This window comes from Cylas formicarius, unplaced genomic scaffold (genome assembly GCF_029955315.1).
Source record: "Cylas formicarius isolate icCylForm1 unplaced genomic scaffold, icCylForm1.1 PGA_scaffold_7__23_contigs__length_41026272, whole genome shotgun sequence".
NCBI lineage: Eukaryota > Metazoa > Arthropoda > Insecta > Coleoptera > Brentidae > Cylas > Cylas formicarius.
Window position 1 is genome coordinate 10,995,762 of NW_026844352.1, and position 240,737 is coordinate 11,236,498.

The 240,737-nt window shown below is 33.5% G+C and overlaps 11 protein-coding genes and 1 long non-coding RNA gene across 24 annotated transcripts in view; 5 read left to right on the forward strand and 7 right to left on the reverse strand.

Annotated features, from left to right (window-relative positions):
- Positions 1–24,484, forward strand: part of LOC132705155 (protein kinase C-binding protein NELL1-like) — an 83,282-nt gene extending 58,798 nt beyond the window's left edge. Inside the window, exons 8-15 of one of the 3 annotated variants that reach the window (XM_060675590.1) lie at positions 2,416–2,604; positions 3,317–3,436; positions 6,186–6,446; positions 6,507–6,743; positions 12,097–12,436; positions 13,644–13,899; positions 17,542–17,591; positions 20,316–24,484. In XM_060675590.1, the coding sequence (XP_060531573.1) occupies positions 2,416–2,604; positions 3,317–3,436; positions 6,186–6,446; positions 6,507–6,743; positions 12,097–12,436; positions 13,644–13,899; positions 17,542–17,591; positions 20,316–20,646 (1,784 nt within the window). In that variant the 3' untranslated portion in view covers positions 20,647–24,484. The remainder of the gene's footprint in view (positions 1–2,415; positions 2,605–3,316; positions 3,437–6,185; positions 6,447–6,506; positions 6,744–12,096; positions 12,437–13,643; positions 13,900–17,541; positions 17,592–20,315) is intronic. The other 2 variants (XM_060675591.1, XM_060675592.1) reach the window with 2 other exon arrangements.
- Positions 24,485–24,885: 401 nt separating this feature from the next.
- LOC132704767 (esterase E4-like) lies at positions 24,886–35,833 on the reverse strand. Its single transcript, XM_060674998.1, has 10 exons — positions 35,761–35,833; positions 34,966–35,103; positions 34,784–34,915; positions 32,241–32,406; positions 32,128–32,183; positions 28,274–28,457; positions 28,057–28,220; positions 27,584–27,713; positions 25,899–26,058; positions 24,886–25,115 (listed from the first exon to the last, which is right to left on the reverse strand). The coding sequence occupies exons 1-10, from the start codon at positions 35,821–35,823 to the stop codon at positions 24,926–24,928; spliced, it is 1,383 nt and encodes a 460-aa protein (XP_060530981.1). The 5' UTR covers positions 35,824–35,833; the 3' UTR covers positions 24,886–24,925.
- A 1,753-nt stretch (positions 35,834–37,586) lies between these two features.
- LOC132704276 (muscle LIM protein 1-like) lies at positions 37,587–53,029 on the reverse strand. 2 transcript variants are annotated; one of them, XM_060674152.1, is made up of 10 exons: positions 52,874–53,029; positions 52,083–52,216; positions 51,770–51,926; positions 49,672–49,798; positions 45,869–45,965; positions 44,451–44,535; positions 40,194–40,490; positions 40,003–40,135; positions 39,639–39,943; positions 37,587–38,443 (listed from the first exon to the last, which is right to left on the reverse strand). In XM_060674152.1, the coding sequence occupies exons 2-10, from the start codon at positions 52,195–52,197 to the stop codon at positions 38,287–38,289; spliced, it is 1,473 nt and encodes a 490-aa protein (XP_060530135.1). In that variant the 5' UTR covers positions 52,198–52,216; positions 52,874–53,029; the 3' UTR covers positions 37,587–38,286. The 2 variants fall into 2 exon arrangements, with proteins under 2 accessions (XP_060530135.1, XP_060530136.1); XM_060674153.1 differs by lacking the exons at positions 37,587–38,443; positions 39,639–39,943; positions 40,003–40,135; ... (2 more) ...; positions 45,869–45,965; positions 49,672–49,798 and adding an exon at positions 50,568–50,791.
- Positions 53,030–67,648: 14,619 nt separating this feature from the next.
- On the reverse strand, positions 67,649–73,603 carry LOC132704702 (muscle-specific protein 20). Its single transcript, XM_060674881.1, has 3 exons — positions 73,443–73,603; positions 73,163–73,374; positions 67,649–68,145 (listed from the first exon to the last, which is right to left on the reverse strand). Exons 1-3 carry the CDS (start codon positions 73,470–73,472, stop codon positions 67,833–67,835), a joined length of 555 nt encoding a protein of 184 aa, XP_060530864.1. The 5' UTR covers positions 73,473–73,603; the 3' UTR covers positions 67,649–67,832.
- A 4,300-nt stretch (positions 73,604–77,903) lies between these two features.
- Positions 77,904–163,305, reverse strand: LOC132704817 (paired mesoderm homeobox protein 2B-like). The gene is made up of 4 exons (XM_060675084.1): positions 162,993–163,305; positions 150,651–150,847; positions 84,129–84,411; positions 77,904–78,271 (listed from the first exon to the last, which is right to left on the reverse strand). The coding sequence occupies exons 1-4, from the start codon at positions 163,303–163,305 to the stop codon at positions 78,018–78,020; spliced, it is 1,047 nt and encodes a 348-aa protein (XP_060531067.1). The 3' UTR covers positions 77,904–78,017.
- LOC132704816 (GRIP1-associated protein 1-like) lies at positions 98,878–102,604 on the forward strand. Its single transcript, XM_060675083.1, has 3 exons — positions 98,878–99,864; positions 99,920–100,256; positions 102,191–102,604. Exons 1-3 carry the CDS (start codon positions 98,926–98,928, stop codon positions 102,577–102,579), a joined length of 1,665 nt encoding a protein of 554 aa, XP_060531066.1. The 5' UTR covers positions 98,878–98,925; the 3' UTR covers positions 102,580–102,604.
- An 8,583-nt stretch (positions 163,306–171,888) lies between the features above and the next one.
- Positions 171,889–172,761, forward strand: LOC132705557 (uncharacterized). The gene is made up of 4 exons (XM_060676208.1): positions 171,889–172,065; positions 172,123–172,214; positions 172,358–172,564; positions 172,624–172,761. Exons 1-4 carry the CDS (start codon positions 171,988–171,990, stop codon positions 172,736–172,738), a joined length of 492 nt encoding a protein of 163 aa, XP_060532191.1. The 5' UTR covers positions 171,889–171,987; the 3' UTR covers positions 172,739–172,761.
- An 8,662-nt stretch (positions 172,762–181,423) lies between these two features.
- On the reverse strand, positions 181,424–195,248 carry LOC132705236 (uncharacterized). 2 transcript variants are annotated; one of them, XM_060675710.1, is made up of 9 exons: positions 195,220–195,248; positions 192,123–192,349; positions 191,122–191,221; positions 183,992–184,327; positions 182,212–182,443; positions 181,969–182,068; positions 181,803–181,892; positions 181,597–181,752; positions 181,424–181,547 (listed from the first exon to the last, which is right to left on the reverse strand). In XM_060675710.1, the coding sequence occupies exons 1-9, from the start codon at positions 195,230–195,232 to the stop codon at positions 181,497–181,499; spliced, it is 1,305 nt and encodes a 434-aa protein (XP_060531693.1). In that variant the 5' UTR covers positions 195,233–195,248; the 3' UTR covers positions 181,424–181,496. The 2 variants fall into 2 exon arrangements, with proteins under 2 accessions (XP_060531693.1, XP_060531694.1); XM_060675711.1 differs by lacking the exons at positions 191,122–191,221; positions 192,123–192,349; positions 195,220–195,248 and adding an exon at positions 187,996–188,186.
- A 298-nt stretch (positions 195,249–195,546) lies between these two features.
- Positions 195,547–196,630, forward strand: LOC132705640 (histone deacetylase complex subunit SAP30 homolog). The gene is made up of 3 exons (XM_060676374.1): positions 195,547–195,929; positions 196,197–196,412; positions 196,493–196,630. Exons 1-3 carry the CDS (start codon positions 195,759–195,761, stop codon positions 196,619–196,621), a joined length of 516 nt encoding a protein of 171 aa, XP_060532357.1. The 5' UTR covers positions 195,547–195,758; the 3' UTR covers positions 196,622–196,630.
- Positions 196,631–196,718: 88 nt separating this feature from the next.
- Positions 196,719–198,497, reverse strand: LOC132705639 (exosome complex component RRP45). Its single transcript, XM_060676373.1, has 7 exons — positions 198,299–198,497; positions 198,153–198,247; positions 197,880–198,102; positions 197,608–197,828; positions 197,339–197,560; positions 196,952–197,256; positions 196,719–196,859 (listed from the first exon to the last, which is right to left on the reverse strand). The coding sequence occupies exons 1-7, from the start codon at positions 198,371–198,373 to the stop codon at positions 196,753–196,755; spliced, it is 1,248 nt and encodes a 415-aa protein (XP_060532356.1). The 5' UTR covers positions 198,374–198,497; the 3' UTR covers positions 196,719–196,752.
- An 878-nt stretch (positions 198,498–199,375) lies between these two features.
- On the forward strand, positions 199,376–200,708 carry LOC132705642 (uncharacterized). The gene is made up of 2 exons (XR_009619482.1): positions 199,376–199,583; positions 199,651–200,708. It is a non-coding gene; the product is annotated as an uncharacterized LOC132705642 (long non-coding RNA).
- On the reverse strand, positions 199,976–225,292 carry LOC132705638 (embryonic polarity protein dorsal-like). 9 transcript variants are annotated; one of them, XM_060676371.1, is made up of 11 exons: positions 225,068–225,292; positions 212,562–212,621; positions 210,422–210,588; positions 207,905–208,089; positions 206,458–206,636; positions 206,135–206,370; positions 205,501–205,741; positions 204,012–204,101; positions 202,145–202,204; positions 201,926–202,084; positions 199,976–201,868 (listed from the first exon to the last, which is right to left on the reverse strand). In XM_060676371.1, the coding sequence occupies exons 1-11, from the start codon at positions 225,090–225,092 to the stop codon at positions 201,534–201,536; spliced, it is 1,737 nt and encodes a 578-aa protein (XP_060532354.1). In that variant the 5' UTR covers positions 225,093–225,292; the 3' UTR covers positions 199,976–201,533. The 9 variants fall into 9 exon arrangements, 3 of the variants coding, with proteins under 3 accessions (XP_060532354.1, XP_060532353.1, XP_060532355.1); XM_060676370.1 differs by having other exon boundaries at positions 199,979–201,871; XM_060676372.1 differs by having other exon boundaries at positions 201,583–201,803.
- Positions 225,293–240,737: the final 15,445 nt, after the last annotated feature.

Below are 240,737 nucleotides of genomic sequence, written 5' to 3' on the forward strand. Positions count from 1 at the left end.
TTTCAAAATAACCTGTACCTTAATAAAATTCGATTGGTGACATACCTCGAAGGCTACCGGAAATTTTAATGTTATCAAATTATTAAATTTCATGGAAGGTCAATATTATTTGTATATTATTCTTCTTATTATTATTTAATATAAAACAAAAATAAATAAATTTAAATGTGTTATTTTAAATAAGTTTCATTATTTTTAACTAAAATATCTATGTCGCGAGCCGTACAACAATACGTAATTTGTTAAAACACAATTTTGGATACTAATGTAATAATTGTAATAACTGTATAATTATATCTTATATTATATAATATATATAATATAACAAGAAAAGCATGCGACTCCAGTTTTGCTAACAAAATTTGACTTATATTTAATATGCTACCTATCAGACAGGTTCTTCGGGTTGAAGTTATTGGAATAAAAATCACTGGTTTGATAAATGGTTGGTTCAAACATCTATATGTAGTCTTGTACAGTTAATAAGTGATTATTATTTTTACATTTGCTTGGACGTATTTATCCAACGCGTATCAGATATTTAAGGCAACACGGTATTCTGTGACCCAACTATCGGACACCGATAAAATAAATCGTATTGACAGAAAAATCTATTACAATAATGTAAAAATACAAAAACATAATATTAGTTACCTATATAATATATATTTCCAAATAAGATTATCATAAGCATTGATTTGAAAATTAAACGTAAAGTGAAAAATTCATGACTCTGAGTTTCGCATAAAGGGAACTTTATCCAAGCACTGACGTCACGAGCTTCAATGCAAAATAGTCGCTTCGCAAATCAATACCTTTTATGATCCAGCATTACTTTTTAAGGACAGCGAAGAATTCTCAAGGATTCAGAATACATGATACGCGTTCAAAAATGGCTAAAGATAAAAGAAAATTATCTTTAGATTCTGACATACATTTACCACAAAACAACCTCACTATTTTTATGATAAACTTGTGTCTTTTAACTCATAATGATGATACTAAAAGAACTGCTTACAAAGCACTGAAATTATTAAACCTACTATGTAGGAATCCTCCGGCGTCGGTTTTTGTTGAGTCGAACTAGCTAACGTTTCGCCAATCATCCTGTTGGCTTCTTCAGAGATTGACTGAAACTGGTTGCCATTTTACTATGTACCTGGTTGCTTATAGATTTCTATAGACTCTCGGATTTTTCGTTGGAGATTACATGCAAGAATTTTAGTTTTATCGAATAAAATTTTATGTCCGGTTTCGTGATTCTGTTCGGCAACTGCTGGTGAGTTTATTTGTATTACAAATGTATAGTATAGTATAATATAGAATTACAGTAGCCTGTGGAAGTTTCTTTGAAAAATTACTACATAGGAAATTTGTGAGTGATGAGTGATTTTTGGACAATTGGTAAATCAGGTTTTAACGTTACATTTCTTAAGAACTTTCCATATATGGTCAGTGATGTTTTGAGTGTAAGGAAGGAAGTCATTGGCAAGTGTGGATTATTTTGTGATGGAAAGCTTAATATTTCTAATGTGGAAATTATTAGAGAGAAGAACAGATGTGTGTTTTACGGCTCTGTAAACAAGAAAGTTGATAACCGATGATTTTTGGACCAGATCATGATGTGGCAATCCATTAAGGTATCGGTCTGTGCCCGTAGGTGTTCTGTAAATACAATACCCAATGTTAGGTCTGATTTTTTATTGATTAGCAAATCTAAGCATAGGAGATTATTATTAGTTTTTAATTCCATTGTAACACGTATATTAGGGTGTATAGCGTTTAAATGTCTAGAAAAATCTCGGAGGGATTCTTGACCATGAGGGCAAATAACAAAATTACCATCAACGTAGCGTTTTCATGGTTTTGGTTTTAGATGTCCAGTGCTTCCTTCTCAAAGGCTTCCATAAGTATATTCGCGAAGACTAAAATGCGAGCCAGTTTCGGTTAAGCTCAGAAACAACCAACAAGATCATTGGCGAAACATCAGCAAGTGTAATTGATAAACATCCGACGCAACATACTGAAAAGTTTTTTTTTATATTTGCGTTATTATTTTATATCTTGTATCTTAGGGTTAACTTGAAATAATCTCTGTGATTAGTTCTGTTCTTGGATAAATAAGAATCCTTTATTAGTATTATAAATTTCATTTTAAAAAACAAGGAAACGAATGTGTCTCTATAATGCCATTTTATTAAATTCTAGAGGTGCTTAAAATCCTGCATGGACCTTTGAAGAATTTTCAGAAAAAAATTTATTATGTAAATAAGGCAAAAGGAACTAAGGTTGTCTCGATGATACAGAGAAGTATACAGAGACTGTCTCTTTTGCCTTTCTTAATGTTCTGTGATTGCGATCAGCGTTATTGCAGCTCTCGTTTTTCGAAATATCTAATAAAGTTTTTCTTCGCAGATGTTTGTTATTTTAACAATCAATTGTACGATCACGGCGAACTAGTGACCGTACAAAAATGCATGGAATGCGAATGCACCGACGGAACCATGACGTGCAAATCAATAGACCCAAATACCTGCCCAGCATTGAATTGTCCCCCGGAAGAGCAATTTTCAGTACCTGACAACTGCTGCAAATTTTGTCCAGGTATTATGTTAGCCTTTTTGCTTCGGTTTTTGTATGCTTTCTAATAATATATATTTTTTTAAATGAGGTACCACGGCGGTCATATCTGACAACGTCCGCGTTTAAGTGTCAGTGAAATTGAAATAGTAGTTGATGACTGCCGTGGTATCTTATGCACCTACTTTCCCCTTTATATGTCTAGAAGAAATACAACTAATTGGATACAAAATATATGGCGGTCAAGATATACAATGGGATGATAACCATACTATTGGCAGCTGTTCTTTGGCCTCTCTTAATTAATTATTAATTTCAAGCAAATTATATTATTTTCTCGTGAATTAAACTTTTTTAAGGATAAAAACATGAATAAAAAGAAAAACAATGGAACTTAATAAATGTATGCGCCTCCACTGTAACGTTGTTTTAACATTTTCACGTATGTCCTTGGTGACAAATGTTTCCTAACGGTTGTAAAATATTTGTTCTCTTCACGTTCATTTTTTTTAATTAACCACAATTTATTTATTGCTGTTAACAATGTAATCATTTCATCCCATTATTTTTGGAGTGGATTTATCAGTAATTCCAGCTCCACTAACAACTTTACAAAATACTGTAATTGCAATAATGGATTGTCATTATAGGTATGTCCACCCACTAATATTCTCCGCGCTTAATTAACCCAAACTAACTCCTCCGCGCGGCCATCATTTTCCCATTCTATTAACAGGTGTCGACTACTGCGCCAAAGGCCATTTTTGTCATGCTAACGCTACCTGCCGCAATTTACAAACAACCTATGCTTGTCAATGTGACACCGGCTTTAGGGGTGACGGCCGAATGTGTTCGGGTATGATCATTGCTTATCTACTAAACAGATGTATATTTTTACTCCGCTTTTAACACGGTCCCAATTATAGCGTAAGAATTTGTAACTAAACTCGTGCTCTCCCTTGTCAATCACACACTTTAAGACAAGCATTTGCAACTCTGGTTAAAAATCGTAAAAATTTTACTAATGTGTAATGTCTTCAATATATACTTTGGTTTTTTTAAGTAATTGTACTTACTACATGTACATATCTATCATTACATGTCTGTTTTCCAATCTTAATATTCGCTTGTAAGTCAACATGCCAAAAGTCTAATTATAAGATGGCAGAACACCATTTTTTGAAGACAATATTCAATCTAAAATACACGGAAATTTTTGTAACAGATGTCTGAAACCTTTTGAAAATGTCATATACAGTCTAATAGCAGACTATTGTAGTACGGATTAGCCAATTTATTATGGAATTAAACCTTATCTCAGAATCCGTAAAAATGTCAAACAAACTTAAATATAAAAATTATACCTGAAGAATATTGTATTGCTATATATACAAGGCGGCTGTATTTTTGTGGACAACAAAAAAAACTGTTTTATTCAAAATAGCTCACCCCCTAATATAGACATATTTTATGTATCTTTCCGTTTCTAACATATTGTAAAATGTAGGTCAAAAGTGACATTTGACATTTAAATCTGTCTGTCTTTCACCGACTGAAAGCTTTGTTACACATTTGGAGTTGAGAAGGTACTTATTGATATTTTAAAAATAAATAAATATTGGGTGACCAAAAGCAAAAAATTATAATGAAAAAAAATTTTTTTTTTTGAAAACAGTCCATTTTTATGAGTTTTGGTTTTATCATTTAAAAAAAAGGTGATTTGTTTCAACAATATGTAGATTTTTAGCTATTACCAATAAAATATTTTCTCCATTGTAAAAATGCTACATGGCATAAAAAGCAGTCAAGTACCGCTTGACGTTTTTTTATAAATTTTATATTAAATTTAAATAATTCCTGATAAATAGATTTAAAAAAAACCCTAGTTTTTTCTAAATGGGGAACAAATTTTATCATAAACATTTGCTGAAAAATATTTATAGGTACAAAAATCTGCGAGAAACATCGCTTTAAACGAAGAACAGATTTAAAAAAAAATGGTACCTTTATAAAAAATCATATATTATAAAAAATATACAGTTCTATATTTCTTGATTGTTGAAAATAATAACTTTATTTAAAATTTGTTTTATTAGTAGTAGTTGTAGTAGTAGTAGCTATTAGTAGTTTCCACAGATTTTTTTTTGGGACTCGTTTTATCGACGATCATTTTTTTTTTATTAAAATAATGAAATAAATGATTAGTTTTAAAAATTGAAAATTACCTTAAAATTTCTACTTATATGTGCGATGCCCAGTACTACTATCAAATCTTCACTTACCTGTTAATACCAACCAGAGTTAAAATATAGTGGTTGGTTTTAAGGAATAAATATTTTAATTGAACTTCTGCATGAACATCCGCTTAGCGTTGTGGAATTGACGGTCAATTTTTGTGTGTCAATTGACCAATCAAATAACCGATCAATTAACCAATCAATTGACCAATCAATTTACAAATACAATGGAATTTATATTTATTTATTTATATTTCTTTACATTGTCGCCGTTGCGTCGTTTGGGGTATTCCTTGAAGAGGATTATAGGTAAATTGGACATTACAATTGCGTAATAATTTATTATAAAATAAATATTATTATTAAGTAATGATAGATAACATTCTACAATTACAAGATGTTATTTAAAACATTTTGGTCGAATTTGACTAGTGAATTGATCGGTCAATTGACCTGCCCCATCCGGTTACTATTACATTTGAATGATTATAATAGCTAGGAAAAATATTATGATGTAAATTATTCATTGTTGTCCTTAAAATGTTGTGTTTTCTAAAACTTAAACCAAATACAACGTCTTCTGAGCATTTTGACGAAATGGGATCTAAGATCTCTTCGTTTTTTGGTAACCACAAAAATGTCTTTGAATGGCTTAAACGGTCTTCCGCGTTTAATTTTTGTACTATGTACTTTTTGTAAATAGCTAATGCACGATACAACTTCATTAATTAACGACACGATCTGATAACGATTATTTCTTTTGTTTAAATTTAGATGTAGTTAACCGTAATTTTTATTTTTACTATGAATATGTTCACTTTTGTTGTGCTCGATTTTTTCGCCATGTTTCTTCTTCAAAGCAGTTTTACACTAAAGCGGATCCCATTCAATAGAGAATACATAACAAAGTCTTTTAGGAGAAATCTGTAGGCATTTATAGAGAGTAGGACATTTGATCTAAAATTCAAAATATGTCAGAAACTACGAGACTTAATATATTGTATATGAAATATGTATGCGTATAGAATTTTCCGAAGAATTCAAAAATTATTTAATGTCCATGTTATTGTTATGTTAATTAAAATATTATTTCATGTTATTTAAAATAAGCTAGTTGTTAATAACCCACGAAAATACAAACACTTTCTATATATACCAATGTAATATTTTACAGATATAAATCAATCAATCCATCCAAAAACTTTGGTAACTAAGTTTTTTTGATACTTTTAATATATTGTGAGAAAGGACCACCTTCAACATAATATATATATTATTGTCTCATTCTCTCGTATTGTCAAATGTTATTTTGGGACCGTGTCTAGACTTAGACGTAATCACACTCATTGATTGGATTGTGGGTGATAGATATTGATGAATGTCAACAAGAGGGCGGCCACGAGGGCCACCATTGCCACGCCAACACCCGATGTGTGAACACCAACGGTTCCTACGAATGCGAATGTTTGGAAGGTTACGTGCGCGTCGATCGATTCAACTGCGCAGAACTGGACGAATGTTCTACCGGCGCGCATAACTGTGATGCTTACGCTGATTGCGTGAACACGAAAGGAAGCTACCGGTGTCAATGTCGAGAGGGCTATGTCGGTGACGGCTACAAATGCCGGCGTAAGTAAACAGCAAAAAAAAACTCTCAGAGACCGAAACTTAAGACTTTCACCATTTCAGCTGTTTGTTCTCCAGCCTGTCTTAACGGAGGAGTATGTTTGAAGCCGGGCCAATGTTCTTGTCCCGGAGGATACGCCGGATCTTCGTGTGAAAGAGACTTGGATGAATGCGCGACGAACGCTCATAGATGCACCAACTCCTCCGAATGCGTCAACATGATCGGTTGGTACTACTGTAGATGCAGGCCGGGCTACGAGGGGCCTAATTCAGACAATAATCTTGGAACTTTATGTGTAGGTTAGTATATCGGCGATTGTTATAGCGTTGGAAGAGTAAAGTACTTACTTTATTCGGAAAATCAAATTATATTCATTTTGCAAAATACCCAAAACCAAGAAGCTGGTCTGGATACATCAATTACATAGGTCGACAGTGATTTTAATGTTTGAAAGCTATTTGCTTATTTGTATATTTTTTGGGCCCTTTTTCCAAAAAACGCCATATTTCTTATTTTATTAATATGCATACCTATGAAACGAATATGTTTGTTCCATGTTAGGCATGATTTCCAAATGAATTGATTTTTATGAAATTAAATGTGATTTGGCAACACTGGACAATATTAGATTTATCTTCAAAGAAACCGAGTTGGCGCAGAAGCGTACATGCAGCGCTGTAACCTGCTTATGCGCAGTTTGGTTGTATTCGTCGTCGTGCTACTGTGTTCGCAGCGTGTCTTCGTTGTTGCGTATTTTAGTGTTTAGTGTAGAATGTATAAATATGGAAAGAAGACATTGTGTGGACAATCCATATAACTTTTGTTTTATCTATGGTAGTTATGTCATAGCAAAGCAAAGGCAAACTATAATTTCTTTTGTGAAATACGTATACGACGCTTATTTTGGTGTAAAAATTGGCGTAGTTTAAGAGGCGTTTTATTGCACAATGGTAGTGAACTGGCCTCGGTTCCCGTTGCACATTCGGTGCATTTAAAAAAAACGGGTGAAAATATACGACTCCTTTTGAAGAAAATATATTACCAAGAACATCAGTGGATGCTTTGGGGTGACCGTAAAGGGCTGTGCATGCTCCAAGGACAACAGGGAGGAAATACAAAATTTCCATGCATTATTTGTGAGTAAAACAAACCTTACACTTGGTAGCAAAAATTGTATTAAGAGATAGCTTAGTTGACACCAAAAAAGTTTTACTGCCTCCTCTTCATATCAAACTTAGCTTGATGAAGCAGTGTGTTAAAGCCCTAGAAAAATATGATACTACGATAAAAAAAGGTATTTTTGTTGGGCCGCAGAGAAGAATATTATGCAAAGATAGGGATTTTCAAAACACGACCAATGTCGAGAAAAACGCCTGAGTTTCATTTAAAGAAGTAATTAATAAGTTTCTTGAGATACCTAAGGATGAAAACTACGAAAGTATTGTTCAAAACATGTTACCACTCTTTCATCGTCTAGGTTGTAATATGAGTTTGAAAGTGCATTTCCTGTTTTCACAATTGAACTATTTTCCTGAAATTCTTGTGGCAGTTAGCGAAGAACAGGGAGAGACGTTTCACCAGAACATTAAGGAAATCGAACGCCGATACCAAGGAAGCTTTCTGGCAAAAAAAGACGACGATTTCACTCAAAAAGTATCAGTAAAGTTTTTTTTTTCGCTTTTTTTAACTTGGATTCCATTTTCTTACTGAATAAAAAAATAATTTATTTTTTTCCTTTTACATTTGAAAAAACACCTTACGTGATACAAATAGATGCAGATAATTTTTTAAATCAGCCTACCAAAATTATATCAAATCAGTTTTCAAAATAAAAACATCTGTTAAAACGTTTAATTTTGTGGACCTGTGATTGAATTGTTGTGGTAAGGTGCTGTGGACTCGGAAAAGGTCTAGGAGAAGAACTGGAAAATATATCTATAACTATTCCGGTTCCATAATCGAGTTTCCGGATAAGAAGACGTAGAATTCCTGGGTACTTAAAGCAAATACATAGCTCTTTTGATAAACTAGCTTCTATTGCTTGCTTCTAAAAGTTTTCTGTTCATGGTATTTATAATACGGTTTCTATCTATTTGAATTCTGTTGTATTTTTCGATGAATTTTTTCCAGATTTTGATAATACGCGTTGTGTTTGGAAATGTCCCACATATATGTCTAATGGATTGAAGTGGAGGCTATAAGCTGGCCATCGTATAATTTATATTATGGGGTGGAGCGACGTCTCTTATTTATTATTGTTGAACAATAAATAAATCAATTAAAACGGCTTTTAATTTTCTTACAGTTGATACATTTATCTAAACATATAAATATATCTACACAGAGTGTCTTACGGTTGATAAATTATTAAAAGTATTTTTTTCAAATGGACTAATACCCCGCCTATTATCAAATGTTCGCATAAATGATTAAAGCCGCTTTTAGTTCATGTATCACGTTCCATGTAAAGTTTTCTAATTAACCCCACTTTTGTAATTAAATATACTTATTCTAACAGATTTGCAGGCATAAAATAGTTTTCAAACGTTATGCCAATTTTGTCGCCAACCTGTACGGGGAACTAGTACCCAGGATCCTGGGAAATTCTAGTCAAAATTGAAAATTTGTAAATATTCAAAGGACCCAGGAATAAGAATTTATATTTGTGGTCTGTTTGAGTAAAAAAATGTTGAAATTTATTAATGCTACAGATAAGTGTAGCGAAATATTTTACAAAAATGATCAAAAGTGACAACGGGGAGAAAAAGGAAACAATATACAGGTTGATCGATTTAGAAAATCAAGAATGTTACCATTTTTTGGTACAATTGCAATAGTGTAACACTAAAAATATTCTATGTCGACCGAAGAAAGTGAAAAACCCAAACGACCAAAATTTCAGCAAGTTGCAAAACGCCCATTTTTCCACGAACGATGAGACACCCTGTATTTGTGTAGTGTTTTTTACTATATCTTGTTCGCTACAAGTCGTATCCCGCCCATCCGGATAACTATTGTCTCAGTGTCAGACTGACAATCGCGATACCTATCGAACAATCCAAAGTTGCCAAATATTTGTAAACAATATTTCACGTTAATTTCGATAAATAAGCTACCAAACCTAATTAAACTATTCATCTGGTGCACGGTAAGTGGTTATGGTTCAAAAACTAAATAAAATTAACCGATCGGATCGTGTTGTGTCAATTCGGTTTTGCTTTGTTTACAAACTGCATCGATTTCAATTAATTTCAAGCAGAAAAAATCTTAGATAGTTTTTAGGTTGTACGATAGACAAGATATGCAGGTTTCTGCAGTTACTTTGCACTTATGCAAATAATTGAATTTGAGACCAGCAATCTTCGTGATAAAAATTAATCGGGAAACCTTTGTATAGTTTTTGACTACTTGGGTTTTGTTTGGGCAACCCGGCATCTTATCGCTTGGGCTTATCGCATCTTATTATATCATCCCTTCGGCACGATAATTATTTTGTACCAAATCTTGAATCATTTTTTCCGAATACCAGTCAGCAAACGTTCTAGTGAGTATTTCTACCTATCTGCCACTTGTTTATTTATATGTTTTCAATTCAATAACACCCCGTATAATCCGATGCACGTGCGATGACAAGCAGAACGTTTATGAAAAATGATTATATATCGTTCTAATAATCATTTTCAGCCGTTGGTAAGTAAATGCAGTAAGAACATTTATACGATTCATAAAAAAAAACTTTGGTATGAATCCAAGGGCATTAACTTCGTTCACTCCCTTAAAGAGAGGAATTTATTTTATATTCAAATTAAGTTGTTGAAGTCTTTCTACAAAATGTGTTGCAATAGTATTAGCTCATTCAAGCTTTACCAACCAAAAATGGCATGTTAAAATACTTTTAAGTTTAAGCATTAAAGCAAACATAACAAACTTATTTATATAAAAGATTGAACAACAGTGTGATCCATGTGGTGCACCAGATAAAAGATCAATATCGCCTGATATTACCTTATTGATTGATGGCTCATTGTTATGTACGTTTATTTACTTATTTATTATTTATTTTTATTATTATTATTATTATTATTATATTATTTTTATTCTTGTTTATTATTTACTTTACAATAATCTCACTTAAATCAAAGCCACTTGTCTTGGCTGTTAGTGAGTTTTGACTGACTATCGAAAGCATTTGACAAGTCTGTATAAAAAACCAACCAACCTGAAGATTATTTGCAAAGGCAAAGAGAGTCCCCTGGAATGTAAGGAGACATGTAAATAACGAATCCCAAAGCTTAGGTATTACTGAGTGTATATAATTTTTAATGTCACCTCGCTCGCCGGATGTAAATGTTAATGTAATAAAAGTATGCGTCGACAAGACTGGACATGGTGCAGTATCCAAAGAAAGATTGAAGTGCAAATGTAGTGGCTTCATAAATGAAAAAATAAACGTTTTACCAAAACAAAAATTGAATGCACTCTATCAGGACCACCGAAAAGTTTGCATTTACAGTCTTTAATAACATCAAATATTTATATGTGTCCTACAAAGATTCAAATTCGAATCTTCTACAGGTTACATATACTACATTCTGCGAATCAAAATGCTCTTTAATACATATTTATTTATTGATGATTTGGGTTGCATGCAGTACAACGTACCCGAAAAGCATCCCCACTGCATCTTAAAAAGAGAGGTTCACAAATAAATCTAAACTTTAGCAATTATCTGCACAAAATTAATAGCTTTATCCAAAGTAACACAAAGACTATCAGAAGTTTATACTTGAATTAGGGTGTCCTTATTATATCCTAGAGAATATTTTTGTCATCCGACACGTAAAACCTTTAATAGGAGTAACAGAAATATCGATCAGAAGAAAATAATTATGAAAATTAAATATACTTTGTATTCTGGTGATTGGAGAGTTCTCTCGTATGTTGTTTCGATAGTTTAATATCAATTAGAACCCTAATGATGTGGATGTTACAATTAGGATTCCAAATGGCTGAAGCGATTTTCAAAATCTATTGAGTTTTGAAAGTGCATTTTTCATTCAACATTACCCCCAGATCTCTAATCTGCGCCAAACTTCTCTAAGTTGGTGTTATTAATATTTTATTCATGAACAGGTGGTTATTCTAATAGTATTTTTCCAAGTGCAGAAGGTCTTTTTGGAAATTTAGACAGTTATCGGAGGTTTCAATCTTGGTGTATATTTTACCGTCATCGGCGAAGAGTAGTATTTTACAATGTTTGAAACATGAAACACACTTGATATGATGTCAAAAAACTCTGATTTGTCTGCTCTTCCTTTCCTAATGTAAGAGCTTGGCAGTCTAGCCATAGCAGCCTCCATTCCGATCTCTGCAAGCCTAATAAACAATATTTGATGGAAGGTCTATCTTGGTGAATGATTTAAGTCGGTGTTACTACGTCTACCTGGCCTTTACTGTCAACCGCCCAGATAACACATAAACACCTAAAATAATATCATAGAATTTTGCGAAAGACAGACAACTTAGTTATAGGCCTATATTTTCTAACATCTTCCTTATCGACGCTTGTAAAAACATTATGATGCCATGTCATTTCAATGACACTCTCTATACTTAGATTTTAACCGCACTTAATACGCATCCCTTTCTTAGATATAAACGAATGCGAAATAGATCACCACACGTGTCATCCCTCGGCACTATGTGTAAATACCGAAGGAGGATTTCGGTGCGAATGTTCGGCCGATTCCAAAGACTGCCGAAGAAGTTGTGTGTTTGAAGGTCGCGAGGTGACAGATGGACTGACCATTCCATCCAGTCGTGACCCTTGCCTTAGCTGCAGCTGCGGACAAGGCGTAATGCGCTGTGAAAGGCCGAAATGCGATTGCGACCAACCCGGAACTGACCTTAATCTATGTTGTCCTCAGTGCGATCGTAGGCATGCGTGCCGGCATCAAGAATTGAATGATGTGATTTTGATGCACGGAGAAAGGTAGGCAATTTTGATATAACTATTTAGTTTCAGGGGTTTGGGGTTTTTGTAAAAAATTTAATTAGTAGGAACTAATCGGCAAATCACTTAAAGAATATTTTGATAGTGCGTCGTGATATATTGGAAACGCCTTCCGTTAGGCAAATAATTAAATTAAAAAGTTAGACAGATGGATCAGACCCACAATCTAAAATTATTTTCATGAACTGCAGGATCTTTTGAAAAATTTTGGGCGCAGTTTACTTTGTGATGCACAAATATGATTTTTTACTATAGTTACAGGGTGTCCGAAATATTGGGAGAATGTAAGAAATTTTGAAACCTCATATGTCAAAGTTTTCATTATAAACATATCAAGTTAATCGAATTTTTCCAAAAAAAAAATGCATATAATTTTTAACGCACACACGTACAGGTTGTACCTATGTGTACACAAAAGCTAAAATGTTAGAGAAATAATGGTAAAGTGAAGTAAAAAAAGTAAAGTAAAATACTGTATTTTTTCTAAAGAACTGGAAAAAAGTACATACTTTTTTTATAAGAAGAAATTTAGTGATAACTATTTGGAAGAGTATTTTCCCATGTGGTTATTCTATTCAAACTAACTTATGTACCTAATAGACACAAAATTCGAAATATCTCGGAAACTATTACAGATAGATAAAGAGTATTGAACGGAAGTTTTGATGGGGACTCTGTGGAATAAATAAATTTACATATCATTTTTGAACACCGTTGTAGCGCTCACTGCCTATATTAACTTATGCAATTATTCTGCATCACAAGTTAGTACAACATAATGGATACAATATGTGTTTAGAATTAACATTACAATTCTACAGCTTTTGTAGGAAGAAAGTATAACTTTACATTAACTTCACATTAATTTTGCTTCGTAATTTATTTATTTTTTTGTATCGCCAACAGTTTTCAAGATATTAACCGCATAGGAATCGTGTACATGCGGGATGTTTAAAAACAATGGGTGATTATTTATGGCGGTGATTGCACACCGGATATTTTTAGAAAATTTTATAAATAGGTCATTTAATGAAATTATCAATTATGGGCCATTTTCATTTATTATTTTTGTTATTTTTTTATCTCTTACCTGTTTTAGTTTGTTTGCGTTTTATTATAATTTGAAGGATACCTAATATTTTAAATGATATAAAGCAATTTAGAAATAATTTTGCTCGTTTTAAAGGTGGTCCTACCAGTGCCAGACGTGCGAATGCCTTTACGGTGAAGTTGACTGTTGGGAACTTAAATGCCCCCCACTACTGTGTTCCAATCCGGTTCACTCGTCCGGCGATTGCTGCCCGCATTGTGAAGATCTGTGTCCTTTGGGTAACTCGACGGTTAGCTGGGGAGGACAGCCTTGCATCCTCGGCGGGGTCCTCCACGAGTCGGGGGCTCAGTTCGTCGACACAAACGACCCCTGCGTCACCTGCAATTGCAAGGTGAGTATCCTACCGAAGCCCATCTATAGAAGTTAGAATAGAATAGGATCAGTGTACAATATATGTATTTTTGGGTCTGCTTACTATTTAACCGGATTAATTTTCCGACCAGAAGGTACCGTTTTAAATGTAACAGTGGGGTTCAATTAAAAATGTTGTCGTTCCGGGGTAATTTTTAATTGAACGCCCATACTTTGCTTGGTGCATAAAAACTTAGACGCAGATGTTTGCGCGCCTATATACGTTGCCCATCACACATTCATCTAAAATGTTTTTATGTAGATTTCCATCAAGTTAATGTACGACTTGTATCTTGCAGCAAAGTCATTTTAATTCGTTTTCCTCATATCCTCATAAGCAACAGAGATATTGTTCTATCTCTGCTTTCTCACTCACGTGCTTCTGGCAAATCTTTCAAATTATCACCAAAAAATTAGAAAATCCAAACACTTTAAGTTCATGAAATTGATAATCAGCCTTTAATAATTTGTGGGGAACTAACATACAATCTCTATATCGGTAAATTTCCGTGTTCATTGATTATTTATGATTATTTGACAGTAAGAAATAATATGTTTGTATGGAAAGTAATATTTCACATATTTTTTTCATACTGAATTAAGCAAATCTGTTTAGCACATTGCGCCGTACACTGTGGCCCCAGTATTAAAACAAAGAGATTAAGCTAAATTTTCTCTGGTAAAACGTTTGTAAATTAGAAAGATTTATGTAAAGTTTATAGTGTTCAGGACTACAATTACACCTTAATTTCGCTATTATATGCCATAATTTTCTTGTTGTATTTTGTTTTTTTTTTTCATAATTATAATAGAAAGATGGTTCAATAAGTAAAAAAGTTATACATTTGCTTGGATCAATTTTAATTTATGATTACAATTTATAATTATGAATTGTTATACACTAACAAAAATACGGCATTATATTGATACAGATACATATAGAGATGGATAGAATATTGGTTGGGTATTAAATTTAACAATTATGTTTTTTTTTTTTTTTTATAAAAATAAAACCAAATATTTATTTCTTAGAAAAATAAAGACAATATAAACGAATATACTAATAAAAACAAACAAAATTCTAAGTCAATCAGATTATTCAGTCCGTTCTGTGTTTCCAATTTTCTGCCTTTTTGTCAAGAAGGTATCAAATCATCAAATGTTAAAAGTTGCCCGTCTTGCTCTTGAACTCCTGTCAAAATTTGGGTAATTTCCAATTAATTGCTCCATAATACCAGTTAGAGATGATCAAACTCTTTTATACAAACGCCATCAAAGTTACTGTATTTTTCTTCGAAAGCACTACTATCAATATTTATGTTTTTTTCTTGGACAGGAAATTCCTTGACCTCATCAGAAAGACTAGCTGCTTTTTCTTGAACTTTTCTTCGACATCTTCCATTTTTAAGCCGGGTTGTTTAGCTAATTGCACCATTTCATCCATATCGACAGTGTCCAATATCTTCACTTTTACTTAAATCTGGCCAAATGTTCTCCTTTCAAAGATCTTTCAACTACGTCATTCCAAGAAAGGTTTATGTTTTCTAAAGCATTCGTGATATTGGAGTTTTTACGAAAATTCTCTTATTGATTGCTTCTCTTATTCGTCTGTTTCTGGTTCGTTGGTTGGATTGGAATGGCTGTTGTTAAGTCTGATAAATTTGTTTGGTGGCTTGGAGCATTATCAATTAATACTAGTGCTCTTTGCTCAAGTTTTAATTTCGCAATAATAAATGTTCAGTGAACCAATTCTGGAAATTTTTCATAGTTATCCATGATTTTTATTAGACTTCCAAATTACAGGTAACAGTTTCATTGGGATTTTGGAGTGGTAAACTAGTAGTAGTTTTAATTGTAAATTTTCGCTTCCGTTACCAGCCAGTAGAAGTGTTAAGCTATCTTTGGCAGCTTTAAATCCTGGCGCTCGGTTCTCTTCATGGGATAGAACTTTTTTTTTTTCAAAACAGACTCCTTTCAGCAATGTTAAAAATAAATTCTTGAGTATAGATTTTAATGTAATTCTGGTAATTCACTCGACTAGCAACGAAAGCTTTACTTATATCACTTGCCTCAGCCTGATTGTAATTAAAAATTCTACTAGCTTTTTCCTTTATGGTAGAGTGGCCTAATGAGCATATTGCGTTCAATTTCATCGTCAATCCATATAGACAGTCGTTTTCCCATTTCCTCTAAAATTTTATTGCTGCAGTTGCCGCTTTATTTTTATTATTATATTCAGCGTAGCACTAATTTGACTTTTACCAGAATCAAATCTTCTATTTTAGTTTCTAGTGAAATGCTTGTTCTGGTTGCTTTCTTTTCTTGTTTTTTATAATCACCCATGATAAAAACTGAAGAACGTAATATTTGTCGCTATATTAATCGTTATGGTATTACATAAATTTATACATACTAGTCAACAAATGTTTCAAATGATGAAGTGCGTCCGCCAACATCTCATCATTATTTGGAAACCTAGCGCACAATTTTGGGAAATCCCCGTAGTGCTGCGAGCAATTGCTAGGAATCCGTAGGTTGAAATAAAAGAGCGCGAAACGAATCAGCGGTAACGGCTAAACATTTGGTTATTTGGGTATTACGGGAGCCTGTGGAAGTTTCATTGAAAAATTTTCTCAACTAATTTATTATTTTTCATTTCAAGTAGTACTGAATAAATTTAATGTCATCAGCGAATTTGAAAATATTCCCTTGAATCTGAAAAAACTGACACTGACATTTATGTTGCAAGATAAGGAAATTCACCCACACACTAAATACAATTCAGCATGTTGATTGAGATGTCAAAAGTTTGACTAATGTTGACTAATGAAACAATTTTGTTACCAAATTCTTATCGGAAGAGTGTTGTAAATGTAAGTTATTGGATGTGAAACCTGTTGTCGCGAACATTGCCTTATATTTTCGTCAATGTTAGGATTATTTTATAAGCTGGGAACAGCGCGGTTTGGCCGAGGAGTCAAGGAAATGAATACGTCAAAAAAATAATAAATAAAGTGTTGTTATGTGAAAAGGGTCGTTTGGTATCCTGTACCGAGAATAAGTATATCTATTTTAAACGAGTAATTTATCGCGGGTATACGCAACACCTGTCGCTCTATGTTTGTTTTGTTTTTTTCTATATTTTGTGCAGAGGGCTCCTTACCAGGGGATGTGATTTACAGGGTATTTCAAAATTTAATACATGTATTTTAAGGGCATATTGATCAGATAAAATGACGTGTATCTTTTTCATTTAATTTCTATTTATATATTTTGTTTTATTAATTTCATAATTTAATTTTTAGTGTGTATTTTAAAGATGAAGCTAGATACAAATAAAAAAGTGTTACTTCTTCAGAACTTTTAATAGATTATATAAGTTGGAATTAATATCCAGAGTATAGATAGTTTTTAAGTTGGAGAGGTGGTATTTAATTGGTTTTCCTTAATGCAGGTATTATCGAGACAAAACAGTCTTGAGGGAAAACAATTATTATTAGTGGCTTTGCTGCAAGGTATTATGGCCACCGCTAGCCGCATAGAACGCGTATACCTGAGAGCTGGCTGGCTTGCTACTAATTTGCTAGGCGTTACTAACAATTAACACTACGTTCCCTTGCAGGTGCCGTACTGCGCAGAACTGGTGAGCAATGTCGCGTGTTGTGTGCATCGGTAATCACAAATCACTCTAATACACGAAATATACACACCTCTAGTAGTGCTTGACTTTGTATTATCCGATTAAGTTGTTTAAAGCTTGTTTACTTTTTTGTGCGCTCGAGTTGAATTGAAAATTGGACGAACCAATACTACTAAGTTTAACTATAGTGCGTGAATTAGTATCTTTTATTCACAACAGGCGTTGGCCATGTCTCAATTTTCCAATCAACATTGCAAAACATCCGTTTCGAAAAATTTTATTTAAAAATAAACAAATTTAATCCATAAACATGGCTGCGAACGAGTATACCTACTGAGCACTTCTATAGATGTGTATTGCTCTAAGATACTATGCATGCCTACTGTTAGTTACCAGTGCTAGGTTTAGCTTGACCCTTACCTATTATCGGAAATGACAGCATCCAAAATTATAAATTTAGTCTGTATAATGCATCTTGGTTTAACAAATCCTCGCATCGAATTTGGAATTGTTTTTTGAACTTACACAATATTTCGAGCAGTTGTATAACTGCCCTTTGTCAAGTGCAGACTGATTTTAATTCTAAGACTTAACTATCTCCAGTTAAATATAAAAATAAATTAAATATCTCCAGTTCGTAGGGTATCTGGTAGATACACTCTTTCTCTTGAGTCGATATTTCTGCATTTCTGGATTGACTTAATGCATTCTAACGTTCTGCTGCTCGTCTAATCCTTTCTGAAATTCCTTTCATATGATGGAATCGTTAAGAGAAAGAGGCTGGATCTACTTCTCGTGTTATACACTGTCAATAAATTTTTGGTTTTAACTATTTTGAAACGAGTATTTTTTAATATTGCTTAATTTACAAAAATACTTAGAATTAAAATTGGTCTACACTTGATCGCCGGTAGGGATACAACTGAAATTATTTTTTTCTATTGACGTTACGTTGGTACAGTTTGCGATCTATTGAGCGCACAATTTATTGATCATTAGCCTCGTAGCTTCGATATATATTAAAATAGAAGAATTTGGCATGTAGACTACGTTCGGTTGTATTTTTTCGTTTTCTTAAATAAGTAGATAGATTAAAAAAAATATTGTAATACAAATTGAAAGACCATACTGTACAACTGTAAGTATCGTTTTTTTATAATATAAATTCGGTTGATAATGAACTACTGCGAATTTGAATTCCCTTATCACGCACAATGTCAATTTTAAAAGTTTTAAGAAATTTAAAAATAATTTGAGGGATTGCACCATGAGTTGTAGTTTAATTGGTCAGATTCGATGCGGTTATATTTTTTATTTATGCTATCTAGCTGGCTCAAGGTACATTTATAATGTTGATTTCTTTTATTTTTTTCTTTAGTTAATGTTTGATCAAAGTAATTCCGACATTTTTCTGCCGTACTGATGGCGTAAAGGATCCGTGAAAGTGCCGCATTGAATTATTAAGCGCCTGTTATTTGATGATATGGTGTCAAAATTTCCCATAAAGTATAATTTAAAGATCTTAGAATGGACAATTTTTTTATGTACGAAAATCGTAGTTCTTAATTTACTACTTATTTGAATTTATACAAATAAACCCTTAAACAATTTTAATATATCAAGAAGTCTAAACAGATTAACAATATAATATATAAAAACACCAAAAATAAACCAAAACACTATAAAAAATGTTTGACAATAGTTGTTGACATCAGCCGTTAACGTGGCAGCTGATATTAATTAATATTAATTAAAATTTCGGCTTACTTTTATATTTCATAATAATTCGTATTTGAAATGCAATCATAAAGCACAGAAAAATATTGATGGGCCCAAAAAAAATCTCAACAGAATGGATGAAAATTGATAAAACTATTTATTTTTTAAATAAAGATGACTTAATTACTTTTGCCAGCTCTCGATAACCGTCTAAAGGAACGGGCATATTTCATTTTACTTGGTCAAGTTGACTATGCTTCAAAAATAAGTAGAAAATGAAATGCAAATATCAATAATAATTATGTAGAGAAATAGAAATCAGCTTGAAATCAACTCGAAAGATTCTATCTTAATGTAACTTAAGAGATCGCATTGTCAGCTTAAGACCCAATGCGGCATTTTTTAAATTTCTGTACCAGTATCTGTCGGTCCATAAACAAAATGTGTATGTTAATTTTGTTTTGTTATATATTAAATATTAATGCTTTTTGTTTATTTCCAATTCAATTGTAGAGATTTTATTAAATACCCCAGGTTATAATAACTATTGCTTTTACGCTGTCAGAGGGAAACCACTATTTCTTGTAAGTAGGGAGATGATCTCAAACTTGCTTCTGTTAGCCTTCGAATAGCCTTTAAAAGGCTTTTTTCCCTCTGAATCTTGGTCATAGTAGAAATTATTGCTATTTCTGCATTCCTCTCGGCTTATATGAAACAAACTCTAATATCCTATTTATTTCAAGAACTAAAGCAAAACTCGACTAAGGGACAACCAAATTCACAGTTTGGTAGCTGCCAATACGCATTGGGCATTATGGCACTGTCCAACAAACTCTTTAGTTTAAATATAGCTCTAGTAAATTACCAAGTACAGCATACAAAATTAAATTCAGTCGTGACATAATGTAAGTGAGCCTTACGGTCGAAAACCTTATCTGCGATCTAAGCCACAAATCGAATCTGACCCTTTTCGCCAAGCACAGTCACCCAAATCCCCAAACGAAAAACTAACGTCCCCTTCGTTGTTATGTTTACAGAACGGAGTGCTATGCTGTAGTTATAATTACCATTGCGGCAACGATTCACCAGACCCGGTTGGATTTGACGGCATGGTTGCTACCACTAGAGACGCTCCTAGTAGTGCCAGTAGTGCAGCGTTCTACTCGGTTAGTGGCGATCGCAGAGGGCGCGCGACCTCACACAGTTTCATCGATAAGACTTCTTTACCGACTAGCTGGACTACTGTACCTAGTGCTGTGCGCGATAAGAGCGGGTTGTCACACGAGGAGACTGACAGAGCTCCGCCTCCCGGCGGCTGAATCTCATAATTCAAATACGGAAAAGCACTCATCCCAAATTGTTCTCTAGCAGGAATTTACTGTGTACGGCTGGGTTCGTTTGGTAGGATAAATGAGACGCGACAGCTTCCAACTATTCCAAATGGATTGCTGAACGTACTAACTTTTTAATCTGTCGGTAGTCGCTAATTTTTACATTTTTTTACGGAATATACCTAGCCAAACCACTAGTAAGATACCTTCTAGGAAACCTCTGGGATGGGGCGTCATATTGGTCCTACATTCCTTTTTTATAGACATATTGGGCTCTTGTTGGTGGCCAGTGTTAGCGAGTGAAGGGTATGATCAAGTGTCTTCCTGTGTTGGGTATGAGGGTCCGGTTTTTGACTAGCTGATGATGGATAGTCGCCATTCAATAGTAATTGCCGAAAGTGAACGGACTAGCCTGGGCTAACGATTGAATGTTTAGTGTATAAATACTAATATAATGGTGCAAGCACTTGTATTTGATCTAGTGGGCTACCAAGGTGATGTTACAAAATGATTAAGCAGCAATGACATTACAGGCTTTGGATGTGTTCAGATTTAACAATTAATAAATGCAAAAAGGAAGCATATAAACGTTGTAATAGACATATAGACATTCAACATAACTTTCTAATCGTTTATTAATATGAATAAATCTAATAGACAATAATTAATAAAGATGAATTTGCAGAAAGTAGCAAATTTTAATGAACTTTTATAGTGTACTGGATCTTACTGACGTTGTTAGCAATGTTTGTCGTTTAAGTGTGGTTTAATTTGATATTTAAGTGGGGTATAACTTAAGTGCTTCATAACCGTGCATTGAGTCGTCGCATTATAGATCAAATTTACAAGGTGATTTATAAATGCAGTTATTAAAACAAAAATGTCGCTACGTGTGATTTTTATCTAATGTTAGGTCCTACTACACATTTTCACTTTTAAGGAGTTGTAAAAACAGGCTTTAAAAGTAATTTATAAACGTCAACGTCATTCACGTTCGTAGTTTCAAAAGGAAACGTTTAACGTTTTGTTGATGTCCCAGACAATACAGCGCGCTACAAAACGCGGTGCAATCTTGCACTAGTAGGAGAATAGTTCTAGCTTGTAAAATCGAAATTTAGTTTTGACATAACATTGATGACTTTTCATGAGGTATCACCTTAGTAGCCCAGGAATATTCGTAGTTATGTGCCGTATTAAAATTAAATTTCTCTAGTCAATGGATATGGGCTTGCTAATTAAATAGAACAAATTTCGGGCAAGCTTGGACTTTAAAATTTATTAAACATTTTTACATAGTAATGTGAGCATATCTTGCTATTTTAAAAATTTATTGCAATATTAAAATTGTGATATCGTTACATGAGACTAATAATTAAATAATTATATATTTTTTTTCCATTAAATGTAAAGTTAGTTCCTGTACTGTGCTGCTCCCATTTTTTTAATTTATGGGTAACGTTTCGAAGGATTTATATAGGTACATATGCATATGAGGCTTATTCTAATAAATTTTAAATGTGTGTAAAATTATATATCAATCATATTGGGTCGCAATGAAAAGTAAAATAAATTTCTAGGATATTTTTTAAGAATTAAAATGATAACCCATTCCATTTTTCTGGTAGGTTCGTATAAGTTTTAAATAAATATTAAAATACTTAGTTGTCCTGGTAAATTCTTTGGTGATTTAGCAATTATTTCATTACTAAATCGGGTAAGCATATTACATCTACCTGTAAACTTCACTAGTTTGGGATACCAAATACAGCTAATAGTTGTTGCTAATGGTAAAAATAGACGCAAAGTCTTCCTGATATAAACAGTAACACCTATATTCCTGGAGCGCGTGCTAAGCTTGTTGATTTTTTGGATTACCCGGAAATAAAGCTGGAAATAATACTCAAAATACTAATTTCCACGCCGAATATTTCCGAATGAAATTCCTTGGAATAGAAATTAGATAGATCGATTATAATAGGTTTGTGGGTTACTTTATTACGGACGTTGATCTTATGATTTTATTTCTCAACTCGCTCCTCTGTTATGTCAGAATTTTACATATTTCCACTACTTTCGAAACTAAAAGCTTAACGGCCTTTAAAATTGTTGTCAATATGGTTTCATGCATTTTTAGAAAGTTCGTTTATTATATATCCTTTACTAGAAATATATTGAAGCTTTCATTTCTTAGCGAATTTGTTTTCTACGGCTAATATATTGTTATCCTTAATCAAGTTCAAAATTTACGTACAAAAATCTTAAATACGCAAGGTGTCGCAACATTGAGTAGGCACTTGATACTATAACCTAAAATTATTTTCACACATGCGTGTCTAATTCTTGTGAAAAATGTTGTTGATTTTTGGCAGAAATATTGCTGACTCTACATTTTTAACTACTTAAATTAATACACTTAGCGCTATTCAGGGTGTCTTATATACTGGGGAAGAATGAAGAAAATTCAAAACACCATATATCTATTTTTTTCTTCATCAAATGCTTGCTTTCGATATAAGCCAATCTATCTGGCATCTGGGGATATCGGCATTTTTGTATTTATTAGGTACCTACGTTGGTTTGAATAGCTTAAAACACAATCTAAATATCAAATACTATTATTTTATGGAAATTTCAAATCGCAAAAGTAGCAATTTTTAGCTTTTTAATTAAAAATTAATTGGCATTTTCTAGGCAATTATTCTCGAAACATACAAAATTCATTCGAATAAATGTTCAATATAAACTCATATTCAGCACATTTCTAATCTAGGTTACAAGGAAAGTGTTTATTATTATAAACGTGGTAGTCAAAATTTGCGTTAAAAAAATCATATATAAAGAGGGATGTATATACCCTCTTCCATACGAAAAATCATATATTTACTTTTTCTGGCATATCCTGTATATGAGAATATTATTGACAATGCAACTTTCTAATTTATTGCTAAATAATTGCCATATTAGATACATTATTGTGTTGAAGTTTATTCCATAAAACTATTATTTTATTCCACTTCGGATATTAAGCTTCAATATCGCAAGCTTAACGAAGATGAAGACAACTATCCACTTTGCAACAAAATGCATTATTTATAAATATTTAATATTTGATTACCATGCGGGGCAGCATAACTTTAGTTATACGCAAAAATAAACTTAAATAGAAGAGAAAGAGAAATCATTATGTACTTATCGTACATATTAGCACAAAATAATAAACTTGTTAATATAGGTTTAAATTATTGATACTACGAAAACTATAATTACTAGAATTTATGTCAAAAATGGTATGTATATTGATAGCTGAACAACGAAAGGAAATACACTGTTTGGCCCCACGACTTAGCTATAGCAAATTGTAATTTGTAACTCTTGTAAATTTGTTTAAATAATATTATTTATTGCTCATTAAGCGTAATTTTTTTTACCAAAGAGGTTAAATGTTATATTAATATACGAGCTAAATGATGTCCTTTTTAGGAAAATTGACTAGTGCAAGAAATTGTTGTTTGCCGGTAGAGCACCCTGATTATGTCACACATCAGTATTTTTCGTTAAATCCTAAAATTTTTCAAAAACTAGACACTCGTCGACCCGTCTATTATAAGATTAGAAATGTTAAACCTTTTTTTTTTTGAGAAATTTTAGCGATCCTCTATTCGTTCATTTAATGTGTTAACGAGAATTGGCATTAATTTCTCTACTAATATCATTTCATAATCTTTTCTTTACGTGCATTTCCTTTGTAAGTAATAAGTATTAAGTTAAGATTTTTATCTGGATTATGAATTTATGTACATTTTGAGATTTATATTTATTTACTATTTTATTATTGTACAGATGTCGCTATTACCTTTATGTTTTTTAAAATGTGTGCCAATCATTATTAAATTAAATTTCAAAGTTGACAGATTTCTTTTATTAGAGTTGCTAGAGCAGCGCTTTTTGATGTATTCAAAAAACTATTTTTGAGGGATTTTCTAAAGAATCTGTCGATATTTTGATTGCTTTAATGTTCTGATGGTTGATATTCGGCCATAGTATAAAAATATCTGAGGCTGAATTCAGCAGTCCACAGTAGTGAATTGCTATTTTTTACTCCTTACACCCTTCCTCGGATCAGATTTTTTTAACAGATTTTAGTCACGGATGGCATTTTGACGTTTGTCAATTCTGACGTTCCCATCATACGTCACTCAGTGAATGTATTGGTGCTGTATGGAAAGAATTTACAGAAAAACTACTTGTTACATGATATAGTATTTACTAAAGACATCCCATTCACTTAAAATAAAATAAAATAATCGTATATGGTGTTAAAACGTATCTAATGGTTTGACAGCGTATTGGTCAAATATGTTTTGCCAAAAAACGTAGGACTCGCGTTTCGGATAGTCAAGCGTCATGACTAAATCTTTTCCGATATTTAAAAACTGGAATTGGTTAGGCTGCACCGCAGACCAGCTGACGTTTTGTAACATCTGGTTTTCTTTTGGTGTTGGATTTCTAAAAAACAAATTGCCTTCAACGAACTCTAAGTTACTTACGGTTACACCTATAGTCAATTAACAAAAGGTACAACTATGATAACTCATAAACGATTAGAGATAAAAAAACATTTGCAGCAAAGGTGCAAAATTACAAAGATCTATAAGCTATAAATAGTTTTGGCTAGTTATTTTGTGGTGTCTCAGAATTGATAGAACATTAATGTGAAAATAAGACTTAGTAATTTTGATAAAAATATTTTCGGCTCTCCTCTATCCATCTGTCCAGACAACGAATCTGTTCTTAAAAAAAGAGATATTCTTAATACATCCTGCATCGCAGAAGTTTCTACAGGGACTGGTATGCCAGGATAGTGAAAAATTGCAGACAAAACTCAGCTTTCTGGCCCAACAATAATAAATTAAATTATGTTCTGCTTCAGCCTGAATATATTAAAAATAAATAATAACTCAAAAACCGATAGAGATAGGTATAGGAAAGTATGTTACCCAAATGATGAGCAAGTGACAGCGGAGAGGAAAATCTAGCGATACACATGTTGCCCCATTAAAAAAATAAAAACCGGCAACCGTAATACACCCTGTCTATTACCCAACATAATTTAACGCATCAGTGACAAAGTTATTTTTATTGAACGAGGTTTAACACGGTTTAGTTTCTAAGTATCATCGCAAAATGAAAATAAAACCCATACAACCTTTGCCGATAGAAAAATTAGCAGGGAAAAGGTCGAACCGGTACAACAGATTAGAAGATTTAGAAACAACACATCGCACTTACAAATATTTGACGAAATTAGTCCATAAAGTTATCAGATAATAGTGAACGTTTCTATCGTCTTCAGGGAAATAGGTCAGGTCGGTGTTATCCGGAATTTCTGGACTGTACCACTTGCTGAACAAATAGTTCAGTTCTTCACCGTGCGTCACATTGCCGGTATCTAAATTTTGTAACCACGAGTAAATCAAAAACATGGTAAAATATTTTTCTATGCAAAAAAGGCTGGAACCACATGCATCCCTGAGACGCATCCGTAGTGTACCAAATGACAAATACATGCAGCTCTATCTAGTAGCTAGATGTATTTATCATGTGGTGTTATATATATATATATATATATATATATATATATATATATATATATATATATATATATATATATATATATATATATATATATATATATATATATATATATATATATATATATATATATATATATATATATAATTGTGATAAGTTGGTATAAAATCCTTGTTTTGTCACTGGACCATGCAGAATGAAATAATGAAGAACGAAAACGATTGCTATGGTGCCAAATCCTGCAACTTAATTTCTATTAAGTTTAAACATTAAATTTAATTTAAATTTTCTACACTCTCAGTGTTAATCTTGTAAATTTAAATCCAAAAAAAAAAAATTTCTTTCGGTATTAGTGCTAAAAAGATTTCCAAAACCATTAGTGTAATTCGCCAAAATATGGAAAAAACGATTAAGTGTTTTTATTTTTTTGTCTAATGCTGCAAGGAATTAAATTTAGCAGGCAAATTTAAGCGCCAAAAATACTCAGTAGGCAACCAACCATTTTCAACATCTTTCAAAAATTGAAGAGAAACAGAGAAATTAAAAAAAAAGAATTATTTATTGAAGTATGACAGCTGTTATGTACTTGATGCACTCAAATATTGTTTATTCTAATTTACTAACCGAGGTACAAACTTTGATAACATCATAAATTTAACCAAACACATTTATTGTTGTGCCCCCACCAACAAATTGTCACTATTTGCACCTTAATTCTTATCTTAACTGCTTGCCTGTTATTAAGTAAAAAGAACCGAATACTGACCAACAATTATTTCTGTTCCTAGAGCTATGTTGCCTATTATTTCTTATTCTTGTAATTTATTTGTGATACTTTTGTTGCAATTGGATAAACGGCCACAGTTGATTTGTTTCATTATTTGAGGTTTAATGTGTTATAAGTTATAAATGTATTATCTAATGTAAGTTATCTACGTTAAGCGACATTTGGAATGGATACGTTAGAAATATACATGAGATGAGCTGTAAAAATGAGCAGTTATGGAACTAGCACATCTTGCTTATCTTCCAATCTAATGACCATGTTACTAATGGATTGAAATCGGCCAAGTTTATAAACAAAATATAAGAGTCACAACAAAAAAGTACCACATAAAAATCCTAAATAGATTTTGCAGCGCATTTTTCAAAATACGCGGTCATTTGAAATCTCCTTTTTGAACCATTGTCCATTTCAAAGAAACTAACTACCTCCAGTTTCAACAGGTTTCGCATTTTTATGGCAGAATTTGCTAAAAATATGTCCCGATGTCGTTAAATGTTCTGGGAAAAATGAAACCACCAAATTTTCGACTATCGATGAAACGCATATGTTGGGATGCATGCGGACCCAAAGTAAGACTGGTAGTAACGATGCGTACCTGCTAACTTATCCTTGTTATTACCCATCAGCCCACTGTACGTAAATTCGTAAAAATAAACCTGGACATACGGAGCCTGCAGCTGGGCTTGTTTGATGGAGGCTTTCTCGAAATCATGTGCAGAGTGGAACTGAAGATACAGGATATTTTTAAGAGCGCAGTCAAAGATGAAGCATTATGGTTTTGGTGTCATTTGTTTTATTTTTGTATCTGGAGTAGATAGTAATTTAACGCTGTTCTGCTGTTTTTTTTTAAACATTAACTTATCGGTTAACGCAAAACTCACACACAGATGTGTATAAAATTGCCTGGGCACCCCCGCGTCTACAATTGCATTTTTATACTCGATTTGTTGAAATCGGGCAGTGGTAGTCGTGGATTCAAAATATTAATTTAATACATTCATTTTCGTTTTAAAACACCTTCAATTTTATGTTAACATTTTAGAAACTAACAGTACCATGTATCCTTACGTGAATTCCAAGTGCCAAATTGTCTTTAAAATTTTCTTCGCCTGCGTAGAAATCTTTTATCAAGTGCCCGACAGTATCCTTCGTGACGTTGTCCAAATGCAAATCGAAAGGAGTCATGATACTCGGAAAGTTGTCGTAATCATTAAAGATTTCCGAAAGAACATCTGAAAATTATTATGTCAGGAGGAGGCGCTCTCACGGACCCTCACGGACATACCACCGTTTTCCAACAGTCCGATGGACTCTTCAGCATTGATGCCCATAATAACTGGCACCTTATTAAATCGTCCGTTTTCGAATAACTCGTAAATTCTCTCCGTTATGAAAGCCGATTCGTGTTCTACTTCCAAAACGGGAGCGTAGAAAAACCCTTTTGAAATTTGAATATCGCTCGACGTTTCCTGAGTAAGAGTAGAGTAAAATTAAAATTCTCGAATCCGCAGTAAGTAAGCTAGATGAACAAATTCGTATTTCATACTTCCATCATAATTTTTTGTTGTACATTTTTTGCATTAAATTGAAAATATACCAGGTGAGTCAAAAATTATATGTCTATACAAAATCCTTTTTTTTTTAAATAGAAAGCTATTTTTTGAAATCCATTTTCGAGTTCTGGGCTAAATTTCAAGCATAATTCATGTAGCAAACCCTATACCCTATGTCATTAATTTACTTCCTGGTACAATTTTGATTTTAAAAAATCGCCATTAGAGAAAAATCCAGTAATATCTAGAGATCTTGCAGGACATTCTACTGATCCCCTTCTACCTATCCACTGTTCAGGAAATACCGCAATTACGATCAAAATGGGGCGGAGCGCCCCCCTGTTAAAACAAAATCTCTCTGTCTGGCATATCACCCTAATTTGGATTTGGGAGAAACTGCTAATGAAGAAATTGTAAATATCGGTAATAAGGTCCAATGATTTTATTATTCAAAATCCCTACCCAAACAATTCTTGTGGTTGTTGTGTTTGAATTTCTCTTATCCATGGACTATTATTTCTCCTCCAATACACACAGTTTTGTTTAGTTAATGTACCATCGAAACGAAACGTGGGATTTAAGTTGCGTTCTGTATATTTTCTGTTTGCTGCCAAAAATGCTCAAGAAGAAATTATATTTTAGCCCTTCACTGTATACAGTAGCTACTTTTGGTTAATACATGAGAGTTTTCAATTTTTTGTGAGTATGTTAAGTACAAACAAATGCTATATTTATATCCGATACTTTTAAAAGTCGCCATATATTTAAATTAACGCACCACTAAAATTTGTGTCAATTTCAAAGATCATTTTGTTGAGAACTCCTGACTCCATAAGGTGTCTGTCGAATTAAATGCTTAGCCTCATTTTTTATCAGCATCATGTTTTTTTATTAACATCTTTATCAAACTTATTAAACGAAATACATAATTTAATGTCAAACGTAATAATTACAATTTAAACTAAAACAATTAAAAAGTTAATTTGGTGAGTTCCCGCCTGACATTGACATGAGGACTCATGCTTTGTCAGATGTTTAATTTCTTGTTTATATATATGTGGTTTTCAGTTTAAAAATCAATGTTCATTTGCTTATATTTTGTGAGCTTTTTCCTTGTTTATTTACTATTTATGTAGCTCGACTTATTTCATGTGCTATTACTATTTGTAGATAAACTGTCATTATTATTATTATTATTCCAGAAAGGCCGCTCGGTGACTCCGACTTCCTGGCTTAAATACGGGCAGAGGCTCTTCGAGCCACCGCCTTCTGCATTTTCCAATGATCCAATGATCAAAACCACAAGTTTTACTGTGTGCTCAGCATAAATTTATCTAAGGTCTTCTAGCAGCTCTTGATATTTTTGTTTCTTTTCCTGCTCCTTGTTTGATATGTTTTGATCACCAGGGGCAGAAAATTCAATCACGAATAATTGCTTTGCTCGATAATCCAACAAAACTAAATCTGGTTTATTAGCGCTTATTTTACGCAATGTTGGGAATGCAGATTGGACATGACTCGTCCTCAATAACTGCCTCGATGTCCCCACCTGCATAGGCAGGACCGGGGCCCGGTCGATACCGTAGTAATGCCTGCTCCCGAAGGGCTGCATTTTGACGGGTTATGTATTCCGTTCGGGCATACTGAGAACACGCCGATATTATATGCATTATCGTCTCGGGTCGTTGCTTGCATGCTCTACAATTATCGTCCTCCACGTCAAGCTTTAACACATTCTTCCTGTAAGCAATGGTGTTTATTACACCATCCTGCACCGCAAATAAAGCGCCTTCCGTTTCAGATCTTAGCCCGGCCGATTTATTTATTAATTTATTAACAAGAAAATGTTAATCCTGTGTTTAGTAAACCAGTGTCAATTAACTGATAGTATTGACCATGTAGCGACTTAGACTTGTGGGTGTTTATTTATTATTATTATTATTATTATTATTCTGATATTGTTTTCTAGCGGGCAGGTGGAGGGTTGATGATCTTTAAGCTCCCTATCCATTTGAGGCGTCGACGTCAGTCTGAAATCTCCATATTCACCTCGTTTAAGTAATTTAATACTAATCTTGTAATATGTGGTCTGGTATTATAAACCTCTTCTGGAATACGTATTCGTTTGACATTATATTCTGTACTTCATTTGAAAACAGATAAAGAAATAAGTTATGAAAATGATGAGAAACGATGAGACTGGTGGATGAACTTAAACAGACACCTAGTAGTATTGACGGAAATTCCCACAAAATGTGACAAACATTGAGTACAAAACTAGTGCGTTAATTTTGATGTCCAGTTTATTTCGTGGCATAAATTTTAGCTTTTGTTATACTTCCGAAATTATTCGAAATATTATTCCACTTTTTTGCAACCCAGCCCTTCATTGGTGAAAATTTCAGCTTTGCTCAGGCGCCGCTTTAACTCTTCCCACAGATACTTTATTGAGTTAATATATGATTACTGCCGAGGCTTAAGCAATGGTTACCGGACTTTATATATTATGCACTATACAGTCTTCCAGTCGAAGCTACATGACAGTTCCGTCTAGGGTGGGTATTCCTTCGAATTTTGTATCATCATCAAAGACTTTGGCTGTTCTACTTGATTTTTTTGTTTGCCATAATTTAAAAACAGTGTGTTGATAAAACAACCCAATGCCCTCGAGAACCCCGAAACGCTGATATTGCGTTAGACATGGCAACGTCTATCGCCTCTTTTGATCACTATCTCTAAAAACCCCGTTTTAAGCCCCTTTTCTCACTTAATACCACTCTACAAGTTGGTGCCGCCATCGGCCCGCTTCTCAAAAGGTTTTTTCTAATTAAGTTAGTTTTTGTTTTACGCGACTTTCGTAATTGTGAGTTACGCGAGTAAAACTTATTTGTCAAACTATGTGCCGTTGTAGTATTTTGATTTTGAATATAGTTCGTGTTGTGCTAAACGGTTATCATTTAAAATAAACCAGCCCCGCAAGAATACAGTCCACACCTCCAACAAATCAACCCGTTAGATGGTGGTGAAGCAAGGACACGTTTCTCCCCCACAGTGATTTTTCCTATTTAAATCATTCTGCAAAATGTTTCTAGACAATGACTTTGTAGTTCACTATAATGAAGAACTGTTACAACTTTTTCTTATGTTTCGTTATTACTGATGTCACTTCAAATTCACAGCACATATTAAAATTTTTAAAACGCAAAATATTGCCCTGTTGATATGGACTAATACGTTAATTTTCTACCCAAATCTATGGATAAGCTTTAGTCGTACTGAACAGAATCCACCAGACTTGTAAAATAGAATACGTTATATCAGATATATAAATAATATTTGTTTCTACTTAATACTTACTAAAATCGAATGCCTTCATGGATTAATAAACAATAAACAGGTACTATAATTGTCATCTGCCTTCCAAATCTTTCATTTACATCAAGAGACTATGGTTTACCAAAATTTCAGTCAAATGAAAAGAGGCTTGATCGATGTCTGCCCCAGCACTAGCTCCGTATATAGTCACTTTGTTTTTATCTCCACCGAAGTATCCGATATTCGACTGAATCCACTGCAAAGCCAGTACCTGATCTTTCAATCCCAGATTGCCTGGTATTACCTCATCGCCTGTAGAGAGAAAACCTAAAAGGCGATTTTGCTGATGGTTTGTGCGGTTTGCAGTACGTTTGATCTTCTTACCGAAGGGTCCTAATCGGTAGTTAAATGCGACGAAAATTATGTTAGAGTCCATAAAGAAATTCGGTCCGACTCCACCTTCGACAATGTACCCCGTTCCTCCAATAAACCCTCCGCCGTGGATAAATACGAGCACCGGAATGTCGGAGGTAATATTTCCTTGTAAGTTCTGAAATTGAACAACAACTCAGCAATAGCACCATGACATAATATCGCAATAATATATAAGAATTTTTTAACGTACAAGATTTTTTTTTTCACCTCTAGTTTCGGAGATACAGATTAATTTATATTATGTAATGGTCAACATTGAAATTTACAATTGGATTATAATTAACCAAACATATAACCCGAATTGTCCTTGGCCTCATATATTCACTTAATTCACTGCTCTTAATTTTCTATTACCTACTTTTATATCTTAAATTTCCTATTACCCGATCCCTCCATATATGCTTAATCTCCCACGAAAATTAAAATTAGGAACATAATATTTGGATTTAATTTATTGAGTTTCAAAAGTAAAGTTGTGCGTAAATGTTGTATAGTATCAAAACTCAACTAAAACAATGACATGTCCAAGTAGACGTACCTGTGTAAATCAACTCGATGTTGTTTGTTATGCATGTAGTGAAAAACAACAGAAGAGCTACTTCTCTGTATAAAGTGTATACAGTTTGAAGAACGACTGCTATAAAGAGGAACAAGATGTACACGTGGAAGTATCCGAATTTAGTTTTTGCACTCGGAGGAAATATCGGTTCCATTCTTCAGCAGTTTTCGCAGAAGATGATACAAAAACATCAACGTCGGTTCAAAGAATTCAATCAGAAACCTATACAAATTTGATACAAATTCAGCAACTCGGTTGTGTTTCAATCAGGAAGAACTGAACGATCTTATAAGAGATTTGGACCTCTCAAAGGAGCCTGCTCGATTATCATCTAGATTAAAAGAAAATAATGTACTTTATCTATCTATTAATACTTCCGTTAACTGCTCAACGACCGATCTAACACAACCATCCTCAATGAAGAGATTCAGGCTGCCGAGATAAAAGGTCAAATCCCTTCATTCGAGGAAGTACAAGTACATGCAATCAGAAGGCTCTAAAATAATAGATTCATAGATCCATTTATATGCTGATACAAAACATCTGGTAAAATGAAACAATGCCAGAGGAATGAAAGGAAAGGGTTGTTGGACCAATCCACAAAAAAAGGAGACAAATGTACCAGCTATAGGAATCACGCTTCTCAGTTCTTTCGAATATCCTACCAGAAAAAACCAATCCATATACCAAACCAAATCATAATGGTGATAAGGCCAATAGTTATGTACGACGTCGAGATACGGATGATGACTGTCGCAAACAAAAAGCGACTGCGCATGTGGCAACGTCCTCCGAAAAATCTTCGGGCCAACAACCGGTGAGGCAACCAGAACATGAGGATGAGTACTGCCAAAGAACTGAAAAAGCTTTTCGGAGTTACCAATATAATAAAGAAAATACAAGCCACAAGGCTCAACGATTTTACATTTTGTGGAAAAAAGATATGAATCAGCTACGTTTTTCCGGTCGCGAAAATAACCTGATACTCTGTAACAATATAAAGGGACTTTAAAAAGACGATTGGCGTCTTTTTATTGACATTTCCAAACGTGGTTCAAAATATGATGAATACGAAGAAGATCAGTAACCACGTGGCGTTGATTTAAAAATGCCAAACTTCCTCCTTGGACAGCAGACTGGCTATACATGTATTGTTTGGGTGGCTTTGGGAAAGCAATACAGTGAGCACTGGGTTTAAAAAATTAGCCTTAAGGGGATGATTCATGATCACAAAAAGTGATCAATAAACTTTTGGTTTCAAGAGAAAAAGTCTTACTTCGGCCCTTGCAAATCAAAATAACAAATCAAGAATTAATAATACACAAGTCTCGTTGAAAAATCTCAAACACCAAAATGTCTGTTGACCTGTTATAAATAAAACTTACACCCTATACCCTAAATACACCAGAAGAATTGGTGATACATACTGACAGGTTCAATAAGTTATTTTTTACCAACAACTTATCCAGAAATTTTAAGGTAATTTTATTTATTTTTAAGTTATTATTACTCCTTTTAAAAGTGTCGCCCATTGCTGGCTTAATCAAACGATTCTTTAAGTGCGTGTTTATAATATGTATTTTAATTCCATAGCCCCAATAATAAATTTGCTATCCCATTACCCCAAAGTATAGACAAATACATGTTCTTATTAAAAATAACTGTTAACTGAACCCGAACGGTTCAAAATAGTTTTTCTACTCCTACTATAAAATAACTAATTATACACCGTTCTAGCGTTTCGTTTCCCACAGAGTAAGTTGGTGGTTAATTTAAGTAGGTATTGCAGCGCTGCAGTGTACCAAATATTTTAAAAATAGAGATCGTAGCCTGCTATGACGGCAATTCAACTTTTTCCATTTTAAAAATACTTCTAATAGGCCATTCAGTTTGTGGAACCCTGTATACACTGAAACTAGGAGCACACGTTTACCTGGGGTGTAAAAACGTTGATAAATAGACAATCTTCATTTTCGTTGTCGCTATCCATGTTTACTTGGTAGCATATATGTTTCTCTTCCGTGGCATCGTAAACTCCATTCCAGGGTTTCACCTTTTGGGGCAGCTGAAATAATTTCCGCCTGTAAAAAGTTCCCGATTTCGTTATAAGAATACCTCAAAACGCAAGTCTCCAATTGGTGCTTCAGCATAGCGCATGGCAAGAAACGAATTGAAAGTTGTTCCAGCCCTTGTGCTACTTGTAAGCCCTTCAACTTTGCCATCCCGAATGTCGATTACTAGTCCATTGATCAGCTTTGAAAAAAAAAATTGAAAAAAGTAAAATAAGTAAAAAACCCACCACTCAATGGAATCTTCATAATTGGTGCAAAACTTGCAATTTATCAAGAAAATTTTCACAATAAATTGTAGTGGTTCCAAGAAAAAAAAAACGCTTTTGTGAGAATGCCGTCATGGGAGACGGCCGCGGACTCTCGACGAGTGAGCCGTGCGTCGAATATTTTTTTTTTTTAATGTCGATTGTACTCGGTAAATTTGTATTAGTGTAAATTCCAAGCATGGAAATAAATGCTGTCGTCAAACCCGTCTGCTCCCTTGTTTTGGGGAACCCGGATCCTTGATCCACTTCAAAACGCAAAAATTGGTTTAAGTTAATCTTCAAAGACATTTCTTGTACTTACGCTGACTTTTTCGCCACAGGTCGAAGAGCAAAACTTTTTTTATCGGAGTTAATAAAGTTCCAAAAAATTAAAATATACTGTTTATTTGCTAACAGTAAAATGCTTAATGTTTTGTAAAAATCCAATACTTCCAACAATCACGAACACAGCAGAACAATACCAGCTCCGTATATAAAAGTTACTGCTATAAAATTTTACTTATTGCGCGATCTGCCGGTATGGCGGACGTTAATATGTTGGACAAGTAAACCCAAAGCGTTACTATACTTACATCCTGCGGTGCTAAAAATGCCGCACAGAGCAACAACTTCATATAAGCCATTGTCGCACTCATACGAGCTTCAAAAATTTTAAACAAATGGTGTTTATTACTAATATGTCAGTTGTTACAAATCATTATCGGATGGTATCCCAGATAATTGTTAAGTGCATTTTTAAAGTAGGTGGGCATTTTTAATTAGTGATTTGATGTTACTGAGGAGATTAATACATTGTTTTGATAACGTTTCGTAGTTATTTGATTTAAATCAAAATGCCATTTCAGATGAACAAGGCCCATTAGGATATATTTGAAAAATATTTCCACGTGTCTAAAAACGCGAAACGTTTTAAATAGAATCGTCCCTATATTATTTAATTTTCGGTTTGTATGGTCAAAATGAAGGTTAACTTACATTAAAGGTTTAATGCACCTAAACATTGTATTTTCAATTTTGCGAAAATATAGAATTTTATTTGCTAAATTTCTCAGTTACTGCTTTCAGGTGTTACAGCGCATCCCGTTTGAGTCAACAAATTGCTATGATTCGAATGTTCAAATGTAATGTTCAGGCACTCTGAATCAAATGGTAAGCTTTGGTTTAAAAAAAATTAAACATTTGCTTAGAAAATAAGATACAGTAAACCAGAATTAAACCTAAGCTGTAAATCAAAAATTAAATAATATTACAGGGTATTCCATTAAAAGTACCATAGAAATATTTTAAAAATATAACCGTGATGGGTCCCTATCTATTCAAAAAAAAACTTCTTTAAATTCAAATACTTTAGCCACAATGTTTCGAATAAAGTGAATAACAATGCTTCCACCAGAATATCAATATTTAACAACAAACTGGGTAAAGTATATATAATTATTACATTATCCCATTTCTCAGCTGTCTAAACAACCTGAGAGGTCAATTTTTCTGATTTGGATAAAAGCTTTTACTCCCTGTCTCTCATATGCTTCCACTTGGATTAATGTTAATGTAACTTTTGGTAGGTGGGTGGGTGGTTGGCATGTGCAAAGAGCGATCCGCTCAAAAAAAAATTGTAGGTGTGGAAAATATTAAAACATAAGAAAGGATTTTCAATTTATAATTTTTTCTATAACTTTTACTTGTGCAAAATTTGTTTTCATCTAGAAGATATTGATACGTCGCGGTCTTTATGATGATTTTTTTGCTAAGACCGTTTCTTAAAGCATCCAACGCCATATCTCGCAAAATTGAAAAGGGATCCATTTATGCAAAGTTATCCCTTCACTTCAAATATGCAATAAAATACATTTTGTACGAAACTATGATTACGATTACGATTTATTAACTAAATTTTAATTCAACTGTAAAGATTCAGTTACCTTAGATAAAATAACGATAAATGTTAGCAAGAGGACGTATGGTAGTAAAAATTAAAATGATTGAACCACTTCAGCTGACGTTTGGCAATGGTCGTGGGACAAGTAATGACATGCTTAGAAATTCTACGAATATCACATATTCAATTAAGAATTATTGAATTTCTTGCGTTGACCATCCAGGTATTTTTATTGCTATTATACACCAGATTTTTTAAAGTCGTTTTTAAAATTCAGCATTGTTAATTTCAAAGTTATCTATGCTTAATAAATGGTAATAAGTCTTGTAAACTATTACAGATTAGGCCATGAATTCGATTTACAATTGCTTTCCGATGGTACTACTTAATTAATTTTCTAATTAAATAGAACTAACTTTTGTAAATTATGATTTTATTCATGTGTGTTAATTTCGAGGTTTCGCTATTATACAGCGATTTAGGGAGTGCGCTCTCAGGCATGTGTAATTTAAACAATCGTTATTGTTTTAAAGATATCTTTATTGGTTTTATTAGAATATAACAGAAATCATTAACTAGACAAAAATATCGTAAAATTAACTGCGATGTAAGAGTTGCCATTTGCGTGCTAAGCGCCAAGCAGCGGTTCGAATAGACCATCCAAAGTGGTCAATGTACATATATACCAAAAAAATTCTCAGGTCGACCTGTGTCGTTCGAAAGTAAGTCTTTCCGTATTATATAGGCTGATCTCCGGTAACCAGCACCTCTTGAGTCTTATTTATCCCTCTGTCTCTCGTGTATGTCGTCCTTACTCGAACAATTAAGTGGAATTGTATATATTATAAAAATACATCGAAAAAAAAAAACCGTTCAAAAATATGCGTTTTAAAGCATCTCAAAAAAGAATTTACTTCACTAAACCTTGTATAAGTACTTACAACGTTGCGCGATATAATCATAAAAATTATTGTTACATTAAGCAGGGATATCCTTGTTTAAATTATACAGTTATTTATTTATATAACAGTCTTAACCAATTTTCAACGACGCCGCAACATCTCCCCGCGAAAAATTCGCGTATTGTTGAATCGATATTATTGTCAGGCCTGTAATATTGCTACCATTTCCCGCGTGGTGGCGCTGTGAGCGTCGTCGCGTCAACTGTCAAAATGTTTAATTGATTAAGATAACAGAAGGTAAGTGTCTTATCGCGTTTTTAAGCCATCGTGAGGGTACCGGCTCCCATTCCGAAGCCAACACCTTTGGGACCGAAGTGACGTCCGTAACAACCTCTGCAGAAGATTTCGCCGTTGGGCGCATCGTTTTGGTTCGTCGAGTCTAAGGAACGGCCACAGTCCGCGCAGCTGAAGCATCTAGAAAGAATTTCGACAGTTAAACATCGAACAACACAAACTAACTGAAATCATATCTATTCTGACTATTAGCAGAACGGTTAAGAATGATCAACTAATTTTTAAAGAAACTTCTACAGGCTACTGCTGCTGCGTCGATTTTTAATGAATTGTTGATGTTTCGCCAGTCATCCTGCTGACTTCTTCAGTGCTTAACTGAAACTGCTGGCTTCTTCAGTTTCGGTTAAGCAATGAAGAAGCGAAACGCCGATTTATCAACAATCGGGGCAGGAGGCATCCAGAAGATTTGTAAATATTAAAGCGGTACTAGTATAAAAATAATATTGATGTGTAATAGTGATAGTAGTGAAGTAGTGGTAATATAAACATCCAGTTTATATTCATGTTTTGTAGAAAAATCTTCATCTTGCAGTGTTAGGAACTGAGAAATGTGAATTAAAAATGTATATAAAATATTCCCAACTTTTAATACGATTTAAATCAATAGCGAGTCTTTCCGAAAAACCTGAGTTATTTGTAAATAACAAAAAAAAATTGCGTGTCTACTTTATAACCTGAAATAAAGGAAACATTAAAATTATATGAAAAAATTAGCATTTATCTAGGCTGCAAAATTACTTCGATTTTCAAATTGATGTATTGATGAAACATGTAAGCAAAAAACAAAAATCCCATAATATTTATACCTCAACAACAAGGGGGTTCGTTTATTAGTTAATGTCTGATGGTAATTACACAAGTACCTGGCCGTTAAAGTTTTTTCACTATAATTAAAAATGTCATTATTATGACGATTTATTAAATAAATTATAAATAAAAGGTATTGGTTAATTTTCAATTTCGAATTATACTTTTTTTGTAAACCTTAAAGATTCAGTTACTATAGATAAAATAATGATAAAAGTTAGCAAAAGTTAGCAGAAGAGTCAGGACATGCCAAGAAATTGCTATCTGCCAAATTTGCAGTAGACCTTCTAAGTTACAAAGAAAGGCCGTAAGAATAATGGTAGGTCTGTTGGCGCTTCACTGCTGGCTTGAGAAAAATCTAAACCTTATGGGAGTGGAAGAAAACACTGAATGCAGATTCTGCCAATTCTTCCAATGTGATGGTGCGTTTTCATCTGCTGCCCAATAACAACGAGGTGTAACAGCAACCTATATAAAGCTCTATAGCATCTTCAATCAGCTGACTTACCTCTTGTGCCAGATTCCGTTCTTGCTGATCATTTGCTCGGCGGCGAACACAGCGTAACCGCACCTTCTGCAACCTTGGCCGGGAGCTGCTTTGGGTCCGCTGTTGGGACGTGGATCGTGGATAACGGGAGCCACGCCATCGGTGGACACCAAGGTAGGAGTGTGACCGAAACCGAAGCCCTTGGGCCCGAACAGTTTGCCGTAACAGGCGCGGCAATGGATCTCTCTGTCGGGTCCGTCGCAGGCAAGCACCGAGTCCAACGGGCGATGGCATTCGGCGCAGTTGAAGCACTTTTTGTGCCACATCTACGCGGACGAAACCGGTCTCCACCAATAGAGCAGGTCAATCAATAGAAAAAACTCACCGTTCCCTTAGCCAGCTGCTGTTCGGCGGCGAAAACCATTCCACCGCAGCGGGGACAACCTTGACCCGGTGGTGCTTTAATGGAAGTGGTATCGGGATTGTAAAACGGACGTTGTTGCGAAATTTCATCCTCGCTACGGGCCAAATGGGATATAAATTGGCGCGGTTCGTGCGATAAGATCAGCAACTTACGTTAGCCCGTCGGTCTGGAGAAATCCACTGCCGCAGGCGAACCCGTAGCCGTGGGGGCCCCACTTTTTGCCGTAACACGTTTTGCAATAGACGTCGCTGTCGGGTCCGTCGCAAGCGATGATCGAGTCCAAAGTTTTGGTGCAGTCATGGCATTTGAAGCACTTACGATGCCACGGACGTCCCTTGGCGAGGACTTCCTCTGCGGCGAAGACGACTCCGCCACAACGGGGACATCCCTGGCCTGGGGGAGCCTTGATGCAAGCCGTGTCGATGACGGTGTTTCTCGGGGCTTGGCCGCTGAAACGGTAAACGGTACTCATACGTTTCGTTGGGGTTTAGTTATTTTGGCACTATTTAGTATTAATTAGTATTGTTATCTATCAATAAAGTCGCTAATTAAAGATACCAGTCAATAAAAAGTATTCGCGAGCGACTAGAGCAAGTACTGTATTTTCTAAGCCTCAGCGTCCAGATCAATGAACTTGTAAATGACACCCGACAAAGGGTAATATATCCAATATGAAAATGTTTTTCAACAAAATTGTATACGCCTAATACTTATATATCTTAGATTTTTCCTATTTGGTAGGTCCCGTAATTAAAGACACGGAAATTATTGAATTGTGGCAAACAAAAATATTTTGTGTAATCACATTCATATATGGTCAATGTTTCTCAAGTTTTTATATTTCAGAGCTGTCATTAAACATAACGAATAGGTGTGCATAACTTTTAAAATAGAAAAAATGGTCTTTCGGGTTTTCAGTCATATATCGCGCGCCAGATACACCATCATATAATTTTTTGAATATTTTCAAAGACACGGTGATACTATTTTTTATAGAGGTGGATGAAGTTTTTTGCTTCGGTGAGTTTAATGTTGATTTTCTTACATACAGTGACGCTTTCTACAAATTCAATTCTGTCCTTGAATCGTTAGACATGCAACAAATTATCAATGAGCCTACGCGCACGGATTTGTGTATAGTATTATATTGTTAGATTGTATTTTAGTCTCAAATACAAATTTAATTAAAAACTTAACAACTTCCCTGATCCGAATGGCAGAATAGACTTCTTTACCGCAAAAATTTTATCATTGTTTAAAAACCATAAAAGTGAGAGATAGAGAGATAAGGCCAAGTTAAAGTGGAAGAGATTTATAATACAAGCTGAGCGTGAATACTATGAAATACTACCCAATTATACAACTATAGCCTGTAGATATGAAAAATATTTCGAGCATAAAATGCGAACTGGGGGAATTAAGCAAACTTGGACAACTCTGAACTCACTTAATATAAGAAAATGGAAAACTACAATAGCGTTAAATTTGATTTTTTTATCGACAATACAACATTACCTATTAGTGAGGAAATTATAGAATCAAACACCAATCAAATTCACATTGGCTCTTTCGAAGTTCAGTATGTCACTGAAAATGAAATTCAAAAAATAATGTTAGGTCTAAAATTTCATGCTAACGTGTCCGCGATCGTGTAAACCTAAAAATGATTCTTTGGTGTTATCCACATATTTTGACTTTCCTTATGCACTTGGTGAACTGAAGTCTAAGATCTTAATATCTAATATTATTAGCCCTCTGCCAAAATGTAGTCGCCCTCAGGACTTTAAATATCTTTGTCGGGTCAGTATAATGTGTACCCTATTAAAAATATTAAAAAAACAGTTTCGAAAATTTTTGGAAAACAAGAACATCTCACCATCAAATCAGTAAGCAGGGCTTTAGTTGTGAAAAGTCACTTTCAAATTTGACCAATGATATGTGTGAAGCAGCAGATCAAACATAACTTATAGGGGTTGTATTATTAGACTTTAGAAAAGCTTTTGATCAACCACCGTCTTCTAATAGCAACTCCGAAATCCATAAACTTATCTAAAGCGCATTTGAATCTTGTTCAAAGCTTTTTGTCAGGAAGAACCCAAAGACTGAATCTTTCGCATTCTAAAGATGTTATGTCCGGAGTAGCCCACGGATCAATTTTAAATTTTATATTTGTTACACGTATAAAATGAACTCAGTTATTAGATATTGGAAACCAGGATATTGGCCATGGACAAGATCATCGAAGACATCTAGTATTGTTAATTGAGGAAATAACCATTTCTCCAAGGTACAACAAAGAAAAGTTAATAAAAAGCTGCGAAAAATTTTTCACAAAAGTTGGATTGACATTTGACAGCTTTTACATAAACAATTGCGTTAAAACGTCATGAATTTGAAGCTAATGTATCAGGTGCTGCAATATTCAATTCAAATAATCCCGTCAAATAAGCGCTGCTTAGACTCTTCAGGTATACGGAGAACTCAGGTGGCGCAAAATTCATGGTTAAGACTCGTTTGTAATATCAGACGAAGACAAAATATTTCTCTCCTCCATGCAGAGTGTATGTTTCATTTAATCAAATTTAAAAAAGCCAACCTATATACAAAGATTGACCACTACTGAAACAAAAAATCTTGTCACAGTTCAAAAAAACCTTAAAAGTGTCTCTCTTACTAGAACAGTCAACTACAGAACAGGATTAAATAAAACTAAACATGAAATTTGAATGCTTCAAACCTACTTGTTTAATTTATAATGATTATATGTTTCTATTTATATAGTCTATTAGATATTAGAATTTCATCGCAAACTCATATGAATATAGTTGCTACAACATGTCCAGCAATCAAAGAAAAATGCCTCTCGTGTATTAATTGATTTAAAAAGAATTAACAAGAAGCAGATACTTTTGAGTTAAGTTAATGCACCAAAGTGTCCTTTTCAGAATTTTAGAATTTAGAAGAGGTGTTTTGACACTTGACGGTTTATGTATCATCTTGTAATAATTTTCATTTCATAGAGATGAATTGTGGTAATATTTATTGCAGAAGGGTAAAAAGGAAATCTCATTAGAGTAACTGTCACCTCCTCTTGAGGCTATAATTAACAGGTATAGGCGGTTAAGTATTTTAATTATGTTGTCATTAAAGTATTGAAATCATAAAACCCGAATATATCAGGTAAGATGCTTAATGGTCTGGAATGCAACAAACCTTATTATTAGTATTGAATTTAAAATAGGGATCATAAATAATTGTATTGGACAAATTTTACCTACGCCTATGACCGAGAGGGAAATCACTACACATCATTGCTCCACACTTTTCTGAAATAGGCTATAGCATTGATTTATTGGTCACTGTAACAATGAAAGTAATGTTTCCTTTCCTGCTATAGGAAGTAGTGAAATATCAAGTTAAATGAAAACTAACGAAATGACATAAAAAAACTTTTGAGGAAAATTTGTTAGGATTATTGTCAACCACTTTTATGATGTTGAAAGGACAAATCACCCAGTTGCAAATAATCGTTTCAAGAAGAATCTGTAATTCCTGACGCACGGATACTTTTCATCATTAGCGATTTCTGTTGAGAAGCATGATATGAAAATAAATTTAAAAACAATTTCACCACCTTAACTTTTACTACTTCCCGAGAAGAACGATAGTCGTATTCATATAGCTATTACGAATAAATATAATATATAAATCAATTCAGAATTTAAAACAGGTCTCCATAATAAAGCAATGACTGGGCCTCAAAACGTTTGAGAGAAAAAAAAACTTTTCAAAATAACATAAATAAAAAAGGGTACATTTGGAACTGAAAACTAGAATTTGCTTAGGTAGCACGTGACGGAAAAATATTTTACAATATTATACAATTTTAAACTAGTTTCGGTAACGAGATGGTGGATATTTCGCTTTGATACAAAATTTTTACCAAAATAGTAGATACCGAACTATCAATTACATGCAATTGGTATGAAATAAACCAACAACACAACACAAAAATATATAAAAGCTCGCTTTTAATACCTCTGCCATTCAGCATCCAAAGCGTCTGACATAAGGCCGAGAAATAGCCCACCAGCATGGCCGATTCCTCTAGGACCAAAGCGTTGAGCATAGCAAGCTATACATGGAACAATTTAATAAATATAATTTTTTTGCGTCACTGCAAACAGCTGTTAAAAATATTAAGGGTACCTCAAAACACATCTCTAATCAATTATCCATTTATTAGAATTGGAATTAGAACAACCGCCCACAATAATTAAAAAGCCGTTTTTTAAATTTATGAATTTCGAAAAATTTTACTATGAGCACCAATGTATTTTAAGGTATCTTAAAGCAGCGGTCAAAAAATAACGAAATTCTACATGTTAAGGCCAGTCGTGCTATTTTACCTGATAGAAAAGGTGTCGCTCTGCAAGGTACCACCACCTTGGCCGTATCCATAACCTTTTGGACCAAACTTCTTACCGTAGCAAACTAAACAGAATAATTTGAGTATGCACAATGATATACTTTCTAGGTTATTTGAACAAAATTTGAACATAGAGGCGAATAACTAATATATGATTACTTTCCAATATTGCCAAAATAATATACATTATGCGCTTTTTCATGTCACTTTACAAGTTTTCGGAAATTTTAGAAGAAACTATTAGTTTCGCGAGGAATTTCAAAGCAAAGTGAAATACAAAAAGAAATGAAGAAGTTAAAATAGCCTACTAAGGTTGGTAGGATGTTTTTTGAAAGTTGCGGTAGTCCAAATTGTACACAAATGGCAACAAACTCGCATTTCTGAAGCTAATAACCTTTAGAGGTCGTAGTTACAGGAATAATTTCTATGAATAATAATAAAATTTCATAATAGATAATGGCAAAAACGCCACATGGCACTCACTTGATAATTTGCTCAGTCTCATTAACAATAAAAACTTTTTAACACTTTGAACAAATACTATGCAAATTGGTAGTCGTCAAATTGTGAACTTGGTTGTTAGCTACATAGACTTTTCTTCTTGTTAAGACGCAGTCTTCTTTCGAAAGTTGGTGATTCAAGTGGCTAAGGAAAAATATCTAGTGTCAAGCTACCTTGAGTTTGGACGTCTGCCGACGGACTTTTTGCTTAGAATTTTCGTTCTATTATTAATCACTTCATTGTGAACGTGAGTTCTTTCTGTTTTGGTGTTTGAGCTTAAGTAACTACTTCTTAAAGACATTTTAGAAAGATTGCGATATAACATTATTAATAGTAGCCAGCTTGAGAAGAAGAGGGCAAAAACCGGTACCATAAGTTACAGTGGTTTTAGGAGCCGCAAAATATAAACTTACATCGTCAACACAAACGTTAAGGATACTAACCAGACAAGACAGTCCCAGAAAAATGTAAAAGTTATATAAAATGTGACCGAATACGCGTTTTGCGTTAATTCTTTGAAATTTGTTTCGTAAGTTAAAATAAAACCTAGGGCCTCCAAAGCAAAAATCACAATTTCAATAGAAACAATAGAAACAATAGAAACAATAGATGTATTTTCTTTATTATGGTCGCACCATTTAAAGTCTACTTATTCAAAGTTCCAAACTTCCGTTTTTTCCAAAAAGACTAAAGCAAAATATCAAGTTTACCCGTGTCTGTAAACTTTGTATGATTGTTGCAGTCCACCAACCTAATGCGACCTACATTAAGTAAATTCAACTCTTGAACATGAATTATTGCAATTTTCTACAGCTTCTTTCTGAAGCATCAAGGCTGAGTTTATTGAATACGATGAATATTAATATTGATTATTATTATTAAATTATTTCAACAAACCTTTACAGTAGATGTCCTTGTTCGGTCCTTCTGTAACGTTAACAGAATCCAGTCGTTTCGAGCAATCGCCGCACTTGAAGCAAGATTTGTGGAACGCCTTAAAAGTTAACAAAACCATCGATACCTCAACATCAGATAAACTCCATTAGAACACAAGTTTGATCAGAGAACGTGGAAATTGTTGCAAGGGACGGTACGAAACGGCAAACGCATATCATTATAACAAAAAAAAAACGTGCTGTGAAAAGTTTACGACAATATATTCGTCCAACCAGTTGTCAGAAACAGTTTCTTGCATTTGGATTAACCCATTAACTAACGACTATTTTTTATTCAAATAAAGTTTGTGCCTTTCCAATTTACCATTACCAATTTACTGTTCTAAAATTTGTTGTATGAGCTAACATTCCGCTTTAACATCTGCAACATCTAAAATTAAGTCTAATTTTTCTTTTTTATGCTTATTTTTGAGAAGCAGGCAGAGTGCCATTCCTCAGGTATTGAATGAGATTGATTTTCAAAAATAGAGATGAAAATTTTTGATCCACGGAATAATCGAACAGTGAAGACAAAAAGTTCAACCCAGGGTTCGTTACTATGGCCAAAATACTTGAAAAAGAAACAAAGAACAAGTACCAAAAGATTGGACACACAGCAGGTGTGAAAATTTCGCGTTCATTGCAGAAAGAAGTTGTTCAGTTTTCTGGCTAAAGAACATGTGACTTATGATTTTAACGATATTTTCCCATGAACTAGATAAAGTACTGAGTCTTATATGGCTCAGGTAAATACAGATAATCTTTGAATATTCACTGCTCGTACACTGAGTGAGGCAAGGTCAGTTGCGCTGCCTATATGGATGAGGATCTCGAGCTGTTCGAATTTAAGCTATTTTCATTTATGTCCTTTTGTTAAATTGTTTTATGAAAAATTAATTCAGTTGTACCACAGCAAGTATTGTGGACCTTTAGTTGGAGTCGCTCATAAATTATTGTATAATTTAATAATCTCCTCTATTTACTTTCTTTTTTAGTTAAACATTGCCTCTAAAGGGATAAGACATAGACATATCATATTTGAACTTAACCATCCAAAGTGACTGAAAAATGACACCCAACATGATCAGCTTTTGATTAGTTTTGGTTAGCTCTCTTTAAATATAATGGCTCGAGGGCCAAACCCCCAAATGACTGCAAAACTAAGGAATTATAATGGCTACAATCGTCTTTAAAGGAATGTAGTAGGCGACAGTTGAAAACAGTTCGCAAAACGCCAGACATCTGTTTGTGATTCAAGGTTGGGACGAACTTATAAACTCGCAGCGTACCTCTGCAATATACCATACCATCGGGAGCATCGCAATGAGTTGTCGAATCCAACCATCGCTCACAGTTTTGACAACGGAAACATAGTTTATGCCAACCCTGTATATTGTTTAGGTTAGTGCTGTTTTATACGCAGATATGATATTTAATATCGGTTGAACCCGAATTCCGTGACTATGTTTGCGAAAATCCATACATTTTATTTCCGTTGGTATAGCAATTACCATCCACAAGTGTTTCCTTGCACCAATAAGGATTTGCACAATCGGTCAAAACATACAAATTAAATATTCTTTTTTCAATACACTTGAAGTTGTAATAAGTATATCAAAATCCTTTCTTGATATATTTATTTACTGTAGTACACAGAATGAAAAGATGAAGCAAAATATATTTAGCTAGAAAAGTCTGTTAAAAATAAACCATTTTCTTTGTTTATGTTAAATTACGGTGATATAGCCGTTTATTCAATCCAATAATATTATTTTGGAAGACCACAAATGGTAATGAAACATTTTAACAGTTTAATAGAACATTGTTAAATTAAATAAACTTTTTCTCTTGGCGACAAAGATAATAAATATTTGTTTAATTGAAAAATAATTGACTTCCTCCGGAAAATATCAAGCATATACTTTGTTAAATTGCTAGAGATACTACTGAAAACTTGCTTCAATTTGCATAACAGCAAGTTCGCTTTATTTTCAGTCCATGTCCAATATGTTTGAAACTATATAGAACTTGGTGAAGATACAAAGCTCCTAATAGGCACTGCTACATAGAACACACAAATTATACTCAGAGTTTACTTTTAGCCTACACGTGGAATCTGCAAGGGAATTTTTAGTATATGCTGGGCTAGTCAATGTTACTTGCAGAAATATTCCCGTTTATACTGTATCTTTTGTTTCTCATGCTTTTATTTTTATATGTGTAAGAGTTTTTCTTTGTAGATAATAAGCAATATTTAGCCTTTTATTTAGGCGTCCCCCTATCATTCCCTATAGCGCTTCAGTATTGTATAGCAGCATGGATCTTTCTATCACCAACGTTACTCGTTGTGTAATTTTTGATTTTGCGAACCTTAACTTGGTAGCTAAGAATAATTATATTTGGTCAACAACAACAACACATTTTTAATACAAGCGAAGTCGGAAGGAGACCACAGCTAGGTCACCGAAAATACATTAATATTCAAATAAGCTGTTGAATGAATAGAAACTTGATCAAAATAAACCATTTGCTTGAATTTCATTTTATCAAATATTATATTAAAGAAGAAAAACGGATAGTGTCAACTTTTGGTGATCAAACTGTATTACTTCATTTAATTGTTGTTAATTGTTGAAACTATGTAATTTATTTTGAATAAATAATTTAGCCTAAATAATTTTTAGTATTAAGTTAAGAATTAATATATTTTTGAGTGGATAGAACATTTTTTCGAAACCAGCATGTCAATTTATATTAACAAAATATTTTGAGAAATGTATTTATTTGATCCGATAAAATATTGTCTCGTGGATATAGGAACAAATAATTTTCTAACAAGTTGTTTATAATTCCAACGAATTTTCTTAATCCTCGTAAATTTATGTAGGTTATATAAATTTTCTTTGACTTCTATTTTTGACATTTCAATGTGAAATGACTATAATAATTAATATATAGTAATAAATAAATGCTCATAGATATGCACGCCGTTAATCAACTTTTACAAGGGCCACATTTGCGTAACCAACCCGTAAAATGTCGACATTGCCAAGGCGTAGCGTAGCAGAAAAGTCGGTTGAAACATTTGCACATTTCACTTTCACGCTACAATTTTTTTCTTCAGCATTTCCATTTTTTTTTTGAAAACCCAATGCAAAAAAAAACACGCTATAGAAGTGGTATTTCGTTTTACCCACTTTGTTTACATTTGGGTTGTCTCTTTAAACTTTTAGTTGAAAGAGTGCTTTACCAAGATAGAAGATTCATTGCAGTCATGACTTTGCCTTTGCAATTTCTTTCTGCAATGGTTTTAGCCTTTATTGAAGTTATATCCGGGCGAAAGAATTTTATTTAAAATTCTAATAATCGGTAGATGGTTATAATTTTATTAATAAGAAAAATAAAATAAATATCATTTAGCTGATTTGTATAGATAAAACTATATTGCTTTTCATTTTACTACGAAAGTAAGAACGGCAACTATGGATGGCCATTTCCGTATTTAAAATGTAATATTTTGATCACGTGCTTTGACGTGTTGTCTGTGGTTTTACGATTTTTGCAATGTTTCGTTCTTTGTGAATGGCCCGATTAGTCATAATCTTCACACGGCAAAGCCTTTGTTTACGTAGTCGATATTTAGGCATTGAATCAATAATTCATTGATATCTTAATGAGTTTTTTTTGTTTTTGTGTTATCTTAGATTGCACTTATCATTGTTTACGGAAATTGCTTTGTTCTTACGAAAGGACCGAAATACTTACACGTCCCCTAGCAAGCATCTGTTCGGCAGCGTAAACGTAACCTCCGCATTTCGGACATCCTTCGCCTTCAGGTGCTTTAGCAATAGCCTTTGGAAGTAACGGGGCACGGTTTACAACCACGTCATCCCTAAAAATTGAACGCACCTATTACATCCCGTCATACGGAGCATAATAATAATTAATATAGTATTAATCGGACCTAGTTCATTCGTTATTATTATGGTATTAATAAGGCCTAGTCCAGACGTTGCGCTTTTTATTCGCCAAGCTATCTACACAGCGCGAATCGGTCGGATACGATGGTGCAAATAAGAATAACAAAGTGGTGCGGAAAGAGTGTGTTAACTGAAAGATTTTAGAAAGCTTGATCTGGTGAAAAAATTAGCCCAGAAGCTGTTGCCTGCCGCTCATCTAATAAACAAAAGAAACCGACGATTATATTGTGAAATATTCGTAATGAGAGAAGGATGTACAGTCCCGATGGCGTTAAGAAAATGCATTTTTTTCAAAATCGAATCTAAATTGAGGGCACCCCCCTTATCCCATCACTTAAAGGTTAGGGTAGGATGTTTTTAGGCGTTAGTAATCAGCTGCTGGTCAAAACGTACAAAAGATGTCTCACCGTTTTGTGGTTTTGGTGACGTCACAGATCCACATGGGACTACAGACTGATATTGCGCAACGTACACTTTTTGACACCGGGGTAGGTTTCTGGAGGGGATACCGGGTAGTGACGACAATATCCACAAAACATTTTCAAACTCACACAAAATACTTTTCCGAGTAGTTACCAATAAACAAGTGTAAATTGTGGCTTAAAAAAAAAAACGTTTTTCCAAAAATCGAATAGTTAAAAACGTTTTCTGGATATTTCGCCAGAAAAACATCACAACAGATTGTCCAATTTAAATTTTTATTTGAAATCCAATTATTACAAAATAATAATCGAATCCGGTTTGTAAAACGAAATATAAATATTAATGCTAAATGTTTTGATATTAAAATCTATTTAATAAAGTAAATTATAAACGATAACGGTAGGATGGAAATAAGGGTAATTTGACGACGCGTTCTGGTGTTTTGGCGGTCGCCCCAATCCTTTGGTCGTTCCAATTAGTTGCTATACAAAAAAAGCCATGTCATGCTCCGGTACACACTCAATAAGGTTAACTAATTTTTTGGCATCGGCTTTATTGTGGTTAAAAACGTTTAGAGATGTCTTTTTTTTTAATATTAGGATACTGAATTGTACAAGTCGCCTTCGTGCAAGCACGTATTTCTGATTAGGCTCCAAGCATACCAAACCAATAAGGAGTTGTTAAAAAGCAACAAAAGTAGTCTCGAAAAATTCGGAAAGGGGAGTATAGAAATTTTGTTTTGGTATACGCACTCATCAGAAATGTTAGCTTGCAGATTTGAGGCGGAAACAAGTTATTTAATGTGGACTAAGATAAGGAAAGCCCTCAATTCGTAGATTTAAATTTTTTATGGCCTTCAACCGATAACCAAACAATATCTCATAAAAGACGTTTGTTAGATGTAAATTTGCGCTATAAGGTCAGCATTCACTACGCGCGCGGTTGTTCTCCTTTACCAATCACCACTTTAACTAATTAATTTACCAGATCTATCCGTAAAACGGAAAATTGTAACACTGAGAGTGGAATATAGATTACATCGATACGAAAAAACATAGACCAACATACAAATGGTAATTGAAGATATACATATATACAGAAGTCTCGGCTCTATCGCTGCAGAACTGTAGCTTTCATCTACAGGATAGTAAACACTCAAACATTAAAAACCAATTACGCTTTACTTGGTCGACGTCGGCGATACGTTATGTGGTTCGATGATTTGATTTCTCTTTGATATATACGCGCTAAGTTTTAATTTAATGTTTTGTAGAAGATTGTACCTTAAAATAAAATTAAATAATTCTCAGGTTCTTTAAAATCATTTGAAATGAATTGGAGCGCTCACTGTCCCAGTAGCGTTTTCGAATCTATTTGATTAAATGAATATGCTGACCTTACAATTTTAATGTATTTTTTACGTTACTCGAAATGTGTGAGCGTGAACCAAATGAACTCACCCTTGGAGATGGGAGCCAGTGTCCATGCTTAAGCATCCAGCGCCGCCACCGAAACCGTAACCTTTTGGTCCGTATTTCCGTGCGTGGCAGTTCTTGCAGTAAAGCTCAGCCTCGTGCTCTGTTACATTGGTGGAGTCCAACATCTTTCCGCACAGACCTAAACATAACAAAAATGACTAAATATCGTTTGTCTTTGTTTTCCCCGCGAAATTATTTTTTTGCTATTAAATGAACACTGACTTTCTAATATTTGATGCTTTCATATCGGTTCAGATTTTTTTGAGGATTTAATTAAAAGGAAAAAGTGCCTTACCACATTTGAAACATGATTTGTGGAATTTGTATCCTCCAGCTACACGTTCTTCAGCAGCGTAGACAGATTTTTGGCATTTGGGGCATTTTGGGTTTTCTACTGGCTTGAAAGGCATTTTGATCTAATTAGTCGACCTAAACCGAAAATACAAATGAAAGTAATGATCGTACCACAACCCAAAACGAAAACACACTAGGAGGAAAGCTATCGGCTTAAGTAAAAAAGTGTTAAATTAAAAATCGATGCTGTATTAATTCCAAGGAAACGTGTAATTTTAATGTAATGTAATTACGGACCACTTTTAAATGCTTGTTATGGAAACTAAAGGTATACAACGAAAGTGTAAAAAGATTTAAGAATTATTTTTGAATGAAATTAGAAAAACTAAAAAAAAACTGTTAACAAATACATAAAAGGAATTTTTGCCATTTTGTCAATTATTTTTTAAATAAAAAAAAAGTTACGAGGCGGCATGTAAAATTTCGTAACACACCGTCAAAAATTGCGTCAAAAACAACGAGCCCCTTCCCTTAGTAGGCCAGTTGGCAACGTGCCAAGGCATCCTAAAAAACAACACATAAACCGATCCAAAAATATCCCCCGTTGTCTGGCAAAGAGCCAGCGTGTACATGCAGGTTACCAAATATGGATGCGAAGGCGTTACGTTACAACTATCTACCAAGCGTTCACACTGTTCCACTACGAGGACACTTTGCTACAGTCCCTGCTAAAGGCTGGTCACACTGTTAGCACACTATAACTATATAGCACTATAACCTTTCACATCGTACCTGGTCGGATCGTAAAACTTAGTGGTCTTGGAGGGATCCTCTTGCAATTAACCACCGTATTCGAATGCAGGGAAAACAGCGTCGAGCGGCCTAGTCTATGAACATTTTGCACACGGAACCAATCAAGCTAAGTAGGGAGTATGAGGCTGCAATAGATTCGGATCCTTTTGGAACTCGGGTCGACGGTCTATTTTTGTACGGGTTGGATAAAACGAGCGGCAGCTTTGCGGAATGCTTTTTGAAGAAAATCCACACCTTTTTCAGGAATTTGATATCGCCTTACCTGGATGAGTGAACAACGATGCGCAGTATTCGGCACTTATTTTTTTAAGCCTCAGTGAATAGTCGAAGCTATCCCTTATCGCTTCCTTTTGTTGCTCAATTCAGCGACGTTAAAAATCTCTAATTGTTAACAACACCACCTCAATAAAGAACCAATGTATATATCTATATTTATTATCATCAGATTTTATTACTGTGCGGGTAAGTTACCCCAATTTTATATTTTTCATATTTTCCAATAAGCACGAGTCCAAAACAAATGTTTGCTGTTTTCGTTTGCAATTGTTTCTTTTTGAGACTCTATCCAGGATCTTCCTTTAAAAATGTCTTAAAGCAATTAACAACAAAAACGACTAACCAATAGTAAACAAAAAAAATCATATGTTTGCCAGTATCGTTATCTTGTCTCGCGGACCGCAGCAAAAGATTCCTCCTGTAAGGAATAAAACACAAATTTTCTAGCTACTGCATTCACAGAAAAATTTCCCTCAAATATGTATTCAGAGCATAAATGGTTTTATGAAAGTCTAACTGTGATACCAGGTGGTTTTCAGGACTCTTTTCTCTGATTGAGGTCTTGTATTATCGGACGAAAAAATAGTTTGAATCAGAATAATCAAAACAAAATCACCCATTTCATTGCATGATCTGGTATAATTTACGTACGTTTTTATTTGCCACTTTTTTTGTTTAATGTTGTCATAAATTTGAAACCCAAATTTGCTTACTATTAAGTGCGAGGCAATACTACTTCAAAAATACATGCATATGCAGATAGTTTAAATTAAACAAAAATGTTAAGTTTAAATTAAGCAATAGTTGTGCTAAACCTCCCCAAAATAAATCTAAAATATTAGCCAAAATTTATGAAAACAAAACGAGCTCCAGTTATTCTTTTTTCATATCTAGTGGGTGTTGTTATAAAAAATGACAAAAATTTATGTCATCACGAAAAACATGTTTGAAGGCCAATCGTAAATTAACAGAAGTTATTTTTTCATATGAAACTATCTCGTTGCTATCGTAGCTATTATTTACATTATTTTATTTTCCTTTAGGTGTAATTTTAATCTTTTTCTTTCGCAGTTTAATAAAAACTTGGTACACTGATGGATGGTTAAGTCCATTACATTTCTAACTAATTTAAAGTTGGCACCTAACAAGTGATGGGTTAGGTCCAGTGCATAAGTTATTTCGAAATTTTGCACATGTTAAGACCGTCTGCATCGTAACCCGTTTCGTTTAAAAGTCAAAATTTATACCAGGTAATAAATTTCAACTTGGGAAATGAATAGCATCTACTTATTGGAGTCTAAATACAATATGATTGAAATTTCTTGCTAAAAATAAGTATTTCGCTATCACGCGTTTATCGAGCAGATGTTCTAAGTTTTCAAGCCAAAACTTAATCTTTTGGACAGTTGGTGTGTGATTTTTTTTTCACGTATTTATTTTTAACCCAAGATGATTCAAAAATCCTAATTAGTTTTGGGTAGTATTGGAAAAACGGACTGTACAAGAAATTTTGAAAAAAATTCATTATTTTCAAGTTTCTCAAAGGATCGTAATACGACGTAATTGCTGACTTGATTTTTAAATCCTGGTTTATGCAAAATTTGCTTATATTAACCATAGTCTATAACTTGTTTTATAGCTAATTCAAAATCAAATCTTTTTTGTTTAATGCTCTTTGCTCTACGACTAAATTGGTGGGATATTCGAAAGATTTAACACATTTTGATAAACTTGGACTCCTTAAAAATGGTTTGAGGATATACCGCAAAAAATACTTTTCTAAAAAACAAATAAATGCAAGGATATGACATTTTTATTTCATTAGTTGACCAACAACACGGTTAAAGCCGCATATCAATATCTTAATCCCAACCTAAAATTTAAAGAAAAGAATCGAAAACGAAATATAAGTTTGAAACATTTGAAACATTTCCATTTTACGAGTTGTTATTAATCTCCAATTATGTCTGCTTTTTTTGCTCTACCTTCTAAGGGTACTAAATTACCGAATAGCTGACACTACGTTTTGATATCCTTAACGGTTTTCAAATATTTAGTATTGTGAGTTTTTCATTTTCCATTGGCGTTGTCATTTTTTATGTCAGACAATGTCACCTGATGGCAAGGTACGATTGATAGCTGAGAAAAATTCCATTTAAACTACTCCACGTCTATTAAAATACCTTTATCTCTATCTAATTTTGTTAAAACTCGGTTATAAAAGTCAAGTTAAGATTGCTACGCGCCTAGCAGTAATTTCAACTTACTATTAATTAATCATTTTCTCTTGTACCTCGTTGCACTTACTGCGACACCCGATATACACCCAAAAATATTCAGGCCGATTTTTCAACTGGAGGGCTTGAGTAAAGGAGCCAAATTTGTTTTTATTATATTAATTTGTTATTATGATTTAAACGTTGTTTACTATTTACTATGAAACCTGTATTAAACAATACCCAACAACAACTGTTTACTTATTTACAAATACGTGCAATGAGTCACATTATTCCAATAGAATTCAAATTTAATATCACTGATGTCGTGATTCATGTAAAGTATGTTTCACGGCAGCCCGACTGTAGCCAACCTTTTGATGACATTCACTTGGCGCTGATTTGAAAACTTATATTGATTTTACTCTGGCGTACCCGAATAGTGGGTAGTTTGAAAATCATTGAATATAAATAGAAAAGGAAGAGTAACTCTCTGTCGACGGTTTGTTGCGGTTCGATCAAAGTGTTTTCGCCGACATCAATTTTAGCTTGTTAACAGGTTTGCGAGGTTACATTTTGTCCAGCGAAGTTCACGCTACCGTGGAATAATATACTTAGAGACCTGGATCACATTACTTCGTAGCAACACGTTTTATACAAAGTGAACACTTTTTCAGTGGGATTGTATGGGTAACTTTTAAAGGTTTAACAGGGTCAAGTAATTGGAATAAAAGTTGCCCAAATATCCAAAATTAATCAAAATTAAATTAACAGAGACGGAGTAAGAAATATTAGCTTCTTCTTAAAGTGTGATGTAGATTTATGCGTAGATGTTTCGGTCTATTGCAACTCGAAAACACTGCAAGTCATGAACCCCTGTCCAACGGCAAATGTTGCTAAACTTTCCTTCCTATTGGATGTCTTCCGCCTGCGATCTTTGCCTGTGAAATGATACGTTGGAAATGGTCCAGTAGGTACGAGGAGAACGACTTGGTAAATTTTCATCTAATTGAATCGAAAGCATTCGAAGCACATCCTCATTTGTAACACCCACCCCTTCGAATATTTTCAATATTTAAATTCTTTGATTTTAGTGTTTCCTTGCTAGCCCATCAGTTATTTTGAATTTGACAAAAATGTTTTTATACATGAATTCTAAAGCGAATTTTACACAAAAAATGTTTGACAATAATTTTTGAAACTTCTTGTGTCAATAAGTTTTAACATTGCCTAACTTCTTACGAAATTTTTCTAATTAGATTTTATCAATCGGGTAAGTGAAGTTTACAATAAAATTATTATTCACATTTAGACAGTTTGACATTAATTTGCTGGCAACATATTGGTCAATAAATTGCTTTTAAATTTAAAAACAAAAACAACAAAGTAAACATAAATCTAGCAAGGGGCAATGCGTGTTTTGTTTCTCCTCTTAAAAAAAACACTCATTATTATTATAGCTATTACAATAGAACTAAAACCTTGTGACACGTTATATAGTTACACTAGTTCCGTAAATTGCCAACTATTATTACTGATATATGCTTTTACGTAAGTAAAAAATATATAAGAGTAAAAAAAAATAGACATCGTAGGAAAAGAAAAACATCAACAAACTTAGCAACTCGAAACCAGAAAATGAACCGACTAAGTTTAAATACTGTGTGCTGAAATACCCAAAATATTTTTTGATTATTCAGATCGTCTTAGTGTGACTTCTTCAGGGGAACTTTGTACAGGGTAATGTTAAGGACTGACAGGAACGTGTCTTTTTTAACCAGACTTGTCTTTTGTGAAACAAGCCAAATATGTATAATGATAGTTTTGGTTAGTTGGTTGGTTTGGTCGATTCTCGAATTCTCGAAACTGCAAAAAAGGACCAGTTAACAACAATTGAGATGGCTTTAATAATTTTACTTTAAAATGTTCACCTAATAAATCACTGTGCGGACACAATGTTGAAAGATGAATATGAAAGATGAGCTCTCTGGAGGTAGCTTGCAATATGTTTTTCTTTAATCCAAAATTAGTGATAAGTTAAAGTGTAATTTTTTTTTATTTTCGTGCAATTGAATTCTATTTACATTTTCGTCTGCCTAAGATCTTTCATCCGTAAACGACAACGTTGTGAGTATAGAAGAAGTGTATATAAATTATTGTTGATGTTAGGCTTTGCAGGCCTACTTTTAGGAAAAAGTTTGAATTAATAGTATACCATGATGTTTTTGTGCGAACATTTTTTGTGCAAATTGAAAACAACAAGGGCTCTAAGGCATGACCTCCCCGATACACCACACTTCTAACCCAGTAATTCTCCAGAGGACTGGCCTGCTGCTGTTTCTACATATTGCAATCTGTTGCAAGAGCTGACAATATGCTGAGTGTTGTTGTACAGCACTCTATCCTAAAACTCTACTTATTCAACGATAAAAAAAAACATTTCCAAATTTTTCTTATCCGCTTACATTTTTTACTACTTGCCTGTTTCCTTTTTCGACATTCTGCAATCTGCGGAACTAAATCATAAATTAGCAGGCTCTCAAGCTTCGTTTTAGTAAGGGCACTATGTGTAATGTTAAAGTTAAAAGTAAGTTATATAAATGAAAATTTAATACAAAATATAAGATGTATTTCTTTGGATATACTCATAAAAGGATTATTATTTTTTGTTCGAAGTGCGCCAAATTCAATAATTTTTGATCGGTCTTTGACTAATGTCCAATTTTAACTCCGCCGCTGACTTTTTTATAATTTTAGCTAGTGAATAATACGGCAGTTGCCAACAAATATTCTCCGATAAGTTCGAAACGGTAACGCTGGTGAATCAGCGAAAAAGTATTAGTGACTAAATTAGATTTTGCGGCCTTTGCGTGGGCTTCAAAACAACACTCTTTCGAAGTCTGTGACGGCACTGCGACGAGTCGGTGGAAGAATAATTTTAGTAATTTTTTGGATAGTCAATGGAAAATTTTCGAACTAGTGGTGAGACTGCGATATCGGCTTCAAAACTTCTGGATATAATAACTCTTTACGTATTGGTTAATCTATGACACACGCTGCAATTCGTGTAGCATTTGTTGTAACTCTTCAAATGGGTGACCACATCACCTACTACATACAGTGTGAATTTCAGCCACACTTTCATAATCACAAGCCCCGATATAGCTCGAAATATTAAAAAATATATATGTATATTCGTATATTTCGTAAATATCGAAAAATTTTATTGGAAAAAGTTAATTTTTACAAATGTCAGAAAAACCAGAAAAATTTGATTTTTTCAAGTTTTTTTAAACTAACCTGCTTTTGACACCAACACTAAGCAAAGTTTAACTGTTAGTATTACAATTCAGAGAAGTAATTAACATAATAAATACAAGATAAATAAAATATTTCATGGAACTGTAATGGCAACACTGTATGTATTAAATATACGGTGATTACAATAATTTTTGCTGATTTGCTGGAAAAATTAAAATGTATAGGCTCACAAAATTTCACTAATTAATTAGAAAGCATATAAGCATTCTAAATTCGCTGTACCTTCTGAAGTATGTTTGGGCTATAACAGAAAAACGGTAGGCTAAAAAAACTTGCGCACGCCTATGAATAGTACACAAAAACATCCACCAAACGTCTTTCTCTTCCTTTTAATAACATAAGAGATTCTCGTGATCCTCTTTCAAATCCGTTTATCGCGAAATCTATCTGTCTACAACTTTCGAAGTTGTGGATATAGCCAAATGGCCTTAAATTTCTTTAAAAAAGTTAACTAATGATATAAGTTTCGAATGGGTAAAAGATACCCTGCGAATTAGGTACCTAATCTAAGCTTAAATAATGAAGGACTGATGATTGGGATCTTTATTTCTTTAATTTTTTTCAACTGTAAACAAATATTAATACTTAGTATCTAATGTGGAAAACTGCTCCTCTGCTTAGAGAAGGACAAGATTTTTTCTTTCCTCTGTAAGCAATTTTAAAGCTTATTGACCCGCCAAACATTTAAAATCGAATCTTGGGGCTTCCGCTTTTATTTAGAGACGTGTTGCGTAATTGCCGAATTATAAAATTGTTTCGAATGTCTTTTTCTTAGGCGAGAATCTGGAGCATTGCCAACATTGCAGCGTGCGTTTACACTCCAGCGAAAATTCTACCGAGATAATTATTGCAGGTATATTCTTAGACTGGATCGTTCTGTATTTGTCGAAGCAACACCAGCAATAGTCTACGCGGAAGCGTTGCATTCTTTTTTAAGTTTATTTTTCGATATCCGGAACAAATGTGGTTACCTTGCATTGCATAAAATATTTGTTTTTAAATCGTATTTTATTTGTATATTTAATAGGTTATTTGCAAGAATCTCCCTAACAGGATTTATAAACAAAAAGCAAAGCAAAAAAACTGAAGATTTATATTAAACGTATTAATTAAACTCGACATAATACGTTAATAATATGTTAGGCAACAAGTTTTATAACGCCAATTTAGTCACGAGTTTGATTTGGCAAGAGCGGAGCGAGAGTGCTTTTTTGTGAAATATTTTTGGTCAGCATTCATTTTCAATTTTCAGACGAGGGTATTTTCAATCGAAATAACAAACATTCTGTCGACAATCCTCATGTCAGACAAGAAATGCGAGTTTTTTCATTTACGATGAACTATCGAATGCTGCAAAAAAATATATTTTTTTATAAACTTTGCTCAAAATCCATCAATTCCTTAATATTGAAAGAGGGGCTGTTATTTTTTCTTTACTTTTTACTTCAGACTAGAGTACGTGTGAAAAACTCAAGAAATGCTTATAATTACTGTGGATCAAATTACCGCTCCATATAATTTAAAATTTTCCCTGTGTACCACTAGTTGTGGAATTTTAATATATAGGGTGATGAGATGTCTGTTAAGAGGGATTTATTTTAATATTCTGAATTTTGGTTTTAGTATGTATGAGTAGCTAGTGCATATTTTATTGGTGTGTTATATAGTCGTGGTCAATATAAGGTTTGTTATTTTTAATAGAATATCCTGTGGACCATTGGATTTTTGAATTTTTAACTTTTATTTAAGGTACCTTATATATAAAACGAACGATTTCTGAGATATTTGATATTTTCTGTAAAGCACATCAGAGGCAGTACTTTGTTTAAAATGAAATTATTCAATATTAGTAAACAACTTAGAGATTTATACAAGAATAACTTTGACCATGGAGTTGTCTATAGTGGTCCTTTGACATTTCCTCAAGCTATACGGAGTGTACTAAAAAATGATTTTTGACAAGTTTGATTGATGATTTTTTTTTTGCAAAGATCGATATTCAATTCTGAGTAAAAAATATTAACAGTATCCTATACTTATTTCAAGCCACATTTTAGATAAAAAGGTTTTCATTTGGCATGTGCAGAGAATAACCGTTTTGATGGAAACTAATCTAGTATGCCATCATAATTATTATAAGATCATTAGAAAAAATTACATACATATGAAAAATTAAACACAAATTCGATATGAAATTTAGCATTTTTCTGGTGATTTCTATAACAACATTTGGAATTTCGGTTGACCAATAGTGGTTATTCCTTCTAGTAAAAATACTGTCTCTGGTAAATTTAAATTCGTCTGTTCATATTATTTTTTCGCAAATTGTTCTCCGCCGTTATTCCTGTATAAATCTTGCTTTTAAGTTACATTTTTTACACATATTTTACAGAAAATATAAAATATCTCAGAGACTGTTCGTTTTAGATATGGGGTTTAAAACAATAACACTGAATTGACCAAAACTACATTACACACCCTGTATATTTCAAAATATTTTTAAAAGGCCCATTAACTTCATAGATCTCTCTCACTCTCTCTCTCTCTCTCTCTCTCTCTCTCTCTCTCTCTCTCTCTCTCTCTCTCTCTCTCTCTCTCTCTCTCTCTCTCCACAGTTTTGGCCATTTTCCCAAGTCGAAGGCCTTGGAGTAGTCGACAAAACAGAGGTACATTGTTATGTTAAATTCTCTAGCTTTCTCAGTTAGTTGTCGTACGTTTCCTATTTGTTCTCTCGAACCCCGGCATAAAGCCTGTTTGTTCTTGTGCAATGTGGGGTAGTAGATATGGTCTAAGTCTATTATTAATGATCTGTAGGAGAATTTTGCATGCATGGGGTATTAATGCAATCATGCGGTAGTTATTGCAATCTGCTGGGTTACCCTTTTTATACAGTGGCATATAAAGTGAGCCACACTCCCGTCTTCCACACTGGATTACATAAAAAATGTAAAACATCAACTACTGGCTGTCATATTGACTTTAGTATCTCTGCAGCTGTGCCATCTATTCCTGGACATTTATGGTTTTTGAGGCTCTTTAAGGCGCGTTCAACCTCCGATTTAAGAATCCCGGGTTCGTGTTCAGTAAGTGTAGAATGGTTTACAGTGTTGAAAGGTGCATCATCGTTGTAAAGTTCATTGCAGTATTTCCGCCAGACCTCAGCAATGCCATCCGGATCGGTAATCGTTCTACCATTTTCGTCCTGTATAATTTGTGTGCGAAGTTTAAACTCACGAGAGAGGTATTTTACTTTATTGAACAGTTCCCTAGATTCGTTGCATGCGAAGTGCATTTCAATTTCCATGCAGATTTTGTGAATGTGACCGTTTTTAACCTGTACTACAGCTGATTTTTATTGCTTTATTGATGTTTTTCGATTTTAACTCTATATCAGATTATGTTGCTGGCAAGGCTTTTAGGTGTTTTCGTGATTCCAGCAAACTAACAGTGTTATCAGATAACCAAGGTTTGGATTTTATCTCTGTCTTTCCAGGTGTACAGCTTTTTTTGACTATTTCATCTATCCAAGCTGTAGTATTATTCATTTCTTGTGCATCATCTTTTTGTCAAGGTATTTCGACAGAGCTCAGTGCTATCATTATTTTCTCAGTAGAGGGTATTGGACACCTTGTCGTCTTGTTTAATTTCACTGCCCTTAATTTGCGATGAAGGCTTGCCACTAAGAGTTTATGATCTGATCCACATTCCATGCCAGGGCGTGTTTTAGCATTGGTAATAGAGGACCGCCATCTACAGCTTATTAAGATATAATCAATTTGATTTTTCATTTTTTGATTAGGCGATGTCCAAGTTGAGAGTGGTCTAGGATGGTGTTTAAACATGGTGTTTGCGATAGTGAGATTGTTGTCTATTGCAAATTGAATTAGTCTCTCTCCTCTTGCATTTCTGTCTCCCAGCCCATACCTACCCGGGACATTCTGTAAGTTGCTGTTATCAGTGGTATTTCCAACCTTTCATTGAAATCGCCTAGGATGTTTAAGGGTTCTTTTTTTGGTGTGGCTGAAACTAATTGCTCTCTTTCCTTCATAGCTAATCATACGAAAATTCAGAATATTAAAATAAGTCCTTCTTGTTATACGTCTGTCCTCTATGTGAAATATTTTATTTAGACTAACGTGAACGTCCGAATTTTCTTATTGGGTGCAATAGGTATATTTATCGAAATTCTGACAGCATTTTGGCCTGATGCATATGTGTAGAAAATACAGGGTTTATTGTTAGTTTTAACCTATATATGCCTAATATTGTTTACTAATTCTTCTGTTTATTGAGAAACAATGAGTTTGACTTACTAAAGGTACTTATCATGAACAATGTCCAAAATAAAAATCTGATGCACTAATTATTTATATTATTAATAATGTTTATGAGCCAAAAATAAGTTTGTTTTTTCACATAAACCTAGGTCAAAGTTGTTTCGTTTTCAAGATACATTGTGTCAAAAATTATAGAAAAGAATCGGTTTTCTTCCACATACTTATCGATTAGTCTTATTTTAGTTAAACAAAATAAAGACCTTCATGGCGACAAATGAGTGTGTTTATTTAGATTTTGAAAAAATTACAGAGCTTATAAAAAATTTTTGGAATATCTACTAACAAAACTCTGGGAAACTTTACCATTTTTTCTGACATTCTGGCTTACCAGTCGAAACAATAATTATAAATTTCTTTGAAGCAAGAGCAAAATTATATTTCTCCTGTGTGTTGTATGAGATACTTGAAAAAAAATGACATTCTTGCTAATGGGAAACGCCGACTTTTTATCCCGCTGTCAAGTGTACGACATATGTTACAAGAGGTGATGAGAAAAAATTTTAGGAATAATTAGATGAAAAAATTGCACTCGCAGGACTTAAGCCGCTAGCCAGGACCCAAGGCATCGTTCATTTTAGACCACATGATAACTATTGAGCTTGACCGTCTCCTGCATCCGATAATCCAAGTTTGCGAAAACGATCATTAATAATAAAACGCAGGTGTATTTAAATTTGGATTATTATGTAATACGTATTTTTGGAACCAAATCAGCTGTTAATAATTTAGCAAACTGACATGGATTTTGGCGTAACCGAAAGCTTACTTTGTAAATTATTCAAGGTCTAGTTTGCTTGGGGGAAAAATAAAAACAAAAACAAAATGGCAGACCTTTATTTAGTTATATAGTTTTGCGTCATGGCGATAAGACAGGACATGTTTATCTCTCACCGATAAAACGCAAAGTAATATGACAATATGACTTACATTTAATATACACTTTTAAACCATCTTCAATTGACCATGGTCCATTTTCTTTCTTAATAAGAAAAAATCGACTCCGAATTTTTTTTTATGAAATTTATTTAACACTTTTTGATTACTCAGCAATTTTTTGATGAGCATATCACAATGCTGCTTCAAATTGTCCACTTGTCGGGAATATTTTAAATAAGATAAAAATTTGCAAGGAATTCCTAGGCGCGTAGTAAATTTGGGCCAGTCAATAATTTTTTTTATCTAAAATAAAACATAAATTTTTTCAACAATTTCTAGACCACCGTGAAGCATATCAAGTAATGATATACTTTTTCTTTTAAATTTTAACACCCACCAAACTATATGCGTTTATTTAAGCTTTTCTTTTTATAATGCCTAAATTATTCATGCACCTAAGCATCTTTTTCTGAAACACCCTGATCTACACCCTGGATCCAAAAAACATCAGAAGCATTTTGAAAATATACACTTTTGTATTCGTAATTATCATGAAGATGGTAATCTTTCGAACTAGTGAACCATGTCCGATGGTAGTCTATTTTTCTATTTTATCAAAGCCTGGATGGTGATATTTATCGAAATTCGCTGGATTAAACCAGCGCAGTGTCGTAATTTCCTGAAATTTTCCACAAACTATAATTAGTCACAGGCAGAAATTTTATTACCAATTTTGTTTGCTTTTGGAACTACTTTTCGTAGAATATTTTGTTGAATTCGAGATTGAAGGCAACATACAGAAAATTTTGAAATTTTTATGTAATTCTTGAATGGAGGCCGCTCGGCTATGGTCTGTAGTACTGTTGCAGACAATTTCGAATTATTCAAAAGAAATGTTTTGCAAACGAAGATGATCCAATTCAACATAATCAATCACAAAATTAACAAAAATATTTTTACTAAAATTCTATTCGAAGGCGGATTCATTGTAAACCGTTTACGTTATCAAAAATAAACTCCTTTCGATGTTTACACTTACACACACTGTAGGCACGAAAAATTGCATTTACGGATGATGTTCTTAATTTTATCCGCTTTATTTACATCTTGACGTGATTGCTAAAGATTGAATTATGGGAACCAAGAAAAAACAATTATCCAAAGTATAGTGTGGTATATGTGCGATAACTGATGTCGAGATTACCAAAGTCCTTATACGATGTATCTATGATAATTGTTCTAAAATAAGCGATCTGTAAAGTTCATTTAAAAAATGGAGTGGAACTAGCTTAAATTGTTATTCAAATCAAGTCATCCTTGTAACCATGTCAGTATAGTATCCAACACGTTCGGTAAACTTTGTGACTCAGTCGTTTATTAAAAACTCGTTCCGCTGCGTTCCGCTCGTGTCAAATAAACTCGTGAGTCAAATGATGTTTGCCGCACTTGTTGCATAATATACTATAAACAGATATTTTGGTCATGCCAGTTTTCCAGAGGAAACTTCAAACGACGATGAATTAAGCAGTACACCACCTAATTTGATACATAAGGCCAATTCAGTAATATCAAATCTCTTTACCGCGCAGTATGAAAATGCATAGATGTCAAACAATTAGAGTGGTGTGAAGCAAATAAAACAGCAAAAATGTGATATTGCCAAATCTTCCGCCGCTATGGGCAACACATTCTTTTTTGAAATTAAATTGAATATTGACATTAAAGGAAACGTGGATTTTAAATAAGTTATAAGTTGTTTCGACACTTGAAAAGATGACGAATCGAGAAACAGTTAATCAGTTCATACTAGAGACAGATGTTGAAACCTATTTGATGGTTAAGGTAAATTTTTTACGATTATTTTATGTGATTGCAAGTTGCAAAATTTTTCATTTCATTTTAATAATGGGTATTCCGAACGCTTGCCGCAGTGAAGAACCGACTAAAATGACAGTCGATGACATAGAAGATAAAGATTTCATTTTGATTGTTAAAGTACCTCGTTCAACAGGGAATATACAAATTGTATTATAAATGTACCTAGTTAGTTAGCTATTAGCTAAAGACCTAAAATTACCAAATTCTAACCCGTACACTGGTCATTGTTTCCGAAAATCTTCTGTTACGCATTTTGCTAATGCGAAGGGTGACATATATAGTTTGAAGCGACCTGGAGGATGGAGATCTTCGACAATGGCCGAAGATTACAAGGAAAATTCGATCAATAATAGAATTTAAACATCAAAAAACAATTTTGAATTGTGAAAAATTGTGAAAAATTATTGTTTAAAATTTAGAAATAAAGGATTTTATCAATTTTTGCACGATTGAGAGTCGCAAGGGTTAAAATTGAAAAATCTTAAATAGTGCAATGTAGGATAATGAGAAAAAAAAGGTTACTTCGCATGCCCTAACATTGCCAGTTTTTGACGTTTCTAGGGAAACAAATAAGGGTAGCTCAATAGTTTGAGGTTTAAAACGTTCGCTACTGCACTAGCGCCACCTTTACAAAGATATTGATACCAGACCCTAGCGAAAAACGATGTCTGCAGAGCTATAATATACCAAGTGAAAGTTAAAAGATTTCATGTTAATTTAGCCCTTGGTTGATAGATGGCAGAACTTTTCGTTTTCGTTTCGTTTTCCCATCTCAATATGCAGAAACATTACTTTCAGATTTTTTTTATTTCTAATATCTGCCGACAGGTGAAGCAATTCGTTGATCCCATATAAACATTATTATCAACCATGTTATTCGCGAATCGACAAACGACAAGCGTGACAAACATGCGTATACGGGTAGCATAAGCCGGTAGGAGCTAATTCCCTTATCCTTCGATGAAGTTATGACAAAATGGAAATAGTATTTCAAACGCTAATGATTATACAACTGTTATATTCTTGCTGTCCGGTTAATGTTCCTAAGTTTACAGCCTCAGCTTTTTTTTTGGTATGAGGAAATGAATACTTAATTCTAATCACAAACCTTTGAGTTAGCAGGTTCCAACTTCGATTGATCTTCTTTTATCTTCCATCACGGTCGATGCAGTATTCATTCAATCGACAACACATGCATTTGTTTAACATTTTTAAAGGTTGTTTATGATCTAGCACATCCGCTAAATCCATTTTTTGTTTAGGTGGAAATATGAATTATCAAGAAAATTTTAGTCTGATCGAAAACAACGTAATATAACTATTAAATTTAAATAATAAATATGTTCGATAATCTAGTGCGGCGATATCCTGGCTTTTCCCTTTTCCATTGTTCCCAAATTTTAATTTTGGTATAATGATATCTGGATTCATTTCTAACAGTTACTTGACGCTGTTTATTTATTCTATTCTCTTCGAGATGACGCGACAGGGCAATTAAAATTGGTCTTATTAGGTGCGGGCAAATACGGGGAATTATTTCAAAATATTATGATACTACAATGAAATGTAACGTTAATGTTAAATTTAATCGAAATGACTTTAACCGCAACAGTGTGTAAGTTTCTCAGTAACTATTACAATATTACTATAAAAATAATGTCTGAAATAATTTAATATTGATATTAATAATAATTAATAGTAACGTTCCATATTATTTCATATCAATATTATTATATTTTATTATATATTTTTTTTCATAACAGTTAAAGATATTTATTTTTTCGAAGTTGCCACGGTGACAAAATCCATTACTGAAAGTGTAATCTACCAGGTTGATATGTAGCTTTCACTTCATAATAAACTCATTTATTGATATAATATTTTTAAATAAATAAACTTCTATTTGTCTCTTGTTTTACATTGATATTACAGAAGCAACCGTAGTTAAAAAGGTACAAAACCACCTGATCTCCAAACTAAACTAAACTTAAAAAACTTAACTTAAACGAGAAGTTTATATAATCAAGCTGTCGTTTACTTTCCAATGATAATTTTGCGGCCGGCGCCGATATTTTGACCGGCTTGAGTGGCCCCTTTGTTTTGGCCCGCCTGAAGACCGATGATACTCTCGCCGGCTTTCAGTTGTTCCTCTGTAAAGTCACGTTTGTTTTCGTCGGCGGGTTTGGGTCCTAGATTCGGACCGGGCCATTCGGGGTGCTTGTAAGTAGCCCTACCGAGAGCGAACAGGGTATTGGTCACCTGTGCGATGTCTTTCTTTTCCCACAAGTCGACAGTTTGGAAAACATCTATGTCTGGTACACCGTATTTCTTGATGGCCGCTTGGAAACTGCAAAAGAAAACGAAATTTTAGGAGCACTACGGACAAGCAATCTAGCATCCGAACGTAGAATGGCATTGAGAAAATGATGTACAACTTACAAATTTGAAGATATTACAATGCAACTTGCTTCAACGGAGCTATGAAAATGCAAGATTAAATGATATTGTTACGTTTTTAAATCGACGTAAATCTTTCAGGTTGATCGAAAATTTATTTCGTCCAAAATAACAAAGCCGCTAACTTGTTTAGACGCTACTATTCGCTATACATACAACTAAATGAAATCTTTTCGGCTGACTGATCGGCGAGCATTAACAGAACTCAACGCCTTCTCACGAAGCTAAGGAATAAAGTAACATTTAACAAAATTTCATTCCATTGCTTACGGGGTGAATAAAAGAATGAATATAAATTGAAAACTTTTCACTAATTTATGAAAAAATAGGATGGCGATCACACAAAAGACATAACTTCAAAATGAAGAAAGTGATGGTGAAAGCTAATTTAAAGTACTTTTCTAATATTGTAAATAATTATAATAGACTATATTTTCAGGTTCTAAGTAAGTAAAAATATGTAAATTTTTCAAAAATCTGAAAAACATTAGTAACCTTTAAATTATCAACCAATTATCCTGTATTCCTCCGAATTGCTAGTTTAAAATGTTGAAATGTAGAATTGATATGTTATTGAATTTATTAAGATATATTATTAAATTCAAACGAACTGCTGTTTGGAACTGGAACTAATTTTGCAGCAAATTAATATATAAGTTTTTCATATTTGTTTTTTGTGGCAATATATATTAAGTACTTCAAAACTAAAGGTTAATTGCAGACTGTAACTCAACCTTCTTTTTTTTGTTGTTGTAAATTTGTATTCCTTTTTCTTCATGATTTATATGACAAATGGTCACGGTAATCCAATAAAAAATTTGGAATTATAACACTAAATTTTTTTATAAAAAAGAAATAAATGTTGCAAAATAATTTCGATTTTTTTAAATTTATTTTACGTTTATACCAAATAGGATTTAAAGTTAGTTGTAGAATATTTTTAACAAGTTTCCTTATTGTTGACCCAAAAACCACTAATGGTACCAAATGCTTTCTTTTCATTTTTAAGAAATTTGTTTTTAAGACAATAACAAAAATAACAATCTGTGACATGATTGATCGGTTCCCTCCAGCTTGTAGAATTATCAAATGGTATATCCCTAAGTTCACCTCTATAATATGCCTCCAGAGTTGGCCAATCGTTACCGCATATTACATTTAGTGTCCAATTTTGTCCAATATATTGTATTCTGAACTATTTCAGATTTCACTGCTCCTGATATTTAATGCCCGCAATCATAACTGTCTCGTGGATGCTTGCAAATTTTTCTACATCAAACAGTTAGATTTGACAAATTTGCAATAATTTGCAATAATAAAACTTAGATAAACAAATAAAAATTGCGTTTACGTTTACGCACATGATTCAGTTGTAAAACTACCGAAATCCATATTATACAATTTTGCTAGGAATTTTCTACTCGCCTGCGCGCGAAAGCTAATCGCATCAGATCTACGTTTCAAAATCAACTTACTCTAAATAAATCGTTCTATTTCTGTAACGTTGTTAAGTAAACGTAAATATTAAGTCGGTCCTCTAGAACACTCCTCCTATTAATACACTTCTAAGTTTTTTCCACATTTCAAAAATTATTTGAATAAACTTGGCTAACGCTTCTGATTTAATATATACTTCACCTGTCCTCCGAAAATATTATTGTTGTACACAATGACGCCTAAATTTTCAGGAACAATACATTGTTTTTTAGATCTATACGTCTTAAGAACACAATTTTGTTTAAATAAAAAATAAAATAAATGCAACTGATTTTATAATGGTCTTATAGGTACATTTATTGGCAACTATAATTTTCTCGAATCAAAGTGACCAAGAATTGTTTAACAGAACAAAACCTATTTCGGCTTATAAAAAGTTACATATCTTCATTACGGACCATCATAATAATAAAAATAATAAAGTCTTTATTTCTTCACACAGTAAGAAATCATAGTATATTTCCAGATGAAGAAATGAGTTACCCGATTAAATTGCTCTAAATAAGGAGAAGAAGAAGAAAGTAGAAAAGAACAAACACAGTGTATAAATTAAATGGCAAGCATATTATGATAGATCTCTGAGTTGTTTTATCCAAGGTAGCACACTAATTCTGGATTTTGTATTCTATATCGATTGGCAATGCCTTTCCCTATACCCATTTTCAACTTTTATTTTGTTATATTTCATTTTCAATTCGAGAGTCAATTTGGATATATTAAAAAAAAGGAAAAAAATTAATGCACAATTTAAAACCCTGTTATCTTGATAACTAAGCGTTTTACAACTCATGTTTATAAGAACATTTCGCATGCATTTTAAAAGTACCATCAATTGGAAAAAACTAAAATTCCCTGTACAATTAAATACATAATAAATATGTTACCGACAAAGTTTATAATGCGAAGTTGTATGGCATTACTATTATATTACATTGAAATATTAGTCATTATATGAAATGAATTATGTTATACACATCTTCAAGGCATTTCATGGAATACTAATTCGATATAACATATCTACCATCAAAGGCGAGAAAGTTTTAAGTTAGTTCTAGTTTTTTTTTTTCTTTTTTATCTCATTCTACACAGCCAGCGAATCAATTTTCATTGGCATTCCTCTGTAATTATTATTTCACAGGTTTCCTATTATCAGGAACGCATCTTCTAGAATTCCATTACATTAAATTAACGGACGCCGGTTTTGAAAGGGTCATTTCAATCTCAAGGGCTTTGTTAATAAGCAAAATTGCAGAATGTGGGAATCTGAGAGTAATTCAAAAACGAGAAATGCATCTTCAAAAAAAAGATGAAAGGAATGCAGTCTTTGTTAATGGAGTTCGTTGTTGAACTGATTTCTTATGGCCTGAATTGGACCAGCAGAAACAGTTGCACTGCTGCGTAAGAGCTTTCCGAACCGATTCATCTCGTTGCAAGGAGACTAACTCCATTTGACTTTTCTTATGGGGTTGTATTAAGTCGCAAGCGTGCGACAATAAACCCCGAAATTTGATGGAACTGAAGCATGAAATTCAATCGCCACATCGATATTGATGGTTTTCATTTTGTTATGGAAAATTTGATAAATTCTCGATATTGCGTTTCATGTGTAAAAGTTCAAGATCTTCTGAAGCGAAACGTGCAATTTTTTTGCTTTTTTAATGAAAATGAATTAATTTTACAGTACCTTCAAACCCCATTCACCCTGTATATAAACAAACTATATAAAAAGCATTTTAACAAAAACTTTTTATATTTTTTGCTTAGCAGTAACAGATATTTTTTTTATTTTTTCTAGCATCGGTGCTATCCATAGAATCACCAAACATATTTCACTATATCTGCGGACGCAGGACGGATGTCAATCAAACAAGCCAAGCGGACATATAGATTTTTCAAATAAAATAGGTATCGGAGGATATTTTCAATTCCTGACAAAACTAACGCGTTCGGACATTTCGCGGCGCTTTTTTACGTTTTTGTAATCAAATAAAGTACGGAACACGAACGTATCCGTTATATTTTTGTTGCAAAAAAGTCATTAATCTGATGTCAAGCAGACGGCACGGATTCCATTCGACTCGCGTAGGCGTCCGGATTGAAACGTGGCAAAAACAGCGCACTCTCTAATTATAGGATTGACTCCAATGTCGCGCCCCATTTTGCATACGAATTTCGAATTTTTGGAAATTCATCGGGCAATAAAAACCACCCCTCATAAGTAGCTATTCTTTTGCCCTTCTTTTTCTGATTTTTTTTTTGGTTAGTTCAATTTCTATTTAAATTTTCTGTTTCCCGTTTGAATGTGAACACTTCAACGCGGGACAGTATTTTATGGAAACCTCCACAAGTATTTTAAAGTGAAATAAACATTAATTACTGTTTATCGGACTCATTCATTTACAAAAAAAAGGTTGTAGACATTCGTTTCCCGTTTTTGTACCTCATAGTTTGTATCTCTTGTTTGGTAAAAATTACCTAAGTGGATCTGTACTAACGAGTTCAATTAAGCTGGTATATATTTTTGCTCTAATTTATTATTTATTATTATTTATTATATTATTATTTATAAGTGACCAGTGCCAGATATATGTGTATGAGAACATGCGGTCAGCAAACTCGGACACGTGTTGATGTTTAGAAAAATCACTATTTTTCTGGTGACTTCCATATAATAATAATTTTTAAACTTTTACAGACAGCCCTTGTTCAGCATAAATTAGTGCCAAACTGTAATTGTCATTATAGTGTTCTCTACTACAAATAGTTGAGAATACGTTTAATAATATCAATAATAAAAAGTCATTTTTAATCAGTAAAGTATTGTATAAAGCAAAGTTCAGCATAGCCATTCTAACACCTACAACCTGGGAACTAGCATTGTCCAATTTCAGGGAACGATATTAAAATGACTTCTTAAAAAAAACAGTATGATGTTTCATGTTTCCATCCATGTGCTGTGTACGAATTGTACGATCATGCTATTGATGCCTGTGAGCAAAATTATCCTTAAGATATGGATATGGATAAGACAGCAGAGCTCGATTTTATTTTAAAGCCAATTTAAGTCTAGAATCTTGTGCAATACCAGTCTACAGCAATTATTTTGGATTTTCTGTCAATGATATCTATCCACGGATGCCAATGCAAACCCATGGACAAAGCTACAGTAATGGTATCGATGGAGGAAACCAGTTTTAATATCCGAATTATGAAGTGATATAATTTTGTTGTAAGTCTACAAGCTTCACAAACTAACCAAATCTAACAATTTTAAGAAGCCTATGATCAAAATTTTAACCAATAAAGGATGAATATAAAACATATTATTGAAAAATAAGGATAACCCAATCCAAAACAATTTTCACAGTCAAAAGTGGGTGCGGGTCGCGTGGAATAGTACGAATACTCACTTGGTGATGTTTTCCATGAACTTAAACTGTCCACCGGAAGTGTTGATTTTGGGAATGGAGCCTGGGGCGAGTTTGTTGATGAGCTGACAGAGAATCGTGCCGTCTTTCAAGACGTCTTCGTACAGTTGACCGGGGGGGAATTTGGCACCCAAAATGGTTTCGACCCATTCCTGAGCTTCCTTGTCTTGTTGCGGGTTGCGTTTGGCGGCGATCTGTCAAAAAGAAAAATATTTTGAGTTAAAAAATGGTTGTGGTGCAAAGTCACACTGATTGTACTTACTTTAGCCTGAACTTGACGTTCAAGAGACATTTTCAATGAGTATTAGAGATTGGTGTACCCGGTAAGTTTGTCACACCCAACTAAACTGGACACCCGACGCGTGTCGACGCTTTTATACCACGACGAGGATTTCCAATTCGGCCCACAAGATTTTTCAGCGTCGTTTCGGAAACTCACAGTTTACTCGCCGGTTTATTGTAAAGCGGGCTATATTTAGACAGTTGGATTTATTTGTTTTAGTGCGATTTTCTCGATTAAATAGCGCCGGTTTGATATGCACGCCTTCCACTCGTGCGCCGAGTACGGATTATCTACCGGGCGTTTCAGGAGAGGAAACAAATCTATGCAATGCAACAAAACAATATCTAAGTTGGTTTTGGATTGTCATAAGGCATTAAACTAGATAGCAAGGCAGAATAAAGTGACACTGAAAATGCTGGATAAAAATGGCGGGACAAAAACAGGTCAAATCTGCAACAGACCGGCTAAGCTACAAAACACCGACCGTAAAAATAATAGTAGGCGTACTGGTTGGTACTGGTTAGTACTGGTAGCCGACAGTGGCTGGTTGGCCACTGCCTGCTAAAGAGAGTGGATGAAAATACTAAACAGAGATTCTGCCAAGAAGAGGTTCTATGCCAACCTAGATAAAGCTCGATGTAGTCGATACGATTTGCAATGGCATAGTCGGTCATAAAACGAAGAGAGAAGGCGCCCACTCGTATACTAAAAATGGCCAAACCCACTGATTTACCTACCAGTCTATTACGCCCCGGAGTCGTATACCCTCCAGAGATACCACCAATTACAACCACAAAACAGTCGCATTTTTGAAAAACTGCTGCCGAAACTCAATAATTATTATGGATATGCACGATATCAATTGACTTCAGACAGACAGAAAATGGTCTAAAATTTGAGTTGTTAAAATTTACCGTATGCTACAGACGAAATAATTGCTGGAATGGGCCACCAAGTTTTAAGATTGACTCCTTATCATTTTATACGGTATGAAATATATATCTTTTATTTCTGTTTTCTTTAGTATTGTTTTAATTTTTATTGCATTCACAGAGTTTTCAGACAACAGTTTTTTAAAAATTATTATAATTTTTTTCATGTGGATTCAGCTACTTAAGTATTCACATATCATTAAGGAACACTCTGATCCATTATTACATAGAAAAAACATGAATCCATCTCCGAGTATAGGCGTACTAGTTTCATTAATAAATGTCAGATACAACTGATTCTGATAGACGTTTCGGGCGGAACAACATCTGTTGAAGCATAAGTGGCCAAGATGAACAATTTGTTTTATTTCCCACTATGCCTTTACAAATCGCACCGACTTTAGCATCCTTTGGGTCACATTTTGAATTTTGAATGTTGAGTGCAACAAGTGTGATAAAATCCATTTGAGTCACGCGTTTGAATTGGTTAGTTTTGAAAAAATTGCCAAAAGTCAAAATATCATCCTTCGCTCAAATCACGTCAGTGATTGGCGAACATGACACCTTAAAGTGACACTCTACGTACTCCTCATCGGTGCCTACTTGTGCATTTTAGAGTAGGGAGTAGGAAAATGAAATGAAAGAGTTTTTTATTTAATATGGAGAACTTTATCGGATACATTGCATACATACATACATTTTTTAAAATTATTACTCAAAATAATGAAAAACCCTCACGTATTTAAAAAACGAGTTTACGGAGAATTTTATGATAAACGGTTTAAACTACGTCATATAAGTAATAATAGCGGTGATATTTTTTCTATTTTTAATTACACTCATAATCGTTGCATTCTTCCGACATCCACAAAAGTGCGTTAAAATTAGCGCACAAAATAAACAATGTCTGCAGGTTTTGTTGAACAAAAATATGGTCAGTTGTAGAAATATTTTCGAAGCAGATAATGTTTACCGGAGTATGAATATGTACCGAATGGAGTGATTGAAAATGGAATTAATAAGATGCTGCGAATAACACATCAGTATGTCTTATTTATAATAGTATCCTCAGGTCAACCTTAGAATACTCATCAACTGCATAAAATGCGATCTATATGCCGAAAATATTTTTAGAAACCTGAATTGAGGTTACTTAAAATGCGCAGAAATCGCTCGGGCGTAATTTTTCAATATAAAATTGTTAACAATTTTATCGAGTCAGCTTCACTTATCATTCAATGCAATGCAATTTCTGTATAAAGATTCAGAACAAATTTTTTCTGAACAGCGAAGATATTGATTTATCCTATTTAAGTCTGAATTTGTACCAAACAAAAGTATACAAAATTTTGCAGTTGTCTTCTGTTACCTTTCATTATCTTTAGAAATATCTTACTAAGATTTTTTGGTATTTTGTTATTGGAAAATCTTGTTGAATAGCTTTTATGTTTGTAAATGAAATAAAAAATGAACTTGGCTGGTTTTCTATCAATCACAGTTTTCTCTTGTGTCTGGATTATGTTTTAAGTATTTGCACAGCCAGTTGACAAAACACCACTTTCCTGAACTTGAGTTTACATGAAATTCAGTCCTTTTATTTGAAAAATGAGTCACGAAGTCACGAGCACCAACCTCACGCCGCGTGCTTTTTCTAGCCCCGTCAATTTCCTTATTTTGAATTTGCAATTATTTTGTGATTTGCGATAATAAAAGGCGTTTTATATACAATATCGTTTATTTCAATCTTTTTTACATAAATTTATTGGACTAGACACATTTTCTGATATTAGATCGTTTATTGTACACGCGATTGAAAACAAAAGGTTTTATTCGTAAAAAGAAGGAAAAACACAAAAAATAATAAATTTAATTTTCTGGTTTGAAACCATCAATTGTAATCTTCAAAACTAAAATGCAATCATTGCGCCCTGCAAAAATTTATAAACATTTATTTACAGAATGAAAATTTACAAGCACCCAAAAAGTGCAATGAGTCAATATTTTGCGTAGGAGGTCCAACCGTAATCAAGAATATGCAATAAGAGTACAAATGATTATAGTAGTGCTCGGGGTAAGAAGTGCCTCAATCGTTTCAGACGTTGAAGTGACTAAATATAAATTGTCATTTAAAAAACGCATAAATAAATAAACTTCCACAAAACGGTTTCTTTAATCAAGAGCTCTAAACACAAATTTTTAAAAGATTGTGGGTAAGAAGTTATGACATAATTTTTATCTAAGGGCTATTTTCTTCCAATTACAAAACTTATGCGGATTGTTGATTAGCCTCCCTCCTTCTCTAATAACAAAAACATATCAACGAATACTGGAATTTGTACTCACCAAAATCGGGAGAACAAAATGACGGATGGCTATTTTGTTAATGTTATCAATTAGACTAGAATTTATTAACAATACTTACAAAATCCTATCCGTATACAAATCGTATAATTAGATAAATTCATCACCGAAGACGGACATCTGTGTTTTTGCGGATTACTCATATATTTCAAAAAATTTAATGGTAATTCGATAATGCGACACTGAAAATTGTACCACGTTAGTACGCCATTGCTGATACTAAAACGATGCCTCCTGCAAAAATAAAACCGTTGATAATAAATTAGTTCTTTCTCTACAATTTCATCCCCAGCAAGTTTTATCCTATCTGATGATTTGGACTCAAGGACTTTAAAAAAAAATTCTCAATCCATAATTTTTTAAATGCTTTTCATTCGACATAGATTTTGATGACGGTAGCCACAATTCTACAGCCACAAGGCTTTTCGTATTTCACTGAAAGTATTAAAATTTGTAAAAGGTACAAAAAAGGTTTTTCAACTGTGTTTCATGTAGAAATAGTTGCTCTTTTAGATTTAGATACATATTTGACACTATGTGTTGAAAATTATGATAGAGTTTACAATTCTAAGTAATATAGTTTTTCTTATAACGTAACAGTCTTCAGTTCTTCAGAACAAAACATATTTATATCATTATTTTGGGAAAATACAAGTCTGTAATAGTTACAAAAAATGTTCTTTTTGTAACCTTTTAATATACTAATCTATTTTCAAAACTTAATCAAACGCTTTTAAAACAATATTTTCTGAGTCCAAAATTGTTTTGACAATGCTTTTGTATTTGGTTTTTACTGAGTCTTCAATGTTTTTTATGTAGGAAAAAATATTCTTTTAGAATTGGATATATATTTATGTATTGAAAATTATGAGTTTACCGTAATAAGTCATATCCTTTACATATTTTGGGATAAGGCGTATTAATAAAATTATTTTGATTTGAATAAATCAAAAAGTAGGTTTGCAATACGTACAAAAAGTGTGCTTTTCCGTAACTTTTTCACATTCTAAACTATTTTCAACTCTCATTCAAGCGCAAATTTTATCTAATTTAGCAAAAATTTATCAATATCGAAGAAAAACGAAACAAACTGTAAAAATGTTGCACCAGTATGATCAATTTTTGTGTCAACGAAATTTAACTCGCTATACCAGTGGTGGGGATAAATTGGTAGCGTGGTATTTGCACGTGACTTGGAGAACTTCGTCGCGTACGCTTTCACCGTGGTACAAGTTCCAATGTTCCGTTTAAATTGCTAACTTTAAAATAAATGATTTGCGGAATTGGGTTTCAGGTGGTCACCCAACAAGTAAGAGGCGGCTCCTCCAGAACCCAGTAACGATGTGAACGGCGAAGATAGAGCTGCTGCGGCCGCCGCATGGTGGCTTTGTAGGTGACTCGGTTGGGACGACAGCACCTTGTTGGCTTGATGGACCAAAAGGGCGGTATTACAAGTTTGGGGACTCATAGCCGACCATTTGTTGTTGTTCGATATTGTATCGTCTGACAGTTTGCCTGAAATAAGATACATTTTTCAGGTCTACGCACTTTTACAAATTATGTCACTTAGATATTAAGAGAGAAAATTAACACAATATTGCATCTAAACTAATTTTCATTTATTTGAAATAACTCACTCAACTAAGACAATTTTGAAATTTTGCTGCTGATCAACAATATCTGTTGCTTATTTCAATTACAATAAAGAAAATGTTAACTTCTTTATTCCATGACTTGGCGGCTTGAGCAGTATGACAATTGTTCCTGTGAAATTAATTTTGTATTTTGCAGAATTACTGGTGCCATCAACAAAAAGAGGAAGTCAAATCATTACAGGAAACTTAACTTTCTTTCTGAGTCAGTGTGTGTGAAACTGTTCTTTTGGAATTCAGTTAGTTAATTCTGCTTCATAAATCGTTTACACAAACTTCAAACTTAGATTCTTTACCCCATTAACGTGGTTCCAATTTTAATGCTTGGTTGACCATAAAAATCAATTTCGGTTTTGTTTAACAGGAAAAAGTGGAGTTTTCAATGAAACTTCCACAGGGTACTGCAATACCATTTACAAAACTTCTGGATTTCTCCATTGTCGGTTGATGATGAATCGAACTTGCTGACGTTTTGTCAATCATCCTGTTGGCTTCTTCAGAGCTCAACTGAAACTGGCTTGAAATTTATTTGGTACCTGTATTGTTTGAGGGGGTGGAACTAAAGGAGGAGCATGGAAATTGTTTCGGATGATGATGATTGATGAAGAGTTCCTTGATGAGGCTCTTTCATGTTCTTTGAGCCCAGTTGATATTTTTCGTCGCGTCTCTCCAATGCCGTATATACATGAAGCGCTATTAACGCTTGGTATCTCAAACAAAATTTTGGCTTATTCGCTATTTCGCTTATTTTCGCTCTTAAATATCAAGCGCAAGAACAGCAGTTTAAAAAGATATTCCAGTACTCAAAAAAGTGTAAAATCAAAGTGTAAAGATAAATATACGGGGATGGATTTCATTTCATCCAGAGAAATTTGAATGGTATGGTAGATTGAGGGGAGATTTATTGGTCAAACTTTTGTCGAAATTTTGCCGAACGTTATAGTGTCCGGTGTGGAACAGCTTAACCCGCAAAATAATTATATTTTCAAACAAGACAACTGTCTTGTCCATGCTGCAAATATCGTCACACAATGGCTACAAAATGCCAACATTGAAACCTTGCCTCGGCTAAGTAACAGTCCTGATATCAACCCAATCGAAGACATAAGGGAGATTATAGTTAAACTGCTGTGTAGAAGAAATTTTATGCCTCAAAACTGCGAGTGGCTATGGCAAGGTATTCAGGAAGTATGGGAAGAATTGTCGCTTGAAAAAAACTTCATAACTCCTTTTATGACCATAAGCTGTGATTGATGCGGATGGAGATTACACAAAATATTAAATACCTTCCAAGTGTTTCTTCTTCTGTTTATATTAAAATGTTGTGCCCCTGCTGATAAGGATCAACCATCTTCTAAATTTGTTACGATTCTTGCATTTGCCTAATTTTTAAAATAAATAAAAGTTGAGTCTCTGTAGTTTAGACGTTTTTTAATGATAAAACTTACGAGAAGAACCAATGATAAACAATAAAATTGAATACAATAGTCTATCTATATAATATAAGCATAATATACATTTTTCGCAAGATATCTTCACAAATTTACCAATTGTCTCGTATTGCTTCCAATAATTTTGTGTTCAATAATACATTTTATTGGAAGAGATGGATACACTTTGTAGTAAAGTCTTAAAAATATGTTTATTAATTTTTAGTAATCAAAATGTTTGCATAAAAAGTGATAAAAATAGATCCCATTTTGGACAACCTGATCAAAAATAAAGTGAAATTTTCAAGTAGTATCAGTCAGACATATTTAGAGTTTTAACAGCGAAAGAAAATATATAAGGGATTTGAACTTTGAGTGAAAATAAACACTTCATACCTTTATTGGTACTGTCCTTATTCTACTACTTTAAATAATAGGTATCACTATAGAGTGTGATAGCGCAGATACTTAATATGTTTATCCTTTTTACTTGAGATTGAAGACACCTGTTGTTGTTGCTAATAACAGATCTCAACGGTTCCGTACTTTTGCTTAATAAATCCCTAGTTTACAAGTTGTTGACCAACAATTACTTATTCCAATTTTGCATCAGATGATCCACACGGTGGTAGATATAAATTATAGATATAGATATCCATTTAAATGACAGAAAGAGGTAATGTCGTCAATGTTATCTGCTCGTACAAGAAATAAAAGTTAAACATTTTTGTTTTCTCTAAGTATCCATTTTATTTCGAGCCCAAAAATATTCGATTCAATTGCAATGGAGATAAAACGCAGGTGAAATATTTCCTCTCGTATCCTGGCGCGGTGTCATGCATCAAAATAAAAATTGACCCGAAATCGAAGGGGACAATATTATTTTTATATTCAGCCGATAAATCTAGACGCAACATCTGGCCAACTCCAAAATGCTTCATATTATGTGTTATTCATTTTCAGGACGGTAGACGCGAAGTCAAGCACTTAACAGAGATGTATTCCGAATTTTGTCCAAGTTTTCTGGAAAATGCCATTCAGATTTATCATTTCAAAAAAAAACATATATCACGATAGCTATTTTTGAAGTTACAATGTTTGTGGACGAAAAAAGGCGGCAATTAATCAATACGGTCATTCGAATCGGACGGCTTCGTGACGCTGGTTGTGACTAAGAATCTACGTACGAATTATTAAATATAAATCTGGATTCCCAAAAATATGCAGTTTTGATGTCACGTAAATGTGGAGGGAATAACTTAGGACACGTGAAATTTAAAGAATAAAAAACTATAAATTCATTAAGAAACAGAATGAAAATAGTCCACCAACACAAATAAAAATTAGGAATTTAACTTACTTTAAACTAGGCTTAGTGAACCTCTCTCTCTCTCTCTTTCGCATACTCAGACAATACAATACAAGAATTGCCCTAAATACAAAAAAAAAACTGTAGTCAGTCCCTTTTCTAATTTTAAAGATCCAATATCTCATGTAAAAAATGGGGGTTTTACGTACATAAAAACCATTGTACTATTACATACATAGATAAATTAGGAACAGCACATTGTCCATATAATTTTTCTACAGTCCAAAAGTTCAAATTCAGTTCTTCTAAAATCCTGATAGGAGAAACTAAGTGCCAGAAAATCCTTTATATAAATAAATATTAACACTAAATTGAATAATTTTAAATCATACAGTAACCATTTTAGGACGATATATTCTAACATGTATTCTAACTGTAACGATATCTTTTCGGTTTTTTGGTTATTTACATATTTAGTCTTTTAAGTGAGATCTTTTGAAACACTCAGTATGTTAGCTGTCATTTACTTCTAACGCATATTCCTTTGTTTTATGGACCCAACCTGAATGCAACAAAATTAGTATCTTTTCAAATTATTATTAGATTAGATAACTACCGGCATTTTTATCAGTTTTATACCCTTACTAATAATGTGGATTTTTTTACTTGTGCTGTTTCGGAAGAAACCACATTGATTCTATAGAGTTTACAAAACGTCCAGTATTTATGCATATCTTTCGCTCTGTGTTCTTTCGTTGTGGCTGGTTTTTATTTTTTTAACATTTTTATTTTCTGTTTTCAATCACATTATTTTATTTTATTTGTGTGTGGTTTAAAAGTATTAAACAAAACGTTGTCCTAAAGTCAGATGTTTAATTTAGTGAACTAGAACCTGTCACTACTATTCCAATTGCAACTGAGGGACACAATGGACATTATATCCACACAGCTATTCCGATAAATAGCGAGGTCCTTAAACGCGAATATTTGATAAAGAATCGTTCATGAAATTGGCGATAATGATTCAAAATTGCAATAGGAAATTTGGTTTTTCAGTATTGATATTCCTAGAGCTATTAAGCACTGAAGATGCAGATATATTTTTATAAGAAGTTCGATACATTGTGCAGAAGAATGACTCCTTTTAATGAAAGTTATAGTTGTCAAAATTGAAAATAAGTGTATATTTTTCTCAGGGTATCAAACAACAACATTTTCAGTAAACTAATATGACTGACACCTGTAAAAATTGATTTGATGCGACTTTCTGAAGGGAGGAATTGTAAAACCTTACCCTTATACAATTATATTAAAAATGCAATGTTCGATATTTAAAAGTATCAACAGTCCGTCCCTATGCTTTTCCTATCCCTTCCCATACCGTCATCCTACAGGACTCTCTCATTCATAGTGTTGGACCAACGAAGGCATCGGCGCTTCTGCCACCGTTCCCTGACGTTTAATCTAGAAAATTGCCCGACGCCTCTCGTTTATTTCCATTACTGTCAACTCTTTAGCTGCCTCCCGCCATTGTTGTGTTCTACAAGAGAACCCGCGACGGCAACAATCGACTGGTATGGTGTTGTTGCGTATTGTGTGACAAGTACTTTTCTAAAAGATGCCCTTGCTCAAACAGTACATTATTTTTACCTCAAAAGATCTAATCTCTACAATTACAATTAAATCTTTATTAGAGCCATACTTGAATTTGTATAGATCCCAGATTTTGATTTCAGTTTACAGGTTGCAGGGGTGTAGTGGCGTAACTGATTTTAATAAAATACACACTCTACAAAATAAATTCTTACAAATTTCATCTAATTATGATCGTCGCATGCATACAGAAAATTTGTATAAGGAATTGGACATTTATAAAATAGAAAAATTGCTTAAGCTAGAACAATGTAAATTTATGTATAAGGTGATAAATAAAATACAAAAGTCTAACATGAAGATTATATTTAATAAAGACGTTCACATGTCTCATAACGATATTTACAATTATAATATCAGAACTAATAAAGGACTTTCCAATAAAGTATTCCAAGCAGCATGTACTTATAATGAACTTTCAGAAAATTTAAGATATATAAATAAATATAATAACATTTGTAAAAATTCACTTGAATGTAAATTAAATGTACTCTATAATGTATAATAGTAATAAGATTAAGTAATGGTTTGTATACTTACCATTTTTTCTATTTCTTCTTTTTATAAATTTATTATTTGTATTCTTGGGATCAGAGCCATACGCACTGTTTAAAGAATTCACAATTAATTTTTTGTTACTTATTGTAATTCTCTTTTTATTTTAATTTTCAAAAAAAAACATATTCCTTTAGGTAAGTATGACTTTTTTTATTTAGTTATTAATGACAGAGCTATCAAAAGCAAAATTTATTTATTATTTATTTATTTTTATTTTTGTACAGACTAAAAAATTTGACGAAGAATGCTAATAACTGAAGATTTGAGGGAGGATGTAAAAAATGGAAGTTCGGATTGTGATTTAGTATCTAAATAGGTCAAATCCACTGTAACAGTATCAGTCTGGACTTGAATCATTGTGTTGGGTTTAGGCTATAAAAGAACTGAAACCGAAGATTTTTATTTGACACAGATAGTGAGTCGGCGTTCGATTTTGAAAGAAATATAGTGAAAATTACATATCACAATTTAGAAAAGTGGTATTTTTAGATGAAAGGAGGGTATTTTCCACTGCAAGAGGGCCAAGGTGAGTCTGTAAAAAGTGCAAAAAGGCATTTGATACGTTAAAACGGTTCACTATTTTGAAACGGTTTAACATTAAATTAATAATAAATTAGTGATCTTTGGACCCACATGAAGAGACTGAATTTAAGGACACTCTAAGTATAAACAGTGATCTATCAAGCATTTTCATGATTAATCGTTCAATTAAAAGTAAGTAACCTATATATACTTGTCAACAATAACAACATAAGACAAAAAATACTTACCATTACTAACAGGTTTGATGTCAATGCCATTCGAGGAATGGTGGCTGGATAGGCTACTCGTATTGGAGTTGGGGGTTGTCGAGATGCTCGAATGTGGTGATCCGGGCTTGACGTCCTTTTGAAGTCCTTGGGCGGATTTCGAACCACTACTGACTCCTTCCGCTTTGATCGATGGCGGATTCGGACTATCCGCACTGTTGTTTGCTTGACTTTGATTCGACGCTTTTTGTTGTGCTAAACGTTCCTGTTTACGAAATTTGGCCCTTCTGTTTTGGAACCATACCTGCAATGAACGAAAGAAGTTATAAGCGGATAACATTTTTCAGGCCAATTAACCAAATGGGCAAGTTATCTGATTTGGAAAACACTATAAATCTATTTATGTCGTTTGACTTACACGCACAATTTAAAAGGTTTTGGGTACGGCAAAGATAAGTAAGTAGATTGGAACACTGCCACGATTAAGGAAACAGCTTGCAATGTAATTGTTTTGGCATAAATACTTTAACACATGTTGATGCGGTACATCGATTACAAAGTATGTGATTTAATTCATTATTTGGAGATAGTTTTTTAAAGTTTAATCACCATAACGCATACTGAATTTGCAGATACAGATTGAAAAAATAGATTAATGCAATGTTCATTAAATCCGTTAAAATCTTGTTCAGTTCCAGTTTTTAAGGAAATAGATAATGAATTATTCACTATTTATATTTCTACATTTAATTGGCTGGATATGATTTGTTGGAAACAAACTAAAAATATAACATAATAAAACCTGAGTGCGAGGTCTCGTTTAATATATACTAATTTTTATTAAGATTATAGAATTGCACTTATTTAGGTTCAAGAAGATTAAAATCCTTATATCATAGATTTATGGACACTGGAAAATAAATGATGTCAGTTGTTTTAACTAAATTAGAATTTAATTGAATTAATTTAATTTAATGCCCATTAGACACATTGGGTTTAGTATCGTACATAAAATACAAAATATCGAGTCGTTTGTCTAATTTTCAAAATGCTATTTTGGTGACTAAAACATAGACCATATCATCATGGAATGGATTCCTCCTGCGCCGGTTGTTGATGAATCGAACTTGCTGACGTTTCGCCAATCATCCTGTTGGCTTCTTAACTGAACTTTAACTGAAACTGGCTCACATTCTACTCTATACCTTTATAAATATTTTTTTAAGATGGGCGACATCTTCTCTTGTATATTAAAGCCATTTACAGGGAAAACTGATAGTTTCGTAATTAATTCCTTTCATTTCAATTAACAATTAAAAACCATCACATTAGATCCACAAGATATTCTGGTTTGTTTCGATGTAGAATAATCGTTCTTTACTAAACTCTGTATTCCTGAAACCCTCAATATTATTTGAGATATGTTAAAATCCGAGAATCTGAAACCAAACCTTCTCATCTCAATTGAAAAATGCTTGTCTAGAATACATTTTTCTTATAACGATCAAATTTTGGAACAAACATCGATAACAGCTATGGGTTCTCCATTATCACCAGTCATCGCGAATATATTTATGGAAGCCTTTGAAAAGAAAACCATCTATACCTTCCATCTAAAACCAAAATTATGGAAACGCTACGTTGATGATATTTTTGTTAGTTGGCCTCATGGTCAACAATTCCTCGGAGATTTTCTTAGCCGTTTAAACTCGACACACTCTAACATACGTTTTATCATTGAAATGGACATTAACAATAATCTCACGTTCTTGGATATTCTTATCAATATAAAATCAGACCTTATATAGAGTCATTCGGTTTACAGAAAACCTACGCACACAGATCGATACCTCTTGTTTACAGAGCCGCAAAACTGTCCCAACCGGAGTCACTGAGCTCAGAATTAAAACATCTTGTAATCTCCGCATTGGAGATATCAAGTGTTCCATCACAAAATACACCTCACCACAACCTTTCAAGAACAATGAGTCCGAAAGGAACCTCATATTGGCCTTCCTTGCGTGCACATTACTGACCATATATCAAAAGTTCATACGAAATATAACGTCAAAACCAGATTTACCGATTGTACAAAAACCTGTCAACGTCTTCTATCAGTCAAAAACAAAATTCCGTTTGAGATACCAGTAGTTTAGAGTATTCTATGAATATGCGTCATTAGAGAGACCGGACGAAAAATATCAACTAGGTACAAAGAACATGACACAGCCTGAAGACTATGACAAATAAACTCATAGGCAGTTGTCGAATATACTCATGAAACCAGACATAAAAATAAGTTTCATCGTGCCCCCAAAACTGGAAAGTTTAAGTAAATGCGGATTTACGGGAAAAACAATTAACGATTCGCAAAAATGATCCGCTCGATTCTTTTGCGTTGCGGGGATGGCGTTGTTCGGCTTTTATTTATGTTAAACTGAACCCGCGAGGCAATCAGCCTAATCAATTCTGCTTTTATTTATTGGCTGCCAGCGGGGCACTGCAATTATTGTAAATTGTTCTGCAAATACGCAGCGGGACGACGAGATGGGGAATGCTCTTGTTTTTGGGGTTGGCAACAAAAATAAACGCGCGATATGTTAAGGGGGATTGATTTAAAGATATGCGGGTACGTATATCTAAAATCTAAAAAAACTTGGAACCTGAATTAAATACCACTATCGTTTGTTTTTTTAAGGCGTTTCGGTTGAGTTGAAACAAAAATTTTAGAACTAATTAATCAACTGATAATAATGGTTACATAATGATAATCTTCAAACAATTAGCGGGTACGTGAACATCAAGCGAGTGACGGATCACTTTTAAATTCGATGCCAATATCGAAGCAAACGTTTAAAAAAACTGCATGCGAAATGTTATGGTTGGCCAACTCATAATGGTGCACATTTACGCGACAAACCCTATTTCAGGCCAAGTCTACTCTAGTGGTTTATCTGTTAGAAAGCAAGAAGCAAAAATTAACCAAACCGGTCATCATATTTTATATTCTTGTTTGGCTCGTTAACACTTGCTGCTTTCCTAGTTTCTTATAAACTGATTTGGCCTAGAACAAACTAGTTTAACTTGAAATTGGGTTTGGCCAGTAACATATAATAATAATAATAATAATAATAATAATAATAATAGTAATTATAATAATAATAATAATAATAATAATAATATATTTACTTATATATTAAACAATGTACAGTTATTCCAATTTTTTATAATATGGCAAATATAATACTGTACAAACCCACTAAAGAAATCTCTTGAGCGTGGGCAGCAATAATTAATATATTCTTTATTTGTAACACAATGAATTGTCTATAGCACCACCAAAAATCAACGATGCAATTAAAATTATTACTTAACTAAAAAAGTTTATTTTATGTTCCAGTAGATAAAAACAATATAAAAACTGAGCCAACAAGATAAAATCATCAGTTAAATAATTTATTTAAAGAATAAATCAATTGCAGTTTTGGTTAGTTTTTTTATTCATTTTTTATATACTGACTAATAAATTTAAAGAATTTAATTTTTTAATATCTTCAGTTAGGCAGTTATACAATTTTGAAGCTGGGAATGTATGGCATCTCGACACTATAATCTTTTCAACAACTTGCAATTTATATTTGTTGAGTTTATTCCTTGTATTTTATATATTCATGGTCGATTTTTCCAAGAAGTGTTTATTTTTGTGTTGACATATTAACAGATCGTGGCAGAATATTTGAGGCAGATCGAGAACTTTTGCCAAATCATATAATTCTTATGTTGGGAAGAGCACTGTTTTTTTGTGAATTATTTTCAAGATCCATTTTTCATTTTTTTTAATTGATCCATTAGATAAAGAGATACACCTCCCCAGGCTGTTAGGCTACATATATCTAATATGGGTTTCAACAAGTGCATGATAGAGCGGTTTTAATTGTGCATCATTTAAGATCGAAGACAAAAACTTGAATCTGTCTAAAAGTGCCCTATTCTTTTTCACAACATATTCGATCTGAACATCCTACTTTAGGTGACTATCCAGATGCATACCTAGATACTTTATATGTTGTTTCGATTTTATTTGGATAATTTTGTAATTGACAGTAAATCTTAATGTATTATAAGTAGGGATGTTTCTGGCATATGATGTAAAGGCTTATTTTACTATAAGTAATTTGCACCCTGTTCCAAAATATGTATGTGCCTATATTCATTTTAACATTTCAGCGACTTGAATTACTTGGCGCAAAATCTCATCCGGACTGCCTACCGAATACTTTTACACTAAATAAGAAGAATTAAGCTAATAACTATCTGCTGTTCGTCAATAATACTTAATACATATTTGGTAAAATTGCCGCTATTATTGACAACCTTTACTTTGTCTTCTAAAGTAATTCAAAACTACTTAGCTACGGAGAATAGCCTAGGAATATCACTTCTTCAGTGCTGGGATATCCAAAACGGTAAAAGTCTCTGCTTTAAAAAGAATAAAAAAATTAATCCCAATCCAAAAAATTAAAATTTTCTCTGTTTATTACTCGTACACAAATTTATTTCGCAATATTACTGAAACTTGCCAGATTTACAGTTTCTACAGTTTCTAACCAGCAGTGCCTAACTAACCAAAACCTTTTTCAAGTTGAAAGGATCCGAGGGATTATATAACGTAAACTATATCAACTACAAATGAAATGAATAATTTTTTTAAGTACATAAGGTTGGTACAGGTAAATAAACATTGTGGTTTACTTTTCATAGAATCCATATGCAAAATTTAAAAAAAAGGACGTGGGTGTTTGAAGACCAAATCCACTACCTCAGCAATTTTCTAAATTATATATTTTACATTTTTATGAAAAAAAAAAGAAAATAAATTTCATTTAACCGCAAATAATATTATAACACAGAAAATTACAAAATTATCTGTCATTTGTAAAGACGGGGATCCGGTTTTGCTGATTGAAATGATAGCGGAAGATAAAATTAAGCATGAACCATAGATTTTCTGAACCGTATACAAAGAAAAAGACTTAGTTCCTGAAAATAAAGCACATTGGTTTTAATTTAATAATTTAATTCGCATCGAGGAAATAGATATCCAATTAGTGGAATAATATTTTTTAATTCAACTAAAATATATTTGTTGCAACAAAATTCTATTGGCCAGTCTTACACTATTACAAGAAATATGTATGTATTATTACAATTCTACTTTATTTTTTGCAAGAGAGGGGTATATTAGGTATACTTATATTTGCCAGAATTTTTCGTTGAAGTAACAAAAGTGAAATATTTAGTTAAAGCAATGTAAAAGTAATTTCCATTACAAGGAGCAACTTGCGAACAATAATATTTTATTGAACGAAATATAGTGAAAGTTGACGGTACATGATGGTTTAAAACCTAGAATATCCGAAGATATTAATTTGCAAGAACAACAACAATGTAGGTGCAACTTTAGTGACTGTGGGAGCTTCTATAACGGTAAAGGGATGTTATGGATGCCATATTTTCTTACTTTCTCACTTACCTTTACTGGAAGAACCCCTAGCCCCAGCAATTTTAGGTTTCCACTTTTGAAGTTCGAGGGCTCTATTACATATTAAACAATTTTTAACTTCCATATACCTTGAAAGACCGGAACAAGATGTTCCCCCCCACCCCCCACCATTCAGGCAACAATTTGTGTCAGATTCTGTTCCCGTCAGAATGTCCAAAAAAACTGGTTACTGGCGTCAAGAATAATATGCTTCAGATAATTACAGATTTACTTGCAGCAAATTAATTTTAATTTGAGGAAATATGGTATCATACCATTAATTAATAACATTCGCTTTATTCCTAACAATAATGTTTGTATTCCAGTTAATACTCAACGTATGTGATGTTAAGAATATAATTTACAAAATTGTGGATTATTCAATTACATATTTTAGTTAAGACAATTAAAGTAAAAATATAATCAATTTTGTCTCAACAAAAGCTTATTTACTGTGAACATAATTTTATTCATGTCATTAATTTTATTATTAAAATTTTGTAATTCAGGTGAGAACAACACATTCACTGACGACCAATAAAATTGAAAAACGTCAAAATTCAAACAGTGGGGTACAATCTCCGTAAACATCCGATTGCTCCCAAACCCGTGCGGTAATATCCCGGAAATGCCCGAAGCGGTTCGGATCCGTGGGACAAAAAACACACGTGGTAAAGTGACGCTTCCCGCACACTAGAAAGGTATTTTCACTAGTTTAACAAACGAGTCACTTAAAAAGTTTACGGAACGTGTTTTCTACGACCGTTATTTTTTTTGTACATTTTCGCAAAACAACACGAAAACATTCATTGACATGACCGTCAGAATTGACAAACGTCAAAATTCCAGGCGTGGGAAATATCTCCGAAAACATCCCATTCCTTCCAAACCAATGCGGTAATGTCCCGAGAATGTCCGAAGTGGCTTGGATCCGTGGGAAACGACACTGACGTGGTAAAGTGACGCTTCCCGCACGCTAGATCGGTATGAAATTATTCATTTTACCGACTGGAATAGAAAAAAAATCCATTCTGAATATTATTTCCGAGGGTACGGCAAAATTCAATAATTGCTAATATCGTGAACCAATAATACGATCAGTTGCGATCGTAAAATTAGATCTTTAAATATTGTTATTCCCGATAACGGGTGAACGAGTAGGTACGTCACGTCACGATCGGTGATTTAACGGACCAAGTGACCCGTGCTGATTGAACTTACGGTCCTTTGTCGAGCTTTTTGATCGGTTAACGCCGGCGCTGCTGATTAGTAGAAGCGCCAGTTCCGGCGCTGTTTTTTGCGAAGCGATGGTTGATTTGGGGGTTGGAGGTACAGACGGGAGCGGTTTACTAGTAACCCGTGCTTTGACGCGAATTTTAAACACAACGAAACGGTGAAACGATAAGCTAAAAGTTCTGAGTTTTTACGTTTTTTTCAGGAAACCAAACTCATATCTGCTGCAATTTTAACCTAACATTATACAGTTCTGTGGCACGCTATATTTAATTCAAAGTTGTATTTCAACATTTTCCCCGATCGGCTATACAATGAAAATATACAAAATATTAGAGTGTTATATATATATAAATATATATATATATATATATATATATATATATATATATATATATATATATATATATATATATATATATATATATATATATATATATATATATATATATATATATAACACAAGTTCACAAATAACAGTTAAGCACATATATCAAACTAGGCAAATAACAAACCAAAACTTGTTTGTTTCTTTCTTTAGCAAAGACGGTTGTAAGAGACTCAATTTTTCCTAGACTTCCTTTTAGAAGCCGCGTGTGGAATAATAGTATACAAGTTCATCGAAATAAATTCTTAATTTAAAATTTGATCACAAACAAAACAAAACTACGGATAAACCCTCGAATTATAAAATAAACGGCCTCCCTTATGTGCACTCTAGTGTAAGACCCCCGAGGCCTCTCGGATTTTCTTTCTCCACACCATGTCCATTGCAGCAATGTAGTGGGGGTTACCAATCGCAAACACGCGAAAACTATGCGCGGTTATTCGGCCAAACAAAACCCGAGGGCTCATATTATCGCGGTGAAATGACACGCGTTTTTTACCATAAAGTATATAAAGAATTAAATTAAAATAAAAATTGATAAATGTATTCGATTAACCCGGAATCATAAAGAAATCAATATATAGAAAACCCAGGTAATGAATTAATATTTAGTGTCAATATACAAAATAAATAACCAAAACTGAACAACGGTAACTATATATTCGCTACATTCTTGGGTCCAAAGTTTTGACTGCCAATTAGCATAAGAAAGCTCTCTATTTTAAAAATATTTTAAAAAAAATTGTAAGCTAGTTGTGGCCATAAACTTTGATTTACTTTAATTTTCTATTATCTGTTTCAAATATTTTGGCGTTTCATGTTAGGTTCATCTTTTTCCGTTTTACCATTGTTTTTTTTTTCTTCTTAATACATAAGACAGGTTGTAATAATATTACATTCATTTTAATTAGGTTAAAATTTAGAAATCAATTTACCAGCTAAGATTCTGCAAGTACAGATTCTATGTGATCTGGGTGCGATATCAGGTTTTTATAGAAGTAGTTTTATTGCTGCGATATTTTTTGTATCGATGAGTCGAACTTGCTGACCTTTCGCCAATCATCTTGTTGGCTCATCATCAATCATCAGTTAAGCTCTGAGGAAGCCAATAGGATGATTGGCAAAGCGTCAGCAAGTTGGCAAATAGTACTCCGATATTATTAAAATTCCTTATAGTTATTCCCAGAAATGTATAACATAATATTTTTGAAAATTAACACATCGCAACGTAAATTCTTCTATTTATATAATACCAATATCTTTTCATTCATTTAATAATTTTGAGCTTTCAATGATCTAAAGTTTTATTTTCTAATGATAAAAAAAATTAAGTTTAGTATTAGTTATTTGACAAATAAATTGTTGACATTCCAAATAAGTTAGCAATCTATGCAAAAACACATTGATTAAAATTGTATTAATATTTAAATATATTTTATTGATATTGTTAATTTTGTTGTTAATGTAATTGGTAAAGTCATAGGCAGACTTGCCAAGCAAATCCAGTATCGGACTACTTATTTGAGGCATGGTTTATCTCTTGTCTGAGTAGCAAATGAAAATAAGAAGAACCACATCGCACATCAATCGAGCTGCTGCACCATTACTCATCTTGAAAAGTTTAAATTGGAAGCGTCTAAGCGGGATATAAATTATGTCCGTATTTAAGATTCTGATGACTGTCCCGGTAAAACCAAACTCTGAATTCTAACTTACTTTTGTTAAAAGGTTGCAATGGAAAGGTGCAAATTTTTTAAATTGCTAACTTTTCAATTTTTCTTCGTATCTCTACAGAAACTTCTGGTGCTAGAGTAGAAAAGACAATTGATTGCGAATGTTGCCCTTAAGTCACAACGATTATTAGGACGAGGAAGAATTCTCTGGATAGTACGATAATGCTAATGGTTGTACAAAAAATTGTATCCAAACTGGGGTAAGGTGCGACGGAATGTCACGTGTATTGTTTGAAGCATGTTAACACTCTGTGCGACTACTTGTACAAAAATAATACGTTTTATCATACTATCTGTATGGAAAAACATTTAGTACTAGTCAAAAAAAATAAATAAAAGTAAAGATCCATTTCAAATTTAATTAGTGCACGTGGCCTATTAGTTTTATGTTGATATTGATGATGACCATTCTTAATATGCCATTTAAATCTCTATAAGATTAAATTGATTTAAAGCTTTTAGAAATTCTGAATTCATGGACTATTTCAGAGAAGCATCTCATAAATTAAGAAATGAGCAAATAAATTTTATGCAATAAAAATATATTTGACTCCTGTGATAAATCCGATACGAATAAATAGTCTATGTTATCAATATGGATAATTAAGCTCTTTTAATTGATCACTTTAAAATATACGAATTTTGCCTGGGCAAACCATAACCGGAATGCAATTTTTTGTAGTACAGAAAAGCGCGGGAAATTTGGTAATACAAAAATATAATCAGTGCTCGCCAAGCTTTCATGGAAGAACTCAAGGATAAAAAAAATGTTTGCTAACCTTTCAGTTGAGATATACTGGAGATTACCAGGAGCATATGAATTCAAATGTTTTTGAAGACTATTTTAGAGAAATGATTAAATATCTTCTCACTGTTTGATTGACACAGTGACTCCAGAGAATAGCGAAAAGCAGTCCAAGTCCATCATTTGATTAAAGGAGAGGAGAGACTGCGATTGATCGCACCGTCGCATAGATCAATTTTTTTGATTATTATATCAAATATATATATATATATATATATATATATATATATATATATATATATATATATATATATATATATATATATATATATATATATATATATATATATATATATATATATATATATATATATATATATAATTTAATATTGTCCAATAAAAAAACCCGACTAGTTAGTTTGGTTTTTTTCATTCAGTATACTCCGCTTTATGAGATGAGATGTGGTAATTTGTTTTCATTTACTTTTTGCTATTTAAAGATTTCGCAAAATCCAGACCGACTAGATTCAAATTCATATAATAGTCGGTTCCCTATCAAACTTCAACAACTAAATTTGCCGACAAGTGGGATATATATCTTTTTTAGTAAGAAAAGACTTTCATTTCATAATTATTCAATGCAACTTCAAGATTTTTTTGTAACGTTTTTTAATTGCACATTAATTTAGTGTTCTTTTAGGTACATGAAGACTGAATAGAAATGAGCTTAGGCAGGTATTTCATGTCTTAAAAATGAAAATAAATTGACATAAATTATTTTTAAAATTTAAGTGTACTCTGAAGAGGAGACGAAAGGCTAATATTTACAATGTAGTTTCTGTATAATATATATTTTGATATTTTATTTATTTTTTATTTCTGTATATTGACATAAATATATAAGCAATAGTTTTCGACAGATATCATTGATAACGCAAATAAAAGCACAGAAAATTTTTAAAAATTCTAATATCAACATTTCGCTTCGTCTTGCCAAATCCTGCGTTTCTAATTTATTCGTAGAGCTCGCAAGCGAGCTAGAGCGTTATTAAGTCTGAACCTAGAACTACATAAATCAAACATTTCATTAGTTAATCTCCATAAGTAGGGTTGCAAATCTAAAGAATGAAAACTGTTATAAATTACTTCTCGCGCCCCCCGCTAAGATGATACAAAATTGAGAAGCGTCCGGAAAACAGGGGTGAACGAAAAATTTAATCAACTTAGTAGGCGAAATTTTGTAATTAATTAGAATTTCTAATTAGATATAAAAACCGTTGAAAGTCGCGAAATGTAATCAAATGGGGTTTGCTTCGTTGTTTCGAAACATAAAAGCGGTCAATAACGTTTATGATATTTTCCAACAATAGTAAATTTTTATTTATTTTATGAATTTAAAATTTATTTTCCAAACGATGACTCTTTATTTTTTTCAAATTTTACGTAAAAAATAAATCCAGAATCTGTTCAGATTTCTATTAAATTCAAAAAAAATATCAATATTGTTTTTAAAAAAAAAAAAATTAAAAAATAGGGCCAGTATCTTACTGTGGCATTAAATTTTCAAAAAGCATAGATTTAGTAAAAAAATCAGGTTTTGGGTAGACATTTTTTAGAAAATCCGTTTATTGGCTTTTATAAATGGTCTCGCCAATTTTCGATTTGCCTTTTTACATGGCATAATCTAATTATACTAAATCATGCAAAATTCATAGCCTAAAAAAATAAGGGCTTCGATGTTTGAAATTCAAACTAATTAAATAAAATTTATTTGTCTATTTATTTTTTCCTTGTTGGAATTTGGTAGGTAAACGGCGATCAATTAAACCGCCTTTTTGTTTATCTCTTACTAACATATTTTATGTTAAACATAATCTAAGGTAAGTTCACAATGTGCTGCAGTTATATGATTCACTTGCTTTTTTAGTGTGCTCCTTTATGTAATTAATTTTTGTTGTTGTGAAATTTTTCACAACAACAACTATTATTACATATAAAAATCAGCAAATTTTGTATTATTAAATTTAATTTTTAGTTTTTCAATATCGTTATATTAATGGACAATTTGCCCTTATAATTGTTTCAAAGGGATAAATTTTAAACAATTTTTTAATACGACTGTGTATTCAACTGTTTGAATACAATGCGTATATAGAATGCCCAATTTTTCAATAGTATTGAAATATTGAATAAAAATATATACAAAAGTTGGAGATTTCAAAATGAGTGCCCTTGGGATTCACTTGTTTGGTCGAAAAATGAAAACAGTGTGTTCCAATTTTAAATTTCTACTACCGAAATTGAAATTTTAAATAGAAATACTCCATATTTTTATTTATTTTTAAATTCGTAATTTTATCAATTTTGAGTTAAATTCGTACGAAATGGGTTGAGCTTAGCGAAAATGATGCTTATTAGTTAATAAAATAATCTTTTACTGGTATTCAAAATAATTAATCATATTTGATATGATAATTTAATTTTGGTGACTTCAGGACCTCATCAACACAAGTTTTATCGCATTTAATCGATGCAGTATATTTGAGAATTATTTAGACGATTCCAATGAAGAAACGGCCACCCTGTATATCGATTAATCAATTGCTTTATAAAAAAAAACATCGGTCGGTAGTGACGAAATTATTTTGACCAGGAAATATCACTAACAAAGTCATACCCAAGCAGGCATAGTTTAAGACACTAATTATTATAAATTTAAAAGGGAATATATCAAAAGAAATAATATTTTAAGCAAATACAAAAACAAACCAAACAAAATGCAGAAATTAAAGTTCATAGTGGAAAATCAACAATGTGCATATAGTGTAGAAATTCTAACAATTAATAAAGTTCTACGAATCGAAAGTTTCCAATGTGTCCGACCTGGAATGTCATATTTTTAACCTAATTTTCGCTTGAAACGCAGAATGTGTTAAAGTGTTTAAAAATAGGTCTTCGGTAACTTGGATTAAGTGCCAAAACATTGATACGTCATACCATCGTTCAGCCAAATCTGGAATTGTGAATCAATTTGATGAGATTTTTGATAAATAAATTATTTCGTACAATATGATAATATGCAATGTTCCTCTGTCTTACAGATAATTTTAATAATTTTCTTCTATCTATTTTTGCATTTTTTGTTTTTGCTATTGTGGAAATGTGGTGTTTTAAAAAGCATCATCAGGTCTCGCCTCGCAGGATGTTTTCAAAGGAATATCGACTTTTAAAAATTTAGTTCATTTTTAACTATTTATAGCATGGCAAAATTTTGTCTCACAATAATACTACATATTTAGCGCAACTTCTGATATTAAGTTCAAAACAGATACAAAGAAAAATTAAAGTTGGCAATTTTAAATCATTTTAAGAATAACCTTCAAAAATTTGTCATTCTTTTGAAGTTGTCTTTTGTTTTAATTATTTAAATAAAATGAAATAGTTTTCTGATAAATAAGTGTAATACTGTAATGAAGTTGATGGATTACATATTAGCACAAAGAATCTTACAATGATTATACTTAATTTTTTGCATAAGTTAAATTACCCCCATAACGGTATTTTTTTTGTTAAAAACTTACGTTGTAACTGATATCTTACTTAATTTTTTGCATAAATATGGGGGTAATGATGTTTTTTTGGTGAAAAACTTAATTATGTAAGTGGTTAGTATAAGTCATATATTTCTTATTTTTAGATATTAAGAGGTTTACATTTTAAAGGATTAAAAATTATTTTTGTCTTATGACAATCAAATAGTGCCAACAAATAAATAGTTATTATGATTGTGAAATTTGTAACCATTTTTCAAACGAAATGTGGTTTCGAAAGGTTAAAATGACCTATACCATTTTTAAAATTAACTGCTGACTTTATATGTGACTTAAAATGACTCTAAACATCAAGAAAAAACTTTTATTTTCTTTTTATATTAAATGAATATTAATTAAATTAATTAATTATTAATTTATTAATATTAATTAATTAATAATTAATTAAATAATTCGATTAATTTTAGTTTCTATAAAAAAAAAATCGCGATCATTTGGCAAAAAAGAATGACTGGTTACTGGTAATTTCGCGAATGTGGACGCAATTTCCTGTGATCCTCTTGAGGCCATTGTTTCATCCTATGCATGCATGCATACATACATTTTAGCATTTTCATTGTGGAAATTATGGAAACCCGAATTGTACATACATGTTGCGCTTATAATAAGGTACCGAAACAGAAAGTGCCTCGTGTAGATCAAATGAGAATCCGTAATATTCACTCGGGTTATCTTTTGCTTTTTGTATACCAATTGTTAAAATTTTCCAAGCCTGTTCGGCACTGTTAAGATGTAAATCACGAATTCCCATAAGATAAAACTTCTTGGCTTCATTACTGGATACTTCAATTTCTAGATTCAACCAATCACACTGTCGGCTACGTGTATTATTTTCTTCCCATCTAAGTCCTGACTGTGTGATGTGATTTCACTAGAAAACTGAGAACATGTTCTCTTACAACATTAAGCTTATCTTCATCTGTTTTTCTAGATCAAACTACCTTTTTGACACGACCATTGAAAATATAAAAAAAATGCAAACAGATACTTCCGAATTCCGTACATTTAGATGAAACTTAAAACTACATTTTCTCATATAACTTCCAAAAGTTTTGGGTCGTCTTTGTTTTATTGATTGTTTTCGAATCCATCATACATTTTTTGGAACAAAGGCACTCTTTAGTTTCAAAAACTACCACCAATACCTTTGAAGTAGGTATTTTGACCAAGTTTGGCGTCGTATATTTTTTTGTCAACTTTTTAGAGGTATCGCCGAGATTTGTAAATATGTTATACAAATTATTGCAATTATTCTTACTTTCATATTAACGAGTGTGATGCGCTCTGATTATCTTGTTTGGAAATTAATTTTATGAGCGGATTGCTTTAGCCATCCTAGATAGCAGACGGATAATATGTGGAATAACGGATATCGACACGCACAAAATAGGTGAATATCCATACAAACGTTTTAAGATATTAATCAGAATTTGTATTATTATCTACGTAGTTGCACGCGGCTTTTGTTTGTTTGTTGTTGATGCCGGTTCTTAAAATGTCAATCGAAATGACGAAAAGGTTATCAAAGCTGACAGCTTATTTCCATTGAATATTATACTTTAAAAAATGACGAATTTGGAAAAGCCGCCCCTAACCGCCGATGAAAAATACCAGTTAGCCTTGCAAACGGAACAGGAACTAGCGAGATGTTCTCGAACCTACACCATTTTGGAAAGAAACAGAAACGAATTCTTACAAGCAGGAGCGGGCGGGAAACTCGCAAAGCACAAGAAAGTACTGAACATATTCAAAAAGGAACAGAGAAACATACTGACCGATTTTGCTGTAGCTTCTTCAGACTCTAGAGTAAAAGAGGACGAAAAACGTTCCACGAAATTGAGTTTTTTGTTAAAAGAGTACGACGATTTCGATAATACGATCAAGAACCACCACCGAGAGGTGCAAGAGATCGACTATCAAATTCAGATGGTAAAGAAAGAGACGCTGGAATTGGCGAAGCGGCAAATAGGTGACGACAGATACCAAGAGCGAGTGCTTAAAGCTGACCAAACGGTCCAAACGCTGGAGAACAAATTGGAGGTCCAGATCAAAAAATTCTGCGCGATCTGCGCCGAAAATAATCTCTTGCGGTACGAGCTTCGGCATTTATTAAACGAAAGGACCGAGTTTAACAAAACGTGGGATAATCTTATCAGCAACTTGGTTATTGGGAAAAAATTTATGATGGATTTAATAGAGCAGGCCACCATCGCGTACGACCAGCGGGAAGAATGGGTCTCTAAACTGCAAATCCTACGAACCAGGGCAAGAAACGACCTACTCGCCCAAGTTCAAGAGATGAGAGTGTTGCAAAGAAAAAGAGACAACGACGTAAAGTTGCAGGACTTTTTTGCGACCAAGGGTCAAAAAAGGCTAATGGTGGATCTAGAAGCCGCGTACTTAAAAAAACGCGAGAGACAAAAGCGGGACGTTCAAAATCAACTGGCAGAGTATTTAAATAGTATGAATAAAATTAAAGAGTTTACCGAGCTAGAGAAAGTTCAAGTAAGCATTTCAAGCTCAATGACAATTTTGAAAATTTGATAATTTTACATTTAAGGAGATCGTCAAAACGTTCTTGCGCCAAGAGGAGGAAAATTTCTCCATGTTCAAGTACGTAACATTTCTTAATAAGGAAATGGAGGAATTGAGCGACAATTTATCTAAACTCCATTCAGAAATAGAGACACACAAGGAAATGCGCACAGAGTGGGAGGAACAACAGGAAAATTCCCTTAAGGAACTAAATGAAAAAGTCGAACAAGTGACCAAGCAAGCTGACGCTAAACAGGATGAACTGCAGAGCCTCGAACAAAAATTAAATGTCATGTTAAAAGGAGTCGAAACATTGTTTCAATTGTTCGGATGCAATAACGACCCGTTAATTCAGATGTTGGGTAAGTAAAGCAACAAGTAAAATGATTATATTGATGATTTTTCATAGAAACTTGCACAGGCTACTACTTACAAAACTTCTGTATGCCTCCTGCGTCGGTTATTGTTGAATCGAACTTGCTGACTTTTCGCCAATCATCCTGTTCGCTTCTTCAGAGCCTAACTGGAACTGATGCGTATTCTAGTCTGTACCTGCTTAAATATTGTTTGAGGGGGACGGAGCTAAGGGACGTGCATGAACATTGTCTCGGTGACATATTGGTGACAAATAAGGCCCTGAGTATAGGTTAATATTGTTTAGTTGCTTATAGACTTCTGTAGATTCTCAGACTTTTCGGTGGTAGAAGAATTTATTACATTCTTTGCTATAAACTAATGGTATCTCAAACGGAATTTTGTCTTTAACGGATAGAAGATGTTGAAAAATTTTTGGACAAGTGGTGAATCTGGTTTTTTTATTTACTTTTGCCATGTGGTCAGTGATGTTTTGAATGTAAGAAAAGAAAGTGGCAACTGTAGAGTTGCTTTCGGACTCGGTTTCTTAGGAAGGTTGTGGTGGAAGTGTTATTTTGTGATAAAATGCTTAATATCTCCAACAATGTGGAAATTATTACAGAAAAGAGCAGATAAGGTGTTTTAGTTCTGGATTCATTGACTCGGGTTGAGATAGTTTTACGGCTCTGTAAACAAGAGAGTTGATAACCTGATAGTGATGTGACAATGCATTAAGGTATCGATCTGTGTGCGTAGGTTTTCTGTAAACATAATGAACCAATGTTAGGTCTGGGTTTCTATTGATAAGAATATCTAAGAATAATATATTTTTATTAATTTCTAATTCAATGATAAAACGTATGTTTGGATGTATAGAGTTTAATGGGCTAAGAATATCTCGGAGGAATTCTTTCCCTTGAGGGCAAATAACAAAAATATTATCAACGTAGGATGGAAGGTGTCGAAGCTTTCCTTCTCAAAGGTTTGGATAAATATATCGTGATGACTGATGATAATGGAGAACGCATAGCTGTTTATTCAAAAATTTTACCGTTATAGATAATGTGGAAATTTATTAGAGAGAAAAGTAGATGTAAGCTCTGTGACTTCTGGGTTCAGTGAATCGGGCTGAGATAGTTTTACAGCGCTGTAAAAACTGTCATGTGACACTGCAGTAAGGCATGAGTCTGTGTGCGTAAGTTTTCTGTAAACAGAATGACCCAATGTCAAGTCTGATTTTATATTGATAATAATGTCTGAGAATGGGCGATTATTTTTGGTTTCTACTTCAATGGTAAAACGTATGTTAGGGTATCCAGAGTTTAAATATCTAAAAAAATCTAGTATGGATCTTGACCATAAGACCAAATAACAAAAGTGTCACCGACGAAGCGTTTCCATAATTATGGTTTTCGATGAAATGGATGGATACTCGACAGTTATAAGAAAATTACGTTAAATACAAGCATTTTTCCAGATTCTCGGTTTTTAATATATCTGAAATGATGTCGAGTGTTTCAGGGATAACGACTTTAGTAAAGAGGGATTCTACGTCGAAACTAACAAGACAAATACAGTCATCAGCAGTCGAATACAATCACAAAACCGGGCATCAAATGTTATTATATAAAACTAAAATTCTTTGATGTAATCAATTCCTCTACCAAGGAAAAATCCGAGAGTCTACAGAAATCTATAAGCAACCTAACAATCTTAACCGCGACTCAGGTTTCTACCTGGGAAATCAGTCATCCGAGACGATGCTTATGCTCCTCATTTAGCTCCGCTCCCATGAAAAATATATAAGCAGGTACAGAGTAGAATGCGAGCCAGTTTTAGCTAAGATCTGCAGCAAGTTTGTTTCAATAACAACCGATGCAGTAGGAATGTAGAAGTTTTTTAAATAGTATGATCAAACTGAATCGCAATAGGCCGTTTTCAGGGCGAAATGAAACTATTCACTACTACAACGTGCTGCTTTACCTTCAAATCCTTGAAAACAACATCCAAGAAGCTTTCGTAGATGTCTTTTATAAGGAACAAAACATTGTACCTAGCAAGCACCAGCTGACGATTATAAAACGAGATAGAAAACCTGAGGAAATGTATTCTGTAGACAGCATATGTGCAACGAACCCGTGTCCCTTGTGCCTGGAACACGAATTGGTTAGTGACGTTATAGATCTGGTGCAGGTCGCTTACACCAAAGAACAAATTAAGGAAAAACTGAAACAGAGATTGACAATTGAAGGCTCCGAGACAGCGTTGCACAACGTATCGGCCTGCCACCTGCCAAAATCTAGACAAATTATACAAAAGAGGTACCAATAAAGTATCGCCAACTCGATAACGAAAAAAAAAAACGACGCCGTAATCGCTGGAACTTTTATTTCGCCCGATATTTTTTCCTTATAAAAAATTCAGCGTAGTTCTTTCAAAACAAGATCGCATTAGCAAATTACCCTCATCTTGCCACTTTTTCCCTCTCCAGAATAAATTCGGAAACGTGATAAAAAATGCATTCGACATAATTGTGTGTCTGAACCTGAAGGACTTTATTAAATGTCGTGCTCTAAATTATGCAGTATCCTCCGGACGGTTCTCATGTTGGCAGAACTGACGCACATGACAGTCACATCCGAATCGCAAAGAGCGAAGAGGCTCGAGACGAATTAAAAAATGAGAAATTTCAAGATATGTTCCAAAATTCAGTAGCCTATAAAAGTTATTATTGAAAACCAATTAGGATATTTTAATTATTAACTTTCTTATTAATAGTAACACATACCTAAAGCTAATAGTTTTTTCAATAATTTCTTTCTTTAAAAAAAATTCTAGGGTTGCCAAGAAATTAGATATCTCCCTCATTTTTGAAATTAGCATTACTCGAAGATGACATTATGCTACAAGTTGTTTGTGAGGATCATCCTAAAATGAAAAATTTCGATTTTCTTAGTTGGCACACTATTTGTATTATTATTTTTTCTAAAAGATCTTACATAAACCTACAACTTTTATTAAGCATTTCATATTTCTATTTTTAATGCTTTGCGACTTATTACAACTTTTTGTCTAGTTTTCACACTTGCAAATAAGTTACGATAGCGCCATTATTTTTGAAGGCAGATACACAACTCATATTTGATATTAGCAATATTCGAAGGTGTCGTAAGAGATATATGCAACGGATTTTGAATTAAATGATACAGAGTGCTCAAAATAAAAGTATATATTTGGACCATTTTAAATTGAGAAATCTCTATTAAATCTTGATTTTCTCAAATAGCAATTATTTTTTCTGAAAGAGCTTACAAAAACGTACAACTTTCATTGTATGCCTACTGAATCTTAATACTCTGCGATTTATTTTATATTTTCAGCAATTTTGGTGAAAATAACGGCGAAATTATAAATTCGCAGAAAAAGTAAATAATATTAAATACCCATTACAGGGTTTAACTGAACTTGTCTTATTTTTAATTTCTATTATGACGTAGTAAAATATGCCTTTCTACTTGAATACACATGTTTAGTCTTTTTCGTATATTTTCTTTAGCATACACAGTGTTATTCTCCTGCACGCATCAAGAATCCTTTTTCCATGCATATAAACACGATGTTTAACATATCCCCAGAACAAGAAATGTACCCATCTATTTCTGTGGGTAAAGATTATTTAAAAACTCTCAAACTTCTCGATGGTAAAGCTCCGTCTTGCTGGAACTATATTTTTTGGATCGCAATGTTATAAACTTCTTGAAGAGGTTGAGGTAAATCATTCTGCAAAAAGTTATATTATAATATATTAAATCAATTTTTAATAAAATAACACTGCTGCGCAAGTGTTTTTGCAAACTGTGAAGGAACAAAATTGAAAATACTTACTAATCAATCAATCTTAATTAACAACTTTGCTTAAATTTACAAAAGCAAATTTGATTTCACTTCTTTGTAATTTTGAGGAATTGATAAAGTATAGGAAAATAATTTAAATACAAAACCTGAAAAGTAGTTTATTCTTTGGTGATTTTTTTTATTTGAATCTAAGTACGGTTTAGGCATTGAATTATGGCTCAAATAATTTAGTGCTCAAATCTGTTATAAGATCCACAAGCTCGGACTTATTCGAACAAATTAACATAACTCTTTTTCGGTTAGCTGCCTGATTGGTATTTGCAAAGGATCGCCTTGCAGACGGTCTTCGGAGTCTGATTCGGCGGGCGGCGGTGCCGTGATTCTGCCGCCCCTTTAGACCGCCGCCGCTCTATTGGCACACAATTAACAATCATCGGTATTCGACCCTCGAGCTGAAGCCGCCGAGCTTGATTGGGGGTGGCTCGGGGGTGGCTTTAACGAGCTTTTTACAAGGGTTCGGCAAACGGCCATAGTCTTCGTTAGAAGCGTGCTTTAGTCGGTTAGTTAGTTGTATCCATGTTCGACGGCATGGCGGGTTTTACATTTTAAAAAGCATAAACATTCAACAGAAATGTTTGGGACCTCATAAACTGAAAAACTATAAATTTTGTTCTCGTGGTGCAACGATATCAACGAATTTTGGATTCTATCTAACGTTTTAGAATCATTTCATTTATAAATTACACGAGAATTAAAGGAAACTGCCGAGAGAGAGCAGGTTAGCATATTTCAGTGGTATAACAACCAAATTTTAATCATATCCACTGAGAAAACCTGTTTTTTTTTTTCTACTCCGACTCGCTGCATTAATTACTAAGAGCTTAATATCTATTTAAATGGTACTACCTATTAAATTAAGTCAACTAATTTAAAAAAATACATTGAAGATGTGCCAAAACCAAAAATCGATGCACCACAATTTACCCGAAATTATTGCATGTCTCTAATACAACCCCAATTAATGTATGGTCTGCTTGTCTAGTTGAATGGAAATCAGGCCACCAAGATCATTCTTAGAAAAACAAAAAGATAATATTCTGACAAGTTTCATCGAGAGAGTGGAACTTTTGAGTATTGATCTTTTAAAACATATAATACATACAAGTACTTACAACGCTTGCAAATACTAATATACTGACTCTCCTATATGTACTTATTTCAATGACGATTTTCATTATTATTATTTTGTTTTTATTAAGCTCTTCTTATTTCAATTATTGCATAACTATGTAGGGATCTTGTGTGTTATTTTCTAATTTATTATTTATTTATTCTTTTCAATTTTCTCAGCTGTAAATTTTTGAAGGTTATTTCTATTGAGTAAAAGGTAAAAGTTATTCTACGTTTACATATACTGGGTAGTCTCAGTTAGGCCAACGAGGTACGGTATTATCTGTTCTACCGTATACAGGCTGCCTCCTTATTCAATGGGATTTTCCCAACTAACTAATAGAGATAAATGGGGAATGGAATTGGTCTCTGTATCTGTAAGTAAAGTAGGGTAGCCTACACCACAGCACCTAAGCTTCAGCAAGCCCATTGCGCTTCCTCCTGGACAGAACACTCATCTTTACAACAAGACTAGTGACCCAGGTATACGATGACAACTCCAAAACTCGTCTCATTGGTTAGCCTAGGGGATGGATATGGTTGGCCAAGAATAGCACCACACCTATACGAGAAGTTAGGACATTCACACAGAATATGTTCTACTGTGTCGTCCTCCTGCACATCCAGCACATAGGGACGCCACTCAAACTCAACTAGAATTGGTATCGTTGAATGACAATGACTGGTAAGAATACCAGCGGTCATGCTCGCCAAGAATTTTCTGTTTCATCCTATTGTTTTGGGAATTGTTTCCTGGATTTTTCATTTATCAGCTTTCTAATGACCTAGCCAGACAGACAAAGTCTATCAGTCCTATAAAGTTTTGTCACTCAGCCCTCCTAGCAAGGGAGTCGGTGTCATGATTACAATTTGAAAGCGCATGTACTTTAGTACAAACTAAGGATAACCACATTGTTGACTGACGTGTCACATTCCAATGCTAGCTATGACGGAAAACGTGGTGTATGAATTACCAAAAGTGCCTCTCTGGCTACCATAATGTCAAGTTTGAAGTATCTCCTCATCCTGATCCTTTTCTACTCTTCGAACCATCGGAGTAGCTGTTAATTACGCTTGCCTCATGTACGGGTGTAGGGATGGAATCCATTCTCGCCTCAAATTGTGGAAACTAGGTCGTCACCTTATTCCAAGCGCCATGTTGCATTACCTCACCTGAAAATGATATCAACGTCGCGGAGACATAAGATCTACCATCAAAACCACCCCTCCTGTATGTGTCTAGGTGTGAGACACAGCACTACCTCCATAGCATTGGTGGATTGGATAAAAGTTGTATATTTAGATGCATAACGCCCTAAAGCTCAAAATCAAATAGACAGAGGTAGACTAAGAAATGTTTTAAGTCAAATCAATTTTGTTTGATAAAAAACGACTGAACTAATTTTATTATTAGTAATTCGTTACTATTGGTGCTAGTTTCAGCAAAAAAAAAAAAACAATTAAAAATAGAAATATTTGTCAATTTTCAGTTGAAATCTCTCGAAGTGATTCGAGATGAGGAAATTATGCTTAATACTTAACGAAATAATTAATTCATAATATCCGTGAATCAGATCAGAACAAATCAGAATAACCGAAACAAAGACTTAACTAACCAAAAACAACAAACATGCCTTCTTTTATCTTGGCATCAGATATGGCTTTAAATTTCTGGCACAAATATTTGAAACACTGTACATTTTTGTCGACGGCTTTAACAAACTTTTTCATCAAGCCAAGTTTGATATGAAGAGGGAGGCAGTAAAACTTTTTTGGGGTCACCTAAGCAATATCTTAATACATTTTTGCTACTAGGTATAAGGCTTTGAGTGCAACGTCTATCTCTTTCTCGACTATCCCACTCACAAATAAAGCATGGAAATTTTGTAAAACCCTCTTGTTGTCCTAGGAGCATGCACTTTAAGGTCACCACAAAACATCGACTGATGTTCTTAGTAGGGTATTTTCTTCCAAAGAAATCCCAAATTTTCATAGGTCTCTTTAAATGTACCGAAGGTGCAACAGGTACCGAGGCCAGTTCCTTATCATTGCGCAATTAAACTACGCTTACTTGAGTCAATAAACAGGTGCCATTCTTTTTTATATACGGAATATTTCCTAATTTTCAAATTAGGAATATTGTGGCAATACACTAGCGATCCTTCCTGAGTAAAATATTGACATAACTCTTTTTCATGATCCCGGTAAAAGCTTGATGTGATGCCAGGTGTCAGTAAATGCTTGTCATGACGTGTGGGCTCTAACAATTCGAATGCATCCTTTGAAAGGTGCAAATCTCACATTAAATCATTTAATTCGCTCTGGTTAAACATTTCGGGCTCTCTGAAATCTGATGTGACATCTGAGTCATCATAATTTGTTCCTTCCTTATGATATATCGTCACTCTCTCGCCATGCCATAGGAACACCAAAGCTTAAACATTTCTTTCTACTTTTTGCCAGTTTCTTAATGCTTCATCGTAAACGGAACAACCAGTATGAGGAGTCCAGGACTTGTCTTGGTCGCCAATTTTACACCAAAATAAGTGTGGTATGCATTTTTCACAAAAGAAGTTATAGTTTGCCTCTACTACGACATAACTACCACAGATATATCAAAAGTTATTTGGATTGTCCAAACAATGTCTTCTATTCATATATGTACGTATAGAACACTAGGAATACGTAACAACGAAGACAACAGCTGTGAACACCAATACAACCAAACTGCGCAGCAGGTTACAACGCTGTATTGACGCTTATGCACCAAATCTGTTGCTTTGCAGAGAAATCTAGTATTATCCAGCGTTGTCATTGAATTTCATAAAAATCAAATCATCAAATCATCCCTAACATGGAACAAACTGATTCATGTCATAGGCATGTATATTAATAAAATAATAACATTTTTAAGATTTAGAGCGCTATAAAAAAATGAAGTGAGAGAAGGGAGAGAAAAGGGCCCCCAAAAATATACAAATTAGCAAACAGTTCTCAAACATCAAAATCTCGCCTGTGTAATTATCTGGAACTCCTTATATATTTATAGGGTGAACTTGATAAGAACCCAGAGTTAGCGGATATTCCCTATTTCCAACAAGATGCCGCTCTACCTCACTTCGGGCTACAAGTTCGTGAATTTTTGTTTGTGGGGAGTACTCAAAAGTGACGTGTACCACCCGTTACGTGATATTGAACATTAGAAACAAGAATTGAAGAAGAATTTGACGGTCTCCGGTCGCACCAAGACATTTTTGGTGTCGCGTTTGCAACTGCAAAGAAACATTGTCATGGCAATTTGAAAACAAAATGTAGCATTGAGAACATAAGTACTTTTGTGTGATAGTTATCAATCAATAAACTTGTTTCAGTGTGCTCTTTCGGTTTTGTATGCAAATCAGCTAACTGACTCATGCCGGGTTCTGAAAACTAATTAAATATTATTTAAAACAAAAAAATTGATTGGACTAAATGGGTGCCATTGGAAGTTAGCGGATATACGCCTGCACATTTTAACAATTCTGGTCTAAAGTATCTTTCTGAAGATACCTGAATCGACTAGAGAAAAAAACGTTTTATCTAACTTTTACGTTGACAAAAACTAGCCGCGCATAAAAATTTTCTCAGATGCTCCCCGGGGAGCAAGTTGGGTCACGAAAAATAAACAGCAGCATTTAATGCTCGCCTCAAAAATACCTTCTCGTTCGCACTATTTGTTCAGCAATAAGCATATGAAATAAGAAAACACCGCAGGCCCTGCTACCAGATGCCACTGTTATTGTATTTAGGCGGAATTATTCTGAAAAGTAGACACGGAGGGCGCTGTGAAGTGTTTGCCCGTTAAATTGGCGGACCGTCACTGTTTCTCAAATGAGGAGACGTTGTTTAACGAGAGGGTCGAATGGAAAAAGACGAAAATCGCTTGAAACTTTTTTAGCCTAGTTTGCAATTATTAGAGCATGTATTTTTTTATTTTAATATAATGTTGTGGAATTTTTGATAATACTTTTACACTGACAATTACTTCATGAATTAATTATTGAAGTAATGGTAACTATTAAAATAAATTCAAAAGCAAGATTATTATTATAGCTATAAACATTGTTATAATTAGCCTTATTATGAAGTAAAAAAACAAATTTTGCAAACTTACTGTAGAAATTCATTTTAGAAGTGTCAAATATTACTTTACAAACTTTTGGTACAAATAAGGAACTAGTGGATTCTTATATTCGAAAGCTGAACAAGGTGTGTTCAAAAGATAAAGTGACTTTTAAGTGTTATCAAAAAGTTTTATTAATTGAAATTAATCCCTCCTCCCCCCCTCCCACTCGTGGCAACGTTTTTTCCAATCCTCGAATCACTTTCTGGTATAGCCTCGAGTTCTTCCAGCGATTTTTTCTTTATCTCCTCATTCGTTCCAAACCTCCTTCCTTTTATGGGTTTCTTGAATTTTGGGAACATTAAAAAGTAAGAAACATAGTAAGAACATAAAAAGTAACTGGTTTTGGTCTTGCCGATTCTGTGTTCTTCCGCTGGGACGATTGGGCTTTGGTTTCGACGTCATAGCCATACACCCAAGATTCGTCACCAGTTATGATCTTTTAGAACAATCAGGATCATCATTGACGTCGTTTAACAGCTCTTGAGCGATTCTCCTTTTGTTTAAAATTAAGCAGTTTCCGAGCAAATTTTGCTGCTACACTTTTCATGAACAAAATTTCGAAAAAAATCATGGCACGAGTCAATAGAGCTTCAGTCCTTTTTCTGATAGTGACGATTTTTCAACACAACTTGTTTCACTTCTTTTTGTTTGCGGGGCGTCTAGAGCGAGGTTCGTCATCGGCGTTTTCTCAGCCATCTGGTACCACTTATAAACCTTTTTTTTTTTCGCTCAAAGTAGATTCACCATATGCCGTTGTCAATATTTCAAATGTTTTGTAGCACTATATTTCATTTTTTAGACAAAATTTTATGCCAATTCTTTGTTTCATTTTTTTTTGACAGCAGAAAATCGCCGAGCACACAAAACACGTCTAACGATTCTATATCACAAAAAAAAGTAAACTTGCGAATTGGCTGAAACTGTGAACATATGTTAAGGACATGTGTACCAACATAAAAAAATATATCGAAAATCGAATGTAGCCTGCCGAATAACAAAATCACATAATTTTTGAACACACCTCGTACATTAGCTCTGATAAATTTCTCTCTGATAGCTAGAAATCTTAGAGTTACCAAAAAATTTATCTTGTAGACTTATCGCATCATATTAATGTTTCAACTGTCCTTTTTAAAGTCATTCACAACCAATTTTAATTTCCCGTATATTTTATTTGCTAGCCAAGACCTGACCTAGCACTTTTTTTGGAGGTTAGGTAGCAAAAAAAAATTAACAGTAATGTTAAATAACGGCAGCAGTTGTTTTTTTAATTCTAGACTAGGGCTTAACTATTCCAACTAAATAAGGAGTGTTTTGAATAAAAAAAAATGTTCCAAAACAACAAAATATTGTTGTAGAACTATTAAACGACATTTTGATATAAATTGACGAAGATCGTTCCCAGTGTAAAGCAAGCGTGTTTCTTCCACGGCTTCCAATTATATCATGACTTTATTGTAAGTATAAAACTATTATAACATGCTTAAAATATCGGTGGATTCCTTTTCCGAATAAAAAAGGAAACCGTGGAGTACACTTTTAAGCCATTTATTCCTCAAACTCATCATGAGTAAGTATTGAGAAGAAATAGGGCTCATCAATAGGGAGGTTAATGGTGGTTAATAGTATCGTTCTGTTTTTCTCTGTTGAGTTAAAATATTTTCAGTAAAACACGACGCATGTTCGAAAAAGTAGCATAGTATTTCTTCTTCTTCTTCTTTGCTCTTTACAAACAGTTGGGCAAGACTACTATGGCCATTCGCCCATTACCGACATTCGTCGAGGAATTTCTTCTTTTGGTCACAGACCAACAGTTAACAAAAAAGCTATTTCCAACATTTATTCTCAGCTTCCAATATAGGACTTTGAACAATAACAAAAAAAACGGCCTCCCCCGCTCTCCCCGCGGACCATCCGGGCCCATCCGGCCACCATACCGGCGTGAACAGGAAAAACTGAGTGGCCGACGACGATTACACCTTAAAACACTCACTAGACACTAAAAACACTAAATCCACTTCTGTCGGGAGCGAACGGAGGTTAGACCGCCGCGTGCAATGCTCACCCACAGAATCCCTAGCATAGTATTTGGTATTTTCCAAATATAGCTTGAAATAAAAAGTAGTATAACACTCACAAATTGTCTGGTAAACCACTGCAAATGTATTCAAATAGGATAAGTGATGTGGAAAATATAATAATCAAGAATTTGATTTTTTAACTTTTCGGCTACTTTCTATTACGACTTTCACTTGAATTATTTCCAATGGTTTCTACTGATCGATTCATTAAAAATTGTATTTTCTGAAAACCTACCTCGAATAGCTTTTGAGATGCATAATGTATATTCCATATTTTCTTCTCTTGAATTCAGCAAGAATTCAAATTGTTTAAAACGTCTCATACAATTTTATAATATCTCTTCACTAACAATCATGTTTTGTTTTAATTTTATGTAATCATAAATTTAATGTAAATTTGAATTGCTATTTGGCCTACAATTACATTATATAAACTTATTGTATACATATAGTACATTGGTATTAGTAAAAGATGGGAATGACTGAAATTTAAAAAAATCACAGCTTAAAAGTGAATATTCTAAACATTATAGGATATTTTAAATAATAGCTTAATGTTGTCAACTTGGTGGCAAAAAGGTTTGATAAAAAATGAGAATGCAATATATAAATCACATTGTGAAGATGTCAAATGAATTATTTCGGCGTTATAAACTTTATCTGTGGCGTAAAGGTGGTGGATATGCTCTCATTTTCAGTTCACAATAATCCAATCATTATTATCCACAGTAGAATATATATTCCTTGCGTAAAAATATTAGGATTTGGCCGAATTTTATTTAATTCAAAGTTTGACAATAACCGAAACATAATTTCTCTTTTTTTCTATTTTTCTATTCTACTTCAGTTATAACCAATATTTTTTATCAAAAATATCACTTTTCTAATTATTTTTGAAGGTTATAGTTTTATTTAATTTTTACTCTTTTTCAAAAATTTGCAATATAAAAATGCCAAGGTACCGAAAAATTAAATGAAAGTTAAGAGACATAATTTAATTGAAATAACTACCTTTTATATAAATATTAAAAATATTAATAGAAAATAAACGGTATTTTAGACTTAGTATTTAACAACCTTGTTTCAATGCTCTTTAAAAAAGCCAGCAACATTAAGAAATCTCAAGAAACTTCTAATATTTACATTTTACATTTTTTTGAAAAATTATTCTTGAGCAAATCTAAATGTATTAGAAATTGGAAATGCCAAAAACTAGAAAACTTCACCTAGAATGCTGAAAATAAAACTGTATTCGAATGGGGAGCAAATACCATTCTTAGGCAGCAAAAAGCCCAAACTTAAATAGTGACAGATGGAATCGGCTATAGGGGTGTGAAGTTTACGCCTTCCTAACCACACTGTTTGCCCTTACGGCAATACATGTTTAAATAGGGCCTACCATGTCGACAGGGGTTGCAGTTGTTATTTTTTAACATTGGAACACGTGGGATTAATTTGTTGTCTTTCATCGGACGTTTAAGCTCTGATGAATTATTTTTGGATTAACTGAGAGTACGTCTGATAAAACTTGTTTGTTGCTTGTCTGTTTGAAATTATAACGCAACTAATGTGTTAATTATTGAGGACCTTTTGGCACCCTTTTTCCATTTTTTTATGATTCTTATTTAATAAATTCCTTAAATTTGTACTAATTAAGATGGGTCAACGCGAACGTTCCTCCAGAAGTGGTGAAGATTATCGTAAGATTCCCAGATTACAACCTAACATTGAGGTAAAATTCGAATGGTATTCTAGGAAAAGTCAGCGCATAGCAGAGCCACAGATATTCCAAGAAGGAGCTGTAGCCTGTAGCCGTTCGTTAGAAGTTAACTAACTTTTTTATTTTAAAAGAGACATCCGGTATATTAACCATACATTTCTGGATGATGGCAAATTTTGTTTTTGTTGCAAATGATAACATAACTAGTGTACAAAAGTCAACAACAATATGATGACTTTCAGCACCACCGGTGGTACAACCTTGAAAATGTTTTAAACAAAAAAAAAATCATTTCAACGATTTTTTTCAAATATTAAGATCTTCCGGACTAGATTGTAAATGTATAAATATGATTTTGCTACAAAAATAAACTTTGTTTAATTGCCAGCCTGATTTGTGCTTGTAATTCTCATAAGAAGCAGCACTTCATAAAATTTCGGAGATTTATTAGTAGCTATATTTTGTACACTATTCGGAGAATAGAATAAACTCAATTGCCAATTAAAATAATTAACAAATATTTGATTTGTGCTAAATCCCAAACAGCAAATTCCAAAATGATCCGTTATATTATTTCTTGCCCAAATGGCGCATGCGTATAAATAACTTATCAAATTAAAAAGTTGTTTGGAAAAAAATGAGGAGAAGCGAAATCCAAATTGAATTCAAATGTTTTCTTCCGCATCTTTTATAATACATAGTTTTTCCGTATATTTTTACACTCTACCATACAGTAACTCATAAAAAGTTACTACCAATTTATTTATTTTTATTTAAGAATTTCTGACTCGAAAAAATTGTGTATATTAACATATATTTTTGTAGAACTTTTTTCTGATTTTAAATGTATTTGTGACATTTCATCTATTAGTTTTGGAAATATAAGGGCTTAAAATATTTTAAAATTATATGTCTCATAAACGCTGATATAATATATGACAAAAGCAATCTCAATAATCTAATAACATTTCCTGTTTAATTTCTTAAATAAAACGTTACTCAGAGCACAGCAAGGTCAATGGAAATGAATACTGAGGAAGGTTCAAAAATTTTATAAAAATTCAAAGTGTTTTTGAATTGAATTTTCTATAGATAGATTCGTGAATATGGTAAGATACCTATTTAAATCAGCAATCGACTGTCTTATTTTTTCTTATTATTGTAAATGTTGTTCTTTATATAGCTCCATAAATAGAATTCAACACTATAGATGAAATGTCTATGTATATATTCAAAATCAGAGAAAAAGAACTTTAAGAATATATATAAAATAATAGAAAATCTAAAAACAGAAAGTAACATTGAAAAAACATCAACAAAAAATTGCAACGATTGATCATTTATAATACAAATACAAAAGTTGTTCAAAGTAGTAAGCTATTTGCCAGATATATTTTTATATATACAGGATGTTGCAGAAATAACCCACAGATAAAAGTTTTATCTTTTTTAATGGAAGACCATGTGTATTAGACGCTTAACAAAATCCCTCAAAAATTTCTTCACATTTCTTGTGTAATATGTCCAACACCCAATTCCAATAGTTTTTGGGATATATGCGCTTTTAACATGAAAGTAACATTTAAATATAAAATAATATTCTAGAATTTATAATTTATATCTTAGGTTGTTGTAAAGTAGGTCGTCACCAAAAAACAAAATACTTATTTATAACTGACAGTGGCAGTTACCAGTTACAGATTTAGCCAAACGTATGTTCTTTTTATTATAAACAAGAAAAACAATTAATTTTGGAAACACTTCTTAAAGCAAATAATGGGGATAAATTGGCTAAAAGGGAACTGCGTGTAATTAACCCCCGAATGCATGTTCCAGACAACAAAACCTTTTATCGAATCTAGCAAAAATTTCAACAAACAGCCGGCCTAGCCAGAAAGAAGAAAATATTGGAAAGAGATGAAGATAGCGATTCAAGGACTAAAAGTTGAAGAAACTCCCAATATGAAATGTCTATGCATGTATTTAAAATCAAAGAAAAAGACCTTTAAGAATATTTAATAATCTAAAATCTATGTATGTGGCATTCCATTGAAAAAAACATCAACAAAAAATTGTAACCGGTGATCATTTCTCATTTTTTTATTTAATGTTTGGAATAGAAACGTCAATTTTTTTTTTCAGAAAATAGAAGGGAACTACGTGTAATTAACCCCCAACCAGAGAAAAAAAGCTTTTATCGAATCTAGACAGAAAGAAGAGAACATCGGAAAGAGATGAAGATAGCGATTCAAGGACTAAAAGTTGAAGAAAATCACGATATTTCCAAAGAAAAATATCGGAAAGCCCAAGAGAAAAGTTTATTGATAGATGAAAAAATGCATCGTACTGGAAGGCTTAAGTCACTCTCACAAAAGTAGGATATAAGGCCTACCACAAAATTAACACGCATCTTTATGGCTTGAATTTCTGAAGCTGGAGTTCGAAAACTCCAATACTCAAATACTGTTCAGCAAACAGAGACCTGTCAAAGGTCGCAAACGAGATCGTTTGGCCAACAACACTTGTTACCGACGCACAATATATAACCTCCCCATAAGCCGCCCTCTCCTCAAACACAATTCAATTATGTTTGCCGGTCTCTTTGTGCAAGTTCACGCCGAAACGGCACCCCGTCCGTACAACACCGTACATCCCCGATGTCCCCGTGTATTATTTCCTTTTCGATTGACTGCTTCCGAAGCAAGCCCCAAAACCGGGGGTTGATTTAATATTCATTAGCCTTGTCGCTGCAGCGCCACAGCCATCGTTTCTGCGCACTATTAAGCCACTTGCGTACGTCAGCCACCCTATACGTAAAAAATACACGTCATGTTATTGTAACATGTGTTCGCGATAAGCAGGATTTAATTTACTCCTGTGTAGATTTTTATGAGCCGACGCACTTACTCTTTAACACTTACCGTTGTGCGTGTGTCCAGGCGAGCAAACACGAATGCGCATTATCGAGTACGATAGTTAAACGTGAAATGCACAGGAACTAAATCTACCATGTCCGGGCTACAAAACATTGGCACACATGAACGGCGCCCGCTGTATTTGATTTTATAAATGTAGTCATCACAAAACTTTTTTTCGCAATCGTTAGCAAAATCCATTACAATTCAAAATAGTGAGAAAAGGGAGTATGAATAATTGGTGAATTAATGTCATTTTTCTATACGGCGATTAAGAAAAATGCTTGTCGGGTACACAAATAGCCGTCGAAAACTAAATTTAAAGAAACCGTTCTTCAATTAAAACCGAATGCACGTCGCAGTGACGGGATATCCGCTTTCATGTTAAAATTTTGCTTACCGGTGATCTTAAAACGTATAACACATATTATTACTTGTTGGATTGAAACTTCTTATTTTGGCTCTCAATGGAAACTCTGCTTGGTCAACCCTCTACTTAAAGTTATATATCCAGAATTGGATAGGGATATGAGATGTTCTGGTGCAATTGGATTTGTCTAAGCCATTTTTTACCTTGGATGACGACCTTTTCTACACCGTTATATTACTATGGTTTTGGTCAAACTTCTTTTGCATTCCTATCTTTTGGATAATAACGCGTCTGATTTTTGTAGCATTGGTTTTGGTGCACCCCAGAGACTTGACTAGATTATCACTAGTAAGATTCAAACGTTTGCGGATGACACTAACATAGTCCATTCATGTAATATTAACCATATTGACCAAAACCAATTATACTGATAGCGATTTACATCAAATATGTATCACAAAATAATCCAAAATTAAATTTGCCAGTAATAGTACTAGCAAATTCAAATGAACGAAAAAGACGATCACATCTTAGTTGGGGGCAATATCTCGGTACAGCTTGCTAAAGCTAGAAGAAAACATAAAAAAAAAGATTCGACATAAAACTGTTCCAAAATAATGATATTCAGAATAAATACACGCTCAACATTACAGTGATCAACTCGACACTTTAACTTCGACCAATGATGTCGAAGAATGTTGGTATAATATAAAAAACGGTTTTGAAAAGTTTGCCCAGAATGCCAAACATCACAACAAAGAGCGAATGGATTACCAGAATAAGATCTAATGGAAGAACGAAGAAAATACAAAATTCGGAAAGATAGTAACAAATATAGAAAGCTACACAGAAGAATCAGAAATGAAATCAGAGTTGCAAAAAAAAATGGCTTACTGAACGATGTGAAGAAGCTGAACATTTCAACCGCCTTAATACTACTTTCAGCCTAAATAAAAAAGTTATAGAAATTTCTGGGATCTACCAGAAAAATCCAGTACAGGCTATTAGAGATGACAATAATAAAATAGTAGCAAATGTAGACTGAATATCGGAAATCTAGAAAGCATAAGCAACTAACATTTTTAATCACACCAAACCAAACAACCTAGAAGAGCTCACCGGATCAAGTATATTGGAAAGTGGAATCATACATGCGGTAAAGCTTATGAAGAATAGCAAATTCCTAGGTCCAGATAATATGTTTTCGACATGTTCCAATTTATTGATGAACAGAATATACAAATAATTTCTAAATTCTTTAACAACATTTATGATGGTGGACATCTTCCAGAAAAGTGGTTTCGTTCTACTTTCATTACTCTACGAAAATCAAGCACTACAAAATCATGCAAAGATTACCGTCCAATCAGTCTACTGAGCCATTACTTGAAGCTCTTGGTGCGAATTTAGGATAATACGCTGTATAAAAAATGCGAATAAGCTAGTAGTAACTGTCAGTTCGGGTTTAAAATTCTCAGGACTAGAGAAAAGATGTTTTCATTTGCTTTGTCGATTATGAAAAGGTTTTCAATAATATAAACCCGATATTCTGATATCTTTCCTAAAGGATTTGGAGCTAGATGCAGTTAATTAGCAATTTATACTGGAATCAGAAAGCAGATATCCGATTGAGCGACTTGTCAACAACGGATCAGTTAGACAGGACTGCATTTTATCACCGATGCTGTCCTACTCAGAAAAATGGGTTTCGGTATGGACATTAAAATCAGCGGGAGACCCATTAACCACGTAGAAGATACTGCTTTAATCGCGGATAATGCAAACGATCTACAGGAACTATTGAATCAGGTAAATGAAAGGCACAAGATTAGGCCTGAATATTAATATTAAAAAAAAACTAAGTGCATAGTCGTGAATGTATCAGAATACGACTAAATGTAATGCCACAAGATTATCGTTGTTTTATTGCAGCTTAAAGTTCTATACATCGAAAAAAAACACCTCTTATAAGTTGAGGACATTGTATATTCATAAACATTTTCTCAGTAAGGTAGTCAAAATTGAACTCTGTGGCAATCAATATAAAATCGAAATAAGGAGAGACTTCGAACGACTTCAGAATGCTTGTATTCGTTTTAGTTATAATCTCAGAAAGTATGACCATATTTCCAAGTGCCTCTCTAATTCGGGTCGGGTGAAACTAAAGGACCATTATAAAGTTCATCTGACCAGTTCTGTTTTTTTACTAAACTCCATACTTGTTTGATAAACTTTGCAGAGGAAATAATCGAGATATCCGCCATTGTTTGAGATATTGCGTTTCTAGGTAACTGTCCACAGATCTTTTAGCTATAACCCAAGTAATATATTTAATGAAATACCTTATGCTATAACGTCCCTCCCCACAAAAAAGTCCTTCAAAAAAGCGTTAATTTTGTTTATTAGGCCCGACCAGTATATAGCAAAAGTTTCTATTTGTTGTATATATGATATATAGTCGAACTTGCTGACGTTTCGTTTTGGCTTCTTCAGAAATTGACTAAAACATCAACAAGTTCGACTCAACAAAAACCGACGCAGGAGGAATCGAGAAGTTTTGTAAATAGGGTGTGTTGACAATTACGGTCTTTGCTGTTGTCTTGATTATTGTGCTTACATGGAAGAGCGCATTTGCGAATATCGCCACTCTTGTATTACAACGTATAGCATAATATTTTGATTTTTAATAAAGACAGTATATTATTATTAGGACGCCCTGTAGATGCTGAATTTTTTATGTGTCTTGTCCGTATCTCAACCGAGACATACTTATTCTCTTGTCTGTTTGATAAACATGAATTTGTAAACTTCTTCCTTCTTCTTCGAATCTACAACGCGATGTTTATAAACAGAACACAGCCTCAAGTTAATACGAGCACTGACACGACGGGGTACTAACCTCTCACCGGGTGCCTTTTATATTTTTTAATATCTCATTAATAAATTAATTGGTCCAAAAAGTATTTTATTGGCTTATATTTTCCTATTATCAGTGCAAATTAAAAATGATCTCGCCATTGTCTGTACGGGTGGTTAACGGAATTCCTTTTTTTTCTCAACGTCAAAGCGTCTAAAACCGAAATCCAGTGCCGCGTTTATGATCCGCTAAACACTATTCATTTGTTATCTCGCTCCGGCGATTTCCTGATAAATGTCGTTCACTCCATATGGCCAACTCTAGGACTTCATTTTCCATTTCGAACGGAGTTTAATTTACTGTATACAATTTTATGAACTTCGCAACTAATAAGGATTTGACGGTATAAACTTGTACCGAACGTGGCAACCTTTGCGACGGACTGGTAGTTTGCAAACTAGTTAAATGTGAAAAGGCACGGACTGTTACGAAAATGGGCAATCCATAGTTCCACACCGACGCACAATAATCTATTTTCGAAATATTACAAATTAAATCTACTAATCTAAAAATTGTTTTGGGTTACATTGGTTGTTATCCATTCAAATAAAAAGTCGTGCCCAAGATGTTACTAAAAGTATCCAGGAAATTCGGTTAGTGGGTTGCTTTTTTTCCGCTGGATTAGATTCGATTGTTTAGGAACTACGACACCTTCTACATGCAGCTACTTGCTTAACAAATGTTTTGTAAACAGAACTTGGGATCTTGGGACAGGAATATTCTTGATGGCCTCCGATTCTATAAGACTTTTCCCAAGGTATCCTCAGGGTCATGAGAGCTTCACACGCAAAATTTGCTTCCTCGGCACACTGGTAAAAAATAACAAATTGCTTGGTGGGAGTAAAAGATCCAGCAAAATAACATTCAAAAAGTTTTGGATTGTCATCAGGCATTAAAGTGACGCTTGCACGGCTCGGGTGGCTAGACTCATTGCCCAATCAGCCATCAAAAAAATGATAAAAATAAAATCTCGGCAATAGCGAGAAGACATGGCGAGGGAAAAGGCCAAGAAAATCCTTAGAAGTTCATCGGACAAATTAACAGCTACCAGAGAAGCCATAAGAATAGTGATAGGGCTAATGACGATCACTGCCAGTTAAAGAAGCATCGACGCTTAATGGGAATGCAGGAAATTACTAATTGCAAACAAGAGAAGGCAACAGGTGCGCACATAGGTGCTATGCCTATTTAAAAGCCTATTGAGATCTACACCGAAGCAGTGAAGTCTAATCAGAAAAACTCTATAGCTTTGGAGAGAGTAATAACAGATCCTTTGAATCTTGACGTTTGAATTTAGTAATCCAAGTACTTTCGGAGATATCCAATAATAACAGATCTGACCAATATTTCATAATGGCCACTTAAAGGCTATTGCAAGAATTATTATAACGAAAAATATCTAGTTTCAAAAATTTATACTTTAATTTAATTTATATTTAAATTTTCACTTTAATTTTTAGCTCATTAGTTTAAAAGGCTGACTATTAAGCTTTTCCGACTTGTGCTTCCCTCGCTCCTTTCTACTACAGATTACACATGTCATTTATCATTTTTCAGATTCAAAAAAATTACGTTGCATTTAAAAAAAGAACTTGGTATCGACATCTCCTTTTTGACCACACTGTAAATTTTCTATTTACTACAAAAAATGAGCAAGAATTTTTCTTTTTGAAATCCAATGCCTCATTTATAAATCAAAATGTTCCATGTTTTAGCCGTTCACTGCATTTTATAGAAAAGTATAATTTTGCGATTCTAAAAATAATGGAGTAACATTGTTAGATGAATATGATGAATATAGGGCAGAAAATTTACAAAACGCGATATCTGAGATAAAATATGGTATTAACAAAATAAGCTTATAGGTCAAATAAATTGTGTTGTTTTTTTATATTCTACAACTTTAATAAATATTTAAAAAATTATTTTTGTTTTATGAATAGTTTATAAATACTTCTTTTTTTTACTACTTTTTACGTGTTAAAAGTAAACTAAATAACAGTCCCATTGCGATATGGGCATATAAATTATTTACAATGCCATTATTTATAGAAAAATGTACGTGCACAATTCCCCCACTCTCCCTTAAATTATTACCGATTGATTCGTTTTCCAAAAATATAAAGATAATTACTACAGAGGGAATACTTCGTTTTAAGCAAGAAAATCTAATTCAACTAATGCAATTATGAGAAATCTACTTTAAAATTAATCAATAATTATTCTGGTTAAGTCGTTAATATCATTATGGGAAAGAGATGATGTATGGTGATACATCCTTATGCAAAGGCTATACTAAAAGCAATGAAGAGTGTCCATTATCCGTGACTATCGCGCACATAAAATGTCAATTTGGCGAGAATCGGACCAAAAGAGAGACGGTGTGGGCAATAAAGACATCCGTTTTATACCGCGACAGAAACAGAAATGGTCCGGGCACTCATTCTAATCAGTCTGTCCACCCACATAATGTTCTTTTCCCTCCTTTTGAGCCATAATTGTTTTGCAGCGGTCATCGATGCAATCTGCTTGATTGGATTTAATCGAGTTAATATGTTTTTGGGAATACGGACGTCATTAGCAAATATGCGATTCGTGGGGACTTATTTCACAGTGTTTTGTCACTGGCAGAGACAAGTAAGAGCACTGTCTGTCTGTTACTGGTGCAAAGCAGCGTTTCTAAACTCAAATTTAAATTCAATAACCCTGGAGTGTTATTCAGGTAATACTTTTTTAAAAGAAACGTATAAAACTAAATTTGCACCATACGAGAACGATGAGTTTAAAGTTCTAAATCATTTTTGTTAACGTTGATAATACATAGGTGCAATACAATAATACATACCGAAGTATAATTCTATATTTTTACCTAAGTTATTAAGAACCATTTTCTTGGTAAAAATGACTTAAATATATTATCCTGACTCTTGATTAACTTCATTGATTTACATTTATTTAGTTGAAATTCCGAGTAAATATATAAATCAATAAGGGCTTTATTTATGAATCAATTTACAAAGTAAATAAAAAATAAGTAGTATAAGGGCGGGATTCAGCTCACCGCCTCGGAGAAATTGAGTCTGTTCTTCCACCTAATCCAGAGCACAAAAGTAGTAGCGATGCTTCAAAATTAAGAACTAATATACACTAAACACTTATAATAACACCTTTAAGAAACATAACTATTATATCTGCGATATACCCAATTACACGCTTTTCGCTAAAATTTAGACAAAGTATTTAAATATTTTTTAACCTATAAAGCACTAGAAAGCTTTGCAAACCGAAATACAAATAGATGTTTCTTAATTTAATTTTTTTAAGATTGGTTGCAATATTTACTGGTAGATTGTTAAGAAGCTTAACTATTTGCTAGGAAAAAGAACGTTTAATCATTTGTGAAAAATGGTGCTATAATAATGTGTTAATAACGTGCAATGAAGAGTACAGGTGTCTTCTGTTGAACATATTGAGAATATTATTAAGTTTTAAAATGTGACTAATTCTATGATACCATAAATTCTATTCTGTAATTTTTGTAGCAGTTTTATGTTTGTACATGTTAAAAGAGATCCCATGTTTTGGCAATTTTTACTTATTATCTTGACGAATTAAGCAGATCTATCGCTAGCTGTTATCAAGTGGAAAGTAATCTTAATTCTAACGGTCTACGAGGCTTATATACTTGACTACAGCGTTCAATCGGGTGAGGTCAAGCGTTAGGTTTTTCCGCTAGGACGCCAACATTGTTGCGCTCTATTAAAGGATGCGGGATCCACGCTTGGGTTGCTAAATGATTTTTTTTCAATGCAGGTTCCTGTGGACAACTCGAGCTTCGAACTTTTTGCTTCTCCAATATATGACTCTCTACATTCACGGGGTTTTTGGTAGATACACTCTTTCTCTTGAGTCGCTTGAGTGGCTTTCTCCATAAAACTATGCTACTTAATGTAGTCCCGGACCTAAATTCACTTTTATTACCTTCACGTACGGGATCGCCAAGACAAAGAGAGTATCTACCCACATCATCTTACTGTTGCTTTCGGTTTACAATTTGATACTGTCTTCAATACATTTTTGAGTATAGTCATTGTGAAGTAAATCTTTTTTAATACTGGTAATTCTAGATCGAGTGAGATTGCTATTTCGCAAAGTGTTTGAATTATTTCTAGGTTGGCTCGAAATTTAAATACTGTACGGTATATATACACAGGTGCTGATAGAGAGTTTATTTCTAATTACTAGGACATCAAGAGACGATATGCAGCGATACTTCTCTTTTTCAAAGGCAAATTTAAATTATATTATCATATATCACCAATGTTGGGGTCCCAGCGGAATAACCTCACGCTTGACTGCACCTCGCTACGTCAAAATTAGTTTGCAGTTGGTAACGGGTATTATATATTATTATAACAAAAAAATAAAGTAGTATTGCTACTTCCGCTTTCAAGCAACCGTCGGGCTTTACTACTAAACAAAACCAACGTAACTACTCAAGTTCTAAATTATTTTAAATCAAGTGACAATTTCAAAAGTTTTAAATCAAAGTAAATATTTCTGTAATATTAGTTTAGCATTCTTATATCGCAAGAACACTTATTTACTTTTATCAAGATTATGCCTCTTTAAGCCAAGATTGCGATTTTTAGCACAGTCATGATTCAGATCAATTAATTAATATCTTTTCTTAGAATATTAGATCTTAGAATCATAGAATTAGAACACCTATCATTATTATCGAAAAAATTTGGTAGACTAAAACCAAGGCATTGGTAGATGTTAGGAAATATTCATTTGGCTATACCGAAAAAGATAGCAGTCTTGGTTTATCTGTTGTTCAGAAAAAAAGAAGAAATATAATCGTACGCTTAAACGTGAATAACATCCAATCCACATATTATATCAAATTTATTGATTTTTTGTAGCTATTAATTTATGAGGAGAACGCAACTCCTCCCTAATATAACCAATTCTGATGTACCGATTAGTGAGCACTTTACAAGTTATAACAGTACACATACAGCAACAAATAACAATTGTTAATTAACCGACATACATTGCAATGGAAGCGAATGTCAAATTGCACTTTCTTATTTGAACATTAAACCCTCGTTAACCGGTGGGCTTTTGTCCCGGGGGTGTTGTCCAAATTGTGCTGTCCAGTTTCCGAACGAGTAGGCAGCGAGATGTCAATCCGAATAAAATCTTCTAGCGAGTAGCGGTTTGCGAAATGGAATTAGATCTGTGGGTGATCTCTCTTTTTTTTTTACTCGCCCTTTTAAACTTCGCTTGCCATTACCGAAATCAAATGCCGACTTATAAAGGTTATGCCCTAAATTTTTGCAGGCCTCCGAAGATATATGTCGGTTGACCCCTCTAACCTGTACGTATTCCAGTGATCCAATGTCGATCTGCAGCACTTCCCTGTGGTCGATTTTTTAAATTTAAATGACATAAAAAAAATATACTTTAAACTAAATATTTGGATCCACCTTTGAAATTAAACTTGCATGTAAACTTCGTAATTAGGATTTTTAGATTTAAATATCAGAATTACTGCCATTAATATGTTGTCATTTGAGCTATCTATATACGCGATTTGCATTTTTTAAATCGTGAGCGTATTGCACAGAGAGAATACGTTGATAGATATACAAAAAAAAATCCATGTTGTTCCAATTATGCACATTAAATTGTTTATGTTGACATACAATATAATAATAATAATAATAATAATAATAATAATAATTTATTGATGTTAACAACCCTACGGTTTTACACGAGTCAGCAAAAAACATTGAGAAAAATCTACATATATGTATAATTACAAAGGCACCGCGACATAACACAGAAAACGCTAAATATTATTAAAATTGGTAAAAATGTCATCAAATGAGTAATACGCCCCATCCAGCAGAAGTGATTTGACCTTAATAGAGAATTGCCTCTCCAGCACCTCTCTGACGCTTAGAGGCAATAGATTAAAGAATTTAGGTCCGTAATAGTTCTTATAATTTCTAGTTTTTGCAATTCTTGAGTAGTTAATCAACATATCATTTCTGTTTCTGGTGAGCTGGTGGCAAACATTAATATGAAGGGGATATTGATCCTGGTTGCTTTTAGTATATTTTAATGCTGAATAGATATAATAACATGGAACAGTTAATATTTGGAGATTTTTAAACTTTGCTCTAACGTCATCCCTATAATTGAACTGCGTTATCGCCCTGATGGCTCGTCTTTGTATCGAAAAAACTCTTTCGGTATGTGAGGAGTGACCCCAAACTAAAATTGCCTAGCTAGTAATCCCTGAAAAAGTGAAAAATATACCATTCTGACTATACTTTGAGAGACCTCGCCGATCAAACCGCACAACAAGTACACCACCCTAGAGAGCTTCTCACAACGACCAATAATATGCTGCTCGAACGTCAATTACGGATCAAGCAGAACCCCAAGACAGTTCACATGTAATGGGTTGTTGAAAGTTAACTCGCGCATAGAAAATATAATTTGTTATGTTTTTGATTCATTGAGATTAAGTTTGTTACCACGAAACCATTCAATAGCCCCGGACCGGGCCCCTTCTATTCTGTGCACCAAGTCGTTCTCAGAATGACTTTGACAAGAAAAGGTAGAACCATCAGCGAACAATGTACAAACTATGTCAGCAACATGTTCAGGGAGATCGTTTATCAATTATCATGAATAGAGGAGGGCCCATAATGGATTCTTGGGGCACTCCATGTTCAACAACTCTAATTTGTGATGATTTTCCATTCAGAACCACGATCTGCCTCCTGTTGGAAAGATAACTTTCAAGGAATCCAACCGATGAGGGATCCACACCATACCTCAGCAATTTACTCAGAAGAGCAGGATGCCGGACGCAGTCAAATGTTTTCGGACTGTGCCGGAGTACTCTCTGCCTTCAAAAGCTTCGTAAACCTGATCAAGAACTCTACTAATCGCTCCACAAGTCGATCTACCACGTCTAAACCCAAACTGGGCCGGAGACAACAAACGGTTGTCCTCGAAGTAAGCTGCTCATTGCCAATAATTTTACCGATTGTGGGGATAATAGATATTAGGAGTTAGGAAAAATACCATAGGATATACACCTGTTCGTCAGCTTAGTCAATGGAATAACTATTAAGTCTTTAATGTAATGGATAATATTGTTATTTTTATCATATATGTCTTTACTATCATTACACTTAAAACTGGTTAGGATGTCTCTCATTTCAATATATGAGACTTCACGGAAAGAAAAACGCTTATCCGTATGCGCCCTCATAGACTCAGTCGGATCGTAAGTATTAGCAATATTTGCAGTTAATTTATTTACTATGTTTGAAAAATATACATTAAAATTGTCGGGAGTGACACCCAGCGAATGAAAATTTGATCCACTCTTACGTTTCCTATTGATGACATAGGAAAACATATATCTCCCGTACTAATTTGTTATATTCTTATTCGGAGAATCTTATTATAGGCAGTTGTCCTTTCAGCACCTACAAAGGAAAACATATCCTGAAGAGATGTAGCCCTAATCACTTTACCAGAAATCGTGAACATATGGGGCATATAAAAATGAAATAAAAAAACTTTCATTTTGAAGCGGATAACAAGAAAATCCATGACATGGTTTTGTAACATAAATTATTATAATATAAAAATTTGTAGTCAAGATGGAAAATTATTTAATAGGATATATTTTTCTCTTCTGTAAAATAAACCGATCAAGAAAATCAGAATGAAATGTGGAGAGCATTGAAATAATTGGATTTGGTTAAAGGTAGCAGTAGTGATTTGTTGCCACGAGAGTTATCTTGTGTTGAAAGTATAAACAAACACGTCATTAATAGCATACCTAATCCCTTGCGGGATACTGAAGTAAATGAGTATTATAGAAGAAACAAACATGCTTCAATCCTTTCTTTTTTAGGGATGTTCTAATCGAAATATTAAATGTAATAAATAATACTAAAACTAAACCTGAGGGGTGGATGGTATCAATATCTAGTCAATTAAACTTTGTGTTCCCAATTAATTACCACACACAATAAATTTTTATTTACAAAAATCAGAAAATTTTTCTGTAAATGCATTAAATCTACTTTCTAGTTATATCAGTAATAGCGTTCAAGCAGTCGCATACAACTCCAAATTATCTACTTTTTTATATCTCAATAAAGGCGTTTCACAGAGATCTATATTCGGCCCGATCCTTTTCTCATATATTTCAATTTTTTCTCAGTCATTTCTTCCATGTCTAAGTCATTATTAAGCTGATGACAAACAAATTTATTTATCATTTTATATAGACGAATCTGCAGAGGCGCTGGTAGCTGTTAATCACGATTTGTATAATATTCAGATTATTTCGGAGAAGCACTGCCTGCAACTAAATACAAACGTTCCTTTCTACTTACATTTAAAAAATCAACTTTAATAAATGACAAACGATTTTAAAATCACATATCTAAATGCCTTCAAAAAACTTACTTCAATTTAGAGAATATTTACCAAAACAAGGATTACTTATATAGAAAAACGAAAGTATTGTAGTGTGAGTTACTAGTGCTATCACAATTTAATTTCTGTGATGTTATCTTACATCCATTATTAAATCGCATTGATATTCTTCGTATTCTGTATTCGGTGTAAGAAAATTTGAGTGTATAAGTCACAATCTTCAAATTGTGGGATCGCTAAATATGCAAAATCGAAGATATATGCACTCTACTTATTTTCTAGGATTTTAGTGAATAAATCTCCTCCTTACTAATATGAAAAAATGAAAATTAAAAGTGACGTGCACACTATCAATATTAGGTATAAGGGGGCATTCACATCACCACTTCACTCGACTGAGCTTCACAAACGGTCATTTTCTTATGTAATAACCAAATTTCTGAAGTCTTCCGTCTGAAACACCCTGTGTCCTTTCCGAAATCACATTATTGAGAGCAGCAATGAGCTGTATCCTAATCGTTAAATCTTTGATTAGTTTAATTGTATCATTGTAATGTACCGGGTGATCATTTATGATGTCCAATTTTTTACTTAACGATTGGGAAAAAAACGTCAAAAACAAAAGTTGTTAAATAAATAGTAAGCTATTTGGAAGATATATTTTTATAGATACATACATACATGTACATACATAAATACATATATTTTTTAATGGAATACTATATACGCTTAATAAAATCTTCATAAAATTCTGCACATTTCTTGTATAATATGTCCTATACCCATATCCAATATTTTTTGAGATATATGCGCTATTAACATAAAAGCAACATTCAAAAATAAAATAATATTATAGAATTTATAATTTACATCTTAGATGACTGTGAAGTAGATCGACACCAAAAAACAAATGTTTGTTTATAACTGATATTGAGAGCTAGCAGTTACAGATTTTGCACGTACTTTTTATTTTAAAATGCATTAGTGTAGTATACAACTAAAACAATAAATTTTGGAAACATTTGTTAAAGCTAATAAGATGACTGAATTGGCTCAAAAGGAAAACTACATGTACCTAACTAACCGCCGAATGCGGGTTCCAGACAAGCAAGTCTTTCATCGAATCTATGAAAAATTTGGAAAACATTGGAAAAAGATGAAGATTCTGATTTTACTGAAAGTTGAACGAAATCCCAATATTTCTATCGGAAAGCTTGAAAGAAGAGCTTATTGATAAAAAAATATATATCGTACGGGAAGATTCAACCACTCTCAAAAAAACAGCACACAAATCATTCCAAATTAGGTCTACCACAAAATTAACACCCCAGATATCGAGAAAAAAGGGTTGAGTTTTGCCATACAATGTTGGAAAAAATTAAGGGAAATGATGTTTATTTAATAAATGTCTTTTGGACCGTCATCGTCTTCACCCAGTGGGATGATAAATCGAAAAAAAATAGCAGAGAATGGCCCACAGTAAATCCTCATTGCTACAGCGAATGTCCATTTTGAGGACGTCAAACTGTAAATATTTTAAACCACAGGATAAAAGATCCTCAATTTTTCGAAGTTACTTTAAACGGTAATGGTTATCTAAATTTTGTTAAGTCCGAATTAGAAAAATATGAGGATGAGTCGCCATTGGAACAACTATGGAAACAACACGACGCTCCCCCTAATTGTGTAGTATTTAAAGACTATTTAAATCAAAGGTTTCTAAAATGGCCACCCAACAGTCCTGACCTGACCCCGATAGATGCATTTATATGGGGAACTCTAAAAGATCCTGTAAACGCAAATACCATCCACAGAGAGCATATGGACCAGCTGAACAATTCCATTTGGAAAACTAAATACCCAAATTACCTGAACTATAAGTTCTAGAATATTTTTTAATGTTGCGTTTAAGTTAAGAAATATTTCGAAAACTATTGAATTTAGGTATAGGATCCAGGTTTTAGAATATAATTCGGTATTACGATATAATATTATACGAAATGATCTTTCATTTCTGGCTAGGCTGGATGATTGTTGAAATTTTTCATGGATTGAGCAAAGGTTTAAGGGTTAATTACCCGTAGTTCTCATTGCACCAATTAAGCCCTCTTATTTGGTTTGCGAATAAGACTATTTATATATAATATAAGGAGCATAATTTTGCTAAATTTGTGACTGTCACTGTCAGTTATAAAGCAACATTTTGTTTTTTGGTACCGCCCTACTTAACAGCCACCTCAGATATAAATTATAAATTCTGGAAAATAATTTTATTTTTGAATGTTGCGCATATATCTCAAAAAGTATTGAATTTGGGTATAGGACATATTATAAAATAAATGTGGAGAGTTTTTAGGGAATTTTATTGAACATATAATACTGAGCGTTCCATTAAAAAACATAAAAATTTTATTTGTGGGTGATTTCTGCAACACCCTGTATATAAGGGGTGTTTTTTAGATGTATAGAACTTTAAGTTGCAATAAAACAATGATGGATTATTCGATTGACATGAATTTTATTTATCCGAAAGATAATCTTGTGGTATTACATTTTAAATATGATTTCTGGCATATGACCTCCACGGCTGGCGCGGATGTAGTCCAATCTGGACGTCCAATTTTTGATGACTTTTTCCAAAATTTGTGGCTGTATATCGGTAATAACACGGCGAATGTTGTCTTCCAAATGGTCAAGCGTTTGTGACTTATCCGCATAGACCAATGACTTTACATAGCCCCACAGAAAGTAGTCTAGCGGTGTAAATCACAAGATCTTGGAGGCCAATTCACAGGTCTAAAACTTGAAATTAGGCGGTCACCAAACGTGTCTTTCAATAAATCGATTGTGGCACGAGCTGTGTGACATGTTGCGCCGTCTTGTTGTCGTCATGTTTATTCAATTCAGGAATGAAAGAGTTAGTAATCATAGCTCTATACCGATCACCATTGACTGTAACGTTCTGGCCATCATCGTTTTTGAAGAAGTACGGACCAATGATTCCACCAGCCCATAAAGCCCACCAAACAATCAGTTTTTCTGGATGTAACGGTGTTTCGACATACACTTGAGGATTAACTTCGCTACAAATGCAGCAGTTTTGTTTGTTGACGTAGCCATTCAACCAGAAGTGCGCTTCATCGCTAAACTAAATTCGTTTATGAAAATCGGGAACAACGGCAATCTCGTTTTGGGCCCATTCGACGAACCTACGCCTTACTTGATGATCGTTTGGCTTCAATTCTTGCACGAGTTGGATTTTATAAGCATGTAAACCAAGATCCTTCCGCAAAACCTTCCATAAAGTGGATGGACACAGACCCAATTCCTGTGCTCGATGGCGGATGGACTCATTCGGGTCTTCCTCAATGCTACGCTCTACAGCAGCAATAGCTTCTTCTGTACGCACCGTACGGCGTCTCTGGGGATGCGAGTTGTCAATAAGAGTAAACGTGGTGCGAAAACGTTCCATGGTTAATCGAATTAACTGCTCTGATGGACGATTTTGTCGAAGATAAAATGGACGTAGTGCGCGATACGTATTCGGCACAGAACCATTATTTTCGAAATAAAATTGCACTATTTGCAAGCGTTGTTCAGGCGTGAGTCTATTCGTGATGAATTGCCAAACCAAACTGAGAATAAATCACTTGACAGCTGTTAAATCGGTGGCCATCTTGAAGCGTAATACCAACTTAAAGTTTTATACATTGAAAAAAAACACCCATTATAAAGATATATCTTGCAAATAGCTTGCTATTTTTTGAAAAAATTTTAAATTTGACGTTTATTCTCAAACGTTAAATAAAAAATAAAAACCGAGAGGTGGGGGGACATTATAAATGAGATCAGCCGGTACATATAATATTTTCTCGTGTCGCTTCTAAATAGCTAGAAGGTGTATAAGTTTATAAAATGACAATAAACTTTATCCTTATACAAATCGGACTGTATCCGTTACACTGTTATTTCTCACGCTTCTAAAATTCCCCGAACGCCAATAAAATATTCATCTCCGACGTTATTTTGATCTCACAATTAAACAATTACATCCCCGCGACAAGTAGCGACCGTCCGGGGTCTCCTAGGACGCATTCGGAGTCCACCCGCTCGAAAAACTCACCCTCCCTCTCACGCGTAAAGGGATGTTTGTCACAGATATGAGATAACTGAGATCTATTATGCACCATTTAACGCACAAAATCTCTCGAGGTTCGTCCGCGCGTGGGAAATGCGACAAATTCCCAGTGAATGTTTCGAATTTAATACTCGTCCCGCCAGCCAAGCGATTTCGAATAATATTAGACATTCAAGTTGAAAGTTCGAAAAACGCGAAAGTTCCATTGTAACATCAACACTGAGTGAGCGGAAGTCAGAGCATGCTTGGGATTTTAGAAGCTGCCGCAATAATTATAATTCAAAGAATTGTTTTTTTTTATTATGTGAACATAGGAAATTATATGGAAATTTTCAAGTGCCCAAATATTGGTTCTCCTGTACATTTTATAGCAAAGTTGTAATATAACTTTTTGAAGGGGCCGGTATGACTAACTCATGTGCCGACTTTGAATAAATTTTAATAAGCCAATCGTCAGTTATTGAAATAAATATGATGGTAAAATTGCAAAATGTTAATACAACATAAATGTACATTTGGTTTCATACATTCAAAATAAACTAAATATGTAGTATTTATGTTTCTTAGGATCAAACTCATACTCGGTTCTTAAAACCTCCTTGTCCTTTAAAGCGTTCTTATAATGAATTTCATTTAAAGAATGGTTTAAGTAACAAGAAAATAAGGCTACGGCATTTCTGAAAAGAAACATTAAAAATAAACATTATTTTTTAATTAAATGTTAAAATAACCCTCCATTAACAGTTAAACAATATTCTAAGCGATTATAAAATTCATTTCAAACATCGCTTAGTTGATATCGTGAAATTCTGTCACATTCTAAGGAAAACGAGTTTTGTAACTGGTTAAGATTTCAAATTTAGCATTTTTATAGAAAATAATATTCCCGTTATAAGTATTTCCCAAATACTCCTATACCAGAATAATGGTAGGGACAACGATCCATCCGGTACCAGATCTCTTGATCTTCGCGAACAACTTCTAGTGCGGGTTCAATTTGATTTTGTAATGAATCGAAATCGGTTTCTGCCGTGAGGTTATAGTTCACAAAAATGATCCATTAATATGATGTGCGCAAATTCCCACCATGACAGTTATTTTTTGGGGCTATTGGCTTCGCGTATGAACAAAATGATATTCATTGTCTTGGCTGCAATACCGACAATAGAATCATCAGTGAATCCAATATTTCTTTTAAGATCAATATCATTATTTGCTCTTTTCATCATTTTAAAACAAAATGCTATTCTTCATTCTTCATCGCCATCCCGGAGCTTTTGGTGCTTCGTATTTATAGGAAATACATTTATGTATTTTAATGTGGTTTGATGTTCGTTTACAGCTTCTCCAAGAATCCTCGTACTTTCCTTGTTTTCCTCGACATGCAGTAAAATGCAATAATTGACAAATGGCTTATTAAAATTTCGGAACATGAGTTAATCATACGGGCCCCTTCAACAAGTAATATTACAGCTTTAAAATGTACAGGGGAGCCAATATTTCGCCAGCCCATGTTTCGTTCGGCAATGCATCACAAGGTACACCGTGATATGGTTTCTTTCTTCATAATTGTTTTTTATTAGATAAAACTCTATCTGGAACCATTTAAATAAATATATTTTCAATTTCAGGAATATTGTAAATTGGTAATGACTTACTTATTATAGAAAGATGTTGTCGATTGTAAGCTTACATTGCCAAGTTGAGTAGACCGATGCTTTCCGAGTCAGAGCTGAGATCAGTTAGGTGTTCGTAAAAAACCGCAGATGATCTCAAACTACTGCTCTCAAGTAGTGGAGCAAGGCATGAAGAAATTGTGTCCTCCAACGATAAGTCAATGTGCGGGGATGGACGGAATTGCAAAAAGGACATAAAAAAATATTTCGTCGAGGGTACGTGATGAGATTTTTTTGTAACATGTTCAAGTGTTGATGTGTTGATAGAATTAAAAAATTTAAACAATGAAAAAAAATGAAGTTTCATTGTTTATTTTAAGCAATACTTTATTATTATAAGAAAGCTGATTTGATTTTTAGTTTAGATTATGTTATTGTTATTACTATATTATTTTTATCATAATAAATTGTGGTATACTTCATTTAAATTGCTAATATCTTATCCATTTTATTCCTTTTTAATATGAATCATTTCTTGTTTAAACTTCATTAAATTCATGGTTTATTTTGTTTTCGTTCGGTTGAATAATAATTTTATGTCGATTTATACGATCCGAATATGATTTCTTGAGCAATTTAAGCAAGGTATTGAGTGAATTATATATTTACATTTAAACATTATATATAATATAAGATTTACATACTCCACTTTAGAATTACAACTCTCTAAATTTTTTCCTACCTCCAAAAAAATCATTATATCTCCTAGCTCTTTGTTAATAAGCATACCAACCTGCGCACTGTTTCTTCGAATTGCTACATTCTTGTAGCGCTACTTGGTTAAGATAAGATCTGGTTTAACCTTCATAGGAAAGCGAACAAATATAAACAATTTTGAGATATTGGGAAAATACTTTTCCTATACCAATGAAGAAATGAAGGTGTGACTGTTATTGACGTTTTTTTATTTTCAGTTTTGGATAATCAATCAGAGGTATTTACAAAAAAGCGTCATAGAGGTTACATGCTGAACACATATTTGACGATAAATTTAATAGACATTTGCGAGATACGCTCTTGTTCGGTTTTACCGAAATTAAATTAATATTAAATTAGTTGCGCGCGAATTATGTCCCAAAATGTTCGCAACACTGACGCCTCACTTTGATATCCGAATGGCTGTAAATAATGAAGATAAACCACAATTTCATAAATGACATATTTCATGTTGATCATTTTTCTGGCAATTATTCATTAAGCGCCAGGCATTTGACTACGACAGGTGATGCGGTACGTGGAGGCATTAAATATTTTCACGTTCAGTTTCGACGTCACTTTTGACGCCGGATTAATTTCGTTACGCGTTTTAATGCGGCGAAAAATTTTTAAACGTAAAATACTAGCGGTGGAAATTACAAAAATTTTTTCCGTGAATGATTGTACATCCGTTATTAATAAGCGAGTTTCAGAGGAAAGCTGACTACGCCACCTAATCCTACGTAAAAAATCCGTATCCAAACCACTTTGCCACTCAAGTAATTTCTAAGGAGTATTACTGCACCATCGACAAATACAAACCTCTTAAGTTTTTGAAATGAAGCAGCGAGAATAATTTTGTCAATTACCCTACTTAAATCAATATATATGTCCTTCATTATCAAGCTATACTGGGGAGTTGTAAAAATACTGCTGATGTGGTGAGATAGTGTTCCTTAGAGAGTTGAAAATATGGTCATACCGAACAATTTCTAGTAGTTCTGAAAAATTACATAAAATTGTGAGTGACCCGTAATTGCTTAGGTGACTTTTCACCACTTTTAAAAATAAGTCAATCCCATGATTTCTTTCAATATCGTGAATAAACTCTAGAAGACAAAGATTAAATATCACGGTTAAAGATTTATGCCACTCCTATTCAATCTGAGGTGCATCCCTGCCCTTTATGATAACGGCGCTCTATTCAGACCCATCGATCCATTATGCCTGCACGTTATGTCTCCCTCCTAGTTTTGTTTCGTAAATATTTATGGCCGGAAAGCTAGTCATTTTCTTTAGGACATTTTCTTTAGTTGCTTTAAGTTTTTCATCAAGTTCTGGACAGTATGCGTAGTTTAAACTGAATTCATCATCATTCATCAGCTGATAGATAAGGCGGGAGGGACAAGGGGGCAAAAGGTTATTTTAGTAAATACCAGGAGCTTTCTACTCAGGCTGCCAAATATTTCCCACCGATTATTCTTAGCGGTTTCCACACGTTGTGTTTCACTTTTTATGGTTACTTCAAGCAGAAATTTGCGTTTTAATCCAAATTTATATCGTTTACTCCAGATCGGTCTGTCGTCAGGCTGTGCTGTAAATTGTTTGGTATGTAATGGTTACTAATTTATTACAAATATTTTTCTTTTGTAAAATTTGTTCTCATATCCTCAAGTGCTCAAGTACTACTAATCGCGCATGATACTGATAGTCACATCTAGACCATACGTATGAAGCATAAAATTTGTATTATTGCTTTTTCTAAACCTTTAGAGGTTATCCGCAATATTTGCAGGAATCAGGGTTTTGTCCTATTTTTAGAAGTAGTGAAACAGTCACGCAATTACCGACCAACCAAAATCATATAAAATTTTTCAAAAATACTAGTTGTTCTGTGTGAACGTATTTTCAACATTAGGAAGGAACATTATCTCACCAAATCAGCAACGCTTTTATGACTAATATAGTACAGTTCACACGTGAGTACTAGGACAAGGACAAGGACATGGATAAGTAACAAAAAACTTAAGAGATTTGGATTTACCAATGGCGCAATAAGCGTCACAATATCAGGGGTCACAGGGTTTTAATTTAGTGCGGCTCTTATTTCTTCTCAGCAATACTCAAACTCTGTATTTGCGGACGACTTTATAATGTATTCCTCAATTTCGAGTAGAGCTGACTGCGTGTAGTGAATACACTGTTCAATTGGTTTACTTCAAACGGTTTACACCGAAACATACAGAAGTGTAAAGTTCTGACTTTCAGTAGAAAAGATAAAATTATTAATGTTCAACATTGAATTTCTAATGTAATTTTCGAACGACTAAAGTTCTGGGTGTGCACTTCGATGAAACATTTACGTTCGTGAATCAACCTAGGCTAGGCATTGTATATGAGGGCAATCATAATTATGATTTTACTCAACGTAATTGTAAATCTCTGCTTTAAAAACTCTTTAGCTTTATTCGATCTAAACTTAAGTACGCGTCGCTTTGTGGAATCTGATCTACTTTTCTTCAAGCTGATGGTGTTTATCCACCGGGAGGTTTAATTTATTTATTATTTTAATTTTTTCTGGACAGATTTGATATACTCTTCAACGCATGCGAAATGCGTGGCAGTTATATTCATTAGTAAATTGTTATGTAACATTAGAAAGTATCTAAATTTATTAACGTACTTGGATATTCGTATACCACAGTTAAATTCTCGCATTATTCACTGTGTTAATATCTAAAGTATGTGATCTAATTAGCTGCAGACGAAATGAATTGAGAAATATGTTTTTGATGTCTGGTCGACGTTAACTTTATACAACTTGAATGTCGTATACAAAATAATATTTTTGTTTTGATATTACTATACATTTCTCTGTAAATAGATTATAATATATTATAAATATTTATAAACAACACCTTTCTCAACTTTACTTAATAATTTTCCCACGATTTTTTTTTTACATTTTTATGCGGTAATCTAGATCTTTGTGTCCATGATTACTAATACTCATTCAAAATTTGAAGTTTTTACCACTTTGAATAAGTAAGTTTTGAATCAAATTGTGAATAAATGAGATGTTATAATTTTGGTTAGACGACCGCAGAAGGATATGTTTCGGTGTAAATCCTTTGAAGTAAACCAATTGAACAGTGTATTCACTACACGCAGTCAGCTATACTGGAAATTGAGGAATACATTTTCAAGTCGTCCGCAAATAACAGAGTTTGAATTTTTCTGAGAACTGAAATTATATCATCGATAAATTTAGAAATAAGAGCCGCACTAAATTAAAACCCTGTGACCCCTGATATTGTGACGCTTATTGCACCATTGGTAAATCCAAATCTCTTAAGTTTTTGACCTTACTCAAATCGCTGTATACATCTACTTATCCTTGTCCTTGCCCTTGTCCTCATTTGTATCACGACCATTATAATAACAATAGCAAAAACTTCGTTATTGCAAAATCGCAAGGGCCTAAGTTTAGTTTTACGACACTTACTTATACTTAACCATTTATAAGAAATACATAAATTATATAATATTAATATATAACTCGAGAATGAAAGAAAAAATAACAAACAAAATATAAATTGGGAGAAATATAACAGAACTATAAAGATTCAATCAAACTTCGAAGTCGATGTCTTAAAAATTATTATTTGTAAAATGTTACACGCGTTTCGCCCACACGGGCACCATCAGACCTATAAAAGCAATTTTTTGAAATAATAAATTAACTTACATAATACAAAGATGTCAACTCAAACGCACACGGACACAAATTGGAATGACACCGAATCCGTTTGATTTTATCGAAATCTAAAAAATAAAATAAAAAATGTTGCGATTAAGAAGTCAAAAATTTCTCAGAAGACCAAGTTTTTCACTTTTTGGGACATTTTTATTCGGAGAAAAGTTATGACCTCAGTTTCACCAAACTGAGATGTTCGAGAATCCTGCTGGAGATCTTCCTATCAAACTGTCCGATATAAATTGCATCCTCAGAGTTCGAATAATGTACTCCTAATTGTTTGTTTTAAACGCTATAGATTAATCCCTGCTCTTGAACGACTTAGCAAGGTACAACAAAATATTACCGAAATAGATCAAGCAATGGAACTTACGTTCTGGAGGTTTTGATTTGTATTATATAATACGATAACTGGAATTTGTTGGAAAATTTTGTCAATTGTCGTCAATTAGTTATTAAATGCTTCCTCGAAAGAATAAAGAATTTAAAGAGGCAAATTTAGGAGAATATCAAGAGTTTGAGGAAATTTGTATCACATTATCAATAGATGTGACTAACAGAAGATTAAGAAACGGTAAGGTGCCCCCTTCTTCCCTAACGTAAAATAGATTTTCTCATGTAAGGAATCGGTAAACGTTAGGAATTCGGTAAGCATTTGTTGCCTGCCATTCCTCAAAATGCAAATATCGTCCACATATCGTTTGTCAGCTATTAATAATTTTTTTCTCAAGATAGTTCATTAAAATTTCCCTTAAAAAATTGACCCATTGACAGTCCTGTGCTTTGTCTAAAACATTTATTATCGATGTTAAAGAAATTTCGTTCTAACGCAGTAGTCAAAAGAAGAACTCGATCATAGATGACAACTTTTGGCATAGAGGCGCGCCCATTCAATAAAGAGCTCACTAAATTTACAAATACTAATTTTTGATACATCGGAGTTTAAATGAATTCTTATAGTTTTCTGAACCCAGAACTCTTTGATGATGGGCGATTTGCTTTATTTCAAAACATAACATCTAGTGTATATCTCTCAAGGAAACTATATGGAATTTGGATTGTTTGAACCTGTTTAAATTTAAATTTGTAAAGCGAAAAACCATAAATCAGGTTCCCATGAGATACAATAAATAGAAAATTGTAGCTCTTGACACAGTTTACGATACTGTTTAAACCAAATGATCCCACCGTTTGCCGATTTTCATTTTCGACCAATAATTTTCCAAAAAAAAAACAGAAATTTTCAGGCTCTTTTAGATTGTCTTCCCAAAAACAACACACCCTGTATATAATTCAAAAAATGTACGAAAGCGAGGTTATATCCCTGGATCTCCCACAAGTCCTGGTAAATGAATTTTTCCATTTGAGAATTTTTTTTCCTGAAACAGTAGTCCGTAATAGTGAATGACGTTATGGTGTCTAGACTGAGCCCGAAGAATAATAGTTTTCATATGTATTTTTTCACATATCTCGAGCAGCGTATGTGAAATGTGAAATGTGAAAATTCTGTTCTGTGAATCAATTAGCCATTAATTTAAAGAATGTTGATTTACAGATTTTTGGAAAAGAACAATTTTCGGGGTCATTTCGATTTTTATCCATAATTGAGAAACCCTGTATATAATCCAAAAAGTGCCCGCAATAAAGGCTCTAGTCCTGGATCTAACGCGTCTTTTAGTTCAAGAACTTTAGCAATCGGGTTAACAGTTTTCGAAAAATGACTTTTTTTATACGACAAAAAATGTTTCGAAAATTTCTAAAAAATATTTGCCGATGTCCGTTCACACCTAGCTTTTAGAACTTGCATGCGGGGGTCGACTTCGACCACCTCGCTAAATTTGAAGTCAATTTTCTTTCCCAAGGTAACTCAATTTTCCTTGTTTTATAAATACCAACAGACGCTGTATATTTCCGAAAATTTGGAATAAAGATAACAAGAACTAATGTTAGATGAACACATGTCTGAAATAAGTTTAAGGGTAACGTACGTTTTCTTGATTTAAAAATGCGATTAAAAGTAAATGGTCTTTAGTATTTTACACATTATCGATTTCGGGCACTAAGTACATCAAATCCCTCGCTCCGGGCGGCGTCCTGGTTGAACCTTGCAAAACAAGATCCTGGACTTACACGTCGACTTCGTGAAATATTCACGATGTCGCAGGTGCGGTTGTGCTCCACTTACGTCAGGGTTTAAATTCAATTTAACGACGGTATCAATATCTATAAAAATATTTCCATCACTTTCATTTTCTCTTCGGCAATTATTCATGCCGCAAACTCTATGCTTGTCTGGTGTAATGGATGAGGCATCGCTGGGAATCACGTTTTTGTCAATCAAAAAGTTTGAGCGTCAGGTCCCCGACATTTTGGAACGGCACACGTATCAAAGGAAATTGCTCTATTAAAGTTTGACGCGATCGATATAATTATTAAGCTAGTGCAAAGTGGTAGTGTGGCAGTCGTTAATAAAATGACGCCGTTACCTAAACTTTATCAGACTTCTGAATCTCGTGCAAGACATTGGAATTAAAAGAATTATTACAGGAAATTCTTTTGGTCGGTTTCTTTAATAGGATTTTTGATAAATTCCTGTAGATATTAATTAGTTCTGGTAATAAAAACCAACTAAATTTTACCAAATACGCCTATGCAGCAATTTGATGTTAGATTACTAATTTTATAACTAAATTTTGTTCTTAGGTTCTGTGTTGTTTGCTGATCTAGCTTGGTAAAGGTTTGTGTTAGTGATATGTGCAATGTTATAAAACAGTACTATTGTTATAAAATTAAGTTACTTTAACTAAGTGAAACATTGCAAAGTGAAAGCAACAATAGCCTACAAGAATTGGATTAAACTAGGTAAGAACCTAAGGAACCATATTTTAACCTAGCCGTTTCTCGTACATGTGTTGTGGACGGAAGTGGTGCGCAGCTGGTTAGGAGATAAAATGTGTTTCACTTATTTTAATATGTAAACATAATTAGTAGTGAAGAATACTTTTAACTGGAATGACAAGACATCCATTTAACATATGGTGATGTGTTATTGTTGAAGAAGATGTTTTATCTGATATTATATGGATACCCGTTACAGTTTTGATCAAAACGAATATCTAGAATGCGTCATCATTATCCAGTTCGAATGTGCCAATGAATTCTATAGATTCAAGACAAAACCAGTAAAGCAAGATGAAAGTTTGAGTAAACTCAAAATGCAAAAATAGTATCCAACACATTACAAACGCTACAAAAATATCAAAACCATGTTCTCAAAACCTAGCATACGAAAAAAGGAAGGCATATTTGTAATATTGCAGCGATGAGACTACTAATAACTATCGGCAATACCAAGACACAAGAAACTATATAAATTCTAAGACAAAAAACCTGAAACGAAAATATTGGATACGGAAAATCAAACAGATGGAACACGACCTTTGGGGAACGCGAGAAAAAAAACTATTAACAGATATAAAAGTCTTAATAGATAAAGCAAAATGGACAACCCACGTAGAAGAACTTTACAATGGAGAGAGTAATACACATGTAGAGGAAAAGGAGAACTAAACATAGGAATTACAAAAGAAGAACTCAGAAATTGCATTGGGAAATTAAAAAACAGAAATAATACATGTTGCGATGATATACCAAACGAACTCTTAAAATATAGAGGAGAAACCATAATAGACAACATCGCTGTACTTATTCAGAAAATTTTAAACACTCAAATTGCTAATTACTCAATTACTAATGACGATATACAGTTAGCGAAGAACAAGGCTCCCAACAAACCGAGCGAACAATAGATGCTATTTTCATAGTCAGACAAATCGTTGAGAGATTAATTGAATGTAACAGTCCAGCCGATATGTGACCTAAGACTTTACGGACAAATTAAAAGATGTATTAAAACTACTTAAAAAAACACCTAATCAGATTGGTGAAGATAAATAAAAATATTAACTCTAACAACCAAACCAAAATTGAACTCGAAAATGAATTAACATCGCAAATACATATCAAATCTAGAATATGTCAGGGTGAGAGCCTAAGCGCAATCTTATTCAAGGACATGGATACGGGCTCGGGAGAAAACAAATGAAAATCCCATGTTATGCAGATGATGCAATCTTGATCTTAGATAATGAAGACAATCTACAGCGTCTGGCATATACCAATATGCACAATATGCAGATATCTACATCTAAGACCAAGTCTTTAATAGTAGCAAGGCAACCCAGACTATGCAAAATCGTAATTAATCATGAAATAATGGTACACATTCCCAAATTCGACTATCTAATAGAAATATTCAGCTACGGAGACCTAACGACCTAAAAGAAAGTGCCCAGAAGCAGGCAAATAAAGGGGTTGTCGGAGCGATGTCATTTAAAGAAAAAAAGATATGAGACTTGACGCGAAAGTACATATGTAAGACCGATACTAACAGAATTCTGAACAATCAAATAAGAGACCTTTTTAAGGAACAGGACATCGTACGGTGCTGAAGATAGAGAAGACGGGAGTGGAACCAGTAACATGAATGGACTGCGATAGACTAGTCCGAACAGAAAGGGATTCAATACCAGCGGGCCGTTTAAAAGATGGAGAGATAGCTGGTAGTCTGCATCACAAATACGACTGTAGCTTTAGGAAAAGCGGAAGAGATAGGCAAGAACAGGCCCATGGCGTAATTTAAGAAAACCAAAAAGCAGAAAAAAATGAAGTAATAACTAATAACAATTTAAGAGTTTATTTTGGATATATTTTAAACAGGATAACTGATAAAAGGCTATATTCTTTTGAGCTTTGAATATTTAAAAATCTCTTCTTCATTAGCGAAATATACCAATATTTTTAAACTCTGAGGAGTACAATTTAAAACAATAAGACACTATCTATTGCAAACCTTTCACTAAAAAGTGGAAAATCCCTACAATTTTTACCCAGTGTAAGATTCATACTAAGAAGTTGAAATCATATAAAATAACTTTCGCAGTCAAAAGGGACATTATGTCTGATATTTCGTTCCATTACATCATTTATAAAATAAGTTATAGTGATGTTGACACGATTACAATATTAAGATTTAGTATTTTTTTACACAGAGAATATTAGTAAAATCTTGGCACTCTTGTTGCATATTTTGATATAAATGTAGATAATAATTACAACCTGTAGAGCAAACGTAATTTTTTGAAAAAAACGAAAATTTGAACTCTATTTACTTTTTACAAAACTTCTGGATTCCTCCTGGGTCGAACTGGCTGACGTTTCGTCAATCATCCCATTGGCTTCTTCAGAGCTTAACTGAAACTGTTTCGGTTTCAGATGATTGGCGAAACGTCAGCAAGTTCGACTCAGCAAAAACCGGCGCAGGAAGAATCCAGAAGTTTTGTAAAAACTATTACAGTAGCCTGTGAAAGTTTCTTTCTTGTATTTGTAGTGCGCCCGCGATAGTCGATGGAAGTTCCTGGAACTGTGCGAGTGGGGGGTTAAAACGGTAGCGCTGGAAACGGACGGGTAGTATGGGGTTACGAGGCTAGGATGCCGGTTCATCGATTATGTATCCGGACCCGGCAGGCCGCCTCAAAGAGTGTTATTTTGTTTTGATTGTTTGTCGTGGGACAGTATTGGGTTCCCAATACTGCTTCTCTCAAGTGTATCCTTGGTTTTCGCAAATATACGCTGTTTATTACTCCAGAATTCCACGAGATTTTATTATGTGTTTTCACGTAACCGCAGAACAGTATGTGAAGACCGCAACATATTTCTTAATAAGTTCAAACACTTGGACCGATACAGGTGCTCAAGGGTTTGTCTTGAGTGTCAAATTCTGCACTCTATTTTTAACTGATACAAAATAAGAAGATTGGTTCATTAAATGTTAGTTGTTAAAAAGATACATGGAAACTTTACTTTCGTAAAATTTTGATAATTTTTAAATGGGCCAAGATATTAAAATCACTTCCCAGTCTATATCTCAGTATACGTAAGTGATGTGAATTCCTGTCAAATACGATGTCAAGCAAAACTAAAGTTTGTCGAGTCTATTAATTTTTGTTAAAAACATAAAAGAGTTTGGAGATTGTTTAACAACAATTTATTTATATCAGGAGGAAGTGAACCGAATCCAAAAAGTTCAAAAAGTTTGTCTTAAATATGCTTACAACATTATAACGTATGACATAATTACTAGTGTTGGGGATGGTCAATTGACCCTGGATTTCCTACATGACCGATAACCAGCATTTAAATTTATGATTTAGAGGTCATATATCCCCTCCTCACCATCACTGTTTCAAGGAGAATTTGTCTACAATACATCTAAATACATTTTATAATCCCGTGCATGTTCACGTACCTTCAAAAGCAAACAACGGTGCCTATTGCTTGGCAATAATATTACGTAATTTAACTTAACATAAACATAGCTTAAATAAAAATTGTCATATTCTTCAATTTTTTGAGTTTCTTATAAACTAATTTGCAGTAGAGCAAACAATGGAGATCAATGAAAAATGTGACCGTCTTACTTGATAACCTTGATAAATTTATTACGCACGTGTACGGAAAAAAAAGAAAAGGCAGTAACTAAAATCCGTGCGACTTTTGACAATGATAAACACACAAAGGCGTACGCGAACACATCGATTACCCCCTAATGATGACATCAAAAGACAATTTAACAAACGAACATCAATGCATGCAGATCGAGTTGCCACGATTTCGGGCCACGTGACCACACTTTAGCGATTGTGTTAGCAGTCGGTGTCGATTGGACGCGCCCGGGGTGGAGAAAATGGCTGATAAACGCTGTGTTGTGTGATGCGAAGGGAGGCAATGCCAACAAGTAAATTTGGCCGAAAAATATATGGATTATAGCTGTCAGGGATTTGAAACAGTAGAACAGAAAAGAAGAAAATTACGGATTTCCTACTCCTTCAAATAACCCCGGTTTTCGCTATTTGATACAAAAAGCGAAGTAAGACAGGAAATTCTTTTAACAGTCATAATACAAGTTTTTTCACCCAACCCGTTCATTCAAAGTTTAACGAGATGTAACTTAGAAACGTCTTACAATTTTTGAGGTTAAAGTAAGTGCCAAATGTACATCTTTTTTAAAATATTTTCTTATTTCAAATGGAACACTCCAGCTTAACCAACTTTGAAAATGCATATATTTTATACTTTTTGAAAATTTCATCCTCATATGTGGCAAAAGCTTAAAAAAGAGTCCAAGTTAATATTTTTGTCATTTTTGTTGTCTCCAAAATTAGTCCAGTATCCGGTTAGAGGAGAAACAGTTTTTTTTTCAAGTGTTGCTGTAGGTGTTATCAAATCCAACATTTATTTCTCTATCAAACCGCATATTCGAAATAATTAAGTTTTTTGATAGTTATCGTATTTGTTCGGCAGAACATTTTCCCTTCACGTACTTGGCTACAGACAAACTGATAATAATAGTAATAATTGTTTTTCCATTACCAAGTAAGTGAAGGGAAATGGGATACGTACTGTTTGATAGGGTTGTCCAAATTAAAAAAAAAAACGATTTTAGCTACTTTGAAAATGTGAATGTTTAATGTTGGACTCCCTTGATAAAAGTAGGTAACAACAATGACAAAAATGTCAACTTACATCTCTTGTCTCTGAAACTCAAACCTCTTTTCTCTTTGTTAACATTTTGTCAGATATCAGGATCTAATTTTCAGAAATTGCAAAAATAAGCTCCTTGAGAAGAAATTTCACTTCCGGGGACATAGGTATAGGACGTAATATATAAAATTTTAGAAAGTCACACAAAAACATATTAATATACGGGGTGTTCCATTAAAAAAAAAAACACGTTGACAACAACTTCCGGTTGAAAATATTTAAAACAAGAAGTACTCACCTGAACCCCATAAACTGAAAGACGAGTATTGCGAGTTGAGTCTGATAACATAATTTTTTGCCAACTTGTTTTGGAATGGTTCCGGAATTTTGATTTGGGTTTATTCTGAATCGGCTTCATCAGAAAAACTCAATATAAAACGCATTTGGAAGTATTCAAAGGAGATTTTTCTAAAAGTTAAGGACCTTTTTCTTTGTCTACTAATACTACTACTTATTTTGGGCTTTTTGTAAGTGTGAGTAAGTAAGTGTAAGTGTAATAGTAATGATCTGTGCTACAAATGATTCATTTTCAAGGTAAAATGTAAAACTAGGCATAAACTAATCTGGTGAATAAGTTTGGGAATAAATATACATTTAAAAAAAAATCTATTACTTAAATATTGTCAACATAATATAGAAATACCTAAAAACCTTCAACCAAAGTCCCGAAACAGTAGAGATTATTTTTCTTTCAAAAATTTTCCGTATGTGCATAATCAACTCACAAGACAATTCGACCCCTGTCGGAAGTCGAATAGAAAGACATATATTTATTTAGGTCTGAACACCACCAAAGAAGTAAAAAGGAACAAGTCATAAAAAGCAAGACAAAAAAGGTAAATCATTTTCACAATTTCATTTAAACAAACAATCTAAAAAAAATACTGCCCATAGGACACTAAACCAAATGTATTTTTACTTTTATATTATATGTTGTATTTTTTATTTTATTTGTTGCAGGAAATCATTTATACTTAATGGCAACCAGAAATTCTGACACAGTCGAAAATTAATTACGTAAAAATGTCAGACAGATGTTTGAACTCCTTTAGAGGGGTGGTAGACTGTTGACAACACTGTCTTACCACAGTTGTTAATGATATTATTTTTGCACCATTCAGTTAATTCAGAGAACATAATTCGTAGGTCATTGAGAAGAGTTAGAAAATATTTACCACATACAACAATTTTTGTGCCATCACAATATTGGAAAACTAAGCCTTGGAAAAGATATTCTGGCAGAATATATATAAAAAGCAGAAAGATTAGAGGCGCTAGGACACTAAATGTTTTAATTAACTTCCTTAAAAGAATTGGCGCGCCCAATCTGTAAATTTTTTAACCACTATTGACCATCTACATACGAATACGAACATTTGTTAGATTGACGGATGAAATCAAATTGTTATAAATGATTAATAAAAGATGAACATACGCATTAATATTTAAGAGAAATAGTTGAAATGTTAGAATAACCCAATAAACGTGTGCAATTTTTCATAGGGACACATTTATAACAAAGTTAAGTTAAATGGATCCCAAATTTGCAAATTTTTTTCTTTTAATTTTGTGATAGTCTGCCAGGATTTTTTCTGTGCATGCGTTTCAAATAAGTATACGCTCCTATATATCACGAAAAAGCGCATACAGGGCCAACGCGGCAATGAAAAGAGATTAAAACTTCGCTTGGTCCGCAATAAAAGCCGGAGGTCTCGTCACTATTTCTCCCGCAAAATGGCCTGCGTGGTTGAATCCCCATATGCGGACGCGCTAATTCTGATGAATGTTTTTGATTTTCTTTCTGGCCGCCTCTTTATTAATATTTACTCCTGTTCTAATTGGACCGGATACCGGCGAGATATACGGACTCATTTCCATCGTGCAGGTGGAATGGCCGTTTTTAACTGTTTTATGGATGTCATATTTCGTAACGGCGTCGATTGCCGCGCTCTGGAATAACGAATTGCCTTTTCGGCAATGGCCGCATGCGGCTACCGGATGTGTGCGACACCACCAGTGTTTAGAAACAATAATTTGAATTAATCGATTCGGGGTTTGAAATCAAATTCCATCTGCCCACTCTTCAGACGTCTGCGTTATAAAAAGCATTTGCTTCTTAAATTGTTTGATTGTATTTTTTTCATTTATTCTCGAGTTACATTTGAGTGACCCATTTGGTAATTTCAAGTGACCCACCTTAGTTCCGAAAATAAAGTATAAGATATACAAACATTTTTCCTTTTTCTTAAAAAAATTTTGTCGCAAAATTGTGAACGTACGAGTTTCAATCTAGTATAACATATATAAATATCGGTTAAAGCCTCATCCCCCCTGACTGGACGCGCGCGACGTATGGGTGTATCGAAAATGTACAGATAAAATTGCCTCCAGGACTTATAATATTGAGGGACACTTTTCTTCAAAACATAAATATGCGAGTGAAATGGTAAATAAAGATAAATCTGAAAGATAAATTTTGGAAAACAAAATAAATTCTCAAAGAGTTTTGTTACCAGTAGCAGTCACGCTACGTATGCCAGCTTTATTGCAGGTCTTAGCATTGGTACCAAAGGAAAACCATTTACAGACGGCGAGTTTTCGAAAAACGTATTCATAAATTGTACCGGACACTGCTTTAATCACTTCGCAAATAAACAACAAATAATTGAGAGAATCAAAGAAATGCCAGTCCAGCGTCGCGTTGAAGATATGGCCAGGAATATTGTTGAACAGGTCAAAAATGATTTGTTATTTTGTGACATAATTAGCATTGCAGTTAACGAGAGTACCGACTTAAATAAATAGCTTCAATGTCAATGAAGAGCTATGCGTTCTTGCTGTAATGAACGACACCACGAAAGGCACTGATATATTTCGTCAAGTACAAGAGTTTACAAATTTCAAAAATGGGCAAGCATTGGACTTAAAAAGTAAATGTTTTTCCACAACAACTGCCGGTGCTCCAAGTATGAGAGCAACAACTGCTGGATTTGTAAAACTAATGGCAAAACTAATCGTTTTTTGTACATACATGAAGAACATTTTTTTACAAAGCCAACTACACAACAACTTAAGGATGTATTGGAAAAAATTGTTAAAATCGTAAACATGATAATAGCGAGATCAGTATTAATACACAGGCACTTTAAAGCTTTTTTGGAGGAAATTTAATCGAAAATACCATGGCTAAGTCGGGGCAAAATTATTAATAGACTTATAGAGTGTTTTGACGACATGCAAATATTTTCTTCACGAAATCTGTGAAAACGATGTCGCACCCAATAATAAACAATGGTTTTTAAAACTTTTGTTCTTAACAGACATAATGGACCATTATAATGGTAACGTACGACTCCAAAGAAATAACTACACAATTTTGAAAATGCATGAGGAATGCAAGAGTTCTACTTCGAATTTTATATCATTTGAAACTGACATAAAAACTAAAAAAAATCATTTCTTTCTCTTGTTACAGAGGAAACGTGAAATGGAATATATCGATGAACGCAATCTAAATATGTTCGAAAGTTGGATTTCGGATTTCCGTCATATCTTTGAATATATATATATATATATATATATATATATATATATATATATATATATATATATTGACTTAATGATCTATTTGTGATATTTATATATGAGAATAAATCCCATTAATATAAGAGCTCATACGTGGTACTTCTTAACTGGAAACTATTTTTTATGTGCCAGATCCAAAAAAGTAATAATAATCTTTTTTTTTTCCCACCTTATTGAGCATGCTTATTTGTTAGAACTCATTTTTACAGCAAATAACATCGCGGTTTTATAATTTTATCGTATTTAGTTCTTAAGAAATGGCGACTTTAAGCTTGCCTATTGGCAACCATGTGGAAGATTTCGCAAGCAATATAAGCGTTTTTCCATTTTCAAAAGGCTATTCCAATACAATACAATACAATAGACACAATTGCAGAAAAATATTTAGGTTATCAAAATCCATTATGAAGCAGCATTAAAAATTTTAAACATTTTAACACAATCAGGGTTAGGCTATTAAAAAGATCTCATTTTTATACTTTTTTTAATGTTGCAAATATGAAACTACCTTTTTAAAGTGTTTTATAGACTATTATTGTTTACCCCATTATTTATTTTTTTTAGATACATCATTTTAAAACAACTAAGAAACTTTCATTTGCAAACTAGTAATTCCGATTTTTAATAATACAGGATGTTGAAAAAAATAACAATTGACATGAAATGGACGAAACTGGCGAACATATTTTATTTCTCAAATGCAAACCACTTATTTTTATAATCCTATAATTAATAATTTAGATTACTATATATTGCTTGCATATTCCATTTTTTTAGCTTTGGAGTTATTGCCGTTTATTTATTTTTTTACTTATTCTAATCTTAACGACCAATTTATCCCCGTAAATACTAAAAGTAGTTGAAAACCACCCATCAGAAAAGTTAGTGTAAACCATCCCCATCAAGTTTTTATTTTGGAAATAGTCTTCGAGATGTATTTTGTTATCTTGGTGAGCACGAATTGCCAGTTATTTTCCTTACCTTTTTTCTATCCCCTGAGAACAAGAGAAGTTATGTGAAAGTCTTCCCAAAATATTAAATTGCGCAATAAAAAGAAAAACTTTTTTAACGAATTAACCAAATAATTGTTTCAAATATATTACGCGTGGCGTTCTCTATGTATAAAAATTAAAAATAATGCCTAACCTTCGACTACCATAAATGTGTTATCTTTTTTCGTTTTTATCTATTTATTATTATGTCGGTCTTACCTGCACTCTTGCTTCCGTTAGATCTATTTTCATTGCGATCTCTTCTCTCGTGTAAATATCAGGGTAATGGGTTTCTTGGAAAGCGCGTTCCAATTCTTTTAACTGGGCGGAGGTGAAGGTCGTTCTGATTCTTCTCTGTTTCCTTTTTTCGGTGAGTACCCCGTCGTGGCCCGGATACACTTTGTACGGCAAGCCACCTAAAATTTTTATTCATTATACATATTCATCATACGCAAGGGAAGTCATGAGTCATGTGCGGAAATTTGGTCTCAGAAATTATCTTGGAACAATGGAAGCACTTTTCGGTATACATCTTTTAAAACAAAAAGCAAGAAATATAAATTCGGACGTTTACAGCAGTATGCACAGCATACACACTTATACACACACCAAAACTAACCAAACTGATAGCAACCATATGTCCTCACAACAAACACAGACTATGTTAAGTGTCAATGGAGAAATAATAAACAATTTGAGATATGCTGATGATCAATAATATAAATACAAATCATTCCAAGCGGATTAATCAAGTTCGATCGACTATGTGTGGAAATGAATGTTAGTCACTTTCAAATTTGGCCAAATACAATAATTAAATAAATAAATAATGTAGTTATCCACGTCTTGGTATGTTTTTTATTTATATTCATAATTATTGATATTTGTAATATAGTAGATATTAAATATTAAACAGTTTAACAAATGCGTTTCTGTCGAAATGGACGGATAAAGACGTCACAACAAATAATAAAAGAAAAAACGTCAAAACCAGATTTATCACTATTCCAAAAATCTCTCAACATCTTCGATCCGTCAAAGATAAAATTCCATTTGAGATGCCAGGATTTGATAGCATTCCATGCATATGCGGCAAAGAATACATTGGAGAAACCGGACGAAAAATATCAACTAGGGTCAAAGAACACGAACATCAGCTGTTACCGAACACAATCACGAAAACTCAGGACTATCTGTCACCAAAATGAGAATCAGTGATCCGAGACGGTGTTTATGCCCCTCATTTAGCTCCGCCCCCCTCAAACAATATATAAGCAGGAGTTAAATGCGAGCCAGTTTCAGTCAAGCTCTGAAGAAGCCAACAGGATGATCGGCGAAACGTCAGCAAGTTTGACTCAGCAAAAAACCGACGCAGTAGGAATCCAGAAGTTTTGTAAAAATTAATAAAAGCACTATTGGAAAAAATGGAGAATCGTGACCTACTAAGTGAAATTTTAGTTTTTGGCATTTTCTGTCTTAAATATCAGCGATAAAAGAAGTTTCACATAAGGGTATAAGATACAGATTAAACTTCTTTTTTATCGTCCTGTATTCGTAAACATAACACGGAAAAGGAATTCAGCTGTATCCTGCAACTTTTATATGAAACTTTTTTTCTTAAATCTGTGCCTAGTACCATGTAACTTAAAATTAAACTTGAAAGTTCGTCCTCAGAGAATGGATCGGCATTACAATGTTAGATCTGTTCCACCGTCAATAAGATAATACGGGTCATTGTTCGTGCATTTAGCATTTTTACAATAAACCTAGTAAGGATTTGAGCTTTTTCAATTATAATTTAATTTTGTTTTCAGAAAAAAATTACTTAAACGTTACTTGCTTATACCAATACATTAGAAACTATCCGTCTTCTGATACATGGCGGTATAGAACCCCGTCAAAGTCTCTTGCCTACATTGTGAAAGAAAATCGGGGAAATTTTTCATTTTCGATGCGTTCCTTGTCCAATAAAGTAAGTCATTTGGAATAAGGCGGCAAAAATGGATATAAATGCGCTCCCACGAATTTTTATAGTCATTTTACTGTCGCAACATGTAGCAAAAGTTTACGGCCTCTACACGACTCAATTTACGATCTCGTTCTTTGTCTTTTGCATCGAATTTCGAGCCACATAAATCTTTTATAGCCGCAACTTCTGTTTATATTCAATATTTTTCTGTTTTGGCCTGCGAGCGTATAAAATTCAATTTTTCTCGAACTCCCTTCTGCAAAAAAAAAATGTAATGTAATGTGTGTAATGTAAATGTAATGTGTGAAGCCTTATGATTTCCTTGCATTCTGATAAATTCTTAGTTTGTAATGGTTAATATCATTATGTTTGCATTGGCTGCGTATTATTCAAAAAGATCAACTTAACCTCTTTTAGATTATTGTAGGTCCTACTTATTGGCTGCTTAAGTTTATTGCTTTTGTAATTTTTAAAAAGTATTGTTACAACTTTTAAATAAACACTTTTAAATAAATCATGTATGACAGCTACTTAAAAGCTACTTTACTGAACCAAACATTGACTTAAAAAATAAATTTGCATTGAACAACATATAACACTCACAAAATAAAAAATATTAAATATAAGGGCCGGTATTTACCAATTAATTAAATATACTTTAGTTAATAATTAAATGAGAAAATGTACAACCAATCTTTAATTAACTTAGATAATATGATTTACTGATTGGAATTGGAATGTATGAAAATATTCTGCTAAAGTAAATAATACATATCTTTAACGATATAGGGATGAGGTTTGCGCAATAGCATGCCACTTTATTGTGAAATTAAAGATGGCCTAAACGGAAACTAACAAAAATTAAATGTTTTTGTTTTTCATTTTAAGGTGCTCTTGTGTTATTTTTATCTGACAATGTAACGAAAAACTAATAACTGTTTTTTGTATAGATTCGGAATAAGCATACCTATCTACGTGGCCAATTCAAAAGTTACCGGAACTTAATTAATGTTTTTTTTTGAAACACACTTTACTTATATTAAACAATAAAAAGTGATAGGAAAGAAAAAAAAAAGTATAAGTTATTTTAAAAGACAACCTGAATTCATTTTCGTCAATTTAACCTTCCAACAAAACTCCGTTTAGATTCGGCAACAACAACAACAAAATTATTCAACATATTCAAAATTCCAATTCACACGATTATTTTAAATTAATATATGTTTTTTTGAACCAGCATATACAATTAAACAAACAAACAAATTACGCAATGAAATGTAGGCATGGCACGGGGACTACATTGTCATATATAGCCCCAAAACTAACAACAGTCGAGTATTCACCACGCATTAAAACGTTCATAAGCACCCACACGCGCAACCGCGGTTTCACCACCTTACCCGCAAAATTAAAGTCTGCTGCTCTATAATTCATAGCGCATTACATGCAAGGCCGCCATATTCCAGAGAAGTTTCTCCGAACATTTAATATAGTTTCATTTCATTCATAATGTTAACATCGAACATCGCTTGTTCTTTTAAAGCTGATCGCTTCGAAAAGCTCCCGATGATATATAAAAAAAGGTGATATATATATGCGCCTTTGCTGTCAATTTTAAAATGCAAATATTTTCCCTTTTAAAGCAAAGGCGTAGCAGGAGATGAGTGATGCCTGATAATTTGTTGAGGGATATTTGAGCGGGAGGAAGACGGTTGCACGAAAAATAACAAGCTGAAGACAGGTCGAGATGAACGCCGCTAACGGCTTTTAGAAAATGAATTCCTTAAAAAATGAGAGCCGTTCCGACTACCATCTTCGCCAATTTATGAACGTTGCAAATGGGACCCTGATGCCTCGCGTTTTACTTGGTTGGTCGAATTTTAGGTTGTTCAGTTCTTCGACTCCATTAGGGCAACTCTCTCATTACTTGACGTGATAGCAACTAACATGTTTCGAAATCAAGCCTCTAAACAATTGCTTTGCCGCAACAGTACTGTCATCGACGACTATCTATAATAGATCATTTCCGATATGGTTCACACCAGAAATAATTAAAGCAATTAAGCGTCAGCATCAGATCATTTAAAAAATACAAGTACAATAAATCACATCATCACATCTTCAAAGCCGAAAATATAAAACAGGATTCTAGTGCCTTCTGGTGTTTCATCAGTCCTGGTGAGGTTGTTAATGCTTTTGCTAAATTTTTGGAGGTTATAACAACAACAGATTATTTAACTGATGATTCTATTTTAAGACCACTACCATGCTTTGGTCAAACCCATGCCCAGTGTTTTGATCTTAGCCCTAGTTACAAACACTTTCTCAGAAGTCTGGAAAAAGACCAGAAGAGAAAAGCAGCTGACATCTCTAATTATAGGATTATGCGAATAATATCACCTTTGATAAATTGGTTAAGGCTTTCGCGGCCCGTTGATAAGCTATTATCTTGATTCGGGTTTAAAGGCCGTCGTCGGTTGGAATTACTTCCTAACATTTCGCTAGCACGAGTGGCGAGCTTCTTCAGAGGTCCTTCCATCTCCGATGTTGGACGTAGAATGAGTGTGAGTCCAACCGACGACGGCCTTTAAACCCGAATCAAGATAGTAGCTTAATATCACCTTTGCCAGAGCTTTCGAGATATCGCTGCGAGAGCGCACAAAGAACAAGGTTTCTTTAAAGGTCAAAGCACCACAACTTAGCTCGCTTTACAGAATTTGCTACTAAGGCTATGGATGACACTGTACTGCTTTCTAAATTAAGAATGCTTGGATTCTGCGATAACTCTGTGGTATTCACAAAATAGTATCTTAACAGCACACAGTACGTAGAGAACTCGGCCACTCACCCCTTATGGCTGGGATCTTCTTGTTTTTTATTAACGTCATTTTCGGATAAATTATTAAGCAGGTGTGACACTTTTAAAGGCTTTGGTGTAAACGTTTGACACAAAACTCTCCTTTAGAAACCACATTGATGAAACCGGTAAAGATGCACTTAAAATGCTGGGTTTCATAGTGAGTAATTATAAAAATTTACAAAGCGAAAACACTTTAAAATTATTCAAAATATCTCAGCTGAAATTTACCAAGTACATCACTCAAATTAAAAACGAGCGAAGAAAGTTTTTAAATTTTTTTCACTTTTAAATAGTTTTCTATCGGAATAGTCGACTGCCACAGAGTGATCTAATATAAATAAAAGATAGTTTTCATTTCAGTTTTCACGAAAACTATGTGCCTTATTAGTGGACTGCCTTGGTTTGCGGACCCAACTGAATTGTCATATACCTTCAAGGACACCTGTCGTTTTCCTGGTAATCCCAAAAAACATTTTTTGATCAAAAGTACTATCTGGTTACCAGTACTTAATAGCATATTATGTAACAAGTGTGGTTAAAGCCACTTAAGTCAAGAGTTTATTTCGCACCGATCTAGCGTGCGCAAAGTGTCATTGTACCACTTTAATTTCGTTTCTCAGGGAACCGAGGAGCCATTTCGCACATTTTCGGGATATTACCCATGGGTTTGACAGTAATCGAATGTTTTCGGAGATATTGCCACACGGCTTGAATTTTGACGTTTGTCAATTCTGACGATCATGTCAGTGAATTTAACAGTCGTAAAGAAAGTATAGTATGCAACACGTTTAGTAAACTTTTTAAGTCACTCGTTTATTAAATAGTCGTTCCGCTGCGCTCCGTTTTGCCGCTTATCACACTGGAAAAAATATAGTTTATAGACGTTAGGATGAAACTGTCTTTTTAAATATTATTAGTATCGCAGTTTTTCACATATTTTGTAGAAATTTAGTATGTGTAATTTTCTTATTAGATTACAGTTTTAATGCAAATTTTGTAACTAAAAAGAGAACTAATGAATAACTCAAATATCACAGCAAAAAAGATTTTTTAAACAAATATATTTATTACAACAAAACTATAAGACAAAATTTCGGAGAAAATATTTTTTTTACAATTTTTTTTTCGATCCATATGGAATCTTGCTCTCAAATTTCTTATTACACATTATACATAGTAACCAATAATATAACTATATATAGTCTTTCAGAGTTTTTTGCGATTGAGATTTTATGAGTAATTTTTGACCTATCAAAATTAATTTATCATTGGTGGATTAAGAAACGTTGCTTCAATTCCTATAAATCGTTTAAATTGAAAATCAGAATTTTCTTAATTTTGTATTAAAATCTTTCGAAATGGTTTGCAACGAAAGAAAACTATGCGGAATATTTAATGAAACATTCTATTAATTAATATTCCTTAATCGTTAGCAAAATAAGAACCAATCAAAATAACGGAAACAAAAAGGTTAGGTTATTTAGTAATGAAAACGAATGTAATATTTTTGACAAATCACTTAATTTAGAATCCCTTAGTGTTTAATTTTGGCGACTTTCGGACATTATACATCGAAATACACGACATTTCTCAGTTTCTCCTCTAGTCATATACCTAGTTATAATTCTCATCAAAATAACCAAACCTATTAGAAGAGGAAGCAAGTGTGCAAAATGTGCATCTTTGAACTGAAAGCAGAAGCTGTGGAATATTTAGTATCTCACTAGAAATATAATCTTCCCTATATTCTATTTTCAAATTTTGAAACATGTTTTCGACCTATATTTTCACCCTAGTCAAAAGGATTAATAGTAAAATGATATGTCCCTAGACATAAAACTATACAGGGGCTTGCTTAATCTACCTATTACATCATCGTTCTTAGACACTTCCACGTCAAAATATCGTCAATGTTTGGATTTTTAAACAGTATTTTCTGAAAATATTCCTGGATCTTCTTAAATGTTCGGCGAAAAAGAGTTACTTCGTTCAGAAAGAAAATAGCTCAAAGTGTATTTTAGTGGGTGAAATGTATTGAGGCATGGAAGGCACGAAAATATCAATGCTGATGCATAATAGTTATATGGTTCTGATAAGATGCTTGCAAAGAAAACAAACATGGTGTCGTATCTTTGACATTTGTTGTCACATTTATCATTATATTAAGTGACTGAAATGGGTTCGTTTACAATTTTGATGCGATTTTGAGTAACCCACTTATCACAGTTATTTCATTACTCAACCAGCATCGACTGTAAATTTTTTCTTATTCATACGATTGGCAAAATTATCTCCGAAAAATGGTTACTTCACTCACACTACTTTACTTTTCAGCTGCTCCAACGGCCATTTTATTATTCCACAAAAATAACGTTTAATAGCAAAACGTTAGTCCAATTTAAATTCGCCATAGCTATTTTCGGTCGCAGGAACATCGCCCTGCGGCGGCGGAAACGGCAGGAGAAGCAGAAGAAACGCCTATATCGATCGCCCGTGGGGGAACGCAGTTTTCCTTCTTACGCGTTTGAAAAATGTCCGCCAACCTCAGCCGCCATATGTTTTGCCGCTTGGGCAGAATCGCGTTTAAACTATCAATATTCCATTAAACGGAAAACAAAATATCCCTTTTTTATATTATACGCCCAATGTTGAAATAAGTCAGTGTGTGTGTCGTTTTTTAGAAAAGGAAGTGTGGGTAACAACAGGGAAATCTTTTCAGAACTCTAAATAATACACATGCGTGAATCTGATTAAAAAATACAACATCAACGAATTTCATTTAAAATGTTTTGGTCAAATCAACTAATAGGATTTCATTTATTTAATTATTTAATGTAAACGTTACATTCATTAACACCTGTCTCATTGCTAGTAAAGGCACTGAGAAAGTATTAACTAATGAGTTTGAATGCTTATTTCACATCATAACACCATTGCTCCGATTTAAATAACCGAATATTTAATATTAAAAAAAAAATCACGCGCAATACGCAAAAATTCGTTTGAGAAATATCGGAAATTCGAACCCATCACCACTGAGCACTGAACGTACATGAATCAAACCTGATATTGGTAAATATGTTTAAGCATCGTAGTGGAATTCTTCAATGTGGGTTTATTATATAATCTATATATTTGGTATTCTTCTACAATTTGTCAAGTTTTATAATTTACCTCTTAAATATTTTATGAAATATAAAAATTTATTTAAATTTTTTTTTTATTTAGAGCCACAGATTTTTTCAAATGAAGAAATAGAAATACATTAAGAGAATGAGTAAGCTATTAAATGTTTTTTTTTTCTTCGTTGCGTATTCCTATTTCCTATTATTCCTTTATATCAGGCACAAATTATGGCCACAAAGGGCGCCCCATAAAAGGATTATTTCCTGAATTTCGATAGGATTGAATGCATCCGATTGAGCGTGTGCCAAATGGCGATTAAAAATTCGTGAACATGGAAATTATTGTCGGAAATTCTATTATTGGGTTGTTATAAAGGGTTATTTTGAGTGTTTTTATTGTAAACTTATGATGGTCCTTCTACAAATTTGGTAGTGAAAAATCATGAATTTCTATTTATTTGAAACCGACTTTTTCAAGATAAAAAGTCGCCACTTAGCCAACACATTCATTTTGAATTGCGTTTTACAGCAAACGAAAAAGTAAATAATAAACTCTAATAAAACTAAAATAATGAAAACGGATACATTACTACTGCTTTATTATGCGTTCTTCCATAGCATCATCAGCTACGGAATAGTTGGTTGGGGTGGAGCTTATAGGTGTCTGAGCCTGTTGCAGAGACACGAAAATAAACTTTTATCAATAATATATAAAAATGACATAAAAATCACTTCCCAGACCGACTCCTTTCATTGGAGTCAGTAACATATCATTACAAAACGTTAAGAGACAAATATCTTTACTCTTCGAGTATAACCAGAATTAAAAGCACACCAATATCACAAGGATCAAAAACAGTGTAAAAATAGTTATATAAGAAATATCCATATATTTAATAAGCTGCCTAATCAACTTAAAACTTTTACCATAGATAAAGCAATGAAAGTAAAACTTAAAATATTGATAATTACAATTGATAATAACTTATTATTTATTAATTTAATAAATTTTTAATAAAAGAAAATAACACTATATTCCGGGATATCATCCGTTCGCTTGTTGAACTCCGACTGGAATCCTGCAGACGTTTCGCCAAAATCTTGAAGATGCCAAGTGAGATTTTGGCGAAACGTCTGCAGGATTCCAGTCGGAGTTCAACAAGCGAACGGATGATATCCAGGAATAAAGTGTCATCACATTTTTCCATCCGTGAATCAATACGTGAAATATATATATATATATATATATATATATATATATATATATATATATATATATATATATATATATATATATATATATATATAGATTAAGTACTATGTACAGGCTTAACCGCGAACTAGTGAATTTCCACCACTGTGAGGGTTACTTGAATGTTCTATTTAATGTAATTAGGGTCTGGATAATAAATCAATAAAGAAACCTAATAAAAGCAAAAAGTCATTGGCGTATATGTCTTTCGCTAACAACTAACCAAATCTATTCGTTCGAGCCAGCACTGGCTTCACAACTATAATTACAGTTTTTTTAAATATTTAACTAAGCATGGTCGGCCCTACGTTTATATAAACTTTTTTTTTATAATGAATTTGCGATTGAGTAGACTTAACTTTAGTATGTCGTTGCTTTGTAGAGAAATTTTGTTGTCCACCGAATTATTTTAGGAATAGCGCCTAGTAATAATCTTGCTAAATGGAATTCAAATTTATTATTTGAAGCATAATAGTCTTAGTTAAGATCAGATGTCAGGACACTTTGAACGCAAAATGAGTCACATACGTAGCACGCCACTGGGTTTCACATCGAATGAGCAAGTCACTCACTGAATCTCAGCTATTCGGACGAATCATATTCACCCGATCGAGCAAAAGACGCGCGACTGACTGACTGCAAAGCGTCGAAGAAGCTCTTTTTCTCTCATCGGATGAGGCTTCATAAGGCCATAATTCAGTTCGGGACCCCGCTAACAAGGTTACACTCCTCGGAGGCAACCGTTCGGCCAAATTAAATAATTTAATAGCAGCGAAAGTTATTGTGAATAATCTTGTTACGAAAGTCGATCGGAGGCAACGAGCGAAGGGGTTTTTGAACTTTCCTCATTGGCATCAAGACCGAATCAAAACTGGAGTTACGATGCAAAATAGATAAAATTTGGGTTTTACTGGAATTTTATTGAATCCTCTACCAAAATGCACTCACTACATCTCAATATATAACATTACTTAAGAAAAATCGACCCTCTACACACATTGTTCATTTGAAATCATAGTTGTACATCAAAATTATACCTGGTAGACATTTAAATATTGAATTTGAATTTTCACGAAGCTCAGGGCAAAGATCCGTTTATTTCACTATAGTTACAAATCAATTTCAGTAATTCAAGACTACTTCCTATTTTGAAGTTCTTAAACATGCAATATCTTCATCAGTAAATGACAACATTATCTAGTTTTTTCCTATAGGCTCTATTTAATCCAAGTTCACTGAAAAACTTATTTACAAAGGCTTTTTCAAAAACCCAGAAACGTCCCCTACTCCCTACTTTAAAATACCCACCTACATGGGCAAAGTGCCACTTTAAAGCGCCAGCTTCGGTAGTCATTTGATCGTTTCCGGTATTTTAGTTGCGCGATTCGCTCAGTGAATACATTTGCGCTGTAAGAAAATGTGACCAAACACAACATGCTGAATAAAATACTCGCATAATATACATAGCAAGTAGTCTTTGGGAAATTGCTGACTTATATCATTTTCCATATAGATGTGAAGACTAGACTACTGGTAACAATTTACACAAAAATTTTGCTCTGGAATCGCTCCAAATCGGATGAACGTATTAAAGGGAACAATAAAAGATGCTGAAGCCCAACGTAGAGCGGTAATTTATTGTTCAATGAAGCTTCAGCCATGGATACAGGCTGCATCCGACCTATAAACAAAATGGAAAAAACCATTCCATCGGATTTTAGCAATATGGCATGAAAGTTAGAAAATTAGAAAGTTTCGAATAGAGAGAAAGAGATGCACTTTTACTCTAATAATGAGAATTTGAACTATTATCGCTTGGAGTCGCTGAAGTCCAGAAGGCAGTATTTAGCAGTATTAAGTATTAACTTTAGGAACAGAACTGTTAAAAAGTGTTTTGCGTACCTCTACTGAATTTGGAAATATTCTTCTTTTTAGCAATTCGTCTTGTGCTTTAATTGCTCTGCTCCAAGCAGTCCCTTAAGTAACCTTGTTTGTATAAATCATATCATTATTAGATAATATAGTGGCCCTGCTACGGTAAAAATTGATGGGCTATGTCTCACCCATTAATCTGCACTTTGCACCATTTTCTTTCTAAACAGCTCTATCCACACACTTAACTCCACGTTGCCTGATGATTAAATGGAATTTGGACATATTTTATAAAAATACAAACTTGTTGACGATCTGTTGTGGCCATGTTGGTTGTTTAATGATGCAAGGACACTGGTTAAAAGCGATACTTTAAGTGACATATCAAATGAGCCTTCTCAATTTTTTTTTCACAATTGATTCATAAGTGTTATCAGCATAGGAAAGGCATCTATATTTTCTAGTAGCTATATGGTATAAGTAAATAAATAACCCCCAACAATCAATTTGGTATGTAATGATCGTTCACTGTTTCTAATAATAATTAAAAAATAAATACGACGACAATAACATATCATACGGTCGTAGTAACCATGAACTGCGAATTCCGTTAAACTGCCAAGATCGCTAAAATAATAAAAAGACCGGAGATTTTTTGGTTCAAAACTAAGAGTGTCCAGCTATTTGAAAAAATACTGTTAGCAACTGCTAATTGTTATTATTACATTTAATATATTACTCAAGTTAAAATTAAAATATGGTGTAGCATCCAAAAAAATTCTAGCAACTTCCGTTTATTGGGGCAGTTTTGATAAAGGAGATAAGTAAGGATATTACTAAGTCCCTCAACATTTTTTTATTGAAGCTATTGTCGCAACAATTAATGTACAATCCCGATATTACGTAATTAGTTTGATAAACACTTCAGTTACGAGTTTGTTTTGGAACGACCTCAGCGATTTTGACATTCACACACGTTCACTGAGTGACGTAACATGCGACCATCAAACCTGTGACTAAAGTACCGAAAATGTCCACTTCAGATGCCAGTTTTAAATACACTATTTCCACATCCCGTAAATGGTGATTTTATGGTAGGGAGTAGGAAAAATGCGTTTTAAAATATAATTGGGCATGAAATACTGCTTGACTGTTTTTTTTGTTCGAATAACATGTATTAATAAATTAAATTAAAAATGATGAGCAAAAGTTATAAAAGATAGTAAAATATTCGAAAACGATTACACAGGAAGGTGGTTCGTTAAAGCTAAAGAAAAAGAGGATAAATAAAAACACGTCCAAGAAGAAACCGAAAAAACTATCAGCAATTAATAATTAATGGCCGCAAGTTACTTCAAAATCGACCGTTTGCCAATGAAATAAATTTGAATTTGCACATTATTGTAACGTTAAGTGATTTGAAATTTGAGTCAGGCGAAGGTGTAGAGAAGGGGGGCAAAATCCACCAAACTAAAGCACTTACTCTGAAGGTTCATGGACGAGGGGAACATTCCCGCCCTGTGGACGTCTTGCACGTGAGGCCTAGCACCCATGACCGCACATTGCGACCCACCAGGTGTATGGTGGACTCCCATCGGGCCAGCGGCCGTCGGATTATACGACCTGGCCATTGAAGCCGCGGCCGCCGTGTACCGATAAGCGGCCTGAGACATCTGACTGCAAGAAGTCAGATCTCCATAGGAGCACGGCATATTACCAAGTCCCGTTGGATCCATACCGGCCCCTTGGAGGCAGCTGGAATCGAACGAGGCCTGATTCAAGTAAGAGTAATCCATGATGGGTTTACGGGTATACGCAGGTTAGGTTACTAGAATTACTAGGAAGAAGAAGGCGATGAATATAAACACGTCACTGTGTATATACGGGACGCCTCAAAAGTCACTGTTTACGTATGTAGAGGCGATCGTTCCTAATTTTTCTCGTTACGGTTTGCAAAGAGGCCACTTGTAAACTTGTTACTTCCGACCGGTGGAGGAATAATCGAATCAGAAGTCCGGATATCAAATTATGGCGATTAGACCGCGCTGCGCGATTTTTTCAAGATAGCGGCACAGTTCTCCCGCGTTAGAACCGACTGTCTGCCCGAAATCAAATGATAAGCTTAATTCAATAACGTTGCCTCGCTCACCCTTCTTCGGCGGGGGGGAGGAAGCGTCGCAGCATCCCCCGGCGGGGCGTGGCCGTGTTCGAGGACAAACACGCCGACGAATCGGACTGGTCGCGTTACGAACGCCACGCGTCGCGATTGGTCGCGCCCGGTGACGTAACGGCACGCGACACGGAGGGTGACACTCGAGCTGCACGCACACACATGCAAGCGGGGAGGAGGACGTCACCAGCAGGTTCTCGAAGAGGAATATTAAAACGGAGTCTTGCACGCCGTGCAAAATTAAATTTGTATTCGGAAAAGCTTATCTGTTTTTCTTGGTTTGCATCAACAGTCGGCGTGATTTCTAGACACCTGTTTGGAGGGCGGCGTGAAATATTGCGAGGGAGGTGGGCGAAATAGGACGTCTGTGTGAGGCGGAAGAGATCCGACCGGTTATGGGACGTTCGGTTGCTATCCAAAAATTGAAAATTGTGGACTAGTTTTGAAATTTTCATTCAATTGTTTGAATAATATAGAGAGATATTTTAGAAAAATGTGAAAAAAGATTGTTTTGGATTATATTAATTTCTAAACAAATAGTCACCCAATTTTATTAAAATTTAGACCTAATAGACTGAAATTATTAAGACCAGTGGCGTGCATAACAAGTTGCAAGTGTTGGAAATATCCACCATCCATTTCCCTACACCTTCACACTTAACGAATCATTGGACGACGAACTCGAGTTAACTTTCTACTAGGGCTAAATTATCATCCTGTCTATACACCAAATAACATTACCAAACCATCCCAATTTCCAAGCACTTCAAGCAAAAATTGATAAACCAGTGGTTTCGAGTGACATGCAATGAAAATGTTTTTTTTTTCGAAAACGAAGTGAGATGCAAAAAAAATACTAGAAGCAAAGAAGTTGTCTTTTTAGATACTTAATCAAACAAAAAATATTAACGTTACCAAGAACAAAGTGTCGTGCATTTTTTTGCCAATAATATTCAGAGACGCCACTGGATTTAACTATTATTTTAGGGCTAAATCAAGCTATTAATAGACTAAATAACATTGTCAAATTTCAACAGAATCGAGTAATTTTTATTTAGATTTTTGTCTTTCAAACTATCTTAAAAACTCTGCATTTCCGATCTCATGTTTATAAAACCTTTTTTCATATTTTTTTATTAGAAATTGCCCTCTAAAATGTTGCCACGTATTTTTAGAACGCCCTGATTTAATTAAAATCCAAATCATAAATAAGTATACATATTCACATGATATTCAGCAAAATTATCCTTGATTTGTTCATTCTAGAGTTTATTTGAGAAATGTGTAGAGTAATAAAACCTCGTCAGGTATGTAAATAGTAACAGTAACATAATTAAGTCACTTTCATTATTTGGCATCGATTTCATTGCAAAAATCGTTCTTTTATAGTACAGATAGTACCATACCAAAAAATGGTAGTTTGAGATGATATCTGCAGTTTTGATGCGGTTTTAGGTTCGATATGTGTCGGATGAGCCGATTTTGACTTTAATCTGTTTGAAAAATGGAAGAAAAACCTACTATCAATCCAATAAAGTGGGTTTTTAAGTGGTTATCTGCAGTTTTAATGTAGATTTCAGTCCGGTAAGTTATGAAAATGAAGGTTTTATCTATAATTTGCTCGAAATCAAGAGCGAAAACCAATTATTTGTCACAAAAAGAGGGGTTTTAAGTGCATATCTGCATTTCTATGTAAGATTTCGTTGCGATAAGAGGCGAAAAAGCAGATTCTAACAGGAAGGAGGTTTTACACCGATATCTAATGGTTTATAAAGGTTTTCGTTACTATTATGCTTTAAGACGCCAATTTTGACTAGTATTTGAAAGATAGGAAAAATTAGAAAAATACATTCTAACAGAATAAAAGTTAGGCATTGTGTTAGTTACCCTTATTTTTTATTATACACAATCATAATATTCTTCTTCATTTAAAGAACTGTCATCTCCTCTGGGCATGATAATTATTGAGTCGACCACAATAATTCATTCTTTATCAAATTCTATATTTTTGTGTGGTTAACCATAATTTCTTGCTTTCACCAAGATGAAGTTAAAGACTGTATGAGTCCAGAACGATTGCTTTCGTCATCCACAACTATGCTTATGCTTTTCCATGCCAAAATGAAGTGTTCCATAAAAGTTTTCTAGTTATCAACGGAATACTATTTTCATCAAGAACTGCTCTGCCAGAACTTTTCTTGACTTAACCTGCTCTCTTTCTGTCCAGCAAAAATTTAAAAAAGGTGAACTTCTCAACCCCAGTAGTGCGGCAATATCAGTTTCTTCTACAGTAAAATTTTGATTATCGTATTTTTTGAAATCATTACACTTAAAATAATAATTGTTTCACTCACCGATAGTGAAGAGTTATTGGAACATCTTTCGGTTGGTTTCAAGGTTGCCATTTTATTACATATCAAAGAAATATACTTACAAATCGACAGCCGTTAGTATATTTTAATTACTCATCCATTTCTCTTTACTCATCAATAAAGGAAAAATGAGGGCCCATATATCTGGTACGTGGGTGAAAATGTCACCATGTAGAAAAACATGTTTTTGTCTTATTTTAAATAAATTCTTTAGATATTATTATTATGTACTTAGTTGGCTACTCTCCCATTTTCCAAGTCAGTGCTAAAATCTAAGTGTTGTTTACAAAGATATATGGTACTCGGTTATTACCTTTTCATTACATTTTTGTACTACCACATTTTGAAACTATCCTCTAAATGATAATAAGAGAATGAAAACATGTCATAGAAGTCTAATTACCAGAAGACGTCGAAGTACTCCATAAAGGAGGACGAATAAAGGCAATCCGAATCCATTTTCACCTGAACGTGTGTAGATCTGCAGAAAAGTTCATCGTCTTCAAACGTAAGTCGAAAGGTAAACACGAAAACGGCGGTAGGCAAGGGGCGGCAGCTGCGTGATGCTGTCCCTCGAGATGAGGGCGAATCTTGAGGGCGGCAGGGGGGACCTGTGGACAAATTGCCGCCGCCGGAAATCGGCCAAACGGGATAAACGCTTTTTACGCCATAGATCGCTTCATTCTAAATGTGTTTAAACGTCTCTCTGTATAAAATACTCTTTTGAACACTCAAAATCGGGATGAAATGTTCCATTCCTATTAAGCATCTTGCACGCGAAATTGCTTTATTCACGAATAATTTCATTAATTTTCTACTTTTAAGGTGTATTTATATACTACCTATTTGTTGCATTGAGACCGATATTTCGATGATCAAACGACCTTACCTGGTAAGTAAATTTCGATCGTAATTATAGTCCCAAGGTGGCACCAAAGCAGAGTCAAAAACCGTGGAAAAACTTACCATACATGGTATACTCGCCATATATGGTCTTAACCTCATTCTATTTTAAAGCCCGTTTATAATAAATTTGCCAAAGGGCGTTTTAGTACTGTAATGGGTGATTTTTACAAACAAGTGTAAAGGTAAGTTCGTTTGATCTTCGAATTATATGTAACACCTCTTCTATGAAATCAATATACATAGACTTTTATTCGGCTAAGGAAATCGAAGCTTATGAAATATTAAATAAATAGCTGTCCAAGAAAACACAAAAATTCTGGAAAACAAATTCCAAATCGCAAATATGCCATTAACAAAAGAGCCTGGCTGTACAAATAGGTCTATTATAAGAAAGGGCAAAACATTTAGAGCGTTCTGACCAACTTGCCGTTTTTCGACTCATATCAATCGAAACACCTTTACGAAACGCAGACGATGTTGAAGCATGTCGAGTGCTGTGAGCAGTAGAAATAGAAGTGTCCACACCACTATTCTCTAAACCTATCTTTATCCACCGGTTTATGCAAACTCTAGTTGCCGCCCTAGAAGGCTTTTTTAATGTAATAAGCAAACGAGCACTGATCATCTCAATATAAAAAGGAATAGTTGAAACCACACAAACAGTTACATCCTCATATTTATCCAAAACTAAAACAGGTGGAACCTTATTTATAGCTGAAGTCGTAATTTGAATCGTTATTGATTTTATGTTGGAAAAATCTATAAGAGAGAGCGTTTGAACTCTATGTGCAGTAGTTAGCGCCAGTAACAAAACCAGTTTAACAGTTAATTGCTTTAATGACAACAAGTCTGTCATATCTTGGTTTACTTGGTCTTAGATTATAAACACCTTTAAAAAAACCTAGTTAAATTTGCAAAAATAAGACCAAGTGCCGCCCTAAAAGATCTCAATAAGCCATAGGACTTGCCTTGTTTAAAATGAATAGTAAGGAAATCTAATACAGCATTAGGAGAGAAGCAATAACAGTCCACTCCGTTCCTTTTGCAGAAGTTCCACAAAAGTTTAAATGGTCTATTATGCCTGAAGGAAGCACTCCGAACAGATGATATTAAAATATCCATCGAATCTTCTGGAACATTCCTCAGGCGGAATGCTTGCCTGCCAAAATTCTAGCAGCCAGGGTAAGCGATTTCCACAAAGGGTGAGCTCTCTTGTCCTGTTTGTCTGGGTCTAGCAACAATAATTGGCTATATCGCATCCCATTAAAAATAGGAAACCAAGGCTGGCTGTGCCAGTAAGGGATTATTACGATCCCTGTAGCTTGATCAGCCTTGATTTTTCGTAAAACTCTTGGCGGCAAGAAAAGCGGAGGAAAAGCATAGAAAAAACTGTCGCCCCAAAAACAGTAAACGCGTGTACATTAGATGCCTCGGGACCTGGAAACCAGGAAATAAACGTCCTGTATTTCTTATTTAGGCAAGAAGCAAACAAGTCGATTTTTGGGAATTCAAATTTACTTGTTATTTTAGCAAAGGCACCATTCATCATCAAAATTCAAATTCCTGGATTCTTTATCCGCTTGAAAATTATCGGAAGAGCTAACGTAAGATGTTTTAACAGGAAATTTTACTCCCCCCATTCTATTTACATACGAGATAGCAGTTGTGTTATCAATCCTCAGAAGTATTTCGCAATTGCTCAAATTGGAGACGAAGCATTGGAGACCAAAGAATGCCGCAGTTAATTCTAGTGCATTAATATGAAGCTGAGCTTCCGTATGACTCCAAAGTCCTCTGGCACAATTCCTTTGCATACAACTCCCCAACCCAAAGGTTGGGAAATTTTCAAACTGGTAAAATTGCTGCCTTATAGGACATACATGATGATGATGATGAAGTCGTCTCCCAAGTATGAGAAAAATCTCGTTGATCGGGAACCACGCCAGTCGCGATTACTTAATCGCCGACGGAAAGATTTAATCTTTCGCCGTAGGTAGATTTTTTCTTCATCCGATGAGGAAGAAAATAAATCTCGCTTGTACTTCCCCATTTAACTAATAAAAACGCTGAAAAAAACTGAAAAAATGGACGCCGAATAAAAATGAGCATGTACCAACAAAGCACAGAAAGAGGAATGAGGTTAAGACCATAGATGGCGAGTATACCACGTATGGTAAGTTTCTCCACAGTTTATTGGCTCTGCTTTAAAGCTGTGATGCCACCTAGCGACTAGAAGGGGGACTACGTATATTGATTTCATAGAAGAGGTGTAACATATAATTTAACAGATATATAACACTGTGTAACACAAGATTTGTTTCTGCGGTTTGTAATGAATGTAGTGAGGCATAACTCGAAGACATTAGATATTTAGTTTGTTGTTGTTCTCAACTTTTTTAGAGTTTCAAGTAAATTAAATTAAATAAACGGGCATTTGCTGTTTACTTTGCCCTACAATGCCTTCCAGGCGAATTTGCAACCACTACTACTAAAATATTTTTCTACTCCCGTCTGTACATTACGCGCCGATCGAGCGTGCGGGAAGCTACGGAACTGAGCCCCTTCGGACATTTCCGGGATTTTACCGCACGGGTTTGGGAGCAATCGGATGTTTTGGGAGATATTTCCCACGCTTTGAATTTTGACGTTTGTCAATTCTGACGCTCATGTCAGTGAATGTATTCGTGCTGTTTCCCGAAAATGTACCCAAAAACGTCGAAAAAGTATAGTATACAACACGTTCAGTAAACTTTTTAAGTCACTCGTTTATTAAACACTTGCTTCGCTAGTGTCAAATAAACTCGTGAATCAAATGCCCGCACTTGTTGCAGAATATACAATTGCGTTTTTTTTCTGCGGTCATTACATATTAAAAAAATGTTATTCTGTCATAGTGTTTACAAACATTGATCAAAATTGAAAACCAAATGTAATCATGACGCACGGTATAGAGGTGAACCTAACAAAATGCCGTTTGCTATTTTCAGATGTTGGAGGGAGCACATTAATCATGGCAAAGTTATTTTTGTCTTGTTGGATATGAAAAAGAAACAAGCCATAGGGAGATAATGACTGATAATTTGTGCAACCTTCTCCTACAAGGTTCAATGGCCAATATAAAAGAAAGGGTAGTTTTACTAATTTGCTTTTGTTGCTTAATTGACTTTTTATCAAAACGTTCGAATAAAGAAAAACGTTTTCTGTAAAATATTTATTCTTAAGTCCAAATCTTACAACATGCTATCGACTTAAGGTCATAAGGTGATATTTTTGACTGAGACCGCCGGCGGAAACCGTCTCTATTCCCGCTACCCTCGTGCCATTTCGGGAGCGGAGATGGACTTCTGTCTGAAGGCGATGAGGACAATCATTCTCTCCCGGTCTTATTTCCGCCGGGACCATCTTAAACTAGTGTCCGCGAAGGACGGCCGTTATAAGTCTAGAAACACTTCCGAATCTGTTAAGTTATCGTCCTTTTTGTTGCTAACGAAATGTGGTAATAGACATCCACTTCATGAAAAACTAAAATTGCAAATGGCAACTAATAGATAATTGCTAGTCTATGAATCGCATAACCTAACCTTCCGACTGGAATTCTTTGTAATATATTTGCGGTTGATTTTCATATACAAGGTGTACATAAGTAGTATTTTGAAAATAAATAATACGTGGTGATCAAAGAATAACATTAAATATGAAAAACATGACAAAATCGTTGCCGGGACTTTGTGTATAGTTGCCTAATTCAAGACGCTGTAGATCTTGAAATATTAATAATAAAACGTTTTAACTGACCAAAAAAATGACGAAAAAACTGTCAAAAAAAAAATTATCGCGCAGTACGAAAATGGTTCTTACTATTTATTGTTGTATGACATTTTCTTAAATCTTACAAATCATACCCCGTAATTAAATAATTAACACAAGAGCTATTTAAATTTGATTAAATTCAAAAGGGCAAAACAAATTTTATCAAACACGTTTTTTTGCTGAAAAATAGCCAAATGGACGAAAACCTACAAGAAACAGCTTTAAATGACTAATATAAAAATTAGAAAATTGTATAAAATAGCATTTTTTTAAAATATTGCAAATAATAAACTGTATTTTTAATTTCACTTACTGTGAGCATTTTCCCTATTTTTTATTATTTTTTTATTTTTGTGTTATTATTTCAACAATAACAATAAAAATAATGAAGTTTGGTTTTTATTCTTACAAAACTTCTGGATTCCTCCTGCGTCTGTTTTTGCTGAGTCGAACTGAAACTGTTTCAGTCAAGCTCTGAAGAAGCCAACAGGATGATTGGCGAAACGTCAGCAAGTTCGACTCAGCAAAAATAGACGCAGGAGGAATCCAGAAGGTTTGTAAAAAGTATTACAGTAGCCTGTGGAAGTTTCTTTGAAAAATTAAGTTTGGTGTTGATTTACAAACTTACAGCAAGTTAAAATAGTGCCATTTCTGTAGTTTTTTTTATATTGCTTCGCCGTGATAGCATTTTCACAATTCAATGCTTAATATTTCGAAACTGGCAATTCCTTATACATGGTCACAATTTTTGATTTAAAAATAAAAATGGTTTTTAACAATTTTTCATGTTTGTTTTTGATTGTTTCTTAAAAAATCGGTAGATAACGTTCTTTATCGATTTTAGACCTGCAAACGTCATTTTTAGTTCAGATTAATTCAAAAATGTGTTAATTGTTCTGCTTAAAATAAGGAAGTAGTTACTTGACCGCAACAGCACTCCCTATATAAGTAAAATATAATATTATAAGAGTAAATAATTTTATAAAAATATAATATTCGAAAAGTATAAGAAAATCCAAACAAATTGTCTCCCTAGTTTTTTTTATAATTTTTACAGAGATAAAATGACATCCCATAACAAATGTGCCACCAGCTTTACTAGAATGACAACGTCACACCTATGCCATAAAAATTAAAGTTGATAGATAATAGAAAATATATTTCGAGTCGGAATTACATTTTCGTGCCAAACCTGAACAGTTCATCTTTTTTGTTTTGAAATGATTGTTACCAAAATTTCATTGGCGCTTTGCACAGTTTTCGTTCGAAGATTGTTAGCTTACTACAGCGGTCGATTGGTAAGCTGGTTTTCCAATTATATAGTCCGATGGGGGTATACGTGCTATGTCTTCCAGCCAGTAGTAGTCGCGAAAACTATATGCCCGTCGGCGGTACCTGTAGCTATGTTATCGGGGGCATTGATTGGAATATGTCTCCACATTCGTAGGTAACCAAAAACAACATAATTTACCCAAGTTGTATTGTATTGTATGAAACTGGTGACTAAAAGAGCGTTTATAAAACTTGTGAGATAATATTCTATTTTAGATCACAATTATTGTTCCAATAAAATTTAGATTTTTATTTCAGGAGCAGGCCACGAATTCCGAGCGATTCGAAAACTTTTGTTCGACAACCTGTTGAAGCTGTATTTCGTCAACAGGCTAGTGAATGTCCCGAACTGAGGAACATATATAAGAGCCACTCATTTAATTTAAGGAAAACTAGAAGCGACAATTGCACGCAGAAAGCGCTATCTAGAAATTCGGAAAGAAGGAGATTCAAAGAGAAAATGTGGTGAGTATTGAACGTCCCGATTCAAACGTTTTTGTATTTGGCTATTCGTCGTCCGTCAGGCTATCGCGAGCTATGGACAAGTTAAAAAAACTCCGAAAGGTGAAGTTTGAAATTCCGTCCACGCAAGAGGTGGTGCGAAAAACCAGGAGCGGAAAAATATACTCGTGCCGATGAGTTTTGTTTAAATAAAAACCTACTTTCCGTTTCCGGTTTCATTTTACCGAGGCATTTAAGGGTCTGCGTTCTATAAAAACAATTTATCACCCGAAATGGAGGGTTCACTTGACGGAGCACGAGATGCTCATTTGAGTGGCAAGTGCGACATTATCCCGAATTAATGTAGCGTCATAGAAATATACAGTCTACCACGATCCCTCGGGCCAGATGTGAACCGACCGCCCTGTGCAGTTACCACACGCTGCGGTCGCCGATGGGGATGATTTTATTTAAACAAACGAGCATCGTGATGAGGAAATCTACAGTTTTAATTTGGATAAGCATTGGCACTGGCATAACTGCTATTTTATATATGGCTAATTAATAATTTATTTAATAGCATCAGTTTTATGTCATCGTAATCAATATGTATCTACTACACAGGGTATTTTCTAATTGAATGTCAATAGTTAAGTGGGCGATTTTGGGTCCATTTTAAAAAGAAAATTTCATATGAACATATGTCCTAAACGTCTTAACTTCTTAGATGGTAAAGTTTCCAAAGATAAAATACATTTTTTTAATATCTGTATGACCATGGTATATCCTTTTTCCCTGGTTTTCGAGTCATAACCAAAATATTGCAATTAGAGCGAATTAAATTAATCACATTTCATCTGGGTAGCAGTCTCTAGCTGGCCATGGTGACGTTTTTTGTAAAGAAATTTGACTTTGACATAAATAAGCCTAATACTCCGTTATTAGCGTGTTCAAATGAGTAATTGTAACATTGATACTGGAAGGAAATACACCGGTCAGAGCCTGCTACCCAGTGAAAATAGATATGCAATAGTTTGGTACTTTTAGATGGCAAATTAATTGCTCATTTACGTGACAATATAAAATATGGGGTGTTAAATTTAAAATTCCCATGTAACATGGGTTTTTATATCTTGCCAATTGCGTCATATCTTATGAACGCCCTGTAAGCGAATAAATTAATTCTTATGCTATATTATGATAAAGCACTTTATATGGAATCGCAACCAAAAATTCAAGGGCTTAGCTGTATGGGTTGCTAAAAAAATTACTATTTTATATGTTGCCAAATTTCTTTAAAAGTATTTTTTATCCCCGAAAATGTTCAAGATAGGTATGATACATGTTACATAAAAAAGTTCCAGAATATTTCGCAGAATCAAAAAATGTAATAATATACAGGGTGTTCCATTTAAAAAACGAATTAATATACATTACGAATATAGCTGACAATACCGCATTGCCAAAAGTATTTAAGTAGCCAACATTTCAGGGTTTTACCGTAAGTCATTCTTCATAAACGTTTAATAGGACACTCACCGTGAATAACCCTGTATATGGAGTATTTTTGCAGATAAGCTGGTCAGGAATAGGATATAGCTATGACGTAAAATATTTTTTTATTAAATTGTATATTATGATATTTACAAGCGAGTATATTTTGATCTATCTTATTTCCGAAAAGAATTATTAATTGTAATATCGCCAAACAAAAACTTGGATTGAATTCCTTACATAAAAATATCCCCGCATTCCAGAGATAAAACACATTTCTATACTATTCATATTTATATATTTATGTAAGACGTAAATGATTATTCCCACGATTTGTTTAGTATTTTTAGTCACATTTAATTCAATTCAATTATGATTGATTATGAATGATCTAGTTTTCATAGAAGCAGTCACATATTTGAGAATATTAAGCTATGGAACACATATATATTATTTTGGCTTAGCATTTGCAAGCGTAGACTAAAACTGGACACCAAATGTAATTTGCGGCAGCTGTCGACCAACTTTTAAGGCATAGTATAGAGTTGAATCTAGGAAAACGCCATTTACATTCCCAGAAGTTGGATCGAGCCCAATAACAGATTGGTACTTTTGTCTTGTGGACCTATAAACATATAAGAAGACGTCTGATCGAAATATCTTATAGCCTGAAGACATTGCCAAGAAACTGGTTGGATATGAAAAAAAAACTCTTAGAAAATCTCTTCAGCTTTCAAAAATATGGGTTTTCACATGCATTTCTTGCATTTACATCTAAATTTTTGGAGAAAACTTTGAAGACGAGAGCGAGGCATATTAAGAAAGGTTCTATCGAGATATCATTATCAAGGCAGAAAAAATAAAATTATGATGGATGTATGGAAACTTCTCCGAGATAGGTGTGGCCAATATAAAACAAAATGTGCTATTACTGCCCTAAAAATTATTAATATAAAATAGATGCTAAGCATAAATTCATGCAAAAAAAGCAAAAATTTACAATAAACAAAACACAAATTAAATTTGTTATGCCGTGTTATATTTAACCATTTATTTGATGTCAATGTATGAATTATTAGGTTATATTGTATTTTTCAATCATCGTATGATATATGACATGGCGAAAACATAAAATGCATTTGATCAGTCTCTTAAATTACTAAACAATACCTTTTCCACAAACCTGCGTGAAGTGTTATTATCATAACATGTATGTCCCTCTATTTGCTCAATTCTTTTTTATTGTTTTTTCTGGCTAGCTGCTTAAAAAAGTAGCGCCATAAATTATATACATGAATAAAGTTATTACTATTATTATTATTATTATTAATTTAAAGGGTGACTCTAGGTTAAGTCGTCAAAAATCTAAGATCGGTTTTTTAGGTGAAAATAAGACTTTTCCCCCATAAATCAGTTGCCTTTGATTTGTTTTCGGGATACAAGGTGTCAAAGTTTTTATAAAAAATTGGTTTTTTATTAGTTATTCGAAAACATTTTTTCTGGTTTGGACTGAACTTGCTAATGCTAATTTGCGGTATTATAGGTGTTTATCCTAGTGGCGTCACAGAGGGTAATTTGATAATAGGAAAATTAATTGTACGTAACTGTTGGTTTGGATGATTAATTTTTTTTAATTTAAAATCTCTACATTTTAAAAGAATAATGCTAATATATAAAATGTTGAGTGTCCACGTTTTTTGTAATCAGATGTATCATAGGCTGTCAAACATTGAAACAAACAAATTCTCAAGAAGAATAATTATTGAATAAGAATTTAAATCAAATGACTTTTTTCATCTTAAAAAACACGGCACCTGACTTTTCATTTGATTTAGCACATTTTAATAAATAAAAATATTTTTGCTTAAACATACAGAAAAGTATGTGTTGTACAATATTTTTTTCTATCAATTAGATTACCCTTTGTGACGCCTCTGGAATTAATACTTTGTTTCTAATTATATTAAAAGGAGCCCGTTTATTTCCGTCAATTAAAATGTTTCAAAGTTTTTAAAAAATTTTATACCCTGTATCTCGAAAATAATTCCAGTTATGACATTGATTCACGGGAAAAAAGTCTTATTTTTACCTGAAAACGCGATCTTAGACGTTTGTCGGTTTATCCCTGGGTCACCCTGTATGTATGTATGTGTTCTATGTGTTAACCACAGGCATACATTTTTCAATGATTCAATGTCGTTTGAGTGAATTTGTAAAAAGGTTTCAGAGGAGCGATTACAATTCCAATAACTTCTACGAAGACTTGTGCATCATCGGTACAACGAATTTTGAATTCCTTTATGGGGTCAGACAGTATGAAATGCAACCTTGATATTTCTCTGGGAATCTCAATCCCTGATTAATGGGACCAATTACACTGAAACCCTGTTTATTCGTATCTAATTGAAAACCTGAGAGTAGTGACTGCTTCTGCAATACAAAATTTCAGAAACACAGTATATAAACTAAAATCCTTACCGATTATCAATATCGTGCATTTAGAAGCCACCAACTTTAGTTTACGAAAATGGTAATTACAGTCATAGTTTCGGCCTCTGCTCTTGTCACGTGGTTCGTTCACGTAATTCTTACCTCCGAAACAGAGGACAACGCAAACAGCCGATCGGATTAATATCCATGATTGTTTCGAGCGTGAAGAAAATGAAATATAAAGTTTTAAGATCGTTGCGAATTTAATTAGAGCGTAAAGGCGAATTGCTCGGGTTAATGTGGCTCTTCATTGCTTTTAATCTGATAAGAAGCAGTTTGAGACGGTAATTGCATTAATACCTAAAGCCCCATTTCATAAACATCGATTACAAGGGTTAACGCCGTCCAGGCAACGCGACGGGGCCGTCGGAATTTTTAAATCTTGGGGTATTTCGAAAATCGGAGGCACCCATGCAACAAGTGCTTAAAACCTTCGATAAAAGTCCGGGGTTGGACAGAAGCTTTGCTGCGCAAACAATGCAAATCGTTGAGCAGTAAAGCCATTTGAACATATTGAAAAATTGGTTATTAGTTATTAACTCATTAAGCGTTGCAATTAATGCACTCAATGTGTTGGCGGATGGTAAAAATGGCAGTTGGAGTATTTGTGGATTGAAAATGTGCGACGATGGTCAATTCCATACTCCGTGACTGACTTGCTAAGTTTCAATCTGAATCAATGCGGCAAATAACCATTACCATTTTTCTTCTCAGAGTTCCATCTTCTATCGAAGGTTGGAAATCATTATGGACCTTGTTGACAGCCGCTCTAAATAGCAGCCGAAACAGTCTTGCAAATTTCTCAGAAAGGATATTTTTCGCCTTCGGACACTTTGTCTACCTCGGTCCCCTCATTAGATGTTCTACGTATTCAGATTTCCTCTTTTTGATGGTTACAAGAATTTCCGGCTAGCATTCCATTCTTTTGTAAATATCAACGTTTGAGTCCCATACGTAGCACCGAAGCAGACTCGCGCGCAGTGTCAAAGTCACCACACTTTCGTGATCTAATGGGACTTCTGAGTTGCACCTAGGGTAAGATCGCCTAAGAGTACGCATTCCTTGAGAGTACGCGACACCCCAACAATTGGCTGTCCATATCAGAGAATTTGATGTCACGTTTTATGAACTGCGTATGAAGCAGACGTTTCAGTATGCAGTGTTGAACAAAATTCTGCTTAGATTTAATGTAGAAAACGAAATTACTGGCAAACCCTGCGTGCAAGATTTTGCCACAAGAGAAAATTTATCCCTTAGAGCTCCAAGAAAAATGCAGCTTAGGTGGTACTTTAGCCAACGGTTTATTGAAAACTTGAAAATCGTATACGAATTAAAAATTTTATCAGATTCAGGGCATATGAATTTGCTATGATATTTTAGCGACTTTGTAAAACCATCACAAACGGATCCAGTGGAAGCCCGAAATAATTTCATAAGCCTGTGCACAAAGGATTTTTTCCCACTGAAAACAGCTTTTTCAAATAAATGAGGTAAATGGATATTTAGCAACCCTAGAAGTGATTAAAGTCACTACTATTCAAATATGTGCAAAATCATTTGCGTCTACAGGAATCATTCCCTACAACCCGAACGTTTTTAGTAAATCAGATTTTGCTTTTTCTGAAGTCACAGACAGTCAGATAGAAGTAATCCAAAAAACTCAATCTCAAAAACAAAGCAAAGAAAAGAAAATTAGGATACATACTCCGTAATTCACCGAAGGTGTAACTAACTCTGCGGCTGCATATGTTGCACCAAATAGTGAACCAGCACCTAGTGGATGTCACACCTAGAACGATTTTGACTTTACCAAAAGCCACTCATTAAAAAATAAGAAGAAACAAAACTAAAAGTTCTGAGATTTTATTGTCTACCGCTTACAAAGACAATTTGTTACAAAAAAAAAAACTTAAATAAGGAACGCTGAGAAGGGCGGAACTGGGAGAAAAGAAAAAAGAACTAACAAAGAAACTGACTATCGAATTTGTCCCACATGTTCGAGACACTATTTCATATCCGATTGGATAAACTGTTGCTTATGTGAAACATGCTCTATCTTGGATATTGGAATTAAAACTCATGTTAGTTTATAGATATTAGACGTTACTTGTTTTACGTAGTGTTTGATTCATGTCCGTACTCTTTAGATCACTGTGTACTCTTAAGGAACCGGAAACCCTAGAGTACGCATTTTGGTATTTTTGTTTAACATTTAAAATGTGTTAAATATTTGAATTTATGTTTTTGTTATATTGAATATTTGTATTGGTACACGTTTCAAAATATTTTGAATAAAGTTTACGTTTGAAGTATTTCAAAGAAATTTTATTGTAGCAAATTAGTTAAGTGCCTACTCTTCAGCGTAACAGTAGGACCAGATGAATAGCAACTACTTCAATAACAAAAAGCCTATAATTCTATGAATGTACAAATTGTGGGAAACATTTAAACTAAAATGACTTTGATATTCACATGAAGCAGTATTGAGAAAATAAGGGTTTAGTTGTAATAACGTCATCATCCCCATCAATTTTGAAAATCCTTTTATTTTAATTTTTTTGTTGAAAGTAACTGTTGTTGTTTGTTACTTCGTTAAATTGTTCTTTTCAATTTGGACGTTATACTGTTAAAATCGAGCTCTCGAGCTAGCTTTTAAAAAAAATCTCCCGCTGCCAATGCACTAGTAGATGTTGACTACACTTTAGTGTATCACATGTAACATTGTTGTCTAGGGACAGACCAGTAACGCCCTGAGGGTTCTCATCGTACAAAAAAAATCATCCGACTTCTTTTTGACCTGACTATAATGTATATAAACCTTCGAATAACATAAAATACTCACTATAACATCTATCTAGGTATTTGCTTAATATTTGAACATATGTTCATAAAAAGCAATCCAATTTTGAAGTTAATGGATTTTTTCATGAGTATACCACAAGAAATGGAAACAATTTCTGTATTGATCAATATAACCATGAACATACAACAATAAACAACTAGCAATTTTTGCTGGTTCAAGTCTCTACAATTATCTTCCGGAGGAATATCTTTCTCTTAAAAAGTTGTGTCTCTTGTCAAACCAAATGTGACAGTTAACTGAAAATACTTTAAACATACATCAGATTTTTGCTGCTCTTCAAACAAGCCTTTAAGCCAACTGCCAATTTGAATTTGAAATGAAACGTATAGTAAAAACAACAGTAAAACAAGGATCACGCGTCATAAAGGCAACAAAGGACTGGAACAAGAGTCAAGTGTAATCCGGATACAGAGACACCGCCAAATAATATGATTAAACAGCAATTTGGCAGTCGTAGGGCAAGCGAATGACACGTGATCTGAAGTGGACTGGCACGTGGCGACGGATGAGATCATTTCTGATGAGGCATTGTTGAGGCGTTTGGTTGGTTGATTGTACTTGAAATTTTACAGCTGGAAGCCGGAGGCCGCAGCCCTATACACGGGATGATAGATTGTTTCGGGGTTTGCCTATGGGATTTTTGAAAATAATGAGTTTTCGGTGAGCGAATTTGGAAAATAAAATTAGCGAAGCAAGAAAAGTATACAAATGTTATACAATTTTCGAATTGTTGTGTTGAATTCTTTTCGAATCATGATTTTTTTAGATCAGCTTTCCTTTGTTCTTATTTTTGGATATTTTTTAATAAACATTCTAGGTTCAGAGCCTTACTGTAACGTACACATTACTTTGTATAAGTTATAGATTATATGTTTTAACTTAGTTCGAGCGACAATAATGTTTCGTGACTTCATAGCCGTACCGTTTCCGCTGGGTCCGAGACGATTGAATGCGCGTAAAATTATTCTAAGCTAGTGTAGTTCAAAAATATTTATCAGGTGTGTTCTAAATCTTCTAAATTAAAATATTCATTAGCACAGGGGTCGGCAACCTTTCCACTTTTGTGTGTGCCAAAGCAAAGTTAAAAAAAATCCGTATTTATTTTTCATAATATTTATACTCGTATATAATACAAAAACACTATTGAAGGTACATTTGAAGGTTGCCGATCCCTGCTCATATTTCTTTTTATCAATAACCCATTGAGGGCTCTAAAATTTGTTCTGTTGTACAGCAAATTCAGCTAGTCTGTCCGGAAATATTAACGTCACCGCCTTTCCCAAAAAAAATTTAAAGAAAAAAATTGAATTTTTTCTGATCTTGTGCCCACCGTATTTATTAAACGATTTTTTCATTTTCACCGTCCGTACAGGGTGTGGACTGAAAACTTCTTAATTTTTTAATACGCTTAAATATGTTACATTTTCTTACTTATTAAGCTGATAACCCGTAACCCAACATACACTGATAGTTTAGTGGCTCAAATCGGAACAAATAATAAGTTTCACCTCTACTTGACCTACAATAATAACACTTTTGAAATAAATTCTACAGAAAATTACTCTGTAATACACATTCGAAATTTTTTACCATTTATTTTTCTTATGCCCTCCACAAGCTTGATCCCGAGCCCGGGATTTCAGATGCATGCAAAAAAGCTGAACAAAGCTTAGCAAATGGTAACATCCTTCAGATTAGAGCTTTTGTCAGGATGAATGGATGGATTTAATCGTAGTTTTTATTTTTACTTTTTTCACCTCCTTTGTTTTAAGCGATCACTTAATTACTAATATTTCTACTTAATTTAACTTTGTATTGAAATATTATACCATATGACTGAATTCGCTACGGACCCTTGTTTTGGAACACGATTTTTAACAATGAATAAATAAATTTTCTTACTGATTAGCGCATATAATATTCCGAATCTTTTGTGAATACGCATATAATTTGAAATAAATAAACTCTTATGATCATAATATTGCTTTATTTAGCATACACAAATAACAAAGCTATAAGTTATATCGAAACAAGCCATTTATAACGAATGCGATGCGCATATTTAAAATAAAACATTTGTCCGGGAGTAATGGCTGCTCAAAATGCAGTTTATGTGGACCTGTAAATCAATGTCAGGTACGAATAGGACGCTTTTACGATCTGGAAAAAGCACTATTTAACGTGACGCAACTAAACTGCGAATATTTACCATAAAGTATAGCTCGTATCCGTAAACGCCACTGAGAAAAGTTTTCACGAGAATCGGTTTCTGAGTCCTCATCAGAGCTATCTGGAGGATCTTTTTATCTTTGGTGTCTCCTTTGAACCAATTAGATTCGAGAAAAGCATCGCCGATAGATAAAGTCTAAATCGCGACCTAATAAATCACACGGACGAATATTACGTGCAACTCACCAGGATTTTAATATCTTGTCCAATGTAACAAAGTATGAAGAGACCAACCATCCATCCTACCATTAATATCAAAATTCCAAAGTTGTGTGTCTTAAAACAAGCTATTATTAAAAAGCACCTTAGTAAACGAAACTATGGAAAGAAAGGTGATTTATAATTTTCTTACCTTTAGTAGCTGATTGCCCAAACAAGCTAGAACCAGCCCCGACGAACTAGCTACATGCCCAACCGTTGCGTACATTGATCGTTGAAAATTATAGCAGATTCTAAAAATGCGATATTGAAATAATTAGCTTTGTAACCATTGAAAATTTGTTTAAAAATGATATCTTTTCCTGGCTTGTGCTGTGCGCGATATTGGCGCACCGTGTATATAATATTTCCACTGAAACTCTTCTCAAGCAGATACCTGATAATTTCCACGTGATATCGAACGCAAAATCGGAGCCGTCGCTTAGCCGTTGCCTCATCTCCGTCGAACGTGACCTTTATGAGTTCTTTGAGATGGAGGATTCGTATGTGAAGGATCTCTGACGTCACCCATATCATAAAAGATATCGTTGCAGAAGTTGGTATATAATATAAACTGCATAAAATTTGAACTCCTATGATGACGAATTTTTTAACGCGGGTGATGGTAACTGAAACGAAAGTTCACCATATCCTTATATTATTTAAAATGAAAGGTTTTTACTCAAACTGTGTTTACCATTAACTAATTTTATACTCGACTTAATGCCGTTTTTTAAAACCCTACTTGTAACATTTAGTCGTATGTTTGTTAGTAATTAGTCTCAAAAAAGGTACTTTTCACTTACAACAATTAATCAAACGAAAAATTGCTGTTAATTCATTGAAAAGTTTATTAACTTTTACTTTTGTTATTGCGTTTTTAAGTTCGGAAAACTGTAAAAATGAAAAATAAAATATAAAAATGAGAGCCGCAGAAACAGAAAATGACTCCTGACACGAAATAATGCAGGACATTGTCATGCAAATTAAATTTGGTATTAGACGAGCTCTAAATAGAGGATCCACGTAGTTTCCAAAACTTTAGCAGAATAGGTGTTGTCAAATCTAAAATCTAATCGTGTGAAGATACAAATACATACACTTTAAAAATCGAATAGAAAATCAAATAACAAAATAGACATTGTAAACAGGCTACTTAATAGAAGAAGAGATCGAGTCAAACGGTAATCAAAACCCGGGCAATTTTTATGAGAATAGTTCCCCGTCTATAGGTTGTAATCTTAGATCTCACATAAAAATGATATAATTTCGAATAGATGAAAGAGGAGGCCTGGCGTCATCTAGCAATGAGGTGAGAAACCTCGATTCAGAAAACGGCGAGAGAAATCTGCGACGCAATATGGAATACAATGAAAGTTTGAAGCTCAAGTGTAAAATAAAAAATATTGTCATAAAACGAAAATAAGCTGTTTGCAGCTCAGAAATCTGAAGTTCGTATGACTTGATAATATCCCTGACATCGGATTTGATGAACGTTGTTTTCTCGAAAAGGATAGAATAGATAGAACATTATATATTATTATAAAATAATTAAATTAAAAATTTGGCTTTCAGAAATGTTTATCTATAAGTTGATCTTGAATGTCCGTTTTATAAAAAAATTTGTTCGAAAATAAGTGAAACGATTATTCCAAGTTTATTGGAAAGAACACGAAAAAAAACGACGATTTTGGGGGAAGCCTTCGCTTTTTAGGGAAGGGATAACACTTTTTATGGTGACCGCCTATGCGGACAACACGAATAAAAAATCTGGCTAAATTATAAATAAAACAGGGCGTTACCACGAGTCATTCCTTACAAAAGTACAAAAAGAAAATTAATTCGACAGGTCCGTCTAATAAATAGAAGCTTAATAATACCAAGAACTAACAAAAATTGTCTTCTTAATTGACACTTTTAAAGCGTTTCATGATATTATACAACTAGTACACCAGTTATGCAGTCAATTTCAGTTCTGGATAGCTAGAATCCTTTCTCTAGTTAAATTGGCAAAACTGTGGAACAATCTCAAGTTCAAATCTAAGGCAAACACGTATAGAAACGCCGCTATTAGAGTTAGATAAACACATTTATGTTTAGAAGTAACAGACCTAGCTGTGCTATAACTATTATTATTACCATGTCGCAATTATATTTACGATAACGGATAGAATTACCAGAGCTAGGCAACCAGAGCGGTGCGACGAGGTTGCATATTTCAGACAACCCTTGCTTCTGGTTGAGATTCTCGCATTCCTCGTCAGTTAGCTTGAACGTCATATAGACAAAGATACCAGAGCAACAATAAATAAATCCGTACAAGGACATCGAATTCAGCGCTTTGATGCGATCGTCAAATCCTGACGGTTTTCCAAAATTTTGGCAATTGGTAACGTCAAGAAACACATTAGACCAATTATCGTGATTAATCCAGAAGAGCAGGCAAGTTATCATCGAAGTTGACACCCCGGTCACGAAGATGAGGTCCTCCACAATCAAGGCATAAACGCCATCTGCAATGTGAAAGAAACAAAACAATCAAGCTTATTCCTTTTTTAATTAACCATATTCTTTATCCCCACCACCAGTTTGCGCAGTTCTTGAAATAGTAATTTAAAAGGAATAACCTTTAAAACCAGTTTCGATTATTATTAATATTATAATTAAATTCTGAGGTCTATCTGGTTTATACAGGGTAATGCATTCACGAACGGAACATAGAAACTCCAATGTAAATTTTTAGGTAGCTCCCCTGTACATTTTATGGCCAAGTTGTCATATAACTTTTTGAAGGGGCCGGTGTGGATAACTCAAGTGCCGAGTTTGAATAAAATTTACGAAGCCAATCTTCAGCTATTGATGGCAAAATTGAAAAAGGTTAATACAACAAACTCCAGCGAATATTTTTCTTACATCATTTACAAAACTTGACGACGTCAAGCTGGACAATGACATATTAAGTAACCAAAACTAAGTATGTGGGTATATCATTATGTTTTTCTTAGGATCAAACTCAAACTCGTTTCTTAAGACCTCGATGTCCCTTAAAGCGTTCTTGGAACGAATTTAATTTAAAGGACTATTTAAGCAACGAGGAAGCTCCAAGGAACGACTATACATTTGACCCTTAAGTCTTTTATTAAAAATAATTAATAATTATAATAATTATATGAAAAATACGAAATATTGCTGAAAAGAAACATTTTTTAAATAAACTTTATTTTTTTATTAAATATTCAAACAACTTTCCATTAACAGTTAAACAATATCTTAAGCGATCATAAAATTCATTTCTAGAATTGTTTAGTTGATAATGTGAAATCCTGTCACATTCTAAGCAAATACCGTTTTGTGAATGGTTAAGATTTTCATATTTAACATTTTTATAGATAGCAATTTTCAAATCGCCACACAAAAAGAAGTCGTGCGGCGAGAGATCAGGTGACTTGGGTGACCAAAGAATTCGGCACCTTGGGCCAATAACATTCCCATTAAAAGTATTTCCCAAATAGGCGGCACAACCATCCATGTGGTACCAGATCTCCCGATCTTGGCGAGCAACTTCTTCTACTTCGGGTTCAATTTTATTTTGTAATAAGTTCAAACAGGTTTCTGCTGTGTCTATAACAAATGGCCTATTAATATGATGTCCGCAAATTCCCACTATAACATTTATTTTTTGAAGATAGTTTTGAACATTTGATTCGTTGTTGAGTGTGAATGTACATTCATCAAATCCTTCTCTTCTTTCTTCATGGCCTTTCATTAGTGTTTTTTTTTAATGCTCTATTATAGGCATTTTCAGCTGAACTTTTGCAGTTATTTATTACGGTGCCTTTGGAATTGGGTAATAATAAACTTAATTGTTGAAATCGAAGGTATAGTTTTAGCAGGAAAATAAACTGAAAACATTTCAGACACTGCTCATAGACTGTTTCCTGCCTACTACCACTTACTTATACTTACTTCTTCTTCAATCGAATATTGCGTATTTAACTTTAATTAAAGTGCGTTTAATAACGTATAACAAACACAAATAAAAATATTGTTACTGTTTCGTGTTGTAGTTGTAAACATGTGTTTTACCGGTGTTTGATTTATACCTAAACAATAACAATTTTCAAATTTTGCTATCATATTTAATTTAATAACTGAAGATTGGCTTATTAAAATGTATTCAAACTCGGCACATGAGTTAATCATACCGGCCCCTTCAAAAAGTTATCTTACAACTTTGCTATAAAATGTACAGGGGAGCCAAAAAATTTACATGGGATTTCCTATATTCCGTTCAGCAATACATCACGCGATATAGCCAATGCCAGATATCTAGGACTCGATACTGGGTACTCTGACAACTATACCTATATTTGCAGCTACAGTCGAGCTTCGTTAAAGTGTACACGGGATTGCTAGTCGACTACCGAGATACATTTGCAAGACTCTCGGAATATAATTCTGTCAATCTCGTGTCGCTCTACAGTACGCTAAAAAGCGAGCTGAGTTAATGGCACGGGAGGCAATTCTATCTACATTGAGAGAGTTTATCGGGAGGCGATCGAGGGTTCTAATTGTAAGACCTTATAAGCCTCAAGACATGGAGTGAACGCTCTGTCTCAGGGCACGCGGCTACAAACTCTGGTAGGCGTTCTAACAGGACACCGCTATCTAATAGAAAGCACCTTCACATCATCGAGGTGGGCGACGACAGCACATATTTACAGTATTTAGAAAAGGAGGAAACTCCAACCAGCTACGTACCACTAGGGAACAGCCGACTAAGAGTACTAAGATCTAAATCCATTCAGCCCGAGGAACTATCCATACTAGAATGGGTACCGTACTTCCTCGAGAATATCTCGCTTTTCTAGGAAATAATAACTGAATATGAGACACAGTTAAGAATCCTAGCGTCATCTGACGCCTGACTAATAACAATTATATATTATAAATACTCGTTGATATATATAATTATTCGGTAATTGCAGTAGAATTGTTTCGTATACAACTCCATTTTGGCCATAAATTATGAATCAGTAACTTTTTGTTTGGGAGCGATGCAAATCCAAAATGATAAATTAAATATTCAGCCTCTAGAGAATCTTGGACATTTATGTCAAAATAATGATGCATTGTAATTTTTACTTATATTAGATAATATAGAGGCCTTGAATGCGGTAAACTTGTTACACTTAAGGCGGATATGATATAAATTTTGCATATCCCGAACCTAACATTTGCGCCTGACTTTTAAAACATTCGTTTTAATCGCCATGTTGAACACCAATTCCTCTTATTGATTTAAAGCGTCGTTTCAAATGCATCTATAACATTTTTTGCAACGAAAGTATGTTTCCAGAATAGTAAGGACTTCGCAAAATGTTCTTCGCCTTTTTTCATCACCAGGTCAGAGGACATGATGATGAAATTTTTGTTTTCTCAAAATTAAATGAGCAGTATTCCAGTTGTATGTTCTATTTATCAGACAACAAACGTTTCCGGATTTTCAGTTACATCTAAAAATACATTATTTACTTTGTCTTCATTGCAGGGTTTATTTGTAGATAAAACTGGTTTTATAAACGCACCACACTGCTTAAGATTTGTAGTTAATTTGCAAAAATGTTTATACTATACGATGATTTCGCAGAATCGAAACGTCGTACTTAAAATCTCTCAATGCTATGTCGTAGAGCTCTCAAAAAGAGGAAACGAAAAATCGAGGTTATTTTTTTCTATATCATTTTCAATAACACCAGAAAAAAAATAAAAACGAAATCTCTGAATAATTTTTTTGCCAAATGTTTTATTTATTTGTGAAATTTTTTATCATCACTATATACAATATCAATATAATTTTTAAAGATTTTTTTTTGGATAAAATCCTGTAAAAATTTATTTTTTTAAACTCTTTTCCTTTGTTGATACATCGCATATTTTTTTTCTTTTTTAAAGACTAGTATATTAGGTTTTAAATATGCTTTTCTAATATCTACTTTGAAATACCGGTTAAAAACTTATCCAGAGTACGCAAAGCAGCAGTTTTTTGTTTTGTTGTGATCTGCTCGTTTAACCAACTTCGTGCATAATCATATATGAAATACATATCATCTAACATACCATTACAATTTATATACTTTCTATAGTATTATAAAAACTAAAACAATCGAACAAACCTTACTTTTTAGTGACACGCAGAAATGTACGATGCTTCCCACCCACATGACAGCGGTAAGTATCCTAATGCAGGAGGATACCGCATAAAATTTAAACTTTGCCTTCTTTTCCTTTTCAGTAGGATAATAGCTTAGACAGTTAAACATCGTCAGAACGTAGTACAGCGCTGCCCCCTTTTTAATCGGGTACATTCTGTGTTCTGCTATTGTTTTCAATAAAATGGTGACGATTTACTATTTACAAAATAAAAATGTATCGCCGTGCTTTATTAAGCGACCGATTACGTGTAACAGGTCCGTAATGCATAAAAAAATATTGATTCTTATTTTCAGTTAGATACATCGTATATATGGGACATGTCCCGTCTATCAGATAATTTTAATTATTATTGTAATAACAACATTTCAACAAGTTCAATCCATGATAAAATATGTTTCAGCAAATTCTTGAAATGGGTGGAGCGCTGCGATCCACGCAGGATTTTATGCACAAAGAGCATTTTAGAAAATTGCGGTAAATCAGGCGCTCGTCAGCCGCTCTACAAGTCAGACAAATATTTTTTCTAGTTTTCTAAAATTAGTAGTAATAGAGTTTAATTTGTTGTTAATACATGCTTATTTAAAAGAACAACGTTGCTTTTAAATTTTTATGGTTGTTGATATATTTATTATTCTGAATTTGATTAAAGTAAAACCCTTATTGACACAATACAGTTTTAATACGTTTGAACTTCTTAGTTATATTGCACATGTATGGCAATAATTATTAGTGATTCATTTTGTTGCAATATCAAGATTACTTAGCAAAGTGTTGTGGATTGATTCTAATCGGCAAAGTGTAAAAATAGAAGCTAATAAGTATATTTTTGTCGTATTATTTATGGAAAAGATGGATTTGGGGTTGCATCTTGAAGCCGCCTTAACCACAAAAACATTCTTAACTTAACAAAGCTTAGCTTGAAATAATTCTAAGAATTTAATATTGGGAAAGCGGATGTTTACCCAAAATCATGTGGTAGATGATCAAAATTTGTAATAAGTAGATATCATTGCCCATCTCGTATTCAAAGCAAGGAATTGACTATCTTGTGTATTAGGTAATACGAGAAGTAATATGTCCGGTCCTGGTAGATATATATTTTTAACGGTGTGTACTCCTAACTCTTTAATCATGACAACCACATAAAAGGAATAAGCGAATAAGGCAAACCTCCATTAATTTAGTTTAAAACGAATTTCCTCGTAAGTCGATTGTATACATTTCAATTAACGTAAACTATTACGAATTTGTATCATCGCTACTAACTACTTAGTATTAAGTTACAAAGATGCTAAATAAACACTACGAAGTTTGTACTACCTATTTATATATCTGATAATCTGAAAAAACATCAATCAATTAAAATATAATACGTGTTTATTTTATGAATACCAGAGATTAAAAAAATAAACATACAAAAGACTATTTAAGTATTTTAATTTTAATATTTCCAGGAACCAGTTCTAGTACTACAAACTATGTCTATTTGCAAGTTTCATTGTCACATGCTGGTGAATACCGTCAGATTTGTAAAAAAATAATGTCGCATCCGTCAAAATTATTTAATTCTATTCTATAATATATATTTTTGCATTTAACGTCAAATTTTTGCTGCATTTTGATATGCCTTTATATTTGTGAGTTCTTGGATATCTTTCGGAATTAAATATGTACCTTATATCGTTCACGATGTATAAAGTAATTATGGCTACATCTCTTCAGAAAATGTCTTTTTTTGCAAGCCCTAAAAGCTAATTTCTAAAAAAGCAACTGATACAACAAGAATTTGCGATTTGGAATAGAACAAATTAGTACGATAGATATATAGTTTCGGATATATAATTTTAAGAACCTACCTTTGGAATACGCTTGGAATTATCAAAAGTGAACATACGTTACGTTACGTTAAATCTAGAGATCATGCATCAGCACTTCATTAAGTACGAAGTTTTCCTGCACGTTCCGTCTCAAATGTGGATCCAATATTATACCCACATACTTAATTTGATCTCATCTTTAATATTAAAATCAAACCACAATTTTAAACCACCGCTTTCCGAAGTGTATTGGCATATGAGATAAATATTAAGGGACATAGGACCATACCTTGTGGTACACCATATATTACAATTCTGGCGTGGCTAAGTGAGTGTCAGATCTTAAAAATCTGATTCTTTTTTTGTAACTTGAACCATTGTAAACTACTCCTTATACTTGCCATTAAGTAAAGATTGAAGTTAACGCGACCGGCAGGAAAAGTTTCCACGACGATAGGTTTCTGGCATCGCATCAATATGATATGCACCGCCTTTAGGCCACTGAGGTTTGCTTTATACCATTTCGATTGAAATACAGCATCCGATATTGATAGACTCTAAATGCAAATAAGAACAACCGCGTTTACTCAAAACAGGTAAATCTTGAGCATAGATACCTTGTCCTGAAGTTTTTGTCCGGCGTAGCATACGAACACCAGAGTCACGAACCAAGCGACAGTTAAAAGTAACACTCCGGCCTTATATGTCTTAAAGTCAGTCCATCATCACAAGTAAGGTATATTTCAGAAAAGTTTAGCTGATTTTTTGATTGTAATAAAATAGACCAGCCATACTGGTATTTTCTTTAATAATCTCGGCTATTGGCAATAACAATTTTAAACAGTAAACGCCTGAGAATTATTTAATACATGTCCTTTCTGTATAAACTTTCTTAAATTCAAAAAAAAATTGTAAATAGAGAGACATACGAATTACAAGTAAACGTATAGGATGAATGAACAGGTAATGCAATAAATCATTTTGTATAAAAAACTAAAATGCATTTTATCACATTATCGAATTAAAAAATAATTTGAACTTTCGTAAACTTGTTAGTCCAAATGCAAAACTGCAAAACCAAGAGCATGTAGGTTACATTTATGTGCTATTACTATGCTCAAGAATCAAATGCTTAATAAAGATCAGGCATATATAATTTAATTTATGGGTCGATTTGCTTTTATAGGGTGTGATTACGCTTTATTGGACATAAGAAATCAACAAACATTTCCGACACTGATCACAGATCACTGATCAAAATTAAACGTAATTACCTTTTGCAATTGATTGCACAGGCAGGCAATACCGATCGCTGAGATTGGCGGCATATGTTCTGACGTAGCTTTTACCGCTTTTCTTAAATTTGTCGTTATCCTAAAACACATTTCAAGCACACTTATCGTATAAAAATCTCTATATTAATAACTTGCACCGCAATATTTCTTTATGATATTCTATACAAAATTCGATACAACTTTTCTGCTCCAGAACGCCCCCTTCAAATGCATTTTCGAACAAAGATTTGAGATAGTCAATTTTTAATACAACCATCTCGGAAGTTTCCAAATACATGACGCATATTTGCTGAGTTGCCGGGACGACCACTAGGCCACATATACATTGGGTAAAAAGCAAAATGTACTTCAACTCCGCACTAGTTTTATCTAATATAGCATTTTTTCAAATGGACCCGTAAACATCCTTTCGGGAAATGTTATATTATGTACAATATATACAGGGTGCTGTAATTAAATATTCAGTTATTTCTTTCAAAAAATAAGGCATTCTACAGACAAAAAAACAACAGCGGTTACCCCAGATACTCCTTAACCACAGTCATAAACAAATAGAATGTCTTTTCATTTCATCCTATTTAAGAACAACAAAATTCAGAATTTTTTGATGCGCGGATTGCAAAATATTCCGGAAAATCATCTTCAGGGTTCCTATTTATTTTATTAATAAATACTTATGTATCCATACCCTTTCAATTTTGTAATAAGTTTCATATTTTGAAATCTATGTACTAAACTGAAATTATTAATCCCAAGGAAAACCAAATACAAATTTTTGATGCATTATACTATATATTTAAGCTTTTTTATCTTCAAATTATTAAAATATTATGTATATAGTTTCAATAAAATGAAGCTAGCATTAGACCGAGACTATAATGAACTTAAATCCTTTTGCAACAAAACGTCAATTCATAATCAATTTTAAAATCTGTACGCGAAATTAAATATTCTATTTGCTACTAATATTCGCTAGGTACCCAAACGTGAGTAATTAAATTGCACATTTCATCTAGGCCTTCCTTTTTCTTTAGCTGCTTGCAGTTGGTGTCAGTGATGTCAACTATATAGTGTGCTGCGACCCCAACCAAACAGTATGTGAGGCAGCACAATGAAAACCGATTAGTTCTTTTTACGTGTACATCCCAGTTTGGCGGTTTTCCATATCCCGCAACGAAATCTGAATCTATCAAATCACGATTCTTATCTGAAAAGGAGGACAGTCGTTTTAGGAATTATTTTTTAAATTATGTATTTCTACTATCTTTTTACGAGAAACAGTAAACGTTTAAAACTTTTAAAGCTAATGAAATCATGTAATCATATAATTTAACGAATGAATCTCATGATCGAGGGACAAATGGCAAAAACACTTGTTTCTCAAAAAATATCGTATAAAATGCTAGGCGTGAATTCCCAATTCGTACAACCTCACGTTTACTAAATATAAAAAAAACTGTTTCAGCGAACTTAATATTTTACCTCATGACATTAAAAAGGGTTCCCGATTAATAGATAACTCTAACATCAGACAAAAAAAAATGAAACGGTCTTTAGAAGAACAATATTAATAAAAACAAATGAAGAAATAAAAATTTACAAAGCTAATAAACTTTTTGTTTTGGTAACAAATAATATATCCTCAAAAGTAATAAATTTAAATATAAAAAGAATAATTAGCTTCATTCGGTAAAATGTTTAATAGTATCGCATATATTTGCCTCAACTTGCACACCGGCTAGTTCCGCCCATGTGCAAGTCTCGTTTTTTGTTACATTGTTCTGTGACTCTATTATTCTGTGTTGGTAATAGTTTTATAGTGCAGGCAAATACTGCTAAATCGGTAAAATTGATGCCTGCCTAGAAAGCTCTCAAATGGCTGCAGCTATTTAGAGAACATAAAAATGATACTCAGTACTCTTTGCTTTTAATCTATGACATGAAATTTAAAAGTCGGAGGCTAAGGTCAATCAAAGTTATTGCCTAATATTAAGCTTTGTATAATTGAGTACTATTTTTTGTTGAACAATATTCTTATTTTTCTAAGTGAAGGATGACTACAAGCAATATTTAGTTGTCCTGTTATTATTTAAAGTATTAATAATATTTTTGTTGTTTTTGCCATATGAAACATTGTTATTTAGATTATCCTTTGTGATCGCATGTATGAATGGGTTTTTTTCCCAACTCTATCGTCTATTGTTATAATTAGTATTTATAAATAAACATTTATTTTTCTTGAAATAAGCCAGTCAGTTAGTAGAAATTTAAGTTGATATTTAATTAAGTTAAGCTCAGAAGAAGCAGGATGATTGCCGAAACGTCAGCAAGTTCAGTGCATCAACAATCGATGCAGGAGGAATCCAGAAGATTTGTAAATAACGTTAAAGTACAGATTACTTTTGAAATTTAGAAGCATGCACGATTCTCCAAGGCTCATCAATTTCTACCATACTAGGATCACTATATTATCTAATTGCCCCTTATATTTATGTGTAATAGCTAATACCTAATACATTTGATGCAATAAAAAATAATTATTTAAAATGCAATTTTTCAGTAGTTCAATAATTCTTTACATAAAAGTGTTCTCTGTTCCACGTAACATGCAAATTCTTACAATAAATAAATAAAAAAATAACTATCATAAAGTAATAGCAAAGGATACTTTTCGTGGAGAATTTATTATATTGCGTATTGACGGACAATAATAAACGCTGAAGGAAAGAAAATAATGCGATTTGAAAAACTTACTCTTTAGAGAAAAGATTAGGTGCAGAAGACTTCCCGTTAACATGGACGCCGTCAACGCTTTCGTGACCAACGAACAAACTTTAAATTTTTTCATCGCTAATTTAATTTCAATGTGTAAAAAAATGAAGAGGTTTTACCAATTTGATACATTTCGTCACAAATCAAAGTAAGAAATCCAAATCCGTTGAAAGGAAATTAATAATTTAGTGACACGTTTGGGGTTTGATCCAGAACCGTAGGGTAAAAAAAGCACTCATAATAGCTAAGCATTTTTTTTTGCTGAAAATTTTTGCTTGACTTTTTCGTATTTAATGTTCCTTATTGCGGAACTGTTAATGAATGCTGATCACTAAAGCAAATCACTCAATACAAAATAATGACTAATGTAATAAAATTAATGAGATATTTTCATTAATAGCCCGATGCTTCGATTTACATTTGGAACAAAAAGAATCAATCGCAATTGTTTGTGCCCTTAAATTTTATTATTACACTCACTACATCGTTACTGCTCTTAACTGTAGCAAAAAAGGTTGGAAGGGGGGACGAGTTTTTTGTCAATATTATTTTCTTTAAGAAGGATAATAAGGATAATAGTTCGCAACTATCTAAATCTAAATCTGTCTCTCATTATAAGTTAAATAGAATATTTAAATAGGATAGTTAAATAGGATAGATTTTTTTATTTTATATTTTATTTTTATTTATTTTTTATAGATACAAGGGTTCCGTTCATCTGTGGTAAATACAAGCTTTCTTATTTTAAATGAGCCACCCTGTATATTGCATAGCATTTTTTTTGGATTCCCAGGGAAATTTCACTTTGCCAATATCTAAGTTTTTTTGACAAATCTTGAATTTTATGTAAAAAACTACGTTTTAATGCCCTAAAATACTAATTAATTTTTCCTATAAAGTGAAAGTGCTAAAGATATAATCTGGATTTAAAAATTAAGGTGACTTTAAATAAGACTGCCTATTCAGGAAATTTGTAGTTTCCGAAATAAGAAAATATCAGAGAAATTGTCCACAAAGAATACCGATGAAACAAATTTTGGAAAAAAGAGGAAGGAAAAGATATTTACCCCAGATGAAAAGAATCCCTATGTATATGAAAAATCAAAAATACACATGAAACAATGTAACTTTTCTATTTAACGTTTTTTTTCTAAGTTAAGGGGGTAAATAACCTTATTCTTCCTACACCCTGTACTGCTCAGACTTGCAAGCCTTAACCGACTCTATTTCAGGTTCGCTTAGGGTTTGTTGACGCATAAAATGGGGTATAAAGGGCATAAAATATTGTTTTTTTCTACTCCCTACCTGAAATACCCATACTACCTACGCATATGTGTGACGTTGACGACTGACAAGAAATGCTACGCGTGATCTCTGGTTTTCCGACGTTGCCGTTTCCCGAACACGATAAATTGTCATCCTTGGGTGGATACAATTCAAAACTACGAAGTGATGATGCTTTTGTGTCTATGGGAGTCTACTATGTACATTAAGTAGGAATTCCAATATGTTAAAAAAACAAAGTTGTTCGTTTTTATTAGGCCAAAGGAGTGAAATAAATCGCGACAACGTTGTAAAATTAAACTCGCTTGCTTTGTGCACCGGGGATGGCCGAACACTTACGTAAATCGCCGACGTTCGGAAATTAGTACACAATTTTTCTAACAAAACGTCACAGATACGCGGTCTCAGATTTGTATTTCAATAACAAAAAAGCCGCTGTATGCTGATTAGTATTTTTAGTGCGCTCAGTTAATATTAAAGTGCTATTCCAATATATTCCGTTTAAGCGTAAATTCGATAAAATGGCTTCATCTGATCGCCAGGACTGCGGTTTTTAAAGGATGAACGGTTTTAGTACCGGCGAAGAAGATTCCAGGGGTCCTGCGGACCAGATTTGTTGTTTAATTGATAACGGCGAAAGGTGTCCGAAAGCCGCTGGAAACGCATCTTACAGCAAAAGAATTCAAAAGACTGTTACCCAAAGGAGGCTCAATCTATTGTTAGATAACACAGTGAGTATTTCTTTTTCTGCTAGTGCCCGCCATTCACTTAAATTTGGAAAAAAAGTTATCCAGATAGAAACTAACTGATAGTTGAATGAAGTGCATAGATAATTTTATGTATAGTACCATAACAAATTTCAATTTTTAACTCTGATCCCTATTTTTCATTCAATTTTTTTAATAAATTTTATTTGTCATTATAATTGTTTTCAACTGCCAGCACAAATATTGAGTTAGTATAACAAGGATATCCGGTACTAATTTTTTTTTTTTCAGGCGCGACACATTTACATCTGTGATTTCCACAAAATGATCATTCAGTGCGCCAGAACAAAACGAAGAAGGAAGGATTCAGAGGATGACAGCAACGAGACTGACACAGATGTACCTGAGGTTGATCTGTATCAACTTCAAGTAAATACTCTAAGAAGGTATAAAAGACACTTTAAGGTTCCCATGCGACCCAACTTGAACAAGGCACAATTAGCAGATGTAAGTTGTTTATTAAAACTCCAATTTATAAATTATTCTCTCCTTAAAAGACAAGAACACAAAATTAGATTTACTTTTAGACATTAATGAAGCATTTCAAGACAATTCCAGTAAAGGAGAAGGATGTGGTGACATTCTTTATCTACACTGTAAAGACCAATGGTAACAAATTGGATCAAAAGAACGGAGTCAATAATGATACAAGCTAGATGGAGGAAGTTGCAATTTTACTTAACATTTACAGAATTGTGTAAATTAAAGTTATTTTATTGTTATTTTTGACAATTTAACAAGTATTTTGTAAGATATAATTTAATTTTTACAATAAAACTTGAATATTTTAAGCGATTTGTTTTCTTCTCTTCTTTTTCTTGGGTTTGCTCTCAGCATTTAAGATGACGACATCTTCTTCTTCACTTTCAGCATTTGCCAAATCGATAGTTTCCACTAAAATTTGTTTAATTTGAGGCAAAATAGTAGATTTTATTGTTAGTTTATTAAATAGATTTTTATTTAGATTAGATCTGGAAAATAATTACCATTTGGAGTTCCAATACAGACAATATCTTCTTCCGACCCATCATCGCTCTCTATGACCTCCCAAGATGAATTTGGCTTGTCCTTAAACACAAGTTCAGCTGTACTTGCACCCAACTGTGTTATTTGTTCCTTTGCACTTTGATTATCTTTGGCTTCTATTTGCAAATTTTCTTTTTTAGATTTTTTACCTTTCTTTTGTTTTTTGGGGCTGCTCCACTGATCTAAGCAAACACTTAGATCTGCTAAACTAATATCTGCTTGTTTCACCTCGATGGTGTGGAAACCAACAGATTGCATTGCTTGTCTGTAAGCCAATATAATTAGGTGATTAATGTTTATTGAACAATTTTCTTTCTGATTGAACTGTTACTAAAGAAATGCAGTACCTTTTTTCAATGTCTTTTTCTACGGCTTCTTTTATTAATTCTACCAAGTGACTTGCTCTCTTGGCAGCTTTGTGTGTTGTCTCTAATATTACTTCAGGTGCCAACTGAGTCTTGCCACCCAAATGTAAACCACATAGTTCCTTGTAGGAATTTAAAGCAACACTTAAAAATGCATCAGCAACACCTTCCTCTAAAAGGTTGGGATCTGCCAGTATAAATTCCCTAAAATTAATCTATCAATTTTTAAAATAAAAAATATTTTTACTCACCCTTCTTTATATATTCCAAATGAAACACATACTGGATAATGATGTAAGACTGTGGGTATTGGATCTCTTTGTTTATGGCTATAAATTTTAAATTCTTCTCCATCCCATGATATGTCTGGCCTTCGAAAATGGGCCAATGCCGCAAGTGCTGCTATTGAAGCACAATCTAAAATGTTTCCTTCATGATTTAAAACATTTATATCAACTCTAAATGCCCACACCTAAAATTTGCCACTTGAAATATGCAAAAAACATATATCACATATAAATACCCTTTCATTCAATTTCACGCATAATGATTCTAAATCAACAGCTTTGGAATCTTTAATACATTTTTCCAATAGTCTATTTAATTGAGCTGAGAGATCAGATTGTCGACCAACCTCATAATTGGGATCAGCCATTGGATTTAATTCCAAATTAATATATAAAATCCCCTCGTTTGGTCGAGAAGCGTTCGGGTACTGCAATTCGCAAGACACTTGAGCAAGAGTTCTAAAAATATCACCTTCAGATTTTGCGGGACTAAGCAATAACAGCCATACTTCGTTTTACCCAAGGACACATGACAACATCCCCAATCGCTTCCAAACTCAATTTTTATGTCCCGGAATTCCTCAAAGGCACGACCGTCTAACCTCTAAAATAAAACTGTATATACATTGCAGAACAACAGAAACAATGACTCTACCGTCCATTTTGTTAAGTTTTTTAATAAGAACTCCTTTTCGCAATTTGAAATTACTGTTTTTCTAAAATTCGACATATTAAATTTTAAAAAAACATAAAATCCGCTTTTTTTGCGCAAAATATTAAACGAAAACCGCAGGATACTTCTTAATAACCTCGATTGGCCGAACTTGTAAGGATCATTCGGCAAATTTGTTAACAGTTCACCTTTGGCCAAAGTTAGAAAAACAATTTCGTCACAGATCGACACATTTATTCAGATTTTAACCATAATTGGTACCGATACACAAATTTGGAACTTGCGTATGCAATGATCACGACAGAATTCACCACCGAATACGTAATGAAGGTAAATGCTTCTTGTAGGTATTTTTTTTTATTGTGCTAAGCTACTCATGGGATACACATTAACCCATAACGATTTTCACAATATTCGAAGCGGAGGAGAAAACTCACAACCTCCGACCTTCATAGTTACATAGTATACAGGGTGTTCGGAAACTTGGAAGAAAGATTCAACCTGGTAAAATAATGGTAGTAAGTCATGAACAAAAATTCGAAATCGTAATATTTTCCGAATTATAGCTTGTCAAAATTCTTTTTTTTTTTAATTTTATTTTTAACATTTTCTGTAAATGTATGGCCAGGGATTATAAGAGATAATCTTATAGGATCTCATTTTAATGGATCGCTTAATGTATTTGCAATTTCTTCAAGAGGAACTACCAGCTTTGCTCGAAGAGGTACTCTTGCAGTGGAGACAAGGCGCTCCGCCCCATTTTACATTGGTTCTACTAAGGTATTTGAATCAGGCATTTGAACATGGATGACTAGGTTGGGACGGACCTCTTGCTCCCTAGACCTTAATTCGATGTGCTTCTTTTTTTGGGGGCATTTAAAGTCTTTAGTATATGAAACACCTATAATAAAACTATAAATTTTAATTAGCGTTGTATACTGTTTAATTCCTGTTTATTATTAATAATTATTTTTGAAAAAGTTAAATGTATTTATGTTACTTAAACATATTATTGCATTGACTTATGCCATTTTTTTCACTTTTTTAATTTGTAGCATACTGTCGCATATACAATATCACCTTTCTGTAAATTAGAAGTGCGTGGTTTTTGGACCGAGAATAAAAAAAAAACGATTTGTGGCTAAACGATAACACTCACGCACTCAAAACCATATAGTCGCTGAATATATAAACGCCCCGCCATGTCGAAAACACCGAAACTTTTGAAGCAACCGATAAGAACTAGAGGCATTCAACAACGAACATGGTAGCTGATAATTGGTCAATTCAACAGTTTAATTTAGATCTAGCGTTCTTACACTAGCATGTTCTAGTTAAGTATGGAGATTGCTGTTTAGAAACAAAATGGAGCAAAGTGCAGGAATTAGTGTGAGAAATTTAGTCATGCGCGGAAAATTATTTCCTTCGCTAGCAAAATGTCATTGCCGCGTGAGGCATCCCGATTTTTATCATCCTAGGCCCATATTATTATATAATTACAAGTCACGCAACCGAAAGGCATGGCCCTCTTCCTGTGCCCCATGGAGGTGGGGCAGTTTTTACGACGAAAAAATTTTATATTAAGTATGAATTCAATTGTTTTTTTTTGACACCATAAAATATGAAGGATTTGCATGTGGATAATAATTAACAATGTAACGCGGTGTTACTTTGAATTTTATTTATAGATTAACGTAACTTTTAATATTTACTTTACAATAACATGTACAAAACTAAAAACAAATATTTATAAAAATAACAAAAAAAAAATTTAATCACAGATCTCATGATGTAATGTTCATTGCTTTTTAATTACTAACATCTCTAAACAAATATATTCAGCATATTCTAAATATTATAGGCCTATATCTCTAAACAATCCTGGATATCCTGGAAATATATAATATATAACATCCAAGTGTTATTATATTGGACTGGATATAGGTATAAAGAGGTCGTATAACTGTTCCATTGTGTTGAAGAGCAAGACACCTTTTGGAAGTAATTGCTTGCTGACATTACAGTGCTGGTACATTTTTTACAATTTGTGTATATCAAAAAGTGCCATATCCAAAAAAAAACAATTCGACTGACTGATTTGGATATGCATATAATTTAAGGGAAAAAGACATTAAAAATGAATTTATTTTCAAATCAAAATGTACGAATATGTTTTCCACAGAAGATTATATATAAATCTTTATACTTATTTTTAAAGCATCAAAATTTGCTTCCAGCGAATTGCAAAGCGCGCGCGATCGGGGCTTTTTTTCTATTACCAATTTTAATGAGACACAATAAGTAGCTTTCAACATTTTCCAGTCAAAATTTAAAAAAATGAATTTATTATTTTAACAAAAATTAATTTGCCAAATATGTATGTATATTATAGGATTGACTGTATAACAAGCGATGTCCACAACAGTCCACAAATTTTTTAGGCAAATAACTTAAACTTAGTGGTCGATTTTTACGGAGTAACGCCAAGAAACCAACTAATTTAGTACCATTAACATGCAGAGTTTTTCAAACTCAAAGCATCACAGTTACCTTTTCTTATTAACAAAATCCCTCTCACACACTGTGTAAAATATAGGATGAACTATTACTAAATAAACTTTTAAACCTTTTTAAGAAACAGAGTGTTTGTAGAAAAAAAGTGAATAAAATCATTTTTTACATTTTTCTAATTTAAAGAATATCACTATTAACACATGTGAAAAAATATCAAGTTGCTGCATTTTGCTTGTCAATGAACTACCTTCATAAATTGTTAAATGTGCTCCAACACCAGAAAACACAATATGTGATTCTGAGTGATAAGATTTAGATACAATATCACAAAAACCATGTCAAATTATTTATTATTTTATAAGGACCATAAAAAGACCAGCTCCAAAAATTGGGGCCAGAAATGCACATGGTCGATCCAATTTGGATAATAATTTGCTTTCTATAGTTGGAAAGTAACAGTTATTTTTGATCAACCATATTGAAACTTAAATGGTAACAACTATTGGTGCCTTTCATGCACCTGAGTAAAGAATTACCCATCCAATAGTAGGTTGTCCAGTTGTCATAGAAGTTTATAAACTACTTCTAAGTTAACACTTTACTTCAGATAATAGCACAGGTAGCGTCTATATTTTAGGTTCCAACCATATCGCATTTAACGCATCTATAATTGAATTTCAAATCGGGGAATTTCAATTACATCCTAATTGCCTGGATATGAGATATTATCCAACAACTGACCAGCTCGTTCATTGGTCAATCTCGTTAGACTGTCAGTCATATTTCCATCCTGACCAACCTCAGAAACTTGCACATCGGACATGGACAGACCTGATATGTCGGGCAAAGGATTCAGAATGTCCATTTCGGCGATGGTACAAGCCAATTCGGCAGAGTTAACTTGCTGCGTGTCGAGATTCATTATGAATCCTTGATTCTGCGCATTTCCCAAGGTAGCGGAAGTTGACGGAATCTGGGAAAGGAGATCTATATTGGGTGTGGGAAAATTCCAGTTATTAGATCCGCCCTCTACACGTACTGCTGCAAGTGGGTTACAGATATGTGATAAAGAAAAATAGAAGAAAAAAAACTCACGTTGCAATATGTTGTAGTGGATGTTTGGTTGATATTGGCAATTCATATCCGGCGATTGCAGAGGAGCGTCAATGGGATTGGGCACATATTGTGGAGACACTCCAGGGCTTGGTGTATAATTTGGACTCAGTGTACCATAAATTTGGCCGCCATAAGCCTCTGCAAGTTGTATATGATTGTTTTAATGAAAATTATTAGACATTTGCATTTAACACTTACCCTGGGGTTCTTTCTTTATTGGATTAATCATTGGCAAAGCCATATGCTGCTGAGTCATCTCTAAAAGTGGAATAAAGTACTTAGAATACTAAATGAAGAATTCCATGAATATAAAATAAAGTGTGTTGTTAAAATTAACAGACTGTTGCATAGAATGGAAAACCAGATTGTCTATAATTAAAAATAAGTAAAACCAAAGTTCTTGCAATACAAAGCTCTAACAAATAAATAAGCAAAACGAGCAAGCTCCGATTGGTGTGGTGTTTGGGTTATTGAGGTGTAATTTTTTGAATAAAAAAGAATTTTTAGTGTAAGAAAATCAATGAAAAACATGCTTCAATGATATTGTAGACACTTAAGATTCAACCCCAATAAAAATAAACTTTCAAATAGATCAGCATCAGAATTTTAAATTCTTTTTAAGAATTTCAAAATTGTTAGCTTCGGTAGAACTTTAACTTGTATTTATTATTTTGATAATCCCTCCCAACCATTTATTGCAAAACCTTGTCACAGTACGATTACTTTTACAAAAATCTTTATTGCTTAAGTAATTTAAAATTCCTCTTAAAGTTATAAAAGCCAAAGTTGTAAAGCTTAAATTTAGTTCTACGAAAACTCAAAAACAAAAAGCATGCAACTTTGATATCATACCTTTTTTCTGAAAGTTCACTTCCTGATTCACTGCAAATTTAGCCGAGACACAAAAAGAGGGAGAAAACAAATTTTTAAAGGAAAATGCAACCATATATTTGAATTTTACAAAAAGCAAGTATTACAAAAACTTACAAACCACAAATTTAACATTCTATTAAAAACTTTCCTAATTAACAACACACTATAGACTTTTCAAAATAATGTAAATTACGCAAGTGGATAACATAGGAATTGCGACTACCCATATTCTCCATAAAAACAACAAATGAATATATCACATTATGGTGTTAATCTTATAAAAAATAATAACAATTTGTGAACGACTTAATTTATTAAAGTAACAAATTCCATTAAATCTATTAATCAAAATAATAATTAAGGCAAAAACTTTTATAAAAAATTATAACAAACAATTTTTGAAATATTTAATTTATTTAAGTAACAAATTCCTTTAAAGCTATTATGGTAGATATATAAGAAGTAAACTACTAAGATGAAGATCTGAGTATTCAATTTATTGAGGAGTCATCGGTCATATGAGGAAAATAAAAAATTTCCTTTGTAAATATTTTATATTATTTTATAAATAACATGAAACTAGCTGCATTTGTAGCATATAATTATTTTATCTCGCTAAAGATAATTTTTTCATGAAATGAAAAGGTAATTTTTTTTTAAAATTTAATTAAACTTTTTGTCTAAAAATAACATAGCTTAAATGGTTAATGGTTAAATTTTATGGTTTTTAGCTACCTTTTTTTGTACAACTGACGGAAACATTAACCTACAGTCATCAATGATCAAATTATATTTGAAAAGTTTTTTAAACTCTTATGTACATGAAACTTCTTAGAAGTGGCGTCTATAGACATTTATTATCATGATCTTATTGACTTCCTCAATTTTATAACTTTAAAGTGAAATAAAATATTTTTTTATGATGTAACCGCAAATTGTTGGATATTCATTTTCGCCAAATACCATAAGGTTTCAGTATTCACTTGATGTCTGCAATACACAAAGGTGAATAAAATGAAAGTGATAACAAGCCCCGGGCAAGGCATAAATAGAAACATAACGTCGAAATTCATAACTTCGACATATTTATCAGAAAATACCTATTTCACAAGGTTTCAGTTCTTAAACCTTGTCAACTGGTATACCACCACCAATAAAAGAAAGCCATAATGAATATAAATATCAGACTTACTCTCGTGTTGAGCGATTTGCCTTAAAATTTGACTGGGATCATCAATTTTGGCTCTCTTTCGTTTGTTATGCTTTTCGCTTACACTCGATACTAAAACATAAACACACATTTAAAAAAACTACGAAAAAATAGTTTTGTTATAAAAGATTACTCAGTATCGCAAACTGGTTATCATGTTTTTTCGTATTATCATCAATCATCACGTATACATAACACTGCGGTCACCTGATTAAAAAAAGGTTGGCTATGTTTTTTTGGAAAATTTAAATTTTCAGGAGTTATGCACCAATCGTAGTAGATAACCAGGTATGCGATACTTACTACATAAATACGACCGGGTGCATATTTTAACTGATCCTCGAGGCAACTTCAGCACTAGTCAACAACTTGCCACCTTCCACGGGGGCGTAATAGCAACTAAACTCGTCGAATTCGCTTTGAGTAGCGTGCGGGGCCATCGCAGTATATAAAGCGTAGTTTTCAGCCTCTGTTAGATCCAAGTGCATATCTATGTCCTCATCCAAATTCAACGCGATAGGTCCCATAAGATCACCACGAGGAGGACTGTCTTTTAACGGTATTCGCACGCTATTGCTAGAGTGGGTGGATAAGTTGCCCGAACTTTTCGCTAAGCTACTGTCGACCGCTAGCGATTTGGTACTATGAAAAGATGGCGTGACGCTAGCTTCGCGAGACGCACCGGGCGTTTTACTTTTTCGTCCAAACAGTTTCGAGAAAAAACCTCGCTTTTTTGGGTTTGGCAACGTAGAGCAAGCGTGCGGCACCGGAGGAAGCCCTTTTCCCGGCGGCAGAAGATCGCCCTGCGATTTCGGGCGTTGCAAATTAAACGATTGCGACCTACCGACGCTGCCCGAATTACTACGGACTAGAGACCCCGCCCCTTGCTTTCCGGGTATACTCGACATTGAGCCCCCTATATAAGTCTCGATTTTTTTGGTGCGTTTTGGAGGTAAAGGGGGCAAAGCATTGTCCATCGCGACTTGATGTACGTCAGCGATTGAGGACGGTTTTGGAGGAAGACTTTTGTGATTCATATTGATCAGCGGATTTTTAAAAGCCAGTTGCAGGCTCGAGTAGGTTTTCGCGTCGTCAAACGACTCTCGACGTTCCACGACTTCCATATTTGTCGCTTCCTGCGACAATTTCGCGTGCGCGTCGGAATAAATCTCGTCCAACTCCGCGACCTGATTGATCAGTTCGTTGAACGATTTTTCTTCGGAATCGTTGTTGTTCAATATGTCGTCTCTATCCGCGGATACCGTATTTTCGTCTTTCTTGCTCTTCTTTATCTCATCGGACGTGTCAACCACGTTGCTGTTGGCGTCCGTGATCTCTAATTTACTTTCGCTTGGATTACTCAGCTGCCTTTTGGCTACCAGTTTCGCGTCGTTGTTCAGAATATTGTTGAAGAGTTGATAGTTCGCCTTTTTGGCCATGTTGCGTTTGAATGACCAGTACGGGGACCTACCTGCGTCCAAAGGCAACAACTCGAACGGTAACGGTTCGCTGGTGGCGCCATCCGACGGTCTCCTCAGCTGAATAAGCACTCTAACGGGTTCCGTCACGTCCAACGTACGATACCGGGGTGTCCTGAACCAAATGGCTGTCTGCTTGTGAACCTGGGATGGCTGAAAATCGGCAAGTCCTTCCCACACGACCTTCCCTTCTTTCTCTTCATAAAAACGGATTTGAATATCTTCTTTCGCCACCTACGGATGTCGTAACGTTACCCGAATTATACTGGATGTTTCGAAAAACATTCGTCATAGAAAAAGGTTCACATAAATGTACGTCCCGAAATGGTTAAGTTTGATACAACTAGATTTGTGAAGTCCAGTGACGTCCCGGAACGTATCTTAACGAGTAGCATTGTAAAAGAGATGTAAATATACAACTTCTTTGACTCTTGAATTGTTTTTGTATCCGATCTCGCTTTCGAGTAAAGAAATTAACATCACAAGTGATAAAGGTTGTTTTTATGGACGACGAATTTGCGGCCGAGTATGGGTAAATTAAAGTCAACAAATGCTTCAATATCATTAAACCAAGCAATTTAAGACATACTTTTACCAGCACTTTAAAAACAAAATTGGGGTGCTGACCTTTTCGCAAAGAAGAATCATGTCCTTGCGTCCTCCATCTACGAAGCTAACGCAGTCAGACAGCTTTACTATTGTGAGATCAGACATGGCCTTTTTGTCGTAAATGACTTCGCTGACTATGGGGGCAAGCGGGACATTAAACTTATTGGGTGTGTCGCCCTCTAGGAATACTTGGAAACATAACCGAACAGCATTGAGATCTATCGAGGTAGGTTGGTTTCGATGGCTGTAGCCCTCTGAAAAATTTGAAGTTTGATATGAGATTCGACCAAGTGATCGGGAAATTTTATTGCGTCAATGTTAAACATGGAAGAAATACTTACGTCGAAAAGGATCCACCCTAATTTCCTCCCTCTGCCTAAGAGCCTCTTCGATGTCTCTTTTCTTCACACACTGTATACCTAAATTCGAAAACTGTACCCTCATTGTATCGGGTGGGATTTCAAGAGTGCAAACGCCTCTTTTGCATCCCTCGCGTCCCACTAAGCTATGAGGGTGAGCCCTATATGAGACAAAAATCAAATCTGTATCTCGCAATTGATTAACACTAACTAAAACCTATTTCAATACTATACAATTACTTATTCTGTTTTATTGGAATCGGAACTTAATTAAAATATGTATTTTTAGAACTTTATCATTACTGTCTTGCCCCAATCATTCAAAAAATTAATTAGTGAATGAGGGAAGCAATAAATTCTGTTGTGCAGAATTGCCAAAGTTCGGCAAAAAACATTTGGATAAAAATTAAAAACGATCTGGAAACCATGCTTTAAAAACTAAAAAATAAATAAAAACGAATTTCTGTAATTTTCTTATTTATGTTACATTGACATTGCCATTGACGTTTTTAAATTTTGCATAGGTACTAAAATTCACTATTATATTGTTAAAAATACGAGGTAAGTTAAAAATAGGCCCCTGTTAATCAAAACAAAGATACAATCATATCCTAAACGCATATGCGCGCATTTTATTGCGTAAAAATTTTGGCGTATCAGAGGAGACGTCAGCTGTTTCAGGAAGTTTCTGTTTCTAAATATTAATCAATCAGTTCCTATCATCCTCACATCAGTTTTGGTTAGTCCCACAGTTTTGACATTTCCAAGCGTAGAACGTGATTGCCTGAACATTATGAAAATCCTGAAAAACTAACCAAAACTATCCCCCACAAATATGGAAATCAAAGCATGCATAAATCTTTTTTTTGCTGCCGGTTTATACTCATTTTACGAATGATTAGTTGTCATGTAGCCTTGTTGGAATGCATAAGACAAATTAAAAATTCAACAAACTATAAAAGTGGCGCAACAACGTTAAATGCATATTTATGTCTCAATTTTGAAGAAGGTTCAAGAAAGTTTCAAGAAAAACGTGATCAAAATTACATATTCAGTTCTAAATGAGTAAATACAGTTTTTTTTTTGGATCTGATGTTTGCCGCTCATATTCACCTTTTTTTGCTTAAACACATAATAAAAAACTAAAAACCGATGGTTCATATATAGCGCATTCAATGTCATCTTGGGATTTCAAGAAATGAAACATTACCATTTTGTTTTGATAATAAACTGTATGTTTATTTAGAAATACTTAAAACCAGTTTCTATATAATTACGCTATTTTATTGCCGCGGCGCTTTTTATGTAAAACTAACTAAAGGACGGAGTACATCCAGATAGCGAAATTTCAATGAAACAAGAATCTGAAATTATCTCTTTTAAGTTTCACTTAATACAATTAAAGCATAATATTACGTAAATTACTAACTTGTATGGGGCATCTTTGGTAACACAAGACACTACCACCACAGCTCGTCCTTGGTAACCAACCACCTGAATTTCGGGGTAGGTTTTGTTTTCAGGAGTGCTACTAGCTCCGGGAATTGAGCCAGCTGACCTCCCCTCACAGACATATCGAAACCGTAAGGCCTTCGAGGCAGGTTGCTCTATGATCTAAAAATAAGATAAAACCTTTTTTAATAAATGACCAGAGTGCCAAAAATAATTAATTTTGAGGCAGACATTAAAAATACGTATTTAAATTTATTATTTTAATTAGAAAAACTTTAATTGTTCAATTCCCCAATCCCATAGGGAACAATTTTCAAGATACTTTCCTACATTTCCCCATATTTCCTAGTATTTCTCTATATTTTCCTGTATTACCTAAATATTTTCCTATTTCTCCGTATTTTTCCTATTGCTTAACTATTTAATTTAATATTTTTAGTCTCGCTTTTTGTATGAAGAATCTGACCTAATACTTTTTACAAAACTTTTGGATTCCTTCTGCGTCGGTTTTTGTTGAGTCGAACTTGCTAACGTTTCGCCATTTGTTGGCTTCTTCAGCTTTAGTCAAGCTCTGAAGAAACCAACAGGATGACTGGCGAAACAGTTGGAATCCAGAAGGTTTGTAAAAGTATTACAGTAGCCCGTGGATATTTCTTTGAAAAATCTGACCTAATTTTTTTTACTAAATAAATATAGATAGATATCAATTGATTTTAAAAACACTATTATTTCTTTCAATAACTCTAAACGATTGACAAAAATTAATTTAAATACAAACTATTATTATACCATTCGAATAAATAACATAACAATAATATAAGAAAAAAGATTAAATTACGGCATTTGCACATTTAAGCCTCTAGATCTCGCAAGTTTCGTTTTCTCCTTAATTGGTCAATACCACCAGAGTTTTTTCTGGATAAAAGTTTAAAATTTGACTAGAATTTCGTCTAATGGTCTATTAAACCAAAACTGTAGAAGAAATTCTATTCTTTTTTAGCAAAAATTAACCCACTTTCACCCGTTGTTAGGAGGAGCTAAACTCGATAGGGTCAAAAAATCTGAATTCAATTATCGATACTTATACGATACGATATACTTTTCAGTGAGCTATCATCTAAGCGTATCTCTAGTTTTATTTGGAAATGACATTTTTGATATTTCTGCCGAAATTTAAGGTTCTTGGAATTCATCAAAATGTAAGATAGGCAGATATAAGCCGTTTTAAAGGTGGTAAAGTTAAAAGTATAAATTTTCAAATTTCCAATATTCTGAAAACGTAGTTATGCTCCAAATGTAACAATTCAAGCACTAAAATAAAGGCATTAAAATTAAATTTCAAAGGGTGGTTGATCCGGGAGCAAGGGATAAAAAGAGCTCTTAATAACTTTCGCTTCAATAGTATTTCTAATGGACAAACGTATTTTTGGTGGAGAAAAATTATTTCATTGGTTTTCACAGCTTTTCGATTGGCCAACCTCTACAACTTGAATTTTTAATTTTATAGAGAATACAAAAATGTAAAAATGTATTAAAAAAATTGCACCTAAAATAATAATATTGGTGCCAATTTTTCATTGATGTGGTAAACTGAAACTTATCTTTTATTTGAAATCCTCTAAGATTTATGAATTTGAAGAAATTTGATTTCTTCAAGTTGTCAATGTAGTTGCGGACACTTGCGACAGCGCCGCTATTGCCCTTATTGGAATACCGGGTATTATAGTTATATATACAGAAAAATTACCCATTCTATTTTATTAAATTTAATTTTACGCCCGGAAAAAATGTTTAGTTCATTTTATATTCATTGAGGCACAAGTTTTAATATTTTCACATAGGTTTTTACCGATTTACCATAAATTTATTAAAATAGTTGCTTATACTCCTATGGTAAAAAAAGGGTACAACCCTTATTGGACTTTTAAATTTAAACATATTAGAGCATAATTTGGTAATTTTACATATATTACCAAATATTTCCTGGCATTTCCCTGTAGGAAGAAAACTATTTCCTAGGTGGTTTCCCCCCTCAGGCTGTTGAAAGTTTGGACCAACTAAAGTTTTAATGCGTAGAGGTTCCTTGTGTTAAGTTCTCTGGCCAAATACGGGAACTGAATGTCACTAATTAGAATAGAACTAATTTTTTGAATAATTTTGTTATTAGTGTGTGACGATGAAAATGTTGTGACATACCAAAAAAATTAAAGTATTGGAATCTTTGAGTCTTCCTTAAGTGCGCTCCTTGACATTAGTACAAAGAAAGTCACTAGAAAATGACAAGTTTCGTCGACCATGATTAAAATTTTATTTGATGTCGAGCTGTTTTTGATACTTACGGATTCAACTCGACAATAATAAATGTAATTTAAAAATTTTACTATAGAAAAATATGTCCAATAGTTCCACTTTTTCACGAAAATAATTTTAAACAACAAATTTGACGCTTTAATTAAAAACATGTAAGTGTCTGGTTCAAAGTAGACCGTCTCACCTTTACGTGAATTTGGCTTTTCTTAATGCTAATACTTGGTTGGGGGACAGCTGGCGCAGGCATCTCGGCATACATTGGTCCTATCTTATGCGGTCCCGCTGATTGGTTGAATCGGCTTCTAGCGTTTGACTCCGTAAAGCACGGATCAGTTTCTTTAATAACTTCAACTGGAATTTTAATTTATCAGGTAAATCGAAACAGCAGCAAGTAAGAATTTTGCGACGCATTTAAATCTGATTAGAACATAAAAGGTAGCAGATCGTATACGCTGGAAACACCGCGATTCAGTGGACACCGCCATGTGTATTTTTAGGTGGGTATATAAATATATCGCTAGCATCAGATATTTATTAATAAGGCAAGTAAAGTCCTAATGTATCACCTATCTCAGTGATTCGCTTAATGCTTAATTTAATATCTTCTTATCATTAATTATAACTGGGGTTTTATCAACAGCGACTCGGTAATTCAAAGGGTGATTCAAAGAGGCAGAGATGTCCATTGGCAATTGTGACTTAAAATTTGAAATTATATTTTGGTACTTTATTAAATATGATGGAAAATGACATTTTTTACGTCACTTTTTTGATAGTTTCACCTAAAAGTTAGAAAACAATAGTTTATTGATAATTAGTAGGTAGTTTTTGATTTTGATAAACGTATAGGTACTTACGACGAAAACGGAATACAATACAACCTTGAAAATCCGAACATGCGTTGATTCGCATCTCCACTAATCCGACCAACGAACGCTCTAAGCCTTAGAGCCTAAGACTCTAAGGCATAATGCGGAGCAATCTTGATAATCCGAATCGTGCGTTCAGTGTTTAAAATGACAGAACAAAGTTCCACATTTTTTTCTCTAAATTAAATAAAAAAGATGGAAAAGGAGTTGAGACTAAGTTACCTTGTGTGGTCGCCTGAAATGTATGTGACAATACTCAGTATTATCCAGCATGGGTGTATGTATGCTAGTGTTATTTATTTTATTTAAATTAAATTATAAATTAAGGAAACATATGCAATGTATAATTAAGACTCTAATATCTCGCGTGAAGTTTATCTGGTAGTTTCTGATAACCAATTGTACCAAATGCCTTTTAAAGGTCCAAAAACGCTGCCAAAGGCGTTTACTCGTCTTGAAACGTTCCAAAACTAAAGTCACCTACGACTGCATAGCCATCTATACGTGTCCCAGCGTTTAGGATTATCAAGGTTATACTGTATACACAATATAGTTCAAATGAAACACCCGGTATAAATAATTATAAAATATCACCGATATACTTAATTGATTTTTGATAATTGGCGCTTGAAGGTCGGATTAACGTTAAATTACAAAAATGACGGTGTTGAGACAACTTTCAACTTCAAAAATTTGCCATTTTGCAATATTAATTAGTGTCTACGTAATTCTCAAAACAAAAAATAAATCATATATAATGATAAAAATACAATTAAAACCAAATTATTCTAATCGATGAGTGCAGTATGTGTAAATATTGATTTGTTTCTTATCAAAAACATGAAATTTCCGTACAAAGTGTTGAATTTATAACAGCGCAGAAAACGTATTGACCTTATTTGAGTGATACTGATGTTTAAAAAATAAAAAAATAAAAAACATAATTTTAGAATATATTCCTTTAGATATTTGGCGTTAATCAAAATATAAACAAACTATTTCAGGCCAACCTCTAAGGTCAAAAGTTTATTATAAACGAGGAATGGAGCAAAAGTTAACCACAACCTATAAACCTAAAAATTTTAATTTAATTAATTGGTAAGCTTTGGGTTCTTGTCAATTTTAAAAAAACATCATTTTGCTGACTTTGTCAGGTTTTCCTAGGCAATAAACTAGAATCATGGACTAAATGACCAAGTTTTAAGAATTTAGCACAAAAATGATTTACATATAGAGAGAGAGATGTTTTTTCTGAAATTCCAGTTGTGCTGGATTGATACAAGTTTTGATCGCAGAGCAAAACAAACATCTCGGGATACACGGAGTATTTTCAATATATATTTTGTCATCATTTCATGCGCGTTGCTTCGGCTGTATAAACTGCAAATAGTTTTAGCTAAACGAAACTAATGTTTCAGTAGTTTTTGTCCAAAAAAAAAAAACTAGAATACTTACTGACATCACTTAGATGGGATCCCGAATCATACGAACCAGCCGAACGACTTTTCAGAAATTCTAAATAAAAAGAGAGGGTAAAAGTAAAAAAAAAATACCTAAAAAGTACAAATATCGGGTATAAATAAACAAGCGTGAAAAGTTAATGCAATCGACAAAGAGGACACAAGCAAGAAAAAATCTAGCCAACTCAAAACATTCTATATATCTATACAGTATATATAACATTCGATTTCTCAGATAAGATTTCAAATAAGATTACAACCTTCTGTATATTTTTTTTAAGCACAATGCTTTTAAAAAAGTTATGGATATGTGAGACCAAGTTTATTTCAGAAAAACTAATAAAACACCCAATAAATATTTCGGTCACTTTGTTTTATTGCAATATTCTTTCTTTTGAGTGTATGAGTCAATGTGTTGTGCCTATTGTTATCCCTTCACCAATATTGCAAACGGTTTGCCAAAGAGGTCCCGGTAAAATACTCGTAGCAAGGAAAATTTTTTATTATTTTACCGAATGAAAAAATAGGCATTATGTATACAACAAATGAGATGAGGAACTGTCATCTGATGTTATAATTTAATATTCGACGATCCAATCGTTCAAGAATTCAAGATCGCACATTTTCTCATGTTTTTGCTAGCTGGAACATCAATTGGCACCATTGAAAGGCTAGCAAACCATCGTTTAGAAATTCCTCTTAGTGATTCTTACTTTCTTCACTTTTTCTTAAGGTGCCCTGATCATCGTTGGCAGGCTTTCCTTGAAAACTTGGCGAGCACTAGTTATATTTTTGTCTTGCTACATTTCTGATACTATATATCACTCATCATAATGAAAGATTTTCAGCTCTCTTCGGTACTCTTTATACGTCATAAATATTTTTGTTCTCAGCCAACAATTTCATCTCGTTCCAGTGCTTAACGGTTATGCTTTTCCCAGGCAAAATATTCATTTTTAAATTAACCTATAGAAGTTTTCTAGTTATGAAGTAACTATCATCCTGCCATATTTATTAGTATTAGTAACTATCATCCTGTAATATTTATTAGTATTGGATTTTCAAGAGAAGAATCAAAAATAATTGGATGAAATTTTCCATTTTGTTACTCTACACTTTTCTGAAATAGCCTATATTTGAGTACCTATGTTATTTATTGACACAAAAACCATAACCTTTTCAACGTTGCATAACATTGCTAATCGTTCTCGAAATATATTTCATTTTATTTACCTATTTACAATTATTTTAATTTCTACATATACACTATCAGACAAAAGTAGAGCAACATCTTCAAAAATAAGATATATTTAACACAAGTCCCAACATTATGATTATACATGCAAGGTATTGTATACAAATACAATACATTTGAGGTCATTAAAGTAGGCTATGATATACTGATGATCACAAACAAAACAAAAGAATTTATTTTGATATTAGTTTTAAATGTGTATTAGCGACGCGTCAAAAATAGAGCAACATTTCTAAAATTTGTTCAAAAAGACGCTTTTAGTAAAAGTAAATGCAAAAATAACTCGTGTTGGGTTTATTTTGTGCTAAGTTAACCATTTGTGTGCAGGACTAGTTATGCCAAGAGGAATTCCAATTTCAAAATACCTAAAGCAAAGAGTAGTAAGTGCATTTATGGAAGGTACCAATCAAGCTGATTCAAGACAGTTTAAGTTACCTCGGTACAGCGTATCTAGAATAATTTCATCGTATAATGACAGAGGGACACTTAAAAAAATTGCGGAAATCCGGAAGACCCAAAAAAAACAACGGTTTTGAGTGACAGGCGCATTAAAAGAATTGCTTAACAAGATCCTTCGAAGCCCGCACCTCGAATAATTGCCGAAATTCCAGAAATTACGCTTGGCATAGCAAGAAACAGAGCAGCAAGGTTGGCGTTTGCACGGCGGCATTTAAACTGGACCATCAATGACTGGAAAAAAGTTCTATTCAGCGATGAAACGCGATATAAAATATTCAATTCTGATGGAATGCGACGTGTGAGGCGACCAATTAATACAAGGTTTAACCCTAAGTACGTAACACCTACAATTAAACATGGTAAAGGCAGTGTTTGTTTATAGGGATGTTTCTCATGGAATGGAATAGGTCCTATACACTTCATTAATGAGACAATGGATCGATTTGTTTATAGGGAGATTATGCAAAATGTTATGCTCCCTTATGCAGAGTGGGAAATGGCGTTACGTTTTATTTTCCAACAGGACAATGATCCAAAATACTCTTCACAACTCGTTCAACAGTGGTTTGCAGAAAACAATCTTAGAGTTTTGCAGTGGCCGGCACAGTCGCCAGACCTTAACCCAATTGAAAATCTCTGGGAAGAAGTAGAACGTTGCATTCGTACACAAATGTTTCCAAATAAACAATCGTTGATAGATAAAATTAAGTTTGGACAAATCTTCCAGAAAATGTCACTCAAAAGTTGATAAAGTCAATGCCGCGCAGTTGCCAGCAGGTAATTCTCAATAATGGATATTCTATAAATTATTAAGGCATAATTTTAATTATTATGATTGTACTAAAATGTGTGTTTAATGTTTTTTTTAAATAGAATACAATACAATACTATTAAATACAACTTTTTGAAAAAAAAAAAATAAAACACTGTTAAATACAATTTGTTGCTTTATTTTTGTCGCCTTCATTTTCGTCAAATTTTATATTAATTAATATTTAGCTTTTACCAACTAACTTACGGTACACACAAAATGTTGTGAAAACTTACTTGCTATGCAAAGAAAGTATTTTATCATAACTAGCAAAAAATATGAACCAAATTTTTTTTTTATTTAAAAAATACTAAAAAATATGTTTGTTGCTCTACTTTTGTCCGATAGTGTACATAATTTATTTTAGACATTTTTGATTTACCGTACAATATTACAAGAATTAAATATTTAGAAACAATAACTAAAATAACGAGCCCATGTTTACTTATATGAACTTTCAATCATTACAGGCTGCACATTTAATTCACATTATCCATTTAATAACAAACGTCTAATTTTACTTGGTTAAAACGGTTTTATGTATGGTTTGGAAATGTTTTCTAAAAAGTTATATATGAAACTATACACAATAGTTTTGCTAACATTGTAGATTTCCGGTAACAATAAATGATTGAATATTGTTATAATACTTGAATTAGTTACTTAGGTTGTTGTTTTTCACCGGACGATGTAGGTATAATTTTTTAAAAATTATTAACAGTATTCTATGTGAAAATTTTAATTACTGTTTACAATGTAAGTAATATTACTAAGTGCATTACGAGATCATAGAACATAAAACGATATTTTTCATGTACCTGTATCTAAGGTCGCGATAATTACTAAGTAATGTTTTTTTTTTGTAACGATAATTCCGGTATCATTTTATCATTAAAAACGAAAACAATAGATAATGAATAAACCGAAATTTTGCATGGGTACGACTTGTAAAAATGTCTGAAAAACCTACACAGCCAACACTTGCCAGAACGGGGTTCATTCATCGCTAAAATTAGATTGCTACTACGAATGTCTGGAATGTCTGAGAAAAATATGATATCTACACATCCTATCATATCACATTATTGTAAAACCAAAAACAAACAAAAATACCGATTGTCTCCCAAAGTTATTGATCTAGTGTTTATACACGTAGATACTATAATATATAACTCGGCAAACGCAGCTCATTAATTGACCTGTTTCTAAAATTATTTCACATAAATTGCTTTCAGTGACAATGCATATAAACGATGACGATGTTGCTTCTTATATTTCTACTGTAAAATTTACATCTAAAATAAATAAAAAAGGAAAGATAAACTCCGCTTATTTAATACATCAAAAATTATATAAACATTTTTTGTTTAATTTCCACAAAGTTATAAGTAACGTGGAAAAATTATAAGACATTCTCAGAATTTCTAGAAAAATAATAATAAACTGGAATGAAAGATATTTTCAAAAGAAAATTTTTTCGCCATAATTTATTTAAAGTTTTAAATGGCAAAAACAATAACAAACATTGATCATTATTAAGTAACTATCATGTGCAGCAGTTGAGAAGCATTCATATGTTTTATTACTACGATGAATATTTCTGTTAAAAACATATCTCTCCATCCAGACCGGTCTAGACTCTACTGGAATTAATTCGTACTGAGTTTTGATTACATTAATTACATGAGCGTACATTTTTGGGGTTTATACTAATGCGGCACACTTTGCTTTTAATTAGGCATATATATATATATATATATATATATATATATATATATATATATATATATATATATATATATATATATATATATATATATATATATATATATATATATATATATATATATATATATATATATATATATATATATATATATATATATATAATTTCTATATGATTCAAGTCGCAGTACTAAGGTCGTAATCTAGGAGGTATATTACCGGATTTTTTATGGCCTCGTCTACGAAATGGTTATCATGCGATTTTTTTCGTAAAACTCCAACTAGATGTTTTTTGTATAAGTGCCTTGAAAATAAAGGTCATGCCGACTATAGTGATTAAGGAACTCTTGGAATACATCTTTTTTGCTGTTGATCGTTGGAACTTTTTTAGCTAAAGTGCTGTGATAATCAGCATTAACGCTGTTTGGGGGCATATTCAGAATAAGAGATTTTTTTACTCAAGAAGTTCACTTGCATGTCTTGATGGTAGTCTAAGGTCTAGACTAGTCCAGTCTAGTCTTTAATGTATTTTCCTGAACGTAACAAAGCGTTTGGCAAACAACCTTCCCTCGAGCTACAGTGTAAAATGGATATTCTTTTTCCTCTAGATACAGGTACATTCAAAATGCAGTTCGACGAAAAATTTTTCCATAGTGATATGATTGATGATTTTAAGTTAAATATTTTTGGGTCCGTTCTACAAATCGTTGGGTCTCTTTAATGTGACTACGCTTGCCAATATGTTTATTTTTAAATCCGATTTCGTACAGAAAACATAACAAATAATCACTGTAACATCACTAATCGCAAAGCCCAAATGATTTTACAATTTGTAAGGTGTTGACACTCCTAAAATAAAAATGTACTGATAAACGCGGTTTATTTGGGATAAAGGGCCTTCCGTCTATTATGTGCTGGACTATACCTATATGTAATTTCGTTTAAAATTTTAAGGGTTTTGTTCCGAAAATTTGCTTTAAATGATTTATTTTGTTTTCGCTGGGATGAATTGTATCTACATCTAAAGCGTAAACAAGTTCTGTAGCCATAACAAAGCATGAAGTCCCGCAAAGCATCAAATTTCGATATTAAGTTACGGTACCAGCAGACACGTACAATAAATTATTACGTTGTATTTCGAAGATTTGAGAGCGCAGGTGGCACTTTGTCACTACCGAAAAAATAGCCAGGTTAGTTAGTAGTGAAAATCCCAAATTATATGTAAACAAACCACGTCTAAAAACATGAAAATGTTAATTGCTTAGGACTCCACGCGGCGGTTTATGAATGAAATTGTACTAGGTTAGTCTTGGGTTTTTCCAATTTATACTATGAATTTCAGAAAATGTTTACATTTGAACTTTAACGGTATCATTTGTCATCGATAAATCACTTTTTAAATTCAAAACCGGCAAGTGATAAGTCTATAGTGTTATCGGCTCGCTTATCATAATTGTGCATTATCGTTGAATTTGCGTGTTAACATATCCGGGTCACTTCTTGTCCCTCGGACCAACTAAACTTTTAATGCGCTGACCTTTCTTTTGTTAAACTTTGCAGCCAATAAACAAATTAAAACTAATTGACGGAAAACTGTCCATCGTGTAATCAAAGTATAATAAAAAAATGTGCGATCTTTATAACATGGAACCCTTTAACAATAACATCAAGAAAAGACAGTTTCTCGTAGGCGTAATACATTGGTATGTTCTGTATATTGTTGCAACTTGTACAATGTGTCCGGCCATAATTTGACACCCACGTGCATGGTGTGTCATATTTATATTAAAAAATGGTTAACTGCAAAAATTGCAAAGTTTATTCTGTTATATTATTTACTAGAAAATCCTATAATAAAGAATGTAGGTGAGGCTGGACATCTGAAACATGGATTTCTCCATCATCTTTATTATTCGATACGCCTTTCTTTGTTTACGGCCAAATTATTTTTGAAACGATAACAATGGGCGAATACAAAAACTAATCATCATAATGTGATCGAAGAATATTTTGATGTGTTATGATACCTAGTACCGAACTGTTTTAGGAATGTAAAACAAAAATCGCAAATCAAGCGTTATCTATCACAAAGGCACCAAAATGTTTTCCTACGCATGCTTGGCAATAATAACCAAATCACAAATCAAAAAATGTAACACACCTTCTTCATTTTCATCCATGACTACTGAATTTTCTAGTCTAACGGAAGTGTACTTAGTTCTCTCTGGTCCTTTATAAAAATAAGCGTTGTTAGTTACTCATGAGATGACAAAACGAGACGCGAATGAAGTGCACCTGCGTGAAGTCCCATTGTACATGCCCGAATGAACCCTAATGGCTTTTCAGTTTAAAGAAAACAATAATGAAATTGATTGCTCGAGTAAAGAAAGTAGGTAGCTGACCAAAGTTCAAGATAGGCTCTCCATTTCTTTAAAACGAAAATATTGGATAATAGAGTACCAGATTCCATTTCCGATATTTTTTTAAATAGCACTAAAAAATAACAATCCGAAACTCTAACTTCACACAGGTATAAAATAATTCCTCAACTGCATAATCTTATCGACTTGGGATACGAGTCTCTGCGAAAATAACTTAGTATAGCAAATTAGGCTTTTAGAGATGCTAAAAACATATTTTCTGCGGCTGGCATTTTGCCAACTGATTAGTGTTTACTTAAGATACATAATATGTACCGAGGGTTCAACTAACTGACGGCGTCGAGAAATCCAGTAAACAGGATCCATTTCGTTTGTTCAATATCGATTAAATTAGTAATTTTTTAGTGAATTATGCAACAACTTCGGATAATTGTAAGTTTCGTTCGATTTTTTGCATCTTACACTTTTGTGCAATTTTGCAACTTTTTATTTTATCGAAACAGACATAATTCCTAACCTAACTTCAAGGAAAAATTTAAATAAAGCCTATATCACGAAAGATGGCGGTTAATAGTATAATATTATAAAAAATTCATTTAATACCACTTTTTCAAAGCTACGGTATACAGGCGCGAAAAATCCAAGTGGAGAAAGCGTTCCAGAAGCAACTGTAGAATCTTGGGATGGGAAAATCAATTTAAATACAGTTTCTGGCTTAGGCAAAGCCAAGTCTCCTAGACAGAACGCTTATTCCTCATCCCAAGTCTAATGATTTCCGATGAAATTTTCGCCTCCCAAATATTATCATAAAAAATGCCAATGGACAATTTGTTTTAAAAAAATGTACTTCAAAAATCATTTTAGATAATACAAAAGTTAATTTATTTAGTATACCGGACTTTATTCAGCATTTCAAGCGAATATCCCTCTGGATTTAAATTTTGGGATTATGGATTTTGCTTAGACAACCGCAGTTATTATAAGCCTGGTAAATAATTTTTTTAATAAACTTAATTAAAAAGATACGAAGAACTCTATGGTTATATTAAGTGTCCAAAAAACACAAAATTCCACCCAAATAATCAAGCATATTTTGCTGGAAAAAGTTACCACAAAAAAATTACTATTTTTAACAATTTATGTCTGATAAAAATACATGCAGAAATTGCGTCGTGTCTAGCGGGCCTAAAAACACTACCGGATATTAATGAAAATGGACAACTGCCCCAGTAGCTCTTACCCCATTACTATCTTTAACACAATGCATAATCTTGCAGTATAGTCACATATTTAACCTCGCATTTAACCGCGACACTGAAACTGATAGTCGCAAACGCACATTCCTATGGAAAGCATACAGGTCGATCATTCTTCCACCGTGAAAAGACGAGAATTGTGACTCACTAATTGAAATCTAATCCGTATTGGTATTAACAGTAATATGGATTTAATTAAGCATATTTCAAAAACGATTTACTCAATTCTAGGATAGTTACCCTAAGTCGACAAGAATATCGTAATATATTATGTACAAACTTGATATAGACTTATTGCGATCGTCGTTGACGCCTCACCTTAAACATGTCCAGATCCAATACAATTATTTGTCAAGGTCATAATAATTTCGTACTTCGCATATATAATCCCGATCGATGAAATATATGTTTTCACCAGAAAAATTACAGTACCGCCAACTGTTGGACGCGTGGCAGATGAACCCCGCACAATATCCCACAATAATACCACCGACTGGCGCTCGGATCCAAATAAAACTTAGCCGGAATTTATTTTTAGCGATCGGAGACGAGAGCGCGATTCTCGGAAACGGAACCGAGTATTTGGAGGTCGAGCCGGTAATCACGCGTTTGCACCACAACGACGACGATTTCGTTACTGACTGCTAGGCGCGAGCGAGTTTTCCGAACAACCTCGGTAACAAAAGTTGAGACAGGAGTGCGCTTGCATTTGTAAGCATCACGGTGACTACTACAAAGCAGGGCGCCATCTGTTATGCGCGCTTTCAACCAATGCGAAGAACAAAGTTACTAGTGATAATGAAATATTTGAAAATTCCCACCGCTGCGCATAGGCCATTTTCGCCAATTTAGGCGGTAATAAATAATATCTTTAAGATTTAAATTATTGTTTAAAACGAAAGTAATTTGTTTATAAGAAAATAAAAAAATGCATTGGGTGTTTATTTTTTATTATATCGAACTCAAACAAAAACTATAGTTCGTACTTTTTTGGAAGTGAATTTATTAGAATCCTGAAGTTTTACATGCATTATTAATTGATAGTAAAAATTAACTCGAACAATGAAAAAAAGAAACAACCTAAAACATTTAACAAATATTAACAAAATGATAATAAAACTATTTTACTAGAGAAATTTATGTAACAATAATACTTTTATTTAATCACTATCTACATCCTTGTCATCACTGAGAGACATATAGATCTGTTGCCTCTTGCGAGGTAAATTAAGAACCAAACAATGCTGCCATTTTCAGCTGTGATTTGAAGTGGAACGATACAAATAGAAAATCGGTTGTGGAATGATTTTCGTCATTGCTCAATTGTTGCTGCGTAATGGTAGCTTTGAATTTTTATTGATGTTGATTTACAAGAGCTTGGAGATTTACCTCAGCAGATATGTCATTTATTGTAATGTTATTTTCATTTGGATAATACTCCTTAGCCTTAAGGGGACTGTTGCAGTTTGGGTAAATGTTAGCATTTCGGCACTTTGCCCCTTTTTGCATTAAAATATGTGAGATTTTGGTGAATCGTGCATCGATAAAAAAAAAACAAGACAGGCTTGACATCATGGGAGGATATTGATATTGATTTTTGATTTTGGTTGTTCTATCGGATAATATTCAGAAACTTCTTTAAGACTTTTTCTAGCAGCAAATGTAATCTTGCTTTTTACGTTGATTGCCAAGATCGCCTCCAGGCGTCAAAGGTATACCTTTCGTTGTTCCTTTCTCTTGTTTGTGTTGAACTTGACCGGAAAATTCAATAAACCCATTTAACCACTCTGTCCTTTTTCAAAAACTGAACCTGCCACATTTTAGCTAAAATGTTTAATAATTTTCACTATTTCATCATAATGTTCGTCGCCATCAGGTTGTCTTAAATTTAGCGTATTCAGAACAAATCGCAAAACATATGAATTTTGTTCCTTCAAAAAATAAACCTTTCCATATACAAGGCTGTGAAAAAAACTATTTTTTTCTTATTATTAATACATTGCTATTACACGGATGTTTTTTTTAAATAGTAAATCTTACCCTTATACACAGAAGGCCACTTTTTAAACTCACTTTCAATGCGTAATAACAAAACTCGAAACTTTATGAACTAATGACAGTAATTTTACAAAGCGAAATAATTGAAACAAACTGGGCATTGTCATGGTCGCCACCGCTACTTCTGTTAATATTAAAATATAAAATCATAAAAATAATATCTATGGCTCCAACATGAAATATAAAAAAATGTTTGTTCGACATTCAATTTTTTTATTTATTAATTCTGAAAATAAATGAAATGACCTATGCGCGCCGCCACTGTGGTCAAATCTTAAAAATTATAAAATTCAAATGTAATAAATAATAAATAACAGCGCACTAAATGCAGTTCTAAATTTTTGATTGGGGAACTAATAAACAATCACTTAATCTTTAAATTTTCATGTCTTAATGAGAATTCAGAATTCACTTTTCAGAGTGCTGTGAATTAAACTGTTGCAGTTCTCTGTGGAATATTTTTTAACCTCAACATATGGGCTTTTTTTAAAATGTCGTAATATGGTTTATGATAGTTGTTTCTTACAGTGAGAACTAGCATTTTTGTAAGTAAAACAATGTTTCACAATATAAAAATGTTTCAATACTACGCTGGGTGCGGTCTTAAATTACATATTATGTTAATCTGAGGGGGTTTACCAAGAATTAATTTAGCCAATAAATTTCGCAGCCAAGACTTCCTTATTAATTTCATATGATTTTTTTTTCTAATTGACATGCATTTTTTATTCGCGAGATTCGTTTCATATACAGAGTGGTCCGCAACATATGATCTAAAAAGCAATCGTAGATTAAACTTGTGGACATAATGATATTAAGCATCAGTAAAATAATGCTTATTAGTGAGACATAGAGTGTTCAAGTTTAGTTCTCAAAATAGTTCTTTTTCTACGGCAAAGGCAGTTTTTGAAAGAGCAACATGAAAACTTGGAATCGGGCGTTTTTCACATTCTATTTTTTCACCCACACTTTATAATCTGAGTATGTCATGCCATCATTTCCTCGTTATTATCATTTCATCACCTTTTACAGAGTAATAATTTCCAAGTTTTCTATTCGAGATATTTGCATTTTAATACATTCAAATCCACAAAATATGAGCTACTAAAAACTGTTTTTGAATTTGTTCTTTTTTTGATTGGTTCTTCGGCAAGAATGCTTTTATTCAGAATTTGAATTGGGCATAATACTGGACGCAACAATTTTTGAATATCCATTGCACTTGCAATTATCTTTTTATTCTGTTCTAAAATATCGTTAAAAGATCTTTTAATTATTAACGCTAATGTCAATGTGAGTGTGTTCATTTCTGATCCATTCTTAATAAACTGTTTTTGAGCCAATCATTTGACTTGGAATAAAATTCTACAACCAAAATATCTCGAAATCGTGTGATTTATTGTAATAAATGTAGCATCTCCAAAAACCCCCGAATCCAAATTTTCGTGTCGATATTTCAAAAACAACTTAAACTCTAACAGGAATAACCGTTCCAAAAACTTAACTTTTATATTGTCTATCTCATCAATGAGCAACATTTTACTAATGCATATTGGTTCAATTTCAAATACCCTTAAATAAAATGTGGCTAATTGAGATACAGATTCATTTTTGCACCCCGTATATGTCCAAATCTGAATAACACTGTTGCTAAAAAATTAAACTAAAATTTAAAAAAAATGAAAAATTCAGGAGGAAAGAAATTTTGAAATTAGTTAATTTGAGATCAATGTATTAAAATAAATGCATAGTGTAACAAGATTTATTCAATAAATGTAGTGCCAAATGTGTGTTAGTCTTTAAATATGACATGCTTAAATTAATTTTCGAAAAATTTTAATAATATCAAAAAGAGAAAACGTGTTAAATAAGAAATCGGAATCCGAATACTTGATGATAAATTATTTTGTTCAGAATTTTTTACCTTGTAAATCTGTTTTGACTTCATACCAGAAATATGTGCTCCTGCCTATTTTCGTTATTGGGAGTACTTAATTATTATCCAAAATCTGGAACCTGTATAGTGAAACTTAATGAGTTTGTAAAAACTAATTATTGTTTCAAAACTATTAATGAATATAGCAGTATAGCAAACTATATGAATTAAGTGCTAAGAGTGGATGTTAAGTATGTTTTAAATGGTGCCACATGCTGGGGTGGGTATATGTATGCCTATCCATTTGCAATGAGTTACTTCCTGGCAAAGTCGACTGCAAACCTGCCAGCAAGAAGCCACATTCTTTTTAAATAATGCAATAAAAAATTTTGAACTAATCTTTTAATCGGTTGTTGTAATATGTAGAATGGTATAAATATTTATCTAATGGCGAGAGACAGTGTATAACGTTTTGCATCCCTCTGTACACCTAAAGCAATTTATTTTGAATGATTGTGAGAATGTCTATTATCTATTTGCTATCGTGTGCGTTTCTAACAACATGACAAAACCAAACATTTATTTTTTTATGGCTGATAATAGTGGTAAGCGATTTAATATAATAAGTATGTTTTGTACTTCGAGGAATTTGTCATGGTGATTGGGGAAGAATTGCTTACCGGGTAAGTCGTACGCTATGACCATTTTAAATCAAAAACCAAACTGATTATATCTGGATAATTCGTCACGTACCACACTGGCAACTCACTGCGGAGGCAATGGCCTCTTGTTAATATTTCCGATGCGTTAAAATAAACTACTTCGTGACTAAGAAAAGAGTTAATGAAATATTTCCTTCGTTTCATCCACCGCAAATCAGCGCAGCGAACAAATAACCAATCGAGTTTTTGTATAACTGCCTGATTTCGCATGCAGAATGCAACGTTTATGCGACGATTCAGAAGGGGGGGACAAAACCACGTTGTCCCCCTTCCAAGCCACGGTTCGAATAGCAATTTTTATAAACCAGCGATAATTTAATTAACGCAATTCAAATATCCAAGAGGAAGAAAAAATAATGGCAAGCGAAATAAAATACGACAAAAGTCGGCATAACCAGCAAATCCAAATAACATGGCAAATCGTCATAAGGCCGAACAACTGAATTGTTGCTGTAAAAGCTTTCACCGGTACACCGCCTTTGGTTTTTTGAGTCGATTGACGTCACAACGGGGAAAAAATCACCGTCGCATCACAGGTTCCAAGTCGCACACCTGTTCTTGGGGGAGGGGCACGGGATGACGAATTCGCGCTGGTCTAAAAGTTATGTAAAATTTAACAATGGTTTTTGTCCGCGGGATCGCAAGGTCAAGGCGCCTGCTGGGGAAAACCCACTCGTATAGTAATTTATTTATAGTTCTCAAAACTCAATACTTGATTAGAGCTTTGATAATGAAATATTTATTGGAAATTCCGTCCCTTCATAGGTTTCTGTTTTGTTGGAAATTTAGGCGCGAGATGGTGGAATAATGTTTATTTAATTTTTTATTTAATTAATAAGTAGATTTAATTACACACAAAATATTATCTAATCAAAAATTATACGAAAACACACACGAAAGAAAATAATGATATATAACAAAAATGAGACGTATACGGAGTTAACAAAAGTAAGTATTTAAAACGCTTTGTTAAAAAATGCGGCTAGTACTAATGCACTATTCAATATGCCCTTCTACCATCTAGGCAGTAAGTTCACCTTTACTTGGAGTAATTTTAAACGGATCTAACCTAAACTAAGGGGTTGGTTTTATGGCGGAAAAATAATGTATTATTTATTTATTAATTATTATTTATTATTATTTTATAGAACAATACAGAAAGATTACTATTATAAAAATACGCTTTCTGCATATCTATTTATTATTTAATTAGGCAATGATATGAAAAAAAAAATTTATGGTCGGATTTGTTAGAAACTTTTTTATCTCCTGTAATGATTTCATAAAACTTACAGTTTCCAAATAAAAAAAATTAAATCTAGAGAATTACATATCGAAAAAAAAATTACGGCTGTGCATGAAATACAATTAGCCATTAACTTCTGGGTTCCTTCGGTTTTTGTTGAGCCGAACTAGATAACGTTTCGCCAATCATCCTGTTGGCTTCTTCAAAGTTTGACTTAAACTGTAAAGTCAAGATTGGCGAAACGTTAGCCAGTTCGACTCAACAAAAACTGACGCAGGAGAAATCCAAAAGTTTTATAAAAAGTAATAAAGTAGCTTGTGGAAGTTTCGTTGAAAAAAAACTCTTATTATGGAACACTTAAATGATTAGCTAATTATTTTTGATTAAATTAGTCGTCTTTCGTATTCAAACCAACTGAGCAGCATCAAATAATAAGCAATAATTAGAAACGTCCTAAAAAGTGAACAGCCCATTATATTTTTTAATCTAATTTTTTTTTTGTTCTTTTAGATTTTTTTTTATGTTGAAAAATTTGCATTTGGAGAAAAAAGTTTCTAAATGAAACATGAAATAAAAAATGATTTTTCTTAAATTTAGTTAAGAAGAATGATAGGTAATCGAATTCAACCTACTCATTTTAAAAAAAGACCGTTAAAACTGAATTTAAACAGACATAAACGAATATCTATAATTTTTAAAATATCTGTGTTTTTAATTGGGGATTAATTTTTCCGTAAAACGCATTTATATTAGGCAGCGTGGTATTTTGAAATGCCGATTATTGGTATAGCATTTTACGAATTCTCTTTAAACGCAGGTTTCGCAAAGCTATCGCATTGACGTCACTCTTGAACCAAATCAACTTATTTAGAGTGTCAAGTAGAACCTGTTCCTTGCTGATGTCGTTAACCGTTGCATTTCTTCTCCCAATCTTACGCATTCCGATACCTTTCTAGTGCGTCATTTGTCGCGTAATACATACATAACAAGATTGATAAAAAATTATACCCGTATCGTAAATGGAGGTTTCTTTTTAATCTTAAAATGTTTACGTTACAGCAAAGCAAAACTAACTGAAACTAACCAATAGGAAGACCTCGTAAATTCTGAAATTTTCGCGTCGGCTATGCACAACTAGTAAAATAAATGCCCTATACATCTACTACAGTTTTATTTGACTTATCTAATAATTGCTATAGGGGTGCCATGAGTTGTATGGGACAGACCAAAAATCGGACACCAAAGATCAGTTGGAAGGTCAACTCTTATAGATGAAATTACATTTTTAGCAGTGGCAAGAAGTTTGGAAGACCTGTGGTCTTATAACTCTCAATTGAATCAGTTGGCTGTATCACCGGATCCTGATTGTTCTGCCATACCTATTAATACCAACGTTCAATGATATTTAATTTTTGGTACGTTTATTAAGGACTCGCTCCGCTGCGCTCGTGACTCGAAAAGTTTATCAAACGTGTTGCATAATATACTTTTCCTACTCCCATCTGTAAATACCTAATTTTACACCGATCTGACGTGCGGGAAGCGCCATTTTAGCACTTCAGTTCGTTTCGTAAAACTGACGCGCTAAAATGACATTTCTGCAGGCTGGATCGGTGTAGAATTACTTATTTTACAGAAGGGAGTAGAAAAATAGTTTCTAATGGTTTTTAACAGTCTGCCTTAATAGGGCTTACAAGACCTTAAACACAAAAAAAAGTATAAAATAAAGTTAATACTGAGTTCTTAGCACTTGATAGGCATCGTTTTACACGTTCACTGAATAATTTTTTAATTTGTTTATTTCTTTGCTTTCACCGTCAAGCCTTTAATCAGCCAATTCAAAAAATTTTCAGACGCATTTTTTCAGTCGGAAAAATAAAAACAAGCGAGAACAATGTTGGCACTCATCCACGTATGCGTGAATTCGTCAAATGTTAACTTTGGAACGTTTTTTTTTATTACGTTAATAATTTTTCGAATCTAATTTAGTCGAAGTGGTAGTAAACTAACATTAGATTTCCGATAGAAAAATTAAATGGAAGCGGATTAAAAACTAGTGTTAACAAGTGAACACACAACATAGAAACAACATTGAAACGCGGCGTATTTGGAATTTTTTCGCAGAAATTTAATTCTCTAGGATGCAGAATTTGTAATTCTAAACATGTCAATACTTAGGAACTGTAATATGTTATTAAGTGCAAATTGCTTCAGCATTGTCAACGTGTGCTTTACGCAATTATTAGAAAAAATAATTTGCAATGTATGCGGTAATTCGAGATGACGAATAAATGACAATAAATTTTGAACACTTTAGCGGGATATATTTAAAAAAGGTTCTAGTAAGTGCGAGGTAATTATACTATGGAAGTTTTTATTATCAGGTTGAAATTTTGTCCTGTTATAAGACTTAATATAAAATATTTTTATGCATCGACCCTTAAATTAAAGTATATTGACAAAAAAGGAATACTGTTTAAAATTTTTTTGGGCGAAATGTCAGCAAACACTTGACAAGTCGAATTTGCAGAAATTATCCTCAATTTTCCCTTCATTCCTTTTTTTTGTCTCAAAATAAAAAATGGAAAGTGAGTTCGTACATGACACAAAACTGACGTCGGTCGGTGCGGATGTACAAATTGCATAGTTATGCAATTCTCAACTGCGTCATCTGGGTTAGTTAAGTATTCGAAGACGTCTCGGCATCCCACTGCTACGTGATCTTTTTCAGATACCTTTGACGATATAGAGACACTTTTAATTATTACAGTAGACGCCCACGGGATGAACATACTAGTACATACTAAAATTAAACACGTTGGAAAAGCACGACCAACAATTGTCAATTTAAGGTAAACATCTCAGTTTACATAATCCCAAAAATTTGATAATTTCTCTTGTATCTGAACGACAACAGAACCAGATTGAAGACAAGTCCTCACCCACAGCGACGGTCTGAAATATTTCTTCCTTAACAATGTAGTTGTGTGGATAACCAGATAAACTGAAAAACCGCAATCGAGTTGGGAAATTTCTGGTTCTAGGAATCGAAGGAAATCCCATTCGACTGTGGTATATACGCTCATTCAAATTGAACCGTATATATTAATTAAAGGACTCGTACTGAATCCTGTAAAATTGCAGGGGTCAATTTAAATCAAATTATTGTTTATTATCAACAAGCGAGAACAGAAGAACACACACATTACCGTTCAAAAAAGAATTCGACACGAATTCCAAAAATAAACCCGAATCAAATCTCCTACCTAACTACGCTATATTCTACCGGGTGATACAAAAAGGTGAGAACGCGCTATAACTTTTAAACGGTTTGACGCAGCGATTGGATAATTAGATGTTTTGTAAACTTGAAATTTTTTAAATGGAATTTTACCCAAATTGAATCTGGCACTTTTTTTCGGAAATTTTGTTAAAAAATAAACAGGAAGGAGAAAACCAGTTTATAAAAATAAAACATTAAATAGGGTTTTTCATTTTTTTTTTGTACCATAATAAAACACTTCCAAATATATAAACAATTCCTTTTGAAAATTGTAATAGTACCGACCTGAAAATTAATCACAAAACTAAAACAAAAAAAACATCAGTTTTTTTTTTCTCCACTGCACGAAATTTTTTTCTCCACTTGCAAATTGATTGCTTTTGGTTTTTTCCTTTATTTGAACTTCTTTTGTTATAGGTTTTTCAAGCAATTGAATTCCGAATATTGCAAAAAAGTTCCGGTTTTAAAAAGTGTTCTCATAATGGTGCTATCAGAAAAACCTGGGTTATCCTAAAAAATTATTAGTTATGATTAGAGAAGGAAAAAAAAGTTTCGTTCAGAAGTTTTCTCGGCAGATAGTGTTTTACTCATTTTAGTCATAGGCGCTTAATTACAATTTTCAAAAATAAAATAAAGTTTTAAAAGAAGCATTGGGAAAAATGGTAATATTCTGTATAGAATAATCTCCTCAGTCCCAAAATGCCATTTACATTAAAAAATATATCTTCAACCATCCAAAGTTATAATAATAGTAATAAAATTATAGTAATAATAATAATAATAATAATAATAATAATAATATTATAGATTCATAAATTCAGATAAGTTATACAACAACAAATGGTACGTCCAAAATAACAAAACATTGATAAAATAATACAGAGAAGTAACTAATAGCTATTATATTACAGACAAAACTAATTCTGAGAGTAGACAAAATACGAAAATTCAAGTAGCTCCAAGTATTCATTAGTGTTATAAAAGACAATCTGGGTAAAGAAGTCTTTCGTTCTTTCATAACAATAATAATTGTTGTGCCAAATATATAAATTTTATTTTACATTCCTAGGTGGTACCAATTTTATGGGGAACAAAATGCAGACATCTAGCGAGTGCCTAAAAAGTAGAGAAAATAAAAAAATAAAAATGATTCAATAGGTAACGTTGAGTTTCTAGTGTAACTCTATAAGTATAACTAATTCCAGATCATATTTAAAAAGAAATGGAGTGATAAGGGTGAAACGCAGAATCGAGTTAGTTACTTGACACAGAAATGCAGAAATTTACTGAAGCTACGATTTTCAAAAGTTTCACTGATAATGTTAATCAGTAAAACTTAAAGTGTTTATTGTATTCGTAACGTTATTTGATAACGAACACGTGTTATCGTTGTGAAAATCCTAGTATAAAAATTTGGATATTTTGAAGATTTATAGTTATTTATACTACTTAGCTGCAAACGAAAATTTTATTCTTTCTGTACACGGAATTAATTAGTCATCAGCACAGACATCTGACTATATTTATGGCCAGCAGCGTCCAGACAAGTTGCATAGACCCACAACAACTGTTTTTTTTTGGGTCAATTGGTGGACAATACCTATTGCTGCAAATTACGTTTTATTTTCCATATGCGACCCTTAAGTTTGTAATTTGACCTTTGAACCGCAACTTAAAGTGAAGTGAATAATTGCAGAAAATTAAGATTAGATATTTCCTAACCATTGAAGGGTCATTTTTTGAACTGACGTGCCTAGTGTTAATGAAAACTCTGGATACATCATTTCAGGGATGACTCATCAATTACCAATTGCTACTGCAAGTGTGATGCTGACCTGGGATAGGTGACGGCGATCGTGAGATAGCCAAACACGTTTATTATTACGCGGGGCTCGCCCATGTTAAATCGTTTTGTAGTATCTGGGTTTTTCCTTACAACTTAATCAGCTGTTACGTGTTTTGGTATGTAACGGAAATGGTTCCGAATACATTAGTCTAAATTATTGACCATATTAAAACCAAAAACCGAGTAGGTAATTAAATTATCAAAGCTATGACTAAGTAAATATTCCAGAAGAAATCCATTGCAACGTTTGAAGTGTTATCTAAAGGGTACATCCATTTTTTATAAGGACGACGCTTAACTAATTAGAGAAAGTGTTCGTAAACTGAAAGGGCGAAAATTGACCATTTTTATCTTTTTTTTTTTAAAACTGTATAAATATATTACAAAATAATGTCAAAGGGAACTATTGTAGACAAGAAAATTTGCAGTGCTATTTTCCGTAGGCAATTTAGCCAGTGCGACTCTGGAAAAGTGTCCCTACATGCATACATTTTTCAAGGTCACGTTGTAGGGAACTTGACATAACTTTCTTTCTACGTGGCAATTCGTGACTATATCTAAAGTTGCTACGATGAAATAATCTTTTTCATTTTTTCGGTGCACCGGAGTCAATTAAATTTAATTTAATTAAATATGACACAGTTATGAACTGAGACATCACGGAAAGGAGGATAAATGGCGGTCGGTTTAGGGTTATATATTCGTTTATAGATTTTGATCGAGGTATTTGATAGTGGAAAACCGGCAAATTAAAAGAAACAGTATTCGCGAAAACGAAAAATAGTCTAGCCAGTCTCGGAATTAGTGTGTGGGATTAAAATATTCTACATATTTTTTTAAGTGTCTTTTTATAGGAGGATACAAACATAACCGTTTACGTGTGGCAAATAATACCTAATTATACCTATTAATATAAATCTCTGTCCTTTTTTGATATAATTATGGTCGACACTTGCTGTGTTCCCTTTATTGTAAGAATCGATCCAATTTGGAAAATTTTCTTATTCCTACAAGCAGAGGCCTTGTGGAAAAAATGGATTCATGCAATAAAAAGGCTGCAAAAAACACAAAGGCGAAATAGTTTTCGATAAGTGTAGGGACCTTTAAAATCTAAGTGCTGGAAGATGGACTAGAAAATCTTACGAAATTGAAAGAGTTACATCTTGCAGTGTTAAAAATAGAAGGAGTAATAACACCCAAATGAAAAATACCTAGTTTGATCAAAAGTACTTTTGATTTAATAATTTTTTTATTCAGTGCTAATAAGGTAATCTTTACTGCAGGTGTCCTCTGTTTTCCTGATGATTATTTAATTAAGCGATTCGTAAATATTCTAGTAAAGAATAATATTACAAAATATAGTGATTATGTACCGATGAAGACAATTCCACATTTAAAAGTGGAAATTTTCCTTGAAGTGTTTCGTAAAATTTAATAAATTTAATCAAATACCTTTGATATCAAAAATAGTCAGAGCAGTTGTGCAGTTACATCCCGTATAGTGACGTAATCCAAAATGTAGTAATAGTAGATACAATCCTAAAAAATAAATTAAAATTCTATTTGGCATGGGTTTTTGCAACGTGGACGTTAATTATCGAGTTATAAATGGTACAACCTACTATAAACACTGTCATGAAACGACCATTTGGAAAAAAATGCATGTACTTAAGTCGGTATTATTATTATCAAATATATGGGAGAAAACAAATATCAATTATGTTAGGTTTATTTTTGAAAAACTCTCAATACTTCAACAACAAAAACAGCGAAAACCCTTAACGGAAAGAGCAAAGAAGTGGAACAAAAACTAGTAATCCTCGGTAAAAATATCTTTTTCCGAGTCTAACACGTGCATATCGATAACAACTGAGAGATTAGATCCAGCGATCGACTTGTCCCTCTCCCGATCCGGCGATATTAGGCAGTCTGTGTGCCTATAATAATTCTTTCCTTCTTCGGGTGAAACCTGAAACAAAAGTGTTATGGGAATTTCATCAAAAGTATTATTATTAATTTACTTCTTTAGGAAGTGCTTCAGTAGATAAACGCAGTACAGCATCATATGTTACGGGATTGATGAAACCTATTTTGACGTCATAATATTGTCTACAATCTGATCAAACCATCTCTATCAAATTAAATTGGCAACGATAAGGAGGAAAATTTTTAAAAAAATATATTTTGAAATAATTTTATATTCAGTGTATTAGTAATTAGTTGAAATTGTAATTATTTTTAGTCGGAATAAATCTTAAGCAAGTCAAATATTTATTTTTATAGAAAATTCGATCAGGACAGGTCAATCTAAACTAGTCTTTTATAAATTAGAGAACCTGCAAACGCGTTGGCATCATAATCTATTCAGAACGCGACACCTCGCATGGCTAGAGAACACATCATGACGTTGCTAGTCAAAAGACTCGACGCCAACCGACGACGACGTCGTTTACTAGCGCGGCGCCAGACAAAAACATGAATTGCGGCGTCGTAGGTTGAGTCACTTGAGCGACGCCACACCAGGTTAGTAAGGAAATGAGGCAATAGAGAATAAATCGTTGCGTGATGGGCGCTACTATTAACATAACAAAATGTCGGGCCACTTGATTCACAGTATTATATATACATGCATAGGCATAGTATGTATGTACCATACAGGGTGTCCAGTACTAGAAAATGCACATAGAGATATTGGAAATTGTAAGAAGAAGAAAAGCATTTTTGAAAAACCACTATATCTTCCTTATTATAGAAGCTGAAATGTTCAAATTTTCAGGATATGGGTAGATAGATAGATATGTAGATGGTTTATTGACTACTTTACAATATCATTATTTGTAGCAAGTCATGCAAAGGAAACAAAAAATAAATTGAATATATGTAAGTATACGCTAACATAAAATTGTATATAACGTCATAATATACTAAATCTAGATATACAATCTATATAACTTCACAATAACAGGACAACAAATAAAAAAATAAATTTATACGTTTATAGCACAGAACAACCATTAAAATACAATCAATGCACAACGCCCCGCAACACGTCATTACCGATGTTTTCTTCACCAAAATTCACCAACGCTATAGTAGTCCTTACTTAGAAGAAAACATCTAATTTTATATTTAAAATGTTTTTCGTTTAAAATATTTTGGCTATGGGTTTAGCTTTATATAAGGAGAGTTTTGTTTTGATTTCTGCAACCTGTATCTCGAAGCACTCCGGGTGTCATACCTACTATCGGTCTTGGAGTGTATCTCAAGAACATTTTGAAATATAAATATACATGGAACCGTCATTATTTTATGTTTAATAAACAATGGCTTACAGTGTTCGTTAAAAGGATACGGCGATGCTAAAAACAGTGTCAAAAATTTAGACCTACCATGTTGGGTACGGCCGAAGAAGGGTTTTTCTTATGTATTCTAATTGTGAACTCTTCAATAGTAAGAATACTTTGGCAGATGGGTAGATGTAAATCAACGGCTAGCTCGTGAAGCTATGCATAAAAAATCGGACCATATTTTGTACAAATATTGGACATTGTACAAACGAACGCAACAGAAGATCTTTGAACCTGTCACTAGCACGAACTTTTTAAATGCAGAATTTTCCAACAGGTCGATAGGCAACCTGGGAGCAGTCAGATGGCTTGCGAGGTTCCCAGACATAACACCCTAGTATACAGTTGGTCCTATGAAAACGTTGGAGAATTAAGAGAAGCTGTTACAGAAGCTGTTAACCGTATCCTCCGCACATATTAAGACAGTCCAGTGAAGCAGTGTTGAGATGATTTACGTTATGCATGCATCAAAAAGGCGCATTACTTGAACGATTACTCTAATTTTATTGTAAAATTCTTCTTCTTTCTTCGTTTTTTTGTGCGTTAAAGAAAATAAGCCTTTAAAAGTATGTATGAAAATTTTACTCGCTTCTTTTCTCTGTTTTTTCTCCTCATTTTATTGACTCTTCTTGTCCTCTTATTATTTAAATGTGTTTTAAGATTGAATAGCAATATCCAAGCCGATTATCCTGAAATCTTATTTTTATTAAGTTTAAGTTTATTAAAGTTGACTTCGGCCGTACGAGAGACATTTTTACCCACATCGTGAAAATTTGGACATTTCAGCTCTTATAATGAGGAAAATATAGTGGTTTTTGAAAAATGTACATTTTCCTTTTTCATTCTCTATCTACATAATGGTATCGCTTTAAAATATAACAATGCTAGATTATATTTTTGGCATATACATAATACACCCCATATAGTACCCTAAGAAGGTTGAATTAGAGTTCGTTCATTTGTATTAATAAGCTTATATCTAAAAGAGACCTGAAAAAGCTGGAAGTAAAGATATGAAGCAAAGAGCAAAATCACAACCAGTTGCCGCGTTTAAAATTTATTAAAACTCTTGGAAACGCGGATGATAGGATTCAGAACTGAGAATTTTATTCAAAAAATTATTTTTTTAAATTTAATTAATACATTTTTGGATATGGGCTCGTTATTTAACATTTCGGCGAGCGATTTTGGCGTTGACGAGTTGGTGGTTTTGTAATTTTCTTTGCTCAGAGAGAGCTAAGCTAAATCTTTAGACTTATTAGACAGTTTTTTCAAAAACACGTCTGTCGGTTTGGGCCGTTCATTTTGAAGGGTATCATAATCGATATGCCAATCGATATAAAAGGTATAAATTGTTTTATTTTGATTGAGATACATACCTCTAAAATAAGTTCGACTTTGTACAAAGCTTTTCATTCTTAATGGCAGGAACATTCAAATTGAGAAGGCTATTTCGTTGTTAATTGGTTCCAATTACCATTTTTAAAAAGTCGATTAAACATTAAAAATCAATCCAAATGACAATGAATGAAATTAATATATTCTTTCGTGGAATTTTGCCGACATAACGTTCACTATTTAGGCTACGTTTTTCCGCACTGCGGTTAAGATGGCGGAAATACCCATTTCCGCCGCTAATGGTCGTTGCCTTCAACTAATTGGACAAAAATCGGAAACAGATTGTGATATTTCCAGCGGTTATCGGTAGTGCGTAATTTTGTGATTTTCCAAAAACAGGTGGCTTATTAAAACACAATCGCGTTAAGGGTCACTTATATATGAATGAAGTTAAAAAGTGAAAATATAATAAAATATATTTTTTCAAAAATTGACAAGAAAATGTCCAGAAATTGGAATTGTATTAAAAGAACTGGATATTGGAAATTGTTTACCAAGGATGTGGTGTAGAGTTAATGTGTTCTTGACAGTAATCTGTTATTTAATTTTAATTAAGTTTTATACAGTTATTTTTAATTACAAAAAAATGTATTGTTTTTCTAAACACCCTGTAGCTCAAAAGCTGAGATCTTTTAACGTTAACACAAATCCTAGAACAGAAAACAGTATTTAGCCAAGAAGTTCACCTCTTGTTTGTCGATCTGAAAAAAAAAAGCATATGACAGCGTACCGCTAGTAAAGCTTTGGAACACCTTACAACAAAGCAACATTAATATAGAAATAATTAAAGGAGTGAAATCGTTATATCAGAATCTATAGTTAAAACAACAGGGGTTAACAACAGGCCCTAAGGTTACCAAAGGTTTTAAGCACGATTGCTGCATATCTCCGACGCTATTTAAAACTATTAGAAAATATATTAAAGACCTACACACGAAAATGCTGTAATATTGAAACAGAAATTTAAAAAAGATAAGAAAATCCATATAAACTATAGATACAAAAATGCTTTTAGTTTTTAGGAATACGCACAGAAGTGCGAGAAGAATTAAATTCAAGATTGGGTATCATTCATCAAACGTTAAATGAAGATGACATTGAAACAACATGGAGACAGATTAAAACATCCATAGTGCAGGTTAGTTTTAAGCTAAGCTGAAAAGCATCAACACTAAATAGAAAGCTTGGATCAATTTGAAAATGGACTGCACTAGATCATATAAAAATAAAGACCCTACTAGATACAAAGCGATCCAGACAGAAATTAGGGCTGAGATTAGACAAGCGAAAGGAAATTGTTTAATAGGACAGTGCAACGAAATAGAGCAGTTAGAAGCAAAGCATGACTCTTTTAATATCTACAAGAAAATCAGACAGACAATTGGTCAACATAAAAAGAGCAATGAATCATGAATGATCAACAGCAAGTTCTTTGTACCACAGAAGAATAATTACAGGAATGGAAAAAATATATTGAAAATCTCTTGGGATTCAATAGGAGAAGACGGGACTAAACGAAATACAGATAGAGGTCTTAAAAACGTTGAAAAAAGAGGATAGCGCTTTTACACTTCTGTTAAGTACGCTAAACTGTATATACAAAACCGAAATAATTCCTAAAGATTGGCTCAGGTCAACTTACGTCGCTGTGCCAAAGAAAGTTAACTGCAGGTATTGCAACGTTTTTATCATGTATTGAAGTTGTTCTTGAAAATCATTCACACCATTGGTTTCGGTACAAGAGAGGCGCTGTTTAGCATCCAGGTTTTCATAAAGCAATGTCGAGATGTTAACGTTGATGTATATGCCTGCTACGTTGATTACGAAAGGACATTTGGCACTGTTCAGCATGATAAATTAATACCTATACTGAACAATATAGGCCTGGCTGGACATTCAGAACATTCGGATAACAGCCAACATATACTGGAAACAGACAACTGACATAAGAGTTAACGGCCAGACATCTGAAGAAGTGCCTATTATGAGAGGAGTATGACAACGATGTGTGCTCTCCCAACTTTTGTTTAATTTATATGCAAAAAAAATCTTCATGGAAGCCGTCGAAGAATGAACTTTTATCAGCGGTAACACAGCCAACAAATGGGTCAACGCTTAAATATAAAGAAAACCAAATGGAACGGCATCAGCAAAAACAAAAACATAACTAATAACTTAACAGATATCAGCTGAAATAGAGAAATAATAGAGAGAGTACAAACATACAAGTATTTGGAGTGTTGGATGAATGAAAACTGGGACTCAACTCAAGAAATGAAAAACCAAATGGAGCAAGCAAGAACTTATTTTAAGAACGTGCAAAATGTGTTAACCAACAGAGCCTTAAGAATTTTCTTAACGTTGCCATGTCTTTAACACATTATTCTACGGTATATCAGCAGGGACCCTCACTGAAACAATGTATAGGAGGATTGAGGCTTTCGAAATGTGGGCTTCCCGGCGAATCAAGTAGTTCTGCAACATATGAACAAAGAACGAGAGGTACTTAATACCATTAAAAGAAGAAGCCTGAAGCATTTTTGCTCCATATAATCATACAACAAAAACTAGGGGGAAAATGTGGTCCTGGTCGCCGAAGGACGTCTTAGCCCAAAAATCTTCGTCAGTGGTATGAAGTAAACACCACTACATTGTTTAGATCTGCTGCGGACAAAGTGAACATCATGCTAGTGATCGTCCATGTTCTGAGAAGACACCTCACCTGCAGAAGAAGAAGTAATATTGGAATATCAATAGATGACTAGACTATACCCTATCGTTCGAGGATGATCAAGTTTTGTTGCAAATACATGAATGCAAATTGATTAAGGAATATGAGAAATGGGATGTATAAGTCAATATCGATAATACTGTATGCTCGGTATAGGCCCATTGGGGGGCAACAACGAGACATATCAAAGGGACAAACCATTAAGCATTGCAAAGGATACAAATGTTTAGGAATGCAAATCTTCCAAGATGGAACACTGGACGAAGCGATATCTGAGAGAAACGTTCAACGGACATACATACTCAATCCTGCAAAGCATAATCACTTATAGTGCTAAAGTGTGGCCTCTGAAAGAAAAAACACAAAGAACTTTAAGAGCCATGGAGATGGACTTCTGGAGAATGGACATGGATATGCACAGAGAAGGTCACAACGAATACCACAAAAAATCTGGAAGCCGCAAAAAAGAAGAAAACGAGGAAGACCGCGCAAAAGCGATACAGATACAGATACAGATGTTCAGGAAAGAAACCTGGATGAAGACTTATGGGAAGATAGGGAGGAGTGGATATTAGGAATCGGAAGACGTCGAACGTTATAGCCCGATATATAAAAGTAAGTGCTCTTCATTCGCGAGGTATGTATTCCATAAATATGCAGCGAATACAGAAACCGTGAATACAGAATGGTAATTTATATGGGATTATAAAGGATACGTTCCTAAGTGACAATATAATAAAAGCACCACAGGTTTTTGCAGCATGACTTCAATGTGTGTGGCTTCAATTATTTCAATGATTCTTTTATGTTTAGGATGCATTTTGCTGTCAAATTTCTTCCAGCATTCCATAACATTCATATCAGGATTACATTCAATATTATCCAATATGATTTTGAAGGTTCGCCTAATGTAATAGAGCTTAAAATCCTGTCGTGTTGGGAGGTAAAAATGTCACCTTTATATTTGGATGCATTCAAAGTTCGCGAGGCTGACCTGGTGCATTGGTATTGGTATTGGTCTTAAAGGGGTGCGCCCTCGCAGGCGTCCAAGCACCGCTCTAGAGGGCGCCCAGAATGCCGCCCCTCCTATAGAAGGTCAGCAACTCCTATAGCCCAATACCGTGCACTGAGTCCGGATCGATCAGTCTAAGCAGCTCCCTGGTCCGAGGGAGGGCGGGCCCATCCATCATAAGCCTCGCCTGCCTCATTCCCGGAGCAACTCTCCAGACGGGGCCCGGTCTCTCACCCAGGCTTCGAGCGCTCCCCGCCTCACACGCGGGGCGATCCCCAAGCGGGGCTCTGATCCCATATACCCCCTGGCTAAGGCGTCCGCTGCCTCATTGCCCCGGATACCGGTGTGACCCGGGATCCAGACCAACGTGATCTTCCTCTCCTCAGCCACTCTCCTCAGTACCCCATTGCACTCCTTTAGCAACAAGGAGCGCATACGCACTGATCAGCGCCATAAGTGCAGCCCTACTATCCGAACAGAAGAAGACCCTCGTGCTTTCGTGGTTGAGCCGAAGCACCTCTCTGGCCACCATCAACAAAAAGAAAATTTTCATCTGAAACACAGTGCAGTACTGACCCAGAGGGACCGACAAGGTCGATCCCGTTGTCTCGCAGTACGCTCCAGCTCCGGTCAAATCTCCCATTCTGGACCAGGAGCCAACTCTGACCTCTCTCCACTCTTCCCTTGATGGGAAGAGAAAGATCCATTTGTCAGAGAAGGACATCTCGGGGATTATGACGTCACTCGGCATGCCCACGACCCCGC

Coding starts and splice junctions, on each gene's coding strand:
- LOC132704817 (XM_060675084.1), bottom strand. CDS start 163,305: ATGGATTACTCTTACTTGAATCAGGCCTCGTTCGATTCCAGCTGCCTC. Junction 150,848..162,992: donor CTCGTCCATGAACCTTCAGA/GTAAGTGCTTTA, acceptor TAAAAATTTTAG/GTGGCTTGCCGTACAAAGTG. Junction 78,272..84,128: donor CATCAAACCTGTTAGTAATG/GTAAGTATTTTT, acceptor ATCTTATTTCAG/GCAAACTGTCAGACGATACA.
- LOC132704816 (XM_060675083.1), top strand. CDS start 98,926: ATGACGAATTTGGAAAAGCCGCCCCTAACCGCCGATGAAAAATACCAG. Junction 99,865..99,919: donor CCGAGCTAGAGAAAGTTCAA/GTAAGCATTTCA, acceptor TTTACATTTAAG/GAGATCGTCAAAACGTTCTT. Junction 100,257..102,190: donor CCCGTTAATTCAGATGTTGG/GTAAGTAAAGCA, acceptor GGCCGTTTTCAG/GGCGAAATGAAACTATTCAC.
- LOC132704702 (XM_060674881.1), bottom strand. CDS start 73,472: ATGTCTCTTGAACGTCAAGTTCAGGCTAAA. Junction 73,375..73,442: donor AACGTCAAGTTCAGGCTAAA/GTAAGTACAATC, acceptor TCTTTTTGACAG/ATCGCCGCCAAACGCAACCC. Junction 68,146..73,162: donor TTCATGGAAAACATCACCAA/GTGAGTATTCGT, acceptor TTTCTTTTGCAG/TTTCCAAGCGGCCATCAAGA.
- LOC132705640 (XM_060676374.1), top strand. CDS start 195,759: ATGAACGGTTTTAGTACCGGCGAAGAAGATTCCAGGGGTCCTGCGGAC. Junction 195,930..196,196: donor ATCTATTGTTAGATAACACA/GTGAGTATTTCT, acceptor TTTTTTTTTCAG/GCGCGACACATTTACATCTG. Junction 196,413..196,492: donor ACAAGGCACAATTAGCAGAT/GTAAGTTGTTTA, acceptor ATTTACTTTTAG/ACATTAATGAAGCATTTCAA.
- LOC132704276 (XM_060674152.1), bottom strand. CDS start 52,197: ATGCCTTTCAAGCCAGTAGAAAACCCAAAATGCCCCAAATGCCAAAAA. Junction 44,536..45,868: donor CAAGGACATCTACTGTAAAG/GTTTGTTGAAAT, acceptor TATTCTGTTTAG/TTTGCTACGGTAAGAAGTTT. Junction 40,491..44,450: donor AGCGACACCTTTTCTATCAG/GTAAAATAGCAC, acceptor TTACCGTTTCAG/CGGCCAAGCCCCGAGAAACA.
- LOC132704767 (XM_060674998.1), bottom strand. CDS start 35,823: ATGAGTGCGACAATGGCTTATATGAAGTTGTTGCTCTGTGCGGCATTT. Junction 32,407..34,783: donor TCAACGTTTTTACACCCCAG/GTAAACGTGTGC, acceptor GTTCAATTTCAG/AACTTACAAGGAAATATTAC. Junction 27,714..28,056: donor ATTTGGCACTTGGAATTCAC/GTAAGGATACAT, acceptor CTGTATCTTCAG/TTCCACTCTGCACATGATTT.
- LOC132705236 (XM_060675710.1), bottom strand. Junction 184,328..191,121: donor TGTGCAATCAATTGCAAAAG/GTAATTACGTTT, acceptor TTCACATTGCAG/ATGGCGTTTATGCCTTGATT. Junction 181,893..181,968: donor TGGGCAATCAGCTACTAAAG/GTAAGAAAATTA, acceptor GCTTGTTTTAAG/ACACACAACTTTGGAATTTT.
- LOC132705638 (XM_060676370.1), bottom strand. CDS start 225,092: ATGGTCATAGCGTACGACTTACCCG. Junction 202,085..202,144: donor AATAAAGAAAGAACCCCAGG/GTAAGTGTTAAA, acceptor TACAACTTGCAG/AGGCTTATGGCGGCCAAATT. Junction 201,872..201,925: donor CCACTACAACATATTGCAAC/GTGAGTTTTTTT, acceptor ACCCACTTGCAG/CAGTACGTGTAGAGGGCGGA.
- LOC132705639 (XM_060676373.1), bottom strand. CDS start 198,373: ATGTCGAATTTTAGAAAAACAGTAATTTCAAATTGCGAAAAGGAGTTC. Junction 197,561..197,607: donor TTTGGAATATATAAAGAAGG/GTGAGTAAAAAT, acceptor GATTAATTTTAG/GGAATTTATACTGGCAGATC. Junction 196,860..196,951: donor CTGTATTGGAACTCCAAATG/GTAATTATTTTC, acceptor AACAAATTTTAG/TGGAAACTATCGATTTGGCA.
- LOC132705557 (XM_060676208.1), top strand. CDS start 171,988: ATGATTGTTACCAAAATTTCATTGGCGCTTTGCACAGTTTTCGTTCGA. Junction 172,066..172,122: donor CTTACTACAGCGGTCGATTG/GTAAGCTGGTTT, acceptor TATGTCTTCCAG/CCAGTAGTAGTCGCGAAAAC. Junction 172,215..172,357: donor ATATGTCTCCACATTCGTAG/GTAACCAAAAAC, acceptor TTTTTATTTCAG/GAGCAGGCCACGAATTCCGA.